Raw genomic sequence first — 288,358 nt, 5'->3', positions numbered from 1 at the left:
CCATTCCACTGCAGAGACAGGGATCACCATTCCACCGCAGAGACAGGAACCACCATTCCACCGCAGAGACAGGGACCACCATTCCACCGCAGAGACAGGGACCACCATTCCACCGCAGAGACAGAGACCACCATTCGACCACAAAGACAGGGACCACCATTCGACCACAAAGACAGGGACCACCATTCCACCACAGAGACAGATCACACTATCACAGTAACCCCCACCGACCCAAAACACAGACACCCACCCCCCAGAGAAACGGCAGACATCTCCATCACAGCCAATGGCTGAATCGTGATGCATTGATTCACTGATTATATTCAACAGTCCTAATTAAGGTCGTGGAGTGGCCTAGCCAGTATCCAGACCTCAATCCTATAGAAAATGTATGGAGTTGAAAACTCGAGTTGCCAAGAGACAGCCAAGAAACTGTAAGGATTTAGAGAAGATCTGTAAAGAAGAGTGGACCAAAATCCCTCCTGAGATGTGTGCAAACCTTGCCAACAACGGTTTCTCCACCAAGTACTAAGTCATGTTTTGCTTGGGTATCAAATACTTAATTTATTTACTGAACTGCAACTCAATTTATAATATTTGTATAATTTCTTTGTTCTTGATTTTTGGTTGATATTCTGTCTCTATCATTTAAAATACAAATATGATAAAAATTATAGAGCCTTCTTTGTACGTGGGCAAACTTACAAAATTTGCAGGGGATCGAATAATTATTTTCCCCACTATAAGGGTCACACCGTTTTTTTCTTACATTTTGGCGTGGGGTTCCTCTCAAAGTCCATACCAGACCTAAGGGTCTGGTACGGATTTTGGGGGGGAACCCGCGCTGTTTTTTTATATATTTGTACGTGGGGTTCCCCTTAACCACTAGGCGCCCGCGCTATAGCCGAAAGACGGCTACAGCACGGCGCTCAATTGCTGGGAGGGCGTCCCTAGACGTACTCCTGTTTACTCCTTCCCCGCGTGCCGCCACGGGTGCGCATCGGGGAAAATCTGTGTTGGCCGTGTCGCTTGGACACAGCCAATCACAGATGGCCAATCACAGTGGCCATTTAACACTCGATCGGCGTGGCCAATGGGAGATGATCTCAAGTGTAAATATATGAGATCATCTCTCATTGACGGCTCTCCCTCCTCACACAGAGACCGAGTGTGAGGAGGGAGAGCGACCTGTGCTGCAGATCTGTGAGTGAAAACTACATAAAACACAGTGCCCACAGTACATATCAGTGCCATCTGTCCCAGTGCCACCTGTCAGTGCCATCTGTCCCCAGTGCCACCTGTCAGTGTCACGTATCATCTGTTATCAGTGTCACGTCATCAGTGCCACGTATCAGTGCCATCTGTCATCAGTGCCACATATTAGTGCCATCTGTCATCAGTGCCACATATTAGTGCCATCTGTCATCAGTGCCACGTGTCATCAGTGCCACATATTAGTGCCATCTGTCATCAGTGCCACGTATTAGTGCCATCTGTCATCAGTGCCACGTATTAGTGCCATCTGTCATCAGTGCCACGTATTAGTGCCATCTGTCATCAGTGCCACGTATTAGTGCCATCTAGGGCTGCAACTTGCAATTATTTACATAATCGATGAGTGATTATTGTTTCAGTTAAAATAATCCTTAAAAAAAAGTGTGGTGTATAATTTAGTTAATATGTAAAGTTTTAAAAATGCCAATTTATTCTTAAATATCTCTATGCAGTGGTAAATATAAATAACCAACTATATGGTTAGAGAGCAAAATATCTAATCCACTCTGAGAATAACAGACAGAAGAGATATACTGTATACACTATTAGAGGGTATATACTGTATATACTATTAAAGGGTGAATCTGGTAAATATCATCAGACTCAGAGATCACATTTTTTTTATTTCTTCAAAAAAAAAATGTAATTCTAACCACTTCCCGCCCGGCCCATAGCAGATGACGGCCAGGCGGTGGTTCAGTTATCCTGACTGGGTGTCATATGACGCCCTACAGGATAACAGCCGCCACGCGCCCGTGGGGGCGCGCATCGCGGCGATCAGTGGTGCGGTGTGTCAGTCTGACACACCGCTACACCGATCTCGGTAAAGAGCCTCCGGCGGAGGCTCTTTACCACGTGATCAGCCGTGTCCAATCACGGCTGATCACAATGTTGACAGGAAGAGCCGTTGATCGGCTTTTCCTCACTCGCGTCTGACATACGCAAGTAGAAGAGAGCCAATTGGTGGCTCTCCTGACAGGAGGGGTCTGCACTGATTGTTTATCAGCGCAGCCTCCCCTCAGATGCCCACACTAGACCACCAGGGAAGCCCTCAGCATGTGGATGGCCAGGTATATCCCCATGTGGCCATCCACATGTAAAAATTTGCCCAAAATATGCCAGTGCCCACAAATGGGCACTGACTGGCACCTCTGTGGCAATTTACAAAACAGGGATGCCCAGCAATACCACCCATCAGTGTCATCAGTGCCACCCATCAGTGTCCATCAGTGTCACCTATCAGTGCTCATCTGTGCCCACCTATCAGTGCCCATCTGTGCCACCTATCAGTGCCACCCATAAGTGCCCATCAGTGCCACCTACGAGTGCCCATCAGTGCCGCCTACCAGTGCCACCTATCAGTGCCCATCAGTGCCGCCTATCAGTGCCCATCAGTGCCACCTCATTGGTGCCCATCAGTGCCGCCTTATCGGTGCCTGTCAGTGCAGCTATATCAGTGCCCATCATTGAAGAAGAAAAGGTACTTATTTACAAATACCACCAAAAGAAAGCTCTATTTGTGGGAACAAAATGATAAAAAATTTGTTTGGGTACAGTGTAGCATGACCGCGCAATTGTCATTCAAATTGCAACAGCGCTGAAAGCTGAAAATTGGCCTGGGCAGGAAGGTGTCCAAGTGCCTGGTATTGAAGTGGTTAAGAATGTTCGTTACATTTTCTAATTGTTAGTGGGGTCAAATCGACATTCATTTTCAACCACAGTGACAGGAAAATTTAGAAATAATAGAAAACTTCTTGGTTAAAGGAATTTTCAGACAGTGTATGTGGCTTTTGTTCAGAAATTACATTCATTTTAAAAACAGAAATTTTCAACAACATTCTTTCATTCAGCGAATGTACAAAGATTTTTCATCTGAAAATTGATCCGTGTGGCCAGCATAAGGCTCGGTACACACCTATGCAGTTTGCTTTTGATCTGTTTCTGCAGTGCTTTTTGCTGTGCGTTTTGATTTTTGCGCACGTGATTTTGCTGTGGTTTGCGTTTTTGCATTTTTTTTTTGGCCAATTTGAACACAAATTGCTGCAAAAACCCATTATATGCGTTTCTGCAGCTTCTCCATTGAAGTATATTGAACAAAAAAAGCACAGTTTTGCTTAAAAAAAAGTCCCTGACCCTTTCCAAATATGCAGTGGCTGAAAAAAGCATAGATGTGAACGTATCCCATGAGAAACCATGTAAATAAACTGTAGTGCGTTTCTGCAAAAAGCACCAAAAAACACAAAGGTGTGAACCAGGCCTAAGACTTTAGTAACATAATGGGGTTAAAAAAACTAAAATTAGCACTTTATAGTACAAAAAAAAAAGCAGATAATCACTACTGTAAGGGGTTAATTTTTTTTTTACTGTAGAACTGTGAAAGTAATATTTACAGTAGCAATTATTTGCTCTTTTTGTACTATAAAGGGCTCATTTTAGTTTTTTTCTTAACCCCATTATGTTACTGGCCGATTAATCGATTGTGAAAATAGTAATTGATTAATTTCATAATCGATTAGTTGTCGATTAATCGATTAGTTGTTTCATCCCTAGTGCCATCTGTCATCAGTGCCACATCAGTGTCATGTGCCATCTGCCATCAGTGCCACGTGTCAATTTCCTGGTGCTCCAGGGCCTTCAAAGGTGTACTAGGTAAACAAATACATAATAGGTGAACAAATGCAGTATGGAATATGATTTTACTTGTCTAACCTCCTTCTCTTTTTTCATTCCTTTTTTTCTCTACTTTGCTATTTCCCTTGTGAGCTACTCCAGGTTCTCCAGCTGCATCCGGCCTACCTACCCTGGTCCCCGAGCATCAACACTACTGACAACATGGCCTTTCCAAGCATTTGCTTCTCCAGGAGGGGGTAGGTTACGTATCTCCTCAGTGGGTCCCTCACCTCTGATCCATGGCTAACACAAACTACACATTCCCAACTCTCAAAATAATCACACGTGATACTCAGGGGCTCAATTCCCCTATTAAACGTCGAAAACTCTTGCAACTCTACCATTCCTTGCACGCAGATATCCTACTATGTGTTACACAGGGGATTATTTATTTTATATGAAATTTTTTTTTACATTTCCTCTTTATTTTTTTATCAACTTTATTGCTTTCACAAGGGATGGACAACATCCCTTGTGAAAGCATGGGCGTGCTTAAATTTATTTATTTTCTTATTAATCCACACTCAGTACCCCTTAAGTGAAAATAGAATTTTAGAAATGTCTGTGAATTTATTAAAAAGAAAAAACTGAACTATCACATGTACTTAAAGTGATTGTAAACAATCACAGAGTAAAACAACCAATTCAGTTTAAAATAGAAATGAAAGGCAAAATATTTATCTATAGATATAAAAAAATATATTTATGTATAGATATAAAAAAAATTTTACATTTGTGTTCCCCCTTTTTCCGAAGTGATACATAATCTCCGTTCTCAGCTATATATTAGCTGGGGGAGGAGAGGCAGCTGCAAACGGAGCTTCTGCGCAGGGGGGGCATGTCTGATCATTGGACGAGAGCAGGCTGAGTTCTCAGCATAGCTAGAGATCTGACCACGATGTGCTCTCCTAAGCCCAGTTGGTTAGTTTTTAATAGGAAAGCAGAGGGACTGGCGGGAACACAAGGGATTTCACAGAAAGGATGCAAAACTAAGAGAACCGGATACTTTTTTTTAGTACAAGGTACAGCAAGCACATATCAGGAATATGAAATGTTGGCTTTGCATATTCTAAGTATTCAAGAATATTCAAGTATTCAAAGCCTTTACTCAGTACTTTGTTGAAGCATCTTTGGCAACAATTACTGTCTCGAGTCTTTTTGAGTATGACACGCTTTGCACACCTGGACTGGGAGATTTTCATTTTTAGGTCTCTCCAGAGATGTTCAATAGGGTTCAAGTCAGGGCTTTGGTTGGGTCACTCTAGGGCATTCAAGTCAGGGCTTTGGTTGGGTCACTCTAGGGCATTCACAGAGTTGTCCTTAAGCCACTCCTGTGTTGTCTTGGCTGTGTGCTTAGGATCGTTGTCATTTTGGAAGGTGAACATTCGACTCAGTCTGAGGTCCTGAGCACTGTGAAACAGGTTTTCATTGAGGTTATCTCTGTACTTTGTTTCATTCAGCTATCCCTCAACCCCCACAGCATGATGCTGCCATCACTATGCTTCACTGTTGGGGTGGTATTGAGCAGGTAATGAGCAGTGCCTGGTTTCCTCAAGATATAATGTTTAGAATTAAGGCCAAACTTTTTCAATCTTGGTTATATCAGTCTAGAGAATCTTGTTCCTCACAGTCTGAGATTCCTTCGGGTGTTCTTGCAAACTCCAAGCAGACTTACATCTAGACATAAGCCCAGATTGATGATGGAGAGCTGCAGGGATCGTTGTCTTTCTGGAACTTTGTTCCATCTCCACACAGGAAACCTCTCTTACAGTACTAAAGGCTCGTACACACTATAAGAAAATTGGGGGGAACATTTTCATCCAAAGAATTTTCGTACGATTTTCGTATAGTGTGTGTACAACTTTCGATGGCCGATTCTGAATTTCCGTACGAAAATTCCTGAAGGGACAAACTTCACATTTTTTCTCGTACGGGAACAGAACTAACGATTTTCGTTTAATGTGTACCGTTTTGGTATGATTTTCATACAAGAAAAACCAGAAAAGAAAGACTGCGCATGATCAGAAACAATAAACAACAAAACAAAAGCCTTTGTCATACGAGAATTTTTGTACAAATTTTCGTTCATCGGTTCTGATTTTCTGTGAAATAACGAGGAAAATTGCACAATCGTTCGCCCAATTTTCTTATATTGTGTACCCCACTTAAGGCCCTTCTCCCCCAATTGGACTTGCACTTGGAAGAGCCCTGGTTGTGCCACATTTCTTCTATTTGCGAATTATAAAGGCCACTGTGCTCTTGGGAACCTTCAGTGCAGCGGGAATTTTTTTGTAGCCTTCCCCAGATCAGTGCCTTGCAATAATCCTGTCTCTGAGCTCAGCAGGTAGTTCCTTTGGCTTTTGCTCTGATACAGTATGCATTGTCAGCAGTAAGGCCTTTTATAGGGAGATGTGTTCCTTTCCAAATTATGACCAATCAATTAACGTAATTTACCACAGATGGACTCCAATCAAGGTGTAGAAACATCGCAGCAATGATTAAGAGGAATGGGAGGCATCTGAGCTAAATTTCAAGTGTTGTTGCAAAGGGTCTGAATACTAATGCCAATGTGGCATTTCAGTTTTTCCTTTTTCATACATTTGCAAACATTAAAAAAAATAAATTTAAACTATGAAGGGGGTCTGAATACTTTATGACTGCACTGTGTGTGTTGATAGATACAGGCAGTCCCCGAGTTGCAAATGACTCCTACTTACGAACGGAGGTGGTGTGACATCACTGCCGGCCGCTTGCACTCCACACTGGTCCCGGATACCACCGAGCAGCCATATTGCAGCGCCAGACACATCCCACAGTGCAGTACTGCATCACCACAAGAGCCCCAAATTACACAACTGCACACATAGAAGCGCCCAGAACATCACTGCACAGGTTGGAATTACACTTTAAAATGTACAGCTCCGACTTACAAATAAATTTGATTTAAGAACAAACCTACAGTCCCGATCTTGTTCGTAACCCAGGGACCGCAGATAGACAGACAGACAGACAGACAGACAGACAGACAGATAGACAGGTAGACAGGTAGACAGATAGATAGATAGATAGATAGATAGATAGATAGATAGATAGATAGATAGATAGATAGATAGATAGATAGATAGATAGATAGATAGATAGATAGATAGATAGATAGATAGATAGATAGATAGATAGATAGATAGATAGATAGATAGATAGATAGATAGATAGATAGATAGATAGATAGATAGATAGATTTTTTATCATTATTATTTCTTAGTGTGAAATGCAGTTACCGTGTCACTATTTGACCAGAAGACAAAACTGACACTATCTAGATGTGCTTTCCAGTCTCTAGTAACTGCTGCAGTTGCTCCTTGCTCTGGCATGATAATTCTGAGATTTAATTTCATTTAAGTAGATATTTTCTCCATTTCACTGTGTCCTGTGCCTTATTTCCTTCTGATAATCGTAAGCTCACATAAACTAATTACACTCCTGTTACATAGGCTTTTGATGTAATATTCCAAATCAGGCACTCTTACAGCTCACCTAACCTTAGTGTGCATGTAATGGAGCCAAGACCTGGAACTGATATGTACATGAAGGGATAAGACATTTATTCTAAGTGTGTATATAGTCTTAGAGGCTATATATGTCATTCTCATATATAATTGCCCATACATAATAGTGTTAGGAGTCCTTAAAGTAACATTAAACTCTGTTTTAAAGAAAATAAATATATACAAGATATATCTATTGCTCTCAGCCTCATCCAATTTTTTTTAGCTGCTGTGATCTGACTTCATGTAGCCAGCCCTTCTCGCTGCCAAGTTGGACTAGGGACTATGTGATATGTAGTGTGCATAGAGTGTGATATTGTTTAGTGTCACTTTAATAAGTTGTTCTTTATACAAAGTGAGTGCTGGACATTGCGTTTCTTTTACAGTGTAACTCTAATTTCTCACTATTCCAAAAGTCAAAAGAATGAGATAATAACAATGTAAACAGTATTCAATACCTAGTTTGTTATACTACACCTGTACCTACTTTTCAAAAATGTATCACAGCCAATAGGAAGCACAACATTTTCCGCAAATGCTATTTCATGAGTCTTTACAGGCATGAGGGACACCTCACTAAGCTGCATGAGTTATTCTAAGGGCCCGAGGTTTGACAAGTGCATCATAATAACACGCGTTAATACATAAAATGCATGTCAACACATGCCTCTATGTGTGGTATGTTTCAGTGCCATTGATTTTCCTAATGAATTAAAACCTGTGATTCTTTGTAAAGTTTGTAATAACTGATGCACAAGGATAAGTTAAACTTTGCTCTTTAATGTCATAGGTTTTATTTCAGGTTTACAATATACTTTCTTTAAAATACTTTACCTATAAACGGCACCTGGGGTAACTGTCATTTCTATACTCTCCTCCTTTTTGCATTAATAGTATTTTATGAATATTTATTTACTTCACATGTTTATGCATAAATAGAGTACACTATATTATAGAATGTTTTTGCAGTAATAAATAGGGAGTATACAAATGCCACAACATAAAAATAAAAAGGAACACATGGCCCTTTAATAAAGTCAAGGGCCAGGCATAAAACCCCATACTTGCCCAAGTACTAAGTACATGCAGAAAATGGTGCAAAGGCAAAAAGGCTGTTCACCACAGAACAGAGCAATGTGGCATATGTAGGGTGCCAAAGAAAATGCAAGTGTAAGGTGCCTTAAAAGGGCATAATTACATAGAACCAGAGCCTTCTTGCACAGCACACATATGCCCCAGCCCTTGTATCAATTAAATATTCTTTAGCAACTGTACCACAAGCAACAGCCTCACAGACACATAAAACTCAGCACATTTTTTTTTTAAATTAAACTTTTTAATAGCATATGCTTTTCTGCACACCAAATATTAGACACTTTGTCAGAGCCTACTTTAAAGAAGAACTTCATTAAAATAGTTAGGGACTTCTTAGTAACCAACAAACATTGAGACAATTAAGGGACCATTCACATCCCCAAAGTATGTGTTAGGGCCAGTTCACACTGGTCCGACATGCGCTCCAACTTCCAGAGGACAAGTCGCAGCAGAAAAAGAAGAATGTCCCCCGTCGTAGCTCCAACATGTCTTCTCCCTGCAGTTTTTCTCCCTCCTCCAGTTCTTCTCCCTCCACTACTGATGTCTTCTTCCTCTGGGACATTCTTCATTTTTAATAAAGGACTTTGTCAAAAATCTGTGTACTGTTTTTATTTTATTTTGACACTTTTTTTGGTGAATGGATATTGGTACAATGTACCCCATACTCATCTGGGGGCCCCCTTGTTAAAGGGGGCTTTCAGATTCCGATAAGCCCCCTGCCCATAGACCCCCACAACCACCACCCAGGGTTGTTGGGATGAGGCCCTTGTCCCCATCAACATGCCCCAAAGCACCCACCCCACCATGTTGAGGGCATGTGGCCTGGTATGGTCCGGGGAAGTGGGATTTCAACTTCCATTATGCGTGTTGAGGTTCATTTACTTGCATTTACACGGGTTGCACTTTAGCGCAGGGCAGTAAACATCAGTGTGATGTAAACTGCTCCTATTGTAATATATATATTTTACAATGTATGTGCGATGGCATGGGTTGATCAATGCATACCAGTGCATGTTGCGTACAGGGACCCTAATATTTGGTAAGAAGTATGAAATGTAAAATATAGCAAAATGGGTTGTCGGGGTCAGGAATATTTAATGTAGAACAACGTGTATGTAGTACAGAGGTCAACAGTATTTAATGCACAGAGCGTAAGAGTCAAGACTATGTAATGTACAACATAGTGTATATACAGTAGTGCACAGGGATGTAATCTACTGATAGGGGACAGTGGTATGTAATGAACAATGTGAGTCAGGAGTATGTAACACACAGAGTGCAGAGACCAAGAGAATGTAATGTACAAAATAATGTAGGGGCCAGGAGTATGTAATGTGCAGAGTGCAGTGGTCAGAGTATGTAGCATACAGAATGCTGGGAGTATATAAAGTACAGAGTGCAGTGGTCAGGAGTATGTAAAATACAGAGTGCAGGTGAGTCCCTGGCTGTAGCCTGTGGGCAATCCCCTAGCACATACAGCAAGGATACAATTTGGTGGTCCTAGAATGATCATTGCAACAGAATACAGGACAAGCTTTTTTTTGTAAACCAGGCCATAAAACTTTTAAAACAAATTTTAATTCTCAGTAACTGGTTGAGATCAGTGAAAGTGACGATATCCTGGAAATGCACTGAATATGGTAATTTAGTTACAATTGATAATCATTTGTCTTTCCAGTGCTGCTACCTTTCATTGAGACTCAGGAGGTTTGCAGCACTCGTTTACAGAAAGATCTCTTAAGATATAAATCCCATGTGTCCTCCCATCCTGGCAAAACCTACACAAATGACTGGCAAGAGCAAAGTAGATGGGACCATTAATTGCAGTTATACCCTCTAGTGTAAATATTGCTAATAATATATCCTGGTCAAATCTAATTTATTTTACAGCAAAAGGCAAGGGAAAAGAAGTATGCTGTTATTGTTATGTGCTAAAATATCATCAAAGCAGCACTGGTCTGTCACCTTATTGCTGTAGAAAGACATTTTACATCTAATTAGTTTTACATTTTAATATTTGAAGCATCTAATACTCCCCTCTCCCCATACTGCTTTCCAAAGGTGCCCCCTGTGCGCCTTCATCCATTTTTGGTTTTTGATTCAATACTGCTTTAATTAGTATTTTTTTTTAATAAAGCTCTATCAAACCAATTAGAGGGGCATAGGGATATGGTTATAGTACAGTAATATACAGTTATGTTGGACTTTTTCTATAAGATATATAAGTTACTGGCTTGGAACAAGTATATATATATATATATATATATATATATATATATAATTCTGATCTTTCTGTGATGTTCCTGATTAAGTATTGAGAATATGCCAACAGAGGAAGCCTCTATGTTTCATCATTTAGTGCACATTTTCTACCTTTAACATATTTTCTGCACATTCTTCATTTTCTAATTTCTATTGAATTAAGTTTCCCACTCTTTAAAATTATTTACATTGCTGAACTGTTTGAAATGTTGTTGTCATAGGTAATCTGTTGACAGTACCTCAGCAGCATAGCAATGTATACAGGAAAGGCTTTTTGGTACAATATGAATCAAAGAAAATTGTAAAAATCTATACATCAGTTACTTAATTGCTTGCCCTCCGGTAGGTTTTACCTCCTTCCCAAACAGGCCATTGCTTGCTGTTCGGCACTGCGCTACTTTAAAGTATAACTAGATGCAAAATATTTTATTTTAGTTTTGGATAGAAGGGAGATGGATTAGAACACCTGTCAGTTTTTATTGCTGTCTGTGCTACCATTAGGAGAGTCACCCTCTCTATTTGTCTTGATTACCATGATCATTGAAAGTGAAAGTAAAAGAAAATCCAAAATTTTGGGTTGTCCCCAGAAAAGTAATCTTACCGTGGGGACACTAGTTCTGGTGACCTGGGGGTCCCCAAGAAATTCCCTTAATGTGCAGAGATTTTCTCTCACTTCCTGTTTGGCTATTGGACAAGAAGTGAAGGGAAATCTCTGCAATGAGACACAGATGGTGAAAAAAAAAAAATCTGGCAGAGGTTATGAACCTTCCTTAATCCAAGAGAAAAAAAAAAAGTTTTTAAATGAAAAAAAAGCAGCTATTAAAACAGAGGATGTACGGGGAGCAAGCAGCACCCCTCTCTTCCCCACCAAACAGCAATGGGGGAGTGTGGAGCATGGAAAGATGCTTTCCAGTTCCTTTATAAAGTAAAACTATCTTGTTATTGAAGTTAAAATGGCTTAACACGCATTAACTTTTGCTTCTAAAACTTTGAGCCTCTGTATTGATCTACACTAAATCATTAAGACTCTTTAATGCAAAACAATCAGGGCTATGCAGTTTAATTTAAGCATGTAAGCACCTTGATGACAACTAGAGATGGGCTTGGGCATGTTCGAAATCCCACGTGCCCGATCCTTCCAGGAAGCCGACACTGCACAGCACTAATCACAGGCAATGAGACATTTCCCAATCTGTGCAACTGCTGATTGGGAAATGTCTCACTGCCTGTGATTAGGGCTGTAAAGTGTCAGACTCCTGGTGGGATCGGGCACGTGGAATTTCGAACACGCCCGAGCCCATCTCTAATGAAAACTAGTGGTGAAGGAGGAAAAAATTAATTATAAAAGCTAGTACAAAACCTATAGCTGTTATGTGGACTGCTCACAGTATTCGCCTTGTGATTGCTTATTAGAAGAGGGAAAAATACATTTGTATAGTGTAAAAGGTATTTAGAAAAAAAAAAGCCACACATGACACTAAACACTGGGGCCCAATACAATAAATACAATATTTATTAATATAAATACATATTCAAATATAAAAAAATAATATGTGTAACATTTGTTACAAAATGTTATAGACCACCAATGCAAAATCAAACATAAAAGTGCTTTTGTCATCCATTTTCTATCTTCTGTGTATTTTAACAACATATGTGAGCTTTCCAAAGAAATAAACCAATGAAACAAAATGTATTATATGTTCAAGGATATGCATGTTTCAGAAAATCCACACATGTGACACAGAATGGCTGGAGATGGTGGAGGAACCCCGATGATGGGTAATTTACAGACCAGACATTCACTTCTGCCAGTCCTGTAACAAAAAAGATGACTTTGTCAACCATTACTTTGCTTTAGTTATTTCTTCTTGGCTTTCCTGAAAAGGCCCAGCAGTAAATATTAAAGCTGCATAATTACCTGTTATGCTGAGGACATAGGAAGGCCTCTTTTCCCATGATGGCAACGTGTGTTCCACACAACACACAGCTCTGTTTATTAGGGAATAACTGCAGGGAGGACAGTATGCATGTCAAACAGATGCATTAAATAGAGCTAAGAGGTGAGAACAAGAGAGGAAAGTGACGTTTTCAGATATGCGTCATTCACTTTTCATTCGTTTGCACAATGGAATACCCTTTAATGTTCTAAGGAAGAGGGAGGAGGCATCAATGAAAAAACTAAAGAAAAACTTGGTTTGCAATTTTTTTTTAAGTGAAACTAACCTTGGGAGTTGATGAAGAGAAGGCTGCCTTTAGACTGAAGCAGTGCCTAAAATTTAAGATTTCCCTTACCTGCCCAAATGCTCCGATCTTGAATGTGCACATGCCACATATCATAGCAGCAGACCTGGGGAAACCATTCCTACAAACGTGGAAGCAGCGAAGAGCCTGCCATGCAAATATACATCATATGTATAAGACAAATGATTATCATAAACTTTATATTGAGATACATTGGAAGGGGGTATTAATCTGTGCAATATAATTACCTTTAAGTACTGAGCTCGAGTGTGAGCTTGGATGGAGCGTGCACGTGGGTCCTTTCTTAGGAACTCAACCAACCGACCATTAAGTCTGGCTTCCTGCAGGAGACGTGGCAAATGGTACACCACTATGGCATCATCTGTGCACTTGTGGTCATAGTAATCAGCCAAACTAAGAAGGTACTGGCCACGGGAGTTGTCAGGACTAAGCAAACACTGCTCCACTGCCTACACCCAAGAAAAAAAAGGACATTTATGAAGGACAGAAGACAAATACCGTAGGTGAAAAAAGTAACAGTAGCCTTGTTTTACAATATTGTATAAACTAAACTGAAATTTCAACTTCTGCCAAAGCTTTATTTGTTCTCAACAGAGTGAAGATGAGTTATAGCCTATCTCAGTTTTTTTCTAAATAATGTTTGTGGCTCCATTTTGGAGATTTTTCCTCACTCTTTATAAGTGTGACACCAGGAGAAGATACAAGGGGACTGAACCTCAATAGATTAGGGGCCACAGACACTAACAAAAACCTAACAGAGATTCTAATGCTTCCTCACTCCCCAAAAAGTTGTTTTTGCTGCTGTCTATCTCCCGCTGCACAGAATTTCAGCATAACAGGAAGTAAGTGAAAATCTCTCCAATGATACAGATGTGCAATGAACATTTTACTTAACATGTTACTAACCCTTCCCCCTGCTGAGTTTTATATATATATATATATATATATATATATATATATATATATATATATATATATATATATATATATATATATAATATTTTTGCACATTTGCATAAGAATGGTCTACAAAATTCTTTATCTTTGTCCAAGATGGCAGAGTTTGTCTTGTTGCGATGATATATACCTGCATCTGAAGTGTGGTAAACCACATACAGCCTGTAGTCTGGAAGCGCTACAATCTTTGTGATGTTTGTCTATGAAAGTTTAAAAGGAAACCTTTGAATAAATATGTAAGCTGCCATTGCTGCCATTCTGAGAAGGTCTTTTTATCGCACGTTACCCTAAGGTCTCATGCACGTGGGTGGTTTGGCCCATCAGCACTAAATCTACGGGTTTTCGGGCAACCAGACAGCACAGGTGTAGCATCCAGCCCTGCTGCAAAAAGCCTGTAAGAATCTAGAACAGGCTGAAATATGCTGTACCAAGTGTGTGTGTGTGTGTGTGTGTGTGTGTGTGTGTGTGTGTGTGTGTGTGTGTGTATGTATGTATGTGGGGGGGGGGGGGGGGGCATATGCACTTGGGGACGTATACCTTAAATGCAGGAATTCTGCACTTGGTTCAGTGTAGGCCACTGAGTATTTTACCCCGTCATAGATTGTAACAGGCTGCTGGCAACAGGGCAGGACCCTGCACCTATGCTTACTGAATATGTTGGGATTTGCTACTCACAGGCTAAACCACCTATGTGCATGTAGTCAAAGGCAACAACGTGAAGGGTTTTTAGGCTTTTCAGTATCTGACTTGGAACATGATCAAATAACAGTGACTTCTACTGATGTGCTCACTTGACATGGAATGGCGGCTCAAACAAATAAAAAACCCAGTGGAAAAGAATAGCAAAAGGAGGATAGGATTGCTGCCATGTTTTTTTTTTTCATGATTTGCTAACTAACAGAATACCACTGCATTACGTGCCAAAGCACTTACTGTTTTGGGGACTGTTATAGTTCTAACAGAGATGCAAAGAAACATGCAACATGCTTGTGTGTCTCCTCCCACTCTTCTGCACATCACTGCAGGCAGCTCTGTCTCATACCAAAATTGATGAAACCGGGCATCCCTTACGTCTCAAGAGAGCTACATTGGTTACAGTATATGATGTTCAATACCAATAGGAAAAAACAAATCATTGAAATACTGGAAGGTTGAATTAAACTTAACAACTTATTATGTCCTTTATCTCCCCAGATAGAAGTTTTGACTTAAAAACAGAAACTAATAATTTTGATTATTGGGTTTGACAGGAGATAGCATATTGAGGACTTAACAAGTACTAAATTTTTTACTACAAAAAAATTGTATAGATTATAACATAAATTCATATTCCGTTCTGACAGAATAAGGAGTTCAGTATATGACTGAAGCAGCCATTGCCCAACTAAAGTTATTCACTGAGCAACTGTTCTAGAAACATCACTTGGGGAATGTCTGCTTCCACTGAAGCCTACATTTGAACAGACTGAAAGACTCTTTAAAGTATAGATTTACCTTGCTTTTATTAAGCTTGTTTTTTTTTAGGCTTTTCTGATGGTGTTCCTAACATTTTTGTACAAGATGGTACTCTGGTTTGGCCTAATGTGACACATTTACACATGAAGCAATGCAATCTTCATATGGCTATATGTTTCATTCTGTCCATTTAACATCTGAGCATATATCTGTCAGTGCCATAATTAGATTTAACTAATACGCAGTTAAATGATGAATATACATTATTCTGCCTTTAATTAAATCTACAAATGTTGTTACCCAATGTTTCAATGCTGCTTTCCTACCTTTCTAGAATATTTAGTCCATCTTCTGATTGCCTCTGTAGTGTTTGAGAAACAGCCTATTTATTTTCTAAATAAATAATGGGGTTGATTCCTTGTGGTTTCCTGTTTACAAGACCACAGGCTGCTATGCCTTGCATTCCACTGGTCTTGTCACGTCCTTCCCGTAGCATAGTTCAGCCAGCACTTTCTGCTCCCTGCAGTGGGTGGACCAGCAAGTCTGAAATACCCGGTCTGAACCTTCCACAGAGGCAGTGCTCCCCTCCTCCCATCACAAACCCAGTTGGAGCTGACAAGTTCCCTCAAACCATTGAACCCCATACATGCCGGGCAAACACACAGGCAGGCAGGGGGTACAGATCTCACTAGTGAGATTAAAAAGGCACTGTGACAGCCCAGACTTCAGAGATCAGTATTAACTATGCCGATTACCAGAGACACACAGGGGAGAGATAGAGTTTTATAGTTTTTCTGTATAAGCAGAGGAGAAGAGGAGAAGGAACTGGGCAACTGTACAGACTTAACCCCATAGCTGCTGGGGAGTGAGTGCCATTTACTTGGCATGATGTTCACAATCAACATGTACATGCCTAGTGTACCCTCCCACATTCACTGCAATTCCCAAAGCATGATGGGAAGTGTAGTTTCATTATAGTGTACAGAGAGAGGAGAGCATATCATGTACTCACTGTTCTAACCAGAGGCGGCCCGTCCATTAGGGGCGCCCAGGCGCCGCCCTCTCTCTCCACTCTACTGTATGGTAATGGATAGATTCATGAATAGCATGAACCTATCCATGGCCACCCCCTATTCATGCATCTGACCCCTTTCAGGGCACCGGGTGCATGAATTACAGCGGCAGGGGTTTTTTTTTTAAGCACCTGATTAGAGCCAGAGGCTGTAATAGGCTTCAAAATTGGGTGGGCTCGGGACGCAGAGCATGCGCTCCGATCCCACCCAGGTGTGTTACAAGAAAGAATCAATATTCGCTGTTGAAACACTGATCCTCAATCCGGGCAATCAGAAACAGGTGTGAGACCCGTTCTCCAATTGGCCGAAAAGAGAAGACTCCGATTGGCCACCGAGGAGGGAGGAAATGTAAGCCGCCATGATGACCTGGAGAACAAGAGGTGGCAGGAGAACAGCAGGAGAATGGGAGGCCACCGAGCAGGGGAAGCCGCCACTGAGCAGAGGAAGCAGCCATGATGGGGTAAGTGCTGATCAACACGGGGGGGACAAACTGTTGCGCCCCCCCCCCCCCCCCCCCCCAAAAAAAAAAAAAAAAAGCTCTTCCTTGTCAGAACAGATGCTGGCATTTTTTGAATTATAGAGATGACTTCCTGAAAATTCAATCAGAATTTTCTCTTCAATGGTAAGGAATTTCATAAATGTATTAACTGTTTAGTGTTTTGTGTAGGGGGGTGTACTAATGGGGGATTTTTTTTTTTGCCAAACCCGGAGTTCTGCTTTAAAGAAATCAGACCATGTAGTGGTTAGCTTCTAAACAATAAAGGGCATGAATGTGGAGATATGGAGAAACGAGTTCCTTTACCAAGCAAAGCATCTGCCATATATGTACATTGGCCAAGTTAGATAAGAACAATAGCAATTGGTTCTAGCTGTGCATGATTTAATGAGGTGAAAAATTGCACATCTTTTTTTGATAATGAAGAGCAAATCTTGCCTAATACAATACTAAATAAAGTACTTGAATCAAACATCTCCCATGTGTTTTGGTTCATTCTCCAAAGTTACCTGTACTACGCTGCCATGAAAAAAATTTAGGGTATCCCTCCCTCGATAGTCTCGGCCTACACGAAGAAGACTACTCAATGTTCTGCGAAATGAAGCCCAGTGCATTGTAGGTATTTCTGCACCACCATCTAGCGAAGACATGGCTCCTTGCAGGTCTCTTTCCGCTACACCCTCCTGGCAACAGTGCAGCAGACAAAGTAGCTATTTAAAAGAAAACACAATATATAAAACTGTCAAAAGTATAGACTATTCAAGTGTATCTGTGGTCAAAATGTAAAATCATTATACAGTAATACCTTGGATTATGAGCATAATTAGTTCCAGAAGCATGCTTGTAATCCAAAGCACTCGTATATCAAAGCGAGTTTCCCCATAAGAAATAATGGAAACTCAGATGATTAGTTCCACAACCACTGCTGGTGTATGCAGTACTGTATGTGGCCAGAGGTGCGTGGGCTCTGGTGATGCTCGGAGACACTTGGAGACCCTCGGGAACGGTTGACAACTTTGGGTGCTCCGACGCACGTTACGCCCACCCCACCCAGCTGGGAGTGTCTCCAAACGTCTCCGAGTTCTCCAGCGCCCCCGGCCTCTGGCCACATACGGTAATACATACACCAGTGGCTTGAGACCTGCTCATCTTGCGAGACAGTGCTTGCAAATCAAGTCAGGATTTAAAAAAATATATAACTCGTCTTGAGAAACGCTTGTATACCGCGTTACTCCCAAACTGAGGTATCACTGTATTCATTTATATATTGCAATGCAATTATTTCCAGCCTACGCCTATTAATCTGAACAATCTTGAAGTTTGTAATCTTTATGAAGATTCCCATACATTTACTTTCTTGAATTCTCTGCCTTCACTATGTCCTGTGAGTGGGCATTGCTGTGTCACACATTTCACAGAGCCTGCCTTGTGAGCTATAGAGGTGCTGAGAGGAGGAGTTTCAGAAGGAGGAGTCAGTACAGGAATCACTGCTTGCAGGCAACAAGGTACATGAAATATGTAGTCCTTAGAAATGGAAAGTAAACAGAAGAGGAGAGGCTACAAAACATGCAGGGGGTCCAGGACATTGTGCAAAGAGATGGCCAGCAGACAGGCAAAACTTACAACATGAAAGGAGATTTTTCAAGTAAGCTTATATTGTATTGTCAAATATACAGTATCTCACAAAAGTGGGTACACCCCTCACATTTTTGTAAATATTTTATTATATCTTTTCATGTGACAACACTGAAGAAATGACACTTTGCTACAATGTAAAGTAGTGAATGTACAGCTTGTATAACAGTGTAAATTTGTGGTCCCCTCAAAATAACTCAACACACAGCCATTAATGTCTAAACTGCTGGCAACAAAAGTGAGTACATCCCTAAGTGAAAATGTCCAAATTGGGCCCAATTAGCCATATTCCCTCCCCGGTGTCATGTGACTCGTTAGTGTTACAAGGTCTCAGGTGTGAATGAGGAGTAGGTGTGTTAAATTTGGTGTTATCGCTCTTACTCTCTCATACTGGTCACTGGAAATTCAAAATAGCACCTCATGGCAAAGAACTCTCTCAGGATCTGAAAAAAAAAATAGTTGCTCCACATAAAGATGGCCTAGGCTATAAGAAGATTGTCGAAACACTGAAACTGAGCTGCAGCACGGTGGCCAAAACCATACAGCGGTTTAACAGGACAGTTTCCACTCAAAGCAGGCCTTGCCATGGTCAACCAAAGAAGTTGAGTGCATGTGCTCAGCGTCATATCCAGAGGTTGTCTTTGGGAAATAGACGTACGAGTGCTGCCAGCATTGCTGCAGAGGTTGAAGGGGTGGGGGGTCAGCCTGTCAGTGCTCAGACCATACTCTGCACATTGCATCCAATTGGTCTGCATGGCTGTCGTCCCAGAAGGAAGCCTGTTCTAAAGATGATGCACAAGAAATCCTGCAAACAGCTTGCTGAAGACAAGCAGACTAAGGACGTGGATTACTGGAACCATGTCCTGTGGTCTGATGAAACCAAGACAAACTTATTTGGTTTGGAAGGTGTCAAGCATGTGTGGTGGCAACCAGGTGAGGAGTACAAAGACAAGTGTGTCTTGCCTACAGTCAAGCATGGTGGTGGGAGTGTCATGGTCTGGGGCTGCATGAGTGCTGCCTGCACTGGGGAGCTACAGTTCACAACAGGAACCATGAATGCCAACATGTACTGTGACATACTGAAGCCAAGCATAATCCCCTCCCTTCGGAGACTGGGCTGCAGGGCAGTATTCCAACATGATAATGACCCCAAACACACCTCCAAGACGACCACTGCCTTGCTAAAGAAGCTGAGGGTAAAGGTGATTGACTGGCCAAGCAGGTCTCCAGACCTAAACCCTATTGGGCATCCTCAAACAGAAGGTGGAGGAGTGCAAGGTCTCCAACATCCACCAGGTCCGTGATGTCGTCATGGAGGAGTGGAAGAGGACTCCAGTGGCAACCTATGAAGCTCTGGTGAACTCCCAGGAGGATTAAGGCCGTGCTGGAAAATAATGGTGGCCACACAAAAAATTGACACTTTGGGTTCAAAGTGTACTCACTTTTGTTGCCAGCTGTTTAGATAATAATGGCTGTGTGTTGAGTAATTTTGAGGGGACAGCAAATTTACACTGTTATACAAGCTTTACACTCACTACTTATATTGTAGCAAAGTGTCAATTTTTCAGTGTTGTCACATGAAAAGATATAATAAAATATTTACAAAAATGTGAGGGGTGTACTCATTTTTGTGAGATACTGAATATTCTACCAGGAAAGGAAGCCATCACAGACAGAGGAGAATTGAAAAATAGTGTAAGAAGGTAAGTACTAAATGAGTTTTATATAGTTTTCTGCCTGGCAAATTAACCTATCAAAGTTGGGAGACAGTGGGGGTATTGATATGCCATAATAAAAGGTGACAACACTTGGGTGACTTTGCCTAAATCACTTAAAAAAAAGTCTAACATTAACGGTATGTATGGCCTACCAGAGTGACTTTATGGACATGTCCTACTGAATTCTATCAAAACCACATTATCACACATAGGCTGCCACTGCTTACCTTTACTAAATAAATGCCAATTCCTTGGCTGTCATTTTGGTCCAAGAGCTACAGTATTTTCTGAGTTACTGACCTGGAACAAGCATGCAGGTAGGCAGGTGCAGTCTGCTTCCTCCACTGTAGGTGGCGCCCAACCAAAGCGGCATCACAGCTTCGAGAGGAAGTCAGGGGAATCTCAGTTTTTCTGTGGTTTTCTGGTTCCAGCATTCTGGTTGGCTGCGCTGCATCCAGGTGACCTTTGGCAGCCATCTCGGGTCAGCAGAGTCTTTTTAAGTCTCTGCTCCCTAGGTTTTGGCGCGCTTTTGCATGTGGGCAGTGGTGGGACAGGTCTCCCATCTGTCAGAGAAAGGTTCCAGACAAGAAGGGAAAGCATAGAGCTCGCAATTTCTTTGGACATCTTCTTACTTGGGTACGAGATGGCCAGGCCGCATTCTGCCCCTCCAGACAGACGCTGTCACCTTGGCTGATACCTGTCCCACTATACGCTGTTGACATTAGTGAGTGCTCCCAGTTGGGCCCTCTCCCACCGGATTAGTTGTGAACTGTTTTGCCTTTACTACAATACAAGTTCTACCTTTGCCACAATACAAGTTCTTCTGATTGCATACCTTGTCAGGACTATTGGGGTTAAAAGAATATAGAAAAACTGTATATTATATATTTTTCATATGTATGCTATGAACAAACCAGAAGCCATCTTGTTTAAAAATATATATTTTTTTAAAGAGGTTAACTTAAGTTCATTGTCTTTAGAGAAGAGATTTTTTTTTTGTAAGAGAATCTTTGGTTCCTTGCATTATCCCAGGTTGTAAATTTGGCTTTGACACTTAAAGATAAGGAGATGACCCATGGATAGTGTTTATACTAGAGACTCATATTTCAAATGAGCTCACAGACCTAATTTTTGTTTCCGGGATTGAGCAACAAGAGAGGGCTTATTCACAAATGAAACATGTTGTATTATGTATTGCATAACAATCATATTAACAATAATCCCCAATAAATATATAAGTTCATTATATTGAAGTACTTATATGCATCATTAAGCAAATAATTTTCCATATATTGGTTTATGTACTTTAATAATCATTTTTCTTTCATAATATTTTCATAATGTATTGGGTGGATATTCATAAAACCCATTAATACATATATATTATTATAATAAGGGTTACCAATATGGAATCTTATGGAAAGTTAACTGTTTTAGAAGCTGTATTTGTGAAATAATACACGGGTAAATTCCAAAGATCTGAGTCTAAAGGTATGTAGAACACCAGTTAATTGTGTGGGGATATTTTCTTAAACACATATATTTCAAGAGGAGCCAGAATGTCTAGGAAAAGTTGACACATGAGTGTCAACTTTAGACAATTCATTTGACATCATCAATTACGTAGTAGTGATACACACACCCACTTTTTGGGTGAGATAAAAGAGCATACACAGAACAGAGGAAAAAGAATCTTGAAGGGGTCTGAAAGAATTTTGGGGCGGAAAGAATCTTGGAAGACGGGAGGAGAAGGAGAGAGAGCAGAGATGTAGAAATGTTGGAGAAGTCCTGTGGGACACCTCACTTGATGCTTCTGAAAACAACAGATTTCATAAGCCATGGTAAAGTATTAATCTTTTAATTTTTACCTTTTGGGTAATTGAAGTTGTTTGAGCATATACTTAACTAAACCTATCAATATTGGTTGTTCAGTTTTGAAGTGAATGAATTCTAACTGCAGCACAAATTCATTTAGCTTTTAAACCAAGGGATATATATATCTCGTTATATCTCACAAAACTGACTTCAAAGTCTTAGAATTGGATTAGTTACAGTATGTGTTGAACCATAGATTAATTCTAAATTTAAAAACGAATCATGGTTGAACTACCAAGTTTGTATATGGTTAACAAAATTGTCCATATACTGTAAAAGAAGTTAAAGTTTTAAGGTCTGTTTATTTTGAGAAGGAATCACAAGTGTTAACGTCAACACCTAGCCTATGTTTATATAAGTCCGTGGAGCCACAGAAAGATATTCACTAAAAGTTACCAAGTCTAAATTTACCAAGTTATCATTCAAGTATTGAAATATGTTATTTTGTAATAAGAGCTTGTGGAAGAAATGTGATTATCATTTGTATCCCCATATATATTTGAAAGTATATCAAATTTTGTACTATCATCAAATATACCCGATATTATTTTACACTGAATTTGTAGTTAATAAATATGTATTTTTAGCATATCATTGTTATCAATTGTCTTCAAAATAGGATGGATAAACAGACTTAAATTACTTGGTTGTATTTGTGGAAAAAATCGAAAATCTCCCTAAAACCACAGATGTGTGCATAATTCCATAAAAATAATATTGTTTTAATATTTCAGTATAAACATTCTGACAACCTGGACTGTGTAAGTTATCACCGCCGCACCACACTGAACCCACCCACATGCAGATCAGATATTCTGTTTCTGCTTGCTGTTGGTTTGGGGTCAGTGACTCTGAAAGTATTGAAACTACACAAATCCAGACAAGTAGATTTTCAAAAGGAAGTCATTTATGGCACCCTACTCTGCACAGGGTCCCATTTACAATTTTGCCTTGCTTTTAAGTCTAAACTAACTAAAAGGTATTCCAGTTATGTAGAATCTCTTACTTCACATTGGAGAAGAAAGCTTACAAAATGGGTGCTTTGTGCAATTGAACATTAAAAAAAGGAACTTGTAACAAAACACACCTTTTTAACGTGATTACTTTGGTCTTCCTGAACCAGTCTCTGAATGATGCTCTCCAAAAGTCCTTGCAGTGAGTCAGGAAATCCGATAATTTTCTTGGTGAGCATCTCAAATACACCAAACACACGCAGCTCCTCACAGGCAAGGGACAACCACAGAGGATTCGCTGAGGAGACTTTCTGAAGAAGTCGATGAAGCTGTTCCGAGCTTAATTTCTACATGCGGCAGAAGAAATAGAACTTATATGTATATTCAAATGTACTTCTGCACTAGTTATGTTTGCCTTATTATGTATATTTGTGAGTCTTGTGCAAAGTTAGGAACAAAATTAGTTAGAGTCTACATAATACATAATAAAGAAAGCTTTAGAATTGGACCCCTCAAAAATTTCAGTAATGACTACACTGCGTTACTCCACTAATCCTGTCCACCTAAAAAGAAAAACTATAATGGGTTTAGATTTTTATTTTATATTTATTCTACATTAAAATGGTTAACTGATGTATTGTGTTATATCTTTTTTTCTACTTCTATAAAATCTTTGCCTTACAAAAGATGTCAACTGGGGAATATTGTCCTCCCCAGCTGATCTTCTGCACCACCATCTTTGGATATCTCGCTTGTGCACAGATGTGCCAAAGAACTGGCAGAGACCTACGGCACATCTGCGTATGCATTGGGGCTACTAACACACATGCATGAACACACACACTGCTGGTTTCTTATATTAGACCTTGTACAGACCTTTGACGTGTGTATGCGCTTGAATAACCCAGCACATGTGTGCATGCACAAAATCTCATAATATGCATGTGTCCTTCGGCAAAACACTGCCTCCTGAGATGTGTGACGTGGCCATTCCAGGAGGTAGTTGGATCCAACATCATTCTTGCCTTGGTGAGGAGGGAGGAAGCGCTGCAGTACAGCACAATCAAAAAGATGCTTTCATTGGTCTGCTTTAATACAGTTTTTCACTACCATAAGATTGTGAGAAAAAGAGGGTGGTGGTTTATCTGTGCTAACTATAATGGCAATAAAATATAAAAGTAGCCAGCACAGTTTGTTGATCATCAAACACTAAATATAAAAGTCCAAAATGCAGTGCTTGAATTCACATAAAAATTCTTTCAATAAACAAATGGAAGATACAATGGACCCTTCACCAGCTTCTGTGTGTATGGAAAGGCACACCACACCCAAGTGAATCTAATCTGCTTACCAGAAGGAAATGATATATAGGCATATAATCATTAATCATAGGAAATCGTGGTGCCACTCTCCAAATGATACAGATGAAACGAAAAAGGAGGTCTAATCTTCCAATAGTATATGGCTACCGATATATCGAACTCCAAAGCCAGAGTAGATATGATAGCTACTCACTAATTTAGCATTACCCAAATGGAAACAAAAGGCAGCAATAATGAAGCCCGTAGGGTAAAAAAACAGTAATTTAACAGTAATTTAATGTAGTTCACTTACAAGTAGTAGTAGAATACAGTCATCATGATATAAGATAAAATCTGCGGTTCTCATCGTGCTTGCATCGGCCAGCCTGACATGTTTCATCCGAAAGGATATCATCAGAGGCGTGGGCTATTGATGCAGCACACCCATATAAATACTGACCCCAATGATGTTCAACAGCAGGTAATCAAACAATCAGGCATCAACAACAAATGGAGGTATAATTGATGTGTAGAAGGAAACATCAACTGCTATTATACAAGGCAGCTGTGTCTCCAAACCAGGAAATGAACAAACAATGACCACTTCCGGGGTTGGATCCTGCCCAGGACTCCGCCGGCCGGAAGTGATGTCATTGGAACAGATCGTGGCCGCTTCTGCACTCCAAAAACCCACACAGGCTACAGGGAGCAGGGTGGACTCAATGGAAGATCAGCAATGACCCATATAAGAAGGGGAAACAGCGGCCGTGTTAACACACAACGGCCATGCTTCCAAAAGCCAGAAGTAAACAAACTATGATCACTCCCGGAAGGCGGGTCCCGCCCAGGAAATCGCTGATACAAGTGACATGTGATGTCATTGAAGCACACCGCAACCACGTCCGTGTTGCAGACTATAGACAAAGCACAGGAAACAGGGGTGGGCCCAATATCAAGTCAAAATAAGCACCATGATTCGCTGTCAGACCAAAGGAGAAGTCCAATCAGCCAATACATGCTGGAAATCAGTCACAGGAACAATTGGCTACACTATTCAATGGGTCAACTTCAGACATCATGTGTATCTATAAGGGAGAAGGTAAAATTAAGAAATGGAGGCTCTCCCCACTCAATAACACATGATGAATGTAGAAAATAATTAAGACAAATTTTAACATAAACTAAAAACGTCCATATAAAATTGAATGGCTAAAAGCACTATCTATTAATCAAAGATAAAAACGCTGCCATCTAGTGTTAAACGTGGATATTGCATAAGAACTGTCTGAATAAAAAATTAACAATTATTATTAAAACAATTCATATCCCAATTGACGTTCATTCCAATTGAATAGTGCAGCCAATTGTTCCTGTAACTGATTTCCAGCATGTATTGGCTGATTGGACTTCACCTTTGGTCTGACAGTGAATCAAGGTGTTTATTTTGACTTGATATTGGCCCACCCCTGTTTCCTGTGCTTTGTGTATAGTCTGGAACATGGACGTGGTTGCGGTGCGCTTCAATGACATCACATCCGGTCAGCGATTTCCTGGGCGGGACCCGCCTTCCGGAAGTGATCATAGTTCGTTTACTTCTGGTTTTCAGAAGCATGGTCGTTGCGTGTTAATGCGGCCGCTGTTTCCCCTTCTTATATGGGTCATTGCTGATCTGCCGTCGAGTCCTCCCTGCTCCCTGTAGACTGTGTGGGTTTTTGAAATGCAGGAGCGGCCACGGTGTGTTCAAATGACATCACTTGCGGCCGGTGGAGTCCTGGGCGGGATATCCCGCCCCCTGGAAGTTGTCATTGTTTGTTCATTTCCTGGTTTGGAGACACAGCTGCCTTGCATAATAGCAGCTTATGTTTCCTTCTACACATCCATTATACCTCCATTTGTTGTTGATGCCTGATTGTTTGATTATCTGCTGTTGAACAACATTGGGGTCAGTATTTATATGGGCGTGCTTGCGTCAATAGGCCACGCCTCTGATGATATCCTTTCGGATAAAACATGTCAGGCTGGCCGATGCAAGCACGATGAGAACCGCAGATTTTATCTTATATCATGATGGCTGTATTCTACTACTACTTGTAAGTGAACTACAATAAATTACTGTTTTTTTACCCTATGGGCTTCACTATTGCTGCCTTTTGTTTCCATTTGGGTAATGCTAAATTGGTGAGTGGTTATCATATCTACTCTGGCTTTGGAGTTTGATATATCGGTGGCCATATACTATTGGTAGATTGGAGCTCCTTTTTCGTTTCATCTGTATCATTTGGAGAGTGGCACCACAATTTCCTGTGATTAATGATAATATGCCTATATATCATTACCTTCTGGCAAGCAGATTGGATTCACTTGGGTGTGGTGTGCCTTCCCATACACACAGAAGTTGGTGAAGGGTCCCTTGTATCTTCAATTCGTTTATTGAAAGAATTTTTATGTGAATTCAAACGCTGCATTTTGGACTTTTACTACCATAAGATTCCCTTTCCCAGCACATGCCATTTGCCTTTTTATCTGTTTGTCTTTAGCTGGAACTGAAAACAGCAAAAGGATGGGAGGAATGTGGAGGATAAGTTCTGACTATAGCTACTGCATTCTGAAAGCGATGGTCTGCTGATAAGGAAGGACAGGTAAGCATGTGAAAAAGGGATGAAAGATCCACTTGCTGGTTGGGCAAGTTGAAAAATATGGTAAAAAAAATTGTAGTCTTTAGTCCTGATTATACTAAACAAAGAAAATATATGCAAAATAACTAGAAAATTTTAATTTTTCCTACAGCTTACCTGTAAAATCCTTTTCTTGGAGTACATCATGGGACACAGAGCAGCCATAATAATTACTATGTGGGTTATAGGTGAAAGGACACTGGCAGATCAATCAAACAGGAAGTCCTCCCCTATATAACCCCTCTTACACAGGAAGTACCTCCGTTTTGTAGCAAAGCAATGAATATCCCAAAAAAGAGGGGGGGGGGTACCTCTGTGTCCCGTGATGTACTCCAAGAACAGGAATTACAGGTAAGCTGTAGGAAAAATCCAATTTTCTTTATTGTATATCAGAGGACACAGAGCAGCCATAATAATTATTATGTGGGATGTCCAAAAGATATCCCCCCAAGGGGAGGGAGACACAATCAAAGAAACTGCCACCTGAGAAGGACTTATTCTGCTGCCTGTAACATACTGTGGCCAAAACTGTATCCTCCATAGCTTTGATATGTATGAACCAAAGACCATGTAGTGGCTTTAAAAACCTAATGGCAGATAGCCTAAGATGTCCCCACACACCTGGTAGCAAGCACTCTCACCAAAAAGGGGTGGGGATCTTGCCCTTTCAAGCCATGTGCTTGAATAATTAACTGGCAAATCCAATTAAAAAATAGTTAACTTGGATTCCCTACTGCTCTTCATGGGCTCTGCTGGCAGCACAAACCTGGATTCCTGATCTGCGCTGACAATTCAAGTAAATCCTGACCACCTGAACTACCTCCAGAGTATGCAGCGATCTTACTCCTGCCAACTGAGGATTAGAAAAGAAGTCAAGACACTGTCCTGATTCAAGGGAAAACTAAAAACCACTATAGGCAATAAAGAAGGATGAGGATGCACCTTATCATGATGTAAGACCAAGAACGGCTTCTTGTATGACAGAGCCGTCAGCACTGACACTCCACTTGCTGAGGTGATAGCAACCAAAGAAGCAACCTCCGGAGTCAAGGGCTAACAATTGGTTCAAAAGGTGCCAAAAGGCACCAAAAGGTGGCCTCTGAAAGGACAGTCAAGAGCAAATTCAAGTCTCAAGGACATGAGTGGCTTGACAGGCGGGACTGTCTGCGTTACACCCTGTATGAAGTATGAATCAAGGAGTGAGAAACAACGGCTTCTGGACAAAAATGGATAGGGGCAAAATGAAGCTCCCTGAAGCCGGCTTCCAGGTGCTCAACAGTGCGAAGATAACAGGACCCAAGACCATTAGGTCCAGCTGGACTGGAAGTGTCCAAGGCTTTGTCAGTGTACCAAGCCCTCCTGGACTTATTTGGCCAACACTATTATTGGTGTTGAAACAGAGGGAAGGTGTCAATTAGGGAGAACTGGTCCCTGAGATGTTACCAGTGCATCTACCCCTCCTGCCAGTGGGACTCAACCTGGACACAACCTGTGTCCAGTAGATCCACCTACAGAGTTCCTCAACATTGGCAGATTTCCAAAAAATGTCTCAGGAAGCAGGGACCGCGTGGTCCTGACATTAGTTGCTGATGACTGGAACCCCCTGTCATTTCTCTATACCTGGAATATGTACTGGTGACAGAGACAGCACCTGTAGTTCTGCCCCAGACAGAATGTGGTTCACCTTCCTGAGCCGCACAACTCCTGGTGCTGCCCTAGTGGTTAATATATGCCACTGTAGAGGCATTTTTGGATTGAATCCACAACTGATTAATTCAATAATCCAGAGCTAGGTGTACTGGCCAAAATATTTGAAATATTGCGGGGAAGCATTCTCTCCTGTGGAGACCAAGTCCACTGAACTGTAGTCACCTTCAAACCAACTGGAGAGACTAGCACTAGTGGTTATTATCTTCCAAACTCCTGAAAGGAAGAATTTCACCTTCTCCAGATTCCAAACCATCAACCACCAATTTGAGCTCTGCAATACCCCGGGAACAGAGTCCTCCGGCAACCCAATGCTTGGATCCTCATGTTCCAGACAGAGAGAATGTTCATCTATAAAAGATCTGGAGTAGGACTGTATGTAGAAATGTATTGAGGCTGGGTTCACACTGCACACTCACAGCAGGGGTCCAGTGCGTCCCCATTCACCGTTTCAGGTCAGATTTCAGCCCGAAATTTGGGCTGAATTAGGACCTGAAATGGACAAAAAGATGCACAGGAGCCCTGTGCAAATTCGCACCAGAGCCGCTCCAGAGATTTGTGAACTGGCTCCATAGAGACATGTGACTTGGATGCAGGGAAATCCGCATCCAATTCGCACTAGTGTGAACCCAGCCCTAAGGAAAAACTGGAACCGACTGCTTCCTGAATAAAGATTATTGAGGTATACTGAGATTGTCTCCCCCTGCATTCTCAGCAAGTCCAGCACCGGGGCTGGGAGCTTTGTGAACCCTCAGAGCAGAGTCACAAAAATAAAAAAGACGACTTTGCACTGCGATTTCAAAAACCCTTGATGAGCCTGCTAAAAAAGTGTCACATGAAGATATACGTCATGATGACTATGGACACCAAAATCTACCTCTCACAGAGAGGTCAACATTAAATGGACAGAGCCTATCTGAAACAGAACGATGTTCAGCGGCTTAAGATCTAAGCTAGACCTTATGCCCCCCATTTGGTTTTAAGAACCACTATCGGTTGAGTTTTTTTTTTTCAATAATGAGCCCATACATTCTGCTACAAGAGTCAAATGCAAGGCAAAAGACTGACGACTCTGTGGCACACCCTGAAGGCTCAAAGAGGCATACCTAACCTACTAAGCTTCTGCGGGCTAAAGATGGAGCAAACCACCTCAGAGACTGCCCTAAAATCTTCTGGCCTGAGATACTTTCAAAACACAGGAGCCCCAGATGTCTCCCTAAAACAGTTGGGGAAAATCTTACAGCATCTGGTATTCCCGGGCAGTCTCCCATCCATACACTAACCAGGCTTGATCCTGCTTAGGCTTCAATCAACAGATATCAGGCATGATCAAGGTGATGTGGCCGCAGTTCATCTGACAAAAAATGAATGCGTCAGGAAACACTTCAATGCAAAACACCACAGTGGCTCAAATGCATCTGACACCACTGTCCATCGGAAGATGTGGACACCGCTAGATCACTGAACCTGAGAGCGTTGCACCTGCCTCCCCCGGCTGCCTGTATTTTCTGGAACCATTTAAATGGTATAACAGGTAAATGATGTAGTAAATATATTAGCCAACCAAATACACAGTCCTCCAAGGATGCAGGCCTAAAACAACATTAGTTTACCGCTATGCAACCCCTTAGGTATGTAAGTATGCAGGTACCCAGGTATGCAAACATTCAGGTATTCAAGTATTCTTGTTGTTCATGAATGTATGCAGTTTACAGCAAATAAGCACAACTGTATGTAGTCATAGGCAAATAAGCACATATGTATATAGTTTAATGTAAATAAGCACATATGTATGCAGTTTAATGCAACTGAGCACATATGTATGCAGTTCAAACTACACTTCATTAGTATGCATGAGCTGCTGTTATGTCTCAAAAGGCCCTGCTGAACCTGCCGTCCACATGGTAAACATGGCTGCTCCTCCACTTCCTGCCTATATAGAAATAGGACATTAGGGATGGGCGAACGGTTCGGCCTGAGCATTAGTTCAGGCCAAACTTTGGTTGTTCGGATGTTCTGTGAACACCGAACAATGTGCGGTGTTCGGGGCGAATTCGAAAGCCGCCGGAAAACCGTTAAAGTCTATGGGACACTAACATGAAAAATCAAAAGTGCTAATTTTAAAGGCTTATATGCAAGTTATTGTCATAAAAGCCTTTAAAACTCATTGAAAAAAAGAGCATGGGATCCCCCCCCCAGTCCATTACCAGGCCCTTTGGGTCTGGTATGAATATTAAGGGGAACCCCGAACCAAAATGTAAAAAAAAAATTGCGTGGGGGTCCCCCTAAAAACCATACCAGGGCCTTCGGGTCTGATATGGAAATTAAGGGGAACCCTGCACCAATTAAAAAAAAAATGTCATAGGGGTCCCCCCCAAAATCCATACCAGACCCGGATTTTAAGGGGAACCCTGCGCCAAAATTTAAAAAAAAAATGGCGTAGAGGTCCCCCCCAAAATCCATACCAGATCCTTATCCGAAAAGAGGGGGGGTGAGATCCTACCCCAAAGCACCCTCCCCATGTTGAGGGCATGTGGCCTGGTATGGTTCAGGAGGGGGGTCTTTTCCTGCGGCCTGCCAGGTTGCGTGCTCGGATAAGGGTGTTCTGCCAAATTTTTTGCCTGTTCGCATGTTCTGCTGCGAACCGAACAGGAGAGTGTTCGGCTCATCCCTGTAGGACATACTGAGCGAGCCTGCACCCTCTAGTGGCTGGAGGAGAAACAGCAGCCCACTCTCCTAAGAAGTACACAGAGCATGATTAAACAGCACACCAAGAGAAGACAAGACAGTCAGATCTCTTTTTTTTTTTTTTTTTTAAAGAGAAACTGTAAAAATGCAGACTTACCATTCCTGCTGCAGGACTTAGAACATAACAGGAGTCCAACCTTCACGCATCACGGCAAACTTTGCACAGGGTTCCATTGCACAGGGTTCCATTACACAGGGTCCAGCGCCATAAGGCTGCATTACAGGCAAACCTCGAGGAATCTTCTCTCCTATCCAATTATGCTCAGGAACGGTCCATTTTGGCTGATAGCTTAGAATGGATCCGATTAAAGTCCGCGATTCTTAATAGAACCGTCCAGACCTCCAAGTATGCTCCAAGAGCACCTTACAGACTCTGGTGAAAAAAACAGAGGTACTTCCTGTGTAGGAGGGGTTATATAGGGGAGGACTTCCTGTTTGATTGATCTGCCAGTGTCCATTCACTTATAGGTTGTGTATAACCCACATAGTAATTATTATGGCTGCTCTGGGTCCCGTCATGTACGATAAAGACATTTATTTTAAGGGTATATCCACATTGTAAACTTCTCTTGCTTTGCTACAAGAATTAGTGTTAAAATGTATGACTTCTAAAAAGCTCTGCCTTTACCTTGCTATAGCGGGACAGGTACATGATGGCCAGGTCCTGAGCTGCATCCATAGGAAGAAGGTCCAGGTAAAGACAGTAAGGTGGGGGATCACTGTGGACTGTAGCTGTTGGTATGCAGCTGATGATACACTTGCAATGCTGAGGTAAAAATCCTGGAGTGCTCAACCAGGACAGGAGGTCAGATACATCAGAAGGGTGGGATAACTTGAAATTAAAGTTAATGCAGCATTAGAATGGATAACACTGTTACAGATGTTAATTCCAGAGAAAGAAATCGCTCCTGCGCACAAGTGGATAACCAGACAAGTAGTGCAAAGACACAGGCCTTGCTGCCCTCAAGGATGGGGAATCCTAAAAGACAACAAGAGAGAAAGGAAAAAAGGGCGCACCAGCCATGTGCATTATCTTTTGGATAAAAATTTATTGAAAAAAATGATAAAAAGCAACTACTCACAAGCAGTTGTAGAAGATGGCACAATGTAAAAATACACCGACTAGCAGCATGCGATCTAGGATGAGCTGAACCTTCCAAAGGTCATAGAGGAACTCACAAGCATCACTACCAGCTGAAGCGTTTCGAAGGGAACGTCCCTTCTTCCTCAGAGCTCAGCAGTGGACACTCCTTCAACAGTCCCTATATATGTATGCCTGAAAGCACTATCAGTGGATCAGAGAGAGCGCTTAGGGCCCCTCCTCCTTACGCCCCTAAGCCCTGTGGGCGGTCAAATAAAACAATGAATTAGTATAAATAAATTATACTAGTAAAAAGCCGCCCATAGTAGGAGCATAACTAGACCTTAGTTGCAGGCAGTGTCATACCGTGCATATGACATGCAGAGATGGTATGTGCATATGTTGTGCAGAGATGGTTAATAAGAGGACCCCCCCACACAAACCGTGGTGTCAAAGTAGAAAATACCTTCAGTAGCCTCTCAAGGTTTCCATAAATATGAGAAGCCGTGCCGTCAGGTCTACAGCAATACGCTGATCACTTCCTGGTGGTTATCGCTCCCTGGAGCGCACACCAGTGTGTTTGCGCTCCAGGCAGGAGAAAGGGGCGGGCTATGCGTCACTTCCACCGTGTCATTCGTCGCCCGTCAGTGACGTGGGCGGCGAAGGACTGATCGGCGCCATATTGCTGGGGGCAAAAATAAATAGGTCAAAGGCAAGCCGCTCATCGTATCCACCCGACGTCAGCCTGACCATTCAGCCGCCGTACAGACAGCAACAAGAGCGGGACAGAGGACAAAGTGGCCCCCGCAAAAGATCAATGTGGCCCCTGCAAAATAAAAAATAAAAAAAGATGATGAATAACAAATAAATAAATAATTAATAAATGTAAATAATAAATAATACTAAATGACACCTGAACGCCAACTCAAAATGATGCCAACGTATGAGATGCACACCGCACATGCAAATCCCCATGCCCGCACGTCACACATGCGCCCACACCGCTGGCACGCAACAAATAGACCAAGGGTTGTCATATGGGGAGATAGCCATCAGAATGTGTATAAGGACAACTTGGGCAGGGATGCACTGAGCAGGGATGGTGCTGAAGGAGATGAACACATGTTGTACCAGACAGTAACTTAAAGAACAATAGCTAATAGATATATTATGCTGAGTTTACATATATACCAAAACGAGGGAGACATGCAGTATAATGAAATATAATATATATAGTAATAGTAATGATATTAAACCACGAATATACACTTGTGCACATGTGTAAGTATATACACAGACACACAAACACATATACATACATGCACATACATGCATATGCGCACATATACATGCATACGTGTAAATATCATGTATATATCAGCCTATTGCTGTAGACCTGACGGCGCGGCTTCTCATATTTATGGAAACCTTGAGAGGCTACTGAAGGTATTTTCTACTTTGACACCATGGTTTGTGTGGGGCAGTCCTCTTATTAACCATCTCCACACACCATATGCACATACCATCTCTGCACGTCATATGCACGGTATGCCACTACCTGCAACTGCAAGGTCTAGTTATGTTCCTACTATGGGTGGCTTTTTACTAGTATCATTTATTTATATTAATTCATTGTTTTATTTGACCGCCCACGGGGCTGAGGGGCATAAGGGAGAGGGGCGCAAGGGAGAGGGGCCCTAAGCGCTCTCTCTGATCCACTGATAGTGCTTTCAGGCATACATATATAGGGACTGTTGAAGGAGTGTCTACTGCTGAGCTCTGAGGAAGAAGGGACGTTCCCTTCGAAACACGTCAGCTGGTAGTGATGCTTTTGAGTTCCTCTATGACCCTTGGAAGGTTTCGCTCATCCTAGACCGCATGCTGCTAGTCGGTGTATTCTTACATTGTGCCATCTTCTACAACTGCTTGTGAGTAGTTCCTTTTTATCATTTTTTTCAATAAATTTTTATCCAAAAGATAATGCACATGGCTGGTGCGTCCTTTTTTCCTTTCTCTCTTGTTACAGATGTTAATTCTACTGTATGTATTCTTAGACACAAGATGATTTATTTTTGTATGCTGTAGGATAGGATATAAATTCTAAATTCGGCCATCTTAGTCCGAATTAGGAAGGCAGTAAACATGGGATCTAGAAGAGAAATCATTCAGTGAGCCAGGGCTGTTATCAAATCTACAGCTTTATTTTTCTGGTGATTGATAATACTGGACAAGGGTGGTCAATTTCACCATAACTGAATCACAAGTTGTTTTCTTATCTATGCAAGAGTAGGATTTCCTGGTTGTGTCTCAACCCCTTTAACAAATTCATAATTTGTAAATTGATTTACAGTCAACATACTGCATAGTTGCCAACAGTCCCGATTTTCCCGGGACAATCCCGATTTTGGGACCCTCGTCCCGATTGGAGAGTGTCCCGAATCGGGATTTTCCACAAGGAAAATCAGGAATGTTGGGTTTTTTTTTTTTTCTTTTGAGCAGCGGGCTCCAGCAAAATGGCGGCCGGCGCCGCCGCTCTCTCTTCCTCTAGTGTTCAGTGGAGAGGGGAAGGGGGCTCGATCCGTGCAGCCAATGAAGCACCTTCTTTAGCTGCACGGCTCCTCCCCTCTCCACTGAAGCGAGCAGAAGACACGGCGTCGTCGCCGTGTCTTGCTGAAAGCTCCCAGCCCCGTACTGCGCAAGCGATGCGCCTGTGCAGTACAGGGGGGGTCCTCCATTGCCGAGTGGAACTTTCTCGGCAGAACACCGGCCGCTCCTGCACTGAGCGGGGGCCGGGCTGCATTGAGGGGGGGCTGCACTAACTGAGGGGGGCTGCACTGAGGGGGGGGCTGCACTGAGGGGGGGCTGCACGAATAGAGGGGGTCTGCACTAATAGAGGGGGGCTGCACTAATAGAGGGGGGCTGCACTGAGGGGGGGCTGCACTAATAGAGGGGGGCTGCACTAATAGAGGGGGGCTGCACTGAGGAGGGGCTGCAATAATAGAGGGGGGGCTGCACTGAGGGAGGGGATCTGCACAGAGGGGGTCTATACAGACTCTGGCGGGGGCACCTGATGCAAGGACAGACTCTGGCGGGGGCACCTGATGCAAGGACGGACTCTGCTGGTGGCACCTGATGCAAGGACAGACTCTGCCGGGGGCACCTGATGCAAGGACAGACTCTGCCGGGGGCACCTGATGCAAGGACAGACTCTGGCGGGGGCACCTGATGCAAGGACAGACTCTGCTGGTGGCACCTGATGCAAGGACAGACTCTGCCGGGGGCACCTGATGCAAGGACAGACTCTGCCGGGGGCACCTGATGCAAGGACAGACTCTGCCGGGGGCATCTGATGCAAGGACAGACTCTGCCGGGGGCACCTGATGCAAGGACAGACTCTGCCGGGGGCACCTGATGCAAGGACAGACTCTGCTGGTGGCAGGCGACGTGGCTAGTGACACGCTCAGGGATCCCACTGATTCGGCATTATGGTGAGTTGAATGATTTAATTTTTATATTACAATGTAATAATAGAAATAATGTGCTTCAATCATCCTGACACCATAACAACCATGGTGCCGGGATGATTGAAGCGTTAACACCAGGCGTTTGGAGTATCTTTATCTGCTGATTGTTAAACTTTCTAGAATACACATATTTCTATTGTGTAGGATCTGGGGCTGCTGTCCCGTCATTTCCCTCTCCCCCTTTCCCTCTCCATCCCTCATTCATCTCAGACTCTAACCACACCCTCTTGAGCCACGCCCATTTAAGCCACGTCCACTTTCACGTAAGCCACGCCCACGTTTCACATAAACCACGCCCACTTCCGCGCACGCCACGCCCATTTTTTGCCGCGGCGTGCTTATGGCTTTTCTAAGCCATGCCTACAAACGAATGCACCGCCCCGTAATTATTGTACAGCTCCGCCTACAGTCAAAAAAGTGTCCCACATATTTTGTTTTCAATGTTGGCAACTATGATACTGTACCTATAAAATAAGGTTCGTTTAGTAATGTAAGATGTGCAGTAAATTCATCCGGTGTGTGTGGCAATGCCTATATTGCATTTCTAATTGTAAAAAAATAAAAAATAACATATGGTAATCAAACTACCGTATGCGCTAAGCTTTTTTGAATGGAGCCTATTATGGGGAATGTAATAGCACCCTTTGTCTTTGTGATGTCCATACCAGGGTGAGATTCTAGTGGGAAAGTCCCACAAATGGAACCCACAGCGAATAAAAGACGACAGCATCTGATTCCCCTAACCAACATATTATCATTTTTGGATAGCTTACCTGGTTTACAGCATCAATGAATAAATATGAATTGGAATTGGCCAGTCTGACAGTAGACTGTAGAGCCTGTTCCAGGATTTCTTTAATTTCTTCATTTCTCCAGCAGTCTTTAAGCTTGAGAAGAACATCCTCGAGCTCTGAAACAGTCCAAATTAAACAAAACTGTGCTACTATATTATTCATTATTACAGCCTTTCTCAATCAGGGGTCTGTTGAACTCTAGGATTACACCAGAGGTTGCTAGGGGTTCCTTGAGAAATTAGCAATATTTGCCTTTCAAAAAAGTAACCCCTGACACCATTGGACACACCTTTTTTAAGCTATCCTTAAGGGGTAACGGGTCTTTCTGCTGACCACCAATGTAAGGGACATTTTACCAGATGACAATCAGTATAATGGGGTTCCCTCCCAAAGATCACCAATGTAAGTTACTAATTTTCCCTCTGACCACCAATCTTTAGGGGCCCTTCTCCAATGACCACCAAAGGGAGCTCTTCACTGACCACCAGTTAAAGTGAACATTTTTCCACAGACCACCACTGCGATGGGACACTACTTTATTTTACTAGACATTATTATTATCATCATTTGTTTCCTTACATTATAGTTACTGAAAATAATTTTGTTACATAGAGCAATGTACTGTGAGCTGCAGCTACTGTAAATATTAGCAAGGGTTCTTCCATGTTATACAGGTTGAGAAAGGCTGCATCATTACATAAAACGCATAGTAGGATATTTTTCTTAAGTAAACATAACCGTGTTAAAGCCCAACTAAATCTTCAGTTTAAATCAGTTAAATACATCCCAAATGCAAAAAAAGTGTACAAAGTCTTATGCCCTGTACACACGGTCGGACTTGTGCGATCGGAGCGTGTTGTCGGAAATTCCGACCGTGTGTGGGCTCCATCTGACTTTTTCTATCGGATTCCGATACACAAAGTTTGAGAGCAGGCTATAAAATTTTCTGACAACAAAATCCGATTGCGTCAATTCCGACCGTGTGTGGCCAATTCCGACGCACAAAGTGCCATGGATGCTCAGAATAAATTCCGAGACGGAACTGCGCGGTCTGGTAAAATTAGCGTTCGGAATGGATATAGCACTTTTGTCAGGCTGCAATGTTTTAAATTGTTTAATGCAGCGCACTCTGTTCTTCTTTATAATGCTAGAAGAATGAAGTAGTTTTGCTGCTCATATTCACACAGACTTCTCACAAACTTGTTTCTTTATTATTTAGCATGATTTCATCAATATATTTTGTTTTATCACATCTGACAAAAAGATAAAGATATATATATATTTTTTTTTGGTTTGTATTTTTTTCAAGCTTGATCTTTTTTTTTTTTTTTTTACTCCAGAATTGTTTTGGGTGTGTTTTGTGTGTCAAGTTACCACAACACCATTATTATCTTGTATTATTGAATCTCAAGGAGGTTGGTTGGTGTTGGGTCTCTTGTTAATTTCACATTGCATTTTTGAAATGTACCTGCCTACTCACAAACTGTCCTTTTTGAAGGAAAACACACATAGGCAAGTATAATTGAAACAAAAAATCCTTAATTAAGGGCTCAGAACCAAACAAAGAGGGAGGCAACGCTGGATAAACAGCAGAAATTGGCGAAGCCTTTGACCCCCAGGGCACACATCAATTATTTTACTGCAAAATTGGTGGCCTGAGGAGTCCATATATAAGGGAGTGCAGTCTGGTCCAGAAGTCCAAGAGAATCACGAACAGCAGCAGATGACATGTATTGTCCCCAGGCTGTGGTCATACAAGAGGCTGCATCTTTTGCCAGACCAGACTGAACCCAGACCATCACTCTCTGGTCTTCCTTACACGCTTCCTTCCACACTGTGACTCTGGTGTTGGAGGTGTGGCAGGAGGAGGAGTAGGACCTGGAGGAGGAGGAGGAGGACCATGGGTGAGCTCACAAATGTGGCTTTCACATGTAAGTTGGCCCCTCAACCCCTTATTTAGAGCTTCCAAAATTACAAACTCGCATAAGAGGCGTTGGCCCTCCTCCATTTGCAGCATTTTGCATGCAGTTAGCTCAGCAAAATCCTCTTCCACACTGTGGGGTGTTCTGAGGGCCTCAATAGCCTTCCAAAATAGGCCTATTGCAGCCTCCTCCAGGTTACTCCTCTTCCTACCACTTTTTCTTTGGAGGCGGAGGGGAAGGACCTGGGTATTGGGCAGCCTGCTTGGCCCGGCCACCTCCTGGCTGAGACTTCCCTGTGTATGAAAAAGGGACATGGTTTTAGTTTTTGCTTCATCAATCACAATCATAAATTAGTACTCCAAACTAACATCTATTTAACATCATTGATTGGACAACCAGAAATATTTAGAAAAATGCTATACCTGGCTCAAGCTGGGCTCCTCCACATGTTGCTGCCTGGAAGGCCCAGGTTGGGCGTCAGAAGCCTCAGCTGGGGGGGAAGGAAGCGTGGAAGGAAGAGTGGAGAGTGCTGGCCTGGGTTCAGTCTGACCTGCCAGAAAATGCAGCCTGTCATAGTACCACAGCCTGGGGAGATAAATGTCATCTGCGGCTCCTGATCTTTGGGAATCCTGGACATTCTTGCGCTCCCTTAGATATGTGCTCCTCATGCCACCAATTAGGGCCTTCAAATAGGGGATGTCTGCTGTGGGGATCATCGGCTTCACAAATTGCAGCAAATTATCCAGCGCTGCCTTCCTCTTTGTTTGGTTCTTATAATCAGGGTGGTTTACCTGCCACAGACAGGGCAGCTCCCTGAACATATCTATGAATATGCAGATAAAATCCTGATTCTTCAAGATATCCATTTTCACTGCAGGACACAACACAAGACAAACCCTAATGTCAGCCTAAAGTCTTCTAAACTTGTCCAAATACAGGCCTCAATCTAGAAGCAGTATAGGCCCAATTTTACATCTTACCTTCCTTCTCACGATCGGCGCCTCCGATACTCCTTCCTCCGCTCACAGATCGTACTTACTACGCACGCGTGTTACGCTTTATATACACTGCGCATGCATGAAACTCCGCCCGCCCCTGACGTTCTTTCTAGTCTATTCCCCGCCCCTTCTCGTTCGGCGCAGTGGGGAAGAGCACATGGCGGAGACAGAGCAGGTGTCTGATAATTACACCAACGAGGAGCAGGAAAGCCCGGAGCCAGAAACGTCCCGATCCCGGAGGAGACGATTTAAGGCATCAAATATGTCCTTTGGGGAGATGATGGAGATGGTCGACATCCTGAAGAGGGCCGACTATGACGGGAAGTATGGCCCTTACCCCAACCCCAATGTCAGAAAGGCCAAGATCATGGCAAAAGTTGTCAAGAGTCTGCACTGGAATTTTGGGGTACGGCGATCGAAAGATCAACTCAGGAAGCGGTGGCCGGACCTCAAATTAAGAGAGCATGAGCAGTACAGAAGGATCAGGAGAGTGCTGCAAAAAAGTAAGTAGTTGTCCTGTGTTCCTATTCGTTATTTGTATTACGTTCATGCTGCTCCATGTGCCTTTCTTAACTGTTGTACAGTTTAAAATGGAAAACTTTCATGTTAATGGGCACATTATTCGCTCATTCAGCCTAGAAAACACCATGTTTTGTCCAGATGCAGTTCTAAACATTTTTTCAGGCATACTTCTGTGAACTAAATTTTGGTGTCTAGATGGATTTGTAACTAGAATGTAATGCAAACTAGATTATGTGTAAGGAGAGGACACTCAGCAACTGTTTACACATCTGGACACTGGAGCACTAGTGTGGGACACCAGAACACCCTTTTTATTAGGGGGTCCCACACAGGTGATCCAGTGTATACTATAGGGTTGACTCCATCTGTGAATCTTGTACAAAACAGGTAAGTATTCTAGCTTGACAAAGTGACAAAAATAGTTCTTCATCTTGGAACTCTGCCAAAATAGACAATTGTACCCCACTTCCAAGCAATGTTTCATGTTCCTATTTCTGCCATCAAATATCTGTGTGCTAAGTATACCTATTTTTTTTACATGGGGAGCAAAGACTCGGAGGACACCATTCATCCGAGGAGACCACAGACCCCCCACCTCATGAAGAAGTGGAAATCCACCAAAGACAAGCAGAGGAGGAGGAGGGAGATGTGGTGGAAATTGTCACCACAAGAGGTGAGTGTCTGCGACCACAGGCTCAGGTAAGAGATGGATGCCGGCATATTTATAATAAATGGTGTGTTTTTGTTTTTATATTTTTAGGTGATTGTGATGTTGTGGATCCAGGTCATTTCACCAGTGAAAGTGCACAGATCCTGATCGGGGAGATCATGGGGTGTAATAGGGACTTGGAAAACATCCAGAAAAACATCAATGATGTTCAAAACAAAATGAAGAACATCATTGATGTTTTAGGGAGTTTAAAACACCTCCAAATCCCTTACTTTTTTTGGGTTTTTTGAATCTAAAAGTTTTTCACATTTTTTTGACATATTCGAGAAAAGCCAAATTTTGAAGATGTACACAGTGTGTCAACATGTGCTATCTGCCATCACGGGAGATCAATGTAGGTGTTTTGGGGGTGCAACCCCTTCCTCAATAACAAAGTAGCTGAGAGGAAGGGGTTTCACCCCCAAAACACGTCCCTTGATCCCCCGTGATGGCAGCTAGCACATGTTGACATTCGGCAATTTGTGTGCATCTTCAAAATTTGGCTTTTTCAGGGGTGACATCACCCCATCTGAACGCAATATCAACAAACACTGTTTATAAATACTCATGTCTGATATTGCCTTCAATTTCTATAAAAGTTGAACTTTGCAAGTTCCAGATTTGTGTATTTCTTGTTGCTTTTAAACATGCCTGTTTTACCTTAAATGGACATTTCTACTTTTATTAATGTGACCCAAAAAATTGTTATACAACAAACATGTTGGTTTGTTTTAAAAACCTTTTATAAATGCACATGTGATTGTGTTGGTATTAAAAAGATTGGTAATCAAGAATGTGTGGATTATTGTTTCAATGCTCCCAAACTTTTGTTGTGGTAAAATTGGTGTTTTCTGTGACAATGGGGGTTATTTCCTAAGGGCAAATCCACTTTGCACTACAAGTGCAGTTTCAGTGCAGTCTCAAGTGCACTTGTAGTGCAAAGTGTCTTTGCCTTTAGTAAATAACACCCAACACTGTTTTCTAATGTTACACAATCATGCCATTTTCAGGACTACCCACATTTTAGTCAGGGTCAGCTAAAAGAAACACAAGCAGTAAATGTCAGCAAATATTTTAGTAGTTAAAATTAGTTTTTTATTTAAAAAATGTCTCAGACATTGTCCGGTTGATGTCTTTGCAGACGAAACGCGTCGGGTGTATGACGCTACCCTAACCATCTGTCTACTGCGCTAAATTCATCTTTCTTCGTTTGTATGAACTTTGCTTTTACTTGAATTTTTATTGAAACTTTTTATACAATAAAATTTTCCTGGTAATCCGGAATTTACACTATGTGGAGCCTCTTTTCTCCCGTTTCCTCCATCTCAATTACATGAGATTCAAGTGATCGTTGGGGGACGAATCCGGGGCATCGCTCAGGATTAGAGACTCTTCCAGGTTTCTTCTGTTGTGGACCAAGAGCGGCTGTAACCTTACCGTACCTAACGGGGCAAGCTCGTATGACTCACCGCCAACGGCCCGTGAGTCCACCACGTCCGGTAAGGGCATTTTACATTATTTTTTCTGCCTGGTCGAATATTGGAAGAGTCCATCGGAGATAAGAATAAATGCTACTGTGATATTTACATCTATGCTCCTGGTTTTCTCTGCTGGATTTAAGGAACTGTCCAATCCTCTAGGGACTTGTTGTATATCCCCACCCCATTTCACATCACATATGCTTATGTTTGATCTGAGGGTTTTGGATTATTTTTATGATGTGCACATAATACACATTGTTTATTATACATGATTTGTGGCTAATAATGTTTTTCCCAGAACACTGGATCTTTTGATTGGCCCAATGTTCTTTTTCCTGCGAGGTTTAGCAGGATCTAACGTTTGATATACATATAGGTGTGCTACATGATACACGTTTTATGGTTGTTAATTGGTACACTATAGCGCTACACTTTTTTTTTTTTTTCCTTTCATTTGATTTTTACAATTAGTCTAATTGATGGTGTTGGCAGCTTGTTGTTTACTTGGTAGGCGCAGCAGATTTTTTTGTTTTATTGTCCGGTATATTGATGGCCCCCCTACCCACAAAGTATTCAAGGTATCTTAGACGGACCTCGCGGGCACTCAGGGGGGGCAAGCCAGGACGGCCAGCTTCAAGCGCCATCAGGGTTAGTTCATTTACATGAATTCCGGCCTCAGGCCCAACTGAGGCAGCATAGTTGGCAGAATTTCTCCTTAAAAAGTTGTGGAGAACACAGCAAGCCAGGATGATGTGATTCAGTTTATACTCCGCCATGTGTATGGGTGTAAGAAATAGGCGGAACCGGCTGGCCATGATTTCAAACGTGTTCTCCACCACTCTTCTGGCTCTGGCCAGCTGGTAATTAAAAACCCTCTGGTCCGGGGTGAGGGTCCCCATAGGGAATGGCCGCATAAGATGGTCCCCCAGCGCAAACACTTCATCCGCAATGAAGAGGAATGGGCGTTCTTCCACATTGTCTTCTGGAGGTGGCAAGTCCAAGCTGCCATTCTGGAGACACCTGTAGAACTCCGTCTGGGCGATGACTCCACCATCTGACATCCGGCCATTCTTCCCCATGTCCACATACAGGAACTCATAAGTAGCCGACACCACTGCCAACATCACAATACTATTGAACCCCTTATAGTTGTAATAGTATGACCCCAAGTTGGGTGGTGGGACAATGTGGACGTGTTTCCCATCAATTGCCCCTCCGCAGTTAGGAAAGTCACACCGCTGGGCAAAGTGGGAGGCCACAGTCTGCCATTCCTGTGGGTTGGAAGGAAACTGTGGAGTCAAACAAGAAAAATAAATTAATCATTTTGCACATAAACATGGAAAGCAGATTAGACACAAACATTCTTGGCCAACATCAGTATTACATTTATTTTAGGCAGTATTTAAAGACAAAGGTATAAGGTCCACCTATCAGATTCCTCCCCCCCCCCCCCAAGGGCCATTTGTAAAATTTTATGGGGGGGGGGGAGGAGATGTTTTGGACAGGTAACCCTCTCCACTTCATTGAGAGCTGAATCCCTAAATAATGTGTATTACTTTGGTCAGCCCCTCCTTACTTTACACTATTAGCAGCCCACTGGACAGGTAAGAAGTGTCGTAATACAAAGAGATAAATACACACTGTACACATTTTAGCACATTTTTACATTCTGCTATTACCTATCAAGATAACAATAGGATATAAAAAATTTAAACAGTACCATTTGAAAGTATTCAGGCAGGTCCTTGCACTACATGCTTTGGGGAATTCATCCATAAATCTGACCACTAAAGAGGTGGGTATAGTATATATGGGTTAGGCAAAGACAGCAGATAGAGGATTGGTATCAGCTGAGTTAACAGTTGGGGGGGAGGGAGGGTTGCAAAAGATTTTGGGACACCAAAAAAAAAGCCTCTGGCACTCTGTCTGAATTTAAAGCACAAATCACAATTTTACACATTTTAGGGGGTGTTTAGGGTAAAGCACTACTATGGAGCTGACAAAATACATTGTTAAGTGACTACATGAGGTGAATATAGGGCAGAGGAGAGCATGCTGGGGAGATAAGTGAAGGCAAATATGCATGAAGGACAAAAAAAAATTACATAAAAATCCAGCATGCATGAGGACAAAGGGGACATTCATAGCATATTACAATCATGGCAATTAGGGAATAATGAAAGAAATACAATACATTAGCAAACATTAAATACAATAAAATGTGATATTAAAGGATAAATCTTACCTTAATATAGTCCTTCTGCAGGACCTAGATGATGGCAGAACAGGTCTCTGGGATAATGATCCCCAGAGCCCTGGGGGGAGATGCCTGTCGAGAACTTGAGGTCCTGCAGGCTTCTCCCCGTCGCCAAGTACCGCAGGGTGGCGACTAGCCTCTGCTCCGGAGTGATGGCTTGCCTCATGCAGGTATCCTGTCTGCTGATATAGGGGGTCAGCAAAGCCAACAAATGGTGAAATACGGGGTCTGTCATTCGGAGAAAGTTCCTGAAATCATCAGGATTATTCTCACGGAGCAATGGCATGTGACAGAACTGGTCACGCTGGAGCAACCAATTCTTGGTCCATGAACTCCTCCCCACCCTGTTCATGGACTGGGCTTGTGTCAAAGTAAGGACCCCAACACCAAGCCCCCGCACAGCACGAACTCTACGAGGAGTACGTATACGCAACATGGCTAGAAAACGGACTGCTGCTCAGAACGAAGTAACAGAACGCACTGAAGAACAGCAAGGCCTGTGAAGAGCGACCTGAAAATCAGTAACGAACAAACACAATGACAAGTCAATTGTACTCGCTGCACGCACTGAAAAACAGATACAAACCAACAAGCATAAATTGAACAGCAGAAAACGATCTGAAAGCCACGAGTCTGTAAAAGCGCAAATCGTCTCTCACCAAACTTTTACTAACACGATATTAGCAAAAGGAGCCCAAAGGGTGCCGCGCTTGGTTCTGAATTGGCCTTTTATAGTCTCGTCGTACGTGACCGCGTTCTTGGCGATCGGAAATTCCGACAACTTTGTGCGACCGTGTGTATGCAAAACAAGTTTGAGCCACCATCCGTCGGAAAAAATCCATGGATTTTGTTGTCGGAATGTCCGAGCAATGTCCGATTGTGTGTACAGGGCATTACAGTTCATTTTCTTTCTAAAACAGCCTCAGCCTGATTAGAAGAACCTGTCCTCTGCCAGCAAGCTGCAAAAAAACAAACATTTGCTCTCTGTGGGGAAGCAGTGAGTTTCTGTAGAGGTCTGTCACGCCTCTCTGAGTCTATATATTCTGCAATCAGCAAAGCTCACACTTAGTTCCCATTGGAAAATGTTATATTTGAAGCAGCCAAGGGTGTGCTGGACCTCTGCAGAGAGACCACTATTTCCACACATAGAGCAAGGGTCCTTCTTTGTGGCATGCTGGCAAGTGACAGACCTTTCTCATTTCTATTGCACGTTTCCTCCCGGGTTATCAAAGCGCTTTGCAAATTACTGCTGTAGTAGATAGGAAGTAAAGCAGCCATCTTGGGCACACACAGAATATTATACTAGGGCCAATTTTATAGATAGGAGCCAATTAACCTACTGTTGTGTCTTTAGAGTGTGGGAGGAAACCAGACATGCAAGCTCCACATAGATACAGACGTTCCACGCCTTTTGTTTTGATGTACCTGGAATATATTTAGTGGATTTAATTTAAAAGTTTGGTTGGGTTTTAATGTTTTTAAGGATTAATGTGATTCAAACAAATGTTGCAAGTGCTAAACATGTTTTCAGATAACCATTGCAGATTACTACACATTTAGAGCTACATATTATACTGTAGCTAGTGACACGTGGAAACATTTAGCCAGCTTTTACAATGGCACCATTTTCCCTTCAGGTGTTTGTGCTTGGCATCTCCTGAAATGCAACACTGAATTGTATTGACACAACATACCTGGTCCATTTGTCAAAAGGTAACAACAGAGACGCCTCACTAGGTTGGAAAGTTGAACAGAAGAAGGACAGCAGCCAACAAAATGGTAAAACACATTGTTGTTGGGGCTCTGTGTGAACAAGCACAATGTAGCAAATTAAAAATCTATGGTATTAAGGTAGCATACAGAATTTTGAATACAGTTTACAGACATAGAAGGTTTCACAGCAGCTCACCTGCAGTATTTTATCAATAGTGGCAGCTAGAAGAGACGATTTGCCCATGCCAGGCTGTGATATAATCCAGTAGAGAGCGGTACTAGAATTTTTATTTGTGCTTGGATTCGGAGCACTAGCTGGATCCATGTAAAGGAAATTCAGGATGTTTTGTAGCTCCACCTCCCGGCCCAAGAAGAACTGATGCTTCTGCTGAAGGAATAGTTGGTGCTGTGCCAACTCTGTCTGCTGCCTGCAAATACATATAAAATGTAATTCACACATAATATTTCCCACTCATCAGGGCTTATAATAACAGACCGCAAAGGCTAAAAGTCACTATTGCTATCTGTCTTTAAGATGAGTATTTAAGAGATGCAATAGTAAACTGTTGGCATCATACAAATACTGTATAATAATAATAATAATATTATTCGCCAATTGGTTGATGTAACTATTTATTCAAATGACCCCTGATAATGATGTTACTTTATGATTAAGTATGCTGAGGTACATATGACACAAATGTCTCAAAATTGTTACTGATGATGAACTGTAAATACATTTCTTTGACTTTAATAAAACTTACAATAGTTATAAAGTTGGTAAGGTTGAATAAATGGACACTAGTGCATCTAGTTCAACCTGAGTGTGTGTGGTGTGTGAGAGACTTTAATTCTCCATATCCCTGTACATTGTGTTTGCTAAGAAACATATTTAAGGTATTTTGAATTTATCTACACTTTCCGCTGACAACATCAACTGTGAAGGGAGTTCCACATCCTTCCCATGCTAACAGTAAAGAACCCCTAACACAGTTTAAGATAGAACCACTACTCATCCAACTTCATTTTGTGGCCTTTCTTTAGAGACCTTGGGTAAATAGTTTCTGCTCAATGCTAGAGTCACCGTTTAATTTAAAGAGTTGTATATTGAGATCAAATTCCTTCTTGATCATCTCTTCTCCAGGGAGAATAACTTTGCTTTATATTAACTAATGCTTGTGGTTGTTCTTCATAACTGAGCTCCTCCAGCCCCTTTTTTAGTTTTCCTGCCCTTCTCTGGACTCTCTCCAGTTCAAGCACATCCTTCCTGAGGATTGGTGGCCAAAACTGTCTGACTCAAGATGTGGCTAATCCAAAGTTTTGTAAAGTGGCAGAATTATTTATATTTATAATAATTATATTCTATTATTTTATCTCTTGAGTAAATGCCCTTTTTAATGCATGATAATAATCTGCTAGCCTCGCTATATCTTGTTGTGAAGTTATTGCCCTGCTTAGCTTTTTATAATCAGCAAAAGTTGAGATTTAACTATTTATTCCAACCTCTATATCGTTTATGAAAAGATTAAACAGATTTGGTCCCAGAAAGGAGCCCACAACTCTAGACCATTCACAAAATATGCCATTAATCACTATTCTCTGGACGTGCTCTGCAACCAGTTTTCTATGCAGGTACATACAATATCATCAATGCCAAAAGACTTTATTTTATAAATTATGCGTTATTTAAACATTCCAAAATCATGTGTAGATCTTGATTCTTTTAGGATTGTTTAGTAAGCCCCAATTTTGTTCTTTTTTATTTTTTGAAAAATATTTTATTTTGATGTTAGGATTGTATAATAAAATGCAGTAAACACAGCCATTATAAAAAGAGTGATGAGAAAAGGTTAAGTAGGTATTCAACCTTACACCATAATGAACGCCTATGAGTGACAGGCAATACATCCCCCAACAATGGGAGACGCATACACAATGGGTATAATTTACTAAAGCAGGAGTCCCCAACCCCCAGGCGGTGGACCAGTACTGTTCATCACCCACTTGTTAACATAATACTTTTTGCCAGCTCCCGGCCTCTCTCCAGATCTGCAACTCCTCCCGCCCCCTGCTTTGCTGACAGGTTGACATCCACAGCGATGGGAGACCAGGGAGAAGACACACGACTAAAAACTGCCTCTACTCTGCCACAGGTAGGATTGTGCAGGGGAGGCAGAGACTGAAATGGGGCACTGCGATGGGACAGTGAGAGAGGAAAGGGGGGAGGGGGGCATGACTGCAAGGGGCACTATGACAGGTGGCCTGTGAGTGCAAGGAACACTATGATATAAAGGGGAATGCACTGTAAAGGGACACTGCAATCAATACAGTGCCCTTTACAGTGCAGTCCCCTTTATATCACAGTACCCCTTTTACAGTGCAGTCCCCCTTTACTGTGCAGTCCTGGTTACATCACAGTGCCCCTTTACAGTGCAACCTCCATTATATCACCGTGCCCCTTTACAGTGCAGCCTCAATTACATTAATGTAAAGGGGACTGAACTGTAAAGGGGCACTGTAATGTAAAGTGGGGCTGTGATGTGAAAGGGAACTGAGGACACTGGGAGACTGCTTTAAAGGGGGAACTGTGTAGTAAAGGGAGGACTGTGGACACTGTAAAGGGGGGTTGTGGTGTGAACGGGGGGCTAAGGACAGACTTCGTGAATATCCAGTCCAACCCCCTGGTCCCTGGAAAAATTGGCTGCCATGAAACTGGTCCCTGGTACCAAAAAGGTTGGGGACCGCTGCACTAAAAGCAAATAGGCTGCGCAGTTAGTAAATGAGGGGAAGCTCTACTGACTTCCATCATTCAATCATAGGCAAGCAAAAAATGCTGTTTTTTTTAAAAAAAAGTTCCTTGCATGTAATTGGATGTTCTTTGCAAAGTGAAGCTTCACCTCCTTGACTAAACTCCAGAGCAACTGCAATTGCAGAGTGCAACTGCACTTGTACAGTGCACAGTCTATTTGCCATTCGTAAATCAACCCCAAAGTTTTGGATTGTCTCCCAAGCAGGTATACTTTATGAACCAAAACAGAAATGGGGAGAAACGCGATACCAAAGGGGAGATAAGTCAAGAGCAAGAAGAAAGCAAAAACCATGAACCAATAATTATATCACACTATATTGTGGGAAGTTCAATAATAATGGTTATATGTTCATAATACACTTCAGCTGTGTGAGATTGTATGGAAATTTGATTGTAAGTTACAATTTGAGAGGGCACTGCCAGGATCATCACCTCTGAAATGCACTCAACATTTTCTGCAGTGCTTTCACTTCCCAATTACATTTTCCAATTCATCCAGCCTGAAACCAGATGCTTGTTATTATAGTATGAATAGATGGTCTCTGTAGCTTACAGGCTTGTTGCTATGGGTCTACGTACCAAGAAAGCTGCTCTTCCTGTGTGTTAATATGTTCTGAGAAAGTCTGAAGAATTCTTGTCTTTAGAAACTGCAGGATCCAGGATGAGAATTCATCATAAATGCCCAATCTCACCTGCATATAAACACACATCAAATTCAAGGGGACCTGTCATTTTGTTTTTACCCATAACACAAATGTTGCATACTTTAAGGTGTCTGTTCCTGTCTTTAACGCAATGGGTTGATGGGGCTTCAAAATATCATATTTTAATTAGTGTTTATGATACTTTGCACAAAATGATAACAGGCTTTCTTCAAGGGAAAATAATTACGATGGTTTTAACAAACAGAACTAATTTGTAATCACGACACCTAGTGCAAGCAGATCTGTCAATAGGGCAGATACCCCAATGACTGGATAATGTTCTAAACCAGTACAGGTTCGATCTATTATGAACTGAATCGGTGTGATCTATGGAAGATTTTGGTCTCTGTATATAAATTTTAATATTAAAATGTTTAATATGTTAATATTTTTAGTTTTATTATACTTGTTAAATATTAGGACAATTTCTTTACAATGTGGTAGAGGCATTTTGCAACATATTTGTTTTCTTCCACTTGATTTAAAAAATAATAAAATCCTATTACCATTGGAAATAGTGCACTACATCTAAGTGTGTTACAAAATAGAGCCACAAAAAAGAAACATGTTTAGGCACTCAGGTAACTATTCTTTATTAATCATCAGTGCTCCCATCACACACACTCTTTACACTATAAATCACCAAGAAAATGTTATAAAATTAAATAGACTCCTTTCAATTCAAGTATGTGCAATTACATAAAAAAATTGATAGAACTGTTTTATAAAAAATGCACTATATGCCCCCTCCCTATATAAGCCACAAAACAACTGTAGATTTTAAAAGGCTACACAAGCCTAAAGTGCATGTGAGAGCATGGGAGGAGATTTACTAAAAACTGATGCACATAGAATCTGGTGCAGCTGTGCATAGTAACCAATCAGCTTCTAGGTTTTATTGTCAAATTCTAATTGAACAGGCTAAAGTTAAAGTTAGAAGCGGATTGGTTACTATGCACAGCTCCACCAGGTTCTATGTGTACCAGTTTTAGTAAATCTCCCCCATACTATCTGTTTCAGGTGACAACAATATAGCTAGAAGCAACAACTTTGTCATGCATTTGTTATAAATCATAACATAACTCTGTAGTGCTGAGCAAAACAAGGACCTGAAGTGCAGCCTTTCCAAACCATTTCACCCTGGAAAAACCCTTTAAATACCTGACAAGTCTCAGGGAACCCCTACTAAACAATTTTCCTACATGGTACATTTATGTGATGATGAAGTTGCAGAAAAGTTTGAATAAAAGAATAAAGAATATGGCTTACCTATGTAGCACCCTGATGTTTAGACAGGGTTGCTATTAAATTTAGTTGCCAGGCGATAGTTGCCTTGGCAGATTGTTAGGAGATTAATTGATTTCCCCCTAATTCTGGAATTGCTGCACTTCTCTCCTCTGTCACTAGGTGGCCTGGTAGCTGGTGACATTGGATAAGACAAGGGCATAGCACTGACAGATTATGAATGAATAGGGTATCTCAGCCAATGGGCAGAAATTTTCTTGGGTCCCTTGGCCTGCTGGAAGAGCCTATTTATTTGGGTGGAGTCAGGTTATCAGGGTTCTGTGCCGCCTGGATGGCTGTCTGGGTGGAAGTGTGTCATATTGCCCTGGGCTGCTAGGCCAGAAACTTACGGCCTATCCAGTGGACATCTGGCTGCTAGGCTGTCTGAGGGCCTACCCAGAAGCAGGAGAGCAGCGTAGGGTTGGGACTGCGGGCTTGTAGTCCAACCAGAAGTAACGGATCCGCCAGCCGGAGAACCAGTCGTGATCAGAGGTAGAGGGGAAGCTGTCGCCACTGAGGGACCATCCACCTTGTTACCGGAGACCACTGTGAGTAAGCTGAAGCCAGTACACTTCTCGCCAACTGGGGACGGTGAAGAAGTGGGAAAACTTCAGCAAGTGCCAAGTCAGGGACTCAGCGGGACAGCAGAGATGACGCTTGTGGGGCATCAGTGAGTGCCAAGCCAGGGACCTAGCGTGTCCGCAGGGGTGAAGCTTGAAGAGTATCTGTGATTGCCAAGCCAGGGACCCAGCAGGGAAGCGGGGATGACGCTTGAGGAAAATACATAGTGTTAACGTTGGAAGAGCTCAGGGGATCCAGTGACTATTGGATCTGAAGTCTAGTGAGAGAGACTGGGTGCTCATTGAGTGAAGAACCACAGTGAGTGACTGTGGGGTAAGTGGAGAATTGTTCGAGTTGCAAATAGTTGGACACAATTACAGTTAGTAACTTTTACAAGATGGTTGCCTTAAGAGACAGCGTCCTACCTATACAGAAGTGGTGCCCGTCTGGAGGCCTTCATCTGTATAGCTGTCTGCCTATAGAAGTCTCGGAGTCTGCCAATTAACATTGCAATTATTGGAGCAGTGTCTCTTTAGGCGGGTAATGAAGAATTGTCCCCTTACACTGGTGGTCAGTGCAGGCAGACTATCAATTCACCACTGCTCAAGGAACCCTTATCATCTTTCCTAGGGTTCCATGAAATCCTGGTTGAGAAAGGATGCTGAAGTGCATCAAAACATAAAGCCTGTGGCAGTTACATAATAAAGTACATCAGAACAATGTAGCTAAATTCTGCAGCTTAAAGCGGACCTTCAGTAATTTTTTCAACTTTCCATCTATTAAATCTTCTGCCCTTGTTGTTTTAACTTTGGATAGTAAAACATTTTTTTCTGCTAGTAAATACCTTATACAGCCCACTTCCTGTTTCTTGTCTAGTAAAAATCCCAGGCTTATGGCATCATGCACAACTCTCCCTCTCACTCTCGTGAGAGCTGGCCAGGAAGGGAGGGGGGATGAGTCATAAGAGGGCCAATGAGAGCTGCAGGGTTTCAGAGCTGGAGGTGTGCCTCTGTGTGTCTGTGTAAATCCAGGAAGTGAACAGGCAGCAGCTTCAGCTGCCCACAGTTAAAATGGTTGCAGCTAGACTCAGTGGAGTGAGATTTCTACAGCATATTTGGCAAGTACAGAATCACAGTATATACAAAATAATATGCAAAGTGGTTGGAGGGAAGCTTCAGAATGGCAAAGATGTTTTTATTAAAAATTATGTGAGCAGACTGCAGTTCCTCTTTAAACTGTGAGTGGATCCTTCTTCCAAAGCAAAGTTGCTGGATTTTTTACCCATGTAACTGTTTCACCAGGAACTTTTATTGATTAGAAGTTAATTACTGGGGGCGTGGCCGAGATGGCTGCACAGTAACTCTGCTCTGATCCACAACAATTCTCCAGGGCACACACAGCCAGGTGATCGACTCAGCACAGCAGCGACTCTCATCGCTAACACCCGGAGACATTCTATCCGCCACCACCAAAGCCGATCTCTCCAGATGGCACCGGAAGGCCCGTGGCTCCCTCATGTGGCAGACTGACAGCCACTTCTTCACGGGCACACACTGCCCACATTACCGCCAGCTCACATCTCAGGACGGACACAGGCTCAGCTTCCTCTACACCATCCACAAGCCCTGTCAAATCCAAGCCTCGATTAACACAGGCAGATGAACCAGGAACTGAGGTAGGCTTCCCCCTACAGCCCTCCCTCACAGGCACTACAATGCACAATTCCATAGCAGCATTACCCACCACTAACCAGCCAGTGCTAGACACCACACTAAGAGATATGCTAATGACCGTGCAAAGCTCTATAAATTCTGAAATAGCAAACATGGTTCAGCACTTCTCATCTGAAATGTCATGCATGGGAAACAGAGTTTCTAATATAGAGACCAAACAAGGGTAATTACATCTTCCTTTAATGAAATGGTGTATGCTTATGGAGAGGAATCAGATGATATTGACTGGTTAAAGACCAAGGTGGCAGATTTGGAGGATCGTTCTAGACGGAACAATGTTAAAATAAGAGGGATTCCAGAGTCCGTCCCACAGTCCACTCTAATGCCCTGTACACACAGTCGGACATTGATCGGACATTCCGACAACAAAATCCATGGATTTTTTCCGACGGATGTTGGCTCAAACTTGTCTTGCATACACACGGTCACACAAAGCTGTCGGAAAATCCGATCATTCTGAACGTGGTGACGTAAAACACGTACGTCGGGACTATAAATGAGGCAGTAGCCAATAGCTTTCGTCTCTTAATTTATTCTGAGCATGCGTGGCACTTTGTCCGTCGGATTTGTGTACACACGATCGGAATTTCCGACAACGGATTTTGTTGTCGGAAAATTTTATAGCAAGCTCTCAAACTTTGTGTGTCGGAAATTCCTGGAAAATGTGTGATGGAGCCTACACACGGTCGGAATTTCCGACAACAAGGTCCTATCACACATTTTCCGTCGGAAAATCCGACCGTGTGTACGGGGCATTAGAGATTGCTTCTTGCAACTTTTAGCGGCTTTCCTCCCTGAATCACAACCGGGTGAGCTGGTAATCGACCGCATCCACCGCCTTTCTAAACCGACTCACTTACTAGATACTGTTCCACGAGATACAGTTGCCCGCAGTCACTTTTTTTCATGTGAAAGAAAGGTTCATGAGAACACCACGGAATACCCACAACAATACTCCAATTTCGCTTTTTATGACAAACTATCGAAGTATACAATGCAACAGAGCAAAAATCTGGCCATAATTACTAAACCTCTTCGTAACCACCAGATTCCTTATAAATAGGGCCACCCAGTAAAGCTAATAATTAGGAAAGACAACAACTTCTTCACTATCCGCTCGCTAGATGAAGGTCTTTCACTTCTCAGGCAATGGCATATCCTGGAACCACAGGAACAACGTCAGCAAAGTCAGCAAAGTCGAATTCACCATAACCGCAACGACAACTGGGAAGAATTGGACCCTCCGGACGACATGATCACCTGAATCACTTCAGCCATGACCAGCTAACCAATCAGCCCTGGATTGCTTGCTTAAGATCAGTTTGATTGTTAACTACCCCAATTAATTGACGCGGTATTGACCGCTCATGCAGAGTTCTGCAAAATTGTTCTGCTCTAGAACCACTGGTTCTTTCCTATGCGAAATATCTGTTGAACACTTTACAGTTATCTTTTGTTCTCTTTTTATTTACATTTTTGGCTTCTTCCAAGATACACAACACAGAAGACACAGTCCGAAAGTTCCTGATGACTAACAAGCTTACAGACCCTATTGATTGAAACGCCTAAACTGTAAGTTACCCACACGACACTCACCACTTGCTAATACTTGTGACTACCTAAATAGGCTATCTCTCTAGGTGGAGAAACTCCTACATTCTAACAGCTCTAAACATAAAACTCCCACCAGAAGCAACATGTCCTTCGAAATCTCGTTCCTTAACATTAAGGGCTTAAACCACCCAGGGAGAAGATATTCCCTTTGGTCTGAAACCCACACCCTCAAATGCGATGTTCCTATGTCTCCAAGAAACTAATTTTAGCAAGCCTAAGCACCAAAAATGTCCCATAACAACTTTCCACACTTGTTTACAGCAAATGCTCCTATCAAATCAAAAGGAGTGCTAATAGCAATCAAAGATTCAGTAGCATTCAAGTTACTAAGTATCTCCACTGACCCAAACGGAAGATATATAATATTGATCTGCGAAATCACCAACATCGTATACATGTTAGTAAATTTTTACGCCCCAAATACGGCCAATTGTCCTTTCTGAAGAAACTGTGGAAAAAGGTGACCAAACTAAAACAAGGCCGGGTTATTCTCTGTGGGGATTTTAACCTTGCCCCAGATACCTCAATAGATGTGGACCAACTCTGAAAAAAAAAACAGTTCTTCTGATCTCCTCTCTTTTTTACATACGAATGCCATATATGGATATGATATATGGAGATGCCAACATTCAACAGAAAAGGACTATACTTTCTTCTCAAAAACGCACTTAACCTATTCCAGAATAGACTTGTTCCTAGGAGATAAATAACTACTCCAAGATGCTCTAGACTCTGAGATACATACAATAACATGATCGGACCATGCGCCCATCTCACTAACTTTAGAAAGAAAACAAGAGAGTGTGCCCTTCAATAATTGGCGCAATGACCCACACCTAATGTCAGTTCCAGCCAATAACCTCCAGATCCAAAACCAACTGAGAGACTTCTTTACCCTCAATGAACATTCAGTCAGCAATCCGTTCTCATTGTGGGCTTCTCACAAAGCCTATATATGAGGGGTTCTGATCAAACTCAGTTCCAGGGCAAAACGCCAAAGGACACAGCAGCGAACTGATTTATTAGATACCATAAAAAAGCTAGAAGTTAATTACTATGTAGCGATGGCCCCGTGGGGTCGCTGCGTGTTCTAGTATACACACATTTCACCCTGTTGGTCAGACATCCATTTTGGCACACTTTCCCAGACAATGAATAGCCTCTTGCTTGTTTTTGTTGTTTTTATTAGGGGATTAAACTTGGATGGGTAAAAGGGACATGAGATGCCCAGATAATGAATACTTTTTAGTAGAATAAAAGTAGTTGAGTCTAGATTTGACAGTCTCTTCCTCTGCACATCTCCTCCAGCACACTACTTGAGATCACTTGCTTCACTTCACTGTCCAAATCTATATTCCTGTCACAATTAGCACATGGCTAGGCCTCACTCTGAATAAGTCCTAACGTTTTCCTGATAGCCCATTACAGGGAGCGTTTTGCAGTCCCCTTTGTGGTAGCAACCATTTTAGATGAGAAGAATAAACCAACACTTGGTGGACTACTGATCCCAGCACGTCCGATGCAAATTCTGCCCGCCCTCCTGGCTGCAACGACTCGACTTCACAACAACCCCACAGTCTCTCCCTCTGGCTCCACATCCAACTCCTGGCATGTCTCTTCCAGAGCTTTCCACTGTGCTTTTCACTCACCGACCCCAGCTTGGATCCCTCCTGAATGACTTGCCTGGACGTGCTCCCAACTATCCTCGTTCTTGCTCCTGTTCCAGGACACCTCTCAATGACAGTGTAATGAGAGGCTCAATCCCAGCTCCCAAGCTCCCAGCCTGAGGTAAACCCCCCAGAAAGGGGGTTCCCTCAGACCACGACAGTCTAACACTCCATCATTCAGTTCATCCACCTGACAACTCCTCCCACAGCAGGCTGACTGTGGGTATATATAGGAGGCCTTCCCCCTGCCAATCCTAGTTGGGGATTGGTCAGGGCTCCCACGTGCACCCCATGTCACTCCAGCTCTCTGCCCTGCCCCTTTTCCAGGACCTTCTCTCTGGAAACAGAGGAGGCACCCAACAGCTGAGGCACGTCAGTCACCTGCTGTTACACTAAAACCACTCCCCTGCCCCCAGATCAAAACAAACAGGCCTGTCCTAATTTACCTGAACTGGCAGAAAAAACACAAACACTACACTAGCACCTACCTACCTAAGGTAGAGAGTGCTACAACTGCATATCTATATAAATGTACATAGTATCACTTTGTGGTTGATTTACTAAGGCAAATAGGCTGTCCCTTTGCAAAGGGCATTTGTACTCTGCAACTGAAGCTACTATAGAGCTTAGTAAATGAGTAGAAGCTTTGCTGACTTCCATTATCCAATCATGTGCAAGCAAAATGCTGTTTTTTTGTTTTCTTGCAGATGATTAGGTACTCTTTGCAAAGTGAATCTTTACCTCATTTACTAAGCTCTGGAGCAATTGCAGAGCACAAAGTCTTTTTGCCTTTAGTAAATCAACCTCTTTGCCTCTTTAACCACTTGACATCCGCGGTATAGCTGAATGACAGCCAAAGCGTGCACCTGAATTTCCGGGAGGCCGTCATATGATGGCTTCCCCTGTGCACACACCGTGATCACCGAGTCACTGAGACTTGGGTGATCACCGATCTGAGTAAGGGGCCGGTCCTGGCCCCTTACCATGTGATCAGCTGTCAGCCAATTACAGCTGATCGCATGATGTAAACAAAAGATCGGTAATCGTTTTTTTTTTCTCCTCACGCTGACAGCGCAAGGAGAAAAAAAAGCCAACCACCGGCTCAGCTGCAAGGGACAACGGTCCCGAAGTGGAAGAGGCACATCTGTCTCATCTGTGCCACCTGCCATTGCCACCTAACAGTGCCCACAGTGCCACCTATCAATGCCCACAAGTGCCACCTATCAATGCCCACAGTGCCACCTATCAATGCCCACAAGTGCCACCTATCAATGCCCACCAGTAGTGCCAATCAGTGCCACCTAGCAGTGCTGCCTATCAGTGTAACTGATCAGTGCCCATTATTGCCACCCATCACTGCCACCCATCAGTGCCTATCACTGCCATCTATCGGTGCCCATCAGTGCCACCTCATCAGTGTACATCAATGAAGGAGAAAAATTACCTGTTTTAAATTTTTTATAACAAAATATAAATTTTTTTTTTTTTTTTTTTAAATTCAGTCTTTTTACATTTTTTTAACAAAAAATAAAAACCGCAGAGGTGATCAAATACCACCAAAAGAAAGCTCTATTTGTTGGGAAAAAATGATAAAAATTTAATTTGGGTACAGTGTTGTATGACCGTGCAATTGTCATTCAAAGTGCGTCAGTGCTGAAAGCTGAAAATTGGTCTGCATAGTAGGGGGGTTTAAGTACCCAGTAAGCAAGTGGTTAAGGGACCTGAGTTCACCTCTTCTCTTCTCTCTTTTATTTAGTTTGTTGTATTAGTTCAAATCAAATTGTATAATACATGTATACTCCTGCCTTCACATCATCTAAATAGCTTGTGATATTTTTGTATGATATTAATACAGATGATTAATAAAGAATAGTCCTAATAATGCCTTCATATGTTCCTTCTTTTTGGATATATCTTTGATTTATATACTTTATTTTTTTTACCTTCTCTATTCCAGTAGTGCAATCAGTGCCCAGCACTTGGCAGTTGTACTTTAGAATCTGTTCTTTGGGAAAGCGATGGCACACTTGTTCCTTGAGTGACTGTATGAATAAAGCATGATGACCCTTGTCCTGATATCGTGGAAGATCCTGTAATGATAGCTGGGACAGAAAAGATGGATCTCTCAAGCAAAAAGCAGCATTAGGATTAAAGTTCCTGTAAGCACCATGTAGAATCTCTGTTCCTGTTACAGACACACCATTGACCCAGTTATATTCTTCAACAATCTCTTGGGGAACTTCGGCTGCTTGTGGTATCCAGCCAGCTCTGAAAGTGGAGAGGATGAGCAACAGTTAACTTGAAGCAAAAGAGGCATAAGTTGCAAAGGGAAAAAAAAAGTCTACAAAAACGGGGTCACATTTTTTTTCAACACCAGGCAAAACTTTTTTTTACATTTTTCTATGGATAGGCTATGAAATGGTTAGACCCAGTGTGTGGTTACTTTCGATGTCCCCTCTGGGGATTTTTTCCTGTTCTGACACCTGTCATCTGCTCAGGAAGTAATGGTAACGCTTCCCAATGGAGAAACAAACAGCAATGATGACCTAAAAGGGATTCTATCCCTTCCCTATTCTACCCATTCTGCTGAACAAGAATTGTTTTAATATTGTTTGTGTTTTCATTGGGGAGATTTCCTCCTACTTCCTGTTGTGTCCCACACCTATCAAAATAAAAAAGGGAAATATAATCAGTTGGAACATAGCAATCATAATTTTGCTCTTAACAAAAGTGTAGATTATGAAATCTGCAATCACTTATTCATTAGAGAACTGTAGATGATTGGTTAAACATCTATATCAGACCATGAATAAACCAATATGTATTCAGAGAACTTAAAAAAAAATGAATTTTTAAAAGGGTTATTTTGCTTAGAAAATTATAAATAAGAACAGATGTTACCTATGTAGCGGGCACCTACTTTTAGGTAGGTGACCTTTCTTGCTAGCTTTTTTGTGTCAGGTAAATTTAAACAGGCTGATGCTATTGCAGCAGGCCTGTTTTGTTAATTTCCATATTTGAGTGGCAGGTAGTTTATGTGTTGGTCTCGGCCAATCATTAATTTGCTTGGTGATCCCGGGACTCTCATAAAAAAGCGGGGTCATATGTTGCCCGGGAGAGTTCGAGTCCAGTCCTGCTGTGAGGAGCGAGAGAGACAGCCTGGTTCCTGGAGGGGAGGGCGGAGGTTTTCCCCTCCGGGGAGCCAACGGAGCTTCACCCTAACGAGAAGGGTGGAGATCCGGTCCTCATGCAGGAACAGACGACATCTTACAGCATGTAGTCGCTGATGTCGTAGGCCACCCCTGCGGGGAGGGAGCGGGCCACAAAGAGGTGGAGAACTAAGAACCATTGCGGAAGAAGTAGCAACAAAGCGGAAGGAGACTGGGCGATCGATCATTTATGAGTGGCACATGGACTATCGATCACGTGAGTGAAAGCTCAAGGGAAGGGTACTACCAGCGACTGAGGGTTGTTGGTGTACAAGTCGGTAAGATAGGCAGTGATGGCCTACTTTAGATTCAGCATTGCCCCGGGATTCCAATCAGTCAAGCGGGAGGAGTTATTCAGAGTGACTTTCCTTTAGCTTAAAGGGGTTGTAAAGGTAAAAATGTTTTCACCTTAATGCATTCTATGCATTAAGGTGAAAAAACTTTTGACAGTACCGCCGCCCCCAGCCCCCCCGTTTTACTTACCTGACGCCTCGAATCTTCGCTGCTCGTGCTCGTCATCTTCATTGCAGCTCAGCCTGGTCGCTGATTGGCTGCAGTGGATGGATTGAAAGCAGCGCAGCCATTGGCTCGCGCTGCTGTCAATCACATCCGATGACGCGGCGCGCCGGGGGGCGGGGCCGAGTGATACAGCGAGCGGCTATAGCCGCCGGCTGTATCACGGGAGCGCGCCCGCAAGCACTCACCACCGTGCGAGGGAGCTCGCATGAAGGTGGTAAATGCTTGCGGGGAGGAGCTGAAACAGCCGCCGAGGGACCCCAGAAGACCAGGTTCGGGGCCACTCTGTGCAGAACGAGCTGCACAGTGAAGGTAAGTATAACATGTTTGTTATTTAAAAAAAAAAAAAAAATAACTTTACAACCCCTTTAATTTGGAAGTACCATGCCGGTGGGAAGTAGTGGTAAAGAGGTAGCGGTGAAGCTGCAAGTACACATATAGAGATATGGATCGTTCTCTAAAAGTTATCCAGATGAAGAAGTTATTCAGAGTGACTATCAACTTATTCTCTATCAAATCTACTTCCATCTTCCCTGATCGAAGAGATCGTTTAAAATGATTTCCTGTCTATCCGCAATTGGTAATAGATTTTCCTGTAAAAGCCATTGAAAGATGACAATGTAACAAAAGAGCATCTCAAAGGAAGTCCTTCTCCCATCCCAGTTTATGTTGATGAATAAAGCATTAAGAAAAAGCACTAAGGATTGTGACTTTTAAATCTATGGGCTGCGAGGGTTGAGTGGTAGACGTGAATTACAGATATAGCCAATTTTAAGCAGCTCCTTCAGGGGTAAGCGCTACACCTATCAAAAATGTCAACTCAAATGTCAACAGTAAAATGTTTAACAATAGCCCTGATGTTTTTGAAATGCAGTCAGTATTATTAATGTCCTGAAAATAGAGAGGAGAAGTAGAAATGTCCATTGATAAAACTGTAGAAAAAAATTATTCACAGCATGATTCATACCACTCCAGAAACTTGGGAAGGAAGAAGAAAACTAGTACAATCAGTGCCAGTAAAAGGTTCCACTGGCCAGGGCAAAAATGGCAATTTGAAATCTTGCCATGCGTCTTTCTTCCCCTGAAAGGAAAAATGTCCCTGCATTGGTGATGTCACTGTAAGGAAAACTGTCTCTGCTTTAGTGGTGTCACTGGAAGGAAAAATTGTCCCTGCATTGGTGGTATTGCTAAGAGGAAAAATGGCGCTGCACCAGTGTCGGTGGGGAAAAAATATCCCTGCATTGGTGTAATCAGTCTGAGGATGTCTGCTTTCGCATCTACACTACTGTGCATAGGTTTAATAAGTAGAAGTGTTAATAGTTTATTTTTTATCAATTTACAAAATGCAAAGTAAATGAACAGAACAGAAATCCAAGTCAAATAAATATTTGGTGTGACCACCCTTCGCCTTCAAAACAGCATCAATTCTTCTAGGTACACTTGCACACAGTTTTTCGAAGGAACTTGGCAGGTAGGTTGTTCCAAACATCTTGGAGAACTAACCACAGATCTTTTGTGGATGTAGGCTGCCTCAAATCCTTCTGTCTCTTCATGTAATCCCAGACAGACTCGATGATGTTGAGATCAGGGATCTGTGGGGGCCAAACCATCACTTCCGAGGACTCCTTGTTCTTTACGCTGAAGATAGTTTTTTTTTTCACAAGAAAGCTGAAGATAGTTTTTAATGACGTTGGATGTATGTTTGGGTTCATTGTCCTGCTGCAGAATAAATTAAGTATTTGCCTGTCTTTCTAAGCATTGAAGACACCCTTGATCCTGACCAAATCTCCAATTCCATTTGCAGAAATGCAGCCCCAAACTTGCAAGGAACCTCCACCATGCTTCACTGTTTCCTGCAGACACTCATTATTGTACCACTCTCCAGGCCTTTGGCGAACAACCTCCCTCCTACTACAACCAAATATTTCAAATTTTGACTCATCAGTCCAGAGCACCTGCTGCCATTTTTCTGCACCCCAATTTCTATGTTTTTGTGCATAGTTGAGTTTCTTAGCTTTGCTTCCTTGTTGAAAGTATGACTTGTTGGCTGCAATTCCTCCATGAAGACCACTTCTGGCCAGACTTCCTGGACAGTAGATGAGTGTACTTGAATTCCACTGGTTTCCGCCAGTTCTGTGCTGATGGCACTGCTGGACATCAACTGATGTCAAAGGGAAGTAGGCATGATGTGTCTTTCATCTGCTGCAATAGGTTTCTTTGACCAACCACTGCCTCTACGGCCCTTTACGTCACCCCGTTTCTGTGTGCTTCTTCAAAAGAGCTTTAATAGCACATCTTGAAACCCCAGTCTACTTTGAAATCTTTCTCTGGGAGAGACCTTACAAATGCAGTGTAACTACCTTGTGTGCTCAGTCTTGCCATGGTGTATAACCTGTGACATGAAACTGTCTTCCACCTTAGTAGCAGTGTTTGACTGTTCCTCACTCCATTTTAAGCTTCCTACACAGCCGTTTCAGTTAATAATTGTGCTTCAACATATTGTGAGAACTTGCATCAAGTGTAGAGCTTTTAAGGACACCATCACTCGCTTTCCTTCTTTTTAGGGGTTTTCTTGCCCATTTTTATTTAAAAGAAAGCTTCAGAAACCAAACATGAGTTTCTCTTGCAGGGGTATTCAGCATTCCTTTTCCATCAAAACAAATGACATTCAGCCCTTCTGGCTTGTACATGCAGCACTCCTGCTCTGGCCTAAACCTTTAGGCCTTTTGTCTGCCTCTCACAGTCTTTATACCCACAGTGCACATAATATGCAGCCCCTTGCTGCTTTGGCTTCCACGTGGAGCCCTGCTGACTGCTAACAGCGACCTCCTCTATTTGCTGGGGTGGAGCCCAGAACCATGGTCAGGTCACTACTAAAAGCCCAGCACACACATGACCAATTAGTGTGCTGGCGGTTCTGAATACCTGGACCCAGAATTAGAGATTTCATTCCACCTGGATCACTTTGAAATCTCCAGGTCCCAAAACTGACTTTTTCAAACCAAACACTGAGGAAACTGCAAAGCCAGTTTCCTCTCAATGACAAACTCCCTGGAGCCCCTCAACTTGCCTGGTTGAGAATTCTGGGTCATAATCTCTTTCTAGGACCTGGCAGGGCAACACTTTGCCACAATATGAAATTGATGATCATTAGCACCTGCTTGGCATGATTGGTTAATCATATACCTGACTTTAATCCTACAAAATCCCAGACTTTGTGCAAGTGTACAAAGTGTTCAAGTGTAAGAATTGACTAGTTTAAAGCTAAAGGGTAGTCACCCCAAATATTGATTTGATTTAGATTTTTCTTCTGTTTGCTCACTTCGCATTTTGTATACAAATAAATAAATAAAATATATATTTTTGAAAGCATTCATACTCTATAGCATGTCTTCACACCTGTCTAAAACTTTTGCACAGTACTGTATATCAGTGGGATGAAGAAGGGGAGGGAGCAGGGCTCTGTGGGGTGCATGGAAATAAGGGGATCTGGGGTGCTCTGAGGGAGGAAGGGGTGATAAAGGGCTACAAGAGAGGGAGGAGGTTAAGGGTCTTTTAGAAGTTCTAAGGAGGAGGAGAGGGGAAGTCCAAAGCTAAGTTGTCCCCCCACTCTCTGTGTATTCACTCAGTTAAAACCTTCTTCTCAGCACAGGGCCCACTGGGAGTGAAGGCAGCTTCTCCTTCTGCTCATCTTGGGTCATTTGATATGTCACATGATAAGGGGAGACAGGAATAAAATCAATCTGCCCTCACTCCCCAGCAGTGCCGCACTGAGACGGAGGTGTGTTCTCAACAGCTGCAGAGAGCAGAATCCACCATTCAGAAGCCATATAGGCCCCTGCTTATTCTGACAGACGTTATGCTGCAGTGAGGCACCCAAGGCTTCCAGTGCACTCTCACACATATCAAAACTGCACCCAGGGCACATGCACCTTCTGCCCCCACCCCCCTCCTTGTCCCGGCCCTGAGTTCAGCATTGTTTTCTATAAGAGTTGTGCTGGCATCCTTAGCTGCAAATTAGACCAAGAGCGCAAAAGGCATGGAGGGCTGCCAGTTGATCTATAATGTATACCATAATACTTAAGTTATGAAACAGTTTAATAAGACACTTGTGGGTGGTATTTACTAAAGGCAAATAGACTTTGCAGTTTGCAAAGTGCAGTTGCACTCTGGGAGTGCAGTTGCTCCCAAAATTTAGTAAATGAGCAGGAGCTCTGCTGATTTCCATGATTCAATCATGTGCAATCACTCCAGCTGTTTTTTAAATTGTCCTTGCATGTGATTGGGTATTCTTTGCAAAGTGAAGGTTTACCTCATTTACTAAACTTTGGAGCAACTGCACTTTGCAAAGTGCACAGTCTATTTGCCTTTAGTAAATCAATCCCTTGTCTGAGGATATTCAAACTGAAAATTTTGTTGAAAAAAAAAAAAAGAAAAAACATGTAAAAAGTATTTACCGTTCACCTAAAAGTACCACCATTAGTGGCTTTCCAAATGTGTCCTGGTGGCATCGATCCAGTTCACCCAGGCAAGTAGCAAAAATGTTTCCTGAGGGAGTGTCTTTAGGGATCCCCCATCTTAAGTCACATTCTACAAGGCACATACTGTGGGCTTCACACCATTCCCTAAGCTCCGGGAATACCTGCAGTGTTATTAGCAATGGAAGAAAATCTGTGATTAGAATAAGCAAATGGAGAGCAGCATGGTTAATTCACATTTTATTGGGTTCATTTAAAAGGAAGTGGAAAAAATGCAGTAATGAACTGATCAGCAATACTTTACTTTAATGTACTAGCTGAGAAATATAATGAAAACTACCTTGTACATAAAAATGCACTTTGCAATGTAAGCATGTATTTAAAAATACGCTTGACAACTTGTAAGAACAGAGAGGATTACATACACAAAACTATCAGAAAAGGTTATAAAAAAGCAAAATGTGGTTTTCTCACTAAGATTAAGGGAGGACCAGACCACATTTTAGTTAGAATAACGCAAACTCAAAGCTGGCTCTACACCCAAGCCAAATTTCCATTTTTTGGGGGATTATTTTCAGCAGGTCCACAAATTATGAAATAGGCAGTTCAGAGGGTGCAAACACTAAGATTTCTTCTTTAAGAGGAGAAGGTGAAAGACCAATTTCTCAGAAACATTTTTTTTTTTTGTGGAATATCTTATTACTTACCTGTTTTACTAGCACCTCTCTCTCTGAATGAAAATCATCAAATGTGGATGATACAAATACTCGAACTGTAACCCATCTAGAAGACACTGGTAGTTCAAAGGGCTTCTCAGTGGGTGGTAAATTATTAATTGCATTCCACAAGTGGGCTATGTGATTGGATGAGCTCTAGTAATATAAAGAACAAAAGATCATGAAGTTAAAAAGAACAATCCACTTATGGACTTTTACATGCATGCAAGTGCTCACAACATACTTGCACATTAGGGAAGACTTACATCTAATGCCGCGTACACGCGACCAGACTTTCCGGCAGATTAGGTCTGACGGAATCAGTCCGTCAGACATTCCGATCGTGTGTGGGCTAATCCGATTTCTGAGTTTTTCATTTAAAAAATCAGACAGACCTAGAAATGGAACATGTTTCAAATCTGTCCGACGGCTTCAATCCTATCGGGGAAAACCATTCGTCTGTATGCTGGTCCAACAGACCAAATACGACACAAGGGCAGCTATTCGCTACTGGCTATTGAACTTCCTTTTTTAGTCCCGTCTTACGTCATCACGTTCAAAACGAACAGACTTTTGAACGGACTTAGTCCGTTGGTGTGTGGGCAAGTCCGTTCGTTTGGAAGTCCATCGGAACTCCGCCGAAAGTCCGTTGGGAAGACCGTCGGACCTAGTCTGCCGGAAAGTCCGGTCGTGTGTACGCGGCATGAGTCTATCGTTCTCCAGAGCTGACAAGTCAATCCTCAAGGATGTTGTTCCATCCACCATCACTGCCATCTTCTGCCTGTTCCATCACTGAGCAGCCACTGATGATGTATCTCCTGCATGCTCTTGCTGGAGTTACATTATCTTTGTGGGCAGTACCCAATCTGCCTTGCATGCAGCCATCATGAGCAGATGGGTCATAACCTATCATACAAGTTCCAAGGTTCTCCAAGCTTCTTAGCCCAACCTGTTTCTGTCCTGTGCCTGGATTGTGGATGCAGGCCAAAACTTCTCACCCTCTCAATCTCTGTCCTGTTAACCCCCTCTTCTCAGGAAGTACTCACACACTTGGTCCAAGAGTACAATTCCTGGACTCAGCGGCTAGGATGGCACCAGTAGATGCATCTCTCACTTCATTCCCCAGGCATTGGCTGTAATAAACACTTCTCTAAACACAGAAGGCTTCAGAGTAGAAAAATAAACTTTTTTACTTGCTTAGGTCAGTGGCATGAATTAAATAGTGACCAATAGATAACTCATGTGCTGCCCGTGAATTCTTCACTTATGAGCTGCTAGCAAGCACACCTATGTGTTCCCACATTAATCAATCTGTTAAAAGTAGTGCATACGGTGCTGCACTGCTCTAATTGAAAAAAAGCAAAAACGCAAAAATTCACCACCAAATCATAATCCAACAAAAAATTCAAAAGAAACTTGTGTGGTGAATTGCTCAAAAAGTGCTCCACCTAAAAATAATCATATAAGCAATACTCCACAATCAAAACACTCAAGCAAACGTGGTGCCAAACATAAAATCAATAGTAACAGCAATTGTATATGTAAAAATATTCAGCAGTAAAAACTGCTCCACCCAAAATTGGTGATTCAAATAATGCTCCAACTAAAAATATAAATGTATAGGTATATTAGTCTGTGTATAGTAATGAAAAAACTTGACAGTCCCAAATGCTCCTATCAAACTTAAAAATACAATTGTGCTCCACCAATTGTGTAATGAGCCTCTAACTTGATTAAAGCATCTGTTAACCGAAATTGTTTTTTAAAAAAATTGATCCTGTCCCTTTAAAGCATGTTATACAGCACAGTGCTTGCGCTGTCTCATTTAGCCCCTTGTATCACCTGAAATACCTGACTAATCCTGACAGTTTCTGCCCTCCCCCCTGTAAGCCGACCACAATATCACAGCTGCTAAGCCCTGACACTGTAGTCAGCTTACGTGCCTCCGTCATCCGCAGCTCTTCTGTCTCTCCTCTGTTCTCTCTCCCCCTCCCTCCCTGCCGGCTCCTGTGACAGTGCCCGCCACCGCAACTCCTGCTGCTCTCATAACTGTTAAAATCTTACATAATCCTCCTTGTTCTCTAAAGGATCTGGGTTGCTCTGTGGAAAACCAACTGCACAGAGGAGGTAAGTATAACATGATTGTTATTTTATGTTTTATTTTTTTTAAACAAGACTTTACAATCACTTTAAGTGGACCTATGTGGGATATAAGTCAGAAGCACCTTTCCCTTTATAGGAGAATGATCACAGATATTTGCCTTTTTCCTCTATAAAGAGCTCTCCTGATGTAAGCTCTTTAGGCAATCACCTCCTCAGAAACATAGGAGACTCCCATAGTGTAGGATAAACTTTACCTCTTAACTTATTAAAATTAACACTCACATATAATTGTGCGCTATATGTTGTTGTACAGCAACACAGAGCCGTTAGTAATGCAATCACATGATTTCATCAGGATTGCAATCCTTGTAAACCAGCTGGCCCTTTCATGACATGGAAAGTCTTCTGTAGGCTAAAGAAAGTGCGCCACACAAAGTATAACGTTGTACTATAGTGATTGCTGGTCATGGTGAAAGATTGTTTTTGATTTACAGGAAAAATTCCCTTTTTTATGTATCCCAGCATAGGAAAAAAAAAAAAAAGAACAACTTTAGCTGCTATGCTCAACCTCATTTCCAGTGTTGTTTTCCAGTCTAAATGATGGCTGGCGTCATTCAATCCACTTACAGTAAGCCCAGGCTTTCATAAACTCTGATAAATCACTATATAGGCTTGGGCTCACGTTTCAATAATGGTAGCGCTGCTATCTGAGTACTTAAGACCACTGCTGAGACAAGAGGATACTGAATGTCACATGACCAGCCTAAGAATTCTGTATTTAAAGTCCATTGCCACTTTAGCAGACAAATTTTAGAATCCCCCAATATATGTTTGTTATGTATTCCTATTCACATAGCTTACCTAAATACACTATATTGTCAAAAGTATTGTGACGTCTGCCTTCACAAGCACATGAACTTTAATGGCATCCCGGTCTTAGTCCATAGGGTTCAATATTGAGTTGGCCCACCATTTGCAGCTATAACAGCTTTAACTGTTCTGCGAAGGCTGTTCACAAGGTTTAGGAGCGTGTCTATGGGAATGTTTGACCATTCTTCCAGAAGCACATTTGTGAGGTAAGGCACTGGTCTTGGATAAGAAGGCCTGGCTCACAGTCTTCGCTCTAATTCATCCCAAAGGTGCTCTATCGGGTTGAGGTCAGGACTCTGTGCAGGCCAGTAAAGTTCTTCCACCCTAAACTTGCTCATCCATGTCTTTAACCCCCCGGCGGTATTCCTGAGAGCCATCCTCCGCTCGTTCTATCACGGAGCCGAGCTCCGTTCCCTGCGAGCGTTGAAACGCATGGGGACGGAGAACGGTGCCAAATTCGAAAAGTAAAACACACAATACATATACAGTACACTGTAATCTTACAGATTACATTACTGTATCAATTTATTTCACATCTCTTTTGTCCCTAGTGGGTTGACCAGTGCCCTGCGTGCAGTTTTATATAAAAAAAAAAACCTGTTCTTTCTGCCTGGAAACCGGAGATTGTCCATAGCAATCAAAACCGTCCCTTTACATCAAAAGTGGTCTTAGACCAGCTAGAAAACAGCGACAATAAATTAGAATCATTTGCAGAATTGAGCGATAGTGATTTGTGGGAAAATCCGTCATCAAACACTGAAAGTAATGACAGCGACAATTCTGCAATTGAGCAAATTTCAGTGTTTTTGATTTGACTACATTATTGAATAGTTTTACTATTATTATTTGTTATAATTATTTATAGTTATTTATTATAATTTATGATTTCGTTTTTCAAACATTATCATACCCGGGATGTCTACTAGACTCTTGTTTGGACAGATTTAAGTGAGTTATTCCTAAGAATTACAGGCCTACAATATAAAACACCAAATTTCCATGCAAAATAATTGTACCGCTTTCAGCATCAAAAATCTGAAATAATCATACCGCCAGGGAGGTTAAGGACCTTGCTTTGTGCATTGGTCCAAATCATTTGGTGAAGGGGGGATTATGGTGTGGGGGTGTTTTTCAGGGGTTGGGCTTGGCCCCTTGGTTCCAGTGAAGGGAAATCTTAAGGCGTCAGCATACCAAGACAATTTGGACAATTTCATGCTCCCAACTTTGTGGGAACAGTTTGGGGATGGCCCCTTCCTGTTCCAACATGACTGCGCACCAGTGCACAAAGCAAGGTCCATAAAGACATGGATGAACGAGTTTGGGGTGGAGGAACTTGACTGGCCTGCACAGAGTCCTGGCCTCCACCCGATAAAACACCTTTGGGATGAATTAAAGTGGAGACAGAGTCAGGCCTTCTTGTCTTACATCAGTGCCTAACCTCAAACATTCCCATAGACTCAATCCTTAACCTTGTGGACAGCCTTCCCAGAAGAGATGAAGCTGTTATATCTGCAAAGAGTGGGCCAACTCAATATTGAACCCTACGGACTAAGACTGGGATGCCATTAAAATTCATGTGCTTGTAAAGGCAGGCATACTAATTCTTTTGACAATATAGTGTATATACACATATACTCCCTGTTTGTTTATTTGAAGCAGGTCCATACACAGGACTGCAGCTACCGTGAACAATTTCAAAGTGCAATTAGAGGGACAAACTGAGGGAAAGTACTTTGACATACAATGAACCAACCAAGCTTTGGAATCTTTAACTGTTTGTTAGGACAGACAGTGTGCACATCTAGTTCACAACTGCTAATGAGATCTCCCAGCACAGTACAGGCAGAGTTTATTATAGCAAGCAGCTCCCCAGCTCCCTCCTTAACATTACATATAAAAGGAAAGCAAGGTAGAGTTTAAAGTGTATTCACCTTTGCAAAAAAAATGTAAAGTTAGACTTACACTGGCCTCCCCGCTCCCTTGATCTTTTCTCCGGGGTTTCCGACCTGTCAGCACCTCCGCAGCCACTCCAGAAGTCTGGGGATTCTGATGGCGCTGACCAATCAGAATCCATCTGGTCCACTGTAGAAGTGCTGACAGGGAATAGCAGGAAAATATAAATAAATGCGTCTTTACCGAGGCTCCCCGCTCTACAATAATTAACTGATTGTTTATCTGCTTGTTTTTAAAAGTCCTGCTTGCTGCATTTTTGGTGCTTGCAGAAGTCTAAGTTCTGATACCATAACACCAGGTATATGTACTGCATGTGCTCATAGCTCCGGTGGTTGGGTCATTATGTCTCTGCTCTGCATTAGAAATGTAATACTTTCAGGACACCTGAACTGATTCTATAGTGGCATTATAAGCCTATTTCTGCAATTTCTCTCTAACACCTTACACAAGCTGACATCTCCTCCTCTTCTTCCCATTCTGATGCTCCCCATAAAATACAAGGACAGACGTTTAACGTTTTTTTTATGTTTACCTCTGTGTTTTTGTCATGACCCTTCTCCTTCTCAGTCATTCTAGTCACCACGATCCCCATGTCACAGCTCAGTTAGCTGGTCACCATGACACCTGGAAACACAGCTCCAGCACCGTCTTTGTGTACACACTGGAAAACACGACGTGCACTGTTACTAGAATGCTTTGGATTCCTAGAGAACGCAGCAGAAACATTACTAGTACTAAATGCTAGCATTTATTTAACGCTGAAGTTTAGTATGAATTTGAAGCACTGTCCCCGTAGGGTTTGCTGAGTGTTGGGTTCTTAGATCTCTCCCTGGTTACCTGCAGCTAGTTGCCAATGGTTCCCACTTAAGTGCAGAGGATTCCCACTTAGGTGCAGATGATTTCCCGCTTGGTTGCCGGGGGTTTCCACTGTTGCTATGGGGGATTCCCATTTGGTTGCTAAGAATTTCCTTTCTATGTTGCTAGGAATTCCCACAGTTGCTGTTGGCTCCTACTTGTTCCACCCCTTACTCCCACTTGCTCATTACTCACAGACCAGTCCAAGGTATTTGGGTTTTTTGTTTTTATTTAGAACCTCGGATGGGAGAAGGGATGAGTGGGATACTCCAACAAGAACTATTCATAATAGATGAGGACAACTCTCACTTGGCCTCACCGGATGATCTGTGGTAGCAAACACACTGCTCAACCATACAGCCACATGTATGGAAGGGTTAAGTCTTCTTGCTCTCACTAGCAGCAGACTTGATGCCTTACATTATCTTTAGGACACTCTCTAGCATCCCCTTTATTGACACCCGTCCACTGACTCTTCTAGCTGAAGGGGGTGGCCCTCACTCGACAGGCCCCAAAAACACAGATCTGTACCCACAGTAGGCAGAAGCAGATCCTTCCTGGTGTCTCCCCCTCTAGTCAGCTTTGCAGGACCACTGGGGTTCAGTTTCTCTCTGACACTCTAGGCCTTATATACAGTATCCCACAATGCAATGCAGCACTTTTCTTCTGCCAATTGCCAGGGCTGTAACAAAGCCTGTACACTCACTTGCCATGTCCACTCCCACTGTCCAATATGCCTCCCTATTGGACCAGTGGGGGACAGTCAGAACAAGATGAGCTGCACCTGAGTACAAATGAGCATACCTAACCAATAGATTCTGCTCCCTGGTAGGCAGAGAGCACACTAGGTTTTAACTAACCATCTTCCTGGTAAACAGAAAGACCAAAAACTATACTCTTTTCTAGCACCTACCTAGGCGGGTGCTACAAATTATATTGCATAGTTACATTGGTCTAGCTTGGACCAATATACTGTAAGTATGCATATCTCATACCTGACCAATCCCTGTCGAGACTGACAGTCACTGTAGTAGTCACCACTACTAAAATGATGGCAGCAGCCTTCTGGGCCCAGTGTTTGGCAGCTGCCTTTCTGTATAGAATCACAGGGGTTTGCTTGCCTGACAAAGTCGCTATTCACAGAACACCTTGTATTTTTTTTTAATGAATATAAGGCATTCTTTGGACGAGGTGGAGAGGTGGGCAGTGATGTTTGACACTGGATCTGGAAGACTGCTGCTCTAATGTAGTAATAGTGACTCAGGTATGAGATATACATAATAAGAGTAATAAAAAATGTTATTTCATATAGTACCTTACATTGCTCCGAGCTGAAACAAATTCATACTTAAAGCGGGGGTTCACCCACACCGCCAAAAAAAAAAAAATATTAAAAGCCAGCAGCTACAAATCCTGCAGCTGCTGACTTTTAATACATGGCCACTTACCTGTCCCAGGGTCTAGCGATGTTGGCAGGGGACGCCGAGAACCCGCTCGGTTCTCGGCAGCTGCCGCCGCCATCCTAGGTGAGGGAATCAGGAAGTGAAGCGTTGCGGCTTCATTTCCCTGTTCCCTACTGCGCATGCGCGAGTCGCACTGCGCGTCTCAAGTGGTCTCCGCTCTCTCCTGGGAGCTGTGTGTTCCCAAGAGACAGCGCGGTGGGGACGGGAAGAGGCGTAGACTCCCATGGGAGTCTATGCCGGAAGTGGGTGCAAATACCTGTCTTAGACAGGTATCTGCACCCCCCTCCCCCCTGAAAGGTGCCAAATGTGACACCGGAGGGGGGGAGGGTTCAGAAAAGCGGAAGTTCCATTTTTGTGTGGAACTCCGCTTTAAACATCACCCTAGAGCAGAAAAACTAAAAAAAAATTACTACCATATGGTAACAATGATCAATATATAATTGTACTATGCTGTATGAAAAATGGACTATGAAATGCTGGTACGATGATTGTACATTTTTTTTGTGATTAAGGGAAAACATTTTATATAAAGCGGATTTTAATTGCCATCAAAGTGTTTATCAGTGTTACTCGGAGCCCTAGTATTCTTCCAGAGTTTGCTATGTGTAGCGGTACCCCCCCCCCGTGGGGCCGCTGAGTATAGTAGTTCCACCTGTCACCTTGCCCAGCCTGGCATTCACTTCCAGTCACTCTACAGACAATGCACAGTCCACCAGCTTTGTTTTTTTTTAAATTTTATTGAGGGATTCAATTTGGATGGGATAAAGGGATTATGGGATGCCCAGAATCAATAGTAATTATTGATGAGATGATTGATTGGAACCTCTGTTCACGTTCTCTAAAGCTCCAGACTTCTCCAGCACAACGCTTATTTGTAGACTGTTACTTTCTCTCCTGTGCAATACTTGGTTCCTGGCACAGCTAGCACATGGTTAGGATCAACTCTGAATAAAGCTCAACTTTAGGAATTTGACATTTGCTGGCAGGGACCGCGGGCCCCTTTGGTGTAGCAACCGATAGCAGTAGAAAAAACAAAGTCTTTAGTGCTAGCTGCAGGGGTGTTGCTAGGTGGGAAAAAGACCAGGGGCCTCAGCCTGAAGTCCGAGCCCAGCATCGGGGAGAGGGTTTAGGTAGGCTCACTTGCTGGTTGCTGCCTGGCTCACCAGTGCCCAACAATGCTGACCTACCTGACACATACACTGACTGTTACGCTGACCTACCTGACCCACAATGATCTACCTGACACACACTGACCCACACTGACCCACACTGACCATTACACGTCAGACTTCAGGTGACCTCCTCCTGCAGCTCAGCTGTAGTGTGTGGTGCGCCGATCCCAGTCAGAGACAGCAGGCCGCCAGAGCCAGGACAGGAGAGCCGCCTACCTGAGAGCGAAACGGGGATCCCATAGTGCTCGGCGCGGCCGCATTGTAATTCCCACCTTCTGGAGCCTGCAGCGCCTATGATAGACGTAACATGTCCCGCGGTCCTGGCACTGGACCAGTGTGACGTCCATCATAGGCGCTGCAGGCTTCAGAAGGCAGGACTTGTTATGCCACTTGGCTGCGCTCAGAATCAGATCGGTCCCCGCTTGGGCTCGGGGCTAATAATAGAACTGCGAATGCCCGAGACCCGGGGCTTTTTGGGGGCCCAAGCCCCCCTCAGCCCCCCACTCCCGACGCCACTGCCTAGCTGTATCAAGGTGGACTACTGGTCCCAGTCAATCCTGTGCCGACTGCAGCAGCCTGACTTTAACGCCAGTAACATCACAGTCTCTCCCGCTGGCTCTACATTCAACCTGGCATGTCGCTCCCAGCTCTCCCAACTGTGCCGGTCACTCAACGACACCTGGTGGATCCCTACTGAAGACTTGCCCAGCAGTGTTCCCCACTGTCTACTCCTGCTCCTGTTCAGGACCCCCCTTGGGTTGTGTGGGGTTCCTCCACAGCTCCGAGCCCCTGGCCCAAGGTCACTGCCCCCCAGACTGAGGGGCTCCCTAACATTCCATCTCTCAGTTCTTCCAGCCGAACAACTCCTCCCCAGCTGGGCTGACCTAAGGTATTTAAGGAGGCCTGCACCCTGACAATCCTAGTTGGGGATTGGTCAGAGCGCCTTACCACACCCCAGGCAGCTCCACCTCTCTTCCCCTCCTCTGTCTCGAGAATCTTCCAGAGGCCAGAGTGAGGTAACCCAAAAGTGATGCTATCTGGGAGTCACACTAAACCACTCCCCAGCCCTCAGATCAAAACAAACAGGCCTAGTTGAAAAGCTAGGCCTGCCTAAATTTACCTGTACTGGCCAAAAAAAGGAACTCTAGCACCTACCTAAGGTAGAGGGTGCTACAAATGCATTTCTTGAGTAATTAGAATTCACACTAGCCTTCTGCATTTGCTTTGGGCTGTACACTGTCGAAAATTGTTTCTCTACGGCGTCCAGGGCCCCCAAGCGCATGTAACTGCTTGAATGTGCGGTTAAATGTAAACAGCCGCGTCACCTGTCATTCTTTTGTACAGGCTGATTACACACCCGCTGCAGAAAAACACTGATTCTTGGCAGTGTATGGCCCTAATTGGCTGTGTGAATGACCCCAGACAAACGTTATACTTCCAATATCAAGTTTTCCTGCATTTTCATGCTTTGAGAAGCATTTAGTGTGCCTAAGGCCTCATTCACATGGCCAAATCAGACACAGAGAGGCACGTATCCAGCAAAAACTGTGACCAGGAGTCTAGGTGTGTATGGACAGCCAGGAAGCCAAGCAGTAACAGACTGACAGTGGCCACAGCTCTCCACCAGTGTATAGAAGTAATCACACGGGAACCTTTACGTGTAGTTAGGGACAGATGATCATCCCTGGACACCAGCAGCTTGCATCCAAGGACAATAATCTGTCCCTGTGCACACCTGAGCTCCCAGCTGCAGTTTTTCACAAGATACTTGCTGCACCACGGCTGATGTGGCTGTGTGAATGGAGCCATATCTACCCCTGGGCGCACAGGATTCCAATTTCTCTAAATGAGCTGAACGCACAGTGCAAAATATATCATTTAGAATCATTACAAACATTTATTTGCCTTTAGAAATATGTTGTATACCCCTGTAATTGCATATCTTCCAACTTTCTGAGATGGGAATGAGGGACACCTATTATCAAAAGCATGTAGGCATAGGACACACACCTTAAAAAGCAGAATTATACCAAAAAAAAAATGATCAGGTAAACCCACAAGTGCTTTTTTTACTACTACTATTCCTTTATACTGGCTTTTAACATTTGCACTGGGTTTAGCACTGGGAAACATTTTTTAAAAGATAAAAAGTGCATTTTTTATACAACTATATAGATCAGACAGAAATGAGGGACAATTAAAGAAGGAAAAGGGACAAAGAGACTTTGGGGTTGATTTACTAAATGTAAATGCACTTTGCACTACAAGTGCACTTGGAAGTGCAGTCGCTGTAGATCTCAATGAGGGGAAGCTCTGCTGATTTTATCATCCAATCATATGCAAGCTAAAATGCTGTTTTTTCTTTTCCTTGCATGTCCCCCTCAGATCTAAAGCGACTGCACTTCCAAATGCACTTGTAGTGCAACGTGGATTTGCCTTTAGTAAATAAACCCCTTTTTTCGAAATCAGGGACAGTTGGGAGCTATGGCCACGTCCCCTTAAAGGTGAATTATACAAAAAGAAATGATTAGTTAAACTCACAAGTGCTTTTTTTACCACTACTATTCCTTTATACTGGCTTTTGAAATTTACAAATGCAACAATTTAGAAATTGGATGAAATGTTTAGCATTGGGAAACACTGGAAAGATAAATAGTGCATTTTATACATAACTATATAGATCAGACCAAAATGAGGGACAAATGAGGAGGAAAGAGGGACAGAGGGACTTTGTTCGAAATCAAGGACAGTCCCTCCAAATCAGGGACAGTTGAGAGCTATGGAAATGCATGCACATGTATGTCATTGCCACTGGAAAAGAGGTTGGGGGCATTGTTATTTTGCCCACAAAACTAAGGGGGCCCTTCTTCTAATGACTAAAAATGTAAGAGTGGCACATTCTTCCCAATGTCCACCAATGTAAATGGGGAACTTTACTACTGACTGTCAATGTAAGTGGGCATTTCTTCAATGATTTTCACTGTCTGGCTATTATTATAATTATTTGTTTTATTTCCTTTTATAGATCAAATTAGGGCCCACTCACATCAACTGAGTGCCAGTATGGTGTGTTGCTTTATGCTACATACACTGTAACACAATGCAGCATAATATACTGTATCCTGGGTGTTGTGCTTCAAAAAGAGCTAAGGAATGAACTAAGGGGTTCACTACAGTTTTCAAACAAAGGGCCAGTTTACTTAGGCTGGCTGGATTGTGGCCAGTGGAGGTAGAAAATTTCCCAGGCCCAGCATCAGTGAGAATCCACTATCAGTGGAAGAAATAGTGACCCATTGTTGGTGCCAGTGGGAGGAATAGTGTCCCATAATTGATATTAGAGGGAGGAATAGTTGGTGTCAGTTGCAGGAATTATGCCCCACTGTTGGTGTCAATAGGAGGAATAGTGCTCCAAAGGCCAGATAAAGGCTAGCAAAAGGCCGCAGTTTGGAGACCACTGAGCTAAGGTAATCTGTCACATGACAGCAAGCATCCAGCTTCTATCATGGACTACGAAGGCAAAACATTTGTTTTTTATATTTTAGTGTGGAGAGGGATTAGAACATTTTGCATAAGCATAACTGCTAGCAGGTGTAAATGAAGCAATACCCTATTTACACCAGGTAAAGAGCTTTATTGTTTAAAGGGCAATGTTGGGTATAGTGTGTGTTGCGGGATTCCCGAGTATTGTGAACTCCGTAAACCCTCCCCACCCACCTGGTCCCCCACTGCACATAGCTGGTCCCATGTCACTCTCCCTCCAGTCGCTAGAACGGGCCACACAATCAGAATCTTTACTGCACAGCCCTGGCTATTGTGTAGTATTATAATGTAGGAAATAGTGAAGGGTGATTAATCAATGCAGTCATGTGACTGCAATGACCAATGAGAATCTCTTCTTTCTTCAGGGACTAGGTCCTGAAACAAAGCAGGCTCAACAGAGATTGGCAGGAGAATGGCATAGGACCAGCTAAGTGCAACAGTGATCAGGCGGGTAAGTAGGGTTTTCTGAGTTATTTAACCTTTTCCATTTGTTTATGAAAAGGTGAACTTACCCTTTAAAGCTTGATTCAGTAACCCTCCCAGACTGTGTTAATGCTCTGGTAGCCCTTGGGCTCTGCATTTTGTAGTGGATGTAGCACCCTGGAGTTTAGGCAGGGATGCTCCTCACACATTTACTTGTGTAACTAGGAGTAGTTATTCTGGTTGATTGTTTGAGATCTATTGATTTCTCCCTAAGTTTGGCCTTTTTGCACTTTTCTGTTCTACCACTAGGTGGCCGAGCACTTGGTGGTACTAAATATGAGAAGGGCAACTCAAAGTCAGGTTATGGGTATATGGGGTGTCTCAGCCAATGGGCAGGAGTTTTCTTGAATCCCTTGGCCTGCTGGAGGGGCCTATATATTCTGGTGAAGTCAGGTGATCTATGTTCTGTGCCACCTGGACAGCTGTCTGGGTGGACGTGTGTCGTGTTGCCCCGGGCTGCTAGGCCAGAGATTGGGCCTATCCTGGGGGCATCTGGCTGCTAGGCTGTCTGAGGGCTTATCCAGAAGCAAGAGAGGAGCGCAGGCTTGGGATTGTGGCTTGCAGTCAAACCAGAAGTGACGGTTTTGCCAGCCGGAGAACCTGTCAGTGGTCGGGATAGAGGGGAAGCTGTCCCCACTAAGGGACCATCCACCTTATTACCACAGTAACTAAAGCAAGTACCGAGCAGTATTCTCACCGAATGGGCACAGTGGAGAATCGGGAAACTTCAGGTGGTGATCAAGCCAGGGACACAGCCAGTGGAGGTGACGCTGGCAGAGCAGCCTTGTGTGCCAAGCTAGGGACCGAACAGGCCAGTGGGGTGAAGCTTGAGAGTGCTAAACTAGGAACCCAGCAGAGAAGCGGGGATGACGCTTGAGGAAGATACCAACGTGAAGATTGGAGGAGCTCAAGGAATTTAGTGGCAGTGAATCAGTGGGTCTAGTGAGAGACCGGGAGCTCAGTGTACTGAAGAACTACAAGGAGAAGTTGTAGTGAAGGTGAAAGAGCTGTTACGCTTTGTGTTAGGAACTGTTAAAGACTGTTGCCATAGGAGACAGCACTCCTGCACATGCAGATGTGGTGTCTTGTTGGATGCCTTTCCCTGCACGGCTGTCCACCTATTGAAGTCTCGGAGTCTCCTAATTGAACTTGCAACTACTCAAGGGTGTCCTGACCCATACCCTCTTTCCCCCAAAAAGTTTTTAAGATAAATAAAGATCTCTTTTGCATTCAAGAAGTGTCTGGCGCCCAATAACTTTACCCACCTTACACCAACTATGCCTCACAACCCACCACATACAGGAGGATGTCAGCTATCTCTGGCCCTGGAGGTTCTCATTAGACTGAAGGAGACCGGAGACCTTGCTACATGTATGTTTTCCTTCTTTTAATACTTTTCCTTAAATCTCTAAGAAAATCCAGGTAGATGGCCTCCCCAAGCCCTGTAATGGTAGCCTCCTTCAGTTTTATTCAGATATACTGGGTCCCTAGTTTTAGCTTTCTCATTTTCTGCCTTTAAGAGTAGGGATGATCCGAACACCCCATGGTTCAGTACGCAGCAGAACATGCAGACAGGCAAAAAATTTGTGCGAACACGTGAACACCGTTAAAGTCTATGGGACGCGAACGTGAAAAATCGAAAGTGCTCATTTTAAAGGCTTATAAAAAAAGTTATTGCCATAAAAAGTGTTTGGGGACCCAGGGGACATGTATCAATGCAAAAAAAGTTTTAAAATAGCAGTTTTTTCCGGGAGCAGCGATACCACAAATCCTAGGGTTCTTTCGCAGGCTTTGCAGAATCAGGGAGGCCATGCAGTGTACGTTTGCAGAGGCATTCAATTCTGAGTCCTCTGGGTCACTAAGGATCACATTATCCGTAATGACCTCCTCCCAGCCACGTACAACTTGGGTTTCTGGGGACTGAAAACCATCCCCTGAAGACTGCTGCTCAGTGATATCCTCTACATCCATGCTGACACAATCCTCTACCTCTTCCTCCTGCATGCTTGGCCTGCAGGAATGCTATCTGGATAAAGGGGGCCTTGAGCAGAAAGGAAGTCCTTCTCTTCCTCCCGCTGTTCTGCCTCAAGTGTCCTGTCCATGATTCCACGAAGCATGTGCTCTGGCAGGAAGACTAGAGGGACAGTGTCACTGATGCATGCCTTGTCGCTGCTCACCATCCTTGTGGCCTCTTCAAATGGTGACAGGGCAGAGCATGTATCCTTGATCAGTGGCCACTGGCATAGCGAAAAGAAGCCAAGCTCCCCTGACCCTGTCCTGGTGCCATACTTGCACAGGTACTCATTGATGGCCCTCTGATGTGTGTGCAGCCGCCGCAGAATTGCCTACGTTGAGTTCCACCTGGTGGGCATGTCACAAATGATGCGGTTGGTGGGCAGGTTGCATTGCCTTTGAATGTCAGCCAGCCGAGCATTGGCATTGTTTGACTGGCGGAAATGAACACAGACTTTTCTGGCCTGCCTCAGGAGATCTTATAAGCTTGGGTACCTGGTCAAGAACTGCTGCACCACCAAATTCAGGACGTGTGCCAAAAATGGAACATGGGTCAAGTGTCCCTGTCGGAGGGCGGAGAGAAGGTTGGCCATTGTCGCATAGAACCATTCCTGGCTAAAGCTGGCGTGGCATCCACCACCTCTGAGCCTACCCCTGCAGAGCTGACAGAATCTCTGCCCCAGTGTAACTCCTGTCCCCTAGGCAGACCAACTCAAGCACTGCATGGCATCTTTTAGCCTGACTGCTTGCGTAGCCCCATGAACGCTTACGGAGCACTGCTGGTTCAGAAGACAAATCTGCAGAAGAGGCCATAGAGGAAGAAGAGGAGGCAGGGGTGGAGGAGTTAGCTGTGGCAGAATCACCACTAGCATTTTGGAGGCGTGGTGGCGGAATAAGCTCCAGCAACACTGAACCCTGTCCTGCATCCTTCCCAGCCTGGCTGCAAGTACTTGGGACACCGATAGCTATACCTTCATTCCTCTCAGTGCAGGTTTTTGAGAGGACTGGAGGTATAGTAGGGTTGGAGATTCCAGATGAGGAGCAAGGAGAAATCCACCCTTTTCTATGATGTGGGTCTTTCAAGTGCTGTTGCCAACGGACTGCATGGCAGGTTGTCATATGTCTGGTCAAGCATGTGGTGCCCAAACAGCTGATGTTCTGGCCATGTTTCATCCGCTTCATACATAGGTTGCAAACAGCAATGGTGCGATTTGCTGCACACGTGTCGAAAAAGGCCCACACCAATGAACTTTTAAAAGTCAGCGGGGAGTCAGCAGTGCCCTGCACCTGCGGAGCTCTGAGGTGTGATGCAATAGGGTGGCTACTTAAGAGGACATCCTGCCTTGTTGGAGTTGTGCCTCCTCCTCCTCTCAGGCACCCAAGTACAGTCAGTGACCTCATCATCCCATCTCCTCCCTCCTTGTCACTGGAGCAAACTTTCTTTTACAAAACAAAGGTGCTTTATTGTTGTCAAAATGAATAAGACAGAACATACAGATTAGCACTGGAGCAAACTTGGCAGTATGCTGCAGCTGGGGGATCATGACTGTCAGTTTCTTGTCCTTCTGTGGCAACCCCTCTCTCTAGGCTCACGTTACCCCCTTCGTCAACCTGTCAACCAACATCAGAGCCTTCAAATCACTGCACATCCTCCAGCAGCATATAACCGACACTGTGGTCGAATAATTCTGGGGACTCCTCCGTGCATGATGGTGGGGCTACAGAAGGAGTGACTGTGGACAAGGAGCCGGTGGAATAGGCCACTTTGGCAGCTGTGCTGGAAGGCAAACTACTCTGAGCCTGGGTGACAGAGGATGAGGACGGCTTTGTTATCCACTCCACCAACTCTTCTGCATGTTGCGGCTCAATAACACGTCCAGAAGCAGAAAGAAAGGACAAGCGTGCCCCAGGGCCACCTCCAGAGGATGCACCATGTCCATGACCACCACTGCTGACTGTAGACACAGAGGCTGCTTGCCCTCTTTTAGTGGCCTGTGAGCGTCTGCCTCTCCTTGATATAAATCATGATATATAAATTGGAAGAGCAAGAAAATCAAAGTTGCCGCCAAAACCTGCGGATTAGACCTGAGCAACAAAACGAGGACTTGGTGATCAAAATGCAAAAAATCTTTAACCCTATCCTGGGCAGATGGGATAAGGGGGCCCTAAAGATAGATAGGGTACATAGGATTAGAAAACCCCCAAACCTGAGACAAGACATACCCAGAGATGTAATCATTAAATTCCATTCATATGAAGTTAAAGAAAAGATCTGCAAACAACTTCGGGGAGCCCCACCAGTTCGCTTTGAGAGTAAGGAATTACAGATTTTCTCCGACCTGTCAGCCGGAACACTGGCCCGGAGAAGACAGCTTAGACCACTGCTTGATCAATTGAGAAAGTCCAACATAAAATACAGTTGGGGGTTTCCAACATCCCTAGTAGTTATGAAAGAGGGAAGATCGTGTAGGGTGAGGTTCCTGGAAGATCTCCAAGACTTCTGTGATAATTTGGGCATCCCTGTCCCGGACATTTCTTGATAAGTGTTATAAGTTTTTTGGGATGCTCGAGAGGATATCGAGGTCACTGAGGGGGGAGGGAAGGAGAAGGGAAGGAGAGAGATTTTTCGTTCTTTTCTTTTTTTCCCTTCTCTCTTCCCCTCTAGGTGTGGTATTGGTTGAACAGCATCTCAAATTAAGATTATTATTAATTTGGATAAAATGTGATGCTGTGTGGGGGGGTTTTAGGGGAGGGCATGGCCTGGGTCGGTCCTCCTGTCTCCGTCCCCCCCCCCCGCCCACCCCTCCACCTTTTTGTGGGGGGGTGGGCGGGGGCATTGGTCGGCCGCCGCCGGAGTTTCACCCTGGGTGAAGAAGCGTGCAGTATGGGATCAGTTCTGTTTCTCATCTGTGGGCTTAGGGCCGGTTTGCGGCCAGGGAAGGAGTGAGGGGAGTGGGGGGGGGGGGAATTGGGGAGGGAGGGAGGGGGGGGAATTGGGGAGGGAGGGAGGGGGGGGATTGGGGAGGGGACCTAGGGTGAGCTGGGGTGGTGGTTATATCCTGCAGGGGTAGTTATAAACGAGCAGTGGTCGACAGATAAGATTGGGTAGACGAAATTGAATTAAATGTTAGACTTAAAGTTCTTATCCTATAATGTTAAGGGACTGAACTCGCCGGCTAAAAGACATAAAATATTAAATTAACTCCAACAGTACCGAGTTGATGTAGTATTCCTCCAGGAGACTCACCTGGCCCTGGACTCTAATATTAAGTTGTATTCTCCAGCATTGCCCACTTGGTTCTATAGTGATACACCTATAAGGAGATCCAAGGGAGTCGCAATTGGGTTCCCAAGAACATCTAAGTTCTCTTTGCTCAATAGATTGATGGATCCCGAGGGCCGATATCTCTTCCTTAAGGGCAACCTGGGGAATAAAACGCTTACCTTAGCAAATGTCTATTGTCCAAACAAAAACCCGATTGTATTCTTAAAGCAGGTGTTGGCTAAATTGATGGAATTCAAGGTGGGGGAGGTGGTTCTGGCAGGGGACTTTAATTTTTGCCTTGATCCCACCTTAGATAGTATGTCCCAGGCTCAGGGGACAAGTAAGGTTAAATTAAGAATGATCAGGTGCCGGCTGCACCAATGCCACTTGATGGATGTGTGGAGGGTGCAGCATGCAAAAGTAAATGATTATACCTTCTTCTCCCCTGTGCACGGGACGTACTCAAGATTGGATTATATAATGACGGACCACAGTTTACTGGACTTCGTGGAGGAAACCAGAATAGAAATCACATCGCTATCAGATCATTCCCCAGTCTCAACGAAGGTTAGGTTTCCGGAGCTCCAAAGACAACCATTCTCCTGGAAGTTAAATGAAAATTTACTAAAAGACAACAAAGTATTAGAAATGGTGCAGAAAGAAATTGACTTTTTTTTTCAAGGTTAACGACACAGGGGAAACCCCTTCTCCCATTCTCTGGGAAGCGCACAAAGCGTATATTAGGAGGGTTCTTATCTCCATTGGGGCTGGGGAAAAAAAAAAAGAGAAAAGAAGAAAGGGAAAAACTCATCGAAGAAATGTACTTATTAGAACAGAATCATAAAAAATACAAGGGGCAGAACCAGGCATGCTTCCGCCAGCTAGCCATCAAAAGGGAGGAGCTAAGGGACAGCATGGAGCAGGACTTGAGAAGGGCCTTAAATAAAATAACAAGAGATAGATATTTTTGGGGAAATAAACCAAGTAAGCTCCTTGCGAGGTTATTGAAATTGGGCGGCACAGTGGTGTAGTGGTAGCACTCTCAATAGCAGTAAGAAGGGTCGCTGGTTCGAATCCCAACCACGACACTACCTGCCTGGAGTTTGCATGTTCTCCCTGTGCCTGCGTGGGTTTCCTCCGGGTACTCCGGTTTCCTCCCACACTCCAAAGACATGCTGGTAGGTTAATTGGATCCTGTCTAAATTGTCCCTAGTATGTATGAATGTGAGTTAGGGACCTTAGATTGTAAGCTCCTTGAGGGTAGGGACTGATGTGAATGTAAAATGTATATGTAAAGCGCTGCGTAAATTGACGGTGCTATATAAGTACCTGAAATAAATAAAAATAAATAAATTGAAAAAGAAAAGAGACTTGAACTTCATTGAGAAAATACAAAATAAAAAAGGAGAGGTAGTAGTCACAACCAAAGGGATAGCGGAAGAGTTTAAAAAGTACTATGAAGCTTTGTACACTATTGGACAAAAGGGAGCGGCGGTTCAAACAGAGAACAGGAAGGTTGACGATTTCTTGAAGGGGGCAGGGATGGCCGTGCTGTCTGAAGAGGACAGAGTAGCCCTGAAAAGACCTATAACCAAAGAAGAAATCCATGCCGCCCTGAAGGATTCGCCAAAGGGCAAAAGTCCGGGCCCTGAAGGGTTTACTACCCTTTACCTGAAACAATACAAGCATACATTGGTGCCGAGGCTCTGCCATTATTGGAACGAGCTAGGCACCAAGTGTATAATGGGGGGGAGACGCTTTGTCCGCGACCATTACGCTGATATTAAAAGAAGGAAAAAACAATATGTTGTGCTCTAGTTATAGACCCATTGCCCTATTAAATGCGGATGTTAAACTGTACGCCAAGGTGTTGGCTGGCAGGTTGAAGGACAAAATGACTACCTTGGTGCACCCAGACCAGGTAGGTTTTGTCCCGGAAAAACAGGGCAGGGACAACAGAGTCCGATCATTGCTTCTTTTAGAGTCTGTTAAAGCAGGGGGCCCCCAGTTCTATTCCTGTTCCGAAAAAGCGTTTGACAGGGTAGACTGGGGGCTTATGATAAAAACCTTGCAAGTGATGGGAGTTGGTCCAAGATTCATCGCATGGGTGAAAATTCTATATAACGACCCTTCGGAATCCGTGAAGGTAAATGGGGTTCTTTCCAGACCTTTCAGGATGGAGAATGGTACCAGACAGGGGTGTCCATTGTCCCCCATTTTATTTGTTTTAACCCTAGAACCCTTGCTGGCATTTATTCGTAAAAATCTAGATTGTAGAGGGGTGAAGATAGGATTAGAAGAACATAAACTCGCGGCATTTGCCGACGATGTTCTGTTCTATATCACAAATCCTAGGATTACAATCCCGAACTTGCTGCAGACTTTAAAAAGGTATGGAGACATCTCAAACTTTAAGATTAATCTTAGCAAATCCGAAGTGTTAAATATTAATGTGGATAAACAAGAAGAGGAAAGATTCTCAAGGGTTTTTCCCTTTCCTCTAAGTCACTGAAAAAAATGTACCTAGCCAATTACATTTCCTTGTTGGACGAAATTAGGCAAGAAACAAAAAGAATGTCAACGCGCCCCCTCTCTTGGTTCCACCGCATTAACTCAGCAGAAATGGTGTTAGCCCCTAAAATACTTTATAAATTCCAGATGCTCCCGATCCCTCTCCCACTTTCATAATTCAGAGCCCTCGGAGGCCTGATTGCAAGGTTTGTCTGGTGTGGCAAAAAGCCACGAATTGCTTATTCAGTTCTGATTAGGGGGAAAAAAACAAGGAGGACTTGCTCTTCCAGATTTAAAAAAATACTACACTTCAGTAATACTTTCACGTGTTATGGAATGGTCAAGGGAGGACCCGGACAAGAGGTGGGTCAACATTGAACATAGCATGAGTAATACACATTTAGGTCACATTATATGGAACCCTCCAAAATATAGAACACTGAGCACTAAAACAGCGGTTTTAACGCGAAACACTTTAAAATTATGGGATCAAATTCACGCACAATACAAATGGTGTCACAATTCTCCTTTGATTTATTTGAAGGATAATACATTTTTTGAACCAGGGATGAGGGAGGTGGGAGGGAACTGGATAAAGAATGGAAGCACACAATTAAAAGACTTAATTAGAGAGGGGAAAATTTGCACGTACCTCGACTTGCCGAGACAGATCTTATGGTAATTGATCCGTGGAGGTACACCCAGTTGTTGCTCTTTGTCGAGAAACTTCCGAAACCAATCAGAGGTGAGGAAGAGTACAGACCGCTTGAGCACCTTTGCAAGAGAGAAAAATTAGGAAATATTATTTCCCAACTCTACAAAATTTTGATCTCGATAGAAGAACTGGATGTGTCTCCATATATCAAGAAATGGGAAAGGGAGTTAGGGACACAGTGTGGCAAACCCACATTAGGAAAAATATTGAAAATGATACACGGTTCTTCAGCTGATATTGAGAGGACAGAAATAAATTTTAAATGTTTAGCAAGATGGTAAGCCACACCAGACAAAATAAGCAAATTTCAACCGGATAAATCTGAGAAATGTTGGAGGGGGTACACAAATACAGGAACAATGGCCCACATATGGTGGGAGTGCTCCATTATTAAAGCATACTGGAAAAAAATTATACAACTAATTAAGGAAATTACTAATAAAACTTTATTGGAAGACCCATGGAAATGTTTATTCCATGGAACTGTGGAGCCAATTAAGCAATATCGAACATCTATCGTTCCTGTGTTGTTGGACGCTACTAAGAAACAGATCTCAAAGAAATGGTTGGATGCCGAGATCCCTAAAACTCGGGACTGGCTCTTCTGTGTAAATGAAATATATAATATAGAGTATCTGGATAGTTCAGGAGTGGAATTAGACGAGGGGAATGCTTCCCTAGACAAATGGGCAGGGTGGCGGAGTTTTAAGAGTACATGGAGTTATCTTGAGGAGATTACAAGCTAAGTCTAAGGGGTTCGGAACCTGGGAAAGCATGGAAGGTTTATGGATTTTTGTATGCTCAATTGGAACCACCTGCAGGATGGGTCTGGGAGGGTGGTATGGGAGGGGGGGAGGGTATTAGCTTAAGAGGGAACTTTTGGACAGCTGTTTTGTTAGTCTGATTATGTTTTTAGTACGGTTTTAGCTGTGTATTTGTAAAATATAAATAAAGAATAAAAAAAAATATATATATATACACATATATATATATATATATATATATATATATATATATATATATATACACACACACACACACACATACTAGACTGTATGTGTATATATATATATATATATATATACACACACACACACACTGCCTGCACTCACTGAATATAAAGTCTATGCTAAATGCACTGAAGATATAGGCTACACTGAATGCAGAGTGTATATATATATTTTAATACACCGCCTGAAGTGTATTAGAAACAGTACACCACCGCATGCACTGTAGATATAGGCTACACTGAATGCACAGTATATATATACTAGACTGTGTATATATATATATATATATATATATATATATATATATATATATATATATATATATATATATATAAATACACTGCCTGCACTCAATGAATATAAAGTCTATGCTAAATGCAGAGCATATATATATATACATACATACATACATACACACACTAGACTGACTGTATATACAGTATCGCACAAAAGTGAGTACACCGCTCACTTTTTTTTTTTTTAATTTTCAAGTTTTATTGATTTTGCATAGAGATACCAAACACAACATAAAGAGGCCAAACACGCCCTCGCAGGGGCCATCACCTCCTTGCTCACATTTTAAAAATATTTTATTATATCTTTTCATAGTTACATAGTTACATAGTAGGTGAGGTTGAAAAAAGACACAAGTCCATCAAGTCCAACCTATGTGTGTGATTATGTGTCAGTATTACATTACATATCCCTGTATATTGCGGTCATTCAGGTGATTATCTAATAGTTTCTTGAAGCTATCAATGCTCCCCGCTGAGACCACCGCCTGTGGAAGGGAATTCCACATCCTTGCCGCTCTTACAGTAAAGAACCCTCTACGTAGTTTAAGGTTAAACCTCTTTTCTTCTAATTGTAATGAGTGGCCACGAGTCTTATTAAACTCTCTTCTGCGAAAAAGTTTTATCCCTATTGTGGGGTCACCAGTACAGTATTTGTAAATTGAAATCATATCCCCTCTCAAGCGTCTCTTCTCCAGAGAGAATAAGTTCAGTGCTCGCAACCTTTCCTCATAACTAAGATCCTCCAGACCCTTTATTAGCTTTGTTGCCCTTCTTTGTACTCGCTCCATTTCCAGTACGTCCCTCCTGAGGACTGGTGCCCAGAACTGGACAGCATACTCCAGGTGCGGGCGGACCAGAGTCTTGTAGAGCGGGAGAATTATCGTTTTATCTCTGCAGTTGATCCCCCTTTTAATGCATGCCAATATTCTGTTTGCTTTATTAGCAGCAGCTTGGCATTGCATGCCATTGCGGAGCCTATCATCCACTAGGACCCCCAGGTCCTTTTCCATCCTAGATTCCCCCAGAGGTTCTCCCCCCAGTGTATAGATTGCATTCATATTTTTGCCACCCAAATGCATTATTTTACATTTTTCTACATTGAACCTCATTTGCCATGTAGTCGCCCACCCCATTAATTTGTTCAGGTCTTTTTGCAAGATTTCCACGTCCTGCGGAGAAGTTATTGCCCTGCTTAGCTTAGTATCGTCTGCAAATACCGAGATTGAACTGTTTATCCCATCCTCCAGGTCGTTTATGAACAAATTAAATAGGATTGGTCCCAGCACAGAACCCTGGGGAACCCCACTACCCACCCCTGACCATTCTGAGTACTCCCCATTTATCACCACCCTCTGAACTCGCCCTTGTAGCCAGTTTTCAATCCATGTACTCACCCTATGGTCCATGCCAACGCACCTTATTTTGTACAGTAAACGTTTATGGGGAACTGTGTCAAATGCTTTTGCAAAATCCAGATACACCACGTCTATGGGCCTTCCTTTATCTAGATGGCAACTCACCTCCTCATAGAAGGTTAAAGGGGTTGTAAAGGTATTTTTTTTTTTTTTTAAAAATAACAAACATGTTATACTTACCTTCACTGTGCAGCTCGTTCTGCACAGAGTGGCCCCGAACCTGGTCTTCTGGGGTCCCTCGGCGGCTGTTTCAGCTCCTCCCCGCAAGCATTTACCACCTTAATGCGAGCTCCCTCGCATGGTGGTGAGTGCTTGCGGGCACGCTCCCGTGATACAGCCGGCGGCTGTAGCCGCTCGCTGTATCACTCGGCCCCGCCCCCCGGCGCGCCGCGTCATCGGATGTGATTGACAGCAGCGCGAGCCAATGGCTGCGCTGCTTTCAATCCATCCACTGCAGCCAATCAGCGACCAGGCTGAGCTGCAATGAAGATGACGAGGACGAGCAGCGAAGATTCGAGGCGTCAGGTAAGTAAAACGGGGGGGCTGGGGGCGGCGGTACTGTCAAAAGTTTTTTCACCTTAATGCATAGAATGCATTAAGGTGAAAAAATTTTTACCTTTACAACCCCTTTAATAGATTGGTTTGGCAAGAACGATTCTTCATGAATCCATGCTGATTACTGCTAATGATATCATTCTTATTACTAAAATCTTGTATATAGTCCCTTTTCGTGTGACAACACTAAAGAAATGACACTTTGCTACAATGTAAAGTAGTGAGTGTACAGCTTGTATAACAGTGTAAATTTGCTGTCCCCTCAAAATAACACAACACACAGCCATTAATGTCTAAACCGCTGACAACAAAAGTGAGTACACCCCTAAGTGAAAATGGCCAAATTGGGCCCAAAGTGTCAATATTTTGTGTGGCTACTATTATTTTTCAGCACTGCCTTAACCCTCTTGGGCATGGAGTTTACCAGAGCTTCACAGGTTGCCACTGGAGTCCTCTTCCACTTCTCCATGACAACATCACGGAGCTGGTGGTTGTTAGAGACCTTGTGCTACTCCACCTTCCGTTTGAGGATGCCCCACAGATGCTCAATAGGATTTAGGTCTGTAGACATGCTTGGCCAGTCCATCACCTTTACCCTCAGCTTTTTTAGCAAGGCAGTGATCATCTTGGAGGTGTGTTTGGGGTCGTTATGTTGGAATACTGCCCTGCGGCCCCGTCTCCGAAGGTAGGGGATCATGCTCTGCTCCAGTATGTCACAGTACATGTTGGCATTCATGGTTCCCTCAATGAACTGTAGCTTCCCAGTGCCGGCAGAACTCATGCAGCCCCAGACAATGACAATCCCACCACCGTGCTTGATTGTAGGCAAGACACACTTGTCTTTGTACTCCTCACCTGGTTGCCGCCACACATGCTTGACCCCATCTGAACCAAATAAGTTTCTCTTGGTCTCATCAAACCACAGGACATGGTTCCAGTAATCCATGTCCTTAGTCTGCTTGTCTTCAGCAAACTGCGAGTTTTCTTGTGCATCATCTTTAGAAGAGACTTCCTTCTGGGATGACAGCCATGCAGACCAATTTGATGCAGTGTGTGGCGTATGGTCTGAGCACTGGCAGGCTGACCTCCCACCCCTTCAACCTCTGCAACAATGCTGGCAGCACTCATTCGTCTATTTCCCAAAGACAACCTCTGGATATGATACTGAGCACGTGCACTCAACTTCTTTGGTCGACCATCACAAGGCCTGTTCTGAGTGGAACCTGTTCTGTTAAACCGCTGTATGGTCCTGGCCACTGTGCTGCAGCTCAGTTTCAGGGTCTTGGCAATCTTCTCATTGCCTAGGGTATCTTTACGTAGAGCAACAATTCTTTTTTTTCAGATCCTCAGAGAGTTCTTTGCCATGAGGTGCCATGTTGAACTTCCAGTGACCAGTATGAGAGAGTGAGAGCGATAACACCAAATTTAACACACCTGCTCCCCATTCACACCTGAGACCTTGTAACACTAACAAGTCACATGACACCGGGAAGGGAAAATGGCTAATTGGGCCCAATTTGGACATTTTCATTTAGGGGTGTACCCACTTTTGTTGCCAGCGGTTTAGACATTAATGGCTGTGTGTTAATTTTTTTTTGAGGGGACAAAACATTTACACTGTTATACAAGCTGTACACTCACTACTTTACATTTGAGCAAAGTGTCATTTCTTCAGTGTTGTCACATGAAAATATAATAAAATATTACAAAAATAACAAAAATATGAGGGGTGTACTCACTTTTGTGAGATACTGTATATATCAAATACACTGCCACTAACTGAATATCCTGTCTGCTTAATCTAACTCAAGCTATCTCTCTGTCCATGCCAACAACACTACACACAGCCGCTATGTAAGCAGCCTTATATAGTGTGGGGCGTGGACTTAGTCCCCCTGAGCCATGATTGGCCAAAGGCACCATGCCTTTGGCCAATTATGGCTCTCTCAGCAGAGCGTGCTGTGATTGGCCAAAGCATGCAGGTCACTTGCATGCTTTGGCCAATCATCATACAGCAATGCACGATCTGGCAGTGCATTATGGGGGCATTCCTCATAGGGATGAGCAAACCGCTGGCTCACCCCTATTTAAAAGCATGACTGTTAAAACACAGTTGCTGGCGGATTGAGAGCTATTTAAGGCTCTTATTTCCACTATTCTCTGGGTTCACGAGCCTTCTTGAAATCAAGTTTACTATTGCGTGTGGTGTGCGTCCACAATATTCTCTTTTTCTCATCCTCAGATTCTTCAGTCAAGTCTGGATGATTGTTTAGGTAGGCATACAAGGATGTGGCAATGTTTTATTCCAAAGCTCTCTTGCCCCCAACATTAAGTCCATACTTAGTCTACAGACACTTGCCCACATCATGCTTCCAGTCAGAACACCTGTGGGCCCCCTTAGATCCTTTTTTATTTTCCATCTCTGTCCCTTCAAGTTGCTCCAGAAGGCCTTTTGCAAAAAGTGGTCAACCGCCTCCTGATGGTCCCTTCTATTTGTACAAAAGGGCTTTTTTTTTTTTTACCATCCAGTAAAACACCAGCAACACTGTTTTCAGAGCTCCACAGCCAGGCAGTGGGTACCTCCTTACATCCTCTCCAGGGGAGTACCAAGATCCTCTGAGGGTCCATTGACAGCAGGTGCGGTGGGACTGCATTGGGTGACTATTGCAACGCAGTCCCACTGCACCTCTACCGCAAAATGCCTTGTCTCCAGTGCAGCCCATTCACACCACTGCAGTGGTGTGCAGGCGGTGTATGTTGAAAAACTAAATTTAGTCACCTCTGCTTACGGCAGGGTGGCTAAAAAGATGACATTTCATCGATTTTAAACATGGTACACAATAAAGCACATTTGTGGGAAGCATTTGGGTATTAGCTAGCTAGATCATAGACAGACCATAGCTTAAAGCTGGTCAACCAGATCAAGCCAACTTAGGGATCTGTTGCCGTCTACTGTTTGTATTTGTGAATAACCTAGCTATCACTGTTATGTGTAATTAGGTTATCAGTACTTCCTGTTTTTTGGAGGCTGGCTTTGAAACCCCAGAAGGAGCAAGTGGAGAGAGAGATAGGATCTGAGACCACACGTCCCCATGCAAGAATTGCTGCTCTTCCAGACAAGAAGCAGGGGTTGTTAGGCAAGTATTCCTATATTAATAGTTTACTATTGTTACCCATAGCTTCAGGGCATATATATAGTATGTAATGACTGGTGACAGAAATATATCTGTTCCTTGGTTATCTCACATACACTATATCAGATAGTTGGTCTGTGAGCGTGTAGTGGTCACCTTGTTGCACGTTAGTAGGTGAACCTGTTTATTGCAATAGTTTTTATGCAGCTCCTGTTAGTCTAGTTAACCCTGCCCCCTCCTGGTCTGGGAGTCTATAGCTAGTTAGAGGTCCGGTTGCACATTAGATGCTACTCAGAATTAAGCGCAGAGTAGATAGGCTGACTTTTAGTTCCAACATCACATCACAGTTTCTGCTGGTGAAAAGCTACGCTCCAGGTTGGTTGGACAATGGTCTCCTCATTGTTGTAGATCTCGTCTTCAGATCTCCAAAACCAAGACAAATGCTGCATCATTTATTTGGAGGGATAGCTATTAATTATACTCGAGTATGCACAATTCCACCAGAACCTCTCATTGGGCCCTTTGTTGATAATACATAATATATTTGATTGCTTGATTTTCAGTCTTGGGCTCTCTTCACACCAATGAGTTTTTTTCATGCTTTTTGCAGAAATGCAGGATATTTTTTTTATCAACATGGGTTCCTATGGAACATGTTCACATCGATGCATTTTTGTGTGTCTGCGTTTTTGGAAAGGGTCAGGGACTTTTTTAAATGCATAACAGTACTTTTTTTTGGTTCAATTGATTTCAATGGACAAGCTTCAGAAAAGCATGTAGTGCATTTTTAAATCTGCCCAACCACAAATTTGAGTTTTGTTTTATTTTTTATGCTTTTTGGGTGGCGGGCGCCTAAAAAAAAAAACGCAAATCACAGTAAAAAGACACAGAAAGCACAGCAAAAAATGTTAAAAAGCAACATGCATAGATGTGAATCAAGCCTTAGAGCCGGCGAGGGACCAGAGCTGCATCCACCTAGGTAGGTATGATTTCCAGAAAAAAAAAAAAAACCCTGCTTCATGATGAAATGGTAGAATCACCCTGTATTTTCTCACTGGTTTATGAAGAGAAGAACCCACATCAGCTAACTCATGATATGGATAATGATAGTGAACACCCTAGTGACAATGCAAGTGGTACGTTTGGCAAACTGACTGAAATGTTAGCACAAGATTTACAGGCAGCTCATTACAGGAAGTTAAAATTATTTTCTACTAATGGCACTGAAGAAAGTTTAGAAGTTTGGAAAGAGCACACTCTTAAAGTCTAAGGAAGTGGCCCTTTTTACAAGTCAAACAGGGAGCTGTCACTGGACATCTGCAGGCCTCAGCTGCAGAATTATTACACCCGTATCAAGATACTCATGAGGGAGTAAGTGCAATGGACTACATACAAGTACTGTGTGATCATGTTGATCCATACTATGATCACGAATCAATGGTTGGTGACTACTGTATGTCTTGTCAGAAGAAAGGGGAAGATACACTTTTATTACTCTATTAGTTACTTTTGTCACAGCTGGTGTATAACACTGTTAAACCTGCTTCTGCAGTGTACTCTATGAAGACCAGTCAGTAAGAGGCTTGCTACCGCATCGTCCTCTTACACAGCTCTTCAGAATGCCATCTTCACCATGCTAGACCTACAGTCTGGATACTATCTACTAATTTCCGATGGCACCTGAAGATCAGGAGAAGACTTTATATGTCCTTTGAGCTTCTATCAATTTACAGTACTCGCATGCCACAAGGCATAAGAGGTGCACCTGCAAAATTCAAAGGTTAATGGAGAGTTTTGGGTGATCTAGGACCCAGGGAATGTCTTGTGTACCTCAATGATATGGACTTTGGAGCTACACTAGAAGAGTATGAAGAACAACTCTCTAAAAGAAGAGGGATAGAAATTGTCAGCAAAGTGCAGGTTCTGCAGTCACTGTAGGCCACATCATCTCTGCTGAAGGCGTGGCCACTGATCCAGTCAAAGCAGCGGTGAACTGACCTCAGACACAATCTTTTACAGTTTTGTTCTCTCTGGATTTTGTTGATACTGACGCAGCATATGCTGATGCCCAGAAGCTATACGTGTTCCATGTGGATGCTAGCTTTGAAGGACTGTGTGGAGTGTTTTACCAATAGCCTTCATTAGCCAAAGCCTCACACCTAGTGCATGCAACTATCCAGTTTACAAGTTAGGGCTCCTGGCGCTTAAATGGGCCATCATTGATAAGTAACATGATTATGTGTATGGAGCTTGTTTGAAGTAAGAACGAATAATAATCCTTTGATGCATGTCCTAACCACAGCCAAACTGGATGCTACAGGACACCGCTGGTTGGCTGCCCTATCCAATTATAAATTCACTCTGAAGTATAATCCTGGCCCAAAAAACATTTGCCCTGATGCTGTATTCAGATGTCCAGGATTGACTTCTGTTACCGAAAACAAGGAATGATAATCTCTCCATGGTCAGAACCTGAAAAAATTCATATGGGGGATGTAACTGAAGGGTGCCAGTGGAAACATGTTCATCAACATGGGGTCAGTGAGAAAAAATGTCATGCTGAAGGGAATAATATGAAGATCAGACCCAGATACCTCAAGCAGTACAAGGTCATGGGAGAAGTCCCAGAAAGGTGCAGTGTCAATGGCAGAGTGAAAGCATCAGTATTTGGGCCCATGGTTCAGAGATCTGACTCTAGAGTTATCTTTAAAAAAAAAAAAAAAAAAAGCTCCAAAAGGCACTCTGGAATAGGAAAGCTTTTTGATTAAGGGTCTTCTGAACTCACCACACTTTGGATGTGAAGGTTTTTGAGCAGGTCCGGTGGCCTTAGCAGCGATGGACCTGCAGTAGACGAACAGATCATATCTGTACCGTAGAGGCAGCCCATTCAATAAGAAAAGCATGGCTGAGTAAATAGTAGGTTAGGAACCACCTTGCCTCAGTAGCACCTCAAAGTATTACCCAGGGAAGGGCTATCTAGGAATAGCCTTTTATTGTGCTCAAAAGAATGTGGGGATTGAGCAGCGCTAGGTGTATTTATCTAGAACACACTGGGGTTTATTTACTAAACCTAGAGAATGCAATACTTCTGTATAGGAATCAATCAGCTTTCAGGTTTCATTGCCAAAGCTTAATTGAACAAGCTGAAGTTAGAAGCCGATTGGTTTTTAGGCAGAAGTGAACGTGATTTCGCACTCTCCAGCTTTAGTAAATAAACCCATTGGCTTCAACTGAGTCCACAGTAGCCAGCTTGTGGCAGAAAGCAGAAGTAGTAACTTCACGATATTCTGCCAGTGAAAACCATCCGCAGCCTCCAGTAAAAAAGCACCACTCTTTCATTCTGCAAATAGAAGTGCACTAGGCAGTTCAGGTTGTAAGGTCTGAAGATAATCAGGGGGTGGAGAGGCAGAAGAGTTTAGAAGTGACTATAGTCTTGGAATAGACATTGTGGCAGAGAATTTGGCTTTAATCAGACATGTCGCACATTGTGTCTGTGAGATTGCCCCTTTCACACAAGAGATCCAATCTGGTCTAGCTGTCCATTTTTCAGCCAGACCAGATGGGACCCTCTATTCTCCTCTATGGAGCACCAGGTGTAAACAGACATGTGCTCATTTACACCTGGCTACCTCCGGGGCTAATCTGATTCGGCAAAAAAAAAAAAAAAACAGAAGTACATCTTTTTCTCTCCGGCTGCCCAGATTGGATCGGAGGGCAGCCCACCATAGAGCAAAGCAGGCTCTGTTCATGTCCACTCTGCATAAGCGAAGAAGACACAGACCTGACTGATACTACAGACTGATACCCTGCTGAGCAAAAAAGGATCTGGCCCCTGTGAAAGTGTGATTTGTCCAGCAGCCAAAAGATCCTGCACAAATGGACTGATAAAATGTAGACAAGGATTCTGGCTGCCGGGAGAAGCTCCAATTTTTGAAGTACCGGATGATCAATCAGGATTGACATGACTGTTGGTTGCATGGCCTCACATAAAAGATCAAAAAGAGGTATTAAACCCAAAACAGAGACCGTAATATATTTCAGCTTACCAATATTAGATGTGGTGGCTGCATTAAGTTTCCCTTTTGTAGGTTTTGTTCCCTCTAGGGATTCCACCAGTAACACTTTGTATTGGAATGCCTACACTCTTAATGAAGGAACAACAGACACACCTTTGGACAACAACATTGTCAGCCTGGGGGAAGGGGAGTGTTAGATGTACTAGCAGATGTAGATGCACTAAACAGAAGTCAACTTCCAACTAACACTTTTTAAGCAGTTACAGTAACAGTTTTATTCGATTTAGAATAAGGGTTTTACAAAAGTGAATAGATGTTGATTATGGTAAGCTCTCTTGTCAGTGTTAAATGGTTTGTCTCAACGCCAACTGGTACATCTGCAAAACAGCTTGTTCTGTTGAAAAACAGACTTACTGGCTGGATCACCAGGTGAAAATAAAAGAAAGCAAGCCTAAAAAAAAAAAAAAAACGAATACAGCCATCACATCTAAGAATCACTAAGCTGCAGTATAATAAATGTTTGCTTTCAACTCTTGATTAATCGCTTGCTGTCCTGAGCAATTTTGACATTTTTCACATACATGTTAAAATCAGCATTTTGTTGCTAGAAAATTTCGAACCCCCCCCCCCAACATTTATTTTCCTGAAAGCAGAGGCCCTGGATAATAAAACGGTGGCTGCTGTAATTTTTTCCATGTTGTACGATATTTAGGGCAGCCATTTATCAAAAGCATTCAGGAAAGAATGTAAATACATTTTGCTGCACAGAAATACAATACCCAATTTTTTTGTAAAAATATAAAATATGTTGCGTCGAGTAAATACCGTGTTTCCCCGAAAATAATACCAGGTCTTATATTAATTTTTGCTACAAAAAACACACTAAGGCTTATTTTCAGGGGATGTCTTATTTAATTACGGCACTAAAGTGGTTGTAACCCAAAAAAAAAAAAAATCAGTTCCTTTTAAAGCATGATAGATAGCACAGTGCTTGTGCTGTATCATTTACCCCACTCCATGTTCTAAAAATCAATCATGAATAAATCAATAAAAAATAAAAAAGTTCCCGTGTCACCCCCTACCCCTCCCACTGTCAGGTCAGAAGTCAGTTTAATCATCAAAAAAATCCATCTTGCTTAAAATCCTTATCAAATAGTTTTAATAAAAATATTATACTAGTACATTAGTGTGCCCACAGTTTTATACCATAAAAAATACCTTTTACAGCTCCCCTGGGCATCCATGTGTGATCCGCTCTTTTTCTCTGAGATCCCCGCTGAGGTCAGCCCACTCCAAGTACTGCAGAGGGAGGGGCCGCAGACATCAGTGGGGAGGAGAGGATGAGAGAGAAGAGCCGAGATCCCGCTGACGTCAGCCCGCTCCATACACTGAAGAGGAAGGGGCTGCAGACATCAGCCGGGATGAGAAAAGAGGACCTCCTTGGGCTGTAAAACATTGTATTATTAATACTGTACAGTAATGGGAATAAAGGTGTAGCGCTTAATACAATAATAAACTGAGACACTGTACCGGTATACAGTAATGGATTACAGTTTTTTTTTTTTTTTGGTGAACTTTGATAGGGCTTATATTGCAGCTCGCCCTAATAAATCGCACTAGGTCTTACTTTCGGGGAAACACGGTAGATACCAAGCATGTAAAAATTTAAAACTCTGCACATCTGAGAAAGGGTGACAAACTGGGGTACCTAAAATTGTCCATGGGTGAAGCTTTGAAAGCCTATACAGGTCATCAGTGTAGTGTTGTGAATTAGGGCCCTAGAAGTATTGCTCTCAGACATTCTCGGCGAAACCTCATGTGCGTGGGGCAATCGCCATTTATATGTGCATGTCGAACCTACATGGAGGGGGGAAGGATGGGGATGGGGTGCATTTAATTTTTTTTACACTTTTGCAATGATTATCCTGGTGTAACCACTTGCTGTTCAGGACATTTAGATACATACGCTGGATGGCACTGGGTTTAAGACTGGGACGTCCTCAACTGGAACCGTCAGATTTATTGAGGCATGGAATAACTAGATCCACCACTGGAGTTTCAAACTCAAACCTCAACAGGCTACTGCTGAGTAAACCGTTTGGGAGGAGAAAATATTTTGTCTGGCTGCAGTCAGTCCTCATACAGAACATCCTGCACTAGTGCGTGGACTTGAAACATCTTTGTAGGCTACTTGGGTAGGGTTCCCCCTATTTTTGTGACCTTTTGCCCAGGTTGGGGCAGTTCTAACTTCAAAAGTGTGTACAGCCTCCACCAAAACTGTAACAGTTTCCACAATTGGCGAGTGACAGCTATTCAGAATGGGGCACCAACTGTCGGTGCACATGTCCTTTGCATCCCATGGTCTTTAGATGTGCAGAGACCTTCCCCATGAGCTCTGACAAAGAAGCCAAAAACTCCTCTCTAGGTAAAAAGGAGGAATGGAGTGTAACAGAGCGGTTAAGGGGAGACTCAGAGAGGTGGAGACTGGAATTTAAAGTAAAGTACTTTAAGCAGAGTTATCTGAGGGCCCTCACCTGAATTACCTCATTATCACCCTGGTCACAGTGTATGCTGGCCTTCCCCCTTTTCCCTTGCGCCTGATGTCTGCCATATGGATAGGGGATCCCCTTAGTACTCACCATCTGTGCTGTGGAGCAGAAGGGGCACAGCTGGCCCTTGTCTCATCACTGAAGCGGTGGCTCAATTTTGTGAAGGTGCTGCATACAACTCAGGGTCTAGGAATACAGGAGAATGTGTTCTGTACCATACAATTCACTTACTAAAATATTTTTTATTAATTCAATTGTACCTTGCAATTTTAACTTAGACAATGATATTTGCTATTCTGCCAGAAAGGTCTTACTTAAAATATTACCATGTTGATTCTGATCATAAAATGGCTGAATATTTAATGCAGCCTTACAGCTCCATGGAGTTACATCCTAAATGGCTTACTAGAACAATAAAAACAATACACAATTTGTAGATTTAAACATTTATTATGAAGTTACAATTTACAAACAATAATAGAAAGGGTCAGATACTGACCAGTCCCCCAGCACAAAGAGTTGAGGGCCTTGTTAAACCATAGCTTTGTATGGAATCATTTAGAAAGGTGTGAATTTTGTTGCATCAGCCAGTTAATTGTCTCTAGAAGATGTTGCATTTGGTAATGCTGAGCAATATTCCGGAAAGCATTCATCTGTTCCATGAGAGTCTGAAACAGAAAGGTTATGGTCAGAGAAACTCACAATACATAAAAATACAATAAATGCCTTCCATGCACCGATAAACAAACCTTTACTGAAATGGTGAAGCTGAAGTCACCAGCACAGCTGCAGTACACAGGCATGTTCGCTTCTTTCACACCTTTACATTTCAAACACACCTGGGAAAGAATGATTGAAAGTAAAAATCATGCATAGGTTCTGTGGATGTGAAAACAAAAGCATAAAAAGTATATACTAGTAGCCACCCAAAGAGTTTGTAATTTTTCACTACCAAATATCTGTCACAATATGCAAATGGGTATAAAATCAAATGTGGGTGGTATTGTTTTACTCATAACACTGCCCTAGCTCACTAACTGGAATATGAATAGGAATGACTTTTCTAATCTGCATACTTGTTCTGGGTGAGTGATGCAAAATACTGAAACCAGAAAGTCAGCATAATAGCGAGGACAGAGAGAACTGGGTTTCTCACTGTACTTGAAAGAAATACCCTTTTTTTGTTTTTTAATTTAATCTTATTAAAAAATAAACAGGTTTATGTTTACCAGCTCTGTGCAATCGTACTTTCTTGCAGGGGGGGGGGGGGGGCGCGCGATGGACAATGAAAATTTTTACCTGAATGCAGTAAAGTAGAAAAAACCTTAAATGTTTAGAACCACTTTAAAGAATTAGAAAAACTGTTGAGTTTACCCTGTAGAATTTGCCCTCCTATGCTAGGCCATTCATTTGTTGAGAGTTTGAATTGTCTCCCCAATATACAGGTCTTTTAAAGACATAAGTATGCAGCGTTTGCAGAAAGGGCAATTTGTTATTTTGTGCCTCTTCCGTTGTGAACTTGATATTTTTATCCAAAGTTTGTGTTCAGTAAAAGCTTGTTTTTCCAATGTTTTAGCCAGTTCTTTACCAGGCCACAGTCAAAAGACGTCCTTGGTAGGAAGTGAAATGCTGGGGTTATGGTTGCAGCAATATGCCACAACCCCAGTATTGTTTTTTTTTTTTTTTTTTCAGCTGGCAATTCTCTAACCATTAAAAGTGATCCGAGTAGCTGGTTAGCTGCTGTATCACCTTTAGAAGCAGCGGGAGGGTGGCTTTCCAGTGGTTCCTGGGCTTACCTGGATGATCAGTAGCCCCGGGAACCGATTCGGCTGCAGCAGCTGGTAACAGAGATAAGCAAAGTAAAGATGGCCTCCACTAATTTCTATGGTCTAGGACAGGGTTAGGCAACCTTGGCCCTCCAGATGTGGTGAAACTACAAGTCCCATGAGACATTGCAAGACCCTGACAATCGCAGGCATGACTCCTAGAGGTAGAGGCATCATGGGATTTGTAGTTTCACCACAGCTGGAGTGCTGAGCTTGCCTACCCCTGGTCTAGGAGGACCGGAGCGATGTCATGACGTCACAACTGGTTCTGGCCCGATGAAAACAAGGCCATTTTTTTTCAAACATTAGATCAATCTTTTATTTGATCTAACGCTTTACATTGTACGGAAGAGATCTGGGGTCTTATAGACCCCAGATATCTTCATAGAGGACCTGTCACTGCTTATTTCGATCACAAGGGATGTTTACATTAAATACTTTTTTTTATAAAAGGGACAGTGTAAAAATAGGTAATAAAATAGTAAAAAATGTGGGCATCTATTTACTTGGCGTAACATTCATATTTTACAAAATTGGGTTATATATTTGGTTTCCTTTTTTAATTCATTAAATTGTATTTTGTCCCAAAAAACTGCGTTTGGAAAAAAAAAAAAAAAGAAAAAACGCTGTGCAAATACCGTGTAACAAAAAATTGCAATGACCGCCATTTTATTCCCTAGAGCCTTTTCTAAAAAAAATAAATATGTGTTTGGGGGTTTCAAGTCATTTTCTAGCAAAAAACAAACAAAAATAAAAACACAGATTTTTACATATATGAGAGAAGTGTCAGAATTGACCCGGTAAGCAAGTGGCTAATCCTGACCCATGTATCATTTATATACTTGAACCGTAAAATTTGTGTTATTTCCCTAAGTTAAAGGCTTGTCTCCACCTGCCCCATGTACAGGTTAACTACTATGGGAGATGCCATGGCAGAGTCAGGTTTGTCTGTCTGTAGAAGTTACCCTTGTACTTAAAAAGAGTACTTATAGCTTATGCTGAGCTACATGTGGAGATGAAACAAGCCAGCACCTGATTCCAACATACAAGGGAAGCATTTGGGGAGTGGGAGCTGTGCAGTTTTGACTCTACAAACTAGAAGTAAAACTTGGTCATACAATTTCTCCAGTTGACAAGGAATGAGTCTCGGCACAGCTTTTTATTTTCCAAGCAGTTTCTTAGCAGACCATACTGGGGACTGTAGCACCAATGCATCTGAAGAATCAGTGTGTGTTCAGGTTTTAATTACATTTGTTACACTCTCGTCGTGGATACATTAAATGCTTCTCTGCCAGATCAACTGTAGCGCTACTTTTACTACCTCTAGTGACTGAAGAAACGGTGGAGTGACGAGTGGAGAAGGGAGGTGCAGCCTACGGTGTCCATGCTACAGCTGTTTGGTCTGGGCATGCAGGATAGTATGAAATAATTTTAAATATGGAATTATGCAAAATGGTCTATATTATGTAAATAGCAATGCCAGCCACACCATGCTAGTCCATAAGTATATGCATTGCACTTCTGATTTTGGGCCTCTAGAAATTTTTGTGCAACATCACACATCTAGGGAAGGCACTGGACAACAAGTAAAATAAGTGCACATGTTAAGAATTTAAATTTCACATATCAATATAACTGGGGCATGGATGTGTTTTATACTGTATATTACAGCAAAGTGAGAGGAGGTCACCAGCACATCAAGGATCTCCAGAACCAGCCCAAAGCTCTATTCAGAGACCGTCTCTTGCTCTGACTAAACACGGTTCCAGCTGGTGGTCGCTTCAGCACCCACTTCTATGCACAGCCATTTTTACAGGAACGTGTGCGTTGGGAATAGTGCGTGGACATATTACATCAACTCACCCTACTAAGATCTGTAGCATTGTTTTCCTTTGGAAACAAATAAGAATTAGTGACACTGATGAACCAAATAAATGTGTATATCTTACCAAATCCTGCAACATGAAAGCCATCATCTTCTTCTGTAGAGCCTCCACCAGTGACATCTCAATGTTGTCAGAGTCATATTCAGCTTGGCAGTTTGAACAGACCCACTGTGGCAGCACCGACCCATCCTGTGTTAGTAAGGGATAACAAGAATATTAAAAGGATTACAGGCAGTGCACTATGCATAGCAATCATATTTTCAATCTTTGGACATACCTGACTAAGTAAAGGATCTTTGCACAAGTCAAGATCACGACAAAAATTACAGTTCCGGCAAATTATTTCAGGAAGGATGTAAGAGCGACAAGGATCCCTAAATTGTGCATACTCCGAGAACTCCCCTACGTCAATTAACCGCAAGAGATCTCTCTTCAGCTTGTTGACCTGGTTGGTTATATTTGAATCCAAAGACAGGACCTGTAAAAATCATAAACCTAGTGTTAGTTTATAAGCAGATTTATGTAGTATTATGGCTCAACTATTGCATTTGCTCATTTAATTGTGGTATTTTGCCAAGTAAGCACAGATGATTTTCTATAAAATGTCTAAATGATTAAAATATGTAGAGACGTGCAGGGAAATAAATACACTGATCAAATGCAACCTTTAAAAAAAAAAATTTCCGTAGATAAATGCAGAACATGCTTCTTAGCCACAGTTTATGTGTCATGGCATCCAGGAGTAGTAACTATTATGCCGTGTACACACGGTCGGACTTTTCAGCTACAAAAGTCCGACACAGCCTGTCCAACAGACTTTCAACTGACTTTTGGGAGACTTTCTAACGACCGGACTTGCCTACACACGATCACACCAAAGTCTGACGGATTTGTACGTGATGACGTACACCGGACTAAAATAAGGAAGTTGATAGCCAGTAGCTGCCCTAGCGTCGGTTTTTGTTCGTCGGACTAGCATACAGACGAGTGGATTTCTGGGTCTGGCGGAGTTACGACGTAAAGATTTGAAGCATGTTCCAAATCTAAAGTCTGTCAGATTTGCAACTGGAAAAGTCCGCTGAAGCCCATACATGATCGGATTGTTCGCCGGATTTGGTCCGTCGGCGTCAGGCAGACCAGTCCGATCGAAAAGTCCGACCGTGTGTACACCCCATTACAGTTGTAACGCTATACCCAAATTATAGTGTTGCCTCACCTCACAAACATATTTTATAAACTCCAATGCAGGGTTGTTCAGGAGCAAATGGGATCCTGGCAAGACTGGGAACATTTCAGAGGGCTCAGTGACATGGCGTGTTCCTGTTACTTTTTTCTGTATCTTTTGTGTGATTGTGAAGAAGTTTTGTGTCAACTCATTTGCTACATAGTCCTGTGAAAAGGTGATTAGACCTGTGAAAGACAGATGGATATTAACTGAAACAGAAAATAGGATTAACGGTAAAAAAATACAAACAAGTACAGATTTGACTAAAATTTTTATGTGTAAAAATGATAGTCTACGAAGGTCACACAGTAACATTTTATGAAAAGGGGTTCTTTGAAAAAACAAACCACATTTTACAGTGTTTACTGTGATATATGGCTAGCAGAATATATAGCAGCAAGCACCAGAGCCAATTAAAGGCTCAGTCCACCCAAAACACATTTCACTTTTTGGGAGGATTAAGAGCTAAAGAAATATCACCAGCAGGAGGAAAAAAAAAACTGGTTAAATCCCCCAAGGGGACACCTCGCACTTGTCCCAATTCTAATTTGAGCAATAGAAATTAAACCAAATATTTATTTTCTGTCATTGCTAGCTGTAGTTAGCACCTCCCACCCCAAAGCCTAAAAATATGGACATGGGGGGTGGGTGTAATCTACAGCTAGCACTGGGTCCCGTGCCCCTTCTCCATTCTGTAGTACTGCCACATCACTCATTTAGATTACAGCGAGGCTAGAGATGCAGTCTGCTATTTAGGGGAACAGACAGTGTGGAAACTGTCAGTTTGTGTTATGAATGACTGCAGCTGGATAAATAAATAAAAGGGGTTTTATTTACAAAAACCTAGACAAACAGCACTAGCCAGGTACTACATTGTGTAGGACAAGGCTTGTGCTGTTGTCAGCTGGGTTGTGATCCCTTTCTGGATAGCTTACAGCTCCTGCTGTTTGTTTACAAGCTGCTAGAGGGAGGGTAGGCAACCATGGAGAAGTGAAGATCTACCCGTACAAAATAGAAGAGATTAAAGATCACAAGGGCGTAGTACTTTTTTTAGGAGATAACCTAGCAGAGATTGGAGGTCAGTAGTATGCAATACACAGTGCAGGGGTCAGAAGCAACACGGTGCGGGGGTCAGTAGCTAAACAGAGTTCAGAAGTATGTAATGCAAAGTGCAGGGTTCATTAGTAAGTAACACAGAGTTCAATAGTATGTAACAGAGGGTAGGGGTCAGCAGTCATTAAAGCAGAGTGTAGGGGTCAAGAACATGTAATGCAGAGTTCAAAGGTGTGTGGTATGTAACTCAGAGTGCAGTGGTTAGTAGCAAGTAAAGCAGAGTGCAAAGGTCAGGAGTAGGTAATGCAGAACTCAGGTTTTTCATAGACAAATATTGCACATAACAATGCACATTTTTCCATTCAGGTCCCCTTACCTGGCATGGCCCCAGTTTCACCTACTGCCTCTTGAGACACTTGGCTATTCTGCCTGCGCTTGATTGGAGTACTACCAGGAGCATTTCGTCTCATCTCCTCCTTCATACTATGGTAGACAGCCACAATGTAAGCTGAAATAAAAAAATAAAATTAAATAATTAATATATATATATATATATATATATATATATATATATATATATATATATATATATTATATATACACACACACACACACACGGCATTCAGACAGGTTTGCACGCATGTGTATATAGATGTTCTAGATTACATAGAGGAAAAGTACCACTTACCTGAAATGATCATCAGGAAATAACTCTGACATGAGGCTGCCTGAGGCAGATATTGCACAATATTCCAGCTGTTCTCCAAGCACTCTTCAACCTGGTCCTCTGGCTGTTCATTATCTGAATGACCACCTGTTTCTTCTTCATCCTCCTCCTCCTCCTCTTCACTGCCCTCCTCTTCATTACCCTGAGATTTCTTCTTCTCACTCTGAATTATTAAAAATCAGACCGAGCATCATGACAAAGCCAAAACATCACAAACTTCAATAAGACTCAACCTAAACAATTTTTTCGGGACTGACCTCTCCATAGTGCACACTAGAAGGAAGTTTGCCTTTAATCCCACCATAATTAGCAGGGTCCATCCACAGCAGAAACTCCCAGCAACGTGAAAATGAGATAGTTAAAGAGTGAAAGATCTCCCTGGAGTGAATACTGAAACAGAAATAGGGTCACATAATACAAGCTGCTATAATGCGGTTGAAGCTGCTAGAAATCAAGGTCACAAGAGGACAAAACCCATATAGCCATAAATTTTACCTTTGGGTAATGTAGTCAACATAGGCTACAGCATCTTCTACCCGACGTTTCTTTGTGCTTAGGATAATGCGGTTGAAGTTGGCGTAAACTACAGAGGAACCCAGACGCTTAAATTCAGCAACCAGCCTTAAGGGGGTAAAGACATAGGTAGTTACTGTTACCACGATAACTGTGCAAAAATATGCATACCTGGAATTCAGCATTAATATAACTAAGATTGTAAACAGGGTAATTATTGCGTTTCACAAATATATGCAAGTTTGAGGATGATCTTACAACATAAGAGAATGGCACAAATCTGTAAATAATAATAAAAGGGATATAAAAGTAGTGCTTTTAAACTTAAACCAGCCATTGTTTCTAGCTTGTAAAAGAGCCTGGAGGAGCTCAAAACATAATTTTAATGGAACTTCTTTGTATTGCCAGTTTTATTTTTGACAAGTTCTAAAAAAATTACAGCATATTTTACATGGTCTATTTGTTCTCTGGGGCTGCCAGAGGAGGAGTCACCTCAGCAGAAGGCAGTTTTAAGGTGTGTTATATATTTCACAAGCAAATATGAAAAGTGCACTAAATTACTTAGAATTGGGTTATGCAAACTTATGTCCATGGTCTAGATATCTTAAGATTCCAATAATCTGTGGCAAAGTCTTGATAGGAAATAAGTGTCTCAGGACTAGGTTTACAACCAATATGTTCAAAATATGCACTAGCATACTGTATAAATGTACCATTTAAAAAAAAAATGTTTTTATGAACCGCACTGAAACTGCTGTACAGCGTAACTGTACTTTAATGACCTTTCTTGAAGGAGGAAGATAAATGTCATGAGAAATACAAACTAAGCCTCAAGAAATTATCTATCCCAATTGTCACTCTTTAGCAAGGCTGCCCAAAAGGTAGGAATTATCTTGGTACTGCAGATTTTTTTTGTGATTCTAAGAAAGCACATTTGTGTTGAACACCATGTTTTTGATTAACTATTCGACAAACTAAACCCACTTTGTTCAGATACACAGTGCAAGCTACATGTCATTCAGTTACAGGTTTACATGTACTTCCATCCCAGCCCTATTTAAAATAGCACATTTGCTTACTGCAGGAACAATTTCTTCATCATGTTGTGGAGAGTTCGGTGAAGAGCAGGATCATAAAGAAGTGAGGATGGAGTTCGTAGCCATCGATAAAAATGCATAACTTGATTGTCTGCGTAGACATTGTGGTACTGAGTAATTTCCTTTACCCAACCCACCACCATGCTCTTCAAAATCCTAGGAGGGGAACAAAGAAAACAAAAAACTACATTATTTGCCAACTTAGCATGACTACACAAGATACAAAATCCATTTGGTTTTCTATCTTTCATTAGTCACCGTGCTCTTTAAAATTTTAAGCACTTTAGAAAACCTGCAAATTTACGCATTAAATTTTACTGAAAGTTCAAAACACAGTACCTGAAGGTATTTGAGCAAAGCGCTGTCTCGTCGTAACTAGCAACAGCAGTGGACTGGTTCCCAGTAACCATATCTTCAAGGGAAGCCTGCTGCAGCACATCAAAGCTAATACCTATACTGCCAGCACCTTCCAGGTCATTAATGTGATGTGACTGCAAGATACTGTTTACAGCCAGGCTCTGAATATCCAGCTCCACACACACTGCAGCAATGACAAAAATATATCACAATGCAGGTTGTAAAATGCGACTGCATTTCCAATGAATATAAACGATAAGATAGTTATAGGTACTAGAGGCTACTGTAATTTATATAAATTTTATACCAGTATTGTAGCACGCTGGGTTGTTGATTTCCACAGATGCCCTCTCATCGAACTCCATAACTAGCCGGTTGTCATCTGCCTCTTTGCCCCCAAGGTCAGGTCGGGAGCCTGGGGAAAGCCACAGGAGGTGATTGTGACGTTTAAGGTGCCTTGCAAAGAACAGATCTGAGCCAAATGTAGACACATCATCAGGTAAGTTGCCCACAGGAAGATGGTAATATCTGTGAATGATAGGGGAGAAAAATAATTATATTAAATTGTAAGATATAAAGTAGGATTATAAATAAAAACAAGTCAATGCAGGCGACATGCTTATTTAAATCAGTGTTTCTAATAACCAATTAAATGAAATTAATCTAATAGAAGTACCTATGATAAATCTAATCAAACATTAAAGCAGGATGTCCTTTGCAAGGCCCTGAGTAGAGGACAAGGGAATCGGTCTTCCTCATGAAAGCTGTTACTCTTTGAGGTAGACTCTAATAGAACAAAGAGAGAATTCCTTTCGATGCTTTGGAGTAGGGCATAAAGATGGTCTTCACTGAGGTATAAGCGTGAAACCATCTTAGGAAGAAAGGATGGTCTTGGATGCAAGATTACCTTGTCATTTTGAAGAATGAGGAAAGCCTCTCTACAAGAGAGCTGCCAACTCAGATGCGTTTCACAGGCAAGATAGTTACCAAAATGACCACATTGCAGGAGAGAAGTCATCTACGGGGATATCCCTGATGGGTTCAAATAATGGTTTCTGCAGGGCAGAGAACCAAGTTGAGATCCTTAGGGAGAACAGGGTGCTGTAATGGGGGCCTGATGCGAGGTACACCTTGAATTAAGGTTCTGACAAAGATAGGGGCAGAGACTTTTGAAACAGTGTTCACAAGGCCAAAACCTGTCTTTTTAGAGTGCTTATGGCCCAAGTTCTGAGCAAGACTTGATTGTAGGAAGGCCAAAATGCATGCACAGAGTAGTCCCCGGGATTAAGGTACGTGTATTCACACCAAACAAACCAAGGATTTCTGGGTACGATGGTAGCTCTTTCTGAAAGTGGCTTTTCCTTCTTTTAGCAAGGTAAGAATGACAGACTCAAAACCCCTCTATCTCAAAGCAGAACTATCTTTCCTATCTTTTACAGCCAAGGTGGCTGCCGTCTTAGACTGTTTAATCTGCAGTTGCCATGGTGAGGCGGTAGAAGCTGAGATAAGTACGTTTTCCAGTTGTCCACTCCTGGGGTGGGAATGACAGAGCTAGAAAAGGATGCAGAGACTGGTGTTCGAATCAATTCCTGCTCTGGTGCAAGCATATGATAACTCTGAAGTTGAATATTGTGTGGGTCTTCGGCAGAGTGAATGCTCACCTGTGGTTTTTTTTTTTTTTGGGAAAATAGTCTTTATTGAAATTAGGCATAAATTTATACAGCACATTTGAGATCTATGCATAGATACATACAATATTGTCACATGTGGTACGATTACATACATTAGCGCCTTACAAGGCTGGCATTGCATAGCAAAGATATATCTATTGTTAATAGCTCTGTAAAGTTCTAACAGACTGAGTTGGAACGTTTATTATATAGTTGTGCGTTTTGGTTATTAGGTGTTGATATTCTTGTTTTCACGCATTACTATACACATGTCTCCCCGTCTCCCAACCATCCGTCCCATATCCTTGAGTATTTGTGACTGTTTCCCCTGTGTTTGTAGATCAACTGCTTGTATGGGAGGGAATTATTAACATCCCTCTTCCAGCTTGTTATGGTGGGGGTTACATTCTGCATCCAAGTCTTAGCAATCACTTTCCTGGCCAAAAACAGGACTTCAGATATAAATGTGGCTTGGTATTTATCAATATCCACGTCTGGAAGAAGACCGAGTATGCACAGTTTTGGATCCAGCACCACAGGGGAACCCATTTGGTCGTGTAAGAACTTAATCACTTGACTCCAGTATGTTTGAATAATAGTGCATTTCCAGATTAAGTGAAAGAAGCTACCTCTCTCTGCCTGGCAGTGAGGACATACTACGGGCCGTGTAGGTTGAAATTTCCTTATTATGTTAGGTGTGAGGTATGCTTGGTGGATGATGTATATCTGTGTTAGCCTGTCAGACAGTTTTGGAGATGTTACTTTAACATTTTCTAGAATTTCCTCCCAGTCTGATTCACCAATGGCTCCTATATCTCTTTCCCATTTTGTTTTGGCTTTTTGCATTACTTCTCTAATTTTGGGTAATCTTATAGAGTAGTAAAGGATGGATATCAATTTTTGCGAATCAGCTCCCATAATTATATCCAGGATTTGGGGATATTCCAAGATGCTACTTTCGTTTCTGAATTGAGAACGTAAGGCATGTCGGAGTTGTAGGTATTTAAAGAATAATTGTTGCGGAATAGAGTATTCTTCCTTAAGAGTTTGAAACGCTTTGGGCCTAGCGCTTACCATTACTTGGTGCAGGTATATAATTCCATATCTGGCCCACATAATAGGGTCTGGGATTTTTTTGAGTTCCACAAGCTGGTCGTTAGCCCATAAAGGAGTGTGCGTGTGGATATTCCCTATTTTAAGTTTTTTCTGGGCCAGTCCCCATATTCGTTGGTGATGTTTAAGTAACCCGTCATTAAATTGTGGACCTTTCCTATGAACCTGACCCCCTCGTAGTATAGTTTGAAGAGGGGTAGATAAGGGACTGTCTTGGCTACTCGCTACTAGTGTACTGTATCTTTGTCTTTCATTGTTATGGTAGTGGTGCATATGTGACAGTTGTGCCGCTATGTAGTATTCCTGCAGATCTGGCAGTGATGTTCCCCCCATATCTGTAGGGTTTTTAAGGATATTCCAAGCTACCTTATGTCTTTGATGTCCCCAGACAAAGGTGTTCAAAATAGATTCCATTTTTTTGAAAATCCCTATGGGGATATATAGTGGGGCATGCCATACCATGTAGAGGATCTTAGGTAGGATGATCATTTTTATAATATTTATCCTCCCCATTACTCCCAGAGGTAGTTTGGACCATGCTTGCGTTTTGGTTTTTATCATGTTAAACAATGGCTCTATGTTATTGACTGTATATTCGCGTAAGTCTCTTGTAACCAGTACCCCTAGATATTTGATAGTGTTTACTCTGACTAATGGTAGTTCCGGGTGTATATTGTTTGGGGGAAATTGGTCTATAGGGAGTATCTGTGATTTTTCCCAATTTATCCGTAGGCCTGAGAACTTCCCCATTTTGTCTATTGTGTCTAGAGCTGCTTGAAGTGATGGGCCCTGATCCGCTAAATAGAGTATCGTGTCATCAGCGTAAAGTCCGATCTTCTCTATATAGTCGCCTATTCTGAGACCCACTATGTCCATGTCAGCTCTTATAGCTATGGCCAATGGTTCCGCAGCCAGGGCATATAGCAGTGGAGAGAGGGGACACCCCTGGCGTGTGCCCCTCTCAAGGGGAAATTGCTCTGACATACAACCATTGACGAAAACTCGTGCTTTTGGTGACTGGTAGAGTATTTGTACCCACTGTACAAAATTGGGACCGAATCCATATTCCTGTAGACATTCCCATAGAAAAGGCCATTCCACTGAGTCAAAGGCCTTTGCTGTGTCTAGGGCCACCACTACTCTGGTACCTCGATTGTCGTGTTGTGCTTGAATATTTAGAAAAAGTCTTCTTATATTCATGGCCGTATTTTTCCCAGGCATAAAGCCGGTTTGGTCTGGGTGTATTAAGGAAAGAATAACTTTGTCTAGGCGGGATGCTAGAATTTTGGCCAGTATCTTAATATCCACTTGAAGTAGTGAGATTGGGCGGTAGGATTCGGGGTATCTGAGGTCTTTTCCTGGTTTAGGTAGAACTATTATCTGTGCTTCCTGCATTGATGGAGGGAGTGATTTATGTTCAAATATTTGTTGGTATAGTTTTTGCAATTTCGGGACTAGTATTTCAGGGAATGCAGTGTAGAATTCTAGTGGCAGGCCATCTAGTCCGGGGGCCTTAGATTTAGCTAGTTGGGACAGTGCTTCGGATATATCGTCTTGGCTAATGGGGGCGTCTAGTTGCTTGGCCTGTTCTAATGTGAGTCTAGGGAACTGAATTCTGTGTAGGTGGTTTTTAATTTCTTGTGCGGAGTATATTGTCTGGGTTTTATATAAATTCCTGTAGAAGTTTAGGAATATGTCTGCTACCTGGTGTGGGTCTGTCACCTCTTCTCCCTGTGGGGTGGCTAGGGTCACCACTACTGGGGGTTTTTCATTTAAATGTGCTAAATATGCCAGTAATTTACCTGCTTGCTCCCCGTGTTCAAAAATTTTTTGTTTTTTGAAAAAAACCTGTTGCTTAGCTTTCTCTATGTGCATTTGGGTTATTACTCTGGATTGCATTTGTACTTTATGGAGATTATCTGTATTGGGTTCTTGTGCGTATACCTGTTCCAGTTCCTGTAGTTTGTCAGTGGTCATCTGTAATAGCAGTTTAGATGAAATTTTAAATCTGTTTATTCTTAGTGATAATAGTCTACTGGCTTGGTTTTTGAAGTTGTCCCATGCTGCAGTATCTGAATCTGTGGTTATTAAGTTGTTTAGCATATACTGTAGTTCTTGCCCCACGCTCTCGAGATCTGGCAGGACCGATAACCAGAATGGATTCAGCCTCCACCCAGAGGTGGGCACCGCTTTTAATAGAGATGCTGTTATCCAACAAGGTGAGTGGTCTGATAGAGCTCGTGGAGCCATACCCGTCCCTGTAATTTTGGGTAGCAGTGCATTTGAGGCCATTATAAAATCAATCCTGGACATCGTGTCGCAGCTTACCGAGTGACATGTGTATGCTTTTTTGGTCGGGTTTTGCCATCTCCATACGTCTGTTAACGCAAATTCTGTAAAAAGTCTGCAGAGTCTGGTTTGGTGCGGCACATTCCTGGACGCACCTCCCAGGTCTGGTCTGTCCAAATTTGGATTCATGGTTTGGTTAAAATCACCCAACCAAATAGCTGGAACTGATGGGTTTTGTGCCATGAATGCCAATCCCTTCAATACTACCTCAATCGAAAAAGGGGGGGGGATATAACATGCCAGAATCAATAGGGAGTTGCCTCCTATGATGGCGTGTAGGAAGATGTATCTTCCCACTCTATCTGATTCTAGTGCGATTAGTTCAAAGGGCACTCTTTTGGCTACTAATATCGATACCCCCCTTGATTGATTGGTATGCGTACTGTGGTATAGCCATCCTATCCATGGTTTTTTTAAGGCTACCTGCATCTGACCTGTGATATGCGTTTCTGTTAACGCTATAATATCTGCTTTTTGTGATTTTAGAAATGTTAATGCTGCGGTTCGCTTAACCTTATTCCGCATTCCGCGGACATTCCATGTTAAAAACTTTACACTGGCCATGTTAGTTTCTGGATGTGATTAGTGTATTTGCCATCTTGTAAGATCTCATACTGATAATACCCCCTCAGTCTGCCTTTTCCATAGTACCAGTGTGCTAATGCATATTTGTTGTTGACTGTGTATTGCCTATTCAGCCACTTTAAGGTCATAACAATTCTTATATTCCCAAAGTAAAACATGTAACATATCCCTTTAACTGTTCCCATCCCTCCCAGCTGCACATCTCCCCAACCTGATGTGAGCATATAAACCCAAACTGTCAGCATATAACAAATCATCCAGCGGTTACCTTCCACTGGAGGCACATTTCTTAAAAGCAATAGATGAGTTTTTCTTTTGTGCTGATCCAACTTTGCTAAAGGGGCGACTGTTCCCCTGTCGAACGTGGAGCATTGATATTCAGGGCTACCACACATTGCAGTTATTGAGTTCCTCTTGCCCTTTTCACCCTCTTTGCAGCGGGTTAATTTAAGTCCCTTGTTCCAGGATACTATAGTAGCGTTCGTTCCTGTTCTTTGGAGGTCTTGCAAAGCAGATCACTTTAAACTGTCCCCAATCTTTTCAAACTGTAAAGGCGCAACCGGTAACCTGCGCAATCCTATTTTATAATCCCCCAAGTTCCATAGCTACATTACACATGAGCTAGCGTTCTTGTTCCCATCCGCCCCACCCGCACACAAGCTGTGTATGCCCCCATTCTTCATATCCCTCAGCTGGACTCCGGCTCCCCCCCAAAAAAAAAGGATCCCGCGACCCTAGTATTAACGAGTTTTGTTCAAAGTCAGAAAGTACTCACTGTTGTTACGTGTTCTTAGACAGATTAAGCGGGTCCGTTTCTGCGATCCAGCCATGCTGTCGCTGCCGCCGGGTCGTCGAAGAACTGTACTCTTCCGTCCTCCTCCACCCGCAGCCTAGCAGGAAATAACATGGCATATTTAAGATGGAGGATCCTCAATCTGCGTTTCACCTCCTGATATTGTGCTCTTCTCCTTTGCACTTCGCTGGAAAAATCCGGGAATACTGCAATCTGACTATTCCCGATCTGTATATTTCCTCTTTCCCGGGTGAGTTTGAGGATTTTGTCTCTGTCCCGAAAGTTTAGAAATTTGGCGATGAATGTGCGGGATGGCGCTCCGGGTGGTGGTGGCCGCGCGGGAATGCGGTGCGCTCTCTCCACCGCAAACATTGCTGAAAAGGCTTCTCGGCCGTATGTTTTGATCAGGAGCGTTTCTAGGTATGTCGCTGGGTCTGCGCCTTCCTCTTTCTCTGGCAGTCCTATGAATCGGAGGTTGCAACGCCTGAGGCGGTTTTCCATGTCATCTTGATGGGCATGGAGTTGTTGTATCTGTCTCTGCATCTCCTCTGTAGTATGTCTCATGGGGTGTAAGGCATCTTCCGCGTTGCTGATCCTGGTTTCAGCCTCTGTGACTCTGTCTTTCAGTTTTGAGAAGTCCTGTCTTATCAGGGATATATCAATTTTCACTTCGTCTATCTTTGCAGTCAAGGTACCTTGTAGGGCGGCTATGGCATCCAGAACTTTGGCGGTATCTGTCGCCTGAGGAGCGGGGTCCGCGCTTGCGCCGGCTCCATTATCTTGTTGCATGTCTTTGTCCTGGCGGCGATATTGAGCGAGCTTGTCTGCCGTCCCAGTGTTCCTTCTCGGTGGGGACATAGTCTGCTTCTGTCCCGGGATAGGAGGGGGAGCCCGTGGGGTGGAATATTCCTGTGAAGCGCTCCACAGGATCTCTTTTTTGGGGGGTTTTGTGTGCAGGTTCACACTTTACCACATACCTGGTCCCCCCCCCGGGGTGCTGCACTCTTTGAGGATGTCCTGGGGTCCAGGTTCTTGCGGATCAGTCCTCTCTAGGGGAGCCAGGCAGGCCAGGGGAACTAGTGGAGCCGTTTCTGGGTGTAGCAATATGGCCGCCACTCTCAGGGCCAGGCCAGAGCCACGGGCCGCTCCACAGGCTGGTACAGGGCACAGAGGCACAGCTTCAGGGGCCACAGGCAGTCCGGGGGCCGGTGTATACAGGGGTCAGCCTCGGGGGGTCCCAGCACGCCCGTGGAACGGATCGGAGCCGCCGCCGGGTGGAGCAAAATGGCCGCCGCTCCAGGCACTAGGCCGAAGCCGGGGACTTTCCTAGATTTCCGGCCCCAGAACGGAGCGCTCCGGTTTTCGCGGCCTCGGGGAGCGTTCCTGGCAATCCAACCGCTCCAGAGGCTTTGCAGGCACTAGGGTATCTCTGCTGGGGTGTGTTTTTGGGTAGGATTGACAGGATACAGGCAGGATGGCTGTTGTAGGATTTTGGGCAGAGGAGCTCTCTATGCAGACGTCCTACTCCATAGCTCGTCAGGCCACGCCCCCCCTCACCTGTGGTTTTGCCATGGTTCCCTTTCATCTGGTCTCTGTCATAGCTAGAACTGAGGATCTTCCCGTCGGGTACTTGCAGATAAAGATGCATATAGGCAAGCATGCCCAAAAGGACAACGCAAAAACCTGGGTGTAGACAGTTCTGTAACGATTCCTTGAAGGCGAAAGAGCAGGAGGAAGTGCCCGAGTACCTTACAAAAGCTCTAGGCAGAAGTGGCGGTAATGTCACACTTGGTCGTCACCCTGAGACAAAGTTCTAATTTGTTGAGTTGGTCAATAAACTTTAAAAGTTTTCACGGACGCGAATATGATTCAAATATAACCCTGGTCATTTACAGTAACAGTCAGATACAGGGTGACCCTTTCTTACCCCTTGCCTCAATGCTGGACTGTATATAATGTCTAGGCTTCCTCTGTCACAGTGGGCAAGGCATACTCCCAAAGGGGTCGTCAGGGACTGGGTTCCATTAGGGAACCAAAGGAGAATAATAAACTAATAAAGAGTGATTTCTCTATGAGAAAAGAGATCCAGCACCATAGCACATTAGCAAAAAACTAAGCCCAAACTGGAGTAGGGTTATATCAGTGATCTCCAAACTGCGTGAGAAAAATTAGCTGCACACCAACATCTATCCAACAGGTTTTATTGAAGCACATTGTGCTTCTTCAAAACCCAAAGGAACTCTGACCTACCGAACCTCCAAGTAGAGGACACTCCCACTCCACACAGGTATAGGGGGTGGTGTGATCAGCTCTCCCCTTATCTTGATAAGCAAAACTAAAACTATTCTGAACGACAATACAAATACATGTATGTAAAGCAAAAAGTAACCACATTTAAAAAACTGACACCAAAGAAAAAGTACATACAAAAGTGAATAAAAATATTTGTATGAAGGACACCAAAATACATGCGTCTCCTAAAACGATAACAAATTGCGAAGAGACGAGTGTGATATTTAGTATCCACCAAACGTCAGCGCAATACAAAAAGGAAATAGGCACGAATGTACTATGTGGGGACATGTGAAAACCACCCTGATAAATATCAGTGGCAGACCTGAATATAGCAAGTACAGGGCTAACTAACAACCTAATAAAACCATATTCTAAATAGTTCCCTGAACCTACCTAATCACAACCCCTGACGTACAGATAAGTATATGTAGGCGAATAGCCAAAGGGCTCCTGGATGCCCAAATGAACAGGAAGTTCGAGTGGGGAGACACCATACTATACATGTTACTTCTTAGTTATAAAAAATGGCTTACATCCCAATCAAAGTTTAAGCCGGAGGGAATGCAGGTCTGAAGCAAAAAAATCCAGAACATCTCCATGCTTATCAAGATAAGGGCAGAGCTGATCACACCACCCTACACCTATGTGGGGTTGGGAGTGTCTTCCTTTGGGTTTTGAAAAAGCACAATTTATGTGTGAAACATCGTCACCCCTTGGTCCGTTGTTTTAGTCCTAGTGGTGGTCTTTCAATAAACCTGTTGGACGGATGTTGGTGTGCAGCTAATTTTTCTCACCTGGTCTAAATGTTCATGGTTGCGAGCTGGAGCTAGCACCCGGCCCTTCCTTTCTGGTGGATTATATTATTTACCTGGAGTAGCGATCTGTCTCATTTCTCCTGTCTGTATCTCGCATTACGCTGGCTCGGTGAATTTTCTTTTATTGACTTTTTTACTGTGTTTGGATACTGCAGTCATGTCCCAGCATGACACACCACAGGACACCAGTCGCACTTTTAGATCGGCGAAGGACAACCCGCTAAGAGCCAATATACATGACACTCTACACAGTAATGTAGAAGATACTGTAGGCTCATTGAGGTTGCTTTCCCGCAATTTAGAAAAAAAGTATGGTTAAGGAAACGCCTACTGGGACTGCAGTATTTAACTCTTGCACGTATCCCCAGAGGTCTTAGGATTAAAGGGGTTGTAAACCTTCCTGTATTTTCACCTTAATGCATCCTATGCATTAAGGTGAAAAAACACCTGGCAGTGACCGGCCCCCCAGCCCCCCCGCCCCCATTTTACTTACCTGAGCCCTGGAACTTGACCCGGCGGGGACGTGCTGTCTCTCTGCCCGGGGTTCTCGGCTCTTGATTGGATAGAATGATAGCAGTGCAGCCATTGGCTCCCACTGCTGTTGATCAAATCCAATGACGCAGGAGCCAGGGCTGAGTCATACATTCAGTGGCAATGGACACCAAATGCTGGACTCGGCGGGAACGCGCCCACAAGGTATTCCCCTGGGGAGAGCGCTTCTACTAGGAGGCTATCTGATGCAGAGAGGAGCCGCTAAAGCTGCAGAGGGACCCCAGAAGACAAGGTTCGGGGCCACTCTGTGAAAAACGAGCTGCACAGTGGAGGCAAAGTATGATATGTTTGTTATTTAAAAATAAAAATAAAAAATGAACCCTTACAATCACTTTAAGAAATATCCAACGTTTGAGCTGTTTGATGAACCCCTAAAAATGCAATGGATTGACACTTAGTTCACCTGCTCTTTCGCCCTTATGAACATTATAGCTTCCAAAAAGAAAGAAATGGAGGCCTTACAAGATGAAATATTGGAGCTACAAACAAGCCATCAGGCCTTTGCAAAATGCATCTGAATTTACGGACCTTGATAAACGTTTAAATGACAAACTAAATCATCTGGAACATGAAGTTATAACTAATAAAAAAAGAAAAAATGGTGCGTGACAAAATAGATGCCGACATAAATAATGTATGTTTGGAAACAAAGGCGCTCCTGGTATGGCCCTTCTACATCCACTGGCACCTCTGGTAAACATGAGTTTCTCAGATATGGAAGCGGAAGTCTTTGATAAAAAATTAGCAGCTTCGAATTCAGATGCATCACCCATACGTGGATCCCATCCTAACCATGCAGCCATGTGAATCACTGTATTTTGGCGTCCTCCATACAAATATTTTAATTCACTTTTGTAAGTACTTTTTCTTTGGTGTCAGTTTTTTAAATGTGGTTACTTTTTGCTTTACATACATGTATTTGTATTGTCGTTCAGAATATTTTTAGTTTTGCTTATCAAGATAAGGGGAGAGATGATCAGACCAGACTACACCTGTGTGGGGTGGGAGTGTCCTCTACTAGAGGTTCTGTAGGTCAGTCTTCCTTTGGGTTTTGAAGAAGCACAATGTATGTGTGAAATGGAGTCACCCTGTGGTCCTTTGTTTTAGTCCTGGTGGCAGTCTTTCAATAAACCTGTTGCACAGATTTTGGTGTGAAGCCAATTTTTTTCACTTGGTCTACAAGTTCATGGTTGCGAGCCGGAGCTAGCACCCAGCCCTTCCTTTTTGGTGGATTACATTACTTACTTGAGAAACAATCAGTTTCATTTCTCCAAACTGTGGCCCAGGGGCCAAATTTGGCCCTTTGTTTTCCTTTGTCCGGCCCTTGGAGCACTATTTCTCCCACTAACAGTAAAATGGGGCATAATTCCTGTCACTAATACCAACAAGAGGTCACTATTCCTACCACTGACCTGAACAATGGGGAACTATTCCTTCCCCTGATACCAACAATGGGACAATAATCCTCCCAATAATACAATGATGGGGCATGGTTTAATCCTTTTGACACCAGGGCATTTTCTACTCACAATGGCTATAGTTTAGCCCCCACGAAGTATGAAGGACCATAAACTGGCCCGTTTAGAAAGTTTGGAGATCCCTGAGTTATATGGAAGGCGACCAGTGGGCGTGTCCTTGAAACCTTGCCAGTGTCCAATCACATGAAGTGATGAACCTATAACCCAGGGTCTAAAATTACTTTGCCTGTGTACAGAACTGTTTAATTAAAATAAATAAGTAGCAGAGTTTGATACATCGATTAGACAAAACATTATAACCACTGACAGGTAAAGTGAATTACATTTTTTACCTGGTTACAATGGCATCAAAGTGGGTGGGATATATTAGGCAGCAACTGAACATGTTAAGCTTGAAGTTGATGTCTTGAGAACATAAAAAATTGGCAAGCATAAGGATTAGAGCGACTTTGACATGGGCCAAATTGTAATGGCTTGACAACCAACTGGGTCAGAAGCAGCTCCAAAACTGCATATTTTGTGGGATGTTCCCTGTCTACAGTGCGCAGGACCTATTAAAAGTGGTCCAAGGAAGGAAAACTGGCGAACTAGCAACAGGGTCATGGACGGCTAAGGCTCAATGATGCATGTGGGGGAGCAAAGGTTCATCTGTGTAGTTTGAACCAAACAAAAGAGCTACTGTACTTTAAATTTCAAATTGTTGCACGTGTTAATGCTGGTTCCAATAGAACATTGCCAGAACACACAGTGCATTGCAGTTGTTGCGTGTGGGGCTACACAGACGCAGACCAGTCAGGGTGCTCATGCCGACTCATGTCCACAGCCACCAGCACCTACACTGGTCACATAAGCATCAGAACTAGACTATAGAGCAATGAAAGGTGGTGGCCTGGTCTGATGAATTTTAGAAAGGTTTGAGGAAGACAATGAGGTGCGGGTGTCCCCGAATTCTCCTAATCTCAATCCAAATCGAGCAACTAGGAAATGTGCTGGAAAAACAAGTCTGGTCCAGGAGGCCCCACCTTGCAACTTACAGGGCTTAAAGGACCTGCTACTGATGGTTTGGTGCCAGATACCAAAGCATGCCTTCAGAGGTCTAGTGGAGTGCATGCCTCAACAGGTTATGATGGGTGGTCATAATGTTATGACTTATCAGTGTATACTATATTGGATATCTGCAGAGTGGCTTTTTATAAGACTTCTCCTTTTCTTCAGGTTACCTCTAGCAATGTTGTTGCCCTTGCTTGTATATACCAGATTGATTCATGCAGAGAATTCCTTTTCAGTTTAGATATTTGGTCATACTACACAAAATTCAAGGATTATACGTGTGTCGACACTTACCTAGCCATCTCAAAAGCTTGTGACAGACAGCTGTCCAAATTAAGATAATGGCGGATCATTCGTCGAGCACCATGTCGCTGCCAATCCAGAACATTATAGTTTATGTCATCCGTCACACGTACTGGAACAAGAGGAAACTCCTCCAGAACAGCCATCCCACTTGTCAGCCTCTTTAAGGGCCAATTAGACTGTACTGCAATCAAGGTTGGGCCACGCCTCTCATCCTAATAAATATAATAACTCTGCTTTATTGCTTGCAATTTATATTCTTCTTAAGGACAGGTCAAAGGACATTCTACTTACTTTGTAGCTTAAAAGCAATCTCTGGATAGCCCTGTAGACCGTTTTCAAGTCAGTCTCTGCTCGAACCTCAAACACGTGTTTCTCTGGAGGTAACAGCTCTGGATCAACTTTTTCCTGCATTGAACTGTGTTCACTGGTATACATATTGCCAAGGTTTGGCATCTGGTTACTACGGACCTATATAAACAGAACAGAAGTACAAGTTGCATTAATTAATGCTTTATAGTAGGGTTGTCCCGATACCACTTTTTTAGGACCGAGTACAAGTACCGATACTTTTTTTCAAGTACTCGCCGATACCGATTACCGATACTTTTTTTTAATGTCACGTGACAGTGTTTTTTTTTTTAGGGGGGGGGGGGGGGGTGAACGGTGTGTGTGTGTGTGTTTTTTTTTTTTTTCATTTACATTTATTTTTTACAATTTAATTTTTTTTTATTCTTTATTGCACTATGTGTGTGTGTTTTTTTTTTTTAATCAGCCCTGTTGGGGGGCTTTGGTGAGATATCAGGGGTCTTAACAGACCTCTGATATCTCCCCCTTGAGACAGAGAAAGAGACCGAGGATAGAGATTCCCCAGTCCCTTTCTCTGCAGCCTCAGCTGCACTGACAACGAATGGAGAGAAGACAGCGGCTCCTCTCCATTCATAAACTGACACATTGTAATCACAGGAGATTACAATGTTTTAGTTATGTGAATAGACAGAGTCAGCTGACTCTGTCCATTCACACAGCGGAGAGACAGCAGAACGGAGGGGACAGAGGAAGAGAGAGGGGGACAGCGGAAAGCCGGAACGGATGGGGACAGAGGAAGAGAGAGGGGGACAGCGGAAAGCCGGAACGGATGGGGACAGCGAAGAGGGACAGAGCAACGGAGGGGGACAGAGCAAAGGAGGAGGACAGCGGAGGGGGACAAAGCAACGGAGCAGGACAGCGGAGGGGGACAGAGCAACGGAGCAGGACAGCGGAGGGGGACAGAGGAACGGAGGGGGACAGAGCAACGAAGCAGGACAGCGGAGGGGGACAGAGGAACGGAGGGGGACTAAGGGGGATGAGGTGACAGTCAGCGGTGATCGTGTGTGGGGGAGTTACAAGCACCGATCACCGCTGTATGTCACTAAAGCTGCTGAAAGCCGCGGGGGGAGAAGCTTGTAACTCCCCCACGCGCCGATCACCGCTGACAGTCAAGGTATCGGGGGAAGCATCGGGAGCATTTGCCCGAGTACAAGTACTTGGGCAAATGCTCGGTATCGGGACAACCCTACTTTATAGTGACCTCTACTGTTATTTAAAAAAAAAAAGTACCCCTAACATTATACAATTGTAGGTAGGCCTTGCAGTGCCTGTAAAGACCTTTATCAGCAGTAGGTTTGTGCACCCATGAAATGCAGAGGAATAAGATATTGACTATAGCTGCAATTAGTTGCTTTGTCGCTACAACCCCTCCCCTAATCACACACACACAAACCATTAAGTGACCCTCAGCAGGTTTACTTTAAAGTGGCTTGAAACTGTAATGCTAGCCATAGGTAGCAATTTTCATTTAGCCAGTGGGCTCAATGGAAAAAAAAAACAAAAAAAACACAGGATTCCTTCATCCACACAAGCAAGAACTTTTCCCTTCACTGCATTAAATTCTATACATATCCTTTAAAAGATTAGTGGCAGTGTCTCCCTTCATGCATTTCATGCACACAGAGTAAAAACAAATTCAGTTTACAATAATGCTTATGTGGTCACAAGGACAGAAAGCATCATGCACTTTACCCAGAAATTAAAAAGAAAAAAAAAATGGAAAAAAAACCATTCCAGTCTATGTATATTTATAAAGATACATAAGGGTCTCACCGTGTCCACTACAAACACAGCAGCTTTTCTCTGAGATGGTATAAACAGTCCAAACAGTGCTTTGTGCCCTTGAGAATTGTGGTATAAGTAAATATGCCGGATACTTCCTGGGAAAGGATTAAACACACAACATGCATTAGCATGTAAACATTAATAAGACTGTGTTTAGAAGTTGAGGTAAGGGAAATGTGTGAACCACTCCATTAAGTGTGTGCTTCAGGCACCAAAAAGAAACTTTCTACATGAAAAGTTGGCAGACTATGCTTTACAGAAAACAATGAACCAATCAGAATGGTCTCTGCCCCCAAAAAGAGAAGGTTTAGTGTCTTTACCACAAATAGATCATTATGTGCTTTTATGGTGACAAGTAATCTAAGCACTTGATGTAAACCCACATAAACATAGAGCCCGCAAAAACAAAGGTATAGCCTAAAGACTCTTTACTGACTGGACACTGGAAAAACAAGGCCAGAGTGCCAACCTCTCCTACCAATAAAGTATCACATGTTAAAACTACTCATATTAAACATGAGACCTAGCTGGTTTCTTTTGTGGTTGTTGAATACCTGGCTCTAGGTAACTATACTGAGCCAGAGACTTCATTTCCAAGCAATCCAGCTCAAAGGTGTCTGTTTCTCTTCCAGAATAGTGCCGAACCATCGCCTTATTCACCATGCACACACATCCAAGCTGGACCACAGCCCTTAGCAGCAAGGGGACCTAAGTATGCAGATTAACAAGCAAGAATTATTAAACACATACTTCATGAAAGTGTAATGTTCACTAGAGATATTTGTTTTTCTTGTAATATACAGTTTGTTAATTAAAAATAGGAAAATCTCAAACATAACACCATCTTGGCCTAACATCTACAGTATATTTATATAAAAACATGTGGCATGCAACTGCTGCTAAAATGTTACGGCAGCCTCAGAAAAACATACTGAGCCACTACCTGAGTCTCATACACTCCTTCAATATCAGGGGCAGACAAGTCTGCATTGATTTCATTGATGTGCTCCTGGTACATGTCTTCAGGCACTGAATATTCATACAGGTGGTACACAGGATTGGAGCGAGGTAGAATTCTGTTCACCTGCAGAAGAAAGAATAAATGCAATTTCACGGTATACGTAGAGCTTACGCCATCATATCAAGAGGCGTCATGGTACCGGCTTTCGGTCTTACTCTGCAATGTTTAAAAAACAAAAAATAGTCCCCCACCCCGAAAAAAAAAAAAACTGGCACACCTGCAAGTATTTCAAATTTTTAGACATTAACTGCTAATACAATATATACAGCACTGCAAAGGGTTTTAGACAGCCCTAACTCTTGGAATCGGCTATTAAAACTTAAAGTGATACTAAAGTCTCGTTTTGTTTTCTTTAAAATTAACAAACATGTTATACTCACCTGCTCTATGTAATGGATTTGCACAGAGCAGCCCAGATCCTCCTCTTCTTGGGTCCCTCTTTGGTGCTCCTGGCCCCTCCATCCTGTCGAGTGCCCTCACAGCAAGCAGCTTGCTATGGGGGCACTCGAACTGAGCGGCAGCTCCCTGTGTCCATTCAGACACAGAGCTGCGGTTCAGCCCCGCCCCTCTCTCTCTTTTGATTGACTGACTTCACTTCTGTGTCTCAGCCAATCAGGAAGGAGAGTCCCGGACAGCTGAGGCACTCGTGCACATCGCTGGACAGAGATGGGGCTCAGGTAAGTATTAGGAGGGCTGCTACACACAGAAGGCTTTTTATCCTAATGTATAGAATGCATTAAGATAAAAAAAAAAAAAACCTTCAACCACTTTAACCAATTCAGCCCCGGAAGATTTGGCTGCTCAATAACGGGGCCATTTATTGTGATTCGGCACTGCATCGCTTTAACTGACAATTACACAGTTATGCGAAGCTGTACCCAAACAAAATTGACGTATTTTTTTTCCACAAATAGAGTTTTCTTTTGGTGGCATTTGATTGCCTCTGCGGTTTTTATTTTTTGCGCTATAAACAAAAGAAGAGCGACAATTTTGAAAAAAGAAAAAAATATCTTTTACTTTCTGCTATAATAAATATCCCACATTTTTTAATCAAAAAAACTATTTTTTTCCCTCAGTTTAAGCTGATATGTATTCTTCTACATATTTTTGGTTAAAAAAAAAAAAATCAAAAAAAAAAAAAAAAAAAAAAAAATCGCAGTAAGCGATTGATTGGTTTGCGCAAAAGTTATAGCGTCTACAAACTAGGGGATAGATTTATGGCATTTTTATTATTTTTTTTTTACTAGTAAATGCCAGCGATCTGCGATTTTTATCAGGACTGCAACCTTATGGCGGACACATTTTTGAAACCATTGACAATTATACAGTGATCAGGGCTATAAAAATGCTCTGATTACTGTATAAATGTCACTGGCAGGGAAGGGGTTAACTGTGTTCCCTATGTGTGTTTGGGATGGGACTGTTTAGGAGGAGAGAGAGAGAGATAGTGTGTTCATACTGCGTATGTACAACGATCTATCTCCTCTCCCCTGAAAGAACTGGGATCTGTGTTTACACCACACAGATCCCTGTTCTCGCCCTGTCACAAATGATCGCAGGAGTCTGGCAGTCATCGCGCCCGCCGGGCACTTGCATCGGCTCTGTTTACATGCCGGGGTGTGTGCCCCTAGTGGCCAAAAGGTGAAGCGATGTAACATTTCGCCCAGCCGTGCCATTCTGCCACAGTAAAATTGCGGCGGCTGGTTGGCAAGAAGTTAAAGCATGTTTGGTACTCACCTTTCTGTACACTGCCCCCTCCTCTGTTTTGGGCACACGCTGATTTACATAGAAAATGCGTGGTATATTGATCTTGATGCAGTGCAAGTCGCTGCCAATCACAGCCCATAAACGGAAGATACCCGGTTGACTACTTTCTCCGATCTTTATTAAAAGAAAATCACATTTTGTACATTTTTAGTATGTTGCATAACTGTGTTTTACATCACTTGTAAAATTAAATAAAATATTAGAAACCTGCACGATCTGCCAGGGCATGTCGAGGATGCTACGAGCCGTTTTACGCAGGAAGTTGCCTAACCCAGCAGCTTGGGTTTCTCGAACTATACCTCCTGCTCCAGGAGCTACATCTCCATCCTCTAAACGACGCTTCTTTTGGCGCTCTTTGCGCTGACGTGCTTGAAGCTCCCACTTTTTCTTGTGGTAACGCAACCAGAGAAGTCTTTCTTCCTACAGAAGACATGGTTTACAAAACTGTAAAGTACACATTTTATATATTTATAGATATCTATACATCTTATATATAGATAGATATCTACACCCACATACATAGTGGGGAATATTATTTGATCCCCTGCAGATTTTGTAAGTTTGCCTACTTACAAAGAAATGAAAGGTCTATAATTATTATCATAGGTGTATTTTAAATGATAAAAAGGAAAAGAAAGGCGCCTCTAAGTGCAGTATGCAAAATTTAATAACGTGCACAAAGGGTTAAAAGCACTTACAAGATTGTTGAGTGTTACAATGATAAAATCAGGAGACCTCATCTGTGGCACATGTCCATCCTCGGCACGGTGGTACAGAGCAGTGTAGAGCCGTCCAGCAGCTGTAAAGCATTCTCGTTTGTGCTGGAGAGAGGAGGCAGCAGGAAAGCATGTGTTCCGGGTTCACTGCGGGACACACAAGGCTGATGTCGTCAGTGGTGAGAAAGGGGTGGTAACGCGTCTCGGAGTATGTGCGACTCCTGGTCAGACGAAGGAGCCGCACATGCTCCGAAATGCGTCGCCGCCCCTTTCTCCCCACTGACGCCATCAGCCTTGTGTGTCCCTTAATGAAGTTGGAACACAGACTTCCCTGCGGCCTCCTCTCTCCAGCATGAACGAGAGCGCTTTACAGCTGCTGGACGGCTCTACACTGCTCTCTACCACGGTGCCGAGGATGGACACATGCCACAGATGAGAACTCCTGATTTTATCATGTTTTTTAACACACAACAATCTTGTAAGTGCTTTTAACCCTTTGTGTGCTTTATTAAATTTTGCATACTGCACTTAGATGCGCCCTTCTTTTCCTTTTTATATCTTCGGAGTTGCTTCTCCTCGAACAAAAGGGTGAACCGCTCCAGGTGGTGTGCTGAAAGAAACGCCCTCCTCAAAGTGGAAGCCAGGTGCAGGCTCAGCACAAGCAATATAGAAGAAATGGATTCTGGACAGCCACACTCCGATAAAAGCCTAAATTGTAATGAATAGTCAACGTTCATGTGACAACAGAAGCAGGACAGACAGCTGACGTGTTTCACATCATCATTGTTGCTTAGTCAAAGCTAAATGACCACGTTTGACAAATATATACCAGATTCAAACATGCCACATGACGCATTCATTGATTTTAAATTGCAAACACATATGGCCAAAAAAAAAAAAAGGGGGGGGGGGATGAAGAAATACATACGAGGCCCACGGGAGAACATTGAAAAATGGAAAACATGGAAATAGACCACAAACCGTGATGGTAAACAAAAAAGGGCACAAATACAAAGTAGCGGTGTCATGATGTCTAGTAAATAGTTAGAAAAACTATATCAATTAGTAATAACTGCATTAAAGAACAACGCTCTTTGACCACATGAACATGGAAAAATATTTAGTAGAACCCTTACAGGTATCCGAATCTCAGGAGGCCCGAAGACTAATTGGGATACGTAGTCACTAGAAAACACACGCAGCTATGAATAAGCACTGTTAAGTGTGAAACGTATCAGCTCGTTTGTCCCATTTTTCTGAAGTGGCTTGTAATTTTTGATTTTACATAATAAAGGCTATTTCCGGAGTGCGGCTGTCCAGAAACTTTCCTTGCTCACCAGAAAACACAAACGGATGAACTATGGAAGAAAAGCGGCAGAAAAACAGCAGGAAGACAACCAGAAACCAGTAAAAAAGCAAAACAGCAGGAAAACACCAGGAAAAGCACAAAAAAGTGACCCCATAAAACATCAGTTTAAACGCTTGTATATATGAAAAAAATCCAACCTCAACCGAGAGTTAATCGTAATAAAACGAGACATCCCACTCAAAATGTAATCCTACTGGTTTCCTGGTATTGAGGGAAAAAATATAGTAAACTTCCCTCTTACAAAGCGCTCTAAATCTATCGCCTTCCCTAGGGGTGTCACAATAGCTTTGATCCCCTGAATAAATAGACTGGAGACATCCTTGTTATGGACTATGTTCCAATGTTTGGCTACATTTTTAGTGTTTTTTCTCAATGTCTCTTAAATGATCATAGAGACGATCCTTCAGTCTGCGAGTCGTGGAACCCAAAAAAAAAAATGGGTTCAGAAGCTGAGTTTAGAGGCATTTCAATGCTTCTAAACGCGCTAACTTGCGTTTAGGCGTGTTTCGTTTACAGGCGGTTTTCATTTTTGGCTATTTAAAAAAAAAAAAAAGCTTCTAAACGCAAACACGGCATGTAAACGCAGCAAAACTGACATTTTAAACTTAATTAAATCGTTCAGGAGAGGTTGTAAAAACTTCCCGTGTACATGAAGCCTTAATATGACAATAGGCACATCCAGTTCAACCAGTGAGAACCAGAGCTCTTACTGGTGAACAGACTGGGCGATAAAAATCTACCTAGCTTTGGAGCCCAACGAGAAACAGTTTTAATGCCTCTAGAAAGTATCTTGGTATAAATAGGATCATTAAACAAAACGGGGAGATATTTATTTACCGTGTTTCTTATTTTGTTAAATTCTAAACTAAATGGGATAGAGAATATCAGAATACTGACTGTAGAAGATGAAGGATGCCCCCTATCGAAGTGCTCCTTGGGACGTGTATCAGACAGCAAGTTGTCCCTGGGAATTTCACCAGCGATGTGTAGTGCTTGATTTAAAATCGCATCGGGATAACCTCTGCGTTTAAATCTGCAAACCATTTCTGTAGCCTCCCTGGCAAAGTCGGTATCCTTACTACACACACACGTTAAAATCGGAGGAACTGGCCGACCGGAATGCCCCTAATGATGTGCCTTGGATGGCTAGAATCCGCCCGCAACAAAACATTGCCGGCGGATGGTTTCCTATATAAACCAGTGACAATGGTGTTGCGCTCGCCAGACAGCTGGAAAATATTGTCCAATAGTTAAGCCATACATCAATGTCTATTTGGTGATTGGACACAAATGAGCAGCAGATAGTCTATCTAACGACAATAGAACAGTGTCCAAACGGCAGGGGTTATTATGTCCAGATGTGGGTCCTCTCCCACCACCCCATATAAAGGTTGGCTAATGTGGGCGAAAATTTCGCCCCTATGGAGGCACCGCATCTCTGAAGGTAATAGCACCTGTCAAACATGAAAAAATTGTGTGTGAGCAGAAATTATAGACTAAATAAAATAAACTCCTGAAATAACAATGAGTATCTGTCAAATTCTTTAAGGAAGAAGGCAACAGCCTGTAGTCCCACAGTGTGGAATACTCGATTAAAGACTTGATACATCACAAGTAATCCATACATAATTGTCTCCCCATTCTAAATCTTTAAATTTCACCAGTTGCTGCTTCTTGTCTCATCTAACCAAAGTGCTGCCAGAAGTGCCATTTCATCCCCATCATCCCTCTGACCAGCTATCCACCTCCACCAGAGCGTCCTTATCTCCCCTGTGTATTTTAAACGATAGAGACAGAATATTAACCAAAAATCCAGAAAAAAAAACAAAAAACATAAGACAAATGCTATAAATGAAGTTGCAGTTCAGTGAGTAAAATAAGTATTTGACCCCCAAGCAAAACATGACTTAGTACTTAGTGGATGAACCCTTGTTGGCAAGCACAGAGGTAAGACATTTCTTGTAGTTAGTGACCAGGTTTGCACACATCTCAGGAGGGATTTTGGCCCACGCTTTTTTACGGATCTTCTCTAAATCCTTAAGGTTTCTTGGCTGTCACTGGGCAACTCAAAGCTTCAGCTCCCACCATAAAATTTTTCTATAGGATTAAGGTCTGGAAACTGACTGGGCCACTCCATGACCTTAATGTGCTTCTTCTTGAGCCACTCCTTTGTTGCCTTGGCAGCATGTTGTGGGTCATTGTCATGCTGGAAGACCTTGTCCATGATCCAGTCCAGATCTTCAGTGTTCTGGCTGAGAGAAGGTGGTTCTCATCCAAGATTTTACAATACATGTCCCTATCTATCCATTGTCCCCCTCAATGCTGCAAAGTTGGCCTATACCTTTAGCAGAGAAACAGCCCCAAAGCATCATGTTTCCACCTCCGTGCTTAATTGTAGGGATGGTGTTTTTTAGGGTCGTAGTCAGCATTTTTCTTCCTCCAAACACAGCAAGTTGTGCTAATGCCAAAGAGCTCAATTTTGGTCTCATCTGACCACAGAACTTTCTCCCAATCTTTCTCTGAATCATTTAGATGTTCATTGACATGACTGTACATGTGCCTTCTTGAGGAGGGGGACTTGCCGTGTTTGGAGGAAGAAAAATGCTGACTATGACCACAAGAACACTATCCCTACAGTCAAGCACGGAGGTGGAAACATTATGCTTTGGGGCCGTTTCTCTACTAAAGGTACAGTCTGACTTTGCCGCATTGAGGGGCCAATGATTGGGGCCATTCGTTGTAAAATCTTGGATGAGAGCCTTCTTCCCTCAGCCAGAACACTGAAGATGGGTCATGGACAGGTCTTCCAGCATGACAATGACCCAAAACATACCACCAAGGCAACAAAGGAATGGCTCAAGAAGAAGCACATTAAGGTCATGGAGTGGTCTAGCCAGTCTCAAGACCTTAATACTATAGAATATTTATAGAGGGAGCTGAAACTTCGAGTTGCCAAGCGACAACCAAGAAACCTTAAGGATTTTGAGAATAGATCTGTTATAAAGAGTGGACTAAAATACCTCCTGAGATGTGTGCAAACCTGGTCAATAACTACAATAAATGCTTAAACGCAATAAACGCGTTTACCTCTATGCTCGCCAACAAGAGTTTCTCCCCCAAGTACCAAGTCACGTTTCGCTTGGGGATCAAATACTTATTTTACTCACTGAACTGCAACTCAATTTATAACATTTGTATCATGTGTTTTTTCTGGATTTTTGGTTGATATTCTGTCTCAATATACACCTATGATAAAAATTGTAGTTCCTTCATTTCTTTGTAAGTGGGCAAACTTACAAAATCTGCAGGGGATCAAATAGTCATTATCCCCACTGTGTGTGTAACATATACACTGTATTTAAATGTTCGTTTAAAATGTAAATTCCCAAAAAACTAGCAAACAAAAAAACACATACAGAATAGACCGTTAAACACAATATTACTCACTTTTGTGGTGCCCAGAGGAGGAGGGGGACCCAGGACCTCTCTCCAAGACTGTGTGAGTGCCACATCCTGGGAGTCACCTTGGCTCTCCTCACCTGCTGGTATACGTTTTCTTTTTGTACTTATGGGAACGGCAGGCTGGAGGCGTTTACCTACACCAAAATCCTCGATATCGGGAGTCTGAGAAGGATCTAGCTGCTGGAGCTGAGCTGTGACCTTAATATAACAAAAATTCCTTGAGGTCAGCAATAGTTTACTGTAAATATAGAATGGAACTGAACACAAGCTTAAACTGTTCTTTAAGAAACATCTGAGACCTGTCCATTACCATAGTAACTACTGAGCAACAGCACTGATGACCTACTCTTCTTGATTAGTTTCTTTGCCAGTCTGATGCTACTGTATTCATAGTGTTTATGCCATTGTATGAAAAAACAATAATGGGTGACAAAAAAAAAAAAATAAATCTGACCTTACAACATAACCTAGATAATTCAGCATCACAAATAACGTTGTACTGTACAATAGTGTGTGTGTGTCTCAAGTATGACTTCAGGGTGGAAAAAAAAAAAAAAAAAAAAAAAAGAATGAATGAAAAAGTCTTCATGAGCAAAATAATCTTAAACTGAATTTCGCAAAAGCAGTTGTAATGTTTCTGTGCGCTGATATTTCTGAATAAATCTAATTTCCAGGCAACTGTGGATTATGACATCGTCATCATTGCTCTGGATAAAAAATTGCGTTAGCAAATACCTAATTGCTGGATATAATATGGAAACAGTGTGCATACTGTATCTGATTGAATTACTAAACCAGAAAGGTTTCATGAGAATTGTCAATGAAAGCATGACTATATTTACAACTGCAACTCAAATACCACACAACCAGTAATTAGGACTTAATGGAATCATTCCCAAACAGAAACAAGGGAAAAACAAGCATTGCCAGGAAATTACTAAATATTCATGTATATAGGCCCACTCGAAAACCCAAGAATACAGATGACTTTCATTTTTACTAAAGGCAGAGACACTGCAACAAAGAAGACCAGATTTATCTGCTTACTAACACAAGTTGTAAAGATGGCAAAGCAACACGCATTAACAAAACAGAGTTTTAGAGAACAGCTCCACCTTATGGAAATTCTAAAAACCAAGTACAACATAAATAGTTACTGGGTAATAAGTTAAGACCAATGTATTTGACAGAATTGGAAGAACAAACCATCTTAAATCCCTACTCAAGGCAAAAACTATTTTTTTTATCATGGAGAGGGGCTGTAATATAAAGAAGTTAAAAATGTTTTTATTCTTTTGATAACTAATCACTTTAACCAAGTACAGTTTAATTTTTCCTCATGCAAGAAATACTTGTGCTAGATTGCAAATATACCACAGTGGATGCAGTTAACAGGAATTAGTACACTAATCATGATTACAGTTATCCAAAAGTTAAAGAAAATCCCAAATTTTGGGTTACCCCTAGAGGAGTAATAGAGGGGAAATCTTCCAATGGGGACACTACATTGGGATCCACTCACTTTGGAAGGATTTCCCCTTACTTCCTGTTTTGATTAAGGGACAGGAAATGAAGAGGAATCGCTGAAATGGGACACACACAGATGACCAAAAAAAAAAAAAAAAAAATGTTTGTCTTTAGTTCTACTTTAAGATGCAGTCCGATAACTAGGCACTTAAATCAAGGAGGTAGAATAATAGGTTTTCTGAGATACAGAAATTATAACCAACCTGTTTTTTGCCCTCAGAAGTGAACAATTCATTTATCCTCTTCTGCTTGTAAATGTCATTCTTCTCAAGCAACTTCTTATGTAGCCAGTCTGGGTGTCTTACGCGGGGAACAGGATTCTTCACCTAACCCAAGGAAGAGAATTCCAGCTACCATTAAGTGCACATAATATAAATATGTATACACACATGCGCAAGAATGATCTGAAAAACTACAATAGTTGCAAACATTTCCAAGCATTTAACAAATACAGTATATCCAGAGGATGAAGAAGAGTTGGTTGTACCTGTTGTAATGCTGCAGGGATAGTAATGATCTTCTGGATAGCACTGCCCAGTCGTTCAATGTAATAATCCCAGTCTAGAATCTACAAAGGAGGAAAGTAAAAAAATGAAGGTGATATGAAGGGCATTTAAATGACCCTGTACTCAAAATATGTATCAAATGCTTTTGTTACTGTTTCAGAAGTAGGAAGAAGTTCTTCCTTAATATTTTTTAAAAATCTGCATACTTGTTTCAAATCAGTTACTTAGAAAGTATTCAATCCAGAGACCAACAGGCAATTTGTATTCTTAAATTTCAAGACATAGTCCACCTTTAACAAATGCACCCACATTTAGAAAAGAAAAAAAAAATCCCTTTTAATCATTTTTGCATTGGTGCCTGCAGTACATTGTAACCATAATCAGTGCATTGCGAGTGCAAAGCACAGGCACCTGCTGACTTGACCTAAAACCAGGGCCATACAGTAGTATGGACCTACTGTCAAAGGGGCTAAAGGAAGTAACCAATGTGAACACAGAATCCTGCAGGGCGAAGGTCAACGTGAAAGTGACCATGTTTCATGTTACACCCGAATAACAGGGGTAAAATGAAACATATCACAAACTGTAACTTAGCCTATAAAGTACACAGTTTTAGCAATGGCACTCTCTGTATTGCTCAGTATAGGTTTCTACTAAGGGAGAACAAGAAAAAAAAAGCTGCATTTAGGTTCACTGACCGTACGGATGTCCAAGTCATGCAGGGAAGGATTTTTCAGCCATTTGCGCAGGTAATGTCTCTTCACTCCCACCTCAGCTTGGAATATTGCAAGTGGAATGGCTCTAGAAAGTAAGACAAAGATAAAAATGACTACCAAAAACAAAGCACAGTGCAAAACATCTCACAAATGTGAGCTTGTGCACAGCTGACATCATCAGCACTCTCATCTTGTAATGAGAAAAAGAAACACAGCCAACAAACTTTTTCAAATTGGTTAAAGATTCCTGCTGAAGTTATTCACAAAAATCCAGATTAACATCTAAAAACTTGCCAATTCAACTACTTTGTATGGTAAAACAGATTACAATGCTAAAATACTGGCATGTGTACATTGTAGTGCAGGAGACACGAGCAGTCAAAGAGTTTATGTTTAAATTAGGGAGGATGAGAGTTACAGGTAGGATTACTGTTAAGGGGAGGCATAGTGTTGTTGATTTAGGGTAGAGCATCTCTAAGCTGTGGCACTCAGCTTGGAAAAACAAACTTTGAAAGTATAGCACGTTCAGCTTATGTATTATTTAGTGCATGCCTTGTGTTTACCAAGATAATATTGCTGTACTTCCTGTAAAATCTTTTCTTGGATTCCATTGAGGGACATTAGCAATTTAGAAACAGTCTGGTTCCACTGAATAAATAAAAAAAACAAACAAAAAAAAAACAAAAAACACACCTCCGTATAACCTCTCCTCTACCCAGTACAGGGGGTCCCCTACTTACAAACATCCGACTTACAAACGACTCCTACTTACAAACGGAGGGAGACAACAGGAAGCGAGAGGAAATCTACCCCTAGGAAGGGAAATTCACTCCTGTAAGAGTTAATATGGGAAAAAGGTGTCTCCACTGATGCTTTATCACCAATCCTTATTTCCCTAATAACCCCAAATTTTCAAAATCCAATTGTCATTGGGACAGAAAGTGAGGTGAAATCTTCTGAACAGGGGCACAGACAGCAAAACAAATGTTACAGGGGTGATAACCCTTCCCTATGTTATCTACAAAACTTAAAAATAGATTTTTTGGCTGGAGCTACACTTAAAAAATTTACCTGTTCCGACTTACAAACAGATTCAACTTAAGAACAAACCTAAAGTCCCTATCTTGTTTGTAACCCGGGGACCCCCTGTATATGTCTCAGTTTTCTGAGAAAGCAAGGTCAAGGGCAAGAGCAAAACACACAGAAAGGGGTGGGGCCTGTGTACTTCAATGAACCTGTTTACAGCAAGCACAAAAATCGTATTTTCTTTATCAGCAATTGAGGGAATTTAGAAACTGTCAGGATGTTCAAAAGCAGTCCAACCTAAGGGGTGGACAACACCCATAGACCCAATAATTTGGGATTCATTTAGAACACAAGGTACCAGAAGGCCCAATACCAAAGTCTGAACCAAGGAAGGAGAACTTTAGTAGGAGGAGCTATATTATATTATCCATCCTTCTAGATCTATACATTTTGCATTATATACTGTATATGATACATATGCAAAATTCTATATTCACAAACAAAATACATACAGTATTATACTGTACGGAGCTTGAACATTTTTTTTTTTAGTCAACAGATAGCTTTTTACTACTGTACATTGCAAACCTCAAAGAAGGTCATATACTTTTTCAAGCAACGGAAACATGCTTTAAACAGCTCAGTCATAATTTGCGGTCTCAGAGTTTTTCCAATCCACAGACTAAGAAGTCAAAAAGTACATGCAGTGGGAAATTCCAAGCAGCTATGGAGCTCTAAAAATTTAAGGCTAGGAACAGCAGGTGGATTCTTGAGGTCTAGGGTTGTATGCACTGCATCTATAAGGTCTGAATCAAGTCCCTTTTAAAATCTGGATCTGCTTCAGGTAACCATGGGAACCCGTATAAAGCCTCGCTAGAAGCAGACAGATGGGAGTTAAATCAGAAACTAACAGGACTATATAGGGCCAGCTTGCGTAGGAGAATCAGGACTTTCAGGAACTAAGATCAGCAGAGAATGGCACCAGAATGTGTTCAGAACCTCCCTGGCATAGCGCCTAAAATAACCATAGCCCGTACATGGAAAATGCCTGTAATTAATGTTACCTTGGTAAAACACAAGGTGTCCTGGATCATGATCAACGAAAAACTGGTCAGTATAAGACAAGATTGGCAAGCTAGGTTTGAGAAAGTCTGGAAACCCTGGATTGCTCATCTTCAAGATCCTTGAAATATGGGTTGTTTGTGCTGAGGTGCCGGGACCCGGGGGACCCATTCCACTCTGTTCTACTCTACCTAATTTCTCATTTCTCCCTTTTTTTTTTTTTTTGGTTCTTGTTAAGTTTATGTTTTTGTTTTTTCAGATGATGGTTCGGCCACACCATAATGATGGAGGGAGGGGTGGGGGAGGGGGGACTTTTCGGTTTTGAGGGATGCTATCAGGAGACAAGGATGGCCATAATACAACCTTTCTTAATGGGTTTTGTTATTACTTATATGGATAAGAGCCACCAAATATAATGTATATTGCATTCCTGTTTCAATAATTTGCTGATGAATACCTGGGCATAATGTTCTGTATGCTGTTTTGAAAAAGTAAAACTATTGGAAGAGAACCTCCTTGGCAGAATGCCGTGCCACGGTATTTAAAAATAGATACCAACTCCATCATGGATAAAGAGAGGTCCTTGTGGACCTGTAGCTGCACTTGATAGTTGTGACTAGTGAGTAATGCTCTGGGGACGATGTATCCATGACAATAGGAGTCGCAGATTCCAGGCATCTGTTCCTTCCAAAGAGATTGGTTAAATGCCCCCTGAACCATGGGTATGGGGTGAGGTCATCTATGGAAGTGGGACTGTCCATTGATTGTCTTGCAATGGCTCAAATACTCACAAACCCAGGCAGTTAGGGTCAAATAAGGGTTTTGGCCAACTGGAGGAGATTATCAAGTCACTGTAGGTGGACAGTGGAAATGACTGGAGCTCAACGCTGTTTTTTAAAGAGGAAGTAAACTTCCTCTGCAAACTTTTACCTATAGGTAAGCCTATAATAAGGCTTACCTATAGGTATTGAAAATATCTACTAAACGTGTGCAGTCCAGGAGATATTTCCAGTGCATGCTGCCAGCGACATCACTGGCGCATGCGCTCTGCAGGAAAGGCCCACGTGTGCCGTTCCTTCCGAGCCGGTGCCGTGAACAGCGGCTCCCACGCGCATGGCCAATTACAGCGCCGGAGCCTGCGAACCTGGAAGAAGCTCCGGGAAAGATGTCGGCCATGACCGTGATCTGCGGGAACCGCTGCAGCAGCTTAGTTTTAAGGTGCGTATTTCATAATGAGCTAGTATGCAATGCCTCTGTTTATGTCTCTGTCTTGCAGGTTGTTTTTTTTTTTGTGAATTTTTTTCAGAGGTTTACAACCTCTTTAAGATCCAAAGCAGTAGCGGGATCATGCTTCTCCGGGCAAAATGGCAGGAAAGAGCATGGAGTGCACATGTGATCCCTCACTCAAACTACAGTAAACCAACAGTTGCAGGAATTTCAAATGGTTACCAAGGATGCAGTAGTGAGGTAGAACTTGGTGCTTCAGCCCACCCGGCCTTACTCACTAAGTGAGTCTTCAGAGACAGGCTCACACTTGGGGCTGTGCCACAGCTCGTTACTCTGCTCTGCAGCTAACACAGTACACGTGGCTCTGGGAAGAGACAATGCAGAGCCTAGTGCCTGAAAGTCACATACCATACTAGGCCTGCAGATCCAGTGGACCAGGGTACAACATCAAAAATCTAGTGCTGAGGAGCTACAAGTCTGGACTGAAGTCACCAAGGAAAAATAATACTAGTCAGAAGGTTAGCAAAAATGAATTAGAAAAGGCAGGGCAGAAACAGGATTATATTGGAGCTGGCTTATGCTTTGTCTGTTTGCCAGTGTCCCAGCCTTCTGTAAGTGGCAGTATAACCTGACTGTTTGTGAAATGCTGTCTCCCTCAACAAATTATAAAGACTGATAAAAGCAAAAATGAAAACATAAGAATATTAATCAGGAGTTTATTAAAGCACTGTTCATGTTTCCGCTAAAGTTATATGTGAGGATGGAGATATGCGAGATGCCATTGCTGATAATTGGAATTTGAAGTATTACAAAGGAAAAAAATGAAAGCAGTAAAGGCAGCACAAAGCAGACTAAGATACGACTAATGCCGCGTACACACGGTCGGACTTTTCGTCTACAAAAGTCCAACGGACGCCGACGGACTAAAGCTGGCTGGTAATCCGATCGTGTGTGGGCTTCTCCGGACTTTCAGCAGACTTTTTCAGCCTCAAATCCGACGGACTTTAGATTTGAAACATGCTTCAAATCTTTACGTCGTAACTACGACGGACCCCGAAATCCGCTCGTCTGTGTGCTAGTCCGACGGACAAAAACCCATGCTAGGGCAGCTATTGGCTACTGGCTATGAACTTCCTTATTTTAGTCCGGTGTACGTCATCACGTACGAATCCGTCGGACTTTTGTGTGGTCGTGTGTAGGCAAGTCCGTTCGTTAGAAAGTCTGCTGCAAGTCCGCCGAAAGTCCGCCGGAAGTCTGTCGGACAGGCTGTCGGACTTTTGTAGACGAAAAGTCCGACCGTGTGTACGCGGCATAAGACTAAAATATGACAAACTAAAACTTTATCGAAATTTGACAACAAAATTAACACTGCAGTACCACATACATCAAGTAGGGGCATCTATTAAGCGGCTGAAAGAAAAAAAATTAAGAAAAAGGCTTTTCTCTTTTTCTTAATGTTTATTGCTGGTGGTATATTCAGGTAACATGTTCAAGAGAATTACAGCCAATAGAGTTGACAGTTTAGTTTTTTATTACTTTAAAGTTGCACTTCTGTTTGTCAAAAAGCACAATTTTTGAATGTTTATGGAACGTGGTTTTATTTATAAAGACAATATATATAACAGCTAAATCTGTGTCTGTGGTGCATGTTCAAACCTTAATACCATAAATAACGTGTTATTAGATTTTTACTCCAGAACTATAGGAGTGTGGCAATTCTAGACAAATGTTTAACCACTTGCTTACTGGGCACTTAAACCCCCCTCCTATCCAGACCAATTTTCAGCTTTCAGCACTGACGCACTTTGAATGACAATTGCGCGGTCATACAACACTATACACAAATGAAATTTTTATCATTTTTTCACCACAAATAGGGCTTTCTTTTGGTGGTATTTGATCACCTCTGCAGTTTTTACTTTTTGTTAAAAAAATGTAAAAAACAATTTAAAAAAAAAAATTTTTTTTATTTTTTATATTTTGTTACAAAAAATTTAAAACAGGTAATTTTTCTCCTTCATTGATGTACGCTGATGAGGCGGCAGTGATGGGCACTGATGGGTGGCAGTGATGGGCACTGATGGGCAGCACTGCCGGGTGGCACTGATTGGCACTACAGGTGGGCATTGATAGGTGGCACTTGTGAGCATTGATAGGTGGCACTTATGGGCATTGATAGGTGGCACTGTTAGGTAGCACTGTGGGCACTGTTAGGTGGCACTATTTGGTGGTACTGATGAGGCAGATGTGCCTCTTCCACGCTGTCAGCGTGAGTAGAAAAAAAAAAAAACGATTACCGATCTTTTGTTTACATCATGTGATCAGCTGTCATTGGCTCGGTGATCAGCCGAGTCTCAGTGATTTGGTGATCAGGGCGCGCGCAGGGAGCGTGCACGGGGGAGGCCGTCATTCGGCCATAGCGCAGATTTGTAGTTGTTAAATAGTACATTACAATTTAACTAAACCCATTAGATTTTAGTTGACTAAATGTACTGGAGAATTTATTTGAATAAAACACGACTAAAACTAACAATTCAAGTGACTAAAATAGGACTAAAACTAAAATGGCATTTAAGTCAAAAGACTAAGACTAAAACTAAATTGAAATTTGACATCAAAATTAACACTATCTGTGGTTGTTCCCGCTCAACAGAAGTTGACCTAACGATCAACTTCTATTGAATGGGCTCATTGGAAGTTTCTCAATCAGCAGTTGCTGACCAGTGTATTCTGACAGCAGAGCGTCCCGCTGTCAGAATACGTGGTCTCAGTGAGGAGGATTCCTCTTCTATCCACCTTGATTGTGTGGATGCAGGAATCTGTTCCATTTTTGTTCAGCCTATTGGCTGAGTGAAAAAGATCCATTTATGGCAAGTCTAACACCACCCTCTCCCCAGACTGATATTGCGGCTGTCTAAAGGTGTCCTCTTTACAACGCCATCTAGAATGCAGACACATCTAATCTAGTGGTCATCAACCCTGTCCTCAGGGCCCACTAACAGGCCAGGTTTTATGTATTACCTTGGGGAGATGCAGACTAGAATGATATCACCTGTGATTATTTCAGTTATCTTGCAAACCTGGCCTGTTAGTGGGCCCTGAGGACAGGGTTGATGACCACTGCTCTAAGATTAAAAAAAAGTGCATTTTTGGCAGGATCACCAAGTGAAATACAGAAAAACATAAAAAACTAAAAAACGAATGCAGCCACCACATCTAAGGATTGGTAAACTGCAATAGATTACATTTTTAATTTGGGGTTTAACACCTAATGCTAGTGCAAGATTAGAGCATATTTTAACTGCAACTATTTCTATCTGGACCAGTAAATTAGGAAATTGTCACAATCCAAACTGGAATCCTTAGAAAATCTTACCCTTTATTTTCCTCAAGAGACCTAGTTTTCTGTCTCACATGATGTCATGGAGATCTTTATGGCTCAGTTTCTTATGGCAGCAGAACCACAGTTGATAGTTACATAGTTAGTCGGGTGGAAAAAAAAATAAAAATAAAAAAAGACCACACACAGAAAATCACTATATACACAATCCTATACACAGCCACTCTGTCAAAGTTTTTGCTTACCTCCTTACAAAAAGAAATCAGATTTGCTTGACAACTTCAGTATTTTGTGAATCCATGCAGAATATATGCCAGCAAAATCTCTTCTATGTGGTCTTTTATTAAACTCTCAGGTAACTTCCTAACTATAGAAGTTAACCACCTCAATACAGGGCACTTATTCCCCCTTCCTGCACAGACCAATTTTCAGCTTTCGGTGCTCTCATGCTTTGAATGCCAATTACTCAGTCGTGCAACACTGTACCCAAACAACATTTTTTTCACACAAATAGAGCTTTCTTTTTGTGGTAATCACCACTGGGTTTTTTTTATTTTTTGCATCATAAGTTAAGAAAAGAGCAAAAATTTTGAAGAAGAAAACAAAAAAAAACTTTTATTTTAGTTTCTAGGATAACATTTTGCAAAAAAGTTATTTTTGTTCATAAATTTGGGCCAAAGTTTATACTGCTACATATCTTTGGTAAAAATAACCCAAATAAGTGTATTATTTGATCTGTGTGAAAGGTAAAGCGTCTACAAACTATGGTGCCAATCATTGAAAATTGATCACACCTGATGTACTGACGACCTCTCTAATTTCTTGAGGCTCTGGAATATCAGGAAAGTACAAATGCCCCCCCAAAATACCCCTTTAAGAAAAGTAGACAGTCCAAGGTATTTAGTAAGAAGCATGGTGAGTTTTTTGAAGTAATTTTTTTTCCACAGTTCTTAGAAAAATTAAGAAATTATAATTTTTTTTCACACAATTGTCATACTATTAAGTTATTTCTCACACACAGCATATGCATACTTCCAATTACACCCCAAAATACATTCTGCTACTCCTCCTGAGTATGGCGATACCACATGTGAGACTTTTTCCCAGCCTGGTCACATAAAGAGGTGACACATGCAGGGAGCACCATCAGTGCTCCCTGCATGTTTTTTTTTCCCACAAGTTTTCGAAAAACGTGGAAATAAAATGAAAATTTTTTTTTTTTTTACACAAAGTTGTCAATTTATAGATTTCTAACACAGCATGTACATAGCAAAAATTATACCCCAAAATACATTCCGCTACTCCTCCTGAGTTGGCGATACCACGTGTGAGACTTTTACACAGCCTGGCCACATACAGAGGTCCAACATTGAAGTAGTACCTTCAGGCGTTCTAGGAGCATAAATTACACATCTAATTTCATTCCTACCCATCACACATTTGAAGGTCCTGGAGCACCAAAACAGTGGAATTACCCATAAAATGACCCCATTTTGGAAAGCAAACACCCCAAGGTATATTCTATGATCCATGGGCTGGCGACAGGTACTCGGGTAATCTGAGTGGATGGTGACGGGTACTCAGATGGGCTGGTGACAGGTCCTCTTTATTACTGGGGGGGCAATTAGTGTGTGTTGGTGTGCACTGTAAGTGGCAACGAGCGGTTACCGCAATCTCCTCTTCATACACGATCGGTGTGCGAGGAGGAGACTCCGGTAACAGCTTGTTACCGCGCTTTGTCACGTCACGTGGTAAAGAGGCATTTTTATTGGCTCTTTACACTGATCTGGGATGGGCTGTGTCCCGAGGGACATGCCTCGTCACCGTGCTGCATGTCGATTATGAGCCACTGTGGATCATTTGGGAGCACTGTCAAGATGATCCCCTTTAAAGGGGTTCTAAAGGCTCGACGTTTACCTTCGTGCATCACCTTCATTATCTCCCTCTGCTGTCAATCACAGCCAGCGAGCCAATGAGGAGAGAGAGAGGGCGTGGGGCTGAGCCACGGCTGTGTGAATAGACACCTAGAGCAGTGGCTCGGGAGCCAGCCTGCTAGGGTACCCCCATTGCAAGCTACTTGCTCCGGGGGCAATTGGCAGGCGGGATGGGCCAGGAGAGCCGGCGGGGGGACCCAAAAAGAGGAGGATCAGGGCTGCTTAGTGTAAAACCACTGTACGCAGCTGGTAAGTATGTTATGTTTGTTATTAAAAAAATTACTGCCTTTAATATCACTTTAAGGACTAAGGTATTTAAATTGGCCTTCTCTATATCCTAGTATATCTAGTAAAGCGCCTACATGCATTGATTTGACCTTTTTACTGATTATAAATTAGAATTTTTAGGGGTTTGTTCTACTCGCTTTTGCAAACTGTTGTTTGTTTTAAATTTTTGCAGCCTTGATTTTTCTTTTGTATATTCTGTTATATTTACCTCATCTGCATAGTCCAAGTTTGTCATTCTACCAATGATTTACTATTGGCTTTGGGATAATGATCTAGCAGGGATAACTGGAAACTTCAGAAGCCAATGTAGGATGATACCTCTATGGTAGTATGCCATTTTATTTGACTTTATGTACCATTAATCGGGATGCCTGGCACCTTTTCTGACTAGTTATCACTTTGTCAGCGCCCTGTTAATTTTGTCTACGGTAACTCTCTAAAATCAAAAATAAAAGGAACTTATTAAAAAAAAAAGTTATGCCATAGTATGACAATTCAGAGCATGCAGAACAGACAGCAGCCACGAAACTTTATTATGTACAAAAAGACTTACATGTGTCTTAATAAGGAACATTTACAACAGGAAGCACAGGGTAGGCTTTAAAGTGCTCCTTTTGAAAACACAATTTAAGTGCCATACTTTCTGTTTAAAAAAAGTGATATGGGCAGTATTTACTGCACAATATTTTATGCTCGCTAATTTCATACTGATCCCATACAGTGAGGGAAAAAGTATTTGATCCCCTGCGATTCCGTACATTTGCCCACTGACAAAAAATGATCAGTCTATAAATTTTAAATGGTAGATTTTAACAGTGAAAGACAGAACAAAAAAAATATCCAGAAAAACGCATTTCAAAAAAGTTATAAATTGAATTGCATTTAATGAGTGAAATAAGTATTTGATCCCCTATCAATCAGCAAGATTTCTGGCTCCCAGGTGTCTTCTATACAGGTAACGGGCTGAGATCAGGAGCACTCTCTTAAAGGGAGTGCTCCTAATGTCAGCTTGTTAACTGTATAAAAGACACACGTCCTCAGAAGCAATCAGATTTCAATCTCTCCACCATGGCCAAGACCGGAGAGCTGTCCAAGGATGTCAGGGATAAGATTGTAGACCTACACAAGGCTGGAATAGGCTACAAGACTATCACCAAGCAGCTTGGTGAGAGGGTGACAACAGATGGTGCGATTATTAGCAAATGGAAGAAACGCAAAAAAGCTGTCAATCTCCCTCTGTCTGGGGCTCCATGCAAGATCTCACCTTGTGGAGTTTCAATGATCATAAGAATGGTGAGGAATCAGCCCAGAAGTACACAGGAGAATCTTGTCAATGATCTCAAGGCAGCTGGGACCATAGTCACCAAGTAAACAATTGGAAACACACCACGCAATGAAGGACTGAAGTCCTGCAGCGCCCGCAAGGTCCTCCTGCTCAAGAAAGCACATGTACAGGCCTGTCTGAAGTTTGCTAATGAACATCTGAATAGTTCAGATAACTGGGGTGAAAGTGCTGTGGTCAGATGAGACCAAATTCAAGCTCTTTGGCACCAACTCAATTCGCTGTATTTGGAGGAGGAATGCTGCCTATGATCCCAAGAACACCATCCCTGTCAAACATGGAGGTGGAAACATTACGCTTTGGGGGTGTTTTTCTGCTAAGGGGACAGGACAATTTCACTGCATCCAAGGGACGATGTACCATCAAATCTTGGGTTAGAACCTCCTTCCCTCAGCCAGGGCATTGAAAATGGGTCGTGGATGGGTATTCCAGCATGACAATGACCCAAAACACAGGGCCAAGGCAACAAAGGAGTGGCTTAAGAAGAAGCACATTAAGGTCCTGGGGTGGCCTAGCCAGTCTCCAGATCTTAATCCTACAGAAAATACGTGGAGGGAGCTGAAGGTCCGAGTTACCAAACATCAGCCTCAAAACCTTAATGACTTGCAGAGGATCTGCAAAGAGGAGAGGGACTAAATCCCTCCTGAGATGTGTGCAAACCTGGTGGCCAACTGCAAGAAACGTCTGACTTCTGTGATTGCCAACAAGGGTTTTGCCACCAAGTACTAAGTCATATAATGTGAAGGGGTCAAAAACTTATTTATTTCACTCATGAAAATGCAAATCAATGTATAACTTTTTTGTAATGCATTTTTCTAGATCATTTTTGTTGTTCCGTCTCACACTGTTAAAATAAACCTACCATTAAAATGATAGACTGATCATTTCTATGTCAGGGGGCAAACGTACAAAATCAGCAGGGAATCAAATACTTTTTCCTCACTGTATATATCACCATAGGATTAGTTAAAGAGGTACTGTAGCTGGGGAAAGGTTAGGATGGAAATATTCCTTTCTAATGTGGTTGAACCATCGATCCAATACACTTCTGTCACCCACCAAATAAAGTTAGATCTCACCTCTCTGTGACAGGAGACCCTTCAGGTTTGCGAGATATAACATAACGACAACTAAGTCCAGCATCCTTCACCATTTGGTCTCCTAAAAACTCAGCTAAACGTTTGGCAGTACTGATAGAAGTAGATTTTTGTTCTCCATAATCCTCTAGCCGCCTGGACATGGAGCGATTCTCAGAAATCAACTCGAACAACTCAGAGTCTGGCATGTTGGCAGCCTTACGAAAGAAGATAAAAATTAACATATATTAAAAAAAAAATTTAAAAATCCTCAATTGGCAGGTCATCTAAACCACCATACTAAAATCAATACTTGCAATATTGGTAAGTTCGATTTTATTTATTTAAAAAAGATGAAATAGTATCAGAGAAAGGTAACCATACAGAAAAAAAAAAATGTTCGAAAAGTGACTAAGTCACTGACAAAATCTGATGACAAGTATAAAGTACACATATCTGCAGCAGCTTTTAGTACCTCAAATTCTACTTATATTTGGCCATTCAAGTTGGAAAAGCTTCTGCACTTTCTAGTACAGTGGAACCTCGGATTACAAGCATAATCCGTTCCAGAAGTATGCTCGTAATCCAAAGTACTCACATATCAAAGCGAGTTTTCCCATTGCAGTCAATGGAAACGAAAATTTGTTTTGCATTGACTTCAAATGGATGCAATACCGCATGCGGCCAGAGTCGGGGGGGGGGGGGGGGGGGGGAGCGGAGAGCCTCGGAAATGGGCGAAAAGGCCTGAGGGACACTTCGGTGGACTTCGGCAAACCTCGGAAAGACTCCGTTCACAAGCCTTTCTGAGGTTTGCCGAGGTCAGCCGAACTGGCCTCGGGATATAGGGGTGAAAAGATGCACAAACGACAGACGACGCCATTTGTGGTGAAACATACGTCGGGAGGTTGACGCTCTCACGTCATCGCCATTTTCAGTGTGGACGGGTGCTCGCTATGCCGGCCGGCTGTTCGCTGTACTTTATTTTACTCATGTGAGTTTTCTACCTTATTCGAATAAATCGTTTTTTATCAGTATTACACTATGGCTAGTTTCTCTTTATCTACATGCTTGTGAGATGTCAATTTGGAGTCCTTGCTGTATCCTTCGGTTCATGCTGTAGGCGGTCCAGAACGCTAGTTGGATCTCTCACACTGTTATTGAACACAAGCTGTTGTTGGTTTGCCTTGCGGTAAGCGCATTATTTGCCTGGTAGTGGATCACGGTGTGGTGTGGTATATGAATACTGAACACAAGCTGTTGTTGGCTTGCCTTGCGGTAAGCGCATTATTTGCATGGAGTGTGGTGTTCCATCTCCACTACAGAGTGTGACAGCGTTCACTTTAGGGTTTTTCCTTTTGCTATATTCTTAAGCACTTGTGTAAGTTTTCTACCTTCTTCTACTTTAACCAGTTTGGCAGTATTACACTATGGCCAGTTTCTTTTTATTTACAGGTCTATGAGATGGAAGTCTGGTGCCTTTATTACATCCTTTCAGCCATGGTGTATGCAGCTTAAGTGTACCATCTGGATTCTCTATACCAAGACGTGATACAGGCTGGTGTTCGCTTGCCTTGTGGTAAGCGCAATTATTGTGTTTGTGGATACTGTATGGGGTGTCACTCATATTCTTCACCATTGATTTTGGCTGGGATCACCCAAGGGTCTCTTTTGGACTGATTTCAGATCATCACCCCACAATTTATTTTTATTTTATTTTTTATCTACGATTTATTTTTATCCACCATATACGGACATTTAGATTCACAGATATTATATATGGACACTCGTGGTTGATTTATAGATACATGTGTAAACCCATATAATTTTCTATATTTCAATTTTCAATATTTTTTAATGTTTTTGCATTTATATATGTACTTCCCAATGGACGCTCTCAAAATCACTTCACGTGTGTTATTAGTTATTTAGCGCGGTTATTTCTCTCTTATTTGAAATTAAAATGGTGGCTGTTGAAATTTAAGTCGCATGATATTTGCACAGATATTTTTAAAAATGCAATTTTTCAGGAAAAAATACACTTTAATGAATTTTAGTGCACACAATCAAGCTATAATACCCATTTTTTTTTTTTGTAAAATATAAAAGACGATGTTATGCCAAGTAAATAGATACCCAACATGTCACGCTTTAAGAATTACACACATCTGTGGAATGGCGACACACTACATTATCTAAAGATCTCCATAGGTGATGCTGTAAAAGCCTTTACAGGTTACCAGTTTAGAGTTAAACAAGAGATCTGGCACTAGAATTTTTGCTCTCACTAAGACATTCACGGCAATACCTCACATGTGGTGTGATCACCTGTTTACATATGCGTACAGGACCTGTATTTGCTTGTGTGCATGGGGGGACAGACAATTTACATTTTTTATTTTACGGAAAACTTTTTTTTACACTGGGATTTACCTTTATTGCCATCGCCAGGGATGAACAACATCCCTGGTGATAGCATGGACAGTGACCGGTACTCTTTACTGAGAGACCCCAGATCTCTCCTTTGCCCTTTTCAGGTCATCTGATCAAACAGATACATTTGATCAGATGCTTTACAAGCCAGTCAGCAAACAAACTGGAAGTGACAAATTTTTCATTGCTTCTGGTTTATTGCGTCAAAGGGGAGGCAGGTAAGGATGTACCTTCCTCCTCTCTCGCTTCACAACCAGGATAAAGCAGCAGCAGTCCCAGGCTCCCCAATCGCACAAGAGAGCCTTGCAAGTCCAGTGGCTGCGGCGGGGAGGCCCCCCTTCTGTGCCCTGTAAAAGTGATGTTGTAGAGCCGCTCGGATCAGTTCTACATTAAAAGGAGAAGTTCAGCTTTTCAGAAAAAATAAATATTGCACTTAAAAATGTGCGTTATTTTTTGTTGCAGGAGCCTGTAAAGCACTGCACCAGCAATCAGCAGATCACTGAAGCCATGCAGGTCTGCTGAAGACCTGTCAGTGTAACTGCTTCCTCGTACGAGAAAGCCGATACATGCAGACAGGAAGAATGACCTACCACAGCGCCGTGATAGTTCATTGAAAACTACAACCTGACAGCAGCAAAGGCTGCCAGACCTTGTATTTTTCTATTCACAGAGTGCTGTGAATGAGTAATGTGGCCTGGTTGGGCAGAGCCCTGCATGGGCATTTTTTAAATAAAAAAATTTAATTTTGACAGCTAGCGGGTGGAGGAGAACCCCCGCTAGCTGGCACAGAGGGGATAGGTTAGGTGCGGGGGCCAGTGCATTCATGACATGTTACACCCCAAATATGGGTGCAACATGTTGTGAAAGGTGAACTTATCCTTTAAAGCTCATCGCTGGCCGAAAATGTTGGTACTGGGATCATGGTTGCAGCCACTTTAACCCAAGGACATACAGGTACATCCTAAAGGATTAAAATGTTAAAATTTCAGCATTGTAATACCAGTGGAATCTGTGTCACCCACCTTGCTATACAAAACATCCAGCCAGTAATCTGCAACTTTAGCTACAGATGCATAAACTTCTTCTAGTGTACTGCCCTTGAGGAAAGCCTCAAACACGGATGACTGGAAGATCTTGATTAGCTGCAGCTCACCTCGACGTTTCACTTCAAAACCTTTGAGCTCAGCAAGCGAGCCATCCTCATTAAATACAGCATATCTAAGAAAAAGTAACCACATTTAACGGTCATCTATATGCATATAAATGATTATTGCTAAAATGATGCTGAAGAAATAAGTAAAAAAAAATAAGGGACTATGTTGCATGTGTAGAATGTGGATTTTGTTACAAGCTTGCAAATTCTGAATGGACCCTCTCCGCACACTGCTACACCCTTCCAAGCAAACTATGTAAGAAAAAAAATATACAGTTCATATACTGCAATACATGTTTAAGCTGACCAACTGCATCAAAGTAATCCCTCTTCTGGCCATTCCTACACTGCCTTGCCACTGAAAATGCTAAAGTGGACACCATGCCAAGCTTGAACCCCCCCAAAAATGAACTTCCTGATACTAAATGGAGATCATTAAATTAACTTACCTCTTCTTCAGCTTCTTACCCTCCTCTTTGGATGCTGGAAGGATCATGGCTAGATATGGCCCATCAACCTCAAAGAAAATGCTATTCTCAGAACGAGTTACATAGGTCAGATTAGCTGGGTCAACCAGTTCCTGGTACTGATGGTTTGTAAATCCTTCCTAAAAGAGAAGAGACAATTAAGTCATGTGGCATACTAGTATCCTTCTCTAATGAAATGTACCTGGCATCAATAAGCACCTCACCTTCACTAAGATATTAAGCATAGCTCCAGGGTAGGATATTGTCACTTTTGGCTTTTTGGCATTTGTGGATTTGATAACAAAGTTCTCAGGAAAGCTATTTGGCAAAACACACCAGATCCCATCTGTGTCCAATTCAAGTGGCCTCCTGAATGAGCAGCACAAGGAAACATATCGCATTCAAAAGACAGCCTTACAAATGAACAAACTGAAGAAAAGCATTTTATCATGTTACTTCCTTGCCTAAAAGTTGTTATCCCTGCATGGCTGTCTCTTTTTTAAATTGTGACAGCGAAAATGTGAATGTGAGAACTACATGTACCGACATCCTTTGCAGCTGTTGGCTTGTAGTTATCAATGAACTATCAGGGTGCTGCCGAGCTCTCTAGGTAGTTCATCGATTTTTCCTGTCATTGTGTAACTGCCTGCTCATTTGATCAGACAGCTTACACAGCAAGTCTGCAGGAGTCACCCGCAATCTGCTGATCTTATGCAATCTTTACAGGCTCCTAAAAAAAAAAAAAAAATGCACTTTTTTTTTTTTTTTGAATCAAATCATCTTTTTATTCATTTTATATACAGACATGCAGAACAAAAAAAACATGACAAAAAAACGACAAAAGACATACAACCTTTAGCTGAAAAAAGATGTGCATTTATTATTATTTTTTTATTTTTATTACAAAAGGTGAGCTTATTCTTTAAGCATTGGATTTGGAATTGTGACAAACAATAATCGCTGTGAATAGAGGGGCAATCGCCCATGTAAAAGATTTCCTTTTTGTATGTTTTTTCTATGTACAATCAAATCACCTAGGGAGAAGGTGCAGCAATTTAGCGTTTCCCAGAGGGGGGAGGTGCAGTTTTTTTTATAGCTGAGAAATTTCTATTCTGTGTGTTCAGATACCAGCTTAGAGATGCCATGGTACCTTAATATCCTGGGCTTCAACAGCCATGCCATTAAAGCCAGCAACTGTGAAGCAGGGTGGCAAACTAGTCCCTGGAATAGAAGATCTGGAAGAACATGTGCCAGGAGACCGATCAGGTTGGAATACAACATCTGCCTGGGCCAGTCTAGAGCTGAGGTTTGCCAAAATGCCCGCCATCTCCATCCTGAAAAGCAGATAAGGATTTTTTAGGGGGATTAGGGGAGGAAAGACATAGATCAGGGTGCACTAATCCCACAGAACCACCAGAGCATCTACTGCTTTCGCCAAAGAGTCTCGGTGCCTGGAGACAAACGTGTCCAGTTTGTTGTTGAACTTGGAGACAGGAGGGTCCACATCAGGCATTCCCCACCTGTAACACAGGTCTTGCAATACATACAGGTGGTGTAAGGACCATTTCCCCAGGTTCAGGTGCCCATGGCTGAGCAAAATTGTCCACACCTGGATTGTAAAAGGTGGACAAGTTTGAAATGTATAGATCAACCCAGATAAAAATACTTTCTACCTCTTATGCCCCGTATACACGGTCGGATTTTCCGATGGAAAATGTGTGATAGGACCTTGTTGTCGGAAATTCTGACCGTGTGTAGGCTCCATCACACATTTTCCATCAGATTTTCCGACACACAAAGTTTGAGAGCAGGCTATAAAATTTTCCGACAACAAAATCCGTTTCGGAAATTCCGATCGTGTGTACACAAATCCGACGGACAAAGTGCCATGCATGCTCAGAATAAATAAAGAGATGAAAGCTATTGGCCACTGCCCCGTTTATAGTCCCGATGTACGCGTTTTACGTCACCGCGTTTAGAACGATCGGATTTTCCGACAACTTTGTGTGACCGTGTGTATGCAAGACAAGTTTGAGCCAACATCCGTTGGAAAAAATCCTAGGATTTTGTTGTCGGAATGTCCGAACAAAGTCCGACCGTGTGTACGGGGCATAACTGTGGAAAAATGTTGGTTCCACCCTGATGGTTGACGTAAGCCATTGCTATGGTGCGGACCCAAATGAATCTTGATTAGATGACCCTCCAGTCGGGGAGACCAGCTTTGCAGAGAAAATCAAATTGCTTAAAATTACAGAATGTTTATCAGAAGACAAGATTCCTCTGATGCCCAAGTCCCCCACACAAACAACCGTTTACTATTCCTTCCCAGTTCGACACAGGCAGGCATCCATGGTGAGGACCTTCCAAGAAATTGGAAGAATGGACTTGGCCAATTCCAGAACAGGATTTTTGAGCCAACTAACCAGGGAAAACCTGGACTTCTGTGCCTGACAGATGTGTCTTTCCAAGGACTGAGCTGACTCATCCCACAACTAAAAGATGTTAAGTTGTAAGGGCCTGAATTTGAACAAAGCAAATAAGACTGCTTTGAAGGAGTTCTGAGACTGATGGTAGCCTCATGAGAAAGCAAGTCGGCAATTCCTGAAGTGTCAGTCTGGGAGCAGAGAGTTTAGCTTCTCTTATTAAAGAAAAGCTATGAGCTTCGACTAGGATGGGACCCAGATACTAAGCAATGAGTCAGTTCCAGCTCTGACTCCTGAAGGTTCAGAATCCAGCCAAGCCTTTGCAAGGTCTGAGCTGTCTCTTGCAGACTCTTCCCTCAGTAGGAAGCTGTTCAGATATCCCACAGTGGGGATGCCATTTAAACATTGCAAGTGGGTACTGGGGGAAAACACTTGAAGGGCGGACAATAGAATGTATGGTAGATGCCCTTTGTGACTGCATGTCCACAAGGCCAGAAATTCTCCCCCGAGATCCAAGATGGGACAGATACCAGCCTTTGCAGATATTTGGACAGCCAGAATAACAGATACCCCCCTACTTTTTAAAAGTGGGGAGAGCCCCTTCATGCTGAGGAAGACTTATCCGAGTACTAGGCTTGGACATAATGAAAGGAACGCTTCATGGTCTCCAAGGAGAAACAAGCCTTCCCGGGTTAAGACCTAGACTTTTTAGGTTGGGGCAGATGGGTACTATTGCCGTGGTGATATCCTTGATAAGGAGTCCTGGAAAGTATCAATAGGGATGATCTCAAAAGGTATGCAAAGCAGGTACTTTTTGCAAGCCGATTCTGCAGCCCAACACTTGATATGTTGTAAGGCAGGGGCAACATAGCTCAGGGTACAAGGCCAGGCCTTGAATACTCAACGTGGTGGCAGGAGAAAGTCCAGGAGGTTGACGGTGACAAGGACACTGTAGGTGGGCAGCAGAGATGAATAAAGGATAAATCTGAGTGCTAAGCAGACACTCCACTCAAAGGTGACTTCAGCACTCAGCATTAACCCCTCCTGCAGTAACCCAGTGGAATCTGGGATTTTCAAATGGTGCCCAGTGGCCTCGGTAACTAGGTAGCTCACGGTGCTCAGCCCAAATGAACTACTCACAAAGTGAGTCTTCTGAGACAGGGTCAGGGGCTGTGTCTTGGCTCTGGACCCACAAAATGGTCCATGGCTAGCACAGTAAACATATGTCTGGAAGATGTCACAATGTAGAGTCTACTGTAGCACTTGAAGATCACATTTCTGGCCAGCCATGCAATAGTCTATTCCAACAGGGACCAGCTTCCAAAGCTAGTGCTGAGAAGCTGCCAGTCCAGATAGCTGCAGATAAAAAGGTGTGCATCCTCCTTTGACAAGCAAATAACGGAGGAATGGGAATGGGAATAGATGGGATGTAAATAGCTTGCCTCAATTCTCTAACTGCCGTTTCGTCTGGACAGCTTGGTCAGTTAAAGTTGAAAAATAAACTAGCCAGATCACCAGGTTAAAATAAAGGGAAAAAAGTCTGAAAAAAACAAAAACTAATGTAGCCACCACATCCAAGAATTGGTAAGCTGCAATAGTACATTTTTGTTTTAGGGTTTATTACCACTTTAAGCATACTTCACTCTAAATGTTGCCTAAAACATATTAACTTCCAACGTGATTTTAGGCAATATAGCTTATATTGCACTCTGCAAATAACTGCACTCTAATGTGCCACAGATTTGGGCACTAAGCTAAAACCTATTATCTGGTCGCTATAGTCCAGACCTGAGCTCCCAAATCTAGAAGTGTCTATTAACTAGGCAGGCAAGATATTTATTCCCCATAGTACATTATTCTTTAACAAAAAGCAAAGAAAATGGCACACAAAATCAAGAGGGTGGGGGGTGAAGGGAGCAGGGGATGGGACTTACCCTATCTGTTCAACCAGCTCTCGAGCCTGTGTGATAATATTAGCACCTGTATAGCACACAATGCCAGCCATTTCCATAGAGTACCACCGAGCCCTGAAAAAAAATAAAATAAATAAAAAATTTACATCACGAGTCTTCATGATGTTAATTGTATGGCATAAATAAATCTTTTTGGCCATTTACTGCTACATAAAAAAAAAAAAAACACCCTCCTTCAGCAAATAGTTGCCTTAAAAACATACCCTTTGCGCATGACATATCCATAGAAGGAGTTTAAAATGCACTTGTGAGCCAACTGTAGTGATTCATAAAGGATCTCCATGTTCTTGCATCTCTTCACTTCAGCAGCATCTCCACTCTCAAAAGCAGCAGACAATTTCTTCTTCCACACCTTTGTATAGCAGTATTTGAGTTGTGAGATTTACCATCTTACGTAGCAAACAGCAGCACGGTATTACATATTACAGGACAAATATCGCATTTCCATTCTTACTCACCTTGTGTAGTCCCTTGAACTCATATCTGCGATCTCTAAAAGCTCGCACAGTATCTACATAAAATGAGTTCTCCCGCTGGCAAATGGTGGTTACACGATCTTCCAGTCTTGTGACACGGATCTTCTTGTAGGCTTTTCTGCAATAATCTGAAAAAAATTAAAATAAAGAATTGGTAAGATTAACCTACTGATTAATGTATTATATATACAGAATTATGTTACTGGGTGTAATTATGTTGTTTGTAGTTTACTCACCAGCAAGCCGTTTCTTCTCATATTTTGCCTGCTCTTCTCGGTTCAGTTCATGAAAAGCTCTAGGTGGCTTTCCAGGAAAGAGTGGAGGGAATTTTTCAGATTCTAGCTGCTGCTGTATCCGATGATACTCGCTGCGACCGGCTGGCACTGCAAGTAAAAGTTGGAGTCTCACTAGAAGAATTTTTTTGATCACTCTAAGTTGCCAATACGAAATAGTGCACACACACTAAAAGTGACCGCCAAGGTGGTGAAATTAAATAGGCTGATAAAATAGAATGGAATGGATTTTCATGAATAAAAAGAACAGGGAGGCAAAGCTAGATTTGTTTTTTAGATTAAAAAATCCACAAAAAAATAAGGAAAGCTATGACTTGCCACTAGAGCAGAATATGCAGGAAACTTAGAAGTCACTGGATTCTGCAGAACTACAGTGCTAACCTGGCAACACACAGATTAACTTGGTACAATTCCTTGAAAACATTCATACCCCTTGACATTTTCCACATTTTGTCAGGTTAAAACCAGCATAAATGTATTTTATTGGGATTTCAAGTCTTGCCACAGATTCTCAATTGGAGTTAGGTCTGGACTTTGACTGGGCAATTCTAACACACGAACATGCTTTGATCGAAACCATTCCATTGTAGCTCTGACTGTCTGTTTAGGGTCGTTGTCCTGCTGGAAGGTGAACCTCCACCCCAGTCTCAACTCTTTTGCAGACTCTAACAGGTTTTCTTCTAAGATTGCCCTGTATTTGGCTCCATCCATGTTCCCATCAACTCTGACCAGCTTCACTGTCCCTGCTGAAGAAAGAGCATCCCCACAACATGATGCTGCCACCACCAGGTTGGGATGGTGTGTTCAGGGTGATGTGCGGTGTTGGATTTCCACCACACATAGCGTTTTGCTTTTAGGTCAAAAACTTTAATTTTGATCTCATCTGACCAGAGCACCTTCTGCCACATGTTTGCTGTGTGCCCCACACGGCTTATCGCAAACTGCAAACGGGACTTCTTATGGCTTTCATCCATACCTCATGATGAGGTTTGTTCACTAAGGTTCTCCAACAAACCTCTGAGGACTTCACAGAACTGCTGTATTTGTACTGAGATTAAATTACACACAGGTGGGCTCCATTTACTAAGTAGGTGACTTCTGAAGGCAATTGGTTCCACTACATTTTAGTTATCACAGTAAAGGGGGCTGAATACAAATGCATGCCACACTTTTCAGATATTTGTAAAAAAAATTTGGAAAACCAATTTATCATTTTCCTTTCACGTTTCAATTATGACCACTTTGTGTTGGTCTATCACAGGGGTCTCAAACTGGTGGCCCTCCAGCTGTTGCAAAACTACAATTCCCATGAGGCATTGCAAGGCTTACAATTACAAGCATGACTCCCACAGGCAGAGGCACGATGGGACTTGTAGTTTCGCAACAGCTGGAGGGCCGCCAGTTTGAGACTCCTGATCTATCACATAAAATCCCAATAAAATACATTTACATTTTTGGCTGTAACATGACAAAATGTGGAACAAGGGGTATGAATACTTTTTCAAGGCACTGTACATGTGTTTTTTTTTTCTTAAGGCTCTGTTTTACTCTACTTCTATTTTGAGCAAACTTCTACACTGAAAACAGATTTTTCACCACAAGAGCTAAATTAAAAGCAACTTTGAAAATCACAAAATTTTACAAATTGTAAAAAAAATAATAAATGCTCCTAGAATTGTGGCAGCATACAATGAAAGTAGTTTCACATGGAAAAGACAGGGAACAGAAACTACCTTATCATACTAATGTGATAATCTGTTGAAATCCGAGTCTCTAATGAGCAGTTTGATAAATATTTCCGTCACTGCCTCCAGACACCACAAATTTCTTCTATTAAGGAAATCAGTAAAGCCTGATCTAAATCTTCATTAGCAGAGGACAATACTGTAGGCAGTGGTTGGACATTAATACAATTACCCATTGCTTTTTTTATCTAGATTAAGCAATCGCATTATCAAGCAGATCCAATGAAATTGTATCATAGAACATACTAAAACTAAATAAATCTAATTGGATAAATACGATCACAAAGAACAGGTGCCTGCAACTGACTGACAAGATTAAATAAGAAAGAAAAAGACAAATTTTTTAAATAGGATTTGTCATGGTGTGTATATTTTTCAACAAAACAAAGACTGTTGAAATGTTTAATCAGAACAGAGATGGAAAGTAATAGGTTTTTTGGTACTCCTCTGTAAAGTTATTTTCTTGAAGTCTACTGAGGGGCACAGGAATACAGATACTGTTGGGGTTAAACTGTATCCTACAGGAGGATTGGACACTGGCAAACAAAAAATTGTAGCCCAGCAAAGGATATGCTCTCCTCCATCCAGCAAACCTCAGTTTGTAGCATGTGGTACCAAGAACATGAGCATAAAAACAGGGAGGGGCCTGTTGGCCTCAAGGGACAAAAAAAAAAAAAAAAAAAGGAAGATCTCACAGCGAGTACAAAACGTATTTCTTTATCAGCCATTGAGGGACACAGGAATGCAGATAGTGTTAGGATGTCCAAAAGCAATCCAAGGACTATTGCAGTCTAAGGGCCGTCTGAAGGATCAACATCCAAATCTGGACCCAGATGAGATAGAGCCCCCTACTAGATAGGGGAGCTCATCATTGTGACCATAGAGGAAGACACAGAAAATCAAACTCATGCCCAAGATCATGGAAAAAGATCATCATCTCCAGAGGGGAGAGCTTCCATATGGAAGGGAGCAATAACCTAAATCAGGGTTTTTCAACTGGGTGCCACGGCAAAATTACACAAATCCCTGTATGGCGTAGACCATTGCTGACGAACATCCGGTGGAAAGCACGCTGCGGCAGTACTTCTGGTTTGGTACACATGCTTTTGAATGTCTGTCTTATTAAGTGAGTGTAAACTAATTTTGCAAAAGCTTTTAATAAAAAAGGAGTTTACTATTTGTTCTATATGTGATCAATCACGAGGAAATGAGATCAAGCAATGGAGAACTACAAAGCTCAGCAGTTCTAATTTGTTTTCATTGTGGAGGATACTAGCACAAGCATTTTTATAATCATATATGCCTAAAGGAGCAAGCTGAAGATACATCAGAGAGGAGAATTACTAGCCCCAGCAAACCCAGAATATCTGCAATCTAAAAGGCATCTGACTTCTAACATTAATTTGTAAGGGTCAACAACACTAGGTGAGTGTGGGACCATATATGGGGAGTATATCTGATCATTGAAGAGTTGAAGAACTATTTTTTTCATCTCATTAGGTTTAACCAATTGCCGACCAGCCACCGCAGTTATACTGCAGCAGGTTGGCTCGGCTGCGTGAATCGCCATAGGTGTACGTCGCCTCACGGTGATCTTTGGGCTTGCAGGCCGACTGGCCAGCAGGGGAGCCAATAAGCGGTCCAACGAACTCTATGTCCACTGGCCACCCACGATCGTTCCCCGCAGTGACAGAACAGGAACAGTAAACAAGGCAGATCTCCGTTATGACAAGGGATCACACAGAGATCCTGTCTTTCTGCTATACAGGAAGACCGATCTGTGTGTTGTCCCAGGCAGCCCATCCCCCCCACACAGTTAGAAACACACTGAGGGAACACAGTTAACCCCTTGATCGCCCCTGATGTTAACCCCTTCCCTGCCAGTGCCATTAGTACAATGTCCGTGCATATTTTTAGCACTGATCACTGTAATAATATCACAGGTTCCCAAAAAAGTGTCAAAAATGTCAGTTAGGTGTCAGATCTGTCCGCCGCAAAGTTGCAGTCCTGCTAAAAATCACTAGCCATTACTAGTAAAAAAAAAAAAAAAGTAGACGTTATAACTTTTGTGCAAACCAAACGCTTTTTGGGATTTTTTTTTTTTTTTTTTTAACCAAAAATATGTAGCAGAATACAAATTGGCCCTAAATTGATGAAGTAATTAGAATTTTTAAACACTTTTATTGGGTGTGTTTTATAGCAGAAAATAAAAAATAGTTTTTTTTTTCAAAATTTTTTTTTTTTTTGTCTAGAGCACAAAAAATAAAAACGGCAGGGTTTATCAAATACCACCAAAAGAAAGCTCCATTTGTGGGAAAAAAAAGGACTTCAATTTTATTTAGGTACAGCGTCGCACGACCGCGCAATTGTCAGCTAAAGTAACGCAGTGCTGTATCGCAAAAAATCGCCTGGTCATTAAGGGGGCAAATCCTTCCAAGGCTGAAGTGGTTAAATGAGTGTAAACCAAATTTTGGAACAGTCTTTAGTAAAATGTCTGCCCTTCTTGCCATTTGTTTTACACAGTGCATCTGGAATGTCTTTACAGCGCTTCACTTTTGTTACAGCCTTATTCCAAAATGGATTACAATAATTATTTTCCTCAAAATTCTACAAACAATACCCCATAATGACAACATGAAAGAATTAGGTTTGAAATCTTTGCAAATTTAATAAAAAAAAAAAAAATCCCATGTACATACAGTAAGTATTCACAGCCTTTGCTCAATACTTTGTTGAAGCTCATTTGGCACCAATTACAGCCTCGTCTTTTTAAGTATGATTCTACAAGCTTGGCACACCTATTTTTGGGCAGTTTCTGCCATTCTTCTTTGCAGGACCTCTCAAGCTCTATCAAGTTGGATGGGGAGCGTCGGTGCACAGCCATTTTCAGATCTCTCAATCGGGTTCAAGTCTGGGCTCTGGCTGGGCCAATCAGAGACATTCACAGAGTTGTCCCATAGACACTCAATTGTTATCTTAGCTGTGTGCTTAGGGTCATTGTGCTGATGGAAGATGAACCTTTGCCCCAGTCTAAAGTCCAGAGCACTCTGGAGCAGGTTTTCAACAAGGATGTCTTTGTACATTGCTGCATTTATCTTTCCCTCCATCCTGACTACTCTCCCCAGCATGATGCTGCCACCACCATGCTTCACTGTATGGTATTAGCCAGGTTATGAGCGGTGCCTGGTTTCCTCCAGACATGACGCTTGCCATTCAGGCCAGAGAGATTAGAGAATTTTGTTTGTCATTGTCAGAGTCCTCCAGGTGCTTTTTTGCAAACTTCAGGTAGGTTGTCATGTGCCTTTTACTGGGCAGTGGCTTCCTTCTGGCCATTCTACCATACAGGCTGATTGGTGGAGTGCTGCAGAGATGGTTGTTCTTCTGGAAGGCTCTCCCTCTCTCCACAGAGAAACACTGGAGCTCTGTCAGGCTGACCATCAGGTTTTTGGTCACCTCACTGACAAAGCCCTTCTTCCCTGATCGCTCAGTTTGGCCGGGTGGTCCGCTCTAGGAAGAGTCCTGGTAGTTCCAAACTTCTTCTGTTTACAGATGATGGAGGCCACTGTGCTCATTGGGGCCTTCAATGCTGCAGACATTTTTTCTGCACCCTTCCTCAGATCTGTGCCTCGATACAATCCTGTCTCTGAGGTCTACAGAGAATTCCTTAGACTTCATGGCTTGGTTTGTGCTCTGGCACGCACTGTTAACTGTGGGACCTTATATAGATCGGTGTGTGCTTTTCCAAATCATGTCCAATCAACTGAATTTACCACAGGTGGACTCCAATTAAGTTGTAGAAACATCTCAATGATGATCAATAGAAACAGGATGCACCTGAGCTAAATTTTGAGTATCATGGCAAAGGCTGTGAATACAGGCAGTCCCCGAGTTACGAACACCAGCGTTATGAAGGACTCCTACCTACGAACGGCCTCAAATGCCAGTCACTTGTGCTCCACGCTGATCCTGGATACCTCCGCACACATCTCATACTGCAGTACTACATGTACTGCATGGCCAGAAGAGTCCCAGATAACATAACAAGCGCCCGGAACATCCCACATCCATGCACAGGCGGACGTTACATTTACGAATGCAGTGTTCCGACCGGAAGTTACACTTACAAATGCAGTATTCCAACTTACGAACAAACCTACAGTCCCTATTGTGTTCGTAACTCGGGGACTTCCTGTACTTAAGTACATGGGATTTTTTCATTTTTAATAAATTTGCAAAGATTTCAAACAGACTTCTTTCACGTTGTCATTATGGGGTATTGTTTGTAGAACTTTGAGGAAAATAATGAAATTAATCCATTTTGGAATAAGGGCTCTTTCACACAGGACGGATCCATGATGATCCGCCCCGTGAACATCCGCCTGCTCAGCGGGGATCGCTCCACCCATCCCCGCTGAGCAGGAAGATGACAGGTCTGTCTCTGCACACTGTGCAGCGACGGACCTATCAGAGCGCCGCTCTCCCCTACGGGGGATCGGATGACGACGGACCGTAGAGTCCGTCGTCACTCAATCCGATAATGGATGGAAAGGTAGGTTTTTCCTCCGCTACACTTATTCGGATCGAAGCGGGTTGGATGTCAGCGGACATGTCACCGCTTACATCCGACGCTCCATAGAGATCTATGGAGGGTCCATTCAGGTCCGCCTAAAAAACTGACAGGCGGACCTGAAAGGATTGTTCGTCTGAAAGAGGCCTTAGGGTGTAACATAAAAAATTTGGAAAAAGTGAAGTGATGAGAATACTTTCCAGATGCACTCTATGTGAGCAATAACCACGAGGAAATGAGACCAAGTGGTTGAGAGCTACAAAGCCCAGCTGTTCCATTTTGTTTTCACTGTGTAGGACACAAGCACCAGTATTTTATTTAATCCTATATGCCTGGAGGAGTAAGCTGAGGAAACATCATAGAGGAGGAGGATTAGAAGTCCCAGCAAGCCCAGGATGTCTGCATTCTAAAGCGCAATTGACTTCTAACATTTACTTGTTGGGGCAACAAAACTTGGCGAGTGTGGGACCATATGAGGGAGCACATTTGAAAATTTAAAAGTCTGAAAAGCGGAAGAACTCTTAATCAATTCATTACATTTTTTCTGAGTTTTTCTTGTTTTTTATTTTAACCTACACAAGTTGATTTGGATGGACACTTGGTTATTTATGGACATTTGTTGATATACAGTGGATATAAAAAGTCTGTAAAAAAAATGAGACAAAGAAGCAATTTCAGAATCTTTTCCGCCTTTAATGGGACCTATAAACTGTACAACCCAGTTAAACAACAAACTGAAATCTTTTAGGTGGAGGGAAGTAAAAAATAAAATAATAAGGTTGCATACCCTTAAACTAATACTTTGTTGAAGCACCTTTTGATTTTATTACAGCACTCAGTCTTTTTGGGCATGAGTCTATCTTCGGCATGGCACATCTTGACTTGGCAATATATTTGCCCACGCTTTGCAAAAACACTCCAAATCTGTCAGATTGTGAGGGCATCTCCTGTGCACAGCCTCTTCAGATCACCCCACAGATTTGCAACGGGATTCAGGTCTGGGCTCTGGCTGGGCCATTCCAAAACTTTAATCTTCTTCTGGTGAAGTCAAGCCTTTGCTGATTTGGATGTATGCTTTGGGTCGTTATGCTGAAAGATGAAGTTGCTCTTCAGGTTTCGCTTTCTAGCAAAAGCCTAATTCCGCTTACACACGAGCGGACTTTACGGCAGACTTTGCCCGGCGTACTTTGACGTACTTTACGACGGACTTTCTGAATGAACGGACTTGCCTACACACAATCCACCAAAGTCCGTCGAATTCGTACGTGATGACGTACGACCGGACTAAAACAAGGAAGTTCATAGCCAGTAGCCAATAGCTGCCCTAGCGAGGCTTTTTGTCCGTCGAACTAGCATACAGACAAGCGGACTTTTCGCCCGGACTCTAGTTCGACGGATTGATTTAAAACACGTTCAAATCTAAGTCCGTCCAACTTTTGAGAAAACAAAGTCCGCTGGAGCCCACACGATCGAATTGTCTTACGAAATCCCGTCCGCCGGGCAAAGTCTGCCGTAAAGTCCGCTCGTGTGTACGCGGCATAAAGGTTTTGTGCCAATATTGACTGTTATTTGGAACTATTCATAATTCTCTCTACCTTGACTAAGGCCCCTGTTCCAGCTGAAGAAAAACAGCCCCAAAGCATGATGCTGCCACCACCATGCTTCACTGTGGGTATGGTGTTCTTTTGGTGACGTGCAGTGTTTTTGCTCCAAACAAATCTTTTGAAATTCTAGCCAAAAAGTTCAACCTTGGTTTCATCAGACAACACATTTAACCATATGCTTTTGGGAGACTCCATATGTGTTTTTGCAAAATTTAGCCGGGTTTGGTTGGATGTTTTTCTTTGTAAGAAAAGGCTTCCGTCTTGCCACTCTACCCCATAGCCCAAACATATGAAGAATACGAGAGATTGACGTCACATGTACCACACAGCCAGTACTTGCCAGATACTCATGCAGCTCGTTTAATGTTGCTGTAGGCCTCTTGGCAGCCTCGCTGACCAGTTTTCTTCTCGTCTTTTCATCAATGTTGGAGGGATGTCCAATTCTTGGTAATGTCACTGTTGTTGCGCCATATTTTCCCCACTTGATGATGACTGTCTTCACGGTGTTCCATGGTATATCTAATGCCTTGGAAATTCTTTGGTACCCTTCTCCTGACTGATACTTTTTAACAATGAGATCCCTCTGATGCTTTGGAAGCTCTCTGTTGACCATGGCTTTTGCTGTAGGATGCAACTAAGAAAATGTCAGGAAAGACCTACTAGAACAGCTGAACTTTATCTGGGGTTAATCAGAGGCACTTGAAATGATGGCAGGTGTGTATTGACTTCTATTTAATATGAGTTTGAATGAGATTGCCTAATTCTTAACACAGCTACATACCCAGTTATCTTTGTCTATTTTTTTTACATCACAGAAACCTGACATTTTAACAGGGGTGTGTAGACTTTTTATATCCATTGTAGGTTTTTGGGTATGAGAAGGATTTGGGTAGTGGGCAGTGCTGTGTATATATTAATTTTAAAGCCCTGTATAGTCTGAGCATTAAAAAGGTTACTGTGTTAAGTTCTGTGTACAGAGAGGAGGGAGAGCACAATCATGTTCCTCCTCTGGGCTCTCTCCTCCTCTATGCGGTTATCTGTACTTTTGTCAGCAAAAGTGAAAGCTGTGAAAGCCACCCGCCCACGTCCTACTAACCAATGACGTCATTGGTTGCTAAGGGCAGGTCGGGCAGCTCGCACAGCTTTCAGTTTTGCCGGCAAAAGTACAGATAACAGTATAGGAGGAGAGAGCCCAGAGGAGGAACGGGATTGTGCTCTTCCTCCTCTCTGTACACAGAACTTAAAGCCCTTTCACACTGGGGCGGTTTGCAGGCGCTGTTGCGCTAATAATAGCGCCTTCAAACCGACCCGAAAGTGCCGCTGCTTTGATTCTAGTGTGAAAGCCCAGAGGGCTTTCACACTGGAGCGGTGCGCTAGCAGGACGGGAAAAAAAGTCCTGCTAGCAGCTTCTTCGGAGCAGTGAAGGAGCAAAGTGTATACCGCTCCTGCCCACTGAAATCAATGGGCAGCACTCAGACGTCTATTTCCCAAAGACAACCTCTTTATATGAAGCTGAGCATGTGCACTCAACTTCTTTGGTCGACCATGGTGAGGCCTGTTCTGAGTGGAACCTGTCCTGTTAAACCGCTGTGTGGTCTTGGTCACCGTGCTGCAGCTCAGTTTCAGGGTCTTGGCAATCTTCGTATAGACTAGGCCATCTTTATGTAGAGCAACAATTCAGATCCTCAGAGAGTTTATTGCCATGAGGTGCCATGTTGAATGTCCAAAGACTAGTATGAGAGAGTGAGAGCAATAACACCAAATTAAACACACCTGCTCCCCATTCACACCTGAGACCTTGTAACACTAGTGAGTCGCATGACAACGGGGAGGGAAAATGGCTAATTGGGCCCAATTTGTACTCACTTTTATTGCCAGCGGTTTAGACATTAATGGCTGTGTGTTGAGTTATTTTGAGGGGACAGCAAACTTACACTGCTATACAAGCTGTACACTCACTACTTTACATTGTAACAAAGTGTAATTTCTGCAATGTTGTCACATAAAAAGATATAATAAAATATTTACAAAAATGTAAGGGGTGTACTCACTTTTGTGAGATACTAGCGCCGACGTCGCCCCAGTGTGAAAGGGCCCATACTGTTACTAAACCCACAACAGTAAAATCATCTGTATATGAAGTAAAGCATGCTTGTTTTACTCACTGTGGAACCTAAGGGGTTAACCCTCTGCATTGTGTAAGAAAGCTGCTTGATCTTGTATGCACAGATCCTCCTCTTCTTCCACTGACAGAAAATGTCTGGATAGTACAGAGCCTTTGGTGTCAAGTGTCACATGCTCAGTTTGGTGTGTATTGCCAGAGTTTTTTTTTTTCTTGGGAGAGTGCATATGATCAGCACAGGGCCAATCAGCACTATCCAGACAGCAGGTCAGGGGTCCTGGATCCTGAAAGGCCATCTCAGTGGAGTATGAAAACTCCTCCTACAAGCTTTACCAGGAACTGATAAAAATCGCAAGACTCCTATATACTGCTGATGAGAAAAGGTATTTAGCAATTGCAGTTTAGATTTACTAAAATAATTGCATTTACATGTTCTGTGTACTGTGGGAAACCATATATAGTGAATGCAGGGCCCTGGGTTTAGTAAGACTTTAAGAGTCAGACTGCACAGGGCTTGCTGTCAATTAGCTGTAGCAAGGGCAAAGAGGAGGGATTTAGGGGGAGGGGGGGTTTTCCTAGAATGGGGGGTGATTTAACAAGGGGGGTGCGATTTGTGTCAGGAGGGAGGATTTTGTGCTAGACAAGGGATTTACAACCTACTAAGCACCTAAGTCCGTCTTACAAACTACATTTTGGGGCCTTTTCACACCATGTGCAGTGTGGTAAGATGCGTGAAACATTTTCTCACACCACACAAAAATGTGTCGCCTTATGCAATGGAGCATGGGTATCATTAATTCTTAATGGCACCCCCATGCATCCACAAATTGCATGCTTGTTTGTGCCCACTTAAACGCACGTACCATGTATATTGGTGCGGCTCAATTTAAAAATCATGCCAGCACTTTTTTTGCATGTTTCACGAGCATAGAGCAACCTATTTAAAAAACAGTACACGCAAAAAGGCGCTCAGGCTTGGATGCAGCTCCTTGTGTGAACGAACCCTCAGACTAGTGTCCCCCAGGGTTGTGCGCAATTCTAAAGGGTGCCTCGACTACAAACAGGTTGAAAAACACTGACGAAAACCAGCAAAAAGCTGGTGAAACAACAAATTCCCAAGTGGGGAAGAAAAGACCCATAACTCCATGTGGTCAACAGAAGATAGCACTGGGAACAACTTCCAGGAACATGTCTCAAGGTGGAACCTAGGACAAAAACAGGCCTGAACAAAATAAAAGACCAGCCGGTCTACATGATAAAGCCAAGGCCGTCCACACCATACCCTTAGGATTAAGAGGATGGAAACCCCATGACAGAGAAGGGGTTCCCTAGCCAGACAGCCAACCAATCTTAACCACTTGACGACCGCCTCACGCCGATTTACGTCGGCAAGGTGGCACGGACAGGCAAAATCACGTACATATACGTGATTTGCCTTCCGCGGGTGGGGGGTCCGATCGGTCCCCCCCCGGTGCCCGAGGTGGTCGCCATTTCTTCCCGGGCGATGAGAGGTGAGGGGGAGGCCATCCATTGTTGGCCACCCCCTCCCGATCGCTCCCGGCGAATGAGAATGCTTCCTTTCCCTCTGTAATGTAAACAGAGGGAAAGGAAGTGATGTCATCCCTCCTCGAGTCGGTCTTTTTGATCCGGCGCCGAGGAGAGAAGACATCAAGTAAGTCTGCACAACACTACACTAACAGTAGAACACGCCAGGCACACTTGTCACCCCCCATCACCCCCCTGTACCCCCTGTCACTCTGACACCAATAGCATTTTTTTTTTTTTTGGATTGGTGTCAGTTTGTGTCAGTTACAAGTGTTAGGGCAGTTAGGTTAGCCCCCTTTAGGTCTAGGGTACCCCCCCTTAGGTCCAGGGTACCCCCCTAACCCCCCCTAATAAAAGTTAACCCCTTGATTACCCCCCGTCACCAGTGTCGCTAAGCGATCGTTTTTCTGATCGCTGTATTAGTGACACAGGTGACGCTAGTTAGGGAGGTAAGTATATAGGTTCGCTGTCAGTGTTTTATAGCGACAGGGACCCCCATATACTACCTGCTAAAGGTTTTAACCCCCTGATTGCCCCCTAGTTAACCCTTTCACCAGCGATCACCGTATAAGTGTTACGGGTGACGCTGGTTAGCTAGTTTGTTTTTTGTAGTTTATTACAGTTTATTACAGTTTATTATAGTTTTAGGGCACCCGCCGTTTATTACCCTATAAAGGTTTAATCCCCTAATTGCCCGGCGGTGATATAAATTACATTTTTAGGGTCAGCTTAGGTCTGCGTCGCCCCAGGCAGCGTCAGGTTAGCGCCAGTACCGCTAAAACCCACGCACGCAGCATACACCTCCCTTAGTGCTATAGTATCTGAGCGGATCGATATCTGATCCGATCAGATCTATACTCCCCAGCAGTTTAGGGTTCCCTGAAACGCAGTGTTAGCGGGATCAGCCCAGATACCTGCTAGCACCTGCGTTTTGCTCCTCGGCCCAGCCCTGCCCAGCCCACCCAAGTGCAGTATCGATCGATAACTGACACTTACAAAACACTAAGCACACATAACTGCAGCGTTCGCAGAGTCAGGCCTGATCCCTGCGATCGCTAACAGTTTTTTGGTAGCGTTTTGATAGTCGCTGACAGTCAGCAGCTTTTTTGCCTGTGAGTCTCACTAGTGTACCCCTAAATTTAGAGCCCAAAATGGCAAATCGAAGGTACACTAGTGAAGAGGCCTACACGTTTCTGAGTATGACAGATAGTGAAGAGGAAGTCACTCATCTGTCAAGTTCAGGCTCAGAATACGAACCTGTAGAGGACAGCGGCTCCATGACAGATAGCTCTGACGACAGAGTTGTGGTCCCTGCTAAGGTCAGGCGTACCAGACCCCAATCTTCTTCTGTCCTTAAAGTGCAAGAACCGCAGGGCTCTCGTATGGAGCAGAGAAGTACTAGCGCCGCTATTCCTTCTGGTGAACTGGCAAGCACCAGCGGCCTAGTACACCCTGGTCGTACATCCAGCACTGCAGTATCACGTGGTGACGTGGCGAGTCCCATAAGTGCAGTTCAAGCTGGCGAGGTGGCAAGCACTAGTAGTGTCCCACTGCCACCAAGAAGACAAAGATAGGCCCGTCGTGCCCGTCGTGCCCTTCCTGCTGCATTGGCCAATCCGAATTGGGAACCCACCACTTCTGCAGCACCCGTACTTCCCCCTTTCACTGGCCAACCCAGAATTCAGGTGGAAACAGTTGACTTTACGCCACTGGATTTTTATTCACTGTTTTTCACCGAAGATCTCTATAGATCTATTGTGGACCAAAGCAATTTATACGCTGGTCAACACATCGCCGCTAATCCCCAGTCCTCCCTTGCCAGAGATTGGAGACCAATTATGATCTCCGAATTTAAGACCTTTCTGGGCCTTTCCCTCCTCATGGGGTTGAATAAAAAGAGTAAGTTGCGGTCATATTGGTGCACTGACCCAATTTACCATATGCCCGTGTTCTCTGCTTCCATGGCCAGGGCACGATATGAGCAGATTTTGCGGTTCATGCACTTCAACGACAATGAACTCTGTCGTCCTCGTGGAGACCCTGCATACGATCGGCTCTACAAAATTCGGCCCCTCGTAAACCACTTCAACCAAAGTTTTGCAGACTCGTTTACCCCCCATCAAGTTGTCTGCATTGATGAGTCCCTGATTAAATTTTCTGGCCGCTTGTCATTCAAACAGTACCTTCCCAATAAGAGTGCCAGATACGGGGTCAAGATGTATAAGCTCTGAGACAGGGCCACAGGCTATACATATAGTTTTATGGTTTACGAGGGCAAAGATAGTCACGTAGAGCCGACAAACTGCCCTGACTACATAGGAAGCGCTGGCAAGATAGTGTGGGACTTGGCGTCACCCTTATTTGGAAAGGGGTACCACTTGTACGTGGACAATTATTATACGAGCGTGCCACTTTTTAGTCACTTGTTTGATCAGCAGATTGGAGCATGTGGCACCGTGCGACCTAATCGCCGGGGCTTTCCCCAGCGGCTTGTAGATTCCCGTCTTAGGCTGGGGGAGAGAGCCTGCTTGAAGTATAATAATTTGCTCGCTATGAAGTGGAGGGATAAGAAGAATGTTTTCGTTCTCACCTCCCTTCATGCAGACACGACGACCCAAATTCCTACGGCGACTGGTGTTGTGGAGAAACCCCTCTGTGTCTACGAATACAACCTTAATATGGGAGGGGTGGACCTCAACGACCAGTTGTTGGCGCCGTACCTAGTTGCCCGTAAGGCCAGACGCTGGTACAAAAAAGTGTCTGTTTATTTATTTCAATTGGCTTTGCTGAACGCTCATGTGCTATACAGAGCTTCAGGACAGACTGGATCCTTCCTTAAATTCCAGGAAGAGATCGTCAGAGCCCTTCTGTTTCCAGACGGTGCTCTACCTCACCTTCCCCAACCAAATGCAGTAAGCCGGCTGCATGAGCGGCATTTTCTTTATGCCATCCCGAGTACCCCTACCCAAAAAGCCCCCCAAAAAAGATGTCGTGTCTGCAGCAAGCGCGGATTTAGGCGTGACACCCGGTCTTATTGTCCCTCCTGTCCTGGCAATCCTGGTCTTTGCATGGGTGAATGCTTTGAACGCTACCATACATTAGTTGAGTATTAGCGTAGGGTTCAGCACTGCACAGACTAGGCACACTAACACAGGGTCTCCCAAGATGCCATTGCATTTTGAGAGACCCAAACCTGGAACGAGTTACAAAAGTTAAAAGTTAATAAAAAAAAGTGTAAAAAAAAAAATAAAAAAAAAATAAAAACACAAAAAAAAAAATATAAAATAAAAAAAACAAAAATAGTTGTTGTTTTATTGTTCTCTCTCGCTCTATTGTTCTGCTCTTTTTTACTCTATTCTATTCTGCAATGTTTTATTGTTATTATGTTTTACCATGTTTGCTTTTCAGATTTTTTATACTTTCACGTTTACTGTGTTTTGTTGGTAACCATTTTATTGTTTTCAGGTACGCCATTCAGTTGCAGCGCGGATTTATTTATCTTGACAGCAACAGCGTTTGCTCCCACGATATATAAAGCCGTGACTCCAGCGCTGTCGGAGGTGATTTCACCACCACAGTTACATACTTCAGCATATATGCTGAAGCGTGGGGGCAGCAGTGGGTGGAGGTGCAATTTGCTCCTGCCTTTTGCGGGAGGATGCCCCCATGCTTCGGCATATATATATTTTAGGCACAGGTTGCGTTAAATGTTTTATTTTTTACTATGTTTTTTTTTTTGTATTTGCTTTGCAGGTATGGTAAGTCTTACTGTTATACTGTAATGTTACTTTGTTTTATTGTTAACCATCATTTGCTTAGCAGGTACGCCATTCAGTTGCAGCACGGATTTATTTATCTTGACAGCAACAGCGTTTGCTCCCACGATATATAAAGCCGTGACTCCAGCGCTGTCGGAGGTGATTTCACCACCACAGTTACATACTTCAGCATATATGCCGAAGCGTGGGGGCAGCAGTGGGTGGAGGAGCAATTTGCTCCTGCCTTTTGCGGGAGGATGCCCCCATGCTTCGGCATATATAAATGGTGCATGTATGCCCATCATTAGAAGTGGGTGGATGAAGGGAGGTATTCTAATGGTGGGCATACCCACCGATCAATATCTTTTTTTCGTTCAGCCCACAGGCTGCATGGAAAAAAAGTTTACAATATATGCCTAACAAGGATCAGCAACGTACTGGTATGTTGCTGGACTTTGAGTGGTTATACCAGAATGATGCCTGCAGGTTTAGGTATCATCTTGGTATCATTCTTTTCAGCCAGCGGTCGGCTTTCATGTGAAAGCAATCCTAGCGGTTAATTAGCCTCTAGACTGCTTTTGCAAGCAGTGGGAGGGAATCCCCCCCCCCCCACCGTCTTCCATGTTTTTCTCTGGCTTTCCTGTCCCAACAGGGAACCTGAAAATGCAGCCGGTGATTCAGCCAGCTGACCATAGAGCTGATCAGAGACCAGAATGGCTCCAAACATCTCTATGGCCTAAGAAACCGGAAGCTACGAGCATTTCATGACTTAGATTTCGCCGAATGTAAACAGCGCCATTGGGAAATTGGGAAAGCATTTTATCACACCGATCTTGGTGTGGTCAGATGCTTTGAGGGCAGAGGAGAGATCTAGGGTCTAATAGAGCCCAATTTTTAAAAAAAAGAGTACCTGTCACTACCTATTGCTATCATAGGGGATATTTACATTCCCTGAGATAACAATAAAATTAATAAAAAAAAAGTAAAAATGAAAGGAACAGTTTAAAAATAAGATAAAAAAGCAAAAAAATAATAAAGAAAAAAAAAAAAAAAAAAAAAAAAGCACCCCTGTCCCCCCCCTGCTCTCGCGCAAAGGCGAACGCAAGCGTCGGTCTGGCGTCAAATGTAAACAGCAATTGCACCATGCATGTGAGGTATCACCGCGAAGGACAGAACGAGGGCAGTAATTTTAGCAGTAGACCTCCTCTGTAAATCTAAAGTGGTAACCTGTAAAGGCTTTTAAAGGCTTTTAAAAATGTATTTATTTTGTCGCCGCTGCATGTTTGTGCGCAATTTTAAAGCATGTCATGTTTGGTATCCATGTACTCGGCCTAAGATCATCTTTTTTATTTCATCAAACATTTGGGCAATATAGTGTGTTTTAGTGCATTAAAATTTAAAAAAGTGTGTTTTTTCCCCAAAAAATGCGTTTGAAAAATCGCTGCGCAAATACTGTGTGAAAAAAAAATATGAAACACCCACCATTTCAATCTGTAGGGCATTTGCTTTAAAAAAATATATAATGTTTGGGGGTTCAAAGTAATTTTCTTGCAAAAAAAAATTATTTTTTCATGTAATCAAAAAGTGTCAGAAAGGGCTTTGTCTTCAAGTGGTTAGAAGAGTGGGTGATGTGTGACATAAGCTTCTAAATGTTGTGCATAAAATGCCAGGACAGTTCAAACCCCCCCCAAATGACCCCATTTTGGAAAGTAGACACCCCAAGCTATTTTCTGAGAGGCATGTCGAGTCCATGGAATATTTTATATTGTGACACAAGTTGCGGGAAAGAGACAAATCTTTTTTTTTTTTTTTTGCACAAAGTTGTCACTAAATGATATATTGCTCAAACATGCCGTGGGAATATGTGAAATTACACCCCAAAATACATTCTGTTGCTTCTCCTAAGTATGGGGATACCACATGTGTGGGACTTTTTGGGAGCCTAGCCGCACACGGGACCCCGAAAACCAAGCACCGCCTTCAGGCTTTCTAAGGGCGTAAATTTTTGATTTCACTCTTCACTGCCTAGCACAGTTTCGGAGGCCATGGAATGCCCAGATGGCACAACCCCCCCCAAATGACCCCATTTTGGAAAATAGACACCCCAAGCTATTTGCTGAGAGGTATAGTGAGTATTTTGCAGACCTCACTTTTTGTCACAAACTTTCGAAAATTGAAAAAAGAAAAAAAAAAAAATACATTTTTCTTGTCTTTCTTCATTTTCAAAAACAAATGAGAGCTGCAAAATACTCACCATGCCTCTCAGCAAATAGCTTGGGGTGTCTACTTTCCAAAATGGGGTCATTTGGGGGGGTTTTGTGCCATCTTGGCATTTTATGGCCTTCAAAACTGTGATAGGTAGTGAGGAGTGGAATCACAACTTAACGCCCTTAGAAATCCTAAAGCCGATGCTTGGTTTTCGGGGCCCCGTATGCGGCTAGGCTCCCAAAAAGTCCCACACATGTGGTATCCCCATACTCAGGAGAAGCAGCTAAATGTATTTTGGGGTGCAATTCCACATATGCCCATGGCCTGTGTGAGAAATATATCATTTAGTGACAACTTTGTGCAAAAAAAAAAAAAAATTGTCACTTTCCCGCAACTTGTGTCAAAAAAGAAAGTATTCCATGGACTCAACATGTCTCTCAGCAAATAGCTTGGGGTGTCTACTTTCCAAAATGGGGTCATTTGGGGGGGTTTTGTGCCATCTGGGCATTTTATGGGCTTCAAAACTGTGATAGGTAGTGAGGAGTGAAATCAAAAATGTATGCCCTTAGAAATCCAGAAAGCGGTGATTGGTTTTCGGGGCCCCGTACGCGGCTAGGCTCCCAAAAAGTCCCACACATGTGGTATCCCCATACTCAGGAGAAGCAGCTGAATGTATTTTGGGGTGCAATTCCACATAGGCCCATGGCCTGTGTGAGCAATATATCATTTAGTGACAACTTTTTGTAAATATTTTTTTTTGTTTTCATTATTCAGTCACTTGGGACAAAAAAAATAAATATTCAATGGGTTCAACATGCTTCTCAGCAATTTCCTTGGGGTGTCTACTTTCCAAAATGGGGTCATTTGGGGGGGGGGGGGGGTTTGTACTGCCCTGCCATTTTAGCACCTCAAGAAATGACATAGGCAGTCATAAACTAAAAGCTGTGTAAATTCCAGAAAATGTACCCTAGTTTGTAGACGCTATAACTTTTGCGCAAACCAATAAATATACGCTTATTGACATTTTTTTTTACCAAAGACATGTGGCCGAATAAATTTTGGCCTAAATGTATGACTAAAATTGAGTTTATTGGATTTTTTTTATAACAAAAAGTAGAAAATATCATTTTTTTTCAAAATTTTCTGTCTTTTTCCGTTTATAGCGCAAAAAATAAAAACCGCAGAGGTGATCAAATGCCATCAAAAGAAAGCTCTATTTGTGGGAAGAAAAGGACGCAAATTTCGTTTGGGTACAGCATTGCATGACCGCGCAATTAAAAGTTAAAGCGACGCAGTGCCAAATTGGAAAAAGACCTCTGGTCCTTAGGCAGCATAATGGTCCGGGGCTCAAGTGGTTAAGAAACAAGGTTTACCAGATATTATGTTCTCAGCGCATTAGCCCATAGGGAGTGTGAAATAAACTTGTGAGACTGCCAGAAAACTCAAGGGGTTGATCTTACAAAGCCAACCGGACTAAAGGGGCCAGGTGCATGGGGGCATTTCCAGTAGAGTATACATTAGGGTTAGTTAGAGCTCAGTTCCAGACTGGTATCCCCTCTTTTACAGAAAGATATACTGTGCAGTATCTTTTTTCTTTTAATTATGCAGCCAAATACCTTATTTTAGAGCACCGCTCTCCTTCCCTGATCTGAGGACTACAGTGGGGGGGGGCTGAGATTCCCCAATGAAGTCAGCCAGATGGAGAGTAGAAGAGCAATGGGAGGTCACGTGAGCAAACAGCGGCGATCTGAAATAAGGTATTTCACTGCATAATTTTTAAAACACAGATATATCTTTCTGTAACAGAAGGGATCCCAGGATTTGGGATTAGTGATTGTACAGCCATAGAGGCAGGAGGGGAAGGGGCGGGGAGGAGATGGCTAACACTCAGACTCCTGAGCTGACAGGCAGGTACGGAGGGGGAGAAGGAGAGACTGCGGGCTGACGGAGGCACATAAACTGACCACGGTATCATGAATCAGCAGCCTTGATTACTATGGTAAGCACACTAAAGGGGACACAGGAACAGGCAAGATCAACCAGGTATTGTACAGCAGAGAGGGACAAATGTCACCACACAAGCACTATGCTGTATATCCTGCTTAAAGTGGTTGTATAGTCTTTTTTTTAACTTTTACCTACAGGTAAGCCTATAATAAGGCTTACCTGTAGGTAAAAAAAAATTTCTCCTAAACCTGTACGGTTTAGGAGATATTCCCCTTGCTATGAGCCGCTGACTGCAGCGGCGCATGCGCACAGGGGATTCTTGGCTGAAGGCCCGGCAACTGCCGGACCTTGCCGGGTAAGAAATCTCCCGTGCGCATGCGCGGGAATGATCACATCGCGGCTCCAGCCACTCACAGCGCTGGAACCGCGATACCCGGAAGACACGCCGAGGCAACATGACAGCTCCCTCGGCGTGGACCAGGTAAGATACCGATGCCTCGTTCTAAGGTAAGTATTTCATAATGAACTAGTATGCGGTGCATACTAGCTCATTATGCCTTTTGCTTTACAGGGGTAAAAAAAAAAAAAAAAAAAAAAACATTTCAGCGGGTATACAACCGCTTTACTAGGAACAGGATAATTTTTTTTTTTAGGGTTACAATTGCTTTAAAAGGACCACCAGGATGCATAAGCAGTCTCCAATATGTAGAAGTGGGGATGGCCCTTCATTAACAAGGGTTTGCAGAGGGATCAATGATTGATTCTCTAAATCCGAGTTTTATGTGCCAAGTGGGAATTGGGCTCTGAGATCCTTTTTGAGAGAACAAACTAAATCTGGCCAGGTTTGACAGACAGTTTAGAATGGGACTTCTGAAACAATTCTGCCTGTCAGCAGAATCCTCAAAAGGTAAGCATGATATATACCTGTTCAATCGCATTCCTTTTAGGATGGGTCACTGGTGGATCCACAGTAGGAAGAGATCACAGTTTAAGCAATTCCCTCTCAAAAGGGAACAATTTTAATGCTCTCAGGTGGGGTCCAGGACCCTTCGGAGTGCTTCCCATCCACATAAAGGAATACCTCAAATAGCTGATGTAGTGAAAAATGACTTTACAGCTGTAGGAGCTCTAAATGACCCAAGGCTGGATGTACTACAACAATGACCTGAAATGAAATGACCTCCTATAACTCTGATGTGATGACAGGAGACTGCAGTGCTTCAATAAGACAGACTGTTGGAATTGAGAATGTGAGTCAGATGTTCACACATTAGTCTGATCTAAGGGCTATGGAGGGTCAGAGATGGTCTTTGCAGGGGGTATAGCTGGAGAGCACTTAGAGCCTCTGCAGTCAGCGTCCCCAAAGAGTAGAGCCCATGTGGCTGTAAAATCCCTAATGAATGTGGAGGTCCGCGACAACAGGGTAGAAGACGGTCTACCTACACCCCCCCCCCCCCCCCCCCCCCGGAGCCAAGGAATCCTCCAAAAACGTAAACCCTATAACTATAGGAATCCTCCAAAAACCCAAAAACATAAACCCTATAACTATAGGGGTGCCAGGTTGCAGATTGCATGTGCTGGATCCCTCAGAGAATACAGAAGAGATGCCCCCCAGAACCACTAGGGGAGTATGGGCTTTACTCAAAAGCCTTCAAAATGAGTAAGCCTTCAGGCTTGGTTTACATCAGTGCACTGTGCGTCCTCACATGATTCGCACCGCAAATAACATGCAATGCTAATTCAGCTATACAGATTGTATGGTTGAACTCGCATCGCATTTGGATCAAAGTCGTGCAGGACCCTTTTTTTGGTTCACACCCATATGCGATCCGATTCATGTCCAAACTGACAGTTCGCACTGCGATATGCGAACCGATCTGGGGGGTGTCATTAACTTTCTATTGACACCCGCAGGAGGTTCGCATATGGCAGTGTGAACTGCCTGCGAGTTGGGTGCAATAAGGGAACCCGTGCTGGATTTGCAGGGTTCCCGCATCGCACCAGTGTGAACCAAGCCTCAGAGGCCGAGTCGTGCCTGGGGCTACTGCCATGGCTCTGAACATGGAAAGCATTCTACAGCTAACCTCTACCATTACACTCCAGTCTGAAAAGTACCACAAAGCAGAGCCCAGTACCAACAGATAACATTTCAGGTAAAAAGATATTTCTCAGCAGAGCTGAAGAAAAGATGTCCATTTTCCTAGGACACTAACAAAAATATGAGGCATGCTGGGTGTAGGGGGTTATCCTGGGGCTGTCTTAAAATGTTTCCAGTGTTTAATCCGCATGTAGTCAGTGTAACAGTATCTGAACTTCAATATCCCTCAATGAATTAGAAAGAAAAACAGTATTAACAGTATACTACTTAGATATGTACAGTATAGAACACTGGTCAGGACCTGGGATGACTGCTCACAATGTGGAAATAAATGTCACAGGTAATAAACTCTATATGAAAAGGGTTTCTTGGTATGCCGACTATACACTATGTGGTCAAAAGTTTGTGGAAAACTGATCGTCACACCTTGTTGGGCCTCCCGTTTCAAAAACATGAGCACTTACAGAGTTGTACCTCCCCTTTTCAGCCATAACAGCCTCAATCCTTCTGGGAAGAAATTTCACAAGAAGTTGTGGAAATGAATGCCCATACAGCCAAAAAAAGCATTTGTGTGGTCAGGTAACAGGAAGACCCGGCTCACAAATGACTTTGCAATTAATCCCAAAAGGTTTAAAATAGGCTTAAATTCGGGGATCTGTGAGGACCACACCCATCAAACCATATCCATAAAAATCTGCCTTTATGCACAAGGTGACAAAAAGGCCCCCAAAGTAAAAAGTTTACAGTTGAATAAAATGTCTTGTATGCTGTAGAACCCGACAGAACACTTCACTGGAAACTATCTAGTAGGAAAAAATTTCAGCACGCGTACAGCTCCTCTAAAATTAAATTGACACTAACACACAGGACCACCAGCTGAAGCATTCGGCCCTCCAGGACCTTAAGCTGGCCAAAGATGGATCGAAAATCGGCCAGTTCGCAAGGACTGGCCAAAATTCAATCCATCTATGACCGTTCCTGCTTGAGAAAAGTCACGTTTTTACTAGTAATGACAGCGGTCTGCAATTTTTAGCGTGATTACGACAGACCGATCTGACACCAAGTGACACTTTTTGGTGACCAGTGACACCAAATACAGTGATCAGTACTATAAAAATGCACTGATTGTATAAATGGCACTGGCAGGGAAGAGGTTAACACTAGTGGTGATCAAAGGGTAAAGTGTTCTGTCAGGGGAAACTTTCTAACTGTCAGGGGGATAGTTGACTGGGAGTAGAGAGATCGCTGTTCCTGATCACTAGGAACAGCTGATCTCTCTCTCTCTCTTCCCCATCAGAACAGGGATACGCCTTGTTCACCAAGGCAGATCCCTGTTCTGCCTCTCTTTCCCGCTATCGCAGGTGGCCGCCGGACCTGTGGGCGAGCTCCCACGGTGCGTGCCTGCAAAAGCCAGTGCACAAACCGACGAACCAGTACGTCGATTGGCGCAGCCGAGGCAACATGCTGCAGTATAACTACGGCGGCTGGTCGGCAACTGGTTAAGAATGAATATTGGAGTAATAGCATTTTCGACCCTAGTGGCATCAACCCTACCTGGTGTCATGGGGTTGGGAAAAAAGTGTGGTTATGGTTGCAGAAGGGAGGGCTGTACCAGCCCAGTGTTGGACATTGAAGGAGCTCAGACTGCATATTACGGATGCATGTGATCATAGGAGTGCCTTATTGAAACAACTCTTACGAGAAAATTATCAGCTTCCTGATACAGAAGCATTTTCATGCATCATGCATTTTCTCAACACATTAAAACGCACTTCCCATTTGACTTCATCTATCTCTATGGAGTATCTATGTAGGAACCTCAACAAGCACACAGGTCACATATCTAAACTCTTTGCTATACTGACTTCGAGCTCAACTAAACTATTATATATGGAAAATGGGAATAAAACGGAGGAGTGGAGCAAGTTGGCACAGTATGTATCTAAAACATACATTAATACCTCCCTAATTGAGGCCAGTTATAAAGTACTCTACAGGTGGTACTTGGTACCTGTTAGAATAGCTTCCAGTGTCCTGTGGGCCTCCCCACTATGCTTTAGGGGATGTGGCCTGGAGGGTACGGTGTTCCACACGTGGTGGTCATGTCCAAAAGTGAAGAAGTTTTGGATTCGTACATACAATTTTATACATTCCCTTACTCAGGCGAACCTCATTAAATCTCAACAGGCTATATTGGGAAGCCCAGTGGAGGGGTCAAATGAGTGGACTAACTGCATTTATCTTTAAAGCAGCTAGAACATCAATCGCTAGGTCTTGGAAATCCCCCACAATTACATTTGAATTGTTAAAGGCCAAACTGTTATGGATTATGATTAACGAACGCCTGTCAGCAATTTTGAACGACAAGTTGGCCCTCTGACAAAAGCTGGGATCCATGGACTAAATATCTTCCAGGCTCCACTTGAGATAGACCAGATAACTTATACTTTGGCTGGGAGTCGTGCACCCTTTTCTCCAATTCTCTCTCCTTCTACTTTTCCTTTCTGTTCTTTCCTTTCTTTTATACCTTGTTCTATGACCCTAGGCTGACAATTACAGCATACAATGTAGTCAATGAGTGTGGGATTATATGCAGTGGGAGAGAGATTTATCTTTGAGGCAAAGTCAGACGTGTACTTTATACCAAACTGCCCACTTGGGAGAGTGGAGCATGGGATGGGGTCTTTTTCTATTGTATGGCTGTTCAGCTTTTGAACCTCCCTGAAACTGCGATACTGTTGGAGGGGAGGCTTAGCTTTAGGCCTGAATTATGCTACTTACATTGTTTTGTACCAATGCTCCCTACTGTACATTATGTGAAAATTCACATATAATGTAAAGAAAATCGGTTTCCTCTGCCATCTTGAATAATTGTATGCATTTGGAGTACATTTTCTGCTATTTGCTGTAACATTGGCTTTTGTACTTTTTATTGCAATAAGTAGAAAAACGAATGGAGAAGGAGCTCGGACTTTGTATAATAGTGTCCTGCAGCTAAACCAAGTGGTTGGTGGGGTCTAAATCACAAAGGCAGCTTAATGAAACATTTTGACACAGAAAATTTAAGCCCATGAACACAAACATTACTTACTAAATTCCCCTCTCCACTGCCAAGTCATTCTCCTCTGACACGTAGCTCCTGGTTTGTTGAAGTCACAAGCAGCACATGTTGCTTCATCAACCATAGCAGAAGGCTGTAATTAGAGAATTGTTTATCAGAGACTAATAAAAGAAGAGTTTTATTCATTGTTTACCTAGCAGAGAACACAAACAAAATGTCTGTCTTTCCACCAACCTGTAGACGATTGGTGAGGATGATGTTGGGATACATAGCTCCCACATCAAGATGGTAAATGAGAGGACATTCAATTCTGTTTGGAACCTCCTTTAGAGAAGTCAGCTTCTTCTTTATTTCATCACAAACCTTAACATGGATAAAAAAACAGCATGAGTTTTAGAGGGAAGAAAAAAAACCCACAACAGAACAAAAGCATCATCATAGTGCTTATGTACCTCCTGAAAGTTAGTTACTTGCTCAAGAGGGATTTTCTCTTCCTCTTCAATGGCATGACGCAGTGTTAGCTCCACACGCTGAAGCAGGAAGTCAAAGGCAGCTGGATTCTTCAAGAGACCAAATCAAAATTGTTTGCATAAAATTAGTACAGCTGCCACAATGAGAAGTTGGATAAAACAGGATTTTTTTAACTCACAGTAAAATACTTTTATTGAAATTCAACAAGGGCAAAAAAAGCCTTAAATCATGAGATAATCCTGCCACCTACAAGAGGAATGGACACTGCCAAAAAAAACAAAAAAAAACAAAAAAAAAACCACAAATGTAGGCCAGCCCTGGGACGCAGCCAAAAAACAGCTAATTGGCCTTCAACGGCTTCCCGACCGGCTCACATACTTTTACTGCTGCAGAATGGCTCTCCTGGGCAAAATCCCATACGGGTACGGCTTTGCCCAGGAGAGCCACCAGAGGGCGTGCGCTCGCCGCCGGAGGCGCCCACTGCACATGGCTGGCGGGCGCGATCGCGTGCATGAAAGCCAGCACACAATAAACACACAAATCCCTGTGCTATCAGGGGAGGGGAGACAGATCAGGCGTTCCTACTAAGTAGGAACAACGATATATGTCTCCTCCCCTAGTCAGTCCTATCCCCATACAGTTAGAACACGCTGAGGGAATACACATTTAACCCCTTGATTGCCCCTAGTGTTATCCCCTTCCTGCCAGTGACATTTACACAGTAATCAGTGCATATTTATAGCACTGATCGCTGTATAAATGTCAATGGTCCCAAAAATGTGTCAAAAGTGTCCGATCTGTCTGTCGCAATACTGCTAAAAATCGTTGATCACCGCCATTACTAGTAAAAAAAATAAATAAATAAAAATGCCATAAATCTATTATCCATTTTGTAGACGCTGTAACTTTTGCACAAACCAATCAATATACGCTTATTGCAATTTTTTTTAACCAAAAATATGTAGAAGAATAATACATATTGGCGCAAACTGACGAAGAAATAATCAAGATTTTTGGTCCGCTTGGTGAAACCAACACCCTTAGCTAAGGACACCTCATCCCAGTTAATATGAATATAATATATTGACAAAGAAACACGTTTTTTTTTTTTTTTTTTTTTTTTTTTAAATTGGGGGATATTTATTATAGCAAAAGGTAAAAAATATTGTTTTTTTTTCAAAATTGTCGCTCTTTTTTTGCTTATAGCGCAAAAAATAAAAACCGCCGGGGTGATCAAATACCACTAAAAGAAAGCTCTATTTGTGGTGGAAAAAAAGGATGCAAATTTCGTTTGGGTACAGCATTGCATGACCACGCCAATTGTCAGTTAAAGCGACACAGTGTAGTATTGTAAAAAGTGCTCTGGTCAGGAAGAGGGTCAAATCTTTTGTGGCTGAAGTGCTTAAAGAACTGTGTACAGCTCACATGAATGCCTAAGGGACCTTATTCCTGAAGCCAATTGCTGAAGGTAAAACTGTCTGAGCTGAAGACCAGGTGGCAGCCTTGAAACCTGGAAAACAAGGCCTGGTGTTGAAACATTCAAGAAGCACAAGTTTTCTGTAAGAGGGTGCCTTGTTTGTAAAGGGGGAAACCCAATCCTCAAGACCATAAACTTGAATGATGGTTCCATCTGAGCCACCTAGAAACGATGGAACTACAAACTGGAGCGTGCTTCCAGAACCAATCCAGAAATCACAAAAAAGAAAATGTCCTGAATAAGATGAAAGGCAGGATAGAAGATCTAGGCCTTTAAAACAACCTTGTCCGTGTGCAAGACTCAAAAGGGTTCCTTGCAGGAAAAGCTGTCAATTCAGACATACATCTAGCAGAGGTGACAGCAACATGAAAAACTACCTTGCGAGTTATGTTATGGGAACTATTTCTGATTGGGACTCTAAGAACAAAAGTGAATACTGCAATTGCAGGAACAGAATCACAGGATGCAGTCACTGTGTTTAAAATGTCCGTTGAGTGCAAAATCTATTATTACATGTTATTTTACAAATAGATAAGAAAGGGGTGGTGTGAGATGTTATTAAAAACTAGCGAATAAAATAATCGCAAAAGTAAAACCTTGAGAGGGGAGGGGGGAGTAGAGACAGAGAGCTTCTAGTAGAAGCATGAATAAAATGGAGTCTCATGTGCTTAAAGAGATAAGGGTTTGTTTTTTAAATAACATACATATCATACTTCCCTCCATTGCGCAGCTCGTTTTGCACAGAGTGGCCCCGAACTAGGGTTGCCACATCATCCCTTTAATCCAGGACACGCATTACACAGGTTCTGTGGCTGATTAAGGTGGTAATTAAACTCACTTGGTGCCTTATCTGCATTAAATCAGCCTCAGAACCTGTGTAATTCATGTGTCCTGCATTAAAGGGATGATGTGGCAAACCTACCATGAACATCCTCTTCAGGGGTCCCCCGGCGGCTCTCTCAGCTCCTCCCTACATCAGATAACCCCCAAGGAGAAGCGCTCTCCTGAGGGGGTTACCTTGCAGGCGCGCTCCCGGGTCCAGCATTCGGCATCCATAGCCGTCGAATTTACGACTCGGCCCCGCCCCCCACGTAATTGGATTTGGATTGACAGCAGCAGGAGCCAATGGCTGCACTGCTATCAATCTATCCAATCAAGAGCCGAGAACCCCGGGCAGAGACGCGCATCTCCACCGGGTCAAATTCCAGGGCTCAGGTAAGTAAAACGAGGCTGGGGGGCCAGTCACTGCCAGGTGAAACACGAAGGTTTAACACCCCTTTAAATGAACAATACAGTGAAAGTCCATGTCAGTTAGTAGGATGGAAACAAGGGATTCTGAAGCATCAAAAAGAACCAGATTAACCACTTGCCTACTGGGCACTTTTACCTCCTTCCTGCCCAGGCCAATTATTTAGCATTCAGCTCTGTCACATTTTGAATTACAACTGCTCGGTCATGCAACACTGTACCCATATGAAACTTTTTTTTTTAATTTTTTTAAATTTTTTTTAACACAAAACTAACAAAACATTTTTCATAGTTTGTGATAAAACTTTGCAAACTGGTACATTTTCCCCTTTACTGATGTGCGCTGATAGGCGACACTGATGAGGATGCACTGATTGGCAGCAATGGTGGGGGGCACCGGTTGGCAGCACTGGTGGTCACTGTTGGGACTGCACGGATAATCAGGACACTGATAATCAGTGCCCCGATTATCAGTATAGATGTCTCTTTAACACAAGCTGTTCATTGGCTCTTCTCCACTCACCTTGTCAGCGTGAGAAAAGGAAAGCCGATGATCGTCATATGTTTACATCGTTATCAGCTGTCACTGGACACTGCTGATCACTTGGGAAAGGGTCACTGTGATTGGCCCATTACCTTGATCGGTCATCAGCGGAGTCCTAAGGACTGCACGCTGGGCACTAGGGCAGGGCAATCATAGGACATCCATGGACGCCCTCTCAGGAAAGTAAGCCCACGCTGTAGCCCTCTTTTAGCTATAGTGTGGGCAGGAAGGGGTTAATATTCTACAGGGGTAAAGGGGATGTGTCTAAGAGAACCAAATGTGAGACCCATTGCACAAAAGGTCTTATTTAGAGAGTGGGAAGCCAACAGTCCACAGAAAAGAATGGAGCCAAGGGTCAAATGGTGGTTTGGACCCAACTGCAGGAAAGAAACTTGTGTGGAGAAAGCCTCTGGATTCACAAAAAGCAAAGTATACCCTCCACATTCAAAAATACAGCTTGTGAGAAATGGACTTCCTAGCCTTGGCATTATAGAGAAAATACCCTCAGAGATGCCCCTGTCTATTACAACCGAACTCTAGGTTTTGTGTAACTTTAAAGATTTCCATTACTAAGAAATGTGGCTGCTGTCAGAGCTGTACAAACTTTATGTAGCATCAGCAATACAGATTGTACAAGTGCTGTGTTCTGGCAGTGGTATGAGGACTTCCCTGTCCCATTCCAAGAACAAAAAGGGGGGAGTTTGGGTCTTTGAATGAGGTGTGTGGGATCACATATCTCCATCCCTAAATCTATATGCAAGAAAGAGGATTTGGGACTTTAAATGGGGTAGGTCAAGCATAGCTAAAAGATGAGTCAAATGTAAGACGACATGTTTTATTCAATACATTAAAAAACATGACATAGCAAAATGAGTACATGCATGGTAAAACAAGCACCTTATTAACCAGATATTCATGAAATGAATCATAGAAACTTTGAGATGACATATTGACAGTTGTCCATCATATAGGATAGCTTGAAAAGCAACATGGTGGGGCAACTTGGGAGTGGATGAAAAAAACATCTAAAAAAAAAATGGTGCATCAAAATTAACCCGACGCACATTTCGTGGTTTCCTACCAAATCATCAGGGGTGAGTGATGTGGTTAAAAAAAACAAAAAAACAACATAAATAAAACGATATGGTCCAACGTTATGCCCAAACACGAGGGAGACTATATATGTAAAGGAGGGGAGAAATGAACTCATCCTGCTGACATGAAAACTAAACATGAACATTTTAAGCAACCACCAGTTTTAATGATCACATGGTTTAGACTTAGTTGATATGCAAGTACTCAGCGAGATGAGTTCATTACTCCCCTCTTTTACATATATAGTCTTGTGTTTGGGTGCAACATTGGACCATAATGTTTTATTTATGTTTTTTTACAGATATTGATGCACTTACCCCTGATGTGGTAGGAAACCACGAAACGTGCGTCGGGCTAATTTTGATGCACCGTTTTCTTTTTAGATTTTTTCTCATCCACTTCCAAGTTAACCCACCATGTTGCTTTTCAAGCGATCCTATGTGAACTGTCTTATACTTCAACATACTGTATGTCATCTCAAAGTTGCTATGACTGTTTTTATGAATATCTGGTTAACAACATGTGATTGATATGCTTGTTTTACCAAACATGACATAGCAAAATGTACTCATTTTGCTATGTCATGTTTTTTAATGTACTGAATAAAACATGTCTTCTTACATTGACTCATCTTTTAGCCATGCTAGACCTACAACATTTAAAGTCCCAAACCCTCTTTCTTGCATTCCCAGAACAAAATCAAGTTGAACTGAGCACTGCTCAGCGGGGTGGATTTGATTTAAATCAAGTCGATTTAAATCGCTAGTAAAAAGGCTTGATTTAAATCAACTCAATTTAAATCATATTTTTTAAAGAGCAACTGTCATTTCTGTCCCACAGCAGCCCCACCTCTGACCTGCTGTTGACTCACCAACAGTCCCAATCACTTTAATGGGATGGCTGGTGGTAAGGCAGTAACACAATGTGAGGGACATGGCGGTAGCAGATGAGTGGATGCCCACTAACCAGCCCTGCCATGATGAATCTGAAATGACAGGTGCTCTTTAAATGTAAGGACTTACTCTTGCTCGGCTCTAGCTCGACATTTTTACTTGTTACACAAGTACATCGTACCATTTATGACCCTATAGGCACAACACATATTATGGCAGAATCTACAACAGTTAAACCTGAATCAGAAGCAGGGTTTGGTCAGACCCTTACAGCGCCATCAGACAACCTGCTCCGCCTGGGTCAACAGAGTGGATTTTCAAAAACTTCTAAAATTAGTAACTTTACATTGAATCAAACCTTTCGGAGACTCGAGAGTTTGATGGCAAAAGAGATCAGATCTTTTTGGGATGTAAACACCTTAACAGAGTACCTCACAATGGAACAAATACAGTCTGATGATGATCTTAAATTGGAATGGACAAACACCCTTTCCACCTGTTCCTTTAAACTCATGCAAATTATTGCTGAATCAAAGAAAAAGGAACTGGATTATGTACAGGGTGAGATGACCACTATCCAGAAATAGTTAACCACACAACAAAATCTTGCTGGCCAGCTAAACAAGAGATTGGATAAGTTGGAAAAAGGTGTTATCTCAACAAAGAAGGAGAAACTAATTAGAGATCGTATTGATTACGAAACCAACAATGTATATACATGGAAAAAAAAAACTGTTTCATTCCGGTCGTCAAAGTAGACCATCCACTAAAAAGCGTGTCAGTTTCTCTGACTTAGAGGGGGAAGCCGCTGATGATACTTTAGCAGTAACAGGCTCAGACTCGTCTCCCGATGCAAGTCAAATTGTCTGGGACCGAACGCAGAGTGAACACACAGGTTTTAAACTCGGATGCCAGCGGCAACAACAAAAAGAAAAAGAAAAAGGATGAAAACGAGGAGGGGGGAAAAAACACAAAAGAAACAGGCAGGAGCAGCTATCAGCTACGGGCCCAGGATCAATCTTAAATCTTAATGTCATTAATTTGTCACAGCGACCATTATGGGCCACGGACACATCCCTTTTATCGAGAGGTTTAAACTTTTGCCCCACTAACCACTTCAACCTGTTCGGGACTATTCTAGATGTCAATAAATTTGCACGCACATTAACTTTAAAGAAGCATTTTTTCACTGATCCCGAAAATGAAGAACACCTTTTATCTGTGGAGCGGTCGATGGTGGGTGAGTGAATTCTCTCTTCCCAGTTTTTTTTCTGAGGTGTGTTTTATTTATTTGTTACACCATTATCAGAATGGTGTAACAAATAATTCAGCGCTGCCCTTAAAGATAGCAGCTAACAGCAAATTGGATAAATAGCAAAACAGAGGGAAACAAATAGTGTAGCGCTTAGAAAATAACGTGACACATAGGCCAAATAGGGGCAGTGAACCCAAATAACACGTAAAATAAAATTGAACAAAGGATCATATATAAGTGATAAGCAAAAACATATAGTGAATGTCCAAAAGAAAATAAAGCTAACGAATTTTTCAAATAGTTCTTAAGCTTCCTGTGAATAAATAAAACTTTCTTGTGACAAGCTTCATTATAGATATCCTAACAGTGAACCAGGATGTGTAGTTGAAGTGAAGGGAACCACCACCATAAAAATAGGAGGCTTACCGGAACATTTGAACACACAAGAACATATGTTCTGTGAGTCAAACAGGCTTGTGTTATATAAACAACCAATAGAGATGGACAGTGGAACCGTCAATTGCCTAGAATGGAAACTCCCGACTCTCATCAAGGTGAAGATGTCTGTATGGGTTTGTCTCATAAGAGACAGTACTCAGCTGTCCATGGATGTAGTAAGGATATTTAAAGAAGGAAAAACTAAAAAAGGGCCACATAGCGTAATTCGACTGATGTGGACTCCTATATTATAAGGGTCATAAGTGCTTAGTGATGGTCCTGGTTGTGCTGGAACTTGTGGTCCTCCTTCATGCTTATATCCCACAATAGTAAGCCATACTGTTGTGTTTTTGCTCATAAACGAACATAGAGAGGATAGCAGAAGAGATTCATATGGTGTAATTCGGGCGGAAATTAGGCCACCACCTGCTGTCAACTGACGCGTTTGATAATGCCCTAGAAAGCCACCCTCTCCAGTGCTGATCTGTCTGTGCGCCTGCTGGTCACAGGGGGCGCCATCTTCACCACAAGTTCCAGCACAACCAGGACCATCACTAAGCACTTATGACCCTTAACCACTTCAGCCCCGGAAGGATTTACCCCCTTCCTGACCAGAGCACTTTTTACAATTCGGCACTGCGTCGCTTTAACTGCTAATTGCGCGGTCATGCAATGCTCTACCCAAACGAAATTTGCGTCCTTTTCTTCCCACAAATAGAGCTTTCTTTTGATGGTATTTGATCACCTCTGCCGTTTTTATTTTTTGCGCTATAAACGGAAAAAGACTGAAAATTTTGAAAAAAAATGATATTTTCTACTTTTTGTTATAAAAAAAATCCAATAAACTAAATTTTAGTCATACATTTAGGCCAAAATGTATTCGGCCACATGTCTTTGGTAAAAAAAATGTCAATAAGCGTATATTTATTGGTTTGCGCAAAAGTTATAGCGTCTACAAACTAGGGTACATTTTCTGTAATTTACACAGCTTTTAGTTTATGACTGCCTATGTCATTTCTTGAGGTGCTAAAATGGCAGGGCAGTACAAACCCCCCCCAAATGACCCCATTTTGGAAAGTAGACACCCCAAGGAAATTGCTGAGAGGCATGTTGAGCCCATTGAATATTTATTTTTTTTGTCCCAAGTGATTGAATAATGACAAAAAAAAAAAAAAAAAAAAAAATTTACAAAAAGTTGTCACTAAATGATATATTGCTCACATAGGCCATGGGCATATGTGGAATTGCACCCCAAAATACATTCAGCTGCTTCTCCTGAGTACGGGGATACCACATGTGTGAGACTTTTTGGGAGCCTAGCCGCGTACGGGGCCCCGAAAACCCAGCACCACCTTCAGGATTTCTAAGGGCATACATTTTTGATTTCACTCCTCACTACCTATCACAGTTTTGAAGGCCATAAAATGCCAAGATGGCACAACCCCCCCCCAAATGACCCCATTTTGGAAAGTAGACACCCCAAGCTATTTGCTGAGAGGCATGGTGAGTATTTTGCAGCTCTCATTTGTTTTTGAAAATGAAGAAAGACCAGAAAAAAAATTTTTTTTTTTTCTTTTTTCAATTTTCAAAACCTTGTGACAAAAAGTGAGGTCTGCAAAATACTCACTATACCTCTCAGCAAATAGCTTGGGGTGTCTACTTTCCAAAATGGGGTCATTTGGGGGGGTTTTGTGCCACCTGGGCTTTCCATGGCCTCCGAAACTGTGATAGGCAGTGAAGAGTGAAATCAAAAATTTACGGCCTTAGAAAGCCTGAAGGCGGTTCTTGGTTTTCGGGGTCCCGTACGCGGCTAGGCTCCCAAAAAGTCCCACACATGTGGTATCCCCGTACTCAGGAGAAGCAACAGAATTTATTTTGGGGTGTAATTTCACAAATCCCCATGGCATGTTTGAGCAATATAACATTTAGTGACAACTTTGTGCAAAAAAAAAAAAAAAAAAAAAAAAAATTTGTCTCTTTCCCGCAACTTGTGTCACAATATAAAATATTCCATGGACTCGACATGCCTCTCAGCAAATAGCTTGGGGTGTCTACTTTCCAAAATGGGGTCATTTGGGGGGGTTTGAACTGTCCTGGCATTTTATGCACAACATTTAGAAGCTTATGTCACACATCACCCACTCTTCTAACCACTTGAAGACAAAGCCCTTTCTGACACTTTTTGATTACATGAAAAAATTATTTTTTTTTGCAAGAAAATTACTTTGAACCCCCAAACATTATATATTATTTTAAAGCAAATGCCCTACAGATTAAAATGGTGGGTGTTTCATTTTTTTTTTTCACACAGTAATTGCGCAGCGATTTTTCAAACGCATTTTTTGTGGAAAAAACACACTTTTTTAAATTTTAATGCACTAAAACACACTATATTGCCCAAATGTTTGATGAAATAAAAAAGATGATCTTAGGCCGAGTACATGGATACCAAACATGACATGCTTTACAATTGCGCACAAACGTGCAGTGGCAACAAAATTAATACATTTTTAAAAGCCTTTAAAAGCCTTTACAGGTTACCACTTTAGATTTACAGAGGAGGTCTACTGCTAAAATTACTGCCCTCGATCTGACCTTCGCGGTGATACCTCACATGCATGGTGCAATTGCTGTTTACATTTGACTCCAGACCGACGCTTGCGTTCGCCTTAGCGCGAGAGCAGGGGGGACAGGGGTGCTTTTTTTTTTTTTTTTTTTTTTTTTTCTTTATTATTTTTTTGCTTTTTTATCTTATTTTTAAACTGTTCCTTTCATATTTTTTTTTAAATCATTTTTATTGTTATCTCAGGGAATGTAAATATCCCCTATGATAGCAATAGGTAGTGACAGGTACTCTTTTTTGAAAAAATTGGGGTCTATTAGACCCTAGATTTCTCCTCTGCCCTCAAAGCATCTGACCACACCAAGATCGGTGTGATAAAATGCTTTCCCAATTTCCCAATGGCGCTGTTTACATCCGGCGAAATCTAAGTCCTAAAATGCTCGTAGCTTCCGGTTTCTTAGGCCATAGAGATGTTTGGAGCCACTCTGGTCTCTGATCAGCTCTATGGTCAGCTGGCTGAATCACCGGCTGCATTCTCAGGTTCCCTGTTGAGACAGGAGAGCCAGAGAAAAACACGGAAGACGGTGGGGGGGGGGGGCATTCCCTCCCACTGCTTGTAAAAGCAGTCTAGAGGCTAATTAGCCACTAGGATTGCTTTTACATGAAAGCCGACCGCTGGCTGAAAAGAATGATACCAAGATGATACCTAAACCTGCAGGCATCATTCTGGTATAACCACTCAAAGTCGTGAATGGCGTACCTGAAGACAAAAAAATGGTTAACAATAAAGCACAGTAAACGGTAAAGTATAAAAAATTGCATACCTGAAAAGCAAACATGATAAAACATAATAACAATAAAACATTGCAGAATAGAATACAGTAAAAAAGAGCAGAACACCAGAGAGAGAATAGAGAGAGAGAGAACAATAAAACGACAACTATTTTTTTTTATTTTTGTTTGTGTTTTTTTTTTTTTTTTTACACTTTTTTTTTGTAACTGTAACTTTTATAACTGTAACCGGTTCCAGGTTCGGGTCTCTCAAAATGCGATGGCATCTTGGGAGACCCTGTGAAAGTGTGCCTAGTCTGTGCAATGCTGTACCCTACGCTAATACTCAACTAGTGAATGGTAGCGTTCAAAACATTCACCAATGCAAAGACCAGGATTGTCAGGACAGGAGGGACAATAATAGCGGGTGTCACGTCTATATACGCGCTTGCTGCAGACACATCTTTTTTGGGGGGGTTCGTTGGGTAGGGGTACTCGGGAGGACATATAAATGCCTCTCATGCAGCCGTCTGCATTTGGTTGGGGATGTGAATGGGGGAAATACGGGCGCTGCAGAAGTGGTGGGTTCCCAATTAGGATTGGCGAATGCAGCAGGAAGGGCATTATGGGCACGACGGGCCTGTGTTTGTCTTTTTGGTGGCAGCGGGACACTACTTGTGCTTGCCACCTCACCAGCTTGAACTGCACTTATGGGACTCGCCACGTCACCAAGTGTTACTGCAGTGCTGGTATGACTACGACCGGGGTGTACTAGGCCGCTGGTGCTTGCCAGTTCACCAAAACGCTACAAAAAAAAGTGACAGTGATCGATCGATACTGCACTTGGGTGGGCTGGGCTGGGCGGAGGGGCAAAACACAGGTGCTAGCAGGTATCTGGGCTGATCCCACTAACACTGCGTTTTTGGGAACCCTAAACTGCTGGGGACGCTAGTATAGATCTGATCGGATCAGATATTGATCCGATCAGATACTATACCACTAAGGGAGGCGTATGCTGCATGCGTGGGTGTTAGTGCTACTGGCGCTAATCTGACGCTGCCTGGGGCTGGTGCTTGCCAGTTCACCAAAATGCTACCAAAAAAACTGTTAGCGATCGCAGGGATCAGGCCTGACTCTGCGAACGCTGCAGTTATGCGTTTAGTGTTTTGTAAGTGACAGTGATCGATCGATACTGCACTTGGGTGGGCTGGGCGGAGGGGCAAAACGCAGGTGCTAGCAGGTATCTGGGCTGATCCCGCTAACACTGCGTTTTTGGGAACCCTAAACTGCTGGGGACGCTAGTATAGATCTGATCGGATCAGATATTGATGTGTTCAGATACTATACCACTAAGGGAGGTGTACGGTGCGTGTACGGTGCGTGCGTGGGTGTTCGCGGTACTGGCGCTAATCTGACGCTGCCTGGGGCGACGCATATCACCGCCGGGCGATCAGGTGGCTAAACCTTTATTCGGTAATAAACGGCGGGTGCCCTGACACTAAAAAAAATAAACGAACTAACCAGCGTCACCCGTAACAGTTATACGGTGATCAGTGGTGAAAGGGTTAACTAGGGGGCAATCAAGGGGTTAAAACATTTATTCGGTAGTATATGGGGGTCCCTGTCGCTATAAAACGCTGACAGCGAACCTAAATATTTACGTTCCTAACTAGCGTCACCAGCGACACTAATACAGCGATCAGAAAAATGATCGCTTAGCGACACTGGTGACAGGGGGTGATCAAGGGGTTAAAACTTTATTAGGGGGGGTTAGGGGGCTATCCTAGACCTACAGGGGGCTAATACTAACTGTCTTACCACTGCTAACTGTCACAAACTGACACTATGCAGTAATCAGGAAAAAAACAAAACAAAACAAAAAAACCTGCTTGGTGTCAGTTTGTGACAGGGGGGGGGGGTGATTGGGGGGGGATCGGGGGGCGATCGGGGGGGGATCGGGGGTGTTTAGTATGCCTGGCATGTTCTACTGTGTTGTGTGTGTGTGTTGTGCACTTACATGTCTTCTCTCCTCGGTGCTGGAACGGAAACTGGCCAGCCGAAGAGAGATGACATCACATCCTCTGCCTCTGTGTACTATACAGAGACAGGGGATGTTTCTCATTGGCTGGGAGCGATCGCGAGGGGGGGGCCACGATCGGATGGTCTCCCCCTCGTCTCTCATCGCTTCCAACCAAATGCCGACCGCCGATGGCACCGGGGGGGGTCCGATCGGACCTCCCGCCCGCGGGAAGGCAATCACGTACCAGGTACGTGATTTTGCCTGCCCGTGCCGCTCTGCTCACGTATATATGCGTGAGGCGGTCGGCAAGTGGTTAATAATATAGGAGTCCACATCAGTCGAATTATGCTATGTGGCCCTTTTTGTTTTTCCTTCTTTTTTTTTTTTTTAACAGAAAAGTTTTTATTAATAACAAAACAAAACAATACACAAGAAAACAAAACAATGGTACATCATAAGTATATTATAGCAAGGTAACCTAGACATAGATAAAGGATCTAAATTGAAAGAGCCAAATGGGAGTCGATGATGCTACACAATTGATATCAGGAATATAAAACGGAGCATGGTATTCCTGACATTTGTCTATTATGATATAAGAAGTCAAGATGGGATTGGTAGGGGGGAATGGGAGAAGAAAGAGGGTCCCATATTGGTCCCAGTTATACTGTTGTGTCATCTTAGACATATACTTGATCATGACAGACCAGGGCAATCTCGTTGGTTGGGAGCATGTTAGGAGAAAAAAAATCAGCAACCCCAGGGGGGTTGAAGAGGAGGAGGAGATTACTCATAGAGGTCCTGGTAATGCTTGATGCATCTCCTCGGGCACAACACTGCAATCTAGGGAATTCAGGCAGGCAAAGACTATCCCCGTTACTTACCCCTTAACTACATATCTAAGACTGAATAATCAATACACGTGATTAGTAGTACCATTAGTTATTAAACTATCTTCATTGGCCACCTCACACCGGAGATAATCTAGTAGTCACCCATGGTTTCCACACTTTGTCAAACTTTGGGGGCATTTGCGGCCCATATATGTTAGTTTATATAAGGGCAGCACAGCCTCAACCAGGGCACGCCACTGAGTCACCGTAGGGGGAGTCGCTAGTCTCCACTGTTGGAGGAGAGCTTTCCTGGCGTAGAAGCATAGATAAAATAGTAATAATTTGGTATGCGTGGAGTGCGTTATGAATTCTGTAATGCCTAAAATAAGAAAATAGGGGTCTAAGGGTATGGAGAGGTCGGTGATAACATTAATCTCCTCAACCACTTTTTTCCAATACTCCTGGAGGACAGGGCATTCCCAGATAACGTGATAAAACGTCCCTATTGATTGCTGACATTTTGGGCACTTTTCTGATTGCGTGGGATATATCCGAGCTAGTCTCTGGGGGGTATAATAAGCCCTGTGTATGAACTTAAGTTGGATAAATCTATCCCTAGCAGAGATTACTGTCGGTATATAATTCTGAAGTGCTATTTCCCAGTTTTCCTCAGAGAGATCAGGGATATCTGTCTTCCACATCTGTAATAAGGGGGAGTCTCCACAGGTAAGGCGTAGGTATATGGAGGACAGTATCTTATCTACCCCTCGTGAGGTAAGGATGCTCTCTATCATATGTGGTACCACTGTAACCACTCTGGGGAATTGTGCCTGCATTGCATGTTTCAATTGTAAATATCGAAATAGCATCCACGAAGAAAGACGATATGTCACTCGAAGTTCTGGAAATGGGAGCAATTTCCCGTTGGGCATAATCTGCTTAATCTTCACTATCCCAAATTTAGCCAATATACTGGGATCTGGGATAGATCTAAAATGCGAGAGTTTGGGGTTACCCCATAATGGGGTGTGGGGGGAGATAGTATCCGGTGTGGCTATGGCTGTAGTAACTTTTTCCCACACTTGTATTGTGGTGCGCATTGGTAAAGTTATATGCGGACTGGCCCTTATTCCCCTATAAACTACGTTTGTGAGGGCTGAGTAGGAACCCATTATGGCCGCCTCGAGATTTACAGCGGGTTTGATTTAGTCTGTTTGAACCACCAGCGAACAGTGACCAGCACCGCTGCCCAGTATTATTTCTGCAAGCATGGTAACGCCAGGCCTCCAGAAGATAGGGGGAGTTGTAGCTTGCATTTCACTATTTTTGGAATTTTCCCGCCCCATATAAAAGAGATTACCCCATCTAATTTATGGAAGAAAGAGACAGGGACCGGTACCGGGGTGTTTCTAAAGATATATAGGAACTTAGGGAGGAACGTCATTTTTAATAGGTTCACTCTTCCCACCGGTGTCAATGGGAGCGTTTTCCAGGCCTGGCATTTTGCAATAAGGGCTTGGAGGACTGGGTATAAGTTGTCGGTCAGATAGTGGGTTAGATCCTTGTGGATTTCAATGCCAAGATACCTAAACTGGGTGACTCTGCGGAGGGGGGTGAGGGTATTTGTGGGAGGCTTAGTATCAGATAGACTAAACAGACTGGATTTACTCCAATTAATTTTCACCCCGGAGTAACTGCCATATTGATCTATAATCTCTAGACCCGCGACCAGGGAATGGGAATCGTCGCCGAGGTATAAAAGCGTATCGTTGGCATATAACGAAATCCGTTCCACCAGTGGCCCCATCTCTAATCCCTTCACCGCATTGGCCGAGCGGAATAGTATAGCCATGGGTTCAATGGCCAGGGCAAATAGCCCTGGGGACAGTGGACATCCTTGTCTTGTCCCTCTACAGAGGTGAAAGGGAGGAGAGAGGACACCACCAGCGCGTACACGAGCCGTTGGTGATTTGTAAAGTAGTTTGACCCAGCTGATAAATTTAGTTCCGAATCCAAATTTAGACATTACCTCCCAAAGAAAATCCCATTCAACCGAATCAAAGGCCTTCTCGGCGTCTAGCAAGGCCACCACCCCGCTAGTATTGGGATCTCGGGGAATCGCTATATTAGTGTGCAGTCTGCGGATATTTATATCCATGCCCTTACCCGGCATAAACCCGGTCTGGTCGCCATGTATTAAAGTATCACTGAATTCAACCTGCCCGCCAAGATCTTAGTGAGGATTTTGGCATCCACATTTAGTAGAGATATGGGCCGGTAGGACGAGCACAGTTCCAGGTCCTTCCCAGGTTTAGGAATGACACTGATCAATGCCTCCATCATTGAGGCCGGGAGACATTGCTGAGTCAGTGCTTTAGTAGCGTGGAGTGGAAGTGTGGGCCTACTATATCCAGGTTGGTTTTGTAGAACTCCGTGGGGAGTCCGTCGTGGCCTTTAGTCTTGCCCGCCTGAATTGACCTAATGGCTCTCTGAACCTCTTTCAGTGTTATTGGAGCTTCAAGTGTCTGGCTAGCTTCTGCTGTTAGGGTAGGGAATTCTATCGTCAGGAGAAACAAGTTTAACTCTTCAAGGGAGTATGTTGCCCTGGAGGTATAGAGTTGCCGATAATACCGCTCAAATCTCGCATTAATATGCATGGGATCAGAGAGCAAAGTATCATCCTCATCTCTGATGTTTGCGATACAGGAGCACACAGACTGTTCCGTTGCCAACCAGGCCAGTAGTCTACCCGATCGCTCACCCTGCTCAAATATGCGCTGGGTCTGAGCAAGGAGGAAGCGCCGGCAGGAGGCTGCGCGAATGAGTGCCACCTCCCTATAGGCGGTAAGCATATCAGTGTGTGAACTCTGGTCAGGTGAGCCGGTGTATCGAGCCTCCAGTCCTAGGGCCCGCTTTTTAGCAGTCGAGAGTTCCTTCCTAATTATGGATATATTATATGGAGGGGTCGATTGGTCATTATGTGTCCAGTATTCCCCAAGCTCCGCTAACATTAACGGTTCCATTTTCTCATCGGTGATCCAGTATCTGGAAAGTCTCCACAGGCCCGCACTAGCTGCTGAGTCCATAGAGAGGTCCAGCATAACCGGGGCATGATCTGATATGCCATGTGGTAGAGGGGACACCGCAGTCACCCTAGACAACAGGGGATCAGTGACATATATTAGATCAATGCGAGATCATGTCGCATGGGTGGCAGAATGACATGAAAATTGTCTACTATGCGGATTTTTCCATGTCCACGTATCGTAAAGGCCATATACCTCTGCCCAACGGGATAACGCTGTGTCGGTCGTCTGACCTGGGTGTAACTTATCAGCACTAGGATTGGGAGTCATGTTAAAATCACCTGCTATGAGTATATTGGGGGTGGGATAGCTGGCAATAATGGTTTGGATTTTATATAGTATCATTTTGGCGGTACATATAAACCCTCTATTAACATATCCAGTCTGTCACATAATGCGTGTATGACTACATACTGTCCGTCCGGGTCTAGGTGGAGGTCCAGAAGCACAAAGGAGAGTGCCTTATGTACAAGAACACTAACTCCCCGGGAGTAGGAAGAGTAAGTGGAATGAAATTAAGATCCTACCCAGGGCTTCTTAAGAGAGTATTCTGGAGCCCGTAAGATGGGTCTCCTGGAGTAAACAGATGTGCGGGTGGTATTTTTTCAGGTATGAAAATACCAGAGATTGTTTGAGTTTGGAATTTAGCCCCCGCACATTCCAGGATATCACTCTAAGAGGGGCCATATTAGTAAACGAGTAGTGATTTCGTCTTCCCCACCAATTGGACCCCCATCCAGACTCAGGAACAGAACCAGCAACTCTGATTCGCTGTCAAGTAAAATTCTTACCCTTAGTAAACAGGTCAGAAATAATTCTAGCACATGAGCATCAACATAAACATATTTCATGGTGTACCGTTGAACAAAACCCATTCCCCCCACCCCACGCAACCCCCCAAACTCGGGTGCGTTTGATCACCCAAACAAAGCATGACTTTATGTCCTTAGGAGGCAATGCGCCAACAGGGCGCCTTGGAGGCACAGCAAAGAGAACTCACAAACTGATTATTAGTTGTGGTGCCCGCCAGCTAAACATTAACAAAACGTAAACAGAAGAGGAGTCAAGTTCCCTGCGGAAGAAGTATGTCCCCCCATGTGAGAGCGGAAACCTATCCACCGCTATATGTTAGAATAAGCAGGGAAGGGAGCTTATAGGGGTACAAAAAAGGGGGAGGGAAAGGAAGGGAGGGTATCTGGTCAGCCACTCTCCATTCCCCTCATGTCAGAGTATGAGCTTAGGAGGTATTCTCGTGAGTGAGAGTCCCGAAGTACATCAGAACAAGTTCTCCTGTGCAGCGTGCTAACTGGTTAGTGTGTATATCACAAAGTTCTAAGTGACTTGCTGTGATTAGACCCCGCAATCAGATGCAACAGGAAAAAGAAGCTATGCATCAATGTTGATGGCAATAGTGTTTAGTCAGTATCCATTATCCAGCCGGATAAAACAAAAGTGTGTTGCAGCAAACAGAAACTCACCCACCGGAGATAGAGACTAGGCATCATTCTGGACGTGGGCTCAGCGCTGTGGGATGGTGTCCAGCCAATTAGCAGCTTCTTCAGGAACCGTAAAAATCTGTGTGTTTCTCCGTCTTGAACTCACAGGTGGGCCTGGGAAAAGCATGCTGTATTTGAAGCCTCGCTGGCGTAAAGCTTGCTTCACGTGGTCGAAAAATTTGCGTTGTTTTTGCGTCTGCACGGAGAAATCTGGAAAGATCATCAGGCGAGATCCCTCAAAACGCAGAGCCTCAATCTTCCTGCTTTCCCTCAGCACAGCGTCCCAGTCACGATAATTCAATAGCCGAAGGATGAACGTGCGAGGCGGGGCCCCAGGAGGGCCTCGGGCAGCCGGCATTCTATGGGCCCGTTCTACCGCAAAGAAGGGGGAGAAAGCCGCCTGAGGTAACAACTGACGGAGAAGGCGCTCGGTAAACCCAGATGGATCAGGATCTTCAGCCTCCTCCGGTAGACCGATGATTCTGAGGTTGTTCCTCCGATTGCGGTTCTCCGCCCGGTATTCTAACGCCTTTACTTTAGTGGTGAGGGTGCGGAGAGAGGATGTATGTTCTCCAAGCACATCCTCTGTGTCCCCAACGCGACACTCCAACTCCGACAGCCGGGTCCTGAATTTATCCATGTCCTTTCGAATTAAGCCCATCTCCAGCTGTATTTTGTCAATTTTTCCTGTCAGCGTCGTTTGGCAGGTGCCGATTGCCTGCATCAGCGCGGTGAAGTGACCAGCGTCCTGAATCTCAGGGTCCGCTTCCTCGGTTTGAGACGCCATGTTAGCAGTCTTGTTGATATCGGTCTCCCCGCCACGGGGAGTAGTGCGGGTTGTGGATGGGCTTCTTGTGCGCAGTGGAGCGGCGATTATAGGGCATACCAGATCTGGGGGTCCGTAGCTGTATCTGGATAGGTCCAGATTTATGAAGGTCCGCAGGGAATCATGATTTTTAGCAGGCAGGGTGTTGGAGCTCCTCAACTATGCGTCCATTCCGGTCGCCATCTTGGACACGCCCCCCTTGTTTTTCCTTCTTTAAATATCCTTATTAAATCCATGGACATCTGAGTACTGTCTCTTATGAGACAAACCCATACAGACATCTTCACCTTGATGAGAGTCGGGAGTTTCCATTCTAGGCAACTGACGGTTCCAGTGTCCATCTCTATTGGTTGTTTATATAACACAAGCCTGTTTGACTCACAGAACATATGTTCTTGTGTGTGCATTATCAGACCTCACTGATCTTGCTTTTAAATCATGTACTGACCCTGTAGATATCAATTTATGTCATCCCACAGTATCTTTTAAAAACAAATTTTTATCCTGTGGATCCAGAGGCAAGGATATGGACTTCTTCTAACAACTGGTGGAGAGGGATTTGACACATCTAGCAGGAAGCAGTGTTAGAAATAATGTTTTAGGTAATCTTACAGCTGAAGAAAAAATATTTCTGTAAGTGTGAAGATACCAGCATAGTAGTTGAAAATGCAGATAAAGGGGGCTCGGTGGTAGTCCTAGATTCAGTAAGTTATAGGAGTGAAGCACTATGACAATTGTCTGATTCTGCCACTTACTGCAAATTGAGTGGTGATCCCACTGAGCCTTTTAAAAAGGAGCTCTCTAATCTCATAGATACAGCTGTATCAGTGGGTATCTTCACACAAAAATAAAAATAAATATTCATCCTGGATTTTCCAGTAATGCCAATATTCCGTCATCTACTGAAAATACATAAGGGGTTAAATCCCCTTACAGGTAGGCCCATAGTGACCGCCATAGGCTCTTTAAACGAACGGTTGGGTCAATGGTTAGATCAACTACAGCCATTAGTAATGGATCAACCAGGTTTTCTCCTTGACACTAAACAACTCCTGTCAAAACTGAAAGATTTAAAAAGTGGTACAGCAACTACAGTTGGATTTCTTGTGATGTGTCAAGTCTCTATTCTTCAATCCCACATACCTCAGGCTTGCAAGCTGTTTCCTACTTCCTAGGTAGATCGGGAAGGTTTCTCATTAGTCTTGCAGGAATTTATTTTGATGAGCTTAGAGTATTTGCTCACACACAATTTTTTCATGTTCGACGGGGACTATTATCTCCAGAAATGCAGGGCCACGATGGGGTCTAAATTCTCACCATCCCTGGCCAATTTATACATGGGATGGTGGGAGAAATTCCGCATTTTTGGACCAGATAGTCCCCGAAGTGATACTGTATTTTACTGTAGGTATATTGAAGACATGGTTGCAATACATAAATGACAATCAATTAAATCTAAAATTCCCTGGACGCCATGATTTGGTGTCCATTGAGTTTTTAGATGTGGTTCTAACTGGAAATGATGTACCGTATTTATCGGCGTATAACACGCACATTCATTTTAAGAGGGAAGTTTCAGGAAAAAAAACTTAAATTTTAAATAAGGAACTTTGAAGCAAAATAAGGGTCAGTGCCCATCTGCAGCCTCACCATTGCCATCAATGCCCATCTGCAGCCTCACCATTGCCATCAATGCAGCAGCCTCACCATTGCCATCAATGCAGCAGCCTCACCATTGCCATCAATGCAGCAGCCTCACCATTACCTTCAATGCAGCAGTCTCGCCAATGCCATCAGTGCAGACTGATCGATGCCCATCTGCAGCCCAGAGGATACAGGGAGGGGGGCGGGACGAGCGCCGACAGATTACATACAGTGAGAATCTCCTATGATAGACAGAACAGTAGTCCAATGGCAGCCCAGGAGACGGGACTTCTTATTACAGAGGCCGCCAAGTAAACAGAAGATTCTCACTGTATGTAACCTGACAGCGCTCGTCCCACCCCCCCTGTCCCCTCCGAGGCAGCTAAAATGGAAGTATTGGCGTATAACACGCACACGCTATTTGCACCCGATTTTCATGGTGAAAAAGTGAGTGTTATACGCCAATAAATACAGTAATCACTTCCAATTAATATAGAAAACCCACTGCAGGCAACACATTGTTGCGGGCTGACTCTAGTCATCCAGGGCACACAATAAAGAGCATTCCAGTTGGACAATTCCTTAGGCTTAAACGTTTATGCAGTAGCGATTCTGATTTTAAACGGGAAGCTGTTCATATAGCTTCCAGATTTGAGGAGAGGATATTCTAAATCGGTCGTTAATATGGCATTCGGTATTGCTAACAGGACCCCTCAGTGCAATTTATTGTTCGATAAACCCTCTTCGAGAAACAAATTCAAGTATGAGAAGTCTAGTCAGTTCAGCTGCATCCCCATTGTTTATACGCCCTATAGTGCAGAATTTGATAAAATAAAAAAAATCATTGTCAAATATCTGCCTGTACTATGCGGCGACCCAATATACTCTCAAATACTCTCTAAAGGGATCCGGACTGTCTCTAGGAGGGCTCCCTCACATGGTAGATGGTTGTCACCTAGTCTCTACACAAGTATAGCAGCGTCTACCCATTGGCTACAATTTAAGGGCACATTTAAATGCGGGACCAATAGCTGTGCTTATTGTCCTTTCATCAAAAGGGCCTTTCAGTCACTACTGGCAAGTCCCATAAAATCCTGTCCTTCATTAATTGTAACACTCGCTTTGTAATATATGTGATAACATGCACATTGTGTTCCATTCAATGTGTGCGTAGGAAGACACGTAGACTAAGAAATCGCCTTTACGATCACCTCTACGATATAGAGAAGAATCTTTCCACTAACGTAGCTCGCCATTGGAATGATCACCACCATAAAGATGTATCCAGCTTGGTGATACAGGGTATGGAAAACATATAGTGAGGCCACCCAGGGGTGGAGATAAATTCAAAATCTTGTGTAAACAAGAAGTTCATTGGATTTTCAGATTAAATACTAGAAAACCTGCTGGCCTCAACGTCGAGTGGGATGTGTCTCATTTTTATGAATGAGATAGTTTTACAAATGAGACATCTTTGCGGCCTCTCAGTATACATATATAATAATTTTTATGACCCCCTATTGTTGCTACTAATAAAGGCTTGTGACATAACAGCACTACAGATCATACCACATGATAATTACTCCCTCTAATCTAAATACGGTTTAATTTTCTTGTGTGCTGCTTTCAGCTTCCATCCAATTTTTCAATGTAAGCAATATGAACCTTGTACATTAACAGTTTATTTTTTTACTGAAAGGTTTAATAAAACGGAGATTAAACATCGAGGATCGGAGACAATTTGATCGGTGGCCGTTTCATCAGTGGCTAGTGAGCTTGATCACTGGTGTGATAACGATAGCTATCACAAATCTGTCCGCTTGCGGGTCTTCACACTAAATGACAAGATTTATACGATTGCTAGATGCATAAAATTTTGAATTGAATATATTTATCAATATATTTTGTCTCTATTTTGCTCTCTCATCTCTTTGTATTCTTGGATGATATATATATAAAAACACATTGATAGATTTGATTATGAACATGTTTACACGCATATACTCTATATCTCCCATGAAGTTTCACTTCATTTCTGATCTCTTCTTCTCACATCCATTTTGAGGGTCTGCCTTATATCCATACACAGATCAACCGGAAGCCACTCTTTCTTTTGGCTCCCTGCATTTAATGCAGGGACTATTATAATTATAGAAACACATATTTATATGTCTAATATGGAATATCTATTTATATAGTTATAGTGATTATACGCGATGTTCATTATGGATTAGGCATTGGAATATATACATCTTTCCAAGACTATTTTAAATCAAATTTCTTGGCTTTATACTAGATGTGCATACCAATGATTTTTTTAAATATATGATACTATCAGTTCAATTTTACTCAATGTAATGTAATATGCTATTGGTCCATGCTTTCATCTTTACATGTTTTTGATGTGATAATTTAAGTTTTCTATATGTTTGAGCACCTTGGGTGGGAGGTCTACTTGGAGGGAGGCAGTCTGAATATTCTTTGTTAGGATTTCACATGCTTGTTCCAGCCTCTGATAACTACACCCCCCCCCCCCCCTCGCCTCAGAGTCACTAGTGCATCCACTGCTTCCACCAGCAGATCTCTGGACCTGGATACAAACCTGTCTAGTTTGATGTTGAAGGTGGAGACTAGGAGATCCACAACCAGCACCCCCCACTTGCAACACAGGTCTTGGAGCACCTCTAGGTACAGAGGCCATTCACTTGGTTCCAGGTGGTGCCAGCTCAGAAAATCAGCCTGCCAGTTGTCTGCACTGGGGATGTACAAGGCTGACAGAAAATGAAGCGTGATGCTCTGTCCAAGACAGGATGCTCTTCCTCTTGTTGCTGCAAGACTTCTGGTTCTTCCCAACAACTTTTATACAGCACCACCGTGACATTTTTGGACAGCATCTGAAGCAGAGGACAAAACAGGACAGTCTAACACTGAAAAGCTAGCCAAATCACCTAGTATAAGACTAAGGGGGTAAGATTTCAAATCCACAGTATTTTCCAAAAGAGAGGGAGGAATGACTTGTCTGTCAGTGATGTATTTTAGATGCCAAGACTGAGAAAGCCTAGTCTTTGGTTTCTAAAAATTTGGACTAACCAGAGTCAGGGCCAATATGTACCAAGATGACAAGAATGTGTTGCTGCAGATTCCTTGAATGGAACTGCCTTGTAAGATGCCACCATCAATCCTAAATACTAATGCAGATGTGGCGAGTAGGACCACAACACTGGGAGCCTAGAGAGTACAGTTTTTCCTGGGAAAGAAACACCCTGGTCTGGTAAAGTGTCCAGGACCAGCCCCAGATATTCAAGATAAAGGGTCTGAGTCAAAGACTTTTAAAGGCTCAGGAGCCAAAAAAACTTTTGTAACATCTAGACATCCTCACCGACTGCTCCATTAAGAGGGAGGTCCATACACCCACTATCAGAATACCGTAATATTGTAAGAGGGTCAACACTGGAGTCTGCACCTTGGTGAACAGCCAAGGTGCTGAGAACAAGGCAGATACTGGATATGCGGGAGCCCCACCACAAAGTACACAAAGTGCTGTAAAGTTGGGTATGTGTAAATATTTTGAGGCCCAAAATGGGAGGAATAGTTCCTTGGGGCCCAGGACCAGTGAACAGATCGGAGTAAAACCCCTAAAAATGGTCTGCAGCAGGGACCAGGGCGATAACCCCATAATCCCCAAAAGTCTGGAGAGAGCACATTTGAAGTAGGCCAAGTGCTAAAGATGAAAAAGCAAGAATGTGTAACCCTGGGACACCACCTCTTGCACTCAAGCATCCAGGCTGTAACACTTTCAAGCGTCTGCAAAGGAAAATCAGAAACTCCCTCCCCCACTCTGTAAACTGAGGGGGGGAACCCACTTGGTTGATTTGACAGACTTGGAATGCCAGGTCTTTATGGTGGAAAGGAAACCAAGCTAGGAGGGTCTTAACATGAACGTTAGGGGTGTAGTAAAGTATAAAATGCTTCTAAGTAGCAAAGGGGAGGACTTTAGAGCCTGCTCTTACCCTGGTAGCATTCTTGATAATACTATTCAACGTTTACTCAAAAAAAAAAAAATGTTGACCCTGAAAGCTGTACAGAGCAAAAAAAACAATCGATACAAAAGAGTTCTGCAGTCACTTTAGCCCTAGAACCCTGCATCAGTGCACTAGCAGAAGACCAATGTGAACAGCAAGCAGGAGACTTCCAGAAAACTATTACAGCTAAAATTCAAAACCAAAAAGACATCTGGTTCATGTAATCAATGATCTGAGGGTCAACGTCAGTATCTTTTAGATTGCGCTTAAACTAAAAAGACTTCTGAATGACAGTGGCTCTAAAACAAATACCAAATATTTTTACAATGGGATGCATAATTGTCTGCCTGAGCCAAATCCTCCCTTCAGTTTTGTTCCATGTGCTCCTTCTTCCAGACACTGCAGTTTTCAGTGGGAGGGTTTCAGCAACAGAGGCAGTGTTGTCAATGTAGAAAGCAATGGGTAGAACAAGGTGTGGCCAGGTGCCGATTGACAAGCTACAGACTTTTCATTACACTTCAGTGCAAACAGGCACAACCTACAGGAATGTGTCTACTCTGCTCTAAATGCAAGAGCAATGCAGCATCATTCTCTAACCAAACAATAATTAGTTAAAAGTGAGCTATACTTTGTGCTGGGTATACGTTAATAAATCACATAAGACATGTGACAAAAAAGCTCAATGAACTACCACAGCGATTAACAGCACCGTGGTAGTTCATTGAGAAGTACAAGCCAACAGTGGTAAAGGCTGTCGGACCTTGTAGTTTTCCCATTCACAGAACACTGAATGGATAACGCAGCCTGCACGGCCACATCTTTTTTTAGATTGCGACAGCTAGCGGGGGAAAAGATTCCTCCGCTGGCTGTCAAAACAGGGGATCAGGGTGGAGCGTGGGTCAGTAAATATGTAACATGTTACACCCCGAATATAGGTGCAACATGTTACAAAAAGGTGAACTTATCCTTTAAAGCGATTGTAAAGTCTTTTTTTTCAAATAAAAATAACAAACAGGAGGGCACTCCCTCCTGTCGAGTGCCCTCACAGCAAGCAGCTTGCTATGGGGGCACCCGAGCCGAGTCACAGCTTCCGGTGTCCATTCAGACACAGAGCTATGGCCTGGCCCCCTCTTTCTCCCGATTGTCTGACTTTGATTGACAGCAGCGGGAGCCAATGGCGCCACTGCTGTGGCTCAGCCAATCAGAAGAGAGAATCTTGGATAGCCAAAACACTCGTGGACATCGCTGGACAGAGATTAACTTCCATACAAGAATATGTACATATAAAATTCAATACGCAAGGATGGGAGTACAGGTACTCTTCAAGAGAAAAGGGGGAAAAAAAATATTACAGTACATCAATAACCAAAATATTCAACCCCTATAGCTCCTACAGCCACCTATAAGCTGTTGAACCTGGTATAAACATTTTAAAAGGTTTTTTTCCCCCTCCCTAACTGGAGAGAAATAATCTCACCAAAACAAAACAACCAAAAGAAGCCCTCATCCTACAATTCACACAATCGAAAACAACAAGTCCTCAAAACTTGTATGACATCTCCCATACGCATGCAATCACACGGTCATTGGATTATCGTATTAAAAGTAACAATACCTCCCTCACTTATACAATTACACGTTTCTCGGTACATACACAGGGGAGTTAGACAGTATGTATAAAAATTTTGGTAGAAATATAAAAATTCTAAATAGATTCACTCATCCCATAAGGGTGAGTGTGAGGGCCTTCCGTCTCCTCACCTTCTCCAGAAACGCTGCCACCACCGAAGCAGAGTTCATAGTAAGATATTTACCATTTTGGCTTTGCCTTCCGTACAACTGTTTTCACATGTATCGCTATCTTGACATACTTTTTTTATATCATATCACTTATTACTATATGAGCCGCCTATCTTCTGTTCAATTTGCCATGTTTTTTTCTTCTATCAAAAAAATAAATAAATACAAATAAAATAAGCAAACATATCCTACATTCAGCCTTAAGATATTTACCATTTTGAAGCGGCAGGGAATGTCGCTGCGAAATACTCCAGACTCAAGAGCCTCCACATGCCCACCCACGTAAGTTTCAGTGTCCAGCACATGGCCATCACTAGTTAATTTATTGAATTCTGTCTCTTGTTTGTTGGGAAAGATAATGTTAGCATGGTAAGCCTGAACCATCAGCAATGCCTCACAGAGGGTTCCAGAACCCTTCCTCAGCACCTGGGGGAAAATATTAGCACAGATGCATTACAATTCTCAAATCAGCTAACTAAAAATATAATTGTAGGTTACAGGTAAAAATTACAATTTACTTCTTAAAAGCATTTAGATTTTGTAGTCAGTTTCTAACCTCATCAGGCTCCATAGGGATGATTGTGCAAAGAGCAAAGATGAATGGATGGACATACTTCATGTACATGTAATATGTGGCAACAGCATCGGACACAGAGTATGTGGCTAGTACCTGCAAAAATAAAATTCAACTAAGAACACCAAGAATGAAGTCTAATTTAATATGTTAAAACAGAAGAATACGATCAGAGTTTCTTTAAAAAACAAACAACTTCAACACAGATTACTATACAGTGGTAAAATGTACCTGTGGCTCCTCAGTCGCCATGCGACACATCTCCTCTGGGTCCAGCTCAACTGGGTCATACCCCAATTTTGCTTTTGCAGCTGCCTTAAGATTATGGCTTCCAACAGGCAAGTAACTATCTCTCTTCACCCACCTACAAGAACAGCAAACAATTACTGAAAGGCTCACGGCACAAGATATTCAAACCCCAAAAATCCAGTGTAAAATTGTGTGTATTTTTGGAGGTTGAGAAAACCAAGAGCATAGCAAGGTCCGGGGAGTCGGGAGAGGAGGAGGAGGAAGGGCACCTGCTAACCCTCTTCAGCACCAGTAAAACTAAACAAGAAAAAGGACTAACAGTGGGGTGAACATTTTTTTTTTTAATTCTACTATTCTAGTTTCCGCTCTTGCCCACTAGCTTGTGGTCTCAGCCTGAAAAAGACCAGGAGTATAGAAAAAAAAATAAAAATATACCAAGGGGGATTAACCCCAACTCAGATTAGAGCTGTCACAAAACAGCATGTCACAATTCTTTCTAAGTGCAGAGTTCTCACAGCTGGAAAAAATAAATAAAAAAATCTAGGCAGCCTACCAAGTTTAATCACAACACTGAATAAGTAGGAACAAAGTATCTTTTCATTCTTTCATGAAAGGAAAGAACTCCGGTGTTACGTCGAGAAGTGCCCGTTATCGAGAAGTGCCTGGAACAGCACAACAGCTGATTTTACGATCAGCTGTTGTGACGGCAAGACTGCGCACAATAGCCGACAGAAAATGTTTTTCTGTCAGATTGTGCCCTGCGCTCCCGTGGTGAGTTCATGTCGGTGAGGGGCAGATTTATAAATAATGGGCAGTTGGGGGCAGCATTTTTAAAGATGGCCAGTGCTGCAAAACAAAACTTTATGCTAAATACGCCCTGCAAACCCACCCATCAGTTGGCTAAACACGCCCCGCAAGCGCAATAGCATAAAAAGTTTTGTTTTGCAGCACTGGCCATCTTTAAAAATTCCGCCTCCAACTGCCCATCATTTATAAATCCGCCCACATCATGTAGAAATCTGCCCCTCACCGACATAAACTCGCCACAAGAGAACGGGGCACAATCAGACAGAAAAATTTCTTCTGTCGGCTATTGTTCGTAAAATCAGCTGTTGTGCTGTTCCATACGGCGCAAAATGGTGGTTGTTGCAATGTTTTATGTCACCCCATATTTGCGCAGCGGTCTTTCAAACGCAATTTAAAAAAAAAAAAAAAAAATACACTTTAATGAATTAAAAAAAAAAAACGAAACAGTAAAGTTAGCCCATTTTTTTTTTTTTTGTATAATGTGAAAGATGTTGTTACACCGCGAGAATCGTGATCTTTATTCTAAGTAAAGAAATCTAATTTAAGCCCAAATTGTGCAGCTCTAACTCAGATGTATGCAAAAATTACCAGGAAAAGTTAGATTTTTCTTTGGAGTCCATTAATGGGTCCAGGAATTCATATACTGTCTGGTATATTGTCTTCTAGGGGAGTTATGAACACTGAAGCAAAAAAAAATTGTGGGCCAGCCTAGGATAATGTCTCCTATTCTTAGCATGCCTCAGTTTTGTGGAAAAGCAGTACCAAGAGTAGGAACAAAAACACGGATGGGTGAGACCTGTGACTCTCAATGAACTTCAAAGAAAGGATTTTTAGCAAGTACAAAAATCCTATTTTTTATTTTTACCACCGAAGGGTACAGGATCTCGGATACGGTTGGGATGTCGAAAAGCAGTTCAAGGAAAGGGCAACAACCTTCCACAGGCCCAACAAAACAGAACTGATAGCAACCCAAGGGCCGTATGAGGATCAACGCCCGTATCTGGGACCAGATTAAGTCCAAGTTTCTGACCTGAGGGAGGAGCAGATGACCAAAGCAAGGATGCAGAGAAACAACCCGATGCTCAAGTCCAAAAAGAGAAGGATCACCGCCAGAGTAAAATAACTTCATATCAGAGGAACCCCACACCCTTAAAGCAAACAGCTGACAAACAAGAATGCACCAAAACAGGTGGAACAGAAACAAATACTGCTGAAGGAAAAAGTATCTATGACCTAAAGTGGTTCAACAAGGAATGGGGTAAAGAGAAAAAAAAAAAAAAAAAAAAAGAACACCAACAACTTAAAACAGTTAAGTAGAACTAACGTAGGCCTCAAACACCCCTGATCCCTTAGAAGGCCATAAGGCATCGCAGGGAAGAAGAATCTCCTAGGAGATAAACCCCCTAGATACAGGGGTCAGAGTCCTTATCAGACCCCTGAATGTAACGCTGCGTTGACACTACACTGCTCAGGGGCTAAATCTGCAATGGTGGAGGCAATGGCTGAGGTTGGCTCAGAACAACGGGTGAAAAAGGAGAAGTCTCTGCAAGAAAGGTGCCCCAACACCCAGCATTCCTGCAAGAGAAGAGATGCCCTGTTTGATGACAACGGCCATAAAGGACCACTAGGAAATTTACGGAATGAGGGCTAAAGTTGGATATAAAGCGGTGAGGGGAGACACTACTCCAAGGCACCCTGTAGAGATCCCTGGATGGTCAGCAGATGCATTTTTACACTCTTGTGCTTAATCATTGCTGATTACCCCCAGTAAGCATCGCTTACTATAAACGCAGGCTGACAGGTATGATGGATCAAATGAGATGATGTGCCACTCAAACAAGTGATCTCAGTCCTGGCAGCCCAAGTCCATCGGAGCAGCAAAATTTGTTTTTAAAAACCCCTAACGTAAATCAACAAAAATAATGTGCATATACACATCCACCTCATAATAAGAGATATATAAAAAGTTAAACAGGCATGAGGCAAACTAAAAAGAAAAAATACCCATAAACCCACCCATATATCATGGGTTGGTGGGAGCGATCCTATATCTTTGGAGATAGAAACCCTTTAAAGTGGTTGTAAATCCTGGTTAAAAAAAAAAAAAAAACACCCCTGCAAGACAAAGGCATAAGCATAGCATACTAGCTCATTATAAATTCCTTACCCGAGAACGAAGCCCCCGCAGCTGTCCTAGTATCCCCCTTCGGCTAGTGACATCTCTCCCAGGGGTTACTACTTCCGGGTATTGCGGCTCCGGCACTGTGATTGGCCGGAGCCACCATTGCTTTAGTTTGCCCCAGTGCGCATGTGCCGATGTTGTTGGCACATGCAGGGGACAGGGGATATCTCCTAAACCGCGCAGGTTTAGGAGATATCCTGGGTAGCTACAGGTAAGCCTTATTATAGTAGTTGCAGTGAGGACATAGACTCTGACAAAGAAGCAGCCCTGCTCTATGATTTCATATGACATAGTTACCCCAAATGGACATAGGAATATGCTAAAAATAGGGATGATCTTTTGAAGAGATATAGAGATGATATATTATATCTCAATATCACATATGGTTGTACAATTGGAGTGGTTATACGTTTAATATTTCTTTTTTAAATTCTTGCATTTATCCTATTAATATTGGCTTTGTTTGCCATTTTCTTTTTCATTTGGAGATACGGGTGCCCTCTATATTCTCTGGCTTCCTTAGGGTTACGGATTTGAGTGACCAATAATCAATCGTAAAGCTATTATATTGATGGGTACTCATATATATACCCTCTGGTGCTTTTAGTGTTACAGAGATATATATAGATTCTATCGAGAGAGAGATCGAGAGAGAGAGAGATCGAGAGAGAGAGAGAGAGAGAGAGATCGAGAGAGAGAGAGATCGAGAGATCGAGAGAGAGAGAGAGAGAGAGAGAGAGAGAGAGAGAGAGAGAGAGACACAGACGACTTCTTTTCCGGATCTCTGGGAACGTTTGATCTGAGAAAATGAGGAGACGGGAACTCTCGGAACTCTAGTTTGTAACCTAGAGATATTGAGGAAGCCACCCATTTGTCTCGACACTGTTCCTGCCAGACCCTTGAAAACTGCAGAAGTCTTCCCCCCACGCGAGCGAGCGGGGGCGCCCCCTCATAAGGAGTTTTTAGTATTTAGTTTTGTGGGTTTCCTCCCCCAGGGCCTTATTTGACCCTGGGGTTGACCCTGAGGTTTACCTCTTGAACTTGACGGTGGAGGCCATCGTGACCGCCTGGAGGCTGATGCTCCTGGCACTGGAGAGTAAGCTTGTTTAAAAGAAAAACGCTTAAAACTTCTTCTTAACTGGTAAAGACAGGATTTTTAAAAAACAGCTTACCTGTATAATCCTTTTCTTTGAAGTACATCAGGGGACACAGAGCCATAGTAGTTACTATGTGGGTTATAGGCCACCTTCAGGTGATGGACACTGGAACACCCTAAATTAAAAAGTGCACTCCCTATATAACCCCTCCCACTGGTGGGAGTACCTCAGTTTTGTAGAAAAGCAATATAGGTGTATACCAAAGAAGGGAGGGACCTCTGTGTCCCCTGATGTACTTCAAAGAAAAGGATTTACAGGTAAGCAGTTTTTAAAAATCCTGTTTTCTTTTCATACATCAGGGGACACAGAGCCATAGTAGTTACTATGTGGGATGTCCCATAGCAATGCCAACTGAAGGGAGGGAGACAACAATAGTAGGGCACCAAGAGACTAGAGGACTCATACTGCAGCCTGCAGTACACTGCGCCCAAAGGAGATATGATCTTTTACATCTACTTCTACTACTAGAATCTGGTAAATGCCTTGCAGATCTGAGCCATGGAGGCTTGGTGATGCACTGCCCAAGAAGCACTAACGGCCCTGGTGGAGTGCCTTTAAAATGAAAAAGGATGAATTCTCTTCTTTTAAGCCAAAGCTTGAACAATCACTAGACAAATCCACCTATGAATCGTAGATTCCGATGCTGCCTGTCCTCTTTTACGACCGTCAGGCAACACAAACAAAAAACATCTGTTTTTATGCATCTGAGCGGTCACCTTTAAATACACCTTGACCACTCTCACCACATCAAGAGAATGTAGTGACCTTTCTTTCAGAGAACGAAGTTCTGAAAAAAAATTAAGGCATAACAATTAGGATAAGGCCGCAATACAACCTTATCCTTAAGAATAATCAAATATGTTTCTTTACAAGAAAGAGCAGCCAACCCTGATACTCTTCTTGCAGAAGATATGGCAACCAGAAAAATGATGTTCCTCGTCAAGAGGACCAAGGGAAAAATCCCGTATTGGCTCAAAAAGGCTGTTTTTGTAAAGCCGACAGGACTAATTTTAAGTCCCAAGGATTCAGGGGTGACCCAACTAGAGGATTAATCCACGTTTCCCACTGAATAAGTTACGAACCAGAGAGTGAGAAGCAAGTGCTCGTTGAAAAAACACCGATAAGACCGATACCTGGCCTTTGATAGTACTCAGGGCCAGTTTCATTTCTAATCCCATCTGTAGGAATTCAAGGATCCTACCCAGGACATATTTCCTGGGGTGCCAACCCCTGGATTCACACCAGGAGACATATGCCTTCCAGACTCATTAGTATATGACACTGGAGGCTGGCTTCCTAGAATTAACCAAAGTAGAAACTACTGAAGCTGACAGCCCACGGTCTTATTTTAGAATGTGGGTCTCAATAGCCAAAACGTTAAACTTAGCGTTTGTAAGGAAGAATGGAATACCGGACCTTACGAAAGAAGGTCTGGCCACAGTGGTAGGGACCAAGGGTCCCCTACCACCATCTTTATGATCTCGGCAAACCAAGATCTCCTGGGCCACAAGAATCACCTTCTTTCCCTTCTTGCTTGCTCCTGCGAAGAAGGCGCGGAAGCAGAACAGGAGGGAAAGCATAGATCAGTGAAAACTGATCCCATGGAAATACCAAGGGATCTGTTTCATATGCCATCGGATCCCTTGTCCTGGACACAAAAGTTATTGATCTTGTTGTTGAACCCGGATGCCAATAGACCTCCGTCCGGAACTCCCCATCCATGGCATATTGACAGAATGATGCCAGGGTGAAGGACCATTATCCAGGAAACAATAGTTGGCGACTCAAGTAGTCCGCCTGCCAATTCTCCATTCCTGGAATGAAATTGCTGATAGGCAAGGAATGTTGCTTTCTGCCCAAGACAGAAAAAAATTCACCTTTTTCTGGGCCGCACAACTTCTCGTGCCCCCTTGGTGATTGATATAAACCACAGCTATGGCATTGTCGGATTGAGCCTACGGCACCTGGTATTCCCAGGCGGTCTCCCATCCAGGTACTAACCAGGCCTGACCCTGCTTAGCCTCTGAGATCAGACGAGATCGGGCGCTTTCAAGGTGATGTGGCCGTAGGCTGGATCCCGACAGGACATAGTCTGAGCGTCCAGGCCTCCAGGGCCAGGCGTACTGCGTGAATCTCTATAATATTGATGGGCAAGGTCATCTCTGATCTGGACCATTTCCCTTGGACAGACGCTTCTTCCAGGACTGCTCCCCAGCATAAAGAGCTGGCATCTGTTACCACTTTCCAGGTAACTGGTAGAAAGGATCTTGCTTTTTGAAGATTCTTGGATATCGACCATCAATTGAGGCTCTGACGCACTTTGGCGGATAAACGCAACGGGAAGTCCAGAGTTTGGATCTCCTTGTTCCAAGTTGACAGGATACTGTTTTGCAGCAGTCTTGAATGGAACTGCGCATAAGGAACGGCCTCAAGGAAGCCACTATCTTTCCTAATAAACACATGCAAAGATAAATAGAAGGATTCTTCTTTGTTTTGACCCACCAAATCAGTTCCTTTAAGGAACCAATCCTTTCCTGGGGTAAAAATACCCTTTAGTGGACTGTATCTATGATCAGCCCCAAGTACTGCAATCTCCTTGATGGTTTTAAGGAGAATTTTACTAGGTTGAGAATCCAACCCAAGTATTTTAAGGTAGCTGACTGCGGTAACCAGACCTTGGTTTAAACGGTCTACCGACTGATCTATCAAGAGTAGATTGTCTAAGTAGGCTAGTATCGTTATACTTTGGTGCAGTAGTAAGCACAAAAAGGTAGAGCTACAAACTGGAAATGAAGATTTTCTACCTTGAAGCGTAGAAATTTCTGGTGAGCGGGGAAGATCGGCACATGGAGATAAGTATCTTTAATGTCGATAAGAAGCTCTTCCCCTTGTAGGAAGGAGACTACTGATCGGATAAATTCCATGCGGACAGAAAGACTTCTTTTTCTCTGGATCCTTAGGAACGTTTGATCTGAGAAAAAACGAGGAGACGGGAACTCTTGTAACTCCAGATTGGAGCTATTGAGGAAGTACCCCATTCGTCTTCCTGTCAGATCCATGAGAACTGCAGAATAATTCCCCCTATTGAGCTAGCGGGGTGCCTCCTGATAAGAAGGCTACAGTATCTTGTAGGTTTTCCTCCCCCAAGACCTCTTTTTGTACCTAGGGTTAACTCTAAAGGATTACCTATTGAACCTGATGGCGGAAGCCATCGTGACTGCCTGGAGGCTAATGACCCTGGCACAAAAAGAAGGAGCTTTTAAAAGTTAAAATATATTTACTCCTTTACCTAAATGGAAAAACAGGGGGTATATTTCCCACTAGAATTTCTTTGGATAATTTATCCAAACAGCCTGAAATAGCTGTTCCACCGCAAAAGGAAGACTAGCCAGGAGTTTCTGCATGGTGAAAGGAAGTTTATCCTCCGCTGATGAGCGTTCCTGCACTCATGCGTTTAGCAACAAATGTGCACGGAACCGTGTATAGCAGGTACAAACCGTCGTAGGCATCTCAGTAGTTGTGCGTTTGGCTAGTTTATAAGCCAGCACCTGCATGGGGACCCTCTACAAAAAGGAACTCACAAGCAATTATTGCAAGCATAAAGCTGCCAGAATTCTGGGCATGCTGAGCAGGATACCTAAAACATCTTTTACAGGAATTCCAACTTTATTCATTGGATGCCTAAGCATTTGAGTATTGTCTGCCGAATAACAGCTCTTATTCACAGAGGATATACTGCGTTAATTGCTAGTATACCATACTTTGTGAATTTCCTCCACCATAGGATAAAGTGTAAAAACTTTCTTAGGTGGAAAATAACATTTATCTGGGAGATCTCAGATACAAAAAAGGCTTTTCCGACAATAAATGGACAGGAAAAAGCATGCACAGTCTGAGGAGGCTTTAACAAACCCAAACACTCAGTTAAGGGAGCATAAATGTGGAGTGGACCATTAAGCAAGACATTAAAACTAGCTGGTTCTCCCACATTTGACACCTCAGAAGAGGAGTCATCAGCCTCACCGCGGTCTCCTGAGGGGATTCGTCTTCTCCCGCCCCTAGTTCCCCCGTTTGAGGGTCCTGGGAAATGAAAGAGAACCTGTGCGATTAAAGTCGCTAAACTTTTTTTTTTTTTAAACCCATCATGGCTGAGGGAAAAAAAGAACCTTTGGTAAAATACACAGGGGCTGCAGTGTTGAAAACAATTGTAAACATTTATTGCCCCTGATGCTCACTCTAACCAGTCACTCCTTCGCAGGGGAGGATGCCATCTGTAGAGATGAGTAGGCTTACCAGAGCTAGAGGGGGACTCCTTTAGCCCTATTTCTGGGGGTGTTTTAAAGCGGAGTTCCACCCTAAAGTGGAACTTCCGCTCATCGGATTCCTCCCCCCCTCCGGTGTCACAATTGGCACCTTTCAGGGGGGAGGAGGGTGCAGATACCTGTATAATACAGGTATCTGCACCCACTTCTGGGTATAGCTAGCCGCAGACACCCCGCCCACCCCCGTTGTGTTGTGGGAAATACAGTTCCCAGAACACAACGGGGACCAGTATAGACGCGCAGCGCGACTCGCGCATGCGCAGTAGGGAACCAGGCAGTGAAGCCGCAACGCTTCACTTCCTGATTCCCTCAGTGAGAATGGCGGCGGCAGCACCCGAGGACTGAGGGATGGTTCGGTCTTGGGTGCCGACATCGCTGGACCCCGGGACAGGTAAGTGTCCTTATTTTAAAAGTCAGCAGCTGCAGTATTTGCAGCTGCTGACATCTAAAAATTTTTTTTTTTTTCGCGAAACTCCGCTTTAACCCCCCTTCTGACCTTAGCTTGATGCACAAAGCAGAGGTACCATCAGAAGAAATGGCATGCACTGCTTGAGCAATAGTACAGCTTCAACACTGCTATTAAGGCTCAGCCTGATGCAGCAGTAAATGTGTCAGAGGAAAAAACCTGTGTCACCAAATCTTAAATGCCACTTTACTCGTGTCCCTCCATAGTTTTACAAAATACAAATGGAGGTTCTTTTAAAAACAAACCCTCCCACAATGGACGCCAACGCCGCGCTAAACCCCGCCCCCGCATCACCTACAGCCCTCCCTTTCAAAAAGAGCCTTTTTCCCACACGAGCGGCGGGGGCTCTCGAACCTGTGGGATCCCTGGGAGGAAGGAGAAATGGCGGGGGGGGGGTCCGTAAGCCGCGAGCCGTTCTTTTTTCTTTTCTTACAAAAAATTGCAGCGCTTCCTTTCCCAAAGAAGAGGGGAAGAAATTTCAGCATAGGAGGGTGTCTGTGGAGAGAGAACCCCCCCCAGACTTACTGGAGGTCTGTCGTTCCGCCGTTGGAAGAAGCATCTGCTTCAAGACACAGCGTGGCTCTGAGAAGCATGAGACGTGAGTACTCAATATAGCCCCCAGTGGTGACATATAGGCATGACAGTTTTTTCTAAATTTAAAGGAGACATGTCATAAGAACATTTTTTTAAATTACTTAGAAAACTCCACGTACCTTTCCCGCCGCAGGGTTTTTTGTGGTAAACCAACAGACCCAATCTTCACCCTTCACAGTGGGTTCCGTTAAACCTTCAGGAGCTAGGGATTCTAAAAGGAAAACCTACAATCCTGGGCCTGCAATAGCACCCCGGCAGTAAAAACTTTATGGCCTTAATACCAAAAAGTACTTACCAGGGTCCAGCTTCCCAAAGGAGAGCATTCACAGGCAAAAACCTTGTTTCTTCGGATACGAGGCCCGGGTACCATTCAATATGGCCAAGATTAGACACTCTGAATGGATCCATCTGCATAGCCAGCCCCAGCAAGGATTGCTCCAGTGGAGCTCAGCACAGCTTAACTCGTGACCAACACCTTAGACACTGGCGAAAAAAAACTGAGGTACTCCCCACAAGTGGGAGGGGTTATATAGGGAGTGCACTTTTTAATTTAGGGTGTGACAGTGTCCATCACCTGAAGGTGGCCTATAACCCACATAGTAACTAAAGCTTTGTGTCCCCTGATGTATGAAAAGAAAGGGAACTTTTTCCGTTAGAAATTCTTTGGATGTATTTATCCAGATCGTCCCCAAACAACCATTCACCGTGAAAAGGAAAACTAACCAAGAGCTTTTTGCATGGCGCTTCGGCTGACCAAATTTTTCAACCATAGAATTCTACGCACATGCACCAGCCCGAGCATAAGCCATGAGGCCTGGAGAACAGAATCTCTCATAGCGTCTACTGTAAAACATAATGCCTCTGATATCCCGGCCAAATCTTGGGCCTGCTGATCAGGAATAATCTTGAGCACCTGTTTAAACTGGTCTTTTAAAGACTGACATACACAGGTCGCTGCCAGCGCAGGCTGAACCACTGAACCTGCCAGAGAAAAGTACCAGTTATTTACCGGTAACTGCCTTTCTAGGAAATCTTCCTGGACAGCACACCTGAGAGATGAGAGGCTCCTCCCTACAGGAAACACAATCGACAGCTGTTTTAAGTCCCCACCCTTCCCCTTGATCCTCAGTCTGTAGAGAAGTAACTCCTGAACCTGGTTCACAAGGGAAATCATTCCTCATAGACACTCCCCTTCTATGTTCTACAATTTTACCTCCTCCAATGTTTGGGAAGTGGGCCTGCCGTCCTGGAAGATTTCCTAGAAAGGCGGTCACCGGTAAGTAACTGGTACTTTTCTCTAGTCATCTTCCAGGACGGCACACCTGAGAGGATAAACAAGTACCTCAGGCCTACCTTGGGGTGGGACCACTGCAAGACCCTCTTGGCGAACCTCGGTTCTGCAGTGAGCTTTACCTCCACTCCATATGCTTGATGAAGGTATCATAGCTGGATCATGTGGATGATCTGCAGGTTTACGCCACTGATGTCCCTGCCTCTCTGCCTTCTCTGCTTTGGATGCATGATCTAGGTAGAGTGGCCTCTTAAAGATGGAATCAGAAAACATGTTAAACTTGTAGGTTAGCAATATTGCCTGTCTCACACATCTAACAACCATGGCCGCTCCCCCTGGAAAGAACCGATGGCCAGCACCCCTTCTGAACGGACGCCCAGACAGGTAAGGGGGGAGGCAGGAGATAATGGCCCCTGAGGTTCTGGGTACACCGCTGTACCCAGGGTCCTTCAGGTCTCAGGGGGGATCTTCCAATTGCTGCCCCCCTGAGGAAAAGATAGGGAGACCCCCCAGGAAGGACAAGAATAACCTACCGGACCCAGAGGGAGACCACCAGCCCAAGGCTTCGGGTCATTTGGAAAAAAAACAAACGGTTTCGCTGTGTAGGGAAAAAACACAATCAAAAACTGAGGATTAAGAGGAAGGGTAGGGACTTAAAACAGCTGTCGATTGATTGTGTTTCCTGTAGGGAGGAGCCTCTCATCTCTCAGGTGTGCCGTCCTGGAAGATGACTAGAGAAATATTGTTTATAAATAGGAATTCCAACTTCTTATCTGTTGGATCCTTCAGCATTTGAGCATTGTCTACCGGACAAGTTTTTATTCACAGAGGATATAGCAGTGTCAATTGCTGGAATCCCCCACTTCTTATTAAACTCTTCCTCCATAGGATAAAGTGTTGAAAACTTTTTTGGAGGAAAAAACTGTTTATCTGGATGCTCCCACTCAGAATACATAAGCTTTTTTAGTAATGAATGAATAGGAAAAAGCATGAATAGCTTGGGGAGGCTTTAGCGAACCCAAACAAGAAGTGGGCTCATCGACTGACTCCACTACTGGCAGTAAAAATGTGGAGCAGACCAATTCAGTGAGAGATTGTACCAACAACCTTTCTTGTGAACCCGATCCATCCGTATTAGACTCTTCAGAAGGGGAGTCATCAGCCTCTTCCTGGTCCCGAGAGAAATTTGTCATCTCTCGCCCCCTGTTCCTCAGTTTGAGGGTCCTGGGTAATGGAAGGGGACCTGTTACGCTTAGTCCCACTCTGGGATGCGATTAACGCATCAATCTTTTGTTCCAAGCCTAAAATGGTCCAGGAAAAAAACCTCTTCAGTAATATAAAAAGGGACTGCAGTGTTAAGAGCAGCTGCAACACCCGACGTCCCTGATGGCTCACTCTGACCAGCCATAACACTCTCAGGGGAGGATGCCATCTTTTTTGAGATGGTTCTAGGCTTCCTTGTGGCTGTAGAAGTCTTTCTATAGCCCTTTTTTGAGGTGTTTTTACCCCCCCTTCCGACCATAGCCGATGCACAAAGCAGAGGTACTACCAGAGGGAACGCATCCACTGCTTGAGCAATAGTCCAGCCCTGCCGCTGCCATTGAAGCTCAGCCTGATGCAATAGTAAATGTGTTAAAAGGAATGCCTGTGTCACCAAACCTCTTTCATGTCCCTCCGTCAACTTACAGCAGCAATAACGGTGCTTTTAAAAAAGCACATTCCCGCGCTGGACGTTGGAGAACGCCAACGCCGCGCTAAGCCCCCTCCGCCCCCCCCCCCTTTTTTTTAAAGAGCTTTATCACGTGAGCGCAAGTCTTTGATCCCACGGGATAGTTCTGAGAGGGGAAAAAAATGGCGAGGAGAGAGCCTGGAAGCCACCGAGTACGGCGGCGTGCTGACCGTTTTTTTTTTTCGTTTTCTTCTGCGTTCTTCCTCATGAAGAAGGGGAGAGTACAGCCCAGGTGGGGGTGTCTGGTGAGGAGGAAACCCCCCCCCCCCAGACTTACCGGAGGTCTGCTGCTGGCTGGAGAAAAAAAAAAAAAAAAAGAAGCCTGCTGCTCCAGACACAGCGTGATCTTTTGAGGAAGCATGGAAAGGTATGTGCTCCATACAGTCCCCAGTGGTGACCAATAGGCATGACAACATTTACTAATTAAAAGGAGACATTTCATAAGAAAATTCAAAAATTTCTTAGAAAACTCCACTTACCTTTCCCGCCGCAGGGTTTTCTGTGGCAAAAACCAACAGACCCAATCTTCACCCTTCACGGTGGGTTCCATTAACAAACCTTCAGGAGCCAGGGACCCTTGGGGAACCCACAATCCTGGACCTGCAATAACATCCCACCAGTAAAACTTTATGGCCTTAATACTAAAAGTACTGGATCCCGGGATCCAGCTCTCTAAAAAGAGAAGCATTTACAGGCAAAACCTTGTCTTCGGAAACAAGGCCCGAATACCATTCAATTCGTCCTAAAAGACATTTTGAATGGATCCGGCTGCATAGCTAGCCCCAGCAAGGATTTCTCCAGAGGAGCTCAGCACAGCACATCTTCACTCGAGACAAACACCTTAGGCACTGGCGAAAAAACTGAGGTACTCCCAGTAGTGGGAGGTGTTATATAGGGAGTGGACTTCTTGTCTTAGGGTGTGCCAGTGTCCATCACCTGAAGGTGGCCTATAACCCACATAGTAACTACTATGGCTCTGTGTCCCATGATGTACGATAAGAAAAGTATTTGATCCCCTATCAATCAGCAAGATTTCTGGCTCCCAAGTGTCTTCTATACAGGTAATGAGCTGAGATTAGGAGCATTCTCTTAAAGGGAGTGCTCCTAATCTCAGCTCGTTACCTGTATAGAAGACACCCGTCCACAGAAGCAATCGGATTCCTCCATGGCCAAGACCAAACAGGTGTCCAAGGAAGTCAGGGACAAGATTGTAGACCTACACAAGGCTGGAATGGAGTGCAAGACCATCGCCAAGCAGCTAGGTGAGAGGGTGGCAACAGTTGGTGCGATTATTCGCAAATGGAAGAAACACAAAATAAATGTCAATCTCCCTCGGTCTGGGGCTCCATACAAGAACTCACCTCGTGGAGTTTCAATGATCGTGAGAACTGTGAGGAATCGGCCCAAAACTACATGGGAGAATCTGGTCAATGATCTCAAGGCAACTGGGACCATAGTCACCAAAAAAACAATTGGTAACACACTACGCAGTATAGGACTGAAATCTTGCAGCTCCAGCAAGATCTCAATGCTCAAGACAGCACATGTACAGGCCCGTCTGAAGTTTGCTAATGAACATCTGAATGATTCAGAGGAGAACTGGGTGAAAGCGTGGTCAGAGGAGACCAAAATCGAGCTCTTTGGCATCAAGTCGTGTTTAGAGGAATGCTGCCTAGGACCCCAAGGGCAGGGTATTGGCGAGTACCTGCAAAAAAGTATCGGTACTCGTACTCTGTGTTAAAAAAAAAAAGGTATTGGTGCATCCTTAATTATAACCTATGGTGTCTGGGTTAAGCAATGGGATGGGAAGCGAGAAAAACAAAAAAAACAGGATATCAAAAAGGTAAGCATTGAGTAAAGTAGTTGAAGAAAGAAAGGAAAGAGAGAAGATAAAGGGGGAGTCCGTCCGGGAATCCGCGATCGGTCGACCAGGAAAACAGCTTTAGGCGTCTGGGATCTGTAGGTATGTAACCCGGGGGGGGGGGGGGGTTCATATCTTGAAAAGGGTCGTTTGTCACGCAAAACGCTCACTATTTTTTCGTTCAATATGAGCCATGTTAGTTTACGTTTCATCAAAGCTATGTCTATAGTAGGACTTTTCCAAGCTGACGCAATGGCAATTTTATCCTCCAATATAAAGTATACTAACGTCTGAGTGTGCCTAGGGATAATTTCCACTGATTTATTCAGTAGGGGGACATCTTTAACAATATTAACCAATGTGACCAGAGTGTATGAACGAGTGGACTTTCATCAAGAAGCAACAAACCTTGGGGCATGTCCACCATATATGCAGTGGTGAACCCACCTGTCCACAACCACTGAAGCAAGAGGTCGAGGTGCCTGGATCCATTTTGGAGAGGCACTCAGGTACCAAGTCCCATCCTGCATATACTTTACAGCCCGCCTCAATCAGGGTAACGTTTAGGAAACCCTTGTGGAGTCAGGTGCTCCATTTACACCAGTCCTTTGCCTCAGGGCTTATTTTCCAGATCCCTCTCCCATGCCACATGATATGATAGCCTGGCAGGGGGGATAGTAAACTGTTTATAGCACGGAGATGGGCCCCCAGAGAGCAGCATCCTGCACGCACCTGTTTTTGAACATAGTGCATACCGCCAGGTCGTCTTCCTGTAGTGATTGAAGAAAATGTAGAATTTGTTGTAGACGGAAGGTCTCCCCGGAGGACATCTCCAAACAAAAAAATATATTCCAAGGGGAATCACAAGAAAGGAGACCTCCCTGGAAAAAACACAGCTACTATGGCTATAGAGGGCAATAATGTGAGAGTGAGTAAAAAAAAAAAATCAATCCAAAATTTATAAGAGTATCAAAACTACAAAAGTAAAACAATTTGCTTCAGCAAGGAAGCTGCATGAAACTGGTCCTACTAGACAATAAAATGGTATACCAGATGTATCTAAACACGTGTACACCAATGGGACAGATAAACCGACAATAAACAAACAATAACACACAAATTACAAAAACGGTGCAGGCGCCTGGGTTACCACGGATGCATAGAGACCCTACAGGCAAACTGCCAATAAGGGAATAATAAACAAAACCAAGGTAAGTACAAAGGGAAACTATGCATGCGTGGCCCCCAGGGTGGCGGAGAAAATACTAAAGGTGATGCTGCCAAAGATTTACTGCCAAACAGGAGGTGGCCTGTCTATTGAGTCTCCAAATTATGCTGACAATTAGTTCTTATTGAATAAGCTGGAAAAGATACCAATTGTACAATTGCATGCACATACAAGAAGCCTTTCATCAAAAGTGTCCAGGAGAAAGGTTAGAACTGAAATAGAGTTCAGATATCTTCAGCACAGTACATTCAAGTATAGACCAATTAATGATCAAGCATTGCTTAGATGACAGTTGCCAGTAGCCTTTGTCGAATTAAAATAGATAATGCTAATACAAATCTCCTTTGGCCATCAACAGGGCACAGCTATCATTGACTCAACACCCATCACAACGGGCTATCCCGGGAACTACATCTATCCCTAGGCCATGCAGTTCATATATTGCAAAGAGTCTGTGCTGAAATACAAGCCTAGATGTGTGATGGTTTTAATTATTACGTTACCGCCTTCTTTCCTAGTGCAGGAATGATGGCCGTGAACTCTTGTACTTCCAAGGTGGCAAGACAGATCCGTTGTGTCGCCATCCATCAAGGGAGGATCAAACAACGGGCGCTATTGGATGTACCATGCTGCATGTTTGCTGGTTCTCAGCTGGTTTTTAATATCTTAGAGGAGGTGCAGAATGAAAGGGAGCTAGCAGATGTGAAAACATGGTCTATCTGCGAATACGTCAAGTGGACATGAGAGTAGAAAGTATAGTCGCGTTTAGAACTGTTACTTGCGGACTGTTTTTATGCTAGTGGCAGAATGCATTTTTTTTTTTTTTTAATTTACTGCTAGTTCTACTTTAAGATGTCGGTTGCAAAGGAAATGCATTGGTTTTAGTAGGGCAATAGATGTATACAATAAAAATTTAGCAATGTTTTTGTAGCACTGCAAATGAGAAAGCAGAGCCTGAGTAAATGAGGCTGCCTTTGGAAATAAAATTCCATGTAAATATAAAATTACAAAAAAGTACTAACTTTTTTCAAACACAAATACAGTAAAATTACATCAAGATAATATTTAATTTTGGTTTGATGTACCTGAGACAATCCATGTGAATACAGGATGGCGACTTGTACTCCCCTTGATTATCTTTCTGGAATCCAATCTCTTGAAGCATGTTCATTCCATGAACTGCAGCCCGAGTCTCTACAAATGGCCTGGAATAAAACAAGGTTTCATCCACAAGGAAATAAATAAACCTGCTACACTCAGCTATAGGTCTGTAGAGAGGGACCACATTTACCAGTCAAAAAAGTCTCCATTGTAAGTTACAATTATGCTTGGCTTGGTTTCCTGAACGTGCTCAAACCAACGCTGTATAAGGTGTGCCTGGGTAGGAAAAAAAAATGTAATTACTATCCGTGCTAAAATAGTGAAGCTAAAGACTGAACCCAAAGAAGAAAATAATCAACCACTCATCTTTATATTTTTTTCTGATGTCATTATGTAAAAAGGACTTGTTATTTCATAGAATTCTATACATTTGACCACACTTAAAGGTTTTAGCAGACACTCTAATACATATAAAAATTACTAGAGAATGACTAACACAGAAAAGGATGGTATTTAACCTCTTATATACACCTATTGTATGTTTTTTTTTTTTACAAAAAAACTATTTTACTTCCTACTGTATTAAATTGTATTGTAATTTTACTGTCTGCCCCATGTTGTAAAGTGCTACATTAGCGCTATATAAATCCTGTATAATAATGATAATAATCATCTTATGCCTTACCTCATCTGGCTCATTGAAGATACAGAATGGTCCCTCATATTCTGGTTTTGGGGTGAACTCAAAGTCTTCAATATCTTCAGATACAATCTCCCTGTTTGTAATTAAATATCCCTGGAGGAAAAAAGCAAAATGCAGGTATATAAATCAACTAGTCTTACTTGTCATGCTAGACTAAGTTGATAATCCGAATGAAGACACACCTGGCCATCAATCATATAGGAGATCATCATAATTTGGTCAGATTCAGCATCTGGAAACTTCAGAGGCAGTTTAGTGGTTTCAATGTCAAATGCCAAGACCACAGGATCCTAAATAAAATAAAAAACCCAGACAAAAATAAAGCAAAACAAACAATTTTACGACTTGGAGCGCTCTCTAAATATTTAGGACAAAAAAAATAAAATAAACGCCCAACATGCATACCGGTCTTTCAACAAGATCATCTCGCCTTGTTATCTCTGGAGGTGTAGAGCTTCCACGATATCGCACATTGTACCAGTGAGCCTGAAAGATCAGAATAAGAGAATTGGTATGAATAAGTACAGAGTAAAAATTAGATTTTTTTTCTACAGCTTACCTGTAAAATCCTTTTCTTGGAGTACATCATTGGACACAGAGCCGGTTATTATAATAACTACTTGGGTTATACGCCAACTATTAGGTAAATAGACAGTGGTAGATCAAACAGGAAGTCTTCCCCTATATAACCCCCTCCAACACAGGAAGTACCTCAGTTTTGAAGCAAGCAATATATTTCCCAGACAAGAGGGGAAGAACCTCTGTATCCTGTGATGTACTCCAAGAAAAGGATTTTACAGGTAAGCTGTAGAAAAAAGTCAGAATTGTCTTCATCATACATCACAGGAGCTGGTAAATATAACAACCACATGGGACATCCCAAAGCAATACCCTTGAGGGGAGGGAGACACCATCACAAAAACTGCCACCAGAGAAGGACCTACTCTGCCATTTGTAATACGCTGAGACCAAAGGCAGTATCCTCCATGGTTTTGACATCCACCTGGTAAAAACCCTGTAGATGTATAAACCAAAGACTAAATAGTGGTCTTGCACACCTGGGCCACTGACATCTAATGGCCCAAGATACTCCCACAAACCTGGTAGAGACTCTCTCCCCAGAAAGAAAAAAAAAAAAAAAAAAAAAAAAAAAGGAAGGGATTTTGCCCTTTAAACCATAGGCATCAATGATAAACTGGCAGATCCACTGCTAAATATTCTACCTGGATGACACCTGCCCTTTCTGGCAGCACAAACCAGGATTCCTGACCTTAACCGACAACTCAAGTAGATCCTGAGCGCCTGAACTACCTATAGAGTATGTAGCGATCTTTCTCTCGCTGACTGTGGATTAGGAGAAAAATAAAAGGTAAGACACTGTCCTGATTCAACTGAAAACTAGAAACCACTCTAGGCAATAAAGACGGATGAGGACGCAACATCACCTTATGATGCAAGACCAAGAACGGCTCCTTGCATGAAAGAGCCGTCGGCTCAGATGCTCCACTTAGTGAAGTGATAGTAACCAAAGAAGCCACCTTCCAAGGTAAAGGACTAACAGTCTCCCAATTGGTTCAAAAAGTGGCCTCTGCAAGGACAGTCAAGAGTAAATTCAAGTCCCAAGGACACAAGAGTGGCCTGACAGGCGGGACGGGCTACGTTACATGCTGTATGAAGTCTAAATCAAGGAGTGAGAAACAACGTCATCTGGAAAGAAAATGGATAGGGACAAACTCTGACCCTTAACGGTACTTAAGGCCAATCTCTTTTCCCCTACTGATTGGAGAAAAAAAAAAATTTTGCACTGGCGATAGAGATTGCACTTGTTATGCTGTCCCAGACAGAATATGGTTCACTTTCCTGAGCCGCATGACTCCTGGTGCTACCCTGGTGGTCGATACACAGTATATGCCCCTGCAGAGGCATTTCGTGATTGACCCAACAACTGGTTTGTTCCATAATCCAGAGCAAGGCGTACTGGCCAAAAGTTCCAAGATATTGATGGGCAGCTATCTCTCCTGTGGAGACCAAGTCCACTGAAGTGCAACTACCTTCAACCAACTGGAAAGGCTGGCGTGGTTATCTTCCAAACCCCTGAAAGAATTTCCCCTTTTCCAGATTCAGAACCATCAACCACCAATTTTTAGTTCTGCAATACCCCGGGAACAGAGCCCTCTGGCAATCCAATGTCTGGGTCTTAAAGTTCCAGAGAGAATGATCCTCTACAAAAGACCCGGAGTAGGACTGTATGTAGGGAATGGGCTTCGACCTAGATACATTTCTGCAGGAAGAAGTTGTATCGAAGGAAACCGTGGAATCGACTGCTTTCCGGGCAAAGATTATTGGGGTATACGGAGATTGACACACCCTGTGTCTTCAGCAAGTCCAGCACCGGGGCTAGGAGCTTTGTGATCCCTCAGGAGCTGTGGCCAGCCCACAGTGCAGATTCACAAAAAGGGAAAAAAAAAAAAAAAAAAAAAAGACGACTTTCTACTGCAATTACAGAAATCTTTGATGAGCCTGAAAACAAAATCAGTACATGAAGATATGCATTTACTGATGATTATGGACCCCGAAATCTACCTCTTGCAGAGAGAGGTCATCACTGAACGGACCGAGCCTATCTGAAACAGAGGGATGCTCAGCGGCTTGAGATCTTAAGATAGACCTCATGTCCCTAATTTGGTTTTCGAACTGCTACCATTTAATTGTTTTACAATAATGAGCCCTTCTGCTCCAAGAGCCAATGCAAGGCAAAAGACTGGTGACTCTGTGGCAAACCCAGATAGTCCCAAGAGGTGTACTTAACCTACCAGGTTTCCGCCTGCTAAAGATGGAGCGAACCACCTCAGAGACTGCTCTAAAATCTTCTGGTCTGAGATACTCTCAAACACAGCAGCCTCAGATGCCTTCCTCACTTAGGAGGGAAAGAGGCAGGAAAGAGCTTACAGCCCCTGGTCTTCCTGGGCAGTCTCCCATCCAAGTACTAACCAGGCTTGATCCGAGATCAGGCGCCACAGTGGCTCAGATAACCCTGATGCCATTGATCCAACAGGAGACGTAAACACCGCCAGATCACGAGACCTGAGGGTGGTGTACCTGCCTCACCCGGCCGCCTCTCCCTTCTGGAGTCATTTAGCTGGTCCAACAGGTAAATAATGTAGCGACTGTTAGCCAAAAAAGAATACACAGCTCCCCAAGGATGCAGGCCTACAACAAAGTTAGTCTCCCACTATAAAAGCCTGTATGTATGCGGTATAATGCAAATAAGCAAATGCACATACACACAGTTTAATGTAAATAAGCAGATATTTATGCAGTTCAATGCAAAAAAAAACAAAAAAAAAACCAAACCACATGTACGCAGTTCAAGTTATGTAAACATGCGTTTATAGAATATGCATTTATGCAAACATGTGCTCACACAAACGTGTTTATGCTAGTAAGCAAACATGTGTCTTCTATGCATCAGGTGTTTATTAAAACAAACATGCGTCAGGCGTCTATGCAAACATGTACACAATTATGCGTCTCATGCAACATGCGTTTTAGCAAATATGCATTAAACCACTTTCCGCCCGCCATATAGCAAAATGACACCATATGACGTCCAGCAGGATAAGCCGAGGAACGGGGGGGCACACAGCGATGCGATAGGTGGTGTGGTTTATCGGTCTGACACACCGCATCTTCAATTCCGGTAAAGAGCCTCTGATGTAGGCTCATTACCACGTGATCAGATGTGTCCAATCACAGATGATCACAGTGTAAACAGAAAGAGCCGTTTATCAGGTTTTCCTCCACTCACACTGACAGGCACGAGTAGAGGAGAGATTCGATTGGCTGCTTTCCGCCGGGTGGGGGGGGGCTTGGGGGGACCACCAGGGATGCCCACCAGTGCCGCCTATGTGTGTCACCTATCAGTGCCCATCAATGCTGTTTATTAGTGCCGCCTATCAGTGATGCATATAAGTGCCTCCTCATCAGTGCCAATCAGTACTGCCTCATCAGTGCAGCCTCATCAGTGAAGGAGAAAATGTACTTCTTTACAAAGTTGTAACAAACGAAGAAGAACTTTTTTTTTCAATATTTTCTGTCTTTTTTTTTTTTTTTTTTTATTTGTAGCGCAAAAAATAAAAACCCCAGTGGTGATCAATTACCACCAAAAGAAAGCTCTATTTATGGGGAAAAATGATAAAAATGTTGTTTTAGCACAGTGTTGCATGACCACTCAATTGTCATTCAAAGTGGGACAGAGATGAAAGCTGAAAATTGGCCTGGGCAGGAAGGGGGTGAAAGTTCCCTGTATCGAAGTGGTTAAGCAAACACGCGTTTTAGCTAGTTTGCAAACCTGCTCAACTGCACCAGGCCCCATACTAGCTTTGCAGGATTAGCCAAGCACATATGCATCCAATGCAGCCTCTATGCTGCTTCACAAGAGCGCACACTATACTGAGGACACAATTCTTTAAAGTGCACCGATACCTGTACATGGGGTGTATCGACAGTTGTACAAGCACCCAGGATTAAGCAGTAAGTATACAAGACTATGCAGTGTATAATTATGTCTGGTTACATAGTTCTTAGTGCATAGTTCAGAGGCCTTGCTGATCCTTAAGCCCACATGGTTCACCAGAAAATGACCACCCTTCTACTTCCTGTCTTTACAGGATTAGGCCATGCTGAGTGAACCCACGCCCTCTAGTGGCTGGAGGAGACACTGCAGCCCAATACTCCTGAAAAGTACACAGAGCATGAGCAACAGTACACTGCCCCCAGTGGCAACGAGGAGAAAAACCAGACAGATCTCTTTTTTTTTTTTTTTTTTTTTTAAAGAGAAACTGCAACATGCAGACTTACCATGCCTGCTGCAGATCTCCGAGTCTAACAGGAGTCAAACCTTCACCCATCATGGCGGGCTCTGTCATAAAAGAACTTCAGGAACTGGGTCCCCCGTAATCTGGGGTCCACTCCCTGGACCTGTATAGCACCATGCAGGAAAACACCTTGGTCAGAACGAAAACTTCACAGGGTTCCATTATGCAGGGTCCAGCACCGTAATTACAGGCAAACCTCGAGGAATCTTCTCTCCTGTCCAATGAGGCTCGGTTACCATCCATTTTGGCCGACAGCTCTTTCGAATGGATCCAAATGAAGTCCATGACCTCCAAGAATGCTCCCAGAGCACATGTATTACATCAGTGACCACCACCTTAGAGACACTGGCAAAAAACTGAGGTACTTCCTGTGTAGGAGGCGTTATATAGGGGAGGACTTCCTGTTTGATCCGATTGATCTACCAGTGTCCATTCACCTATAGGTGGCGTATAACCCAAGTAGTTATTATAATAACCGGCTCTGCATCCTGTGATGTACGATAAAGAAAAAGCCAGCTAGAGAGTCAGCCTGGCAACAAAAGTCAATTGGATTGGAATATTGACAAAAGGAAATACATTCAAGCACAGTTTTTCTTGTTCAATATGTTGAGTTTTAAAAAGAAAAAACAAGGGGCAACAAATCAGAGATCAAGAGTAATGTACATATTTCAAAGATCAAGAGTAAATCAGAAGAAAAAAAAGATAGTAGCAATTGAACAGGAATGGTAATAAAGCAAAAATAGCAATTACCTACAATGAAGTAGGAAAACAACATTGAGCATTGATCAGACTGATACGGATAGGGAAAATATATAGGTGAAATAACCCTAGGAACACCTTGCATGTGGGGGTAAGGTAAAAAGAAGGGGAAGGCAAGAAAAGAGGAAGTGAAAGAAGGGAAAGAAAGAAAAGAAAAAAGGGGGAGGGGGGGGGTTAGGGAGGAGAAAATATATCTGCTGTTTAGGGTCCTAGAAGGCTCTGGTTGAAACCAGTAGGTAGAAATTTAGAGCTCCATGGTTGCGGATGGCCAAGAATGTATTCATTTTGTCTGTCAGCTTGGCTTCAATTTTCTCATGGAGCATGACTGAATGAGGAGAGAAAGTGTAGGCGAATGAAGATTGGATGCTCAACGAATAATAGACTGCATCTCATGTCTGCAAGATATATTTAGTGAAAGGATTGGAGAGGTAGCATCTATCTGCAGGATTAACTGGTTGTGTATCCTTAAGTGATCACAATCAACAATCTCAATTGTTATTCACAATGGGGTCTCATACTTTGCGTATTATTTAGGCAGCATAGAATTATTTAAAGAGGCAGACTGAGGCCACCAGAGTATTTGCTGTGTATGAGGGTGTCCTTAAGTCGAGGTCTGGCGTTGGGCCCTACGAAGTTGATAATCCAATGTTTGAACACACTAAATATATTAGGAGGAGACCAGAACAGGTAAAACCCGGTCAGGTCCGCTTTTTGTCTTGGAGCCAGCGTGGGGCAGCTGCAGTGTCACACAGATGCTTCAGCACAGAGGTAAACTATGTATGGTTGTTTTTTGTTAAATCACATAATTCTCCATAAACATAGGGCATCCATTTGTTGGCTTTTACTTACCACATGAATTTTAAGATCTATAGAAAGGCGTACATGGTAGGGGACATCATATTCTCGCATATCAATTAAGTTCTCCATCTGATCAGATATCTTTTTAGATGGGCCTTCCTCTTCAGGGGCCAAGCTGTTTCCAGTCAAAGCACTGTATAAATGCCAAAAAAAGTGATACAGTAGTTGTAACAGACATTTAGGGCTCATGTACACAAACAAATTGCATATTTTCTGCACAGAAGACATGTTCTTGCTGACAGTTCTAGCAGAAGATCATGTGTAAAATATAGACCAAAAGTATTCAGCTTTAGATGCATACAAGTCTTCAAATTGCTTTAGGGGTGTATGCATTTACAAGCATTTGTACATGGAAAATCTGCAGAAATGTACGGCCCCAGATGCAGCTGTGTCCTACTTTTTTGTACGCCAATAAATGTGCCCCACATTCTCATTTGTAGATGCAGCTGTGTGTATGGTCCCATTGATTCCTATAGTGCTGCATTCTGTGAGAAAGGGATTGTATCTGAAGCATTAGACATCTGACCCATGGAGGAGGTGAAAAAGAACCCCAATAAATCAAACTCTTTAAGGCGGAGAGTTGTTACAGCTTTCAACCCAAGGATCCAGAAATGTGCAAGCCAACATAATAACCATAATAAATCAAAATAGAAATTTCCAGACCAATTTAAATGTCCATATATATATATATATAAAAAGTGGAACTCTAGGCAGGTATAAATGCAGCTCTCCATTCGAATACATCAGGATTTTCCTTAAATGTACTGTCTGGCCAATTTCCTCTGCTCCCTCTCCCACCTCACACATAAGGCCCGTACACACGGGCAGAACGTTGGGAGACATTTGCCAGTTCAAAAAAAAAAAACATCTGACATTGTGCCGGTGTGTATGTCTGTCTGTTCGGCTGGCTTCTGTCGGATGTGGATGCTACAAAACCAGCAGCCGACTGACTAACGATCAGCGCTCTGAGCCAATGACAGAGAGCTGATCAAAGTGTTCTGAAGGGGAACGCCCCCCCCCCCCCCCCCGCCAGAACACAACAGCTCAGTGGGGGTGATCGCTGGACTAACCTTGCATGATTAGTACAGTGTCTTTGACCAAAGCGGTCAGTTTTTTTTCCCTGCAACCTGCTGGGTTGCAGGAAAAAAAAACTGTTAGTGTGTACCAGGCTTTACTCTAGTTCCACTTACTGTTTAGGTTTAAAGCAGCGTGCTGTATCACTGCCCACTGATGGACTGATTTTGTGCTTGGATAAAAAACTAGGCTACACAGTCAAGTGGAGAGTTGGCAGCACACACAAACCCTGGTGTGTCTACCTCTTATAGTCCAAGCCTTGTTCTACTGGTGAGTACTGTCTGTAAAAACACACAAATCACACTTTGAAAACATTAAGCCTCATGCACACTGAGTCCTGTGAAAGCCTCTCTCCTGGCAGGAGAAAACCTGCTTAAAATGCAGTAAAAGCCATGTATTGTACAGGCATTTATGTGCGTCAGTGCATTCTATTGGCCAGAATATTAATCTATTCTGGCTATTAGGATGCATTAACTTGCCTAGTGTTGATGTGCTTTCTGCATTTTCTTTTCTGCCCAAAAGTTCCTCTCCTGATTGTGCTGGTAAATTTTATTTATTTTTTTCCCTTAAAAAAAATGAAAAAAAGAATTCGCGCTAAGGCCCAAATAAACCTAAAATAAGCAACTAACACAGATACTTAAAGCGGGGGTCCACCCGCACCGCCGAAAAAAAAAAATATTAAAAGCCAGCAGCTACAAATACTGCAGCTGCTGACTTTTAATACATGGCCACTTACCTGTCCCAGGGTACAGCGATGTCGGCAGGCGACGCAGAGAACCCGCTCGGTTCTCAGCAGCTGCCACCGCCATCCTAGGTGAGGGAAACAGGAAGTGAAGCGTTGCGGCTTCACTTCCCGGTTCCCTACTGCGCATGCGCGAGTCGTGCTGCGCGTCCCAAGTGGTCCCCGCTCTCTCCTGGGAGCTGTGTGTTTCCCAGGAGACAGCGCGGTGGGGACGGGAAGAGGCGTAGACTCCCATGGGAGTCTATGCCGGAAGTGGGTGCAAATACCTGTCTTAGACAGGTATCTGCACCCCCCTCCCCCCTGAAAGGTGCCAAATGTGACACCGGAGGGGGGGAGGGTTCCGAAAAGCGGAAGTTCCATTTTTGTGTGGAACTCCGCTTTAAATACAGTAAGTACATAAGTATATAAAAATTTCAAACCAAACAGTGTAGCGCTATATCAGATTTTTTTTCTGCCTGTAAACGCTCCTTTTCTAATACGCACAGGCCAACAGAGTTGCTTTTACAGGCAGAAAAAAAATGCCCAACACCTGTAAAAGCGGAATTTAAGCAGGTGGGCATGAGGCCTAACTGTAGCAGGTGGAAAATATGCTCATGCACAACTGGTATTAAAAATGCTTTTCTGGCAAGATCATCTATTTTTTCTCAAGTCAATAATAAGGCACACCAGATGAACATGCATTCAACAGATAAACAGAATGTATGTACCTAGATAGCATGGTTGTGTAAGCATCACTGGCATTATCCCTTTCTTTATTCTTCCGCACAGCTGGTGAGATTTCTTTCCTCACTTTGATCAGGTCATCCACAGAATGGAATGATAGCTTGATATAGTTTCTTTTTAGACCTACCAGATGATTTGGCTGAAAAAACACACACACACAGTAATGCACATCTTTGATCAGGAGAAAAATATTCAAAACAATGTGGAAACACAAACACAATCTATGTACTATAACTATATGTAGCTTTGTAACAATTGCTTTTGTTCTATCATTAGGAAAAAAAAAAAATATATATATATATATATTATATATATATATATATATATATATATATATATATATATATATATATATAAAATATATATAGATCTATCTATCTATATAAATCATTTTCCTGTAGTCCATCAGGGGACACAAATACTATTAGTCAGGTTAAAATGCAGCCTACAGGAGGTTGGGAATGGCAAACAGAAAAAGTTGTAAGCCACTCCTTTACACATCTTAGTTTTGTGAGAAAGCAATACATAGGGCCAGGAAACACAGGTGAGTGGGACCTGTCTGTGCCCCTCAATGAATGCCAAGAAAAAGCTTTTCACTAAGCTCAAAATCTTATTTTCTTTACTGTCAATTCCACTAAATAGGACCATAACATTTAGAAGACTTAGTCAAGGCAGAGGTATCTTATGGAACCAACTCCATCAGGGAGGTATTGGGAGAAGCCCTCTGCAAGGCAGAAGAAATGCCACTACTAAGATAAGAACAGGATCAAACTGATGTTTGAGGTGTTATTTTGTTTTTTTTTTACCTTGTTCCTGTCCCTTTACCCTTTGAACATTTAAAAAAAAAAAAAAAAAAAAGGATAAAGAAAGGTATCAGCATCCCATCTGCGGTATCCCTCTTTTTTGCTGATGAGAATTACGTTTTACGTAATCTGTGACATGATTGTCTTTGGATACCTTTTATCCAGGTCTCAGAGCCCATTTTCATATGGCTACAAATAAATTGGAATTTTAGCTGTATCTTTACGATTCCTTTGCATGTACTCCGATTTAAACTGTCAATGACCTGAACTGTAACTAGCTCTTGTACTGCATATCCATTGTATACACATTCTGGTTACTCTAAAGAATTTACAAAAAGCACATGTATGTAAACATCAATTGTGCCACATGTGAGGTATCACTGTGAAAGTGGGAGTGCAAGCAATGATTCAAGGGCCATAATTCTTGGTTAACTCAAGCAATGTTAAGGCTTAACACATTTAACATCTGTTTACTCAATGCAACTCAATTTTATAGATTTGAACAAAAATTAGGTATAATATTGTGTTTGTTTGCACTAAAATTTATTTTAGTGTATCTTCTCCTGAACAGTGTTGGATAAACAGTTGGTGAATATCAGGCAACAAAATGTTGATTTAACGTGTGCAAAAAATAAAATTGCCCAGGTAGGCAAGTGATGTGCATTCTTCTAGAGTGTTTTTTTTTTTTTTTGCACATCTCCGGCAGCCTACTTTATTATTAACATGCTACTCAAATGCATTTGATTCAGTCAGATACAGAATGCCTTTGATAGGTTTCTTTGGTCAAAATTTTCATGATAATGCCTAGAACCACTCAAATTTTCATCCTCACCCATCAGTTTTAAGTGCAGGTTTTTCTGGTGGATGTGGGGCACTACTAACCATTTTTACTAACAAAATAATTGCTATGCCATTCCAAGGGTAGCCACGGCACTCTAAGTTTGAAGTAAATGCCCAAGTGCTCACCCACAAAAAATCAATATAAACCCAAAAACTGGTTTAGAGGCACTCATGGGTCTTGCAGAGGAGGAAGATGAAAAAAAAGCAGTGTTATTATTGTCAAATTTTCGATGAAAGTTAATAAAAACTGCTGTTTTTGATCTTACTCCTCTGCAAGACCCTTGGAGTGCCTCTAAACCAGTTTTCTAATTAAAAAAAAAAATTATGAGTATGACAGGACATGCAGGTGCTTCACTAATGTTCATCTTCAAACATTTTTATTTAAAGCACATAAGAAATGTTTTGTGTACATATAAAAATTGCTTTGTAAGTAATGTTTTATCTACAAATTCAAACTATTTTCTTACATTCACTTAGAACTGTTATTGCAGGTATAAGGTAAAAATAATACACATCACAAAATCATATGTTGTACATAAGGTTATACAGTACAGTATATATATATATATATAAATATAAATATTATGCTTGGTATATTCCAACAAAGACCTGTTGAGCAGCTAAAAAACTACTGACCAAATTCAAATCTTCCTTGGCAACAGACTCCAGTTTTGCTAATTTTCCCTGGAACTTCTTGGATAAAAAGGATAAGACTTCTCTCTCGTATGCCTACCAAAAAAAAAAAAAAAAAATAAACACAATCTTTTTTGTAAAAAGCAACTTTTTGTTGGGGGGAAAAAAAAACAAAAAAACACCACAATTCCCTCTGGGTGATCTATGCAAGGATTTTAAACACATTTTGCAAATTCCAACCCATAAGGCCCCTGAAGATATAAACTTGTGCTCAGAAGTTTGCATACCCTGGCAGAAATCATGAAACTTTTGCATTTATATTGAAAAAAAAGGACTGATCATGCCAAAAAAAAATATTTTATTTAAGGATAGTGATCATATGAATACATCGTCACATTGTTTGGCTCCTTTTTAAATCATAATAGAAATCACACAAATGGCCCTGATCAAGTTTACATACCGTGAAATGTTTGGCCTTGGTGACACACACAGGTTAAAATGGCAATTAAAAGGTTCATTTCCCACATCTGTGGCTTTTTAAATTGCAGTAAGTGTCCGTGTATAAATAGTCAATGAGTTTGTTAGCGCTCACATGTGCAGGCAAGATACTGAGCCATGGGGAGCAGAAAAGAACTATCAAAAGACATGCGTAACCAGGTACTGGAACTTTATAAAGATGGAAAATGATATAAAGAGATATCCAAAGCCTTGAATATGCCAGTCAGTACTGTTAAATCACTTATTAAGTGGAAAATTCAGGGATCTCGATACCAAGTCAAGGTCAGGTAGACCAAGATAGATTGCAGCCAAAACTGGCAGAAGAATTGTTTGGAGACAAAGAAAAACCTACAGGTAACCTCAGGAGAAATAGAGGCTGCTCTGGAAAATTACAGGGAAGTTGTGACGATACTTCAACAAAAATGAGCTGTATTGTCGAGTTGCCAGAAAGAAGCCTTTACTGCGCCAATGCAACAAAAAATCCCGGTGAGGTGCGTAAAAGGTACTGTCGGGCATATTGTAATCAGGATTTTTTGTGACAAATGAGCAGTAAAGGCTTCTTTCTGGCAACTCGACCATGCAGATCATTTTTTTTTCAAGTATCATCAAATTGTGCTCCTTGAAACAACCACAGAGTCTTTTTCCAGAGAAGCCTGCATTTCTCCCGAGGTTACCTGTGAGTTTTTTTTTTGCATCCAAACAATTCTTCTGGCAGTTGTGGCTGCAATCTTTCTTAGTCTACCTGACCTTGGCATCAAGAGATCCATTCATTTTCCACTTCTTAATATCCTTTTCCTGGTAAATTTAATTTTTAAATGACAATAAGGTAATTTTTAATGACATTACATTATGGCTTGTGTAGAAATTGTATGCGCTACATTTTTTTCCATTTGCTATATTTTGGAGTGAAATTATCCATCAAAGCAGGACTTAACATTCACTAGCGGCAAATTTACTGCCTACTAAAACATTTACCAGAAGGTTTCACCTGCAGTGAATGTCATATTTGCTATTTTATTAAAATGCCATTTGGACTTTACATATATACACAAGGGGAAAGAAAATAAATCACACACAGATGGAAATGTCTTCCTCCTAAAGACAATAAGGTAATAAACTACTCTATTCCTCCTCACTGGTGGGGTGACAGGCCAGGGGGTATTCTCTTCCTGGTGCTTTGTAGCAATAAATAAACACAAAAGTAAATAACGTTATTATACAGAATGTTTGCACAGATGTGAGCTTACCTTCTTTGTGGCCACATAGAAATAAGGTTTGTATGGTAATGCAACCTACAGGAATAAAAAAGATATTTGAGATACCAAGGCTTTGGCAACTGTTAAATGCAATACAATTATCTGAAAGTGTTTCCAGTGATGTTCTGGTCATAAAATTAAAAATCTTTTCCCTAGTTGAACAGGGACAGGCGTTTACTGCCAAGTTATCCTAAACTGCTGTTAAACACAGAGGCATTAATTTGCCAGAGCATTGTATTTTTTTTGGATTATGACAATTGCACCAGCTGGCAGCTGTTTAGGTAAGGCATGCAAAAAGACACAGACCAAAATAAAAAGTCTATTTTTCCTTTAAAAGTCTGAGATAATTAACATTTTAAAGCTCGCCTTGAATCTGCTTCCATCTTCCTGTATAAAGTAGTAGTCCACAGCACTAACTAGGCGTTTGTCCTCATCGAGAATTTCTGTCTGAAATGATAAAACCAGTATTTAGACAGGGAAAATACAGTGTGGAGAAAAAAAATCCCTACTTAATAAACTAGAACCTACATTAACTGCAACAAAATTAAAGTAACAAAGTACGCAGTTTGCCACATGACACACACACACACACACAGGTCTGACATTAAAATCAAAATTGAACGGGGCCTTGGAGGCAATGCTAGATAGAGTAAAGAAGAATAGTGGATTCAAATACTGGATTTTCTAACCATGCATTTAGTATGGGTGACCAGTCACATTTTGAAAAATCTTAAAATGGGGCTTCCGTCACCTTTTAAGGGCTGCACAAAATTGGGGCGATTTACTTAAGGATTTTAGAATTTTTTGTGAATACTCATTCCAATTGTGTGCAGATAAAATGGGCAAACGGATATTCGTTTTAAACAATTGAACAATCAAAGAAAATTCACACAATTTAACATTCTCAAATTATTTAGTAAATAAGCTAGTACAATTTATAAATGTAACTTACCAATAAAATACAGAATATTATTTTGTCCGCTTATTTATAAAAATAGGAATGAGACACTAGCAAAAAAAAAAAAAAAAAAAGCACAGGATGACTCCTAGCATCAGCATGCCTCAGTTTTGAAGCAAAGCAATATCCAGTGCATAATCAAACACAGGTGTGGAACCTATGTCTCACAATAGAGTCCAATAAAAGGATGTTGCAGGAAGTGCAAAAATTTAATTTTCTTTCTGGTCCATTAAAGGACATCAGAATAAAACAGAAAAACAAACTAGGGACTGCCTGAAGCTGGCATCAAATGAGGCAGAAATGTCCACCTGGTAGAACTTAGAGAAGGTATGTATGAACAGAAGACCAGGTGGCAGCCTTGCAAAACTGGCAAACTATTAGTTTATGCCGAAAGCCAAAAGAAGCACTCAAAGTTCCAGTAGAGTGCACCTTGGATTGAAAGGGTGGAACCTGATTCTTAAGATCATAAGCTTAAATGATGTTCTGCCTGAGCCACCTACAAATAGAGGAACCGGAACCTGATGAACCCTTAATGGGGGTCTATCCGGGATGACAAAAAGTGAATCAGTCTTCCTGAAAGAATCAATGGCTGAGATACAGTCACTCACAGCCCGAGTTACAACCCGACAATGGAGAGAATTTTCCTTTTGGTGAACTGAAGTCAGACATAAGGAAAAACATAGAAAAACAATATCCAGGTTGAGGGGAAAGGCGGAAACTACCTCAAGCAAGTGGTTTTGAGCCTCAAAACCACCACCTCCCTGTGAAAAAACAAAAAAACAGAAAGGGTTTTTTTCTGTGGAGGATAGGGCCTCCAGTTCAGATACTCACCTTGTAGAGGTTATGGCTACAAGGAATACCACCTTGTGGGTGAGAATAGAGAAAAGGTTTCTAATTGGTTCAAACTGCAATTTATGAAAACACAGAGAACCAGATATAGATTCCATGGAATCACACATAGGGGGGCTTTTTCATGTAGCTCCACCTACACAAAGATCTGCATCAAAATTTGAGAGTCCAACAAGCTCCAACACAGAACAGAAAGGACAGAAACTTGACCACTAATATTGCAAGTAGCCAAATGCTGGCCCAGACCCAGCTGCAGGAACGAGAGGCGGTATCCCAATGTTAAACTAATGGGGTGGAAGTGCCAGGACCTGCGGCAAAGCGAAAGTTGTTCTAAAAGGCAGAAGGTTTTGTATCTGCAATCTGTTTTATGCATTAAGGCAGTGGTGTATTTAGGTTTTGTGCTGCCTTAGGCCTGACTAAACTCATGCACCCCTAATTTTATTATGACCCACCCCTTCCTGTCAAGGCCATACCCCTTCCTGTTTAAGACCCACCTTGTCATCTGTAAACCACACCACTTCCTCTTTAGGCTCCACCTTTTCCTTAGAGCTCCACCTCTCTGTACATTAGTGCAGCCTCATCAGTGCCCATATCAGTGCAGCCGCATCAGGGGCCACCAGTGCTGCCTTATCAGTGCAGCTTAAGAGTGCCGCCTCATTAGTGGGCATCAGTGCTGCCTATCATTGCCCATCAATGTAGCATATCAGTGCAGGCCTATCAGTGTAGCTTAAGAGTGCCGCCTCATCAGTTTCAAATATCACCGCTTATTAGTGTATATAATATATAGCAAGGAGCACTTTGCGGTACATGAATTTTCACTGAGCCCAGGTTCACAGACAGACAGACAGACATCGCATCACATGCTATGTCTGTGAGATGCGAGTTCAGCCATACAGTTGTACGGCTGAACTCGCATTAGATTCGCAGGAAAAAAAGTACAGGGATATTTTTATCCTCCACGCACTGAAATCGTATCGCATGGGTGTTCTCACCTATGTGATATGATTCCTGTGCAAGTTCACAGTTTGCACTGCAATCTGTGAACCCGATCTGGGAGTGTCATTAACATTGTAATGACACCCGCAGGGGTTCGCAGAGGGCAGTGTGAACTGCCTGCAGGAGAGATGCGATGTGGGAACCCGCACTGGAATCGCGCTGGTTCCCACGTCACTACAGTGTGAACCCAAGCTTAGCCCAGGTTCACACTGAGCTGCGGGAATGAAGCCGATTTCCCTCCCGCATGTCAGTCCCGATTTTGGCTGCAATTTCACAGACATATGTGCGGGTTTCTGCACAGATGTCAATGGAAATCGCACCCCAAAATCACAAAAAGTAGTACAGAAACTACTTTAAAATCGGTGCAACACCACAAGTGCTGCGTCGCACCGATTAGTATGGTGCCATTGCCGCCGATTTGACATGTCAAATCGGATCAATGTGAACCAGGGCTCAATGTGTACTGTTTAATGAGTTTGCTTTGCTTTCACCATGAAGCACTTTGCACATACAGCAATCAATATAAACTCATTAAACAGTCCACATTCAGTGAAAATTCATGTACAGTGGAACCTTGGATTACAAGTATAATCTGTTCCAGGAGAATGCTTGTAATCCAAAGCACTTGCATATCAAAGCAAGTTTCCCCATAGAAGTCAATGGAAATGAAGATAATTCGTTCCACGTTGACTCCTATTGCATGCAAAACCGCATGTGGCCAGAGGTGGGGAGGGGTGCCGGAGAGACTCAAATACTCGGAGACCGCTCGGATGTACCTGGAAACCCTTGGAAAGACACGGAAACTGAGTCTTTCCGAATGGTTTAGAACAGCTCCGAGTGTCACCGGTGCCCACGCACCTCTGGCCAAATGCGGTACTGCACACCGCAGAGGCTTGAATCCTGCTCGTTTTGCAAGACAACACTCGCAAACCGAGTCAGGATTTTTATAAAATAATTGCTCAGTATTCACTGTATGCAGGCAGCAGGAATGGATCAAAAATGCACATGGCTCTTTGCTAGCAGGAACAGCAGCGGGGAGAGGATTCCTCAACACTGTACAGGGAGAAAGAGCGCAGTATGTGCTAAATTTCACCTAAATGTCAGCACTTCCAGTGTTAACTCCTTCTGCAGTCAAGGCCAGCAGGTATGGGGAATAAAGGCCCCCAGCCAAAGTAATTGAGGTAGCTCTTGATGTTTGGCCCAACCCGTCTACTCACTGGTTAGGCCAAATGGTGGTTTTCACAAAGCACAACTATAGCGTGAAACGCGTCAACCTACCTGCATTTCCCCTGCCTGCACCCATCCAGTGCTTTTAATATTTATGCTTCAATAGAGACTTTATATTCCACTTTCTGTGTGGGCGTGCTGCCGATCGGAAGATTCTGTGTCCCAGTCCACTTACTAAGAGTTTTTACAGACAAGCAATGTCAACAGCTCTGGACGTGAAAAGCGCTCTGGATCTAGTTTTTACTAGAATGGAGCCTGGAAAGTGCAGCAAGTGGAAACCAGTGCCTAAAGACGAGTTTCAGCTAATACACGCAACAGTCAGTCCCTGACTGAGGGGAGATACTTGCAATTTAAGACAAAGTTCCATCACTGATGTAGAGAAGAGTCTTGATTAAAAAAACACAAACACAAAACTGAAAAAAGCAAAAAAAAAAAAAAAAAAAAAAAAAAAAAAGGGGGTTATTCTGGGCTGGTAAACAGGTTATATTTTTATTGACATTGTCCAATCCTCTTATAACCCAAAAGGTTAAAGATTTCCTGTGTCCCTCAAGAACTGAAGAAATTAGGGATTGGGTAACAGTAAAACCACCAGCACCAGGGATTTTCCCGAAAGAATAGACAGCAGCAATGCCCTTTTAGATTTCTTTATCAGCTTTCCATTAGCATCATATATGGGTAAAATTAAAATAAAAATTTCACCCCCAAAAATATTGTTACAATTTTTATCATAATTTTGAAGACTGCCAAGGTAGCACTAGGGTGTGCATAAACTGGGTACCAGTGCAATATACAGTTAACATGTAGAACATGATAAAAAAAACAAGCATTATACTGTATGTCGCTAACACTAACTTATAAATCAATGGACAGTTCACTTACTGGATGCATATTGAGTAACCAGCCTGTTTTTTCTCCAGGCTCTCGAATCCTCTCAAAGGCATACTGAGCATCAATTTTATCCGTCCACTGACTGCGTTCCAATCTCTTGGCAGCGGAGTTTGATGAAGCATCTTCTCTAAGGCACAAGGATAACAAAACATTGTCAAATGTTAGAATATGACAAACCACTCAGCTCAGATGCTGAGAGTCTTATATGGAAATCTTTATCTTCTCACATCACAAAAACCCTGCCATTACTTATCTCTCACCATACCAGAGATTGGATACCATATCACCAGACTGCTGTTAATGCCATTCCACTGGATATGGTGAAATTGTTACTTTGTTCTCTATTACAGTTGATTTTTTTTTTTTTTTTTTGCAACTGCTCTATATCAGATATAACATTCCAGCTTCTGCTGCCAAGAACGTGAAAGCACTTTAAATACTATGGGGTCCGTTTATGAAACTGAACAGCGATGGTCCCGAGGATCGCCACTGATCTCAGTCCATTAATGGTTTATGAAACAGAGAGGATCGGGGGAGAACATGTTCTCCGCCGATTATCTCCGGACACAGAGAAGCTGCGATTGACCGACACAGAAACGGCCAGTTTATTAAGATGCAATCTTAGTACTTCACTGGCCATCTGTGTCAGAATTCACCCTCCCCGAGTCACCAGCTCAGAGGCGGAGAATCAATCGGAGAGTGAAGAGAAAATCCCGGGGGGGGGGGGGATGGGGGGGGAAGATGTTTGACTTCCTCCTTCCTTGGTCAGACCCCCCAAGACAGTAACCATGTCCCCTGCTATATCTATATATTTATTATATATAGTGTAGGGGGACAGATATATTTTAATAACTAGGTGGGCAGTCTCCTCTGGGAATGTCCGTGTACTGAGCAGTGATAATTTATCACTGCTTAATAAATGGACACCTCGAATGTTTCAGTGAATTTCTGGTATTGTTATGTCTCACGAGATTCCAGAAGCAGGAGGCGTTCTCCACAGTTTGAAGTGTTTGTAGATTGCTTCACTTCTCTACACTGCTTCATAAACTGGCACACAGAGGAGAACGATCTCCACTGTGAATGCCGAAGAATGGAGCAGTAAATATTTTTCACTGCTTCATAAACGAACACACCTATGTCAGGTGTTAGTGTATTAACAGCATATGGATTATTGAACCAATTTCAATATTTTAATATTGGTTTTAAAACAACAATGATCAGTCTCCACTCCCATTGGTCACTATTGATACCGCACATTGTACTGATTATAAGGGGTATAAACAAGGCAAGTTGATACCAACTTGGAAAGGTGAATCTATCTCTTTTTTTTTTTTTTTGCACACATATAAAAAAATAAATTTTGGGCCCGAAGATTACATAAAACTCCCATATATATATTCTGAAAGCAGACACCCTAGAGAACAGAATAGTGATACTTCCAATTTTGTAGGTCATTTGATATTACCACAAAGGTCTAGAAAACACACTAAAGTGAATTTTAGGACAAACAAATACAATAATGTTTAACCACCACCTCAATACAGAGCACTTACACCCCCTTCCTGCCCAGGCCATTTTTCAGCTTTCAGCACTGTCACACTTTGAATGACAATTGCGCGGTCATGCTACACTGTAACCATGAGAAATTTTTATCATTTTATTCAAACAAAGCTTTTTTTTTGGTGGTATTTAATCACTCCTGGGTTTTTTATTTTTTCCTAAAAATAAAAAAAGACCAAAAATTTTGAAAAAAATTTTAAAAAAAAGTATTTCGTAAATAAGTAATTTTTCTGCTTTACTGGGCGCTGATGAGGCGGCACTGATAGGGAGGCAAGAATATGCCGCACCTATGGGTACTGATAGGTGTCACTGATGGGCACGGATGGGCAGCAGTAATGAGCATTGATGGGCAGCACTTATAGCCAGCACTGACTGGCATCACTGATGGCTGATTGCTGGCACTTGTGGGCACAGATTGGTGCCAATTGTGGCCACTGGTTGGCACTGATAGCTGGCACTTTATTGTAATCAGGGCACGGATGATCAGTGCCCTGATTACATCCCTACATGTCCTCTGTGAGGAGATGCCGCTGATCGGCTCTCCACACACACTGTCAGTGTGAGGCGAGGAGCGCCAATTACCGGCATCTCCGTGTTTATATGTGACCGGCTGTGACTGGACACAGCCGATCACATTGTTAAAGAGCCTCGACCATAGATCTTTACACAGATCGAGGTTACGCCGTGTCCTAGCAACGCGGTGCGGTCGTACTGGAGGACCATCATATGACGTCCACCCAGCCGTCATTTGACGGCCAGCGGGCGGGAAGAGGTTAACTACCCAAATTTTGTGGTAAAATATACGAGATGAAGTTGCATCGAGTAAATAGATACCCAACGGGGGGGGCGTGGCTTGATGGTGGAGCGAGCGGCCACATAGTCACAGCGCTCCAGCTCTCAACAACCATCCTGCAGGCATCCTGAGTCCTATCTCCTTACCGAGGGTCTCAATTCGTTCCCCACGGCGGTGGGCACAAAGCAGGCCGGCTACATTGGTGAAATACGGGCCGGCTTGGCCCCCATCCACGTCGGACCGTCTGGCGGGATTCCGGAGGCAAGATGGCGCTGGGACACAGGCCTCTCAGGCAGCCACGCTGCAGGTGCATCTATCTGATGACCGGAGCTCTGCTAGTGGGGTGAGTGCTTCTACTCCTGCTATCTTCCGTACACAGACTGTCTCCCAGTTATCAACTGATGATGATGGTGAGCTGAATTCCCCTGCTGAACCAACCCTGGCCACCATTATGCTGGCTATACAAGATTGTAAGGCCTCCCTCACTACTCAAATAGCCTCCATAAGAATGGATTTCTCACTCCTTAAACAGGATGTCCAAAACCTCCGTGACAGGGCTGGAGATATGGAGGAACGTATTAGTTCTGTGGAGGACACTATGCACCCCCTAACTGTTAAAGTGAGAGATAATACTGGGGAACTAGCAGCTCTCCGCGCCAAAATTTACGATTTGAAGAATCGTTCTAGAAGGAACAATTTACGTTTTGTTGGATTCCCTGAACGCGCGGAGGGCTCACACCCTGAAAAATTTTTATACTCCTGGCTGAGAGATATCTTTGGCACTGATGTGCCATCGTTTTCATATGTGATTGAGAGGGCACACCGTACACCCCCACGTCCTCCCCCAGAGGGAGCACCTCCACGTTCAATCATTGCTCGCATCCTAAACTTCCAGGATAAAGTGGCCATTTTACGAATAGCAAGAGAGAAAGGTCCGCTTAAATACAACGGCAACAATATCTCTATTTATCCTGACTTCTCCGCTGAGGTGCAGCACCAACGCATATCATTCTCAGCAGTGAAGAATCGTCTGCGTGAGGAGGGATTGAAATATGCCATGCTTTTTCCTGCCAAGCTTCGCATCATATTCGACGGTAAAGCTCACTTTTACTCCAGCCCTAAAGAAGCCATGGCTTGGCTAAACGACCGCTACAGGCCCGCAGACAGGCGCAGAGGTCACTGACAGCTTCACCCGTTTAATGTTCTCCTCTACTGAACTCCTTATGGATGAAACCATGCAGTCCCCCATCCACTAAATGCTAACCTCATCATATGGGGCTACCCACCTATACCAGAGGTCTTACAAAAAAGAAAAATCTGTAATCCTGCAACAACCTTTAACATTCCTGTTTGGCCTGTCATTTCTCTTTTTTCTCCTAGCTATTAAGAAGGACTGATTCTTATTTTTCTTTTTTTTTCGGTCTTCCTACAAAACGTACTGAAAAGACATCCTGGATCAGGACATGACTTTATTTTTTTTTCTACTGTCAGTTGAGAGCCACACTGATCTCCACGTTACCTCCCCACCAGACAGTGGTGTGACCACGGAATAGTTGGACCCTCAATAACATTCCCCCCCCCTTTTTTTTTTTATACGGGGTAGGAGGGGTCTATTTGGGTTTTGGGATCCAAGGTTTCCTAAGTTGGGGATGGCCAAGCAGGGTGGGGGTTATGGGTTTTTCAAGCACGGTTTGCTCTTTTTTTACTTTTTTCTCTTTTTTCCTTTTTGCAATTTATATAGATGCTGCTCGGAACGGTTTATTGGCTTACTCGGGTCTGTATACTGACAGTACAGACCCTAGTAAACATAGATATTTGAAATGTATGTGCTTATTTGTCCTTATGATCATGATATATTGTTTGTCTTACAGTGACAGGGTCCTTAAAAATAGTGTCATGGAACACTAGAGGTTTGAATGCCCCTCAAAAACGATCTCTCGTTTTTTTCAGTCCTAAAGAAGTGCCGTCCTCATGTGGTGTGTCTACAGGAGACCCACCTAACTGACACTAAGGTGAGGGCCCTTAAGCGTCCATGGCTGGCTCAGGGTTATCACGCTACACACACAAATTACTCTAGGGGGGTTTCTATCTTAGTGGCTAAATCCCTCCCAGCAGAAACTTTACAAGTCAAGACAGATCCAAATGGGAGATATGTCATACTTACTCTGCAAATCTCCTCAATAACGTTTACTATTGTCAACCTCTATATTCCTCCGCCCTTTTCGGCGGAGGTATTATTGAAATTGTCACTGTACTTGTTGGATAGACCCCCCCGGACCTCTCCTCTACATCGGTGATTTTAATGCTGTACTGGACCCAGCCATGGATCGCTTGGGGGGTGGGGTAGACCCTTTCCCTCCCTTTTGAACTGGATGCAGGTTTATGACCTTACTGAATTATGGCGCTGGAAACACCCAGATGATAGTCAGTTTTCTTGTCATTCAGACTCATTCCACACTATGTCTAGAATTGATATGGCCTTCGCCCCAGCAGACACTCTTCCCTTTGTCGCTGCAGCTTCATACCTGCCTAGAGGGGTTTCAGACCATGCACCCCTTTCTGTGGACCTCACCATCCTTCCGGGATCTGGCCCCTCCATTTGGAGGTTAAATTCTTATTGGCTGGAGGATGAGGTGGTACAGGGAACATGTAGGCAAGGTACCAAGGAATACTGGAGGGACAATGTGGGGACAGTGGACCCTTCTATAGAGTGGGAGGCCTTCAAGGCCTCATTGAGGGGCACCTTTATGTCCGTCACTGGGGCCTTGAGGAAAAATAACCAACAGCGTACGGCAGAACTTGAAACTGCCATGGTACAAGCAGAATCGGTATATGCCTCTGATCCGACCCCAGACACAAGTGAAACATGGCTATTGAAACGTAGGGAATATGAAATACGTCTGTTAGACCTTACAAAAAAGAAATTGTTACACACGGCACAGAAATCATTTGAACATGGTAACAAGGCTGGATGCCTTATAGCATATCTAACAAGGCCTGATCGCCCTCCAGTATTCATTCCTCGTATCTATACTAAGACAGGTCAAATGAGTGAGGTCCCTGGGGATATTATGGAAACTTTTTAAAATTTCTACACAGAACTTTACACTTCCAGGGCCGAGTACAGTGGACCCCAGCTAAATGAATACCTTGCTGACATATCTTTCCCCTCCATTTCTACTGAGGGGAGGGAGATGTTAGACGCTCCCATCTCGGTTGAAGAGATTGCAGTAGCCATTGCTCAAATGCCAGCCCACAAGACTCCTGGGCTGGATGGTTACCCCACTGAATGGTATTCACAATTTAGGGACTTACTGTGCCAATTTCTGTTACGTACATATAATAAGGCCTTGGGTGCTGGTATCCTTCCCCCCACCATGCGAGAGGCCTTGATCGTGCTCCTGCTGAAACCCCGTAAAGATCCACTTAAATGTGAATCATACCGCCCAATATCCCTCATAAATGTGGATGTTAAGATCCTAGCAAAAGTGCTTGCAAACCGCTTAAATACTGTAGTTACGTCTCTGGTCAATAGCGACCAAGGGGGTTTTATACCTGGACGGTCCACAAGAATGAATATCCGCAGACTATTCCACAACCTGCAATACCCTCATGAGTGTTCCCATACACGTGCCATTGTGTCTTTGGACACATGTAAAGCATTTGATAGTGTGGAATGGCCATATCTCTTTCGTGTGTTGCGGGCGTATGGTTTCGGTCCTCGCATGGTGGCATGGATTAGACTACTTTATACAGCCCCCCGAGCCCGAGTCAATTCCTCAATCACTAAATCATTCTCCATTACAAGGGGCACGAGGCAGGGATGCCCTTTGTCCCCGCTTCTGTTCGCCTTGGCTATGGAACCGTTGGCGGCACGAATTCGTACATCCCCTTCCATTAAAGGCCTGCCTATTGCTACCATTGAGGAGCGTATTTCGCTCTATGCAGACAACACCTTGGTGTATCTGGCAGATACCAATGCATCACTTCGGTCGCTATTGGCCGAGATCAATAGGTTTGGAGATTTCTCTGGATTCCGGGTGAACTGGGACAAATCCAGCCTGTTCCCTCTGGATTCTGCGGCAATCTCCCAGATCCACCCGGACTCCAACTTACAGGTAGTAACCTCCTTCCGATATCTTGGGGTCTTGGTACAATCGCCTTTATCCACCTACATTACTAACAACTTAGACCCCATACTGAGTAGACTACAGGAACAAATTAAACAGTGGATGGACCTGCCCCTAGATCTTATGGGAAGAGCAAGTCTACTTAAAATGATCTACCTACCGAAACTGCTATACGTGCTGGCTAACTCCCCTTGCAAAATCTCCAAATCTATTTTTAAAAGGATACGATTTGTACAACGTTCCTGTGGAGTGGGGGGACCCCCAGGGTGGCACTGGAGACGTTAAGGCTGCCATCACATATGGCGGGGTTGGCGTTTCCAAATTTTTTTCTTTATTACTTAGCATCACAGCTAGTGCATGTGCATGATTGGCTATGTCCGGTCCCGGCAAATGCATGTACTACCACTGAGGGAGCCATTGCATCTTCTATGGAAACTCTACATAACATGGTTTATAGAGGGAAGGTCCCAAATCGACCAGGCACCTCTACGCTAGCCACTTCTCTCTTACTTTTTCGATATATCGTTACAAAAATCTCTAAACATTCCTGGTCCACATCCGCAAATAATCCCCTGTGGTTCAACCCTACTTTGCAGGAAATATACTCATTGCCCGACACTAAGCGATGGTACTCCAAGGGAATAAAATACTTATGTCATTTGTATGATGCCCAAGGGTTTAAAACCTTTCAACAACTGAGATTAGACTTTGACCCACGCTCTTATTTGTTCCACTATTATCAACTTAGGCATGCTATACGAGCTCAGTTTGGCTCCTTAAAGAATCCCATTAATTTACCCCCACTAGAGAGACTACTAAGACAACCAGACCCTAATAAGCTTATTTCTACCTATTATGCGACCCTAACGACAGACGTTAACCCCCGATTTAGTAAAGCGCAGGAAAAATGGACATCCATGGACATTTTATTTACTGAGGAGGACTGGACTGAATTCAGAGACACATATAAAGCCACGGTCATCTCATCCAGAGATAGAGTTATACAGATTAAATTTTTTCACCACTCTCACCTTACTCCGGCCAGACTACACAAAATTGGGCTGAAGTCCTCCGCTGAGTGCTTCCGTGGTTGTGGAGGGAGTGCTGATATTATGCACTGCTTCTGGACCTGCCCAGTGGTTCAGGACTTTTGGGTGGAAATAGGCTCCTTCATTTCCTCTGCTCTAGACCTCCCCAATATCATCCACCCAAAAAACGGTCTGTTGGGTATCTTTGGAGATTTACAACTATCAACACAGGCAAAAAGATTACTACGAATCCTCTACTTTTATGTTAGAAAGACCATTCTGCTGTCATGGAAGGGTGTATCAACACCCTTGAAATCCCTATGGTTAAAATTAATCAATGATGTTATACCACTGTATAGACTTACCTTTGAACTAAGGAAACGGACAAAAACATTCAATAAAATTTGGGGTAGGTGGCTTGCTAGCCCTCTGACCCTCACCTTGTAAGATATATATAGTTGGGACATTTACAGGTCGCGCCAGGATAGCATATAATTTATGCAGATTATTAATACTGTTATATACAGACGAATTGCTTGTATAAGTAGTTATGTGCAAATATTAGCAGATGCACCAATGTCCGTCTTTGTTTATATGAGCTACATATTGTTGCGGTTTACCAATGACTGACCGAGCATATTAAGTGGTTGTTCGTTGTGCTTGTTTTGTACAACTGGTTTGTAAAAATTAATAAAAATATCTTAAAAAAAAAAAAAAAAAAATAGATATCCAACATGTCAAACCTTACATTTGTATGCGCCCGTGAAATGGAGAAAAACTTCAGTACCCTATCTCTTAAAAAGACCCCTATAGGTCATCAGTTTAGTGTTATGGAAGAGGTCCTGTGATAGAAGTGCAACATGTATCGCAATTTACGGTTTGACACGTAGGCACCCACTAGAGCTGCACAATTAATCGTCAAGAATCGTTATTGCGATCTTGACTAAAGTGTTTCACAATTCTTTCTATGCAAAGAATTCTCTCTGCTCTTCTGAAGCCACAGCCATCAAAAGAAAGGAAGAGAAAAAATGGGCAGTCTGCCAAGAAACAAAACATTCTTTATCAGTTGAACTTAAGTATAAACATTGTAACAATTTGTCAATGGAATAAACTGTGTGTGTAAGTGAAAAGTTTAACCACTTAAAACACCAAACCTTTTTCTGACATTTCTTGGTTTCAAGTTAAAATCATTTTTTTTTTGCTAGAAAATTGCTTAGAACCCCCCAAACATATATACTTTTTTAGTAGACACCCTAGAGAATAAAATGGGGGTTGATGCAATATTTTATGTCACACTGTATTTGCGCAGCGGTCTTTCAAATGCAATTTTTTGGGAAAAAATTACTTTAATGAATTAAAAAAAATCTAAACCAGTAATGTTAGCCCATTTTTTTTTTTTTGTATAATGTGAAAGAATCGTGATCTTTTTATTCTAAGCAAAAAAAACGTGATTCTCATTTTGGCCAGAATTGTACAGCTCTAGCACCCACAGACGCGTGCGTTTATGTTCGTTGGTGCGTATACGTGTGTGTGGGGAGGGGGGTTATGTGCTTGGCTGTAACTTTTTTTTTTTCAATCACACAGGGGACAAGTCCCCTATGTGATGATTTTTAGGCGGCAGGTTTTGAGTTAAAGCATTGCCTATGGTGACTTTTTAGGTACCGTAGTTTGGTGCCGTTCTACGACTGTACACAATTTTAACCACTTCCATACCAGGCACTTTCCCCCCCTTCCTGCCCAGACCAATTTTCAGCTTTCAGCACGGTCGCATTTTGAATGACAATTGTGCGGACATACAACACTGTACACAAACCACATTTTTTTATAATTTTCTTCCAACAAATAAGGCAATCTTTTGGTGGTATTTGATCACCTCTGGAGTTATCTTTTGCTAAACTAAAAAAGACCGAAAAGTTTTGCTTTGTTTCTGTTACAAAACTTTGTTTTCTCCTTCACTGACGGGCACTGATGAGGAGGCACTAATATGTAGAATTCATGGGCACTGATGAGGTACTGAGAGTCATTATTGATGAGCACTGACTGGCAGCTGTGGCGGGCACCTCTGATGGGGGCTGTGCTGCCAGTCAGTGCGCCCCCCCCCCCCCCCCGATCGGCTCTCCCTGTCACCGCGAACCGGGGAAAGCCGTTTACCGACACTTCCTGGTTACACTCTGTGATTGGCCACAGCTGATCACGTGGTAAAGAGCCTATGTCATAGGCTCTTTACCACGATCGGCATTGTGGTGTGTCAGAGTGACACACCATTCCACCGATCGTGGCTTATCCTGCTGGATGTCCAGTCAGGATGACGCAACCACCGCCCGGCTGTCGTTCTGCTATAGGCTGGGTGGGAAGTGGTTGAAACACGACACGTTGGGTATCTTTTTACTCAGTGTAACACCATCTTTTATATTTTACCAAAAATTGGGGATTGTATTGTGTTAGCATGCGCCAAAATTCATTAAAACATTTTTCCTGAAAGTTTGCATTTGATAAATTACTGTGCAAATATCAAGCAACATAAAAAGAAAAAAAAAAAAAAAAAAGGAAAATGCACCAAATAATCATTTTATTCTCCAGGGTCTTTGCTTAAAAAAAATCTATGTGTAAGGCTTGGGGGTTCCAAGTGATGTTATAACTGGCCAGGACTGGACATGGTAATGTAATGAGGTCCTATCCAACATATCCAATCAATGTATCCTTAATCAGCAGGCACTTGTACTGTAGATGTTGTTTTAGACAGAGTAATGGAGGTTTAGAACCCCTGTAAGTTTTTTTTGCCATCTGTGTCCCATTGAAGAGATTTTCCTGAATCTCCTTAACAGGGGCAGACAGAAATAAAGCCTGACAGGGAGTCTAACCCTTCTCCAAAACTAAAACACCACACACAACTCTTCCTTTAGTTAGATTGTCCAATCAGATTGCACCATGTATAACACTTACTACTCTGTCCTCCCTCCACACACAACCCTGGTCACTCTGGAAGTGTTATGGGAAGGTGACAAAACCCCACTAGCACGTCACACTCCATTTCTCAGACGTTCTATATGAGCCGTCCATATAGATAATAGGATAATAACATTACGTACTGCTGAGGGTCCCCGTCCCCCCGGGGCTCCCCCCGGAGTTTCCCGCTGTTCTGCAGCACCATCCCGAACACAAGCTTCTTCCCGCGCCGCTAACCTCCCGCCAGCACTTCTCCCGACCCCGCCCACTGCTAACTACCAATCACCTCCATCTAGCGCTACCCCAAACAGCCAATCACGGTGGATAGTCACCGCCCCTAACTCGCCTATCGCGATGTTTTCTGCATTGCCCTGACTTTACCTCACTAGACCATGCCACGGTTCTCTAACCAATCAGCTGCTCCCTACCTAGGGATCGTTATCAAAGCGCAGGAGTAGGAAAAAGTGGAAGAGGCCATACGTGTCCATACGTGTTATAGCCCACATGTGTACATGAGTGCGGGGACGGAATGAGCCTCTGGATATGTAATACACACCTACGTACAGAAATAGAGCGTAGGAGTACAGTCCGGAGTAGAAGTGGGCGGGGACATGTCAGAGGGGGCACGGCATTTATGGGAGGGGCTTAGGTCTGTCTGGTACCCGCCCCTTTACTACAGCATTTGCAGGTGTGAAGAATGCCAGGCGCTTCTAAGCCGATCCGGGAGCTGGCCGATGTGCCCCTACACGTACGGCTACTGAAGACCTACCTGCAGCTCCTGCACAGCCGGCCTGTCCTCACCAAGGCGATCACCAGGTAACCTGACACTTCCATATGGTATACTGGGAGTCCTATAGCTGTGCGCAGCCTATGGAATTAGGGTGTGCACCCCAAAGCTCAAACACTTACTACCAATCACTCACGATGTTCATTCAGAAAGGGATGGGGTGGTAAATTAAATACTTACTGGCCCTTCACGTACTCCCCCCAAAAACATGCATCAGCTGGGGGGATAGGAGAAGAGGGAAGCTGGGGGTGGGGGGGTCAGGTCAGTAGGGGGAATCTGTTCTGCACAGGGTGTGCCTGGGCACACCTGGCACACCCTGTGCGCACGCCTATGGCTGGGACTACTGGTTCCGCTGCTTACATACAAGGGCTGTATTGGTGGACTATGATATGGAAATAGTCTCCTTCAATAAATGATCAATTTCTTTTCCAGTCAATCTCTCCCAATAGGAACAATTGTTTTTTAGTTGATAGCCAATTCCATCACTATGACACATGCGGGGAAGGGGATTTTGATCAATATTTAAAGACAAGCCCCACTCTGGAAAAAATAAAAGTCAACCACTACAAATACTGCAACTGCTGACTTTTAATATTAGGACACTTACCTGTCCTGGGATCCTGTGATGTCAGCACACCGAGCCGCATTGTCAATCAACTTCAGGTGCAGGTGACCGCATTGTAAGTAAGGAAAACTGGCAGCCGATTTGCTACTGCGCATGCATGAGTTGCGCTGCGCTTTCTAAATGGTCCCACCGTCTTTAGGGACCGGTGTGTGTGTGTCTCAGAAGGCAGCAGGGGGAAAGAGGAGGAGAAATGCTCAGATCACTGCAACGGTTTTAACCAGAATTGGGAGTCAAAACTAGGTACCCGCTCCCCCCCCCCCCCCCCCCAAAAAAAAGTGCCAAATGTGGCTGTGGAGGGGGGCAGGGTGTGAACAAGCAGAGCTTTACCTTTTGAGTGGAGCTCCTCCTTTTTAAAGTGGTTGTAAATCTCAGACCTGAATTCTGAACAAAGCACATCCCTCAATAGCTCAATATTGTGTACTTGTCTCACTCCAGAGCACTAAGCTTCATTTCTGTCTGCTGATTCATTCCTCTGCTATCAGCATGAATCACTTCTAACACCAAGAGAAAAGAGTTTTCCTGACACCAAGAGAAAAAAGGTGACAGGGGAGGGAACTCCAGCCGATTGACATTCTCGACTCTCTTCTTGTGTGCTATGTGGAGGGGGATGTGTCTCTTCTATCCAATCAGCTTTCTGAGCTCTCCTCACTGAGCTTTGCAGAGTGTAACTTTAACTCTATATGCCCTTTTTTCTGATGGCTCAGACAAGCTTTATAATTTAGTACTTTGAGCAGATGAAGAGAAGACTGCAGATAAACAGGTGCAACTCGTGTAGAAGGATTTGTTTCATCTCTGTGTATCACCTGAGATCAGTCACTTCACTGGGTATATGGAAGGGTTATCAACCACTTTAAGATACAATTGCAACTTAAAGTTGTAAAACCTCAAGGTTTTTGCACCTTAATGCATCCTATGCATTAAGGTGAAAAACCTCCTGTGATGCAATTGCCCCCCCCCCCCCAGAGCCCCCTTTTTACTTACCTGAACCCAATCGTTCCAGTGACGGGGATGAGCGCACCAGCTTCAGCCGCTGTCTCAGGTCCTGATTGGATAGATTGATAGCAGTGCAGCCATTGGCTCCTGCTGCTGTCAATCAAATCCAGTGACATGGGGGACAGGGCCAAGTCCTGCTGTCATTGGTGGCTTTAAGGGGTTTTTAAGTAGTATCGCTCTTCCCATAACACACTTTCCTGGATAAGGCTTTAGATGTAGCGGGTGCTGCAGCAACAACCAGCTAGAAGTGGAAACATCACAGATCAAATGCACATATATCACCAGCACACCACAGATCGTCAATTACATCCAAATCTTTATTGAAGAATGGTCACATCACAGAAGACATAGTGCAATGTGAGGGGTTTCACACACACGCTCCCAGGGGTTGATTTACTAAAAGTGGAGAGTGCAGAATCTGGTGCAGCTCTGCATAGAAACCAATCAGCTTTTAACATCAGTTTGTTTAATTAAAGAGTAAGTTCACCTTCACAGAAAAATCTGTAAGGTGAACTTACACAGGACCCCCTCCTCACACCAATCAAACCCAATCCCCCCCCCCCCCCCCAGTCATGCTGACTTGGATCGCAGCGATCTCCAACTAATCAGAACACGCGTAGCCCGTCCTGTCAATGGGGAAAAAGACACGTGAACGCCGAGGGGATTTCTAAGCCCCGGACCCCTCAAGCGGCTATACCAGGGCTCAGAACGGGAGATCGCCACGGAACAGGTCAGCGGGGGTGGGGGGTCGGGGTGTGAGGAGAGCGTCCTATAAGTTCACCTTACAGATTTTTCTGTAAGGTGAACTTACACTTTAAGCTTTGACAAAAAAAAGCTTAGAAGCTGATTGGTTTCAGTGCAGAGCTGCACCAGATTTTGTACTTTTCAGTTTTATTAAATCAATCCCACAGTGTAAAGATCTGACAACCCAACTGCTGACTGTCATATGGAAGCAATCCGGCGGCTAGGCGACTTTGGGCCCCCTCCCCCACGCACCACCAACATGTTTCCTGGGCTCCACACACCCATCAGACCCAGGAAGAGCATGGCGGGTGCCACCGAGTAGAGGGGAGGCATATCAGCAAATGACCCACTTGCTGACATGCAGGGTGGTTAAAAATCGATGATTTAAAAAAATAAATAAGTAAATACATTTTTTAAAAAAGTATTTAGAGTAAAAATCTAAAGTTAGTGTTCTATTTAAGATGCATTAAAGCGTTCCACCCAAAAATGGAACTTCCACTGTCCGAATTTTTCCCCCCCTCCGGTATCACATTTGGCACCTTTTTAGGGGGGAGCAGATACCTGTCTAATCGAGGTAAAAGAATCTTCCAGCAAAAGATTACTGCAGAATCCGCCATGATCGACGCCATGTCCGCCCCTCCTCCGCCGCCCCCGCTGTCTTCTGGGATACACAGAGGTCCCAGAAGACACCACTCAGAACGCACAGTGCAACTCGCGCATGTGCAGTAGGGAACCAGGCTGTGAAGCCACAAGGCTTCACTTCCTGATTTCCTTACTAGCAATGCCGGAGCTGAGGAACGGGTCGGCTTCAGGTAAGGACATTGTGGCACCCTGGACAGGTAAGTGTTCTTATTTTAAAAGTCAGCAGCTGCAGTACTTGTAGCTGCTGACCTTTCTTTTTTTTTTTCTTTTGTAGGCGGAACTCCGCTTTTAATAATTTAGTTTGATTCAGCATGAAATGGAGCTTAGTTATGTAGCATGAGGCTGTATATTCTGTAGACTTGTGCACAACGGCAAATTTTGTTTATTTTTTCGGTTTGTTGTCATTCGTAAAATACATAATTTCGTTCTGTTATATTCATTATCTTATGTTAATTCATTTTCAGATAATTCGTTATCTCTGTAGAGTGTCGATATTCGTTATACTGAATCTCGAATCATGTCGAATTCATTTGTTATATCCGCTATAATTTCTTTCGTTATAGTTGAAATTCGATATTTGTGTGTGTGTGTGTGTGTGTGTGTGTGTATATATGTGTACATACATACATACATACATACATACATACATACATGATAATGATTCGTAGTTTGGAAAGTCGTTTGTTTATTGAATCTTTTAACACACACAATGACAATATCTCTTCTCCTCTGCTCAAATACAATACAACATCCTTCTCACTCAGTTCTCAGGAATGCACTTTGCCAGTAATCCAACCTCCAGCACAAAATGAATCAGCTAATTGGACTATAAGATTTACTTTGGGCTGACCTTTTGTTTCATTAGATCTTTAACAAATTACCGAATCATGTCGAATTCATTCGTTATATCCGCTATAATTTCTTTCGTATTAGTTAAAATTCGTTATTTTTTTATTTGGATGCATCCGAATGTGTGAAAGATGCAAAATTCGTCCGACTTTCAATTCGTTACGAAACAAATTGCACATGTCTAATATTCTGCAATATTTACATTTTTGGTAAACTCATTCAATGAATCCAAGCTCTGGACATGCACTGCATTGATGCATTCACACAATTTCACAGCAACCATGAGATAACACAAAGTTCAGGAATTTTCCTTTATCCCATTGTTTTGCAACTATGTACATTAAAAACTGTATGATTGTTTGAAGAGAAATGCATCTGTACCCCACTCTAATGCCCCGTACACACGGTCGGATTTTCCGATGGACAATGTCCGATCGGAGCGTGTTGTCGGAAATTCCGACCGTGTGTGGGCTCCATCGGATATTTTCCATCGGATTTTCCGACACACAAAGTTGGACAGCAGGAGATAAAATTTTCCGACAACAAAATCCGATCGCGTCAATTCCGACCGTGTGTGGCCTGTTCCGACGCACAAAGTGCCACGCATGCTCAGAAGAAATTCAGACACGGGACAGCTCGTTCTGGTAAACTTAGCGTTCGTAATGGATAAAGCACTTTCGTCACACTGCAATGTTCAAAATGGTTTAATACAGCGCACTCTCTTCTTTATAATGTGACAAGAATTAAGTCGTTTTGATGCTCATATTCACACACACTTCTCACAAACTTTTTTCGTTACTATTTATCGGGATTCCCTCAATATATTTTGATTTCTCACATCTGACAACATATTTTTTTTTTTTTTTTTTAGGTTTTTTTACTTTAATGTAGAATCTTTTTTTGTGTTTCTCTTTTTATTTTTTTTTTTTTTTTGGTGATTTGGATTTGTATTCCCGAAAATGTTTGTGTGTTTTTGGTGACAAGTTCCACAACACCACTAATATGTTGTTCTATTTAATCTGTAGGAGATTGTTTGGTGTTGTTGTCCCTTGTTAATTTCACATTGTACTTTAGAAATGTACCTGAATACTCACCAACAAACTGTCCTTTTTGGATGAAAACACACACAGGAGAGTAGAATTTCCCGAAAAATATTTTATTAAGGGCTCACAACTAAACAATGAGGGAGGCAACGCTGGAGAAACTGCAGAAGTGGGCGAAGACTTGGACCCCCAGGGCAGACATCAATTATTTAAAAGTAAAATTAGTGGCCTGAGGAGTCCTTATCTAAGGGAGGGCAGTCTGGTCCAGAAGTCCCAGAGATCTGGAAAGCAGCAGATGACATGTGTGTCCCCAGGCTGTGGTCATACGAGAGACTGCATCTTCTGTCAGACCAGACTGAACCCAGGGCAATCACTCTTTGGTCTTCCTTCCACGCTTCCTTACAGGCTTTGGCTGTGGTGGTGGAGTTGTGGCAGCAGGAGGAGGAGGAGGAGGATCGTCCCTCTCCATGACATCTGTCTTGTGTGTCAGTTCCCCACTCTCCCCCTTACGTAGGACTTTATAAATCAGGTCCTCAGAAATCTTGCGTTGGCCCTCCTGCATGCCCTGCAATTTTATGGCAGCCATGCAGGCAAAGGCCTCTTCAGGACTGGGGAAGGCTCGGAGGGACGCCGAAGCCTCCTGGATCAGCCTGTATGCTGAATCCTGCACGGGACTCGGAGTGGCCTTCCTGGCCCTTTTATATGGCAGGCGGAGGGGAGGAACCTGAGACTCAGTCAGGCTGCGACTGGTCCCAGGCTTCTCCTGGCTGACACTTAGCCCCGCCTCCTCCTGGCTGCCACTAATCCCCGCCTCCTCCTGGCTGCCACTAATCCCCGCCTCCTCCTGACTGCCACGTTCCACAGCCTCCTCCTGGCTGAGGTCTTCCTGTGTATGAAAAAGGGACATAGTTTTAGTTTTTTATTCATCAATCACACACAATTTTCACCTCCTGACTGCTGCAAATTGAATGTTAACAAATATAACAGACTATCCTTCTGAGCCCAGCAGTTTTCATTCTTGTCCCAATTTTGGGTGCCCACTACTGTCTATTGATATGTAAAACACTTTTTTCAATCAGCAATTAGTGATCAATAATAACCTCTAATAAACATCATTTATTGATTGACCAGAAATCTGTAGAAGAATGCTATACCTGACTCCAGCTGGGCTCCTCCACTTCTTCCTGGCTGGAAGGCCCAGGTTGGACATCGGAAGCCTCAGCTGGGGTGGAAGGAAGCGTGGAGAGGGATTCCCTGACTTCAGTGTGGTCTGACAGAAATCGCAGTCTCTCATAGTACCACAGCCTGGGGACATAAACGTCATCTGCTGCAGCTCCGGATCTCTGGGAATCTGTGACCTTCTTGCGCTCCCTAACATAAGTGCTCCTCAGGCCACCAATTTTAGCTTTTAAATAAGGGATGGTTGCTGTGGGGACCACCGGCTTCACCAACTCCAGCAGTTTCTCCAGCGCTGCCTGCCTCTTCTGTTTGTGGTTATAGTGGGGGTGTCTCACCTGCCACAGACAGGGCAGCTCCCTGTACTTGTCTATGAACAGGGGCAGGAAATTGTGGTCGTTGAACCCATCCATTTTCTATGCAAGACACAACACAAGACAAAGCCTAATGTCAGGCCAAACTCCCCTAATCTTGTTACAATATAGGCTTCAATTTCGAAGCAGTATAGGGCCAAGTTTAGATCCTACCTTCGTTAGCACGATCGGCGTCTCCGATGCTCCTTCCTCCGCTCACAGATCGTACGTAAGACGCGCGCGTTACGATTTATACACACTGCGCATGCGTATAACTCCGCCCGCCCCTGACGTTCTTTCTATTCTATTCCCCGCCCCTTTTCGTTCGGCGCAGTGGAGGAAGAGCACATGGCGGAGAGACAGCAGGATCCTGAGAATTGGAGCAACGAGGAGGAGGAGGAAAGGCCGGAGCCTGAAACGTCCAGATCCAGAAGGAGATTAAAGGACTCAAATATGTCCTTTGGGGAGATGTTGGAAATGGTGGACATCTTGAAGAGGGCCGACTATGATGGAAAGTATGGGCCTTACCCCAACCCCAATGTCCGAAAGGCCAAGATCATGGCGAAAGTGGTCAGGAGTCTGCACCGGAAATTCGGGGTGCGACGATCGAAAGATCAGCTCAGGAAGCGGTGGTCGGACCTGAAATTACGAGAACATGAGCAGTACAGAAAGATCCGGAGAGTGCTGCAAAAAGTAAGTAGTTGTGCTGTGTTCCTATTTTTTTTGTATTTATTACGTTCGTGCTGCTCCATGTGCTTTTTTAAGAACTGTTGTACAGTTTAAAATGGCAACTTTCATGTTCATGGGCACATTATTCGTTCGGATCACACATTTTTTTTGCGGACTAGAAAATACCATTGTTTAGGCCATATGCATTTGGCCACCATTTTGAGGCCCTATACTTGTCTTCAAAGAATTGGGTTGTGTAGATGGCTTTGTTACTAGAATGAAATGCAGACTAGATTCTGTGTAAGGAGAGGACACTGAGCAGCAGTTTTCACATCTGGACACTGGAGCACTAGTGTGGGACCCCAGAACACCATTTTTATTAGGGGGGCCACACAGGTGCTCCAGTGTATACTATAGGGGGGGCTACATCTGTGAAGCTTGTACTAAACAGGTAAAGTATTGCAGCTTGACAAAGGGCACTAAAAAAGCTACATCTTGGAACTCTGCTAAAATATATCATTGTACCCCACTTCCAAGCAATGTTTCATCTTTATATAGTTCTGCCATCAAATATCTGTGTGCTAATTATACCATTTTTGTTTTACATAGGGGAGAAAAGACTCGGAGGACACCCCTCATCCGAGGAGACCAGAGCCCTCCCCCTCTGGAAGAAGGTGAAATCCCCCCAACACAAGATGAGCAGGAGGAAGAAGACGTGGTGGAACTAGTCACCACAACAGGTGAGTGTCTGCGACTACAGGCTCAGATAAGAGATGAATGGCGGCATATTTTTTACACCTAATTTATTTTGGGGTTCCTCTCTTTTTAGGTGATCGTGAGGTTGTGGATGAAGATCCTTTCACATCAGAAAGTGCCCAGATTGTGATTGGGGAGATCATGGGGTGTAATTTACAATTGGAAAACATCAAGCAAAACATCAATGATGTTATTCCAAAATATAAAAACATCATTGATGTTTTGGGGCGAGTTTAAAGCCCCTCCAAATCACTTTCTTCTTTTGTCTGCTACAATGTGCGAAATGTTTTGTGATTTTTCCCAAAGCCAAATTTGGAGGATGCACACAGTGTGCCAACATGTGCTATCTGCCATCACGGGAGATCAATGGGCGCATTTTGGGGGTGCAACCCCTTCCTCAATAATAAAGTAGCGGTGAGGAAGGGCTTTCTCCCCCAAAAACACGCCCCTTGATCCCCCGTGATGGCAGCTAGCACATGTTGACATTGTGAAATTTGTGTGCATCTTCCAAATTTGGCTTTGCCAGGGGCGATTTCCCCCCATCTGAACGCAATATCAAACACAGTTCCTAAATACTCATGTCTGATATTGCCTTCCAGTTCTACCAAATGTGAACTTTGTAAGATCAAGATTTGTGTCTTTCTTGTGGGTTTTACACAGGCCTGTTTTCTATAAAATGGACATTTTGATTTTGGATAATGACACCACAAAAATTGTTATACAACAAACATGTTGGTTTGTCAGAAAAACCTTTGGTAAATGCACATGTGATTGTGCAGGTAATAAAAAGATTGTTCATCAAGAATGTGTGGATTATTGTCTCAATGCTACAACACTTTTGGGGTGATGTAATTGTTTTTTATGAGAAAATGGGGGTTATTTCCTAAGGGAAATCCACTTTGCACTACAAGTGCAGTTTCAGTGCAGTTGCAAGTGCACTTGTAGTGAAAAGTGTCTTTGCATTTAGTAAATAACAGCCAACAGTGCTTTGTATAAGGTTACACAATCACGCCATTTTCTGGACTCCACACATTTCTGTCAGGGTCAGCTCAAACAAACACAAGCAGTAAATGTCCACAAAGAAGAGCCTGGGGGGGAGATGCCTGTCGAGAACTTCAAGTCCTGCAGACTTCTCCCTGTGGCCAAATACCGCAGGGTAGCGACCAACCTCTGCTCCGGAGTGATGGCTTGCCTCATGCAGGTATCCTGCCTGCTGATATAGGGGGTCAGCGAAGCCAACAAACGGTGAAACACGGGGTCTGTCATCCTGAGAAAGTTCCTGAAATCATCAGGATTATTCTCACGGAGCAAAGGCATATGACAGAACTGGTGACGCTGAAGCAACCAATTCTTGGTCCATGAACTCCTCCTCACCCTGTTCATGGACTGGACCTTGTGTCAAGGTCAGGACCCCAACACCAAGCCCCCGCACAGCACGAACTCTACGAGGAGTACGCATACGAAACATGGCTAGAAAACGGTCGGCTGCTCAGAACGAAGTAACAGAACGCACTGAAGAACAGCAAGGCCTGTGAAGAGCGACCTGAAAAACAGCAACGAGCGGGCAAGATCACACAGAAAACTCTGATACGAACTGACTGCACGCACTGAAGAGCAGATACAAACCCACAAGCACAAACTGAACGTCAGAAAACGATCTGAAAGCCACGAGTCTGAAAAAGCGCGAATCGTCTCTCACCAAACTTTTACTAACACGAGATTAGCAAAAGGAGCCCAAAGGGTGCCGCGCTTGTTCTGAACCGGCCTTTTCTAGTCTCGTCGTACGTGGTGTACGTCACCGCGTTGTTGTCGATCGGAAATTCCGACAACTTTGTGCGACCATGTGTAGGCAAAACAAGTTTGAGCCAACATCCGTCGGAAAAAATCCTAGGATTTTGTTGTCGGAATGTTCCGAACAAAGTCCGACCGTGTGTACGGGGCAATAAGTGTGAGGGGGAAGGGCAAGCAGTAAAAATGAAAGTGAAATCTTCTAAATCATGTGTCTTGTGCTCTATTCCTCCCTTGAGGAGTAAAATGGCAGCAGGCTGTAAAACGAGACCCAGTTTGGGAATATTTTTTTTTCCCTGCTGACGGCAGAGAGGAGCAGAGAACACACACACACACACACACACACACACACACACACACACACACACACACACACACACACACACACACACTATAATTTTTATAGAGCATAGGTACTAGGACACAGCTTTTTATCTGACAGAGGGGATGATATACAGATCAGCTCATTTTGAAGCAGTGGGTAGTAGAGCAGAGCAGCGCTAGTGAGAGATGACAAGCAGGGAGGGGGAAGAGGAGGACAGAGGGAGACCCGAGAGAGCTGCAGATAGCAGCGTATGACAGAGGCACATACACTGACAACAGTGTCAGGGCTCAGCAGCCCCGATATATTGTGGTCAGTGTACAGAGGGGAGGGTAGAAAACTGTCAGGATCAGCCAGGTATTTCAGATGATGCAGGGGGGCCAAAATACACAGCACAAGTACTGTGCTGTATAACATGCTTTAAAGGAACAGGATCTTTATTTTAGTTTTTGTTGGGTTAACAAACACTTTTTAAAGATGTTAACTACCAGCAAGAATGAGTCCTTACATTTAAAGAGCACCTGTCCTTTCAGATCCATCATGGCAGCGTCTGTTAGTGGGCATCCACTCACCTGCTGCCGCCACGTCCCTCCCTTGTGTCACTGACACATCACCAGCCGTCCCATTAAAGTTAATGGGACTGTCGGTGAGTGAACAGCGGGTCAGAGGAGGAGCCGCTGCAGGATGTGACAGTTGCTCTTTAAAAATTATGATTTAAAGCTGGGTTCCCACTTAAAATAAATAAATAAATAAAAGTCAGCAGCTACAAATACTGCAGCTACTGACTTTTAATAATTGGACACTTACCTGTCCAGGGTCCAGCGATGCGGGGGATCGAAGCCACCCCCCCCCTCTGCTCGGCGGCGCCGGCATTTTTACCGTGGGCGCCCAGCTGTGGCTTCACAGCCAGGCACCCACTGTGCATGCGCAAACCGCGCCGTGCGGTGTCACTGGCTGCGCAATCATCTAAGACCGGTCACGTGTCCCAGATGATTGATAAGAGGGAGGGGGGGGGGGGAGGCGATCTCCCTTCCTGCGCCGAGGGAAGTGACATCAGGAGCCCAGGCGCCGAAGGAGACGGATTACGAGGGACCCCCTAGCAACAGGCATTTAGAGGTGAGTAAAAAAAAAAAAAATTTCCCCAAATTGTTTTTTCTTTTTTTTTTTTTTTTTTTTTTTAAGCACATTAATATTTTTTATTTTTGGGGGTGGAACTCCACTTTAAATGGTGTCGATTTTAAATCAAGCCTTTTTACTAGTGATTTAAATCAACTTGATTTAAATCAAATCCACCCTACTGACATGTGAAACTTTTGGACCTTAAAGAAAAATTTCACCCCAAAATGAGGAGTTTCACTCTTCCTCCCCCACCTCACCTGCCCTGCCTATTTTGAATTTTTTTTTTTGGGGGGGGGGGGGCAGGTAGCTATTTTTGACAGTCCCACTTCTCCTTCCCCCGCAACTTAATAACCCATTCAAAAAATGCAGCGCGCCTCGCACATTCTCAGTGGCCAGCTGGCTGTGAAGCCGCAAGGAGTCCCTGCCAGCCGCCCACAGTTAACATGCCGGGGACGGAAGACCGGTGAGGAACTGACCTGGGTGAGGAGGGCGCTGGATCATGGGAGAGGTGAGTGGCTGTTTATGAAAAATTAGCTGCTACAGTATTTAAAGCTGCTGACTTTTAGGAAATGATTGAAGAACCGCTTTAAGATTATAAAAGATCTACTGACAACATCTCCCCTTCAACTGGGAAATAATAATCCCCAGTGAATGGTTGCTTTCTCAATGTCTCTTTCTTTGTGTAATGCTTGATATAGGAGAAAAAGAGTATAATACATAGTGCTCTCCAAAGATTTAAATAATCAATATAAAAACAAATAATTCTGTCACATAATGTAGTGCACCCAAATCATGCAGGCATACAAATCAGTAATTCATCTGTGGGTCCTCCTGTGCCTCCTAACTCCACCCTACACATTGCATCATAGAGGACTTCATCAGGGATATGGATTAGGAGATGTAATGTTACTGTCTTTATATTGAGGCTCCTGTGGCATTTTCCATTATATTCTTTGTCTTTTGTTCAGTTAACATTAGCGCGTCAGTTGAATTCACAGATTTAGTTGACTAATATAGAAATGAGTCTCAAAGCCATGTCACATTTCTCCCCCCCCCCCCCCCCCCCCCTATATATACTTTGCATGATTTGCTCTGATTTGGTTTCCGCAAATTTAATCGACATGTTAACATTGCCTTGGCATCACCTGTCAACTCGCCATTGAAATCAAGAGGACCGCTGCCGCCGCATCCATGAGCCAAATGATTTGGTTCCTGATTTAGGTGAAGTATTATTTTTTTTTTTTTTTTTTTTTTTTTGTAAAATCTCCCTTCTGATGGGAAAAAACAGGCATCCAGGAGGCAAAAGTATCGCCTTTAGACAGCCTCTGAAAAGTGATCCATCCCCAAATTGCTTTTCAGAGAGGAGGCAGGGACTGCTGGCCATGTGAGGCCTGTTTTAATGTAAAAAACCAACTTATCACATAAGTAATAGTAACTGATCTACTTACTTTTTTTTTTTTTTTTTTTACTTTTCCTTGAAAAAAAAAATGTCTTGTTTGTGACATTTGTTATTCTTCTGTGGAATTTTAATTAATGATTGACTGTGAAATAACTTGTCCCTACAGTGGAATTCTGTCTGCTTTGGGGAACCTGCTTTCACAGCACATTGAGCAGAGGCGCAAAAGTAAATCTTCAGCCAAAAATGTGGACCTGGTCGCATTTCTTCGTTTTGCCTCCTATGGGTGAGCCTGCCAGACTGGTGTATTTGGAAGTCATGAAATATTGGTTTACTGAATAAATGTAATCCATTGCTGCAATTCAAATCAGCCTTTACTTGTTAAATTACATTAAATCGCCAAAACCCCAACTGTTAAGCCCCTTTCACACTGGTGCGGCGCTATTCGGCCACTAGCGGGACGGTTTTAACCCCCGCTAGCGGGCGAAAAGGGTTTAAAACTGCCCTTTGCCGGCGGTATAGTTGCGCTGTCCCATTGATTTCAATGGGCAGGAGCGGTGTATACACCGCTCCCTCACCGCTCCAAACATGCTGCTTGCAGGAGTTTTTTTAACGTCCCGCAAGCGCACCGCTCCAGTGTGAAAGCCCTCAGGCTTTCACACTGGGGACACAGCAGTGCCTCTTTCAGGGTGCTTTGCAGGCGCTATTTTTAGCGTTGTAGCGCCTGCAAAGCGCACCAGTGTGAAAGGGGGTCTTACTGATATTGTAGTTGACCACGTCTAATCACAGCATTTTAAAACTGAATAATGGACTGCTACACAGAGGTTACAAGCTATGACTTCTTAACTTGGTTGCAGCAGGACCTACTTCTTGCTGAACCAGGCCTATTTGTCATACAGTGAGGACAGAAAGTATTCAGACCCCCTTAAATTTTTCACTCTGTTATACTGCAGCCATTTGCTAAAATCATTTCAGTTCATTTTTTTCACCTCATATTGACAGAAAAACACAGAATTGTCATTTTTGCAGATTTATTAAAAAAGAAAAACTTAAATATCACATGGTCCTAAGTATTCAGACTCTTTGCTCAGTATTTAGTAGAAGCGCCCTTTTGATCTCTCTCTCTCTCTCTCTCTCTCTCTCTCTCTCTCTCTCTCTCTCTCTCTCTCTCTCTCTCTCTCTCTCTCTCTCTCTCTCTCTCTCTCTCTCTCTCTCTCTCTCTCTCTCTCTCTTCTCTCTCTCTCTCTCTCTCTCTCTCTCTCTCTCTCTCTCTCTCATACCCACATCTTGATTTTCCTTTTAGGCTCCGTTCACATATGCTGCGGCCGTGGGTCACAGCATGGGGTCCAGTGCACCCCTCTTCAACCAATTCATGTGCCTGAATTTGACCAGAAGACTCACAGGATCCTTCTTCAATGTGGACCTCGGCCGCCCCGGAGCTGTGTGAACTATTGAGAGCCGGTTACATTCTTCTGTCATGCGAATTGGATGTGGAGAAATCCGCATCCAATTCGCGTGTGTGTGTGAACCCAGCATTAAATAAATGTGTGCCTAGCACAATAGTGTGTTTTTGTTTAATTACTTAGTTCCTTTAAGTTCATAGTTTTAAAGGTACTACTCTTCAGATGCAATTCAAAATCTGACAGAGAAAGAAAGGAAAGGTGTGTGTGTTTTTTTTTTTTTTTTTTTTTTTTTTTTTCTGACAGCCAACATTTGTCTTTTATCTATTTAAGGGCCCATTCACGCTTGTGCGACTTGTCATGCGACTTTAACGTGACAAGTCTTGGCCCATTGTTTGCAATGGCACCCATTCAAATCAGTGAGACTTATGAAAAGCTGCCTGCACTACTTTGGTGTGACTTTTGATGTGACTTTGGTCCAGAGAATGTAAATTCAGATAAAAGTTGCTCCAAAGTTGCACTGGAAATCACATGGCTTTGGAGACATGCTAATGTGAATAGAGCCTAACAGACAGTGGATTCCTGTGGCAGGAATCGCAGGTGTATGAGAACAGCTGTGGCTGGGGAAACCTCTACAAAGCGTCAACAGGGTAGCAGGAGCTGTGGTTGTCTGCTGCATTTTGCATGCATTTGCACATCCTGCGGTTAGGCAAAGATGAGTGATCCTGGGCACAGAAAGATTGCCCAGGCTGACGATCTGTCAGCTGCAGTTAATACATGCCGACATCTATGGCTCCTGTCAGTCTATCAATACTTTGTACGGGCTCCATAGCCGCAGCTGTTAGCATGCACCTGTGATTCTTGACGCAGGATTCCACTGCCTGGCCCTAATCGTTCATGTGAATATAGCCTTAAGCTGGTACACACACTTCGTTTTTTTTTTTTTTTTTTTTTTTTTTTTCTTCCTGGAACCCACCTGGTTATCTCTGATCAGAGACGCTGTACTAACCATGGTTAGTACAGTGATCCTCCCCCGCTGAGCTATTGTGTTCTGACAGGGCAACACCCCACCCCCCCACCAGAACACTCAGACCAGCGCTCTCTGCTATTGGCTGAGAGCACTGATTGGGAGTCGGTCGAATGCTGGTTTTCCAGCATGCACATCCAAGAGAAGACAGAACGGCCAGCTTCTGTCGGACAGACCGTCATACGCTCAAGCAGAATGTTGGTCGGTATTTTTTTGTACCGGCAAATGTCTCCCGTCATTCTGCCCGTGTGTACGGGGCTTAAGGCAGCCCATAGATGAGATGTGAATGGGGGAATCCTCCCCACTGAGCTATTGTATTCTGACAGCAGGGAGACTTCCTCACCATCAGAATACACTGATCAGCATTGCAGGCTATAGCCTGCAGCTCTGATCGAGTGGGGTAAACCCAACAGGACGGGTGTACAGAAGTCAAACTTTGGCTAGTCCCTGCTTTACTGGTTGCATTTCAATCCATGTTTGGCTGGCGTAAGGCTGGGCTATAAGTAGAAATTTAAAAGTATTTAACCCAAAACCCAAAAATGTATTGTATTGCAGCTTACCAATCACTAGAAGTAGTGTCTGCATTCGTTTTTTTTTTTTTTTTTCCAGCCAGTAACACCTTCTGTATTAGCGTATCTCCACTCCAGATGGGGTACTGGGGGCACCTTTAGGCTGCATTCACACCTGAGCGTTTTCAGCTCGTAAAACGCTCATCTCAAATGTTCCAAAACGCCCAACAAGCAAAATCCCATTCATTTACATGGCCCCTGTTCACATCTAAACATTCTGTCGTCTGAAGCTCAAAGAAGTACATGAGCTTCTTTTTAGATTACAGGCAGATTACAGACTCCAGATAATACTTTTTAAGCAGGTTTTTAAGGTTTACATAAATAATGAATTAATGTAATCTATCTGTCCATAATATCTTTATGACAAGAATCAAACTGGTAGCCTTAGCTGGCCAAAGTTGATATCTTACATTCCAGTTTTCTTATGTTTTTGATTGTATGCTATTTTTACAAAACGCATTATATAAATTACACAGTGTGACAATGACTGTAGGTTAAAGCCCAAGTGAAGCTTCAGCCCAAACTGTATAAATGAAATCTGGGTGCAGCAGTAAGTACTAAGTAGTAAGAGTTGAGAAGAGCAAGTGTTGCTGATTGGAGAACTGTGCATCATGGCCTCTGATCTGACATCAGGGGACATGTCGGACCTCTGCTTTCACACAGAGTGCAACGGTCCAGCTCTGCAGTGTGCTCCCGGGAAGGACTTTTTGGCTAGGCTTGGTCGGTGATTTATTGAAGGGGAAAAAAAGGAAAGGTGGGACATACAACTGTTATCTATTTTGCTGCATCCCGATTTCATTTATACAGTCTGGCCTGAAGCTTTAATTGGGCTTTTAAGGATTATAACAAATCTGCATGTTTTTTTTTTTTTTTGTGTTTTTTGTTTTTGTTTTTTTCTAGATTGTTTTTCACAGGTCCTCTATCTCACTACTTCTACCTGTTCCTGGAAAACGTGATCCCTTCATCTACACCAATGGCAGGTCTTCGTCGCCTGCTGTTGGAACGTTTAATAGTCGCTCCAGCCTTTCTATTTCTCTTTTTCATTGTGATGAACTTCCTGGAAGTGAGTGCCTCTTGCACTTTTTTTTTTTTTTTTTTTTTAATGTTTTTACAAGCCTCTGATTTGGGGAAATTTAAATTAAAAATTTGCTTTGTTTGGACAAACTGTATTTAGAAAGACTTCAAATATATATAATTCCAATCTGTTTTATACTTATTCCTCCCTGCTCCACTCGCAGATAAACTATTAAAGTATCAAATAAACCTGTTTTGACAATTTTAGTCATTTCAAAATTGAGGAAAAGCAATATAAAAGGAAAAAAGGAGGGAACAAGTAAAGGTAATATAAAGAAGCAGCACCATCCCCAAGGTCTCATTGGTCGTACAGGTCTGATTGATAGATGTTGTATCCAAGGGTCCTATGCTTTTTGTTTTTTCACAAAAACGTTTTTTTGTAATAATAAAACGGGTACATGAAAGAAGGAAAAATGACCCAGAGGGCCTAAGTCAACAATTTACAGAGTAGACCTAATGCATGGGTGGAATGTAAATCCAAAAATAGTGTACAAAGAATTTATAATTGATAGGAACAGGAATGTATACTCAGGGTAACCGGATATACAACAAATGAAAGCCATAGAATATGTAGACCCAAGGCGGGGGTTTACCAAGAGGTTTACCGGCGGAAGAACGTCATGTAATGAGCCGGAGTCCCGATGCGATGGGGGGGCCCAAGCATTTGGAAAACAAAGGGGCAGTATTCTGGTGTAGTATGCATAAAAAGGGAGAGGAGAAGAACTTGACAGTCAAACTCCTCAAGGGAGTCTGACTAGCCAAGAGTTTGAGTACCAGCAAGAGAGGAAGAAGAAGAAAGGTTAGGAGGTAACGGAAGGGTTAAAGATGTAGGAGGGCGAGTTAAAGAAGAGATGCGATGGAAACGGCAACAGAGAATTGCGGGGGAGAAAAGAGAAAAAAGAAAGGGAGGAGAGAGATGGGGGGGGGGGGGATAGCGCTAAAGGGCCTGAGAGAGAAATGGAGGGAGAGGGGTATCAAGTACAAGCTGTGTCACTTGCTTGGCATCCTGCCCACCCTCTCCATTCCCGGCTCCCATATCTCTATAGGAGTGACAATAATGCTAAGAGAAACCCGGGGATAATAACCAGGAATTCTTGTATCTGTACGATTGGGAGTGATCCTAATTAAGCAGTCAATCAAGGGGGGTCCCCATAATGGTAAAATTATAAATACAGCGCTCACAAACAAAAGCCCATAATAAGTGATAACAAAAAAGATAACGTTCATACAAAACTTAGTTAGAAGAGTTGAAGGCCACTATCAGAGCAACCTGGGCTCTCATAACACCTGAGCAGTGCCAGAAATTCATCGACTCCATGCCACGCCGCATTAATGCAGTAATTGAGGCAAAAGGAGCTCCAACCAAGTATTGAGTATTGTACATGCTCATATTTTTCATTTTCATACTTTTCAGTTGGCCAACATTTCTAAAAAATCCCTTTTTTGTATTAGCCTTAAGTAATATTCTAATTTTGTGACACACGGAATTTTGGATTTTCATTTGTTGCCACTTCAAATCATCAAAATTAAATGAAATAAACATTTGAATGCATCAGTCTGTGTGCAATGAATAAATATAATGTACAAGTTACACCTTTTGAATGCAATTACTGAAATAAATCAAGTTTTTCAAAATATTCTAATTTACTGGCTTTTACCTGTATACCATACTCGCATTCCAAAACCATATCAAATCTGCCTATCCTGCCTCTGTGTTCTCTCTGCCCCCCTTCCCCTCTATCCACCCCCTATATCTTACTATATACCTACAATGTTAATATTCGATTATATTTGGATGCTGTTGATTGTTTTACTGCTACTAAGAAACATAATGTGCTTACACTTTGATCCTTTAAACTATCCAATGTTTGGAAAGTTCATTGTTATTATACTTATTCAGTACGGTTATGTAAACCTGCAGCTCCAATTTTCCTGTGTCAGTGAGCAGCTGCTGCACGGGAGAGGAGGGAGCACCGACCACGGCTGGGCCATGAGAGACTATGGCTGATGTCGCAGCTTCTGAAATTTCCAGCTGTTGTCAAGTGCTCTCTTACACAGAGCTGCAGGATCACATGACTAGAACGGATTGAAAATGGGTAAGTATACAGATATTTTTATACAGGTTAGGCATAATGGGTAGGAGGAGGGAACATTTTTTAAGAGCAGGTATATAGCTAGGGGTTTCTTTCACGTTAATGGCAGAAATATTTCTTTTGCTGCTTTAAAAAAAAAAAAAAAATTTGTTCTACTCTTTCAGCAATTTTAAAGGTTTTAAGCTGGATAGGAATTAATAAATAAGCAATTCCAGACTAGTCTTTGCTTTTAAATGCTGTTTGTGTTTGTTAGAAGGTGAAAGCACTTCATTGCCATAACTGTTTAATCATGATTAAAACCATGACCCATATGTACTGTTTCCATTCTGCCCCTTAGGGCAAAGACCTGAACTCTCTTAATAAGAAACTGAAGGACAGTTACTGGTCAGCTCTGAAAATGAACTGGAAAGTCTGGACTCCTTTTCAGTTCATCAATGTGAACTACATTCCTGTACAGGTAAGCAACATATATTAGGGGACCCTTATCAAGTATTTTTTTCAGCCCCTTGTAATAGCAGTAATATTAAATTAAAAAAAAAAAGTGTTTTTAAAAATGTGTGATCTAATGCAACAAAAGTAACAAAAAAAAAAAATTCAAAAGCACCTCTGTCCCTCTTTGCACACACATAAAAATGCATGTGTATTTAAAAAAATTGCACAACACGTATTGGGTATTTCTGCACATGCCAGAGTGAGAGAAACATTTCTAGATCCCTTGTTTATGGTTAACTCTAAACTGATGAGCTGTAAAAACATTCAAAGTGTCTATTGATGATAATTTTGCCTGTGAAAACTCGACACTCATATTTTATTTTATACATAAAATAAAAATGGGGATTAAATTCTGTTTGTGTGCGCTAAATTTCTAATTTGTGTGTTTATTTCTAAAAATATATCGATTTGATAAACAGTTGTGCAAATATAGTGCAGAATACCAAATTGCATTGACTATTTTTGTATTCAACTGGACCTCTGAGTTCAGAAAATCTATAATGTGTTGGGGGTTTTAAGTCATTTTATAACCAACAATGCAGATTTAAACAAAAAAAAAAAATGCTCCAGAGGGGACGTTAAGAAATCCAATTGTGAGAGATTTATAGGGCAGATCAGGCGGTTTTGACTGGCTTCCACTTTTGCACCTACTTATATATTTGTTACATGTTCCCTTTCACATAGCTTAGCTTATTTAACCACTTCAATACTGGACACTTTTACCCCATTCCTACCCAAGGAAAATTTTTCAGCTTTCAGTGCTGTCACACTTTGAGGCTGGGTTCACACCATTGCGACTTGGATGCAGGATCTCCACATCCAATTTGCAATAGCAGGAGATTTTGACCGGCTCTCTATGGAGCCGATTCACATATCTCCGCAGTGGGTCCAGTGCGTTTTGCAGAAAAATGCTATGTGTCTTTTGGTCCGTTTCAGGACTGAATTCGGGCTGAATTTGGACCTGAAACTGTGAAACAGCACGCACCGGACCCTTGTTGTGAGCCACATGTGGCTCATATGTGAACCGAGAATTGCGCGATCAAGCAACACTGTACCCATATGAAATGTTTATCATTTTTTTTCACACAAATAGAGCTTTCTTTCGGTGGTATTAAAACACTGCTGGGTTTTTTATTTTTGCAAAATAAACGGGAAAAAGACGAAAAATGTACGGAAATGTAAAAAAAAAAAAAAAAATACTTTTTTTTCGTTTCGGTTATAACATTTTATAAATAAAAAAAAAATATATATATATATATATATATATATATATATATATATATATATATATATAAATTATATGCCCACTGACAAAGAAATGATCAGTTTATAATCTTAATGGTAGGTTTATTTTAACAGTGAGAGACAGAATAACCACAAAAATATCCAGAAAAACGCATTTCAAAAAAGTTATACATTGATTTGCATTTTCATGAGTGAAATCAGTATTTGATCCCTTATTAATCAGCCAGATTTCTAGCTCCCAGGTGTCTTCTATACAGATAATGAGTTGAGATTAGGAGCACTCTTAAAGGTAGTGCTCCTAATCTCAGTTTATTACCTGTATAAAAGACATCTGTCCACAGAATCAATCAGATTCCAATCTCTCTCCACCATGGCCAAGAACAAAGCTGTTCAAGGACGTCAGGGACAAGATTGTAGAACTACACAAGGCTGGAATGGGCTACAAGACCATTGCCAAGCAGCTTGGTGAGAGGGTGACAATAGTATTCACAAATGGAAGTAGCACAAAATAACTGTCGATCTCCCTTAGTCTGGGGCTCCATGCAAGATCTCACCTTGTGGAGTTTCAGTGATCATAAAAACGGTAAGGAATCAGCTCAGAACTACACGGGAGAATCTTGCCAATGATTTCTTGGTGACTATGGTCCCAGCTGCCTTGAGACTACGCAGTGAAGGACTGAAATCCTGCAGCGCTCGCAAGGTCCACCTGCTCAAGAAAGCACATGTACAGGCTCCTCTGAAGTTTACTAAAGAACATCTGAATGATTCAGAGGAGAATTGGGTGAAAGTGTAGTGGTCAGATGAGACCAAAATCGAGCTCTTTGGCATCAACTCGTGTTTGGAGGAATGCTGCCTAGGACCCCAAGGGCAGGTTATCGGCGAGTACCTGCAAAAAAGTATCGGTACTCATACTCTGTGTTAAAAAAAAGGGTATTAGTGCAGCCTTAATTATAACCATAGGCGTGCGCAGCCTATTGCGTTAGGGTGTGCACCCCAAAGCTCAAACACATACGTGTGTGATTATATAGCTGCACCCAGTCTTCAATTTAGTGCAGTGGGATCTCGTCATCCCACTGACCAACATATAAGAAAAAGTCCAGAGGATTCCTGCACTTAAAATTTCTTTATTGAACCAAAGTTCAAACAAACGTTACATAATGTGTAAGTTCAATTGATAAGCAGCATTTGTTGGCACTGATTGGCATGGCAAAATTGGTTGGCACTGATTGGCATGGTAGCATTGGTTGGCACTGGCAGGGGAGAGGGGGAATTTCACACACGGCCGACAGTGAGGCTTGCCAGAGCCGCTCGGTGTGTGAAACTGTCTGCAGCTAATGTAACTACTTGCAGGGAGAGAGATCACAACTCAGCCGTGATGCTGGGGATGGGCGGGACTAAGCAGCTATCAACACCAGCCAATGATTGGGCTGCCTAAGGGGGCGGAGCCACAAATGTGGTGGCCCGCTCAGACTCCATCTCATCGGCTGGTGTTTGATTGCTGTTTGGTCCCGCCCTCCCCCGACATCACGACTGAATTTTGACAGCTGATCTTTCTCTCTGCAAGCAGTGACATTATCTGACAAATCACACACTCAGCAGCTCTGGCAAGCCTCACGATCTGGAAAAAATATAGAACAGCGCTAAATCTGACCACATCCAAATGAACTAAAACACAGTGCTGTGTAAGCCCAGAATTAAGTGATAAACCTAAACAAATGGGTATATATCCATGGTTAGTATGATCAAATGGTGCCAAAAACCATATTAGAAACAGTATGATCACGATCTGCTGCCTATGAAACTGTTTCACAGGCAGCGGGGGTTACACACAACATTTCGGGGCAGATCTCGGGAGACAGGATGGGTGATTAGGGTGTGCCCAGGCACACCCCCTACGCACGCCTATGGATGAGACTAAAATCAAGCTCTTTGGCATCAACTCAACTCGCTGTGTTTGGAGGAGGAGCAATGCTGCCTGTGACCCCAGGAACACCATCCCCACTGTCGAACATGGAGGTGGAAACATTATGGTTTGAGGGTGTTTTTCTGCTAAGGGGACAGGACAAATTCACCGCATCACAGGGATGATGGATGGGGCCATGTACCATCAAGTCTTAGGTGAGAACCTCCTTCCCTCAGCCAGGGCATTGAAAATGGGTCGTGGATGGGGTATTCCAGCATGACAATGACCCAAAAACATGGCCAAGGCAAGAAAGGAGTGGCTCAAGAAGCATATTGAGGTCCTGGAGTAGCCTAGCCGGTCTTCAGACCTTCATCCCATAGAAAATATGTGGAGGGAGCTGAAGGTTCGGAGTTGCCAAACGTCAAAACCTTAATGACTTGGAGAGGATCTGCAAAGAGTAGTGGGACAAAATTCCTCCTGAGATGTGTGCAAACCTGGTGGTCAACTACAAGAAACGTCTGACCTCTGATTGCCACCAAAGGTTTTGCCTCTTAGTCATGTTTTGCAAAGGGGTCAAATACTTATTTCACTAATTAAAATGCAAACCAATTTATAACTTTTTTGAAATGCGTTTTTCTGGATATGTTTGTTTTTTCCGTCTCTCGCTGTTAAAATAGACCTACCATTAAAATTTATAGACTGATCATTTCTTTGTCCAGTGGACAAATGTACAAAATCAGCAGGGGATCAAATAATTTTTCCCCTTACTGTACCGGCAGTGATCATGCCGGGGACGCACACAAAGTGTGCAGTTGTAGCCTTACTATATAAAAAGCCAATAATCCAACTCCATAAAGGTGTATAAGAAAATCAGGCTTTTACATCATATGTTACAACTCATTATGCCAGATTCTTGTGACAAATGTTACAAATAGACCCCTATATCTCTAAATTAATGTCCAATAGAATTTTCTAATTGAGAAAACAACTGGTGCTTTTATTTGGATAGATAATTAAGCAATCTCTTTTTTTTTTTGTTTTGTTTTTCAGTTTCGAGTGCTGTTTGCCAATATGGTGGCCTTCTTCTGGTATACATATCTGTCGACAACCAGGAAATGATTTGAAAATTACAGTTTTTTGGGGTTTTTTTTGTTTTGTTTTTTTTTTTTTTTATTGATCAATTTTGAAAAGTCTAGAGGCAACAACAGAAATTGCTAAACTTCCTCACCAGTTTTTAAAGCTTTCCTCCACTGAAAACTGATCATTCAGTTTGGGCACTTTGATCAGTAGAATCACCTGCCAGCTCCCTCAATCTTTTATCAAGGGTCTTTTAGGGAAAGATTTTCCTGCAGTCAATTGTTGCCACCGCCTCCCAGGTGGATACTCCCAATTATTATTTTTTCCACGTTGTGGAAACCTACAAGGTGAATGTGACCCTTTTCATTTGACTTTGTAATGGCTGCTGTGAGAGAACTTGATGATCACCTCAGCATATGAGAATTCAGCATAGGAGTCATCTATCCTGGAAACCAAGCGGAACTAAATATCTGGCTGCAGTTGGACTATCATTTTTGCCTCAGCACAATTCTCAGTAACACAGTCACCAATAATGTAATAATGGTTGGAAATGGATAATGCATTATGAAATAAGATCTGCTTCTCTCTCTGGGGACTTTTTACCTCTCGTAATACCTCAGAAACACCTAAAGATGCCACACACTAGTTACAATTTTATGTTAGATCAGCAACATTTACCAATAACGAAGGACCTACCTAATTGGATACCACATACATTGGTCATAGGTGTGCTCAGCATATTGCATTAGGATGTGCACCCCAAAGCTCAAACACACATGCCTTTCTCTGCAGCCATAGCTGCACGGGACAGTGAATGAATGGGAAGTGCTCTGTGCTGAGCAGTTGCTTGTTCAATCACAAACCGAAGCATAGTAAACAAAGTTTACTGTGCTTTAGTTATGAACACAGGGAGTGAGTGTGTTCATGTAGAACAGGAAGGCGCTGGTATATTACATATTTACTAGCCCTTACCCCATTCTCCATCCTAAAACATCCCCAGCAGTAGCTGGGGGGAGAGGAGAGGAGGGGAAGCCAGCAGCACTGTAGGATGGGGGGGGCAACAGGGGGAAAATTGGCACTGCATGTAGTGATTAGGGTGTGCCCTGGCACACCCCCTGCACAACCCTATGTTAGTGGTTTAAACAGACACTTACACTATTGGTAAGGAAATTCTTCTTCTCTTTTTTTTTTTTTTTTTTTTTTTTTTTTTTTTTTGCATATAGGAGCTAGGTGGCAAATTACAAAGTGTTAAAATTTTGATCTTGACATCTCTTAACATATGTTACAAAATTGCACCACACTGAAACCTCATGTGCTATATTGCATACTATAATAAATTAAACAGAAAATCCCAAAGTTAATGACTCTGCTTTACAGCTGTAGGTAGGCATATGGACTAATTTAACTATGTAGTTCATAATAAATTAATGGAACCCAATATGCCCAGCAATATATAAAGTTTCTCATTTACATAAAGAACAATAGATAATTCTGATAATTTAGGGGCTTTCAGGATTGCAGTTTGTACATGTGACTTTTCTGTACTTGATCGTATATGTTTGTATATATGTATATGTCATTTTTTTTTTTCATCCAGAACGTTATCTCAGGACAATTGTTTTATGCAAGGTTTTCCTACAAGGGGCATGGCTAGGCTCTGGCCTCCATTCCACAAGCAAGTGCCTGGGATCTTGAGTGTGAAGCTGCTACCTCCTATGGTCAGAATGTTAAAGTATTAAACCCAAAAGCAAACCTTTATTATAATGTAGCTTACCAATTCTTAGATGTGATGGTTGTATTTGTTTCCTTTTTCCTTTTTTTTATTTATATTTTTTTCTGTTTTCATATGGCGATTCAGACATTCAGATTTGCGAAAGCACAAGCTCTCCAGCAGAATGTACCAGTTTATATGGATGAGACAAACCTTTTAACACTGACAGGAGAGATTAAAATGATCAGATTTTATTTATTCATGCAAAACCTTTTATCCCAAAAGGAAAAAAACTGTTTGCTGGTACTGCTTAAAAAGTGTGAGCTGGAGTTTTGCTTCAGTTTGTTAGTGTATCTAAATCTGCTAATACATTTACCACTACCCCACACAGACTGACAGTGCTGCTGTCTGCTGTGCCTCCTTTTCTCCTTCAGCCAGAGTTGTCTCACTAATACAGGGGGTGTGTTACTGGCCAGATCACCGGAGGAAAAAAGCCAAAGAAAAAAAAACTGATGCAGCCACCACATCTAATGATTGGGAAGCTGCAATATAATACACATTTGGTTTGGGGTTTAATACTGCTTTAACTCTTGCAATGTCCTTGTTTTTTTTAAAATGACTTGCTTACATATATGGCTCACATTAGTTACAGTACTGTAGATATTTAGATGCAGATTTGTTTCTTCCATTTCTAAAGATCAGGGGAGAACGGACTAAATGTAGAAGAAAAAAAAAAAAAAAAAAAAAGAATTCTGCAAATCAACTGATATATAGTGGTGAGTGTTTGCACCTATTAAATTAAAATGTGAAGTCTTTTTGAATGTTTCTAACAATAAACATTTAGCACTTTCTTTTTTTTTTTTCTCTTGTTTTATTTGCCAAATTTAAATAGGCCATATATATGAAATGAATGTCAGCCGATGTTGGGCTACAACAGTCTAATTGCTAAGGAACAGACACTGCTTGCCAACCATTGTGCAGGATAAACTATCAATTGGTCAACATAGCCTGATCGCTGTTGTTCTCCCAGTGATAATTCACTGCTGAAAATGTATCCTACTCATGCCCTTCCCTTTTATGGATGAACATGAAGCTAGCCAAAACAACCATGAAGTGTGGATCATGCTTGCTGTGAGAGACCTCCCGTACTCGAGAAGAGTAAGTCTGCCATATAAAAGTCTTTTGATACCAGCACGATCCAAGGTCCCTTATCCCAGTGGTCCCCAACCTTTTTGGCACCGGAGACCGGCGTTGTTGAAGAAAATTGTGCCAGAGTGTCACTTTCCACGTCGCCTGCCTTCAGATGCAGCTTGTCACTTGCCACGTCGCCTGCCTTCAGATGCAGCTTGTCACTTGCAACGTCGCTTGTCACCAGATGCAGCTTGTCACTTGCCACTTCGCCTGCTTTCATATGCAGATTGTCCCTTGCCAAGTCGCCTGCCAACAGATGCATTTTGTCCCTTGCCATGTCACCCACCACCAGATTTGGATTGTCACTTGCCATGTCACCTGCCATCAGATGCAGATTGTCATTTGCCATGTCACCTGCCACCACATGAAGATTGTCACTGCAGTGGTGGCAGCACAGGTGTGTGCATTAGTTCAGAGGCAAGCCTGGAGTAGTGAGGGAGAACAGCGTTAAGGGGGGGGCGTGGGTAGCTAGAGATGATCTCATCTCTCTGCTCCCCTGCCTCACTTCCAGCAGTGTATCATGTTCTGTCGCGCTATGTCGGCGGAGGAGCAGTAATGCGGGCAGGCAGTGAGAGATGATCTCAGCTCTCTGCTCCCCCGCCTCACCTCCAGCATTATAGCAGCCTAGCTGTGAGCGTGGAAGAGCGGCGATGCGGGCGGTGAGAGATGATATCATTTCTCTGCTCGCTCGCCCCATTGTGAGCACGGAACAGCGGTGATGCGGGCGGTGAGAGATGTCATCTCTCTGCTCGCTCGTCAGACAGTGCAGCCTTCGTGGCCCGGCTGCAAACAGGCTGCGGCCCAGCGATGGGCTGCGGCCCGGGGGTTGATGACCCCTGCCTTAGCCCACCCAGTTGTCGAGGCATCAGTGTAGGGTGAAGAGAAGCATAAGACTGTTTATTCAAACACGGATACAAAGAGATATATACTCAAGGGACACCCCCCCCCCTTTGTATAATGACATGGGGTGGGGTAAACTTTACCTCCTCCAGTAACATGACACACAGGTGTTTTCAACTTTCCAGCAGTAGACCATCTTTAGGAGTGGCTACTGAAGAAATTCTCCCCCCCCCCCCCCCCCAGCATCTAATAGCTGACCGGGGTTTCATTGACATGTAAACCAATCCACATAAGCATATACATCCCATAATACTTTGCTCCCAAGGCTCACAGAAACAATAGAACAATGGGATACAGCCACACCTCAAATGATCTAGTAAACAGTCTATGAGGCCAAGTTCACACAATAATTCAGCAGTTGGAAAGGTGGAATTAATTTTATCTTCATATATTTGAGGGATATTGTTCAGAAATATTACTGTCCCAAGTGAAGGAGCCCCTTCATTCTTTCAACATAAACCACACATATAGAACCCGGCATAATAGGGGTAAAAGGAAATGCTGAGTCCGGTGTGGTTGTACTGGGAGTCTGGTTAGATCAGACCCAAGTGGGGTTCTCGGTCACCCTGTGCCCATAATAGACACAGGATAACTTACAAATAGGAGGGGCCGGGGAGAGCTGGACAAGGTGTTTCCAGAGCTCTCTAAGGTAAGTTGGGTTCCCCAAGCCCCCCCCACCCAAAGTGACTCCCGTCACACTTGCCTATTAACCCGCCATCTGAGATTTTTTTATATATATATATATATATATATATATATATATATATATATATATAATATATTTTATTACACACACATGTTTTTATAACTATGACAATTTAATGTGCTGTCAACAGGAGCTCTTCAAAAGGCATATAGCAAAGTACACAGTTCAAGTGAATGAATATCCAAAACTTTCTTTATTAGTTTTAGAGTAGTTTAAAGGTAACACCTCCTTTTCTTTTTTGTTCTCTTCATCTTTTGAGATTTCCTTTCAGTTCATGTCCCAAAAGATGCAAAAGGAAGTGAGAAGACCTCTACAAAGTGAGGGAAAATCCCCACTTAGACACTTGTCATAGGAACAGGCGTCCCGTGGTAAGTATTCCTCTCTACATCTGTCCCGGTGACAACTGTAACATTGTAGATTTTCTGTCCTGGTGATAACTAATATTGTGGATTTTCTATCACAATTTCTTTAATCTTGATGACAATGGTCTCCAGGAAAAATAAGGAGGGTGACTCTATCTAGCAGAGTCACAGGCAAAAAAAAAAAAAAACTTGACAGGGTTTATACTCCTTCCCTTCTCCAAAAGAAAAAAGACAATTTGGTTATACAGCTACGAGGATGCTTCAAAACGTTTCCGCACTAGAGCAATGTCCTATCTGAAATGTACTCTCCTGTTCTAAATATGTCGTAATACATAATTTTCCTGATTGTATGATGCAAGAATTTTTAGTCTTTATACCACCAGGTTATACTGCCACCTACAGGAGACCTGGCCCCTGGCAAGCAAAGATCTAGGGACAGACGAGTATAACCTCTAACACTCCCAGTCTCTCGCTTTTATTTTTTTCTTTTTACACTAGTGCCCCTCTTCTGAAAATCCTATCCCTCCATTCTTCAGAAGTGCTACGCACTGAGTTTTTTTTTTTCTCAGCTGCATCTCCTTTTCTGTCACATAGTTACATAGTAAGTATGTCAGTCTGATTCTCATCCGTGAAGGTCTCCACAGGGGACATCCTGCTTCTTCTACTTCTTTTGGTAGTTTCAAAGCTCATCTTCTAGGTTTGTGATCTCTAGTTCAAGGTGCCTCCTTTTCCTGACCAGACATGCTTTACCTATGCAGTTGGTGCTTTCTTTTCAATGTTGAGCATCTGTCACCTGGTTGTTCATTCTTTCTTAAACATGAACTAAATCCACAAATTGAATTGCTTACCAAAACAGATACAATTCAAGTTAGGCTTTGAGTTACAGTTGTCACAGATGCTTGTGTTCTTATGTTAGCTCTCATCTGAATTGTCAGGCCATCACACGGCTAGTGCCATAGCTGGTCACATATGCAGTGCAGGACCGTGGCAACTGTAGATCAAACAGAGGCTAAGAAGGCCACTTTGACTTTATTGGATGTTCATTCTCCATGGTGCCACTGTATGTAGGAACATAGCCATCCTCTCCTGAGATGATGAGGGATGTGTAGTGTGCATAGAGTAGCGTACACGGCAGCAATCAATGTGTACTGCTTGTTCGAAACAAATAGAAATGAGGGGGCAAATGAGAGGTTCAGGGGTTTACAGAAGACATTACAAGGAGGCAGAAAAACGTAGTAAGAAACAATGTCCTCAAAATAAAGATTACAGGGCCATTAAGTCATGGATGTGTATGGATTATTTTTGGAGAATAAGGGTATTGTTTCGTGTTTCTTTATGTTTTTACTAAGGTGGCCATTCATAGGGTTCTCCAAGCGGCTCTGCAAATTATGTTGCGCCACTTCTGTTACCCTGTGGGGTTGGTGGACCTGTGTGTGTGTGTGTGTCTGCCCATCAGTTGGATTGCTTTTGGATGTCCCAATGGTATCAGCACTAAGTTCAGTGTCTTCCTGAGCTTTACTTTAGGTGAGCTGGACTGTGCCCATCAGGAGTACAAAATGCCCCAGCCCCATTGGGAGCAAACAATGCCTCAGGCTTGGTGGTCAGAGGGGATAGAAAAAATACAGTATCTCACAAAAGTGAGTACACCCCTCACATTTTTTGTAAATTTTTTTTTTATAGCTTTTCATGTGACAACACTAAAGAAATAACACTTTGCTACAATGTAATGTAGTGAGTGTCCAGTTTGTATAACAGTGTAAATTTGCTGTCCCCTCAAAATAACTCAACACACAGCCATTAATGTCCAAACCGCTGGCAACAAACGTGAGTACACCCCACAGGGTCAATATTTTGTGTGGCCACCATTATTTTCCAGCACTGCCTTAACCCTCTTGGGCATTGAGTTCACCAGAGCTTCACAGGTTGCCACTGGAGTCCTCTTCCACTCCTCCATGATGACATCACGGAGCTGGTGGATGTTACAGACCTTGCGCTCCTTCACCTTCCGTTTGAGGATGCCCCACAGATGCTCAATAGGGTTAAGGTCTGGAGACATGCTTGGCCAGTCCATCACCTTTACCCTCAGCTTCTTTAGAAAGGCAGTGGTCATCTTGGAGGTGTGTTTGGGGTTGTTATCATGTTGGAATACTGCCCTGCGGCCCACTCCTCGAAGAGAGGAGATCATGCTCTGCTTCAGTATGTCACAGTACATGTTGGCATTCATGGTTCCCTCAATGAACTGTAGCTCCCCAGTGCCGGCAGCACTCATGCAGCCCCAGACCATGACACTCCCACGTCATGCTTGACTGTAGGGTAGACACACTTGTCTTTGTACTCCTCACCTGGTTGCCATCACACAGGCTTGACCCCATCTGAACCAAATAAGTTTAACTTGGTCTCATAAGACCACAGGACATGGTTCCAGTAATCCATGTCCTTAGTCTGCTTGCCTTCAGCAAACTGTTTACGGGCTTTCTTGTGCATCATTTTTAGAAGAGGCTTCCTTCTGGGACGACAGCCATGCAGACTAATTTGATGCAGTGTGCGGCGTATGGTCTGAGCGCTGACATGCTGACCCCCCACCCCTTCAACCTCTGCAGCAATGCTGGCAGCACTCATACGTCTATTTCCCAAAGAAAACCTGTGAATATGACACTGGTCACGTGCACTCAACTTCTTTGGTCAACCATGGCAAGGCCTGTTCTGAGTGGAATCTGTCCTGTTAAACGGCTGTATGGTCTTGGCCACCATGCTGCAGCTCAGTTTCTGGGTCTTGGCAATCTTCTTATAGCCTATGCCATCTTTATGTGTAGCAACAATTTTTTTTGCAGATCCTCAGAGTTCTTTGCAATGAGGTGCCATGTTGAACTTCCAGTGACCACTATGAGAGAGTGAGAGCGATAACACCAAATTGAAGACACCTGCTCCCCATCCACACCTGAGACCTTGTAACACTAACGAGTCACATGACATCGGGGAGGGAAAATGGGTAATTGGGCCTAATTTGGACATTTTCACTTAGGGTTGTACTCACTTTTGTTGCCAGTGGTTTAGACGTTAATGGTTGTGTTTTGAGTTATTTTGAGGGGACAGCAAGATTTACACTGTTTTACAACCTGTACACTCACCACTTTACAGCAAAGTGTCTTTTCTTCAGTATTGTCACATGAAAAGATATAATAAAATATTTACAAAAATGTGAGGGGTGTACTCACTTTTGTGAAATACTGTACATATCACCTGTGGTAAGTAGGATGAGAAATGGTGCCCCCATCACTGGTAATAGTGGAAGCAGGGCAGCCATCAGAAATTGTTGGGCCTGACCACCAACATTCCCCAGGGCCCTCCCACTGGCGTCCCACCAAATTCACCCACTGGCCATCCCATGTCCTCCTCCTTTTCCATTCCATGTTCTCTATCCCATGTCATCTTGGTACTCCTGCAATCCCATCTCCTCCTCCACTCAAATGTCCTCCATCCCATTTCTTCCTCCTCCTCAAGTCCCATCTTCCCCTACGACAGAAGGGGGGGAAGTGGGACAGGTGGGGGGCAGTGGGTTAAGAGGGGGAGAATGTCACACAAGAAGAGCAGCTTGACAGGAGGGGGCAGCCTGATGCAAGGGGGTCAGGTGGGGGAGGCAGTGGAACTGGAGGGGGAAGTGTCATGGGAGGAGGTCAGCGGGACAGGAGGGGGGCAGTGTCTCAGGTGGGGAGGCAGTATCACAGGTATTGGTCAGCGGGACAGGTGGGGGCAGTGTCACAGGTGGGAGGGAGTGTCATAGGTGGGGGGCAGCGGGACGAGTGCGAGGGAGTGTCACAGGTGGGGGGTAGCGGGACAGGTGGGAGGGAGTGTCATAAGTGGGGGGCAGTGGGACAGGTAGGAGGCAGCGTCACAGGTGGGGGGCAGTTCTCACACACACACCTAAGGAAGCACCAGTCTTCCCAGCTCTTACCTGTCCAGCAGTGCCAGGAGGGGTAGCTGAGCCTGTGTCCCATCTCCACCAGGATTTCCAGTGGCAGCTGCAAGAAAGAGTGGGAGGGGGGCTTCTCCACCCTGACCTCCTCCTCCATGGGTCCCTCCACTGGCACCAACTGGCCTCACCCGCCCAGCACACTGGTACCTGACCAGAGCGGAGCCTGCCTGACTGACAGCGGGCCCCGACCTGCATGCACAGAAGAGCAGGGGGCTCCTCCCCCTGATGTCGTCCTCCAATCAGCCCTTTGAACTTACAGCTGACCTCACCCCACCCCCCGCAGCGCCTGACAGCGGGCCCTGACCCGCACACCCATGGGATCCGCCCACCTCTCCACCCTTCCCTGTATCCTGGCAGCTGGTCTGCTGTAACGGCAGCTGCCTCCTCAGCCCCTCAGACACCCAGGCCCCTTACTTGTGTACTGGCTGTACCCCCCTGATGGCGGCCCTGAGTGGAAGGAATAGTGTCCCATTACTAGTACTACTAGTGTAAGGAATAGTGCACCATCACTGGTAATAGTGGAAGGACCAGTGTCCCATCACTGGTAATACTGGAAGGACTAGTGCCCCATCACTGATAATAGTGGGACTAGTGCCCCATCACTGATAATAGTGGGACTAGTGCCCCATCACTGATAATAGTGAAAGGACTAGTGTCCCATCACTAGTAATAGCGGAAGGACTAGTGCCCCATCACTGATAATAGTGGAAGGACTAGTGCCCCATCACTGATGATAGTGGAAGGACTAATGCCCCATCACTGGTAATAGTGGAAGGACTAGTGTCCCATCACTAGTAATAGTGGAAGGAATAGTGCCCCATCACTGATAATAGTGGAAGGACTAGTGCCCCATCACTGATAATAGTGGAAGGACTAGCGCCTCATCACTGGTAATAGTGGAAGGACTAGTGTCCCATCACTAGTAATAGTGAAAGGAATAGTGCCTCATCACTGGTAATAGTGGAAGGACTAGTGCCTCATCACTGGTAATAGTGGAAGGACTAGTGCCTCATCACTGGTAATAGTGGAAGGACTAGTGTCTTATCACTGGTAATAGTGGAAGGACTAGTGTCTCATCACTGGTAATAGTGGAAGGACTAGTGTCCCATCACTAGTAATAGTGAAAGGAATAGTGCCTCATCACTGGTAATAGTGAAAGGAATAGTGCCTCATCACTGGTAATAGTGGAAGGACTAGTGTCTTATCACTGGTAATAGTGGAAGGACTAGTGTCTCATCACTGGTAATAGTGGAAGGACTAGTGTCCCATCACTAGTAATAGTGAAAGGAATAGTGCCTCATCACTGGTAATAGTGAAAGGAATAGTGCCTCATCACTGGTAATAGTGGAAGGACTAGTGCCTCATCACTGGTAATAGTGGAAGGACTAGTGCCCCATCACTAGTAATAGTGAAAGGAATAGTGCCTCATCACTGGTAATAGTGGAAGGACTAGTGCCTCATCACTGGTAATAGTGGAAGGACTAGTGCCTCATCACTGGTAATAGTGGAAGGACTAGTGTCTTATCACTGGTAATAGTGGAAGGACTAGTGTCTCATCACTGGTAATAGTGGAAGGACTAGTGTCCCATCACTAGTAATAGTGAAAGGAATAGTGCCTCATCACTGGTAATAGTGAAAGGAATAGTGCCTCATCACTGGTAATAGTGGAAGGACTAGTGCCTCATCACTGGTAATAGTGGAAGGACTAGTACCCCATCACTGGTAATAGTGGAAAGACTAGTGCCCCATCACTGGTAATAGTGGAAAGAATAGTGCCCCATCACTGGTAGTAGTGGAAGAACTAGTGCCCCATCATTATTGTTAGGCTTGGTTCACACTAGTGTGGCCCATGCAGCTGCGTTTGCTCGGGCACAGAAGCCCATTCATTTGAATGGGTTGCTGTACCGCATGAACCGCTGAAAAAAAGGTGCATGCACCTTTTTAAAAACACGGCTGCAGGAAAACCGCATAGTTTTGTTGACCATGCGGTTTCCTGTTTTTCCTGCACCCGCAATCGTGCTGCGAGCTGTGATGTGTGGGGGTGCCATTCAGAATGAACGTCAGCCCTGTGCGTCTCACAAGAGCAGCACGATTTGGTTGCAGGAATCTATGTGATACGACTGGAACGCACAGTGCAGGCTAGTGTGAACCTAGCCTTAGCGGGAGGAATAGTGCCTCATCGTT

General features: G+C 42.9%; 2 protein-coding genes and 1 non-coding gene across 3 annotated transcripts; 1 reads left to right on the top strand and 2 right to left on the bottom strand.

Annotated features, from left to right (window-relative positions):
- Positions 1 to 100,350: 100,350 nt before the first annotated feature.
- Positions 100,351 to 253,469, bottom strand: POLE (DNA polymerase epsilon, catalytic subunit). The gene is made up of 49 exons (XM_073630975.1): positions 253,333 to 253,469; positions 242,724 to 242,859; positions 238,181 to 238,261; positions 237,806 to 237,850; positions 236,064 to 236,156; positions 233,769 to 233,923; positions 231,237 to 231,378; positions 225,157 to 225,237; positions 224,934 to 225,041; positions 224,734 to 224,844; positions 224,239 to 224,324; positions 224,033 to 224,152; positions 207,293 to 207,425; positions 207,044 to 207,157; positions 206,701 to 206,913; positions 180,458 to 180,565; positions 180,240 to 180,368; positions 180,036 to 180,138; positions 155,294 to 155,440; positions 155,040 to 155,185; positions 154,785 to 154,933; positions 154,543 to 154,635; positions 150,410 to 150,554; positions 150,168 to 150,325; positions 149,588 to 149,783; positions 146,139 to 146,353; positions 134,823 to 134,925; positions 134,106 to 134,186; positions 133,822 to 133,944; positions 132,077 to 132,289; positions 126,752 to 126,964; positions 126,515 to 126,658; positions 124,700 to 124,840; positions 124,311 to 124,464; positions 123,745 to 123,851; positions 121,897 to 122,073; positions 121,594 to 121,817; positions 108,907 to 109,127; positions 108,582 to 108,783; positions 108,225 to 108,398; positions 107,128 to 107,253; positions 106,890 to 107,022; positions 106,594 to 106,795; positions 106,282 to 106,413; positions 104,844 to 105,037; positions 103,905 to 104,105; positions 103,691 to 103,816; positions 100,665 to 100,754; positions 100,351 to 100,583 (listed from the first exon to the last, which is right to left on the bottom strand). Exons 1-49 carry the CDS (start codon positions 253,392 to 253,394, stop codon positions 100,470 to 100,472), a joined length of 6,864 nt encoding a protein of 2,287 aa, XP_073487076.1. The 5' UTR covers positions 253,395 to 253,469; the 3' UTR covers positions 100,351 to 100,469.
- On the bottom strand, positions 213,409 to 213,527 carry LOC141124192 (5S ribosomal RNA). Its single transcript, XR_012240788.1, has one exon. It is a non-coding gene; the product is annotated as a 5S ribosomal RNA (ribosomal RNA).
- A 95-nt stretch (positions 253,470 to 253,564) lies between the features above and the next one.
- On the top strand, positions 253,565 to 279,893 carry PXMP2 (peroxisomal membrane protein 2). Its single transcript, XM_073630984.1, has 5 exons — positions 253,565 to 254,005; positions 266,621 to 266,737; positions 270,348 to 270,510; positions 272,952 to 273,071; positions 277,305 to 279,893. Exons 1-5 carry the CDS (start codon positions 253,887 to 253,889, stop codon positions 277,371 to 277,373), a joined length of 588 nt encoding a protein of 195 aa, XP_073487085.1. The 5' UTR covers positions 253,565 to 253,886; the 3' UTR covers positions 277,374 to 279,893.
- The last annotated feature ends 8,465 nt before the right edge of the window (positions 279,894 to 288,358 follow it).

The sequence above is a fragment of the Aquarana catesbeiana genome, linkage group LG01 (assembly GCF_042186555.1).
Source record: "Aquarana catesbeiana isolate 2022-GZ linkage group LG01, ASM4218655v1, whole genome shotgun sequence".
Classification (NCBI taxonomy): Eukaryota; Metazoa; Chordata; class Amphibia; order Anura; family Ranidae; genus Aquarana; species Aquarana catesbeiana.
The sequence above is the reverse complement of the archived record's forward strand: the minus strand, read 5'-3'. Positions and strand labels throughout refer to the sequence as shown.

Bases quoted from the DNA above. Each gene is read 5' to 3' on its own strand.
- POLE (XM_073630975.1), bottom strand. From the start codon at position 253,394: ATGGTGCTGCAGAACAGCGGGAAACTCCGGGGGGAGCCCCGGGGGGAC. The intron at 150,555-154,542 runs GTAAGTCCCATC...CTGCTCATTCAG, and splicing joins GAGCTGGTTGAACAGATAGG to GAGGCCACTTGAATTGGACA. The intron at 146,354-149,587 runs GTGGGTGACACA...TTCTTTCGTAAG, and splicing joins TGGATGTTTTGTATAGCAAG to GCTGCCAACATGCCAGACTC.
- PXMP2 (XM_073630984.1), top strand. From the start codon at position 253,887: ATGCCAGGCGCTTCTAAGCCGATCCGGGAGCTGGCCGATGTGCCCCTA. The intron at 254,006-266,620 runs GTAACCTGACAC...TTGTCCCTACAG, and splicing joins CTCACCAAGGCGATCACCAG to TGGAATTCTGTCTGCTTTGG. The intron at 270,511-272,951 runs GTGAGTGCCTCT...TCTGCCCCTTAG, and splicing joins TTGTGATGAACTTCCTGGAA to GGCAAAGACCTGAACTCTCT.